Source organism: Gallinula chloropus (genome assembly GCF_964237585.1).
Source record: "Gallinula chloropus genome assembly, chromosome: 15".
In the NCBI taxonomy this organism is placed as follows: domain Eukaryota; kingdom Metazoa; phylum Chordata; class Aves; order Gruiformes; family Rallidae; genus Gallinula; species Gallinula chloropus.
The window spans coordinates 17,695,144-17,971,861 of NC_140100.1; the positions used below are offsets into that span (position 1 = coordinate 17,695,144).

Sequence of the window (276,718 nt, forward strand, 5' to 3'; positions counted from 1 at the left end):
GCAGGGTGCCGGGGAGCCCAGGGCAGGGTGCTGGGGAGCCCAAAGCAGGGTGCCGGGGAGCCCTGGACAGGGTGCCAGGGGGAGCTCTGGGCAGGGTGACGGGAAGCCCTGGGCAGGGTGCCGGGGAGCCCTGGGCAGGGTGCCGGGGAGCCCTGGGCAGGGTTCTGGGGAGCCCAAAGCAGGGTGCCGGGGAGGCCTGGGCAGAGTGCTGGGGAGCCCAGGGCAGGGTGCTGGGGAGCCCTGGGCAGGGTGCTGGGGAGCCCAGGGCAGGGTGATGGGGAGCCCAAGGCAGAGTCCCGGGGAGCCCTGGGCAGGGTGATGGGGAGCACAGGGCAGGGTGCCAGGGACGCCCTGGGCAGGGTGCCAGGGAGCACAGGGCAGGGTGATGGGGAGCCCATGGCAGAGTGCTGGGCAGCCCTGGGCAGGGTACCGGGGGGGCCGTTCGGTGCGATGCCCCCCGCAGCCGCCCCTGCGCAGCGCGGCCCAGCACAGCTCTGCCGTCGCTCTGTTCCCCGCCCGGCTCCCGGAGGGCGGAGGCGGTTTCCGCAGGGAGAACGAGTCCTACAAGAGGGAGCTGGAGTTTGGGGACGGGCCGTGGCAGGGGGGACGGGGCTGGGCTGCGCCGGGGGCACGGCGGGGGCGGGACATCTCCGTGCGCGCCGCGGGCAGCTCACAGCGCGGGCTGCCCCGAGCCCGCGGCGCCCGGGCTGGAGGAGCCGCAGCCGCCCCGAGCCCGCGGCCCCCCCGCCACCCCTCCGCCCGGGCCGGCGGCAGCGGGGCGGCTGCCGGGGCGGCTGCCGGGCCGGGGGAGCGGGGCGCTGCCTGACCCGCGGCCGGAGCCGGGCGCCGCTCGCTGCGGCCGCGCCACGGGAAACCGCCGCCCGCGCGGCCTCCCGCCGCTGGAGGGCGCCGTCGTCCAGCGGAGAGAGACGCGCTAAGAGCCCCCGTGTGACGCCGCGGCCGCCTCTGCCAATGGGCGGCGCCGGAGCGTGCGGCCCGCGGCTGCCGATTGGCCGCGCTGTGACCTCCTTCGTCAATAAAGGCCGCGCGGCCGGACCGGGCCTTTGTCTCGCAGCGCGGGGCGGAGGGTGGGTGAGTGCGCGCGGCGCGTCTCCATGGCAACGCGGCCGGGCCGGGCCTGCGCCCCTGCGGAGGTAACGGGCGGGCCGGGGCCGGGCCCAGCTCCTCGGGACAGCCCCCTCCCAGCCCGCCGAGCGCGGCTCCGTCTGCGCCGGGCCCCCCCCCCGCGTCCCTTGAGCTGCCGCGGCTGCGGGCTGTCCGCTTCCAGGCCAGGCGGGCCCGGCGGCGGGGGTGGCGTCCGGCCGGGAAGCCCAGCCGGGCCGGCCCGGGCGGTGTGTGCGCGGCCCAGGGCTCCGGCCCGGCCCTGGCAGGCGCGGGGAGGGCTGCGCGGCCGTCCTGCCCGCCGTGCTCCGGGGACCGCGGAAGGCCGGGGCTCGGGGCCTGCGGCGCCCGCCCGCCAGCTGCGTCCCCGGGACTGGCCGAGCTCTGGTGCGGGTCCAGGCCGCCCCGATCTGTTCCCGAAGGATGCCCGAGCCTGTCGGGGCGGGAGTCCCGTGCTGGCTTCTCCCGGTGAGCTGGGAGCACATGGCCCCGTTGACCCAGCTGAGCTCTGGGAAGGGGCTGGAGGTCGAAGGCCTGGGAGGCCTCTTGCTATCCCGCCTGTTGGGGGGAACAAAAGGCTTATTGAAGCCTGGCAGCGCCTAGCAATTGTCCCCGGCCCGCTCGGGCTGTCCCCGGCACAGCCGGCTGTGGTGGGACCGGCAGAGCAGAGCAGTGCTGGCTCTCAGCGCAGTTCCAGCCGGTGGAGATGTTCCTGGGCGTCAGGCAGACCTGTGCTTTTCCTCCCCCCAGATCTAAGCCTGGCTGGCCGGCCCCCTGCGCTGCTCTCCCAGCCGCTGTGAGAACCCGTTCCTGCCGTGCTCCCTGACACAAGGGCTGCAGCCTGAAGTGGGGAATTGGACAAGGCCTGAGAGCTCACCAGGGATTTCCCTCCTTGCTCAACTCTTTCAGGTGCTGGACTGCAGTGCTGTGCTCAGGTGAAGTGGCTTAGACTTGAATCATTGCCTAAGGTTAGGCTGTGTGCAGGTGAAGTCTTAAACCTACCTGGGGTTAGCTGACACAGTAATTTACTCTGTGAGTCTCTGTTTCCAGCAGCAGCTGGTGCCAAATACCTCCCCAGAGGGAGAAGGAGAAGACATGATGCTCTCCTTGTGTCCTTGCCAGGTTCCCTCTGTGATAACTCCTCAAGCTGTTGGGCTGGGAGGTCTGGGGTTTGTCTCTGCTGCAGTGATGTTTAGGTAGATCCAGCTGTAAGCTCTATGGGGAAGCACCTTCACATGTCATGCCATTTGAACAGCAGACATGAACTCTCTACTGCCTAATTTGGGAACTACTGAGCTTTTCCTGTGGGTGCCCAGGCAAAGTCATAACTTGCAGTGCTGCTTCCCTGCAGCAGCTGTGTGTGCTTCCCTTCAGAAGGCAAGGGATTACTGGGATTAAGTGTCTTCCCACACTGAGAACAAGGGCTGTGCATCTCCAGTGTGAAGCTCGCTGTGGAAATACATGTGAGAGCAAAATAATTGCTGGCTGGATAAGATATGGGTGTTTTCTCAGAGGCTCCAAACACCATTCTTGGGAAAGAAATGTTTGGAGTGCCAGAGGGTTCTGGCCCAGAGCTCCTCCCCCTCTCTAGCCCTGCTAGCCCCACTCCCATGGCTGTTGGCTTTCTCCCAAGCAGGCTGCTCTCAGAGCTCTGGAGAGGTATGTGTTTACCCTGAACACCAGCCAGGGGCTTGATGAGCAGAGCTCCTCATAGCAAATGAAAAGATGTTGCAGCTCCTGGGGTGGAGGTAGGCAGCTGCCAAACCTCCCCTGGGTCTGGGGGACACTGCCTCTTTCAGAGGAGCAGGATGCCCCAAGAGCCCAGTGCTTTGACCAGTGACCATGCTGTGGGCTTTCAGTTGCTGGGTTGTTTGGAGAGAAACAGGGATGTTTGGTAAAGGAGAGAAAGTGATTTTTGACATCCCCTTCCACCCAGTTCTTGTGCAGTAGCCCAATACTGAAAAGGACAAGGGGTTGATTTGTGCTGATCTGTCTTGAATTCATGGCTCATACAGGAGCTGTTTGTACTGGAATTGGTATTGGGGGGGAGGGGAGGTGCAAATCTAAGCTTCCACATTGTCCTGAACATGTCCTGCTTGCCTGGGCTAAAGGGACTGGTGGTGTCACTGCCCTGCCCGTGGCTGCAGAGGTGGATGTGTCAGGCTGAGCCTCTGCAGAAAACCCCATGAAGTCTGAGAGTACCCTGAAGCCCTTCAAGGACTTTGTGACTTTGTGTTGAGGTGTTGGGTGGCTGCTGACTGACCATGAGCCAGCAGTGTGCCCAGAGGGCCAGGAGGGCCAATGGCATCCTGGCTTGTGTCAGACACAGTGTGGCCAGTAGGTCTGGGGAGGGGATTGTGCCCCTGGACTGGGCACTGGTGAGGCTGCACCTCGAGTGCTGGGTCCAGTTCTGGGCTCCTCACCATCAGAAGGACATTGAGGTCCTGGAGTGAGTCCAGAGAAGGGCAACCAGGCTGGGGAAGGGGCTGGAGGGCAAATCCTCTGAGGAGCAGCTGAGGGAGCTGGGGGTGTTCAGCCTGGAGAAGAGGAGGCTGAGGGGAGACCTTCTCCCCACCTCCACTGCCCTGCCAGGAGGGTGCAGAGAGGTGGGGGATGGTCTCTTCAGCCAGGGGACAGGAGATGGGACAAGGGGCAATGGGCTCAAGCTGCCCCAGGGCAGGGTCAGAGCAGATGGGAGGGAAAAGTTCTTCCCTGGCAGAGTTGTCAGGGCCTGGCCCAGGCTGCCCAGGGAGGGGCTGAGTCCCCTTCCCTGGGTGTGTTTAACAGAGGGGAGATGAGGTGCTCAGGGATCTGGTTTAGCACAGGATGGGAGTGGTTGGACTTGATGATCTTAAAGGTCTTTTCCAGCCCTGTGATGCTGTGTGTGCTGACCCCTACTCCCAGCAGCAGCCCATGCTGTGGGTACAACACTTCCCTGCTCTGAGGAGTTGTGCTTCTACACCACTAGTAACCAACCTGGGGAAAAGGCTTCTGAGTGCCCATGAGATGCCCCCTGTGTGGACTGAGTCAATGGACCTGTCTGGTGCAACACTGGCTTGGGGAGCTGCTCTGTGTCTGGCTGCTGGGAGCTGCTGCTGCCACCCACTCCTTCTGGGAGCTGGGCTGGTGTGGTGCTTTGGGCTGGATTCTGCAGGCCTCTGCCCTTTGCATCTCCTGTGCTCCCCTGCCCCTTGGTACTGGTGGCTGTCACAGGCCTGGCACACAGAGGCAGTGCACCCTCCCTGCAGGACTCTGGCTCTCTGGAAATAGAAGATAAACTGGAACCAGTTCATCCAGTTTAATGTTCAATCTGCATTCCTTGAGCAGAGAGCCAGGGTGGCCCAACACCTCCTGTGTCTGTATTGGCAGGAGGCTGGACTGTGTGTGGGGCACACAGGCTGCCTGGGCAGGTTGTTGGGCTTTCCTTCCCCTGGGAGGGTGCTGGGTGATGCTTGGAGCTGTGTGAGGAGCACAGGTCACTCCCTTGGCCCACCTGCTGTGAACATGCTTGTGGGGACTGATCAAACAGAGCAGCATCTGAGCCTGGGCTCCTTGGGTGTCTCTGAGCCCTGGTGCTGGGTGTCTTTGTGCTCTTGCTGTGCCATCCTGCCCCAAACTTCTCCCTCTAAGGGGTGGTGAGGCTGCACCGTGCCCCTCAGGCTGGCTCACATCATGTTTTGATCTGCCCTTCCCTTGGGGAGAGGCTCTGTCCTGGTGGGCCCAAAGCCTGCCTGAGGCCAGGGGAACCTTCCCCCTGGTGATGTGCCCCCCAGGCTGGGTGCTGCACCCCAGCCTTGCTGGGATGGGTGCTCAGACCTGGCTCCTGGCTGGGTGCCTGGGGAGTGAGGGGGGCGGTGAGAGTGGCTCTGAGGCAGGGCTTGAAGCTCAGGGCTGAGGAGCTGGAGAGGGCTGGATCTCTAACTGGTGAGCTGGATGGGAGCTGGGGGCCAGAGGCTCTGTGCTGAGAGGCTTGGGGATCTCACAGCTGCTCCCCACTGTTCTCCCAGCCCTCAGACACTGCCAGGCAGCGAGCCTGTGGCTGCAGCCCCCTGAGGGAGGCTGAGCTGGAGCAGGAGAGGGGGAGGGAGGGAATTCTTTCCAGAGAGCCACCAAGCAGCCTGGTCCCTGCTCTGGCAGGCTGCCTGGGAGGTGCTGCTCTGCACAAAGCTGATTACAGGTCCATTTTATAAATGAGTTTACTGGATTTCTGGCTTAACTGGGGTTTGGCTGGTGGAAGCCAGGCGTGGGTCTGGGTGCATCTGGTGTACCCAGCTACATCTGAGCAGGTTTGTTTTCCTTTTGGGAGACAGGAGGAACCCAGTTTGAAGTAAACCCTGTTAGGTGGGAGCCTGAGTGGTAGCAGGAGCTGTCTGCAGCTCACTCCATTCAGAGGGTGGCTGCTTTGACTCTGTGGAGCACAGCCTGGGAAAGGCAGAGCAGTGAAACCTGCCCCTGCTTTGGGAGCTCCTGCTCATACAGGCTGCTGTAGGGAAGGCTTTTGTGTCCCCTGTGAGCAGTCTGGCTTCAGAGCTTAGCTGGCCTAGGTCACTGCTCTTCAGGGTAGGCTTCTGAAGAAGCTGTGGGAACAAAGTACCTTGCTTTGCCTCCTGACTGAAGGAGAGTGCTGCTTCCCTTCCTGCTTCCTCTGCCCAGAGCCTCACACTACAATGGATACTGGGAGCACTGGTGGAAAGCAGCTTTCAGTCCCAGTGCAGACTGGTAACGTGGGGTCTCTGGACACCTTCAGCAGCTGGGCTGGGTGGGAGACTGAGCACAGGCTGCTTGCTGTGCTGTGCTGGGGGCCTCCTCTGAGGCCTGCACCCCACTGTGTGAGCTGGGGGGGGGCCCTGCACCCCACTGTGTGTGAGCTGGGGGGGGGCCCCTGCACCCCACTGTGTGTGAGCTGGGGGGGGCCTGCACCCCGCTGTGTGGGCTGGGGGGGCCTGCACCCCGCTGTGTGTGATGGGGGGGGCTGCACCCCACTGTGTGTGATGGGGGGGCCCTGCACCCCGCTGTGTGAGCTGGGGTGGGGGGCCCTGCACCCCGCTGTGTGAGCTGGGGTGGGGGGCCCTGCACCCCACACTGTGAGCTGGGGGGGGCCCTGCACCCCGCTGTGTGTGAGCTGGGGGGGCCCTGCACCCTGCTGTGAGCTGGGGGGGAGGCCTGCACCCCACTGTGTGAGCTGGGGGGGGGGGCCCTGCACCCCACTGTGTGAGCTGGGGGGGGCGGGGGGCCCTGCACCCCACTGTGTGAGCTGAGGGGGGGGCCCTGCACCCCACTGTGTGAGCTGGGGAGGGGGCCCTGCACCCCACTGTGTGAGCTGGGGAGGGGGGGCCCTGCACCCCACTGTGTGAGCTGGGGGGGGCTGCACCCCACTGTGTGAGCTGGGGAGGGGGGCCTGCACCCCACTGTGTGAGCTGGGGGGGCTGAGGCAGCTTCCCCTGAAGGCCTCTGTGGCTCTGCCTTGCAGGCTGTGACCCCAGCAATGCCATCGGCCATGGAGGGCCCGGAGGGGGGAGAAGGGGAATCCCTGCCCTACGAGGAAGCAGAAGATGACAATGTCAGGTGAGTCCTGTGGCACAGCAGGGAGGGGAGAGCACAGGGGGCCTTCCAGCTAAAGGAGTGATTCTCCTCACCTGAAAAGGACTGAGGGCCTCCAAGAGGTGATAAATCAAACACCTGTGCAGTAAAATGCCTTTAATAACCCCTCCTCAAAGGGAGCAGAGGAAACAATCTGGCCAAGGCTGGGAACAGTTGTTTTTTCAGTCTCTGCTGCCAGCCTCACGTTGCAGAAATGCTTTGGCTGCCTGGCAGTTGTGTTTGTGCCTCCCTGGCCAGGGTGAGCCAGTTTTCCACAGCTGGGCAGTCTCATGTGACAGCAGCTGCTTGTTTGGAAAGCTGACTCTCGAGGTGAACTCTGCTCCAGTTGCAGAGTACCTGCTGGGCTAGGCAGGGATCTTTTCTTGGAAGTGAAAAACATTGGCAGGATGTGCTCTCAAAGCCAGGGCATCAGGAGGGCTGGATGGAGTGATTCCCAGAATACCTAGGCAGGCTGGCTGCTTCTCTGACTTGAGAGGCTCTGTTTTGTAGAGGAGTTGGTGCTCCCTGGGTCCTGTCCAGCCTGTTGGCTGCAGTGTTCAGCCACTCACTGGGCCTGGGGAGTCCAAAGTCTGCCTCTTGCAGCCAGGATGTGCTGCCTGCAGCAAGCCAGTCCTGAAACTGTAAGGTGCACTCTAGATCTGAGTGTAGACATCAGTGCCACTGCACCAGACTCACCTGAAATCATACCACTTCTTTTTAGAAAGATAACTTGTAAAATAAGTCTGCAAAACCAGAGAAAAAACCCTTTTATGGGTGTTCTTGGCTCCCATCTCCTTGCCTGCAGTTGGCACTCAAGTTCAAAGAGCTTGGGGTCCTGCCTGTGTGTGCATCTGCTTGTACAGGAGGGTTTCTCCTCCTCCAGCTGGAGGAAGGAGGATGCTGCTGAGGTGCTGGTGCCCTTTAGCCTGTCCTGTAATTACCCTGCCTGTGCTCAGGGGCTCCTCTGTAGGGTGTGAGCCCAGCAAGCCCCAGCCCTTCCAGAGTGACAGGTCTGGAGTGACCCACAGGCACCTGCGTCTGCGGAAGGAGCCTCTGGCCACAGCCACCCTTCTGCTTCCTCCTGGAGGTGCCAGGCTGAGGGGTGCCACCTCACCAGCCTGAGGTGCTGGAGAGCAGGGGGATCCCCCAAACCCAGCAGGGCCTGGCTCATTCCTGGCTGTGAGAGTGGGGTGCAAGGAGCTCTCCCTCTGTGCCTGCAGCCCCAGCGACCTCTCGGAGCTGCTGAAGGAGGGGACCAAGGAGTCCCATGACCGCGCGGAGAACACGCAGTTCGTCAGAGACTTCCTGAAAGGGCGGATCAAGAAGGAGCTCTTCAAGGTGGGTGCTGCCCACTCCTGCCACAGAAAAGCTTTGGCATCCCTGCTGAGGGATGCAGACCTGGGGGGGAGCCAGGCTGAAGAGTCAGAAGTACAGGAGGGCGCTGTGCCCTGCAGCGGGGACCTGGGGGGTGAGGCTTTGGCGGGGGGGTTGGACCTGATGATCTCTCAGGTCCCTTCCAACCCCTGTGATTCTGTGACCGTGCTGGCCCAGCACAGGTTTGAGGAGGGCTTGTCACATACCTGCTGCCCACAGCACAGGTATTGGTGGCATAAGCTGTTGAGGAGAGAAACCCTGGTGAGATTACAGCATCTCTCCATCCTCTGAAGGCTGGGCTGCTTTCTGCTGTAACAGAAGAGGTGGTGGTGTGTGTCTGAGCAGTGCTGTCTGATCCTGAAGGTCTCTGCATTTGCAGTAGGCTACTACAGCACAAGGCTGTAGGTGCTGCTTGTACCTTCTGGATGAAGGTTGTCCCTGTGCCTTGCTCTCAAGGTGGCAGGAGGCCCAGAGCATGCAGCTGGGTGACGTTAGGCTGATCCTTCCTTAGCTGGTGCCCTGCAGGCGTTGTGGTTGGGATGTGGAGAAGAGCCTGGGGTTGTTATGTGTGGGTTCTGTCAGGCTGTGGGGTTTCCTCCTCCTCCTCCTTCAGTCCAGGGAGTAGTGACAAGGTGTGATGTGTGTGGACAGGGACTCATTCGTTGTCCTGTGCCTGTAGCTGGCCACTGTGGCACTTTACTTCACATACTCAGCTCTGGAAGAGGAAATGGACCGCAACAAGGACAACCCGGTCTTTGCTCCTCTCTACTTCCCCCTGGAGCTCCACCGGAAAGAGGCCTTGGTCAGAGACCTGATGTATTTCTATGGAGAAGACTGGAAGGAGAAGATCCAGTGCTCAGAGGCAACTCAGCACTATGTGGAGAGAATCCACCACGTGGGGCAGCACGAGCCGGAGCTGCTGGTGGCTCACGCTTACACGCGCTACATGGGGGACCTCTCGGGTGGCCAAGTGCTGAAGAAGGTAGCCCAGAGGGCCCTGAAGCTGCCCAGCACTGAGGAAGGGATCCAGTTCTACGTGTTCCACAACGTTTCCAACGCACAGCAGTTCAAGCAGCTCTACAGAGCCAGGATGAACGCTCTGGACTTGGACAAGAACGCCAAGGAACGCATCGTGGAAGAGGCCAACCAAGCCTTCAGGTTTAACATGCAGGTACTCAATCCTTGGAGCCCTGGGGGGGGGTGAGAGCTGCTGCTTTGGGGTCTGGCCCAGCTCTTAGGTCTAGCTTAATTCAGACTGCTCACAGGGGCTGGGTCTGAGAGGTGAGGGTGGGGTTCTGGTGTGAGTGGCTCTTCTACTACCTTCTGGAGGCACGGCTGGTGTTGGGTGGGAATTCCTCCTGTGCTCCAACACCACCACTGAGCCTTTGATTAGGGCAGAGTTGAGCTGACTGTGCTCCAAGGTTCCCCTGTGGCTGGGGAGCAGTGGGGGGAGCAGAGCACTGAGACAGCCTCCAGTGGTTGAGCATGTTGCACCGTGGTGGTTACAACTTGTCTCCTCCCTTTGCTGAGGGGTTGCCCAACGGCCAAAAATTACAGTAGCCTCTTCATAAAACCTGATGGAGCTGCCCCAGGGGGGAAGAACAAACTCAGCTCTGGTGGGGAAGACTTAACTCTGTGCCTGTAGCTGGTAATGGTGGGTCTGCAGCAGGGAGGGGAGAGCACATGGTCTCCTACTCCCTTGGCCCCTGCAGCGGTCTGGCAGGTGGTGGTGGAGTGATGCACCATCAGCCTTGCTCCTGGGGGCTGCCTGGGTGCTCTGGGCAGGGGCTGTGCCTTTGCAGAGCTGCAGTGTGTGTCTGCCTCACCACAGGGCTGCTGCCAAAGGAGAGGCCAGCGGTGTCTCTGCGTGGGGGGAGGCAAGGGTGGCTCTCCCCAGCTCTCCAGATCCTTCCAGGGTCCGGAGGCAGCGGGCAGAGCTGGGCAGCTTTCTCAGCCTCTCTGCCACCACTTGTAGGTGTTTGATGAACTGGACAAGATTGGCAAGTTGCTGACAGAAGAGGCCCAGGACGGCGGCTCCCCGGCCCACGAGGGACAGGGGGACCTGCGCCGCTGCCCCTACTACGCCGCCAGGCTGGGTGAGTCGTGGGCAGCGCCGGCGGCCGCGCGAGCAGCGCGGGGCTGGGGGGTAACTCTGCTTTCTGTGCTCAGCAGGCAAGGCAGGACCTGGCTGCCCCTACCACAGCGCTGCAGCCCTGGCCAAGCAGCCCCTGGTGCAGCTGGTCCTGGCAGCCTGCGTGGCGCTGGCTGCGGGGGCTGCGGCGTGGTACCTCATGTGAGGGCTCCGTACCAGCGCGCAGGGACAGGCACACGCTGTCCCTTCTCCTTCTCTTGGTGGTGAGTTGGCTGCAGGGTGGAAGTGAGAAAATAAATGGGAGCCCTGTGGGCCTGTCAGACTCTTTGCACACGGGTAACACTGTAACATAACAGCTTTAGCGACCGGAGCACGGGGCTGAGCCCCTGCCAGGGTCCTGCTCCAGCACTGCCCTGCCCAGCTGGGGCAGCTTTTAAGGCTGGAGGTGTCCTGTCCTGTACTGGTAAAGGCTTCACCTGCATGCTTGGCTTTTTCATCTCCTTCCTGGGTGCAGTCAGTTGCTGGAAGGCGGGTTTCCTGCCCTGGGCTGCAGCCCCAGAACCTGTCATCAGCCTTTGCTGTGAAGACCCCTCCATTTCCTACCCTGAGCCCCTGATGTTTCAGCGGTGCCACAGGGGCTGTGGCCTGGGGCCACCAGCTCAAATGGGGGTCCTGCAAGTTGCAGCGGCCCAGGGACCAAGTGGAAGGGGGGTCTGAAGCTCCCTGGGGTGGGGGAGGGGGTGGGAAGGTGACATGCAGCATGGGGCTTGTTGGTTGGTTCCAGGTTGTGAGTTGTGTTCTGAAGTCTTGACTGGAATAAAAAGTTGCAACGCTGAAGCTGGGGAAAGCCCAAAGCACCTGGTAGTGCCATGAGGGGTGGTGGGTGATGGGGAAGGCTGGGGAGGGGGTTGAGGGGGAGAGGGGTTGGGTACAGCCTTCCTACCTGTTGTACATCTGTCTCGTGTGTTCCACCACAAGCTCCTGCCCTTACACCCCCCTGTGCCCTTGCAAGGCACAGCCAGGTGGTGCCAGGGCCTGGGCTTTTCCCTGCCTGAAGGGCTGCTGCCCTGCAGGACACAGAGGTGGGGCTCTGGGGCACACAGCAGCCCCCTGCTCCCCCTTCCCTGACCTTGTGTGGGGCTGCAGAGCAGCCGTGGGCTTGGGGCGTGGGCAGGGCTGGTGCCTGTCTGCCCAGGCTGGGTGAGAGGAGGTGCTGCTCTTCCTCCTGTGCTTGGTATATCCCCCCTGCCCTCCCTCCTCATCCTCTGTGCCCCTGGGGGCAGGTCTGGAGGGGGGAGAAGAAACGAGATCCACAGTTCAGGGTCTGTTGTTTATTTACATAAAAACACTGACTGGTGCCCCAGTTCCACCTCTGAGCAAACAGCAGCTGCTGGGGGCCAGGCTGTGTTTGCAGACCTGGGGCCGGGTGCCACCCCCACCCCCCTTTGCTGCCAGGGCCAGGAGGTGCAGCTGCAGGGAGCCTGAACAGCAGCCCCCGGCTCCTCTGGCATCGTGCTGCTGGCAGCTCCTGGCACCGCCTGCTCACCCCCACTGCCCTCTACCAAGTGAGCTAAAACTAACCCCCTACCCCCCACCCCCACCCCATGCAAGGAGGAGCCCCCCAGGGTGCAGCCGTGGCGGGGGCAGGCTGGGTGCTGCACCCCCAGCCCCAGCAGGGCCGGGGGCTGCTCCTGAGCCGGCTGCTGCCGGGTACCAGCCGCCTCTACTCTACAGCGCCGGGACAGCGACATGCTGGGGGCCTGGCCCCAAGTGCCAGGCGGGTGAGAAAGGGCTGGGGGGGCTCTTCCCTCCCCCAGCGGGGTGGGGAGGGGTCCATGCAGCTGGAGCTGCTGTGGCTGCAGTGCTGTGCTGCCAGGACAGGGGTGCAGGGCTGGGATGAGGCAGCTGCTGTGTTCCCCCAGCCCAGTGCTCTGCCCTGAATGGTGCTTTGCCTACCTGGGGGCCCTGACCTACCGCCCCCCCTGCCCCGAAACCTGGGCTATGTGCCTCTCCTCACCCTCAAGCCCCTTCTTAGCAGTGGCCAGGGACTGTGCTATCTCCCCCATACAGGCTGGGAGCTGCTCAGGGCCCCCCTTTCCCTTGGGCCAAGTATCCCCTGCGTGCAGCAGCTCCCAGTGGGGCAGCACATCCCTGCACCCTGGGGCCTGAGCTCAGGCACCTCCGTAGCTGCTGGGGGCTCCAGGTGAGAGGGGCCTTGCTAGAGCCCTGCAGTGTGGGTGGGGGCAGTGTGTGTGGGCAGAGCACTTCCCACTGTCACCCCCCCCCCCTTCTCCAGGCTGCCAGGCAGCCTCCCCTCCAGGGGCTCTGGGACCTGGGCCCACCCCCCTCTGCACCCCTCGCCCACCCACCGTTCACAGCAAGGTCCGGAGCTCGGGGAAGGTGGTGGCAGCTCTGAGCAGGAGGGAGCTGGGGATACACACAGACACCACTGGAGGGTAAGCGAAGGGGTGTTGCACAGGCACAGACTAGCACAGCAGTGGGAGAGGGGCCGGTGTCATTGCAGTGGGCGCCGGGGCGCTGTTAGCACATGCGCTTGTAGGTGTAGATGTAGGCCTTGCAGTTAGGGCACGTGTGTGTCACGTCCTTGAAGTCATCGAACAGGCAGGGGATCAGGCAGCAGCACAGGTCACACCTGCAGCACAGGAAGAGGCAGCGCACGGTGAGCCCGGGCAGCAGGGGGAGTAGAGGGTGGGACATAAGGGACAGACAGAGGGACGTGTGGGTTTTGTTTTGGGTAAGGGGGAGAGAGGTGACTCCTGGCCCCTGGGAGCCAACCAGGACACACCCTCCCAGTCCCTTGGGTGTGCTGCTGCTCCTGTGGCGTTGGTGGGCACCAAGGAGGGTCACTGCAGGGCCAGGCTCTCCAGCCCCCGTTGCTGTCAGCCCTTGGGTGCAAGTGGCTCCCTGCGGGGTCTGGGGCCTGATGGCTCCTGCTCTGCTGCCAGGATCTACACCAGGCCTTGGTGGTGGCACCTCTCCCTGCCCCGGCAGCAGCTCAGGTCTGCAGGCTGTTCACCCCACCTAACACCTTGGTGCTGAGCCCCTGCCATCCCAACAGCTCTGCCAAGGCCACCAGGACAAGGGTTGAGTGACCACCCTCCCCGCAGGGCTGTCGGCAGTGCGGAGGCCCCAGCCCTGCTTGCAGCACCTACCCCACGAAGCAGCAGAAGAAGCCAAGAAGGAAGCTCATGAGCCCGATCTCGTAGGTGATCTTGGTGGTGATGGCTTGCTGGCAGTGGGGACACACGGTCTGCACCGGGGCGCCCTGGAAGATCTCTCCCTGCAGCACCGTCACGGTGGTGGCGGCTCCCGACGGCACGAGCACCGTGGCCGTGTGCCCGCCGGGAGAAGGGTAGTGGCCCGGTGCAGGGTAGTAGCCCATGGGGGGATGTGGGCCTGGGGGGGGGGGGTAATACCCTCCTGGAATGAGAAATGCCCGTGACTGTTGAGTGGGGCAGGAGAGGCCACGTCCTCACTGGGTGCCCCCCACCCTGCTGCCACACCACTGCTGTGGGCACTGTGCCCCCCAACGCTGAGGAGCCCCCACTGTCAGTCCCCCCCCCCGCCATGTCCCTCCAGCCCAGACACACCTGGGGGTGGGGGGGGTGGGGGGGTGTCCCCTTCCCTCCCTGCCCATCCCCACCCAGTGACAAGCAGCCCCTCGTACTCACCAGGTGGCATGTAGGGCCCCGCGCCATCCGTGGGCATGTGGGGGGGCACAAACCCTGGCTGCGAGGGCGGTTCGTATGGGGGGGGCCCAAATTCGGGCGGGGGGATGGGAACCCCCTGGGGCTGTCCCACAACGGGGGTGACGCCATCTGAAAGGAAACAGAGGCAGGAGGTGGCAGAACTGATAGGCAGGTGGGGGCTTGGCTGAGGGGTCAGGGGCAGAGGGTGACCCCATCAGGGAAGGGGGGCAAACGGGGTGGGGAAGGGGGTGCAGCAGGCAGTTGTGGGGGAGCTGTGAGTGGGGCAGGGCTGGGGCATGGGGACATGGTCTGTGCCCAGCAGGCACCTTCTTCAGGGCACTGTCAGGGCCCAGCATAGCAAGAAGTGTGCTGGGCTGCTCCCAGCCCCCCTGCTCTGCGCCCTCTGGTGCCCCAGGCAGCCCCCAGTCACCCACAGCAGCGCTGAGCCCCAGGCTGTGAGCCCGCAGCGCTCCCTGCTCCCCCCGGGCGCTCCTGCCACTCCAGAAGGTGGGAGGGTGAGAGCTGGAGCCATGCAGCATGCCCCCCCCCCCAACCCACACTGCAGGGCAGAGCTGTGAGGAGCGGCCAGGGCCAGGGTGGCCCCCGTGTGCCGGGCTCCTGGCTGCTCAGCACTGCCCCCGGCGCCCCAGCCCAGCCCGTACCTGCCGCAGGGGGCGGCCCGTGCTTCTCCTCTATCAGCGGTGCCGAGGGGCCGCCCGGGTAGGGTGGTGGAGGGTCGCTGGACATGGCTCAGAGCGGCCCTGCAAGGACAGAAGCTGTTAGATGCCACCCCGAGCTGCTCGGTGCCTGGGGAAGGGGCAGCAGGTCAGAGGGAGGGTCCAGAGCTGGTGCCGCTGCCGGACAGGCCTCACCCCCCTGGGGCAGACGCAAGGCCGTGGCTCTGAAGCTGGCCAGGCTTCAGCCGAGGTGTGAGCTCAGCCCACGGCTTCCCCCTGAGGCTCAGCACGGCGCTACAGCGGCTCACCCACAGCTGCGGCGCTCGGCTGCGCTGCCAAGTGCTTGGGCTGCGAGGTCACGGGTCTGAAGATGTGGAAGAGGAACCCCTGCTGCTCACAGCCCCTCAGCTCTGCCCAGCAGAGTGATGAGCTGCACCCCGAGGGGCAGGAAGGGCCCAGCAGAGGGATGAGCTGCACCCCGAGGGGCTGACAGGGCCCAGCAGAGCGCTGAGCTGCACCCTGAGGGGCAGGCAGGGCCCAGCAGAGTGATGTGCTGCACCCCACGGGGCTGGCAGGGCCCAGCAGAGCGCTGAGCTGCACCCTGAGGGGCTGGCAGGGCCCAGCAGAGGGATGTGCTGCACCCCGAGGGGCTGGCAGCACCCCTCAGCCTGCAGCACAAGCTGCAAAGCAGAGGATGCAGACTCGAGCGTTAAGGTGGGATTTAACTGCTGGAGATGGCACCTTACCTGGGTAAAATGGGCCTGTCCGCGTCCTTGCAGTGAGACCCTCAGAGCCCTCAGGAGAGCTGAGAAGATCAGTTCTTCCCAGGGGAGTGGTGTAGCAGCCGGCTGACCCTGCAGGACCTGCGGGCAAGGGGACAGGGAGTGGGTTACAGTGACAGGCAGGAGCAGCTGCTGCAGCTGCCTCGGCCCCTCTCAGGTGCAGGCAGGGTGATTGCAGCTGGGCAGGGCTGTCCCCAGTGTGCCCCTCGGGGGCAGGCACCAGGGGACGTGTCCTTGGCTCTGAACTCTGAGGAAGTGCAACGACATCAGCAAAACAGCCTCACAGGGTTGTAGGGCTTGGAAGGGACCTCGAGAGGTCATCGGGTCCAACCTGATTTCCCTGTTGACTCTGGTTCAGTTACAAGTGGTAGGACGTGACTGACTTGGGAACTGCACCCTAGAGGCTGCTCAGTGGTGCTTGGGAAGGCTGCACAGAGCGGGTGCCAGTGCCCAGGGCACAGCATGAGGAGCTCCCCTGGGCTCTGAGCACAGCCCCCTGACCCCCACATACACTCACGCATCCCCTTCATCCCCAACGGTCCCCTGCTCCCTCCTGGCAGCACTGGCCTTGCAGGAGGCTGACCAGTCTCAGCTGGTCCCACAGGGCTCCAGCAGCCCCCCCCCAAGCAGGTTAAAGCACCCAGGCTCCAACCAGCCCCATGGGCACAACGGGGGGGCTCTGGACCCAAAGAGCTGCTGCCACATTACACACCCCGGGCATAGGTGGCTGCCTGGCTGCTGGGGTGAGGCACAAACCCCCCCTCAGCCCCAGAGCGCTCAGGGCTGAGCCAGGCAGCACCCCACTGGGGTCTCTGGGCAGGAGGAGGAGGCTCCCTCTGGCCCCAGTGCCACGCACGGGGCAGCGCCTGGGCCACGCCAACCCCCACGCAGGGCACAAGCCCCCGCGGGCGCTGCCACCTCCTCCTGCCCAGGGACCCCAGGGCCTCAGCCAGTGCTGGCAGACAGACCCATCCCTCTCCCAGCTCCTTGGCTTTGCTTTATTCCACCCCTGTTTCCCTAGATCACCCTCCCAGCAGCATCCAGGAAGAGATACAGGCAGGGCAGAAGCCTGAGGAGGAGCAGCACTGGCCCCTGCTGAGCAAAGCCCAGACTGGCACAGGGTCTCTCCAGGATGTCTGTATTCACTTCTCTCCCAGTCTCAGGTGGTATGTTGCAGACACACAGCTTCAACGTGCAATACAAGGGGGGCTGGTGGTTGTCTTCCACCTGCTTTTCGCACCCCTGTCTTCTTGAAGAGGCAGGAGGAGGAGAGGGGGCTGTGCTGGGGCACAGCAGGGCTGCCATGGCACAGAGCACGGCCAGGAGGAGAAAGCACCCAACCCAAGCACAGGGCACTGCAGAGCCCCCCACTCCAGCAACCTCCAAACTCACAAACTGGGCTGTGCTCTTCTTCAGCTTCACTGGGGATGTAAAGAAAATGAGGGCTTGAGAGCCTCAGACCTTCCTGCCCCTGTGCCTGCAGGCCTGGAGGAGCCCAGCCCAACTGGAGAACCCCCAGTCCATGCCTGGGGACATGGGCTTGCCAGGGAGCTTTTCCTGCCCTTGTGGGCCAGCTGAGCCCATGACCCTTACCTGCTGCCCCACATAATGTAACCCCTTGCAGCACTTCTCACACCTCCCATCACCAAAGCATGATGGAACTCAGGAAACCAAGAGGTGATCCAACCCCTGTGCCTCACCAGCCATGGAAACATGGGTCACACCACCAGCCCCAGCCCCAGCCAGCAATGAATCCTGTCTCCTTGCCCAGCAGGAAAACCCAGCCCCAAGGGCAACAGCCAGTGGAGCCCAGAGCCATGTGGGTGCAGGGCTGGAGGCAGCTGCAGGGGCTGCAGAGTTCTGCTCACACTTGGCAGACTCCAGTCACTCTCAGTGCAATATTCTGCTTATTAAGAGAGATTCATAAAGAGCAAGGTGTTGGCTGCATGCCCTGCCCAGGAGGAGAAGAAAACCTGTTGCTTTTAAGCCTCTTAAAAGCCCTTTCTCCAGTGCTTCCTTCCATCCCAATGGGAGAAGCACAGAATCTGCCCCAGCCCACTGCTACCCAGGGGCTTGGTGGGGAGCTGGAGGGTGCTGGATGCCACCCCAGAGCATCACTCGCTGCCCTGCTGCAGCTGACCCTGTGGTGTTCCCTCCCCAAGCAGGCAAAGCAAAGCAGCTCCAGTCCTCCCCTTGCCCACCCTCCCTTCTCATGCCCAGCACAGCACAGAGGCAGCACCCCTGCAGAGGGGCAGGGTGGCCCTGGGCAGCACCCAGGAGCTGGGAAAGCCCTTCCAGGCTGAGCCAGGCTGCTGCTAGCTGGGCACAGGCAGCTGAGCTGGGAAGATCCAGCTGCTGAACAAACAAAACCCCAGCAGCATCTCACCTCAGACCCAGAGCAGGATTGTGCCCCAAAACACAGATCCCCAGCAGCAGGTGACAGGGACTCTCTGCTGGTTTACACAGGAGCTCCCAGTGCAGCTGACTGACTTTGCTCCCTCCAGTCCTGCAAAAGGGAAAGCAACCCTTCCCCTGCCCACAGCACAGCCATGGAGACAGGACCTGGGTTCCCATGGCACTCACAACAGAGACCTCCCAGCAGGCACAGCCTGGGGTGCCCGTCCCAGGGAAGGGTGTAAGGGTGTCCCTGGCCAGCGGTGTGTCACCCTGAGGTCTCCAGCCACCCCCACCAGCACACCCAGTCCCACAGCACACTACAGGACTGCTGATGAAAGCTGAACCACCACTGTGTTTCTGTGCCATGAGAAGAGCTTTGGCAAACCCAGCTGTTCCCAGGGGCTGCAGAAGTTGCATCCACACTCAGGTTACTGGAATAACCAGGTTCACAGACCAGCTGAACTCTTAGGGGACAAAGAAAAACTTTACAACTAATTTCAGCCAAGTTCACCAGGCTGAAGTCCAAGATCTGATGGAGTCCCCAGTGTCCAGTGCAGGTCCTTTGGAAGGCAGGACCTGCTGCTAGAGGGTAACACTTAAAAGAAGCTGGTTACCAGCAAAAGCATGGAGAGAGGAGATGCTATTTCCAGCTAAAAATGCAGGTTAGATCCCAACTGGAAGATCAGAGAACAGCTGCTACTGGCTCCTTTAAACTGCCTCCAGAACACCAACCACTGCTCAACCTCCTGTTAAATGTGAAGCCAGGCACAGCCCCCAGGGCTGGCAGCTGACCCACCAAGCAGAGCAGGGACCTGAGGGCAGAGAGGACCCACTGAACCAGCCCCTCCTCACCTCCCTTTCTGGGGACAGCTCCCCAGACCTTCCCCCCCCTGCCCATCCTGCTCCTGCTGCTCCTGTGGGAAGCCTGGTGCAGCCCCCGCTGCCCTGAGCCCCTCAGAGGTTACCCCCCTCGAACTGCAGGTCTCATCCCTGTGCCAGGGGTAACTCCTGGCCCACTGAGGAGCTGGTGGGGCAGCACTGAGCCCTGCCCACAGAAACACACAGCTTCCTCCTCCTCCTCCTCCTCCTGTGCTCAGCAGCCTCTGGTTAGTTGGGGGGACACACACACACCTGAGGGACACACACACACCTGAGGGGCACCCAGCACTCCTCCTGTGCTCACCCTGAGGGTGCAGCTCGGAGTCAGCCTGGGTGCAGCCCAATCCAGGGGCAGGAACAGGTCCTGCATTGTCCCTGCCCTTCCTGCACGGGGATGAGGGGATTCCCAGGGGGATTCAGCTTTGTGTTGCCTGTGTGAGCAGCAGCTCCAGCTCTGGGGGCAGGGAGCAGGATCTGGTCATGCTCAGCCATGGTTTGGTGCTGCCAGCACTTGGAAAGCTGCTGCTGCACATCTCTGGAGCTCCTCCTCCTCCTCCACAGAAACTCCTGATATTTAGAGGAGGAAAAAAGCCCTCTGAAGTTAAATGAATAAATAAAAGGCTATGCCTGCTTCCAGCTTCCCTGCACATCAGACAGACACCAGCTTCAGCTCCCAGGCTTCTCTAAGTAGGTCTTTAAAAGCAAAGAGCTGTGGAGAAGCTGGGCCCCTGCAACAGGACCAGCCTCTTTCCTTTTAAGAGAGGACTAGTGCTGTGGGCAGCATCACCCCAGGAAAGCTGCCTGTGTGCTGTGGGCTTCCATCTGCTCCAGCAACCAGGAAACACTGGGACTGAGAAGGCAGACAAAATATGCCAGGTATGAGCCCAAGGGGCTGAGCAGGAGCTGGCAAAACATCATTTGAGAAAGCACATTACTGTCTGACAGGGCTTTGGGGGCAGCAAGAAGAGCCTGAACCATGCTGAGAGGCAGACAGAACCATACCCTGCCCGTGGGGATCTCCACTGCCCTCCTACCCAGCAGCATCCTGGAGCAGCATCTCCACAGCCCAGCCCTGGCCCTGCTGCCCTCTCCACACACGGGGCTCGTGGGGATGTGGCTCAGCCCCCACTGCTCCCAAAAGCACCACACACAACGTGCTCACCAAGGAGGGAAGGAAGGACAGCAGGGAATCCCCAGCGAAGCAGCTGGCTCAGTGCCTGGGGGGGGGGTTGGGGAGGGGAAATAGAGGGGGAAATAAACCCAGCTGGTTTTCCCTGTGAGTGTCCTGCTCAGCCCTGCCTCTTCCCAAGTGCATTTGGTGCCTCCAGCCTGCACAGCCACCTCCTCCCAGAGCCACAGGGGAAGGAATCCACAGCAGGCAGCGTGCAGCCTTGTTGGGAAAGCACCCAGCACCCCTGGGCTCAGCAGCAACCCCCCCCTGCTCTCCCCAGCAGCACTTCCCTAGCTCATCAGCCCAGGCAAGGCAGGGCAGGTGCCTGTGGCGTGTTCTCCCAGCAGGAAGGTGCCGAGAGCTTCCCCAGCATCCCGGCTGCGACCCCCCGGGGGGGCCGGGCTGTGCCCTCCGTGCAGCGCCAGGAGCTCTGCCAGGGGAGCAGGGCAGCCTCTAAGGCAAAGGGGCTGCTGGGGAGGGGTACCCAGCACCCAGCCCAGGCCTGGCACCCAGCCCAAAGCCCCCTCTCTGCTCCACGGCTCCTCCGGTGGAGCGCCCGCTGCGCACGGTTACCTTGGGGACCTTCTGGGTGCCACCGTGGCTCAGGGAGGCAGAGCAGGGTGCCCACTGGAAGGCAGGTGCTGTGTCCCAAGCAAGAGATTCCTTCGGGTGTTACATCCAGAGCTCCATCGGATGATGCCCGGGCTCGGCTGTCCTCAGCCGGAGCCTCAGGTTGCTGCTGCGAGCGGCTCCTCTGTGTGGCTGGAGGGAAAAGCAGGCACCAACCCCCTGCTTGAGGCAAGGGTGGTGTATCCACAGCCCCACGCAGGGCTATGGGCAGGAGAAGCGTTGGTCAGGCCCTGCTGCTGCCCCTGGGACTCTCTCCAGTGCTACTGGGCTCCAGATGGGCTGACCAAGCGCTTCCTTGGCTCTCCACAGCAGGGCTGCAGAAACAGCACTGCCAGGACCTGGGTAACCTCAGCACTTAAAGAAAAACCAGCCAAAATGAGCAGGGGGAACTGGAGTGGCTCTTTGCTCTCTGCCATGGGCTCTCAAGCTGCAGCACACAGCTGCAGGAGGCACCCCATGCCTGCAGAGCTCACCCTGCCAGCAGGGACCCCCAGAAGAGCCAGGAGGGGCTGTACAGGAGCCTGTGAGATGCTGCTGAGGAGGGGCTGTGGCCTTTGGCACTGAACCCCAGCCCTGAAACCTCCAGGGGTGCTGGGGAAGGTCAGGCATGTGCAAAGCACTCTGGACCACCAGCACAGCTGAACTGTGCCCCCCCCAAAGCTGGTTTTCTGAGTACAGAGCAAGCACTGAACAGGCTGCTGTGGGCAACACCTGCTCAGGCTGGTGACCTGGCCTCACCAGAGAACACAGGCTACAATACACGAGCTGTTCCCTTGGAGACAAAGGTGCAAATGAACAGAAACCTGGAAGACAAACCCAAGTTCCTCCCCACATCAGCTGCCTGCTCCAGAGAGACAGGGATGAGGAACAGAGGGGGCCACGAGCCAGATCTCCAGGGAGCTTCTCTGTGAGACCCTCGCTGGGTTCACAAGCAGCCCCCAGGAATGCTTGGTAACACCCATGGGAAGCACCCCAGCTGCACCCACAGCTCTGGCCTGGGGTCCTGGGCATCTCCAGGGGATGGATGCCACACTGCATCACCCAGCCCACAGCTGGTTAACTCATCACACCACCCTAGAGCAACCACCCCCCAAACCCACTCCAACAGCAGCACGTTCACACAGCACCCAACTGTCCCCCAAGACTTGTTCATGTAACCCAAAGAAACCCCCTCCCAGCCCCAGCAGCAGGCAGGGGTCCCCAGGGAGATGGGCAGAAGCTCCCTAGCTCCCTGCTGATGACAGCCCACAGCAGGCACTTAGGGATAAGCAGGGATCAAGGGGAGGTAGAACAAGCCCCCCATCAGTCCCTCCCACTCCCAAGACTGGGGGTTCAGGGACCAGGGAGCCCAGGGTTTCTCTGGGGAGCATCCTCCTCCTCTCCAGCTCACTGAGCTCTGCCAGTTGGCCACAGCCAGTTCTGCTCTGCAGGTACCTGCTGCCCATTTCAATGGCCCCTCCCAGCTCTCACAGAGGAAAGATGAATACAGGATGATTACCCCACTGCACATCTCACAGCACAGCTCAGGACTGCACAGATTTCCTTCCCCAAAAATATACTAAAAATACATGCACCCCATTTTTTGTTATAATCACTCCCTCCTTCTCTAGGATTTTCTGGGAGAAAGGCAAAGAATGCAGCCCCATCACTGCTGAATCAAACTGGTTAGGTGTGTGCCTTCCAGTAAAGAACACAGCCAGGCTCCTGGGGAGGAGGGAATCAGAGGGACAGAGGATCAGCACTTTGGAGGAGATGGAGCTGCATCTCAGTGTCAGAGGTAAGGGGAGCCCAGAGCCTGTGCAGGGCTCCTGTGCAGATTCTGCCACACCACCAAGTCATCCTGAATGGTGATTCCACAGCCTCTTCCCTTCCCAGTGCTGTACAAAGCATGTGTCACAGTGCTGATGCTTTCCCAGCAGAGGCACAGCAGCCTCCCAGGTTGCACTTCCCACCTTCACAGGTACCCTGGTGCCACAGCAGCTGCTGACATTCCACTTTAACAGGTACACTGTCACCTTGTGCTGTCTCCTCCTCTGTCCCAGAGGCCTGGTGAGAAGCCCTCTGTGTCACCCCATTTTATTCAAGGCCACAGCTTGCTCTGGGCAAAGCAGCGTGGCTTGGGCTTGAGCAGGAGCACGTGTGAGGTGTGAGATCTCTGCCAGGCCCAGCTGCAAAGGAGGAGGACCCAAGCACAGCCAGGGAGCTGCACTGGACTGAGGCCCCTGATGGCACCGTGCTCACCCTCCTGCTGCCATGGCAGGGCCAGACCTTCCCCATCTCAGGCCAGCACCTCCCTCAGGGCAGCCCTGGGCTCGCCCATCCCACGGCAGCTTTATGGCAGGAGGGTGCCCCACCACTCCCCTGCCCCAGGCCCCCTCAGCTGGGCCACCCAAAGGGTGTCACCACCAGTGCCTGGCACTGGGTGGCTCAGAGGGGGCACTGGGCTGGTTCCAGCCACACTGGCTTCCCAGTCCAGGGATGTCATCTTTGTGACTCTGGTTTGAGTTTGCAGCACCAACCTGCTCCCAGCTCCCTCAGAACTCCTTCCCAAGGCTCTGTTGCTATCTGCTGGGCAGAGCCACCTGACAAGCTGCTACACATCTGTCCCTCAGGTCATGTCAAGAGCTGCTTCCCCCCTGAGCCTGATTTGCCTCACCTGCTCTCCCAGAGGCAAGGCAGATCCAACAGGAGCACTGCCCAGGATACAGATCAGCTGGCCAAGACCTGCAGCTGCACACACAGAGCTGCACCCCCTCTGAAAACAAGGCTGAAGGAAGAGAAGTGATGTCACAGAATTTTAGGGGTTGGAAGGGACCCCAAGAGATCACCAAATCCAACCCCTCTGCCCAAGCAGGTTCCTTAGGAAAAGGTATGTCCTCATACCTCTCCAGAGCACAGCTCCAGGCACCATCCTGGTTTGGCATGCATGGGACTCACCTGGATACGAGCTGCACCCACCCCAGAACCACAGAGAAAGTGAGCAGAAGACTTCTCACTGAGAGCCCAGAGCACCTGGCTCCAAAGCACCCCTAGCACCCAGCAACACAGCTCCTCAGGTCCTCCTGACACGGTCCTCCAACCCCTTCCCTGCCGCTCTGGCACGGTCACACCTTCCCTGGTGACTCCCAAGGGCAGCTGCAGCCAGGCTGAGCAGCCCTGAGGCTGGTCTCTGCTCCCACAGCTCCCACTGCTCCCACTGCTCCCACTGCTCCCACAGCTCCCACTGCTCCCACAGTGCACAGGCTGGGTGCTGTCTTTCCCCAGGATAGCCCAGCAGCCAGCTCAGACCAGGGAGCCCCCTGAACCCTGGCACCCATGGGGGCTGAAAGGCTCAGTGGGGCTGAAATAAGGACACCTGGCAGCTCGAAGCCAGGAACTGGGGGGGAACCTGCACTACCAGCCCAGGAGAGGAGCTGGAGAGCAGCCCTGCTGAGCAGGACCTGGGTGTCATGGGGGGTGAGATACTCCACATGAGCAGCAGTGGCTCTGGCAGCTGGGAAGGGCGATGGGATCCTGGGCTCCATCAGCAGAGGGATGGCAGCAGGGACAGGGAGGGGATTGTCCCTCTCTGCTCTGTCCCTGTGAGGCCCCAGCTGGAGTCCTGTGTCCAGAGCTGGGGCCCCAGTACAAGAGAGATGTGGGACTGGTGGAGAGGGGTCAGAGGAGCCACGGAGATGCTCAGAGGGCTGGAGCAGCTCCCCTGTGGAGAGAGGCTGAGGGAGCTGGGCTGGGTCAGCCTGGAGAAGAGAAGGCTGTGGGGGGACCTCATTGCAGCCTTCCAGTCCCTGAAGGGAGCAGAGGAACAGGAGGGAATCAGCTTGTTAAAGGGCAGAGACTGGCAGGACAAGGGGGATGGAGAGAAGCTGAAGGAGGGAAGGGTGAGATGAGATATTAGGGGGAAGTTCTTTGCAGAGAGAGTGGTGAGGGGCTGGAACAGGCTGCCCAGAGAGGGGGTGGGTGCCCCATCCCTGGGGGTGTTCAAGGCCAGGTTGGATGTGGCCCTGGGCAACCTTGTGTAGCTCCAGGCCTGGAGGTTGGTGTCCCTGCCTGTGGCAGGGGGTTGGAGCTCTGTGACCCCTGGGGTCCCTTCCAACCCAGACCAGTCTGGGATTCTGTGACTCTATGTTTTGGCAGCAGTTGAAATGGTTTCCAGTCCCAGCTTCAGTCTTTTCGCTCCAGGGGTAAGTTAAAGGTTTGGAGGAGCTGAATGGCCATGAGGGAGCAGGTGAGAAGAGGAAGCTGAGCCTTCAGCACATACCCACACCTCCCAGGAGCACTTGGCATGTATAATAAAGTGGAATAAAGGCACCAAGTTAACTGGAATGCAAACTGAACATGCTTCAGGAGAAGGGCAGCACACACACACACACACACACCAGCAGCAGCTATTAACCCAGTGGTCAGGTAAAAACACAAGCCCCAAGGAGTTGGCAGCAGCATGGAAACCCCACCATGCTGGTTTTCCTCCACTCCACGTTCTAGTCTTTGTCCTCCCCTCCAACACAAGGCTCCACTGCTCCCCTTCTGCCACACACTGGGACCCCTGAGGGCCACAAAAGCACCTTGGGCTGGAGAGTTGCTGCAGCAGAGGCACAGCTCTGGCCTGTGGCTTCACCCCCAGTGATGCTGTGCTGAACCCCTGGGGTTTCCCTGCCTCTCTTAAGAGCAGAGCCTGACTCTTCCTTGAAGAAATGATCAATAACATTCAGCAGAGCAATTCTCATTCATCACCAGCCAGAAATCTCATCTCAAGTTAGCAGCAGTGCCACAAACACCACCACCACACCTGGCATGCAAGCTACCTGCTGTGGGTACCAGCAGGAGTGGATGTTACAGCTGCACTGAGCAGGGCTGCCTACATCACCACAACTAATTTATTCTCAGAAAGCCTAATTTAATCTGGCAGCCAATGTTCTCAAAGCTTCCTTGCACAGAAAAGCTTTTAGCTTGGTTGGCTTAACAACAATACAGCAGATCCAAACCCGTGGAGGGGTGCTAAAGAAGAACACTGCCCTTGTGTTCCCAGTCCTCTAGGACTTTTGTCTGAGAAATTTCTCTTGGTAACCAGAGGCTTTGAGGAAACAGAGTGCCTCTGGGTTTTTTTTAAAAGGCCAACTGTGTTCTCAAGGCAAAATATGCAACAACTCAGGCTATTTCCCCCTCAGATACAACTGTGTCTTGAGAGAAAGAGCTGTGCTCTTAAAACTAAACCCCAGCAAAGACTGGGTAGCACCAGACATCACCTTCACTCCCAGCCACGTGTCTGCAGAGCTGTGCCAGCTCTCAGGGGCATCACCACCATGGTGCTGTGAGAGAAACCCTGGTGCTGTGCAAGGAGGGCAGCCTGGAGCCCAGGAGGGCTCCTCTGGCACGAGGGCAGGAACAGGCACCCAGCAAGTGAGGAAGATTTGGTCATTTGGGAAGGAGGGAAACAAGAGAATCAATCAGAGGGAAGCAGAAGGTTAAGACAGGCCAGAGGAGGAGAAAAGGAAAACCCCAACACAGCACTCCCCTTGTTGCTATCTGTCAGGAGCCACTGTCCCAAGAATAGCTCAGGAACCAGGAAACTCAGGAAGCAGCCAGGAAGGGCTGAGTCACAGCCACCTAAGGGGAAAAACCCCAACCACAAAAGAACAACCCTAAAGCACAGGAGAGAAACACAGGGAGTCACTGCTCTGGCTCTGGGTGACATGTACAAGTCAACCCAGAATGTTTTAGCCAATCTTTATTTTTAAAAGCTCTGCAAGCACATGGCACTGGCAGGAAGAGCAGTTGCCCCTCCCTCTGCTCATGGGAAGCAAATTTAGCTCTGGCTGAATCAGGCAGAGCTGGTGGTGCTGCCTGGCACCAGCCTGGCACCAGCCTCAGGACAAACTGCTCCCTGTGGATTCCCTTTGCCTGCCTCTGCTCCCCAGGCAGCACCCCAGGATCACCAAGACTCACAGGCCAGACAGATGCCTCCCAGAAGGAATGTGCAGTCTGTTCCAGGGATGCTGCTACCAGGGGGAGGGGAGATGTTTCCCTTCCCCACTCTGGAAGGGCAGGAGGTAAAGCATGATTTGGATGGGACTCTGGTGAGTGTCTGTGAGCCGCTGAGCAGCAGGTGAGTGCTCCCACTCCACAGCAAGCCTCAGCCCCCCCAGAGCCCAGGCAGGCCAGGCTCTGTGGTCATGTTCTGCTCATCTCTTCCCACGTGACAATCTTTGTTCTGTGACCTAAATGGAATCAATTTTACAGTAATTCTCCCCAGGACACTACTCTTATTCACTCATCACCCATAATCCAAAAGATTATACCTGCCCTCCAGCTGTGGGAGGAAGCAGAAGGGATCTGTGAGCACAGAGGGCTTCTTTTCAACACAATTCCTCAGCTGCCTCTCACAAGCTGGGGAGGGGGCTGCACCTTTTCACCCAAACAACCCTGCTCCACAACAGGCTGGGGGAAAAGCCCTCCAACTCGTTTTACCTCACACCATGAGGTGCCAAGAGATGGAAGATGCAGAGCTAAGGAGTGGGAAGCCCCTGGGAGCCTGTCCCTGCAATGAGTGGCTGCCCATGCCTGCTGCCCCCAGGCCCTGGCACACAGTGCATGCTCAGAGGTCACCTCACCTCCCCAGCAGGGCTGCTCTCAGGAAAAGCTCCATTTCTCACATGACATACATCAGAGCTGCCTCTGTAAAGATACAGGCTGTAGATACCCCACTTTGGGACACCAGTGCTCCCAAAACCAATGCTGGCTGAGGTCTGGAGCAAGGGAGGAAGCACAGTGGCTACACAGGCAGCTAGAGGGAGCAAACCTCTCTGCTTCTCCTTCTTACATCTGCCAAGTCCTTCTGGTCTGAGACTAGGCTCTGTTTTGGGGGTCTCTTCAGGGAGCCAGTATAAACTGGGGGGGACAGACACATACAACACTCAAAGAGCCTAATTACCCCTTCAGAGCAGTGGGAGAGCCTCTCCCTGAAGCCCACACAGGTCTCTAAGTCTCCCACCACCCACCCAAGGTAGAGCAAGGGAATGCACTCTGTGGAGGAGGCAGCTCCCACAGACCCAACCTCTCCCCAGCTCTGGGACTCGCTGGGATAGCCAGTGCCACAGACCCACCATCCCACAGCAAACAGGCTCTCCTGGTTGAGGTTGTAGGTAAATTCCTGTTCTCTGCCACCACACAGGGCAGAGATCAAGCACAGCCAGAGCACAGGACGGATGAGGCACGATGGAGGCAATTTCTGGCCATAAGGTGGGAAGCAAAACCAAGCTGCATCAACTTAAAGCTGGATCACTCCTTCTAGAAACACATCTTCCAAGACTGGAAGCCGCCCTGATAGGGCAAGTTGGAGGTTTTCTTTCTAAATGCAGAGGTACCAGAGGTAAATCTGGGTATCAGAGGAGGTTCAGGGTCATACCAGCAGGGCATTCCCAGTCTTCAAGTCTCTTCATTGAATAGAGAACTGGGTATTATTCCAATTTCTTATGTATAAAGGAGGTAGAGGAAATATAACCATTATCAATGCAGAATTACCTTATAATCACAACAGGAAAGAGATAAATACATTCCTTAACCTGCATGGAAAGCCCCAGCTCCTTTCTCCATCCTCTGCCCACCGCAGGTTTCCTCATGCTCCCATGTACAAAGTTGAACACACACAGCCAGCAGCTGTTCTTCCCAGTTCCTAAGATGTTCATTACATCACCCTCCTTTGGGGCTGTTTCTCCTATTCTCTTACCCTAAGGCACCCATGTGAAAGATACCTGCACCACACTGGGGCCTCACGCAGGGAACGTGCAGCGCGAAGCAGCTTCCTTCCCACCTCCACCTTCTGCCCAGGTCTGTGGCCAGCACAGGACACACTCCCTGTGCTCTCCAACAGCCCTTTCTCACCACCACCAATACAACACACTTGAGATTGTAGCCACCAGTCAGCTCTGAATGAAGGAATGAGCCCAAAGAGCAGCCCAGAGTTTCCCCCAGCGCTTCAGGCCAGGAGTCAACCTGCACTCCCCCTGCCTCAGAGACGTGGAGCTGTTGAGAAAATGGGTGGTGGTTTCCTACAGCACCCTGTTCTAGTTGTGCTCCCTGTGATGAGAGGAGGAGGCACAGCCTCTGCAGAGCATGCAGAGACGTGACAACGCGGTGGCGACACGGACACCGAGCGGGAACAACGGGGAGACAACAGGGGATCACACCCCTGCTGCAGCCTCAAGAAAGGAAGGTGCAGCCACCCCTGTGCTTGCAAACCTGGGTGCTCTGCTGTCTGTGGTGGTTCTACCCTGGCTGAGAGCTGAGATCCACACAGCTGCCTGCTCCTTAAAGGAAAAGAGGAGGGGGAGAAGCGTGGGGAGGATGAGGGAAGGGAAAAGGAAGGGGGAAATAACACCCCCAAAACCAAGGAACCAAAAGCCTGTGGGTTGGGATAAGGGTAGTTTACTGAATAGCAGAAAGATCAAATATAACAATGCTGACAGGACTTTAGAGCAAAACATCTCTGAAACAGTTGGTACAGGATGCAGTTTCTCACCCACAGCTCAGGCCGTGCCACCCAGAGCTGTCCCAGAACCCGACCATCCCCCAAAACCGCGCGTCCTGGAGCCGCCCCCTCCTCCTCCCATCAGCCCCTTTAAACTGAGCAGGATGTGACTGGCATGGAATCCTCTCCTTGGCCAGTTTGGGTCACCTGTTCTGGCTTCTCCCCTCCTTTCTCATGGAGAGCTGAGAAAGTCCTTGACTGTCTGACAGCAGCTAACAACATCAGGGTGTTACCAGCACTGCTCCCATTGTAACACCCAAACACAGCATCCCAGCCACTGCTGCAGGAGGAGGTAACTCCATCCTGACCAAAACCAGGACAGTGCCCCAGCCTGCAATCTTTGGGAGAGGCAGGCAGTTTCAGGCTTTCCCTGTCCAACAGCTGCAAAATCATGTCCTGGAAGCAAACCCACCCCAAAACCTCCCACAATCAGCACGACAACTGAAGTTCCTGCTACAAACCATCCCTTTCACTACACTGTGGATGGGCAGAGTGCTGTAACCCAACAATCTTCCCTTTCAGAACCTCCCTGACTGGTGCAAGGGGTGATGAAGCCTATCAGCATCCCCTGGCTCTCCAGCTCTCCTGCCCCCTCTCTCTGCAGCAGCTCTGCTCAGCTCCATCTGGAGGAACACCTCATCACAGCTGGATGGTTTAGTCTTAGAAGCTGGTCCCCTGCCTGGAAGTGCAAAGGTACCTCAGGTCCTGCTGCTTTGCTGTTACTTTAACTCCCCTGCTACTCACAGACTGTTTCCTCCTTGTCTTACCCAGCACTTCCCTGCTTGGTGCAGGGCTGAGCCTGCACTCAGAGAAGCCATCACAGTACTGATGGTGTGTCCAGCACACACAGAGAGCCATGGTAACACCAGCAGAAGTGATGCACAGCCCTGCTCACACCCTCCAGCAAACTCTCTTTAAAGAGAGTTTAAAAAAGAACCCTTAGCTTGTTTCAGTGTAGGATATTGTCTCCTGATTAAAGCAGTTTAGGTCTGTGGCAATGCACACCACAGCCCAGAAGGCCAGCCATATCCTGGCTGCATCACAAGGAGCATGGCCAGCAGGTCCAGGGAGGGGATTCTGCCCCTCTGCTCTGCTCTTGTGAGACCCCCACCTCGAGTACTGTGTCCAGTTCTGGAGTACCCAACACAGTAAGGACACAGAATGGGTCCAGAGGAGGCCACAAAGATCATGAGAGAGCTGGAGCACCTCTGCTATGAAGCCAGGCTGAGAGAGTTGGGGTTGTGCAGCCTGGAGAAGAGGAGGCTTCAGGGAGATCTTCTAGCACCTTCCAGTCCCTGAAGGGGCCTACAGGAAAGCTGGGCAGGGACTTTTCAGAAGGGCCTGGAGTGATAGGATGAGGGGGGATGGTTTTAAATGGGAAGGAGGTAGATTTAGATTGGATATTGGGAAGAAACTCTTCACTATAAAGGTGGTGAGGCCCTGGCACAGGGTGGCTGCCCCCTCCCTGGAGGTGTTCAAGGCCGGGTTGGATGGGGCCCTGAGCAGCCTGGGCTGGTGAGAGGTGTCCCTGCCCATGGCAGGGGATTTGGACTAGACCTGGCCATCCTGTGATTCTCTAATTGTAAGAAATCAAATGTATGGGGTTATAATGGTTCAACAGACAGTGAAAAACCTGGTCCTGGGTTACAGCAGACACTAGAAGGCTGCATATCTCCTTGCAAAACCACTCATCATACTGGAAGATCTCTGCATCAACCACATCCTTTGAAGATGAGCATTTATCTGCCAAATGGATACCTGAAGGAGAGGAATAAAAGATACTCTTTTACATAGTAAAGTTACTTTCATCCCTTCTCTCACCACCTTAGTGAGTAATGCTGGGAGGGGGAACACTTCTGTAGAGGACAACACTGCACCAAGGCCTGAGAGCCCCCTGAAGCCCAGCCAGGGTGCTGTGCACAGGCTGTGGCTGGGTCCCTGGCTGCAGGAGTGCTGGAGCTGTGCTCCCAGAGCTCACCTGCCACTGGTGCTGCAGCTGGAAGGAAAGCAGGCGCCGTGCTGCACCCCTGCACCCGCTCCCACAGCCAGAGAGCGCGGCCGATCGGGAAGTGAGCGTCAAAAACCTGCTCAGAAACCACAACAAGGGACTCACACAGACACCCTCCCTCCTTTCCTAACAGCTGCTGGGACAGAGCTCCAGCCAGCACAGACACAGTGGAACTGCTGCTGACAGGAGAGAGAGGGATGACAATGAATGCCCAGCTGCCTCTCCCAGCACCTCTGGGGGTGCAGCCTGGCACAGCCACAGCCACCACAGCCCCACCACCAGCACAGCAACAGCTGGGGAGGGCTGAGCATGTGTGTTACCCTTGGCATCACCCAGGGGACATCTGGGGACGTTGCTCCAGCACCCTGTCCTCATCACAGCTTTCTCCCCATCTGTGCTCAAGCCACAGCACACAACAGCCTGGTACCAGCTCCCAGGCCCTGCCTCCAAGCAGGAATTCTTCCCTTGCACAGTGCCAAAGGAGCAGAGAGCAGGTACACTGCTAAATGCCTCTGGGCATCTCCTGGGGCCCATGGATGTCACTACAACATTCAGAGAGAGGAGCCTTTGGGAAAGGGAAGTTTCCAGCCTGCACCTCCCACCCTGATCTGAGTTTGCCCAGTTCCCAAACGTGAATGAATGACATGCTAAGGTTACATATTACACTCCACAATACTCACTCTAGTTTCCCCTGTTGCCTGCTCTGGAAAGCAGAAGGGCTCACCCATCCCAAACACACAGGGTGAAAGGGAACAAGCAGGAGGGATCCTGTGTATTCCCAAAGTGTTTCTCAGCAGGTTTCACACACACAGCCCCAAACCACCATAAGCATCAGTTCAAATATTTCTATTTAAAACCATTGCACCTGACCTAGTCTACCACCTGACATTTTAGACTCAGCCTGGAACAGGACAACCACCAGTCCCCTCACCAGTTCTCACTGGTGCATGGAGACCATCCCCAGACACCTGCAGGGACGCCTTGGGCCATGGGCACACATCCAGGACTCACAGAAGCTTAACCTTGAGCACGACTCCTGGGGATGATGATTCTGAGGATGCCACCATGCTGGTGTTCATCCCAGCCTGGCTGTTCCAGCTCTCCTGCAGCACTTCCCAGAGTCTCAAACCCCACTCACTCCTCTGTTTGGCACCAACCACAACCCCCTGTGGTTTTTATTCAAAACCTGCCTCCACAGCTCCCACCCTCCTGCCTCTCCAATCCCCTTGGAAGGCAGAGCCAAAACCTCCCTGCTCCAAAGGTCAAAGCCCTCCCAGCCTCCTGCTAACACTAACTGCCTGGTGTTTGCTGCTGTGCCACGCTGCCCATTGGCTGCAGGCTCTGTCCTTGCTGCCGATGCTGACGGGCACTGTCACCCCCACCACCACCATTTCTCTTCCAGCTTGTCAAGGGACCCGGGCTTGTTCCAGCTCCTCATTCTCAAGCTCTGAACAGGCAGCTCCAGCCCAAGCTCCTCTCCCCACAGCAGGGATGGCTGGACACACACACCTTTACGTGGGCCTGGCTCCCTCCTCTTCCAGGGATGCATTTGGGGAGCGGGTGGCATCTGCTCTCCTCGCAGCTGGGCCCCTCCAGCACCCCCCAGGCCCGGGGCCGGCTGCAGCGCTCACCTTGCAGCGGGAGGTCTTTTCCCAAGCACAGGATCTCGCTTTCCAGCCGATTACATTTCATCCCGCTGCTCTCCTCCCGTCCAGGCCAGAGCTGGGGCTGCGTCCGGCGTCAGCAGCACCCTGCGGCTCTGCGCGGCCAGCGTTACAAACCCCGCCCGAGTCCCCGGGCTGGGTCCCCTCTCCCCGGCCCCCCGGGTGAGGCCTCAGCTCCCCGGGACGCGCGGCGAACGCCCCAGCGCCGGCAGCGCGCTGAGCCCTTGCCCCGGCCCGGAGAGGCCGGGTCCTGCCGCGAAGAGCCGCCCGGGGAGTTCCTGCCACCCCTCGCTGTCTCACCCGCGGGGGGGGGCGGCGGGGCCTCTGCTGTGCCCCCCGCCCGTGCCCCGAGTCCCCACGCCTGCCGGAGGCCGCCGCGGCCTGGCCGGGGCGAGCACCGGCGGTGGGGCCGGGCCTGGCCGCCGCCTCCCGGCCGCCGCCGCCCGCCTCGCCCCGCCACCCCCCCGCCCCGTTCCCCACAGCCCAGCCCGGCCCCGGCCCCGACCCCCGCCTCGGACTCGCCGGGAAGCACCTACCGGCTGCCGGCTCCCAGCGGCGGAGGCTCCGGCTCCGGCACCTGCCGGCTCCGGGGCGGGGCGAGGCGGGGCGGGGCGGGCCTGGGCCGCGCTCTCTGCGGGCCGGGGCCCGGGCCTGCCCCCCGTCCCCCCCCACGCTAGGCCGGGGCCGGCTTCCCCCGCCGCCGTGTCCGGGCAGCGTCCCGCGTGTCCCCGGCCCGGGGCGGCCCTGGGGGGAGCGAAGGCAGCGGCAGCGCCCGCGGTCGCGGTCGCGCTGGCGGGCGCGGCCTTCGGCGCCCTCCTGCCCGGCCTCCCCGAGCACCTCTGCCCGCGGGACCCCGCGGGACGGGCAGCCGCAGCCCACCGCCAGCGTGGCCGGCTGGAACCCGGCTCCGTCCGGGAGCAGAGCTGCCCGTGGCCGTGGCCGTGGCCGGGGAGGATGCGGGGTAGCCCCGCAGAGCTGCTGGCCCCCGGGCCGGCAAATGGTGCGGCTGAAGAGGATGGCAGTGGCAGAGGAGGACATGCCAGAGGCAAGGAACTGTCTTCTGGGTGGTGCCCATGCTCGGCAGGGTGCTGGTCCTGCTGCTGCAAGGCTGCCAGCTTGGCTCTCCTGCCCTGTGGTGTCACAGCGGGTCTGTCCCGTCCTGCCCCTGCCCCATCCTGCTCACTCTAGCATCCCACCCTACACAGCATTGTGCCCTACACAGCATCCCGCCCTACGCAGCATCCCGCCCTACACAGCATCCCACCCTGCACAGCATCCCACCCTACACAGCATCCCACCCTACACAGCATCCCACCCTACGCAGCATCCCATCTTACACAGCATCCCACCCTATGCAGCATCCCACCCTATGCAGCATCCCGCCCTACACAGCATCCTGCCCTACACAGCATCCCACCCTACACAGCATCCTGCCCTACACAGCATCCCACCCTATGCAGCATCCCACCCTATGCAGCATCCCACCCTACACAGCATCCCGCCCTACACAGCATCCTGCCCTACACAGCATCCCGCCCTACACAGCATCCCGCCCTACTCAGCATCCCACCCTACACAGCATCCCACCCTACACAGCATCCCGCCCTACACAGCATCCCACCCTACACAGCATCCCGCCCTACACAGCATCCCGCCCTACTCAGCATCCCACCCTACACAGCATCCCACCCTACACAGCATCCCGCCCTACACAGCATCCCACCATACACAGCATCCCGCCCTACACAGCATCCCGCCCTACACAGCATCCCGCCCTACACAGCATTGTGCCCTACACAGCATTGTGCCCTACACAGCATCCCACCCTACACAGCATCCCGCCCTACACAGCATCCCACCCTACACAGCATCCCGCCCTACACAGCATCCCGCCCTACACAGCATCCCACCCTACACAGCATTGTGCCCTACACAGCATTGTGCCCTACACAGCATCCCGCCCTACACAGCATCCTGCCCTACGCAGCATCCCACCCTACACAGCATCCCGCCCTACACACTCTCATGTCCCACTCAAGCAGCCTCCATGTGCAGCCTCACAGAGTTGTTTTGGTCGGAAAAGACCTTTAATATCAAGTCCAACCATAAACCCAGCACCTCAAGTCCCACTAAACCACATCCCCTTGTTTTAAATCCCTCCAGGGATGATGACTCCACCACTCCCCTGGCAGCCTGTTCCACTGACTGACAACCCTCTGGGTGAAGACATTTTTCCTAATATCCAACCTAAATCACTCTGAGGCCGTTTCCTCTTGTCCAGTCGCTTATTTGGGAGAAGAGACTGATTGTCCCTGGGCTGCAAGCACAGAGCCCAGTGCCAGCACCACTGATCCCTGACTGTCCCTGTCGATGCCGATCTCCTCCGTTCCCAACCTGGAGGCACTCAGCACCCAGCTCCTGGGACCAGCCCCAAACTGTCCAGGCTCAGGTTTTGGCAAATCCTTCTGGAAAACACACTGAAGCCTCTTGAAGGCTGCACTGGCCATGATGACCTACCTGGGCAAGCATCTGGCCCCATAAAGGCTCTTCTGTCAGGGTTTGTGTCACCTTCCTGGTGACTGGAGCAGGGACACACACACCTGGGTGCCCCAGTGTCGTGGTGGCTTCCCCTGGTCACCTCCACTGCTCTTGTCCCTCTTGCAGGGCTGGGAGGATTCTACCTGGTGGATTTTAAAGCCCCAGTGGGTTAGGGACAGGAGAGTGGTGGGGGTGGTGGCAAGGTTTGGCGCTGTTGCCCTCACCCAGAGCAGGGCAGAGCACTGCTTTCTCTCTCAGGTGCAGCCAGAGGAGCAGTGGGAGCTGAGCTGCTTCCCCAGCATGCTGCTCTGTCGTGCCATTGCTCTCTCTGCCAGCTTCCCATGGGCAAGGTGTGTATGGGCTCCCAGGTGCCAAGCTCCCTTGCTAGGGGCTGGCAGTGCTCCTGAGCTTCAGGATGGCATGGGGCTTTCCTCTCTCCACAACACCTTGCTGGCTGTTTTGTTTCAGGAACTTGGCCCTGAGCCCTTGCAGGAACCTACCCACAAAACATACAGGCAGCTCTGAACTGATGGGGCAGCAGGAGGCCATGGGGACCCCCATCAGCTGCTGTGAGAGCCAGCTCCAGCAGCACAGTCAGACCCAACACCCTTGCTGTGCCAGGGGCCTGTGTTGGGTTGTGCCACCACACCTTTTCCAGGGCCGGTGGATGGGGGGGCTACACTCAGCCATCCCATCTGGGTCCCCAAGCTGCCATAGCCCCCTTGTCCCTCTGCCTTGCCCCCCTGCTCAGCTGCCTTGCTCCCAGCCACGCTGGCCTGGCTGGCAGGGACATGGTTGCTGACCTCTGTGGCACCCCTGGTACTGGCCATGCCCAGGGACTGGCAGCAGGGCTGGGGTGTCCCACAAAGCCACCTGGCTTTGGGACACTGCGGTGCTGGGGGATGCCAGGAGCCAGCGCTGCCCAGAGCAGAGTTTGGTGTCCCTTTCAGAGGACATGGCTGCCCAGCCAGAGAAGGTGCCAGGTGAGACAAGGCACTGGAAGGATGGAGGAAGGTACCCATCTGTCTAGGCCCTGGGTGGGTGTTACTGGGGACACACACTGGGACATGTCCCAGGGTGTCCCTGCTAGCTCCTCCCCACCTTACTCAGCCACCCTCTTCCACACCGGGGGTCACTTCATCCTCCCCATGGCTGGATTTTGGCAGGGAGGTGCTGGGCTGGGCACTGCATCCTCCCCATGGCTGGATTTTGGCAGGGAGGTGCTGGGCTGGGCACTGCAGCTGCAGCACGTAGGGCTCCAGGAGGCTGTGGAGTGGCTGTGGGAGGACACGGGACATCCAGGCGAGCACGGTCCCCACATCTGCTCAGAGCAGCTCATGCACCAGCCTGGGTACAGGCTTGCCCAGCCCACACAGCCCCACTCCAGAGTGCCTCAACACGCCAGGACCTTTTGGAGCTGGGAAGAGCTTGCCCTGGTTGTTCCCCCTGGGCCACTGGCCCCACCATGCAGGCTCAGCCTGCTGCTGAGCAGTCCCTGAGGGGAGACTTTGTGCCTGGACTTTGGCTGTCCTGCACTGCAGGTGCTTCCATCCAAAGACTGGCCCCTGAGGGGGCTGGTGGCATGGGTCTGAGCTGGACAGGGGCTGTTAAATGGCACAGGGGCCTGTGCAGGAGGCAGACACACCCAGGCTGTGCTGCCTGGCCTCAGGGGACTGGTGGGATGGGGGCCACACTACTTCAGCAGCCACTCATGCAGCACCACGAAGATGCTCCTCCTGTCACCTCTCCAGCATGACCCTTGGGCTTGTGGGGGCACATAGAGGATCAGCACCAGCACCTCACACATTCTGGCTATGCCACACCCCTGCAGGCTCCCTGTGGCCAGCCAGATGTGCAGGTCTGTGCTGCAGCCCCACATTTCCCAATCCCATGAGTGCTGGTGCAGCCACAGGCAGGCAACCCTCTGAACCACCCAGGTCTCTGCACACCTTCACCTGCTCCACAGGCAGGTTCCTTCTCCCTGTCTCCCCTGGGTGGGCTCTGTGCCACCCTGTCTCACAGCCCATCCCCACTCCAAGCAGGACTCTACACTGGCCTCCACGTGCTGAGGCCACTTCAGTTGGGCAATGAGGCTGGAGATACAGCTCACTCCAGATGTCACCAGCACAGCCCAGTCCCACCTCAGCAGGTCAGGACTGAGCCACACAACTCCAGTACAACCAACTCATGCTCCAGCCCTCCCTTCCAGCCTCAGCTGAGCCTGTACAAGAGGCAGCCTGGGTGGAACCATCGCTCCTACAATGTTTATTTTACCAACACAAATAAGAGATTGAAATTAATTATTGATGGGGGAGCACAGGGATGCAGGGGCACAGCCTCATGCAGAGAGGGCTTGGCAGGAATGACATCCTTTAAGGGACCTGGCCCCCATCATCTGGTGAAGAGGGGAGGGCAGCCAGGTGAGACACTCAGAACCTGTTGGTGTCACGCAGGGAGCCCAAGGTCTCACTGCAGCCCTGCCACCAGCCTGGCCCTGATCCTGGGGGGAGGTCTCTCACCCACAGTGGACATGGTGGGGCAGTGGGCAGAATCAGGCTGGCTTCTGCTGGGGCTGAGCCCTGGCACACACCTGGCCCAAGGCAGGTACTGCAGGGCTGGGGCAGGACGTTTGGAGCAGCACACACACAGCAGAGATGCGGCCAGCCCCAGCTCAGAGGCACTGCACACTCAAGAGAGGGGATCCTGAGACACCCCGGGCCCAGGGCCAGCCTTCTCTGCACCCCACTGCTGCTGCAGACAAAGCAAAGACACAGGGTTCAAAGCAGAAGAGCATGTATTGCAAGCGGCTGGGGCACGTTTGGAGAGGCTTCCAGCCGCCGGGAGGAAAGAACAGAGGGGTTAAAAACGATCCCAGTCTCTAGGGTTACACCGTGTCATGCAAACAGCCCCCAACCCCATCCCAGAAGGGCGAGGGGTGTGCTGGCCCAGCTGGGGTGGGCAAGGGGCCAGGCGTTTCCCCAGAGCCAGTGTCCCCCAGCCCAGCTCACCAGCAAACACAGTGCATGCGGGGTGGAGGCTGTGGCCTGGCAGGGCCAGCCCTGGCTACCTCCCTGCCCAACAAAAAGACTCCCACTCCACCCCCACCCCCAAAAGAAAAACCCCAAGCCACATGGGATGTCAGCCCCCTCCCCCCCAGGGGCCGAAAGATGGGAGGAAACTCGGGTACAACCCACTCTGCTTGGTGGGGTGGCCCTTGGGACCGCGAAGGAGGATCCTCCTCTGTCAACGTCACTGGCATGCAAACTCCGGTGTTCCGAGAGAGGAGGGGTGCTCTCTCCCCAGGGTCCCAGGCAGGGGCAGGCCCTGGTCCCACGCAGCCTCCCGCTGTCTCTGGGGAGCTCCGTTCAGCTCAAGGACAAGGAAAAACTACTTCAAACCAAACCCATGCAAGGCAGCTATTTGCTTGTGTGTCCTGGCGGCTGCCAGAGGCTCCGGCAGCAGAGTTCCTCTCCTCTCTGGGGAGGGGTGAAAGGGAAAACAGAAAAAAAACCTTCTAGATATCTTTATTGGCAGCGGCCCCCGCGGCGCTCGCTCATCTCTCTGCCTCCATGGTGACGTTGGCCTTCTGTTCCGCCGTGGCCTGCTGGGAGACGGCAGCGGGCCAGCCCGCAGGCTGGGCCGGGGGGGCCGGAGTCCACATGCTCTGCTGCTGGCTGGGGGGAGAAGCTGTGGGCCAGGCGGGGTTGAAGGCCCCGTGCTGGGGCAGCGGCGGGGCCGGGGGTGGCGGGGACGTCGCCATGGAGGCCACGGGGCTGCTGCTGTTGAAGCTCTCCGAGGCCTTGAGGCGGGAGAACATAGTGAGGGCATCGGGGAAGTTCGGTGGCGTGGCCGGCGTGTTGGCAGGAGTGCACATCTGCAGGATGGAGACAGAGGGTCAGGGGGGTGTGTGTGTGGGGTGGGGGTGGTTCTACCTTCTGCCCCCCACCAGAGCCTCCCACAAGTCCCCTCTGTCCCCACTGCTGTGGCACGTGAGCCCCCGGATTCATGCTGCCTGCAGGGAGTGGTTATTTAAGGCTCTATCCTGCTAGAGGGCCTGGAAGGGACCCTGCTGTGCCTACTCCTGTGCCCAGCCAAGCTGGCAACCCTCCTCTGCCCCACAACCTGCTGGTGTGGCCCTGGGTCTGCAGCTTTCCGGCTCAGCTCCCACCCCACAGCAGCCTGGGCACACTCAGGCCCTGCCAGGCACTTGCTCTGCACACTCCAAGTCCCCAGTTATCCCAGCAGCCAGGGCAGGCAGCAAATCCCTCAGACACACCCACCCAGGCAGATTACAGGCTGCCAGAGCATGAGAGTTAAAGGGAGAGAGTCTGGGGATGGCTGGGAGAGCACAGAGGCAGGCAGCACCCCTGCACATGCATGTCCCTGTGTGTCTACACACAGCCAGGCGAGCACGCTGTGTGAGGGGCACAGCTCTACGCTGACAACTGCCCGGTGCTCCACCCACCCCAGAAACTCCCTACCATGCTGGGGCTGGTCTGGAGCACTGGCCATGCCCAAAGCATCCTCCACCAGACCAGCCCCAAACCCTCTGCAGGGTTCTGAGGGCACCCTTGGAGCCACTGTCCCACTGCACAGGACAGGCTACGCCACCCCCAGCTGCTCTCCAGGAAACCCTTCCTTGGCAGGCAGCTCCAGCAGCCCGGACAGATGTCACTCCCTGCACTCCTGGAGCCCAGCAGCAGGGCAGCAGCAGCAGCCTACGCTGCCCACAGGCAGGTGCTGTGCCCCAGGCAGGTGCTGTGCCCCAGGCAGGCGCTGGAGAGGTGGGAAGGTCCTTACCATCTGATGGTGGTGGCTGTAGGGGATGTTCGTTTCTTGGAAGAAAGCACTGAGAGCAGTCTGGGGAAACAAGAGAAGGATGATGTTAGCAGCAGCATGCAAAGAGGGCACCCACCTCATCCCCACACAGGACAGCAGGGCTTTGCACGACCCCAAAGATGAGCCAAAATAGGCCCTGAGGGGCTGGACCGTGCCTGCAGCCCCCGTACCCACAGGGCTTAGTGGTCCCCACAGCCCCAGGCAGGGACCCTGCTGCCGGCTCGCACTGGTGTGGGCAGCAATCCCATGGATTGTTGGGAAGCAGCCACTGCTGGAGCAGACCCCAGCAGGCATTTCACAACGGTGCTCCACAACCGCCTGCGCAGGGAGAGGGTGGCAATCAAATCCACAGCCAGCAGGGGAAGCCCAGCAGGAACTGGTTAGATGTGTCCCTAACAGGACAAGATGATAGTCACCATATTCACGGTGGGAGATCCCCAGGGGTGGGGCTGACACAGGTCGCCCACTCCCCCCTCTGAGTATTCCCAGTTCAGTTGCAGGCAGGGTACAGTTGTGACTGACAAAATTTTGGTTAGCTTCCAGTTAAGACCAGTAATAAACGTTGTCACATGGCACAGGCATGTGAGAGGACAAGGGGACTTGCAGGGAAGGAACACTGGGGCCACAGGCTGGCTGGGAGGGCAGATGGCCAGCCCAGCTCTGGGAGGAGTGGAGGCAGTGGGAGCTTTAGGGGCACACAGGACTGGGCTGATGCAGGACCAGTGAAGGTGAAGCTGACTCCTGTTCTGGGTCAGGCTGAGTTAGGGATAGAAACCAAAATTTGATTCAGTTGGGGATCAGACTTAATAGAAACGTTACAAAACTGGATTGGATTCAGTTCTGGTTGGAGGAAAAGCCCCATCAACACCCATCTGACCCCACCCCAGGAGCAGCCTGGTCCGAGGTCCCACCACCACCCACTTCTCATCCCATTGCCCACAGCCACATGCTCCTGGCTCACCCAGGGATGGGACAAGCAAGTCAGCTCAGCTTACCGACCTGAGGGAAAAGGATTCAGCCCCAAACACCCAGGCTGGCAGGGCCCAGAAAAGTGCAGGGGGTGCCCCAGGGCTATGGCTGCTCACAGAGGGTTTAAGGTTTCCTGGCTAAACAGGAGTAACGTATTGGCCAGAGCAGGTGGCAGCCAGGACCGCTATCTGCAAACAGTAACCCAGCCCTGGGCAGGGGAAGTGATTGCTGCTGTCCAGCCTGTCTGCTCCCAAACCTCAGGGGGGATTGCAATAGCCAGGCTGGCGAGGCTCTTCCCCACAGCAGCTGCACTGCTCTGTGTGTGTGTGTGTGTGTGTGTGTGTGTGTGATAATGCAGCACCCGAACCCTGCACCCAGCCAGGCTGCGACCCGAGAGCCCTCTGCACCCGCAGGCAGGGCCTGCCGGGTGTCAGCGATGGCTGCACAGCAGGGACAGGGGCTGTGGCCCCAGGGACGAGCTCTGAACAGGCTGGCACGGGTCCATGGAGCAGGGAAACAAGATAACGGAGACACAGACACTCCTGAGGCAGCAGCACCCCCATCCCCGCGCTACCCTTCGTCCCGGGTGAGGTCCAATCCCAGGCCCTATCGCTCCGACAGACGGGATCACGGCAAGGGAGGGGCAATGGCAAAGGGGAAGCACAGGCAGGGCTGTGGGCACAGCCAGATACTGTAAGCTGATTATATCTGCTCTGTGCTCCTAGTTTCCAAGCTGGCTTGTATTTGGGACTGTGCCACCAGCAGAGAGGGGCAGAGAAGGTCCCCGCTGGCCCCCTGACAGCTGCCCACCCATCCCTGCCAGTGCCAGCACCGGGGTGAAAGCTGTGGCCTAGCTGGAGGAAGCACTCCACCATCACAAGCCTGTCTGCCCCAAACCCTGCATCTCCTCCCCTCCATCTGGCCCTTTCCAAGGGTGGCAGCAGCACACCCCCCCCCCTGCCCACCACAATGCCCACTGCCCACAGGGAAGCCTCCCAAGGGCTCCGGGCCCTGCAGCAACCCCAGCCCCAGCAGGTGAGGCCTGTGCACCCATGTTCTCCATGGCACAAGGTGCCAGGGACACACACGTAACCATGTGTGCTGCCTGGTCTCCAGCTGTGTCACAAGTGCTGGGGGCAACTGGTGTGACAGAGGAGCCAATTAAGGCCTAAGAGGAGCCTTAATTGGCTCCTCTGCTCAAGAAGCAGCCTGAGCCCCAGATCAGCCCTGACCCAAGGCCCCGCTGCCCGTGTCACCCTTGGGTGCGAGTGTGAGCACGGCAGTCCCACATCCACTGCTGGGCCAGGATCAGCAGGTGACCGTGGTCACCGTGTCCCCCCTCCACGGATGCAAAAGCAGGAGCTTTGCAGGGGACAGGTGACACAGGATCCCACCCATGGCAACCAAGTCAGGGAGGATGGCTGCAGGGGCTGGGCATGGAGGTGAATGCAAGGAGACCTGCGTGCTGAGCAGAACAAACTCAGCTGGGGGGAGCAGGACACCCAGCCCTCTGTAGCTGTGGGACCCCCTGCCCATTGCTGCCCAAGCTGCACCCATTCCCAGCTACATGTGTGAGCTGGAGCTGCTGCCAGTGCAGGGGATCTTCACAGAGACCTTCACAGAATCACTGGGTTGGAAAAGACCTCTGAGATCATCCAGTCCAACCATCCCTGTCCTGTGCTAAACCAGATCCCTGAGCACCTCATCTCCCCTCTGTTAAACACACCCAGGGGTGGGGACTCAGCCCCCTCCCTGGGCAGCCTGGGCCAGGCCCTGACAACTCTGCCAGGGAAGAACTTTTCCCTCCCAGCTGAGCTGACCCTGCCCTGGGGCAGCTTGAGCCCATTGCCCCTTGTCCCAGCTCCTGTCCCCTGGCTGAAGAGACCATCACCCACTTCTCTGCACCCTCCTGGCAGGGCAGGGGAGGTGGGGAGAAGGTCTCCCCTCAGCCTCCTCTTCTCCAGGCTGAACACCCCCAGCTCCCTCAGCTGCTCCTCAGAGATTTGCCCTCCAACCCCTTCCGCAGGAGATCCGGCAGCAGGGAGGGATCTGGAGCCCCTGGTGCTAAAGCAGCCCTGGGGACACCCTGCCCTCGAGTCACAAAGGGAAGGGGCTCGATAAAACACAAACACAGAAGAAGAGGAAGTAGAAATCCAACCCCGGATGCAGCAGGCAGAGCCAGACACCTGGTCCTCCTCCTTCCCCACACGCAACCTCTCTACACTGAGCCCACACCACACTCAGCACCAGGAAAAAGGAAGGAATGGGTGGTTTTTTTAAAGCTGGTTGTTTCTTCTCCTTCCCAAGCAGCCCCAGGGGTAACCAGTGCATAACACCACCAACACAATACTCTTCTACCTGGGAAGGAGCCTGGTTCACTGCTCAGCCGGACATGAGACTGCAAGCTCTGTAACCTGCTGGGTCTCAGCCATGGTGGAGGCACCTGCTGTCCTCCCTGGCTTCTCCCAAAAAGCCAGCACCTGCGACCCAGAAGAGCAAGTGCCAGGCCTCACCTGGAGATACTCCAAGTTGCTTTCTCCTGCCTGTGAAGCTCCCTTCCAACGGGCCATGGCACTGCTCCAGCACAGCGGTTCTCTGGCACCCACTGTGGCCGTCCCTAAAAGCACCGCAGAGCTCACGGCGTTGAGAGCTGCAAACTGTGCTGGGCTTGCAGCGGGCAGCCTGTCCTGGGTCCCCCACTGAACAGGAGCAGAGAGGCACAGCTAGTGGGAGAGGAGACCACAAGACACCCATGAACTGCCCTGGGGATGGAGGGGGTGCAAAATAAACAGCTTCCTTGTCACACCCCCGCGTACAGCGCAGGCTCTGACCTGCGTGGAAGGCGGCTGTACCCCCACCCAACGGCTTCCTGACCTCCCGTCCTGCTGGCTGGTTTGGATCATGTTCCTTTCCCCCAGATAAACTCCAGGGCTGCGAGGTCACCACGCAGAACAAACCCTCTCTGCAGCCCCCACTAGCTGCAACGGGCCCAGAGCGCCCCAAATCAGCACAAGCCCAGAGAGCCATCCCAAAACATCAGCATCCCACCAGCCCAAAGCTGTCTGCGTGCCACAGCAGCCTCCCTCTCCTAGCTGGTGACTCCCAGGCCTTGCCTGCCTGTCCCAAGCAGCGAGCAGGGAAGGTCCTGGGCAGGATACAGGGATGCCTGGAGCCGGGATGGAAGCATGGAGATGGCAGAACCCAACTCCCAGTCTTGTCACCAGGCTGTCTAACTTGCCTCTGCTCCACCATGCAGAGCAATTCTCCCCACGGTGCTCTTACAGGCAAGAGCCACATCCTCAGGGTGCAAACAGGCTGCTCTGACTCACTGTGCATCCCTGGAGCGGCACTATGAACCCAAGGAGACTACAGAGAAAGCAGCGCTGAATTACCACCAGACTTGCCCAAACTCCACAGATTCACAGTCACTGTGGACACGGGCTGGCCAGCCCACAGGCTGTAGAATGACAAAAACCTCCCCTGTGAGGAAAGGCTGAGTGAGCTGGGGCTGTTCAGCCTGGAGAGGAGAAGACTAAGGGGGGACCTGATTAATGTTTATCAATATCTGAAGGATGGGATGCAGGGGGAATGGGCAGCCCCTTTTCAGTGTCTGTGGGGACAGGACAAGGGGCAGTGGCTGCAAGTTGGAGCACAGGGAGTTCCACAGCAACATGGGGAAGAACTTTTCCCCAGGGAGGGTGAGGGAGCCCTGGGACAGGCTGCCCAGGGGGTGTGGAGTCTCCATCTCTGGAGAGATTCCAGCCCCGTCTGGACGCCGCCCTGTGCAATATGAGCTGGGGAGCTGCTTTGGCAGGGGGTTGGACCCCATGGGCTCTGGGGGTCCCTTCCCACCCCTGGGATTCTCTGATTCTGTGATTCTAACAGCCCAGGCCAGAGGTGAGAGCAGGGCTGGAGGCAAGAGACAGCCCCCCCAGCACGGCTCCCGGAGGAAGGCACGCTCAGCAGCCATTTTACAGAGGGAATGGCCTGACCGTTGCACCAAGAGCGAGTGGGAACATGGTAACCGCTCCTCGCAGCGTCTGTTTACAGCCCCGCTTCCTCCGAGTCGAGTCATGTGAGCGCCGCGCCGCCGGCACTTGTGCAACTCGCCCAACGGTGGCAAAGTTGTGCAAAAAACCGGCTTTTCAAAGGAAAGTCACAACTTTTTTTGCCATCCACCCCCCCCACAGTTCTTCCTAGACACGTATGGGGGGGTGGGGGGTGTGGAAGCGGATCCCACCCATCCCGGAGGGCCGCGGCCAGGCTGTGTTGGTAAACAGAACCCGCCCCGCACACGCCACACGCCCGGCACTGGTGCTGCTCAACGGGCAGAGGGTGGAGGTGGAGGGTCCGTTCCCCTTCCTGCACCCAGGGCTCGGCTTCAGCCCGGGGGAATCCTGCAGCTGCCCACCCCCAGCTGGGCCAGCACACCCCTCGCCCTTCTGGGATGGGGTTGGGGGCTGTTTGCATGACACGGTGTAACCCTACAGACTGGGATCAGTTTTAACCCCTCTGTTCTTTCCTCCCGGCGGCTGGAAGCCTCTCCAAACGTGCCCCAGCCGCTTGCAATACATGCTCTTCTGCTTTGAACCCTGTGTCTTTGCTTTGTCTGCAGCAGCAGTGGGGTGCAGAGAAGGCTGGCCCTGGGCCCAGGGTGTCTTAGGATCCCCTCTCTTGAGTGTGCAGTGCCTCTGAGCTGGGGCTGGCCGCATCTCTGCTGTGTGTGTGCTGCTCCAAACGTCCTGTCCCAGCCCTGCAGTACCTGCCTTGGGCCGGGTGTGTGCCAGGACTCAGCCCCAGCAGAAGCCAGCCTGATTCTGCCCCACTGTGGGTGAGAGGACCCCCCCCAGGATCAGTGCCAGGCTGGTGGCAGGGCCATGCATCACGATACAGAAGGTATCCCCCCCCCCAACCCCATCCCCTTTCCCAGAATAAGGACTGGGAGGCCTGGCAGCGCCTCGGGGCATCGGGGAGGTGCCGCCAGCCACAGGGACGAATGGAAACCGAACCTCCGGCTCCGCAAACTGTCTCAGACCTTCCCCCCAACACCACCTCCCGCATCACGCACCAGGCGCTCCGGTCACGGAGGAGCTGGGGACTAAAGACCTCCGGGGCCGCGCTGCGGGAGCTTCCCCGGTGCCCGGTACCCCCCTGACCCCAGCCCCAGGCGTGACGTGACCCCCCCGGGGATGTCACAGCGCGTTCCGCCCGTCAGCGGGAGAGGAGAAGGCGCCCGGGAGCCGGAGGCGCTGTGACCCTACCACCGCCTCCTCCTCTCGCCCGGCAGCCGGAGGGTTCCAGCTCTGCGGCGAGGAAGGGCGGCGAGGCCGGGGTTTCCCAGCCGGAGCGGGAGGGATGGGGCTGGGTGGGGGGGGGGTGGGAAGAGGTGGGGGGGGAGGGGGGGGGGGTGATGCTGCCCGGAGCCGGCGGAGGGAGGGGAGGGGGCGGAGCGGTGCCGGGGGCCGCCATGGGCGCGCGCCCACCCACGCGCGCGCCGCGGCTCCGCGTGCCCCCCCCCCCCCTCCCCGCTCCGGCGCGCGCGGGGCGGGCCGCACGCTCCCCGCCCACCGCGGGGGCAGAGCGCGCCCGCGCCACGCGCCCCACGCCGACGCGCGGGGAGGGGGCGGGGGGCGGGGGGGGGGAGAGGATGGGGGGATCCCGCGGGGCCAGGCCGGGCCGGGAGTACCGGCTGCACACCACCCCCCCCCGCCCCCCCCCCCAAACTCCCACGCGTGGACCCGCCCCGTGCGCTCGATCCGGGGCTGGTACCGGGCGGCTGCCTCACCTCGAACTGCCAGTGGGCCGCCTGCAGCAGCTGCTTGGCCTGGTCGGCGGCGCAGCCGGCCGCCAGCACGAACTGGTTGATCATCACTTGGTGCTTGAGCTCGTCCATGGCCCCGGCCCCCCCCCCACCGCCGCCGCCGCGCCCAGCCTGTCGCTGCCGCCGCCCCCCCACCCACCCCCCCCGCCCGCGCTTACGGCGCCGCCACCATGGCGGAGCCGGCGCGGCTCACGCCAATGTTTACTGGGCACTGACTCACGGCGCCCGGCGAGCCCCGCCGACGGCCGCCAGGGGCGGGGCGGGGCGGGGCGCAGCGCGGGGAGCCGCTGGGAGATGTAGTTCCCGCCCGCCCCGCCGCCGCGCCGCCTCCGCTCCGCCCGGACTACGACTCCCGGCAGCCCCCGCTTTGTTTGCGGAGCCGCCGCCGGGCGCTGGCGCTCCTTGAGTGACGCGGCAGGCCGGCCAACCGCCGCCCGCCGCTCGGTAGTATCTGACCGTATATGGTCAATAACACCGTCACACCCAATGAGAGGGCGGCGGGGGCGGGACGAAGCCGGGGCGGGGCGGGTCACGTGGGCGGGAGGGGGCGCGGGCGGTGTTTACAGTCGGCCGCGTGCGGTTTCCTGTTGACGTGCGGGGAGCGGCGCGCGCGGGGGGCGGGAGCGCGGCCGCCCTTCGGCCCCGGCGGCTGCCGAGGGAGCGGGCGGGGGCCGCTCAGCGCCGCCGCCTCCCCGCAGCCGCCGCCTGAGGTGAGGCGCAGCCAGCGGCCGGGCCCTGGCCCCGGCCCGGGGCTCCTCATCAGCGCTGGTCAGCGCTGGAGGGGCCGCCCGGCCCCGCCCCTGCCGCTCCCTCGGCCGCAGCGCCTTCCCGCGCCCTGCAGGGGAAGGTTCTGGAAGGTGCCAGAGGGCTCCCGGCAGCGCGCAGGGCGCCAGGCGGCCGCTGCCGGGGGGGCGCCTGAGGGAGGCGGCCGGTGTTGCCCAGGCCCGGGACGCGATAAGCGGGCGCTGAGCCGTGGCTGGGGTGACCGGGGAGGGGCGGTAAAGCCAGGGGAAGGGGTGAGATGGGGGAGCCACAGGCTCCGTGGGGCAGGCGAAGGCTCCTGGCCACCTCCACCGTTCCTGAGCCATTCTGGGCTCTTCCCTGCGGCTGATGTCGGGGCCGAGCCTCGCCGGGAGGAGTTTCCTTGCTCACACCTCTGGCCCTGCTTTGTGTACGGCCGCGGGTGCTTCTGAGCCGTGGGGGTTACTGGCTGAAGCTCCGGCCGTGCGGTTGAGCCAAGGGGCTTTGCAGCCTCTGCTGCTCGGGCACAAATTCGGCTTGTCCGTAGCTGGTAACTCTCCCACGTCTCCTTCAGTACCTGTGCAGAGTGCTCCAGGCCTTGGGGGATACCAGCACCAAGGGGCCTCCTCCTCCCCTGCCTGTCACAGAGAGCGTGGCTGTGTGGTGGTGGCACTGGGGCGCGTCGGGAGGTGACCGGCCTTTTTCACAAGGTCAAGACAACCTCAGGAGGGAAGCGGCGCTGTAGCCAGCACAGTGTAAATATAGCTGGGGAAACAAGTCTCCTGAAGGGTTAATTTAATCAGAGGCAACCAGGCGTTTTTAGAAACTGGGCAGTCTCATTTTTGAAGGAGGAAGGGCTGGCTCTGGCGCAGCAGGGCTGTCGGGGAGGGCAGTGAGCCCTTTGGAGCAGGGCAGTGTTTAGGGAGGCAAAGTTCACGGGCTCAGCACTCCTGGTGAGGAGTAACTCAGTGCATCGTCTCCAGGGCTCCTGGACCTTGTTGTTCTACATGTACCCGACAAAGCAAGTGACGGCACTGGGGAGGGTACAAGTGAGACAAGCAACTTGCTTCACCAGGTAATAAACCCCTGAGCAGCTGGACTTTGGATGAGCTGCTTTGGTGAGAGGAAGGCTTGCAGGCAAACTTACTTCCTTGTTTACACGCTGTGCTTGTAGCTGCCTCCGCAGCAAGAGACGTCCAAGGAGACTCCTGACGTGCAGGTCGTGGTAGCTGGGCACAGGTGGGAAAACATGTCCCACTTCAGAGGTCCCTTTTAGTCCATCTTTTGCAGGAAGGAGCAATATAGTGGAGGAACAAGTTGTGGGGAGCCCTGAGAGCTGGCAGAGGAGATGGGCTTGCGGCCAAACAATTCCCTCCTCTTCCCTGCTGCTCTTCCCCAGGTAGTGCTGGAGGATGGCTCCAGAACAGCTTTTCCTGGGGGGATTTTACCCACCAAGAAAGACAAGTCGAGCTGGAAGGCGGTGCAGGAGCTGGGGCCTTGCCACCACCCCTGGGGCTCTGCAGGGTCCCCAGGGGCAGGAGCCCTGGTCCAGTTTCACCCTGATCCTCCCCAGTTTGGCTTCTCTTACTCCAGACAATGGTGTCACCTGGGATTTCAGACTCCCTTATAGCTCATGGGGAGTGTTTTCAGCCCTTTGGGGATGTCGGGGAGGGCCTCCTGCCTTTGTGGCCTTCCTCTCCATCCTCAGCATGGCCCTGGAGCTTGGTGTGGGGCCCAAGGCTTGGCAGCACTAACCTGCAGGAAATACTGGCACAGGAGCCAGGAAGCAAAGGGGGAAGGTGCAAACCCCGTGCCCGGCGGCACCCCCAGTGTTTGTGGGGTTATCTATCACCACCTCTTGCAGCCACTGCAGTGCCACAGGCTGGGGGGTGTGGGGTGTGTGGGGGGGCTGCTCCTCCAGCTCCCAGGACCCGGCTGTGGTGCTGCCGGGTCCCCAGGCGCAGGCTGGCAGGACAGCCTGGCTCTGTCCCTGGGTTACCCGCTCTCCTTCCCCCCTGCTGCGGGCAGTGGCTCCTGTGAGGTTTGGAGGAGGGGAGCTCCTGCCTCTGTGTGTGCCAGCCCACGCACCCCCTGGGCTGGGCAGGGGTGCAGGAGCTGCTGGAGGTGCTCCCCAGCAGCTGGAGGTGCTCCCCAGCAGCTGGAACTGCTCCCCAGCAGCTGGAGGTGCTCCCCAGCAGCTCTGCCGCTCGCCGCGGGCCCCGGGGTCTGGAGCGGAAGGGCTAAGCCTGTCCCTGGCAGGCTGCTGCTATTGTACTTGTGTGTCACACACGTCCCACTGAGCAGGGCCCCAAGGGAGATACTCTCCAGCCCTCCCAGATGACAATAACCCCCTTGGGGGGCCTGGCTGCTTCCTCCAGGCCTGGGAGGGACCTTCCTGCTGGTGGAGGTTGTGCCCGAGAACGAGAACCTCCTGCCACGGCTTCTTGGGCGGGCAGCCCCGCTCGTGGCAGTGCCAGCGCCCGCCTTGCTGTGATGTCTGCTCTCCCCTTGGCTGCCCTGCCTAACCCATGTGGTGCTGTGCTCCTGGGGAGTGTGGCCCAGAGCAGCTGCAAGAGGGAAAGTGGCAGCTTCTGTCCCCAAAAAAGCTCAGGGAAGGGATTTTGGGGAGTTGCTTCCAGGCACCTCCTTAGGTCGGGGAAGGGCAGGATGATGCTCTTTGTGCTCTGGACATGGGAGGGGAAAGATGGGAGAGGGATCTTGTCTTCTGTCCCTGTGCACATTCCCCTCATCACCCTGCAGTGTGGTGCAAACAGCTCGGCTTTGCCCCCGTGCTCCTCCCAGCTGCTGGCTGGTCCCAGCATGGCGTGGGGAGACGGAGCCCCTGAACCAGGCTGTGGGTTCAGCTTGCTCAGTTTGGGGCTGCTGGTGGCACACAAGCTGTGCTCCTCCGCCCAGGGCTGCCAGGGCACTGTCCAGCTGCTTGCTGCGGGCCCTGAGGAGCGTTTCTGAGCTGCCCATGCAGGCAGAGTGCGGCTGGGACACACTCTGGGCAGCACACGTCAGCCAGGTATGACTCTGCTGCTCAGCCAACTCCAGCTCTCCCTCTCTCTGCAATTTGTCACAACAAACTCGTTGAACAAGAGGTGTCATCGCTCCAGGGCCAGCAGGATCCCAGGGGACACAGCGGGCAGTGCCCAGGCACCGTTCTTGCCGAGGCAGAGCCCCAGTCCCCCCGTGCCAGGTGCAGGGTACCCAGCTTTCACAGTCTGCTGGCAGGATGTGGCTGTTTCTACTTCCCTGGCTTCTCCCTGTCCTTCCCAGCTGTGTTGCACCACGGGATGCAGCAGCACAGGGTCTGATCCTGCTCTGTTGGCAGCTCCAGCACCCGTTTTCCCTGCAGCCGCTGTCTTGTACAGCCCCACTGGCACAGAGCTGCTGTGCTTGGGGTGGCCACAACTGCGGGGGTAACAACAGGGAAGCGACTTTCACCAGGGGTTTGTCTGCTTGTTCCAACCAGGTGTGTTTTACTTCACATTTATGGCACAAAACTCACCCCCACCAGCAGGCTTGGCGCTCGGCTGGGTCCTGTCCCCCTGCGCCTGCCCCCAGCCCTCCTCCTGTGCTGGTCTCCTGCTCCTGAGGTGGACTGAGGAGACACTGGATGTGCCACCCCTGCTCCTTCGTGGGGATCCCCGGTTCCACCGCCGGGCGTTTGGGCCCCGGTGTCGGCAGCAGCCATGCAGAAGGTGCCTGGCAGGCTCTTCCCTGCACCTTCTCCAGGCCGCAGGGCTGAGCGCTGGGCCGGGCGGGGGCTGCCTCGCCCCTCTCCCTCCTGGCTGCCGCCTCACCCGCTCCCACGGCCCTGCCTGCCCGGGCTCGCGGCCTCGGGTCCCCCTCCTGTGCGGAGAGGAGGAGCCCGAGGGAGGCCCCACACCCCGGGCCTGTGCCCGGGGAGCTCCGCCGCGTTCTTCGGCCAGGCTGGGGGCCACCCCTGAGCACCGGCCCGGACAGCGGCTCCCCGCGCCCCCGCAGCCGCCGGCAGGTCCCTCGGGCCGGGCTGAGCGGCGCCGCCGGGCCCGGGGCAGGTCCCCGCCTCGCCCGCGCGCCCCTCGCTGCGGCCGCTGCGCTGCCGGGACCCCCCCCGTGCCGCAGCGCCCTCTGTCGGCGGAGCTCACGCTGCGCCCCGGAGGGGGGGGGGGAGGCACACGACAGCGACCGGGCGCCACCATCCCTCCCGCCCCTACTCCCCCGCCGCGGCGCTGTTGGTAGGCGCCGGCGCGGTGGCTGACGGGAGTTGTAGTCGCGGGCGCGGCGGCGGCCGGGGGGGGACTCGCTTTCCCGGCGTGCCCCGCGCCGCCGCCGTGGGTGCGGGCCGCTCGCCGCCGCTCCGCTCCGCGTCCCCCGCCCCGTCCGCCCTGCCCGCGGCCGCCATGGGCTCCCTGCTCAGCCGGCGCATCGCGGGCGTGGAGGACATCGACATCCAGGCCAACTCGGCCTACCGCTACCCGCCCAAGTCCGGTGAGGGCCGCGGGGCCGCTCCCCTGGGCGTCGCGGACGGGCCCTGGCCGAGCCCGGGGCGGGGGGGAGGGGGGGGCGGTCCCGGGCCGGGCCGGGCCGGCCGCGGGGTCCCCGTGCGGAGGGGCCGCGGGTTGCCTGCAGCGCCCTGGCTCTGCCCGGGGCCTGGCCCGGGGGATGGCTGCGGCTTCCCGGGCTCAGCGGCGGTGCGGGGCCGGCTGCTGCCCGGCTGGGCGCGGGGGGTGCGCGGCACTCGGCTCCTCTCCCCGGGCAGCGCGGGGACTGCCCGCCCAGAGCCCTGCCGCGGGGAGAGGGGGCGCGGGGGGGCTTGGCAGGGACACGGGGTGGGACTCGGGGTGGAAGGGCCCCGCGGCGCAGCCTCCCGCAGCCCGGGGAGCGGCGGTGGCAGAGCTGCGGTGCTGGCCCAGGAGCCCGGGGTTGACATGCCCCGGGTACCTGCTGCTTTTCCAAAGGGAGATGCTCAGAAGATTAAAGAGATCTGTGAGCGGTTCTGTGCTGTTGGGATGAGCCCACGACTCACCCCAGCTTCAGAGACTGTCCTGGTTTGACTTGTTTAGAGAATCATGTTTGTTCTTCTCACAAACCCAGTCCTTGGGGGGATCCAGATGTTCTTTCCTCCTGCAGAATCCCTTCACTTACAGAGTTTTCTGAGTTTCCCCTCTGCCCTTACCCAGGCAGGGTAAGGACTTGGCAGGGCAGCAGTTTGGGTTCCCTCACTTTCTGCTTCAGCCTCTTCCTCCAGAGGCTGGGGTTGTGTGTGTGTGTCCCCTGGCCTGCTGGCTGGGGTGTTCTCAGGGCTGTGTGACAGAGTCCCCCTGTTTTGTTTGAGGGGGTGAAAGATCTCACATGGGGTGCTGCCATCAGGACGCTTTGTCTTGGGGCAGGTTGACCTGCAGCAAGACTGGTGTGGAGGAGGAGGAAGGGAGACCCCTTCCTGGATGAATTCATCAGCTGGTCTGGCTCTGTTAGGAAATCTAACCTGCTTTGTTTTTGTAGGGGTGTGAGGACTAGTTTCTTGGGCTGTAAGGAAAACAAAGTGTCACTGCTACGTTACAGCAGGACTCTGTGTGTCCCTTGGGTGGCTGGGGGGCTTTCCCAGTGTGGGAGGTGGGCTGGACACCAGCTGCCTGCTGGGGGGGCTGCTGGGGGGGCTCTGCTGTCGGTTTTTGTGCAGCCTGCAGATCACACCTGGCTCCTGCTGTCAGGTGGGGTTTAGGTGTGGACTGGACTGGATTTTAACCACCCTGTGCACTGCACATGAAACAGTGATTTCAAAGCATCACCCCTGTTGTTTCACTACTGGTGCAGTTACCCAGACTGGAATGTAATGGGATGTTGGCTTGTAGCTGAGGTCACCCTGTCACACACCTGATGCTGGGTCTGTGTGTTCACACACACCCTGCAAGGGGTCTGTTCACCAGGGTGTCACCAAAGAGCGTTCCCTGTGTGGTACCTCCCTGGTAGAACTGCACAGCTCATGCCTTCATGCAGGTGATTAAAGAGAAATCCTGGTGTCTCCTTTGAAAGCTTTGGCTGCAATTAGATGCTTGTTAATTTTCTGTTGTGCTTTCTGTGAGTTCTGTCTGAAAGCAGCACTGGCTTTAGGCTTGACCTTTCTCTTTGCCTTCTTTGGGTCTGTCTGACAAGGATTCTCTCAGCTTCAGGGAGGGAGAAGAGCTGTTCAAGCTCATTCTTGGCAGAACAAGAAACCATAGAATCAGAGACTCACAGGGGTTGGAAGGGACCCCCAGACGGTGCTGGAATCTCTCCAGAGATGGAGACTCCACACCCCCTGGGCAGCCTGTCCCAGGGCTCCCTCACCCTCACTGGGGAAAAGTTCTTCCCCATGGTGCTGTGGAACTCCCTGTGCTCCAACTTGCAGCCATTGCCCCTTGTCCTGTCCCCACAGACACTGAAAAGGGGCTGCCCATTTCCCCCTGCATCCCATCCTTCAGATATTGATAAACATTAATCAGGTCCCCCCTCAGTCTTCTCTTCTCCAGGCTGAACAGCCCCAGCTCACTCAGCCTTTCCTCACAGGGGAGATGCTCCAGGCCCTTCATCATCTCCATAGCCTCCTCTGGCCTCTCTCCAGGAGATCCCTGTCTGTTTGATCCCAGGGAGCACAGCACTGGACACAACACTCCAGGTGGGGCCTGAGCAGGGCAGAGCAGAGGGGGAGGATCCCCTCCTGTGACCATGAACACTGCTGAGGTGGAGACCCCAGGGAGGTTACTAGACCCCAGAGCAGTAAGGGCTGGTAGGATGGCAAATACCCCTCCCTTCTTCAGGTGGAGCCTGTTCAGAAGGACACTGTCCCTTCTGGTGGTCCTGGTATGTGACCAGAGGCTGGGAGGAGTGGCTGGGGTTGGTGCAGAGCCTGGCAGGGAGGTGGGAAGTGGCTGGAAGGGTGTCTGTGTCCAGCAAGCTGGAAGTAGTAGAGAAAGTTACTGGGCTAAACAGTAGTGAATGTGGGTGACAGTGACTGGGACTCTGGCTGGCTGGTGGCCAGTCACTGGTGCAGCTCCCCAGGGCTGTTTCAGGTCCAGTTCTTTTTAACATTGGCATAAAGGAGCTGGACACAGGGTGTCTGAAGCCAATCTGCAGGTGACACCAAGTTGGGAGGAGTTGGTGACTCCAGTGAGGGTGGAGAAGCCTTACAGGGACCTGGGCACCTCAGAGAGCTCTCTGGGCAGTCACCAGCCACGGGACGTGCTGGATCCTGCCCCTGGGAGGGGACACCCCTGGCTGCACATCCAGGCTGGAGGCCAGCTGTGCTGAGGGGGTTTGTGGGGTCTGGCTGACTGGCACAGGCAGCCCTGGCTGCTGGGGTGACCCAGCACAGCACGGCCAGCCCAGGGAGGGGACTGTCCCGCTCTGCCCTGCGCTGGGGAGGCCTCACCCCCAGTCCTGGGGGCAGGTTTGGGCAGCACAGGACAGGAGGGACACAGAACTGTTGGAGAGTGTCCAGAGGAGGGCAGTGAGGATGGGGAAGGGGCTGGAGGGGAAGGGTTGTGAGGAGAGGCTGAAGGCCCTTGGATTGTGCAGCCTGGAGAAGAGGAGGCTGAGGGGAGACCTCATGGGGTCTGTGGCTTCCTGATGAGGGTATTGAAGGGGTAGGAGCCAATCTCCCCTCTTTGGGATGGAACCTGAGGGAACAGCATGAAGCTGCGACAGGGGAGGGTCAGGCTGGGTGTCAGGAAGGGGTTCTGTGCTGAGAGGGGGTCAAGCACTGGCACAGGCTCCCCAGGGAAGGTGTCACAGCCCTGAGCTGGGCTGAGGGCAAGAAGCATCTGGATGATGCCCTCAGTCCCAACTCTGACTGGGCTGGGCCTGGGGGGAGCCAGGGGTTGGACTTGATGGTCCTGATGGGTCCCTTCCAGCTCAGGAGGCTCTGGGACTCCCCGATGCTGGGAAATGGTTGCAGGGTGTTCCCTGCCCTGGCCCAGGGATGGGGCTGCTGCACCAGGTAGTGCTGGGCCTGGGGGAGCCAGGGCTGGCTGCAGAGGCTGCAGGGACTGTCCAGCTCTGGCTGGATGACTCTGCTGTGCTCACTGTGGGGTCAGCCAGCCTGCTCTGTGAAGGAATCCCCCTTGGTCCTTGGGAGTCTGGGTCCCTCCTGAGGCATCCACAGATCATTCAGCAGCTTTGTTGCAATTGGGTTTGTAGTTAAATGTAGTTAAAAACTCCTCTGAAAACACCCTGCTTACACCTCCCAAGTTGTGGGTGTGGATCACCTGGAGTTCCCCTCCTGCTCTGGGGGGGGCTGAGGGTGCTGGAAAGCTGTGACACCCCCTTCCCTTCTCTAGTCCCTCCTCACTGGTACTTTCCCACCTCTCTTGCTTGCTTTGAGGAGACTTGTGCTGGCATTGCAGGTGCCTGACTGGTTGGAAGGGGGTTGGAGAAGGGCCTGGCTGGTACAGAAGGGTGGGTGCCCCCCCCAAACAGGCTAAAAAGGGGTGCTTGCCAGCAGCAGTTGTGATCTTCCTGCTCTGAGCACAGAAGCACAGTGAAGATGATGCATGTTCTTGGGTGCAGTCTCATGGTGCCCCCATGGCTCCAGCAGCCAGTGAGCAGTGCACCAGTGCTCTCTTGCAGCTCCTCTGTCAGCTTGTCTCCTGTTCCAGCTCCCCTGCAGCCTGTGCCCTTGGGGTGGCTGTTCTCCTCTGCAGTTGGGTCTTGAAAGAGTGTTTTGGGGAGGTGAAAAAGGTGGCAGATCACACTCTGAAGGTGAACTGCTTTGTTGTTTGGGAACGATGCTTTAATCAAAGAAAGAAGAGTTTTAAATGGGAGAGAAGTACCCAGAGTTGTACCCAGCCCATCACCTTGTGTGCACTGAGACAGCTCAGGGCAGCAGCAGGTTCCTGCACTCTGTGTGTGAGGTTTCACCCTGCAAGGCACAGCCCTCATCTCCACTGCTCCTGCTGTGGCTCTCAGGGGGTTTCAGCCTGACCCTTGGCTGGAGCATTCCCCAGCTGCTCCCCAGCTGCTCCCCAGCACTGGGCTGGAGTGCTCATGGGTCACAACCAGTTTCTTTTGCTCCTTGTGTGCTGCTGGATTGTGTTTAACCCAGCTCAGAGGGCTTGTGGTGGCCCAGGAAGGATGATGGGCAATGAGGAAGGCAAGGTGGCCTCATCCAGCTGTGGTTCTGGGTCAGGCTCAGGCTGCCCCTTGGCGTGCTCTGGTGGGGAGTAATTAAAAGGACTCAATTTCTATCACTTCACTGTTACTTCTAATAACAGTGAGAAGCCCTAAGTGCACATCTAGTGGCTTTCTGTGGTGAGTGCTGGCTTTACAGGGCTGTGGTTCTGCTGTTGGCTCTGTGTGCCTGGTGGTGTTGGGTGCTGAGTCCCCAGGGCTCTGTGTGCCTGGTGGTGTTGGGTGCTGAGTCCCCAGGGCTCTGTGTGCCTGGTGGTGTTGGGTGCTGAGTCCCCAGGGCTCTGTGTGCCTGGTGCTCTTGGGTGCTGAGTCCCCTGCCAGCACGTGTGTCGCATCCAGGGGGTGTGTTTCCATGGTCACAGGATTAGGACACCAGTTTAGGGAGAAGTGGTTGTGGCTGGAGCAAGCTGGTGCCTGCATGCTGGTGTGGTTGTGGTACTGAAGCCCTGCCACCACGCTGGGCTCAGCCTGGAGTAGTTTGGTGTCACTTGGTGCCCTGGAGAAGCCTGGGGTTCCAGCCTGGTTTTGTGTGGGACAGACTCAGACCTGGCCATCCTGCACTGGCCCTGGGGTGTTTTTCCAGCTGATGTCAAGTTTTCCACCACAGCAGCTTCTCCAACAACTGCTGCTTGTACTTCACCTCCCATCACCATTCCTGTTCTCTTTTATCTCATGGGTTGTGTGCTGATGTGTGCTGGGGAAACAAAGTCAAAGCCACAGCTTTTCTGTACCCTGGCATGTTTCTCCTTGGTTATCTGGGTATGATTCTTTCCTTGGAAGGGTGTTGCTGCCTTTTCCTGGAGGATTTCTGTTTGCAGCAGTTCTGTGGAGAGTTAATCCCAAGATTTTTTTGCTTTTCTTCTCTTTTTTTTCCCTGCCAAAGAGGATGGTGCTTAGCATCTCCCTTGTGTCCACAGCTGCAGAGCTCCAGTGCCTGTGGAAGGTAGGTCAGGGCTGGTTTGCAGACAGGGGACACACCTGTGGGAACAGGGTTCAGGGGGCTGGGTAGTCTGGCTGGAAGCCTGCAGCTCTCTGGAGAGGGGGTAGAACCTGGAGGTGTAGCTGCAGTGGGATTGTGATGCACAGAACAGATAGATGGGTCTTCTAGGGACGTTAGAACCATGCTGGTCTTGTGCCAGATGACTGGAAGAGAGGACACCTCACTTTTTCCTTCCTGAAGTTTCTCTGTCCTTTTAGTCCTCAGTGTGGTGTTTACAGAAGTGGTTTTTTAAGGCATTTTGTCTCCCACTTGGGCAAACTCAGACGCTGCTGACAGGGGCTGAGGGAATCGTGGACAATCGTGATCGTACCTTGAGACCTCTGAGGTCAACCTGTGGTGTAATAACAGCTTTCTGAAGGCTTGCAATGGAGTTATCTCTTGTTTAGCCACTAAAATTGCTGTTACAAGTTTGTGAAGCCAGTTTACTGCCACCCTCACCTGTGAGTTGTGCTGCTGAGCCCTTGTGTGTGTGGCAGCTTTTGTCCCCGTGGGAGCGCTGTCAGAGCCCCAGGGTGCTGCGCTCCCCAGCACGGTCCCCTCTGAGCTCCTCTCAGGGACTTTCCTCGTGCTGTCTGACTGGCACAGTGTTTCTTATTTGCTCCTGGGGGAGACATCAGTGGGGGAAAACCAAACAGCCCAAGCTGCAGAAGGTGACTTCCCAGCAGGATGGATGTGGAGCAGTGCTCTCCAGTGAGAGAGGTGCTGCCTTGTGGGGAGGGGGAGCCTGTGTTTGGGAGAAATCCCCAGAAAGGAGCTCTGAGGGGATCACAGGGAGTGTGGCAGGTGCCCTGAGCATGGTAGTTGAGCATCTTGGTGCTGCCCCAGTCGTGCAGGGACAGCTTGTTGTCCCAGGGTGCTGGGTGATGCTCCCCAGGAGGGCTGGCTGCCTGTGGTGGTGCTGAGCAGCCCTCACTCCGTGTCCTCTGCACACAGGATGCAGAACCTCTTCCACAGGCAGGATAGGCTCTGGATTCATGAGTTTGTGGAGGTGAGTCACAGAGTCATTAAGGTTGGAAAAGGCCTCCAAGATCATCTAGTCCAACTGTCCCCCTACCACCTGTATCACCCACTAACCCCTGTCCCTCAGTACCTCATCCAACCTTCCCCTGCACACCCCGAGGGACGGTGACCCCACCACCTCCCTGGGCAGCCCGTTCCGATGCCCAAACACTCTTTCAGAGAAGAAATGTCTCCTCATTTCTAACCTGAACCTCCCCTGGTGCAACTTGCAGCCGTTCCCTCTCATCCTGTCACTGGGTATCTGTGAGAAGAGGCTGACCCCAGCTCACCACAACCTCCTTTCAGGGAGCTGGAGAGAGCAGTAAGGTCTCTCCTGAGCCTCCTCTTCTCCAGACTGAACAGTCCCAGTTCCATCAGTCGCTCCTCATCAGACTTGTGTTCCAGCCCCTTCCCCAGCCTGGTTGCCCTTCTCTGGACACACTTCAGGGTCTTGATGTCCTTCTTGTAGTGAGGGGCCCAAACCTGAACCCAGTATTTGAGGTGTGGCCTTAGGATCACTCGTTCATGGGGTGTTAGGGAGCTGTCTGACTGATCCCAGATACTCAGGTGCTGTGGACATCCTGCAGAAGCACCAACCTCACAGCTAATGAGACAGAAAAGCACAGTCCTGCTTGAGCCACGTGAAATGCAAAATCTATTCCAAACCCCAAGTGTTCACCCTGCTTCTCTGAACTTGGTGTAAGCATGAACCACCTGTGGGTGTCTCAGGTGGAGAGCTGGGGTCAGGCTAGCTGTGCTTGGAGGTCAGGCGTGGAAAGTGCTGCCTGTCATTTGGAACATGACTGTTTTGTTGGGGTGATGCTGTAGGACAGATTCTAGGTAGGTTCTGGACCTGTGCTGGAGCTGGTTGTTGGATCTGGGAAGAAAGGAGTGTTTAATATAGACACCTGGGTGCTTGCAAGCTGAGCTCAGCCTTAGCTGAGTGCTGCCATCGCCCTGAAAGCGCTGCCACCCATGCAGGGGAAGAGGAGCCTTTCTTGGAGCATAAAGGGGAAAATGCCTTAATGGGAAAAACATGAGACCTCTTGTGTTTTGGAGTGAATTGTGCTGAGTCCTGGCTGGAGGAACCACAACCCCTTCCATCAGGCCTCTGTGCCAGTTGGGATGACGAGTTGCTGCTTCTGGAGCGAGTTGTTGTGAAAGAAACCTCAGTGTGTCTGGGGAGGTGAGTGTGCTGCTGGCCCTGTCCTTCCCTCGGAGCCTGGGAGCCCCAGTCTGGAGCCTCCAGGGAGATGGGGTGTGGAGCAGTTGGATTTTGGTTTGCTGCTGGTGCTGCTGTCTGTGACTCCCTGGAGCTCCTGTGTGAGAGCCTTTCTCTGAGGTCCTTCTGGGAGGCAGCTTCACTTGTGGTGCTGCCACACTCCAGGTGGGTTTGGCTGATGGTTCATCCAGTGCTCAGAGATGAACAGAGCCAACCTGTGGCAGAGCTTTCAGCACTCAGGTTCCCTTCAGTCCCAGCATTTCTCTCCTCCATGTTCCTGCTTTTCAACCTGGCAGTGTTGCTCATGAAACTGGCCATCAGGGTGTCCTGTTTCCAGCACTCAGGGGAAAGGGTTTGCATGGTTGTTGCCCTGGGACATGGGAGTGAAGGAGGGGAGAGGAAGCAGACCTTGCCCAGCTGGAAGCTTTGCAGTGGGAGGAAGGCTCTCTGATGGTGTTTGTGGGACTGTGCTTCACCTGGGAAGGTGGAGAAAAGGAGTTCATCAGAAAGAGCTGACTCTCACTGCACCCCTCTCTCTGGAAAACAAGTTTAAATGGAATTACATCCACTGTAATGATTTATCATGGGCTTCCCCCACCCCCTGCTCTCTGCTCCTGCTGCTGGCAGTGGAGGTCAGTAGTACAGGGAAGGAATGAAGCAACAAGTCTTTTCCTGTGTCTTGTGCTCTTTTGTACTTGTGAATTCAAACAAGTGAGTGGGGAGCACTCATTTAATGAGTTTTTAATATTCCCTTGTCTTTGGGGTTGTTTGTTTTTTTCTAGGAAACTACTTTGCAAGTCACTTCTTCATGGGAGGTGAGAAGTTTGACACCCCTCACCCTGAGGGCTACCTCTTTGGTGAGAACATGGATCTGAACTTCCTTGGGAACAGACCTGTTCAGGCAAGTTCCTCTGTGCTGTTTTACCCTTTTTTTTTTGGAAAATCTTGTGTAGGGCTTGTAGAGAAGGACAGCCCAGCACAGACTGAGAGACCCTCGCTCCTTGGGGAGTGTGGTTCCAGCCTGAGGTGCAGGAACCTTGCACCCTGTGCCCCAGCTTGCTGGCTGCTGTAGCTGCTCAGGTGCAAGCAGAGATTTTCTAAGTAGTAGAATTCACCTTCTGGGCTTAGTTTTCCCTTAAGGCAGAAGGCAGAAGTGGTTCAGAAGGACAGGGACTCAGCAGTACAGATTTTGTGTAAAACATGCTGTGGAGAGGAGGAGGCTGGGCAGCAGATCCACCCTCAGAGCCTGGGCTTCCCAGGGCATGTCAGATAATGCTGGCTGGAAGCTATGCTGAGGCTGTTCTCTGTGTGAGTGAGAGTGAACAAGTGGCCTGACTGGGTGTAGGGCAGTGAGAAGACAGCTCTTGGCATTTTCTGATGTTCATTTGCTTTGTAACCCTGGTGGGCTGCTCAGAAGGGCTGTCCTTGAGTCTCCCCTGCTGGAACATGGAGGTGTTTGGGGGATCAGAGGTGTCTGAGGGGACTGTGAGAAGCAGCCTGCTCATGCAACTGGCTTGTTCTTCGGTTCTGAACAGGAATAGTGCTGGTGGGAGTAACAGGAATTTTCTGCAGGCGTGAAGTTTGGGGTTCCTCTTGCACCTCAGGGCTGCTGAAAAAGAACCAAGAAGTTTGGAGCTGTTTTTCAGAGGGCTGGAGAGGAAAGGGAAGGGAGCTGCTTGCTTTGCCAGCTGTTTTCTTCCTGCAGCTTCAGAACAAGAAAGAAACACTGGTCATGGCTTTGAGAAAAGCTGTGACTTGGTTAATTTGGGCTTGGAGTGCTCGGGGGCAGAATGACTTGATGTTTCAGTTTGGTGACAAGCAGGTTATCCTCAGGCCATGCTGTTGGTCTTCTCTCTGCCACAGTTAGTTAACAGGATGCTGCTGGGCAGAAGGGAGAACCTGGAGAGCCCCTGTTCCAGCAGAGAGTGGAGATGAGCAACGGGCAGCAGGGCCTTCACTGGAAACTCTTGTCACAGAGCAAGACAGGGGTGGGGATACTCACCACACAGCCTGTGTGGTGCCTGCACACAGGGCCTGTGCAGGGCAGTGGTTAAAAGCTGAGTGCTCCTCCTTTTCCCTGGGACTGAGGCCTGCATGGTGCTCTGACAGCAGCAGCAGAGCAGCTGTTAGCCTGTGGCTGTAGGGACTAGCCTTGCACAGTGAAATTCCCTGCATGTCTCAGCCTGGGTTTCCTTGCAGACATCCTGGCACTGAGTTTCATCACTGCTTTTGAGAGGAGTGGGTGAGAATGCTATTAACACAGGGGTTTGGATGTTTGCCAAGGGAGGCTGTAGGTAGTTTGCCTGTGTAAAGTTAATGCCCTTGGGCAGCTCTGATTAATCTTCAAGGAAAAAAAACCTCTTGAAATGCAGAGCAGCACAACTGCTTTCTGAACAGGGGCCAAGTCCTCTCCTGGGAGTAACTGAGGTCTGGGCTGCTGTGTGTAGAGCAGCACTACCACCCACAGCACCCAGCCATCAGGGTGCAGGGCTGCTGCCCTGTGAACTCTTTGGTGCCTGGGGCTGTGGCACTGCATCTCCTGTTGGTCAGGAGATGGTGTGTCTTCCCTCAGGCCCTGGTTCTTGCCCCACCAACACGATTCTGTGGTCTGAGGGGACGGTGCTGAAGGATTTTGTCCTGGAGCTGCCCTGAAGTTCTGCTGCAGCAGCACTCTGCAACCTGTTCAGAGTTCATTTCTCATGAAACATGGATAATTAGTACTTCTGCCCTGTGTCAGTCGCTCTCTCCGCCGCTACAGCGTACCCAGCAGCTGTGTGTGTGTGTGGAGGACTCCAGCTCCCATGGATTTGGGTGGCAGTGCTGTTCCTGGGCCATTCCAAGCCATGTCCCCTGCCTCTGTGCCTCGGTGCTGTGCTGCTGCTCTGGCACAGCCTGGCTGTGTCTCCAGTCTGAGTGCTGCCCAGCTTGGGTGCTTGAGCAGCCGCCTTTGAGGGGCAGTGGGGATCCAGCAGACAGCTCTGCAGCTCTGCAGTCACCACAGTGAGCAGCTTCCTCAGCCCTTCTCACTGGAGATCCTGTGACCAGTGAGGAGAATTACAGTCTGGAGCATTGTGGTCCTTTATTCAAAGGACAGTCAGCCAGAGAAGGTCTCTTGACTGTAGAACAGGAGGAGGCCCCTATCCCTGTGTCTTTTCTTTTCCAGAACATTTGCCCCATTGTTTCAGGGTAAGAAGTTGCCCCCAGTAATGCAGGGCTGTGGCATGCTGATGAGCAGCCACTGTTTTTGCAGCTGTAACACACATGAGAGAGCTGCATTTCTTCTGCTCAAGCAGGAGGTGGTTTCTTTAGCTGAGATAAAAGCCTGTCAGAGCAGGGCTGACCAGGCTGAGAATTCAGGGTGCAGAAAAAGAGTTTGTGAAAATGCCCTTTCTCAAACATGTTGTCCCAATGTGAGCTGTTACTGCTGGCAGGATTCTCACCCCTAAGCATGCCTGGTTTATCTGTGAATGGAATTCTCTGTTCCTGGTCCTCGGGGCTGTTGTACTGAATACCCTTAAGGGGAGATGCTTCTTGGTCTGGGTGAATTGTGTGCTAGGTAACATGCTGCTCCCTTTTATAGCATAGTAATACAGCTCTTTGCTTTTCTCTTCCAGTTTCCCTATGTAACTCCAGCTCCACATGAGCCAGTGAAGACACTGAGAAGTCTGGTGAATATCCGCAAGGACTCTCTCCGGCTCGTGAGGTACCAGCACTGCCTGACCCTTACGGGTTGTCCCGACCAGTGAAGGTTCTGGAGAAGCAGCTGAATGCCAGATCCTTGAAGCTAGATAGGTTGGGTGGTTTCTGTGTACCCCTGTGGTCAGAGCTTTCAGGGAGTTTGTGTTCCTTATCCCCAGACTTGAGTACTCTGTGTTTTCTAACAGGACCAGTGATGTATCTGTCCCTGCAGGACAGGCCAGACTGGTAAAAACCCCCATGAAATCGTTACAGAAGGCATCAGTCAGGTCAATAAACCCTATGGACAGATTCCTTCTGTGTTCTCATGTGAGGAGAATCCAGACAGTAGCAGATCCTGGTGCACGTCACAGGCTGGGAAGACTGGCTGGTCTTGAGTGAAACCTCCTCAGGGTTGTCTTGCAGCTGAGAGAAAGTGTGGTGCTCGTGTCACACAGTTGTCACAGTGGCTTGTGTCCCATGAAGCAGGTCTGGATAGTCATGGAGATCTGTTGCCTTTCCCTGCTCTGTGCTGGGATCTAAACCAGCGCTGTCTGGGTTGAGTGCAGTGGCTGAGGCTTGGACCTGCAGCTCCCTCCTTCAGGCAGATGGCACAAGTCCAGGCCCAGTGTAGAGTGCTTTGTTTGGGGCTGAGCACCCGGGCAGGTGGCCAGGCAGAGCATTTCTCAGAGATCCCTGAGGAACTTTGGATTCTGTGGTTTGGGTGCAGGGCTGGAGCACTGGCAGGGGCCCAGCTGCAGCTCCCAGCCAAGCTGGTTCTGAGCGTGTGGTGTGATGTAACTGGAGTTACAACCACACAGAGCCACGCAGCTTGTTTGTATTTGCAGACTGAAGGTGTGTTTTTGTTGTCTTTGGCTCTTCTAAAATGAGCAATACCTGTGGTTTCCAAACTGACTGAACAGGAGGAAAGGGAAGAAGGGAAAAGCAGCCCTTGCCAAGCTGCCAGGCTTTTTCAGCTCAAGGGTGAAGTGCTTCTCTAGGAAGAAAAGTCTTGCCTTCCTCCCACACTTGCTGTGGAAGGGGTATTTTGTTCTCACAGGCACCCACTGAAAGAGATTAACACCTCTCCAAGGCCAAGTGAGAAGTGGCTTTTCTCTGGGCAAGGCCTTGCTGTGGCTGGAGGAGCTGTGGTGGGGTGTAGTACCAATGGTTCTGTCACCCTGCTCTCTGGTTGTACCCTGTGTCCAACCCAGTGGAGCTGCAGCTCTGGGCTGTTTGAAACACGGTGTCCATGCCCTGTGACAGTGTCCAGGTTTGCATCCCCCTGTTCCCAGGACTATTGATCCTTTGTCTGCTTCCTGAGGTCTTGCACAGGTTCTTGTGCTGCTCCTGTGTTACTGCTGACAGCAGCCCTGCCAGCATGACTTGGATTTTGTGCTGATGTAGACCCAAAACAAGGTTCTAATTGCCAGTCCCCAGGGACACATTCTGTCTCCTGCCATTCTGGACTAGAGGCTTTTCCTTTCTCTCTCTGTAAAGACCCTTTGTGCTCTCCCCAGCTTGGTCTATTCACAACCAGTGGTTGAGCTTTGCACACTCTTTCCAGAACTAGCTAAGCTTAATTTACCACCTCCTCCACCAAATAAAAGCTGAATGTCCAGGTATAAAGGAGGTTCTGATGGTGAAGTCCTCATGAGCTTTTTTGTTTAACTGAAAATTCATTGCTGACCTGTGAAGGGGGTGTTGATCCATAGCTCAGAGTGTAGGGCTTTATGGAGGAACATGGGGAAATGTCCAGTCTGGGCTCCCTGCCCAGCTCTGACCAGGTGAAATTCCAACCTTTGCCAAATCCTGACTATTTACAGCAGCTGTGAAGAGAACCAATGAACCTGTGGGAATTGGTGTGGGATTTCTGAGTCTTCTATGTCTTGTCTGAGCACTCAGTTTCCAGCAGGATGAGACTCTGTGAACCTGGGAGGAAGGCAGTGTAATGTTTGTTAACTGCTAAGAGAAGCTGGCAGCCTCCTGGTGTCAGTACCTGCAGTGGTGTGAAAGGTGTCTGAGCAGCAGCAGTATCACAGAGAGTAATGAGGATGCCAAGTGCTTTGGGGAAGGGCCTGAGAGGGTGAGTGGTGATACAGGAGGGCCAAGGGGAGACAGGTGAGTTGCTGAGAGAGAAGGGAAATCCCTCCTCTTCCTTGTCCACTGAAGTGGGGCTGGTTTGGATCCTTGGAGCAGTTCCTGCTGTGCTGGTGGGGGTGCTGGCACTGCTTGTTCTGCAGCCCTGAGCAGCGCTGGGCTGTGTACAGATCTCTGCAGACCCCCTGACAGCACAGCCTCCACTGGATCATGATTTCTCCCTGTGGAAAGTCAGTGCTGGTAGAGATGTCAGGTACTTGTTGCTTCATTTAGTGCCTGCTCCAACACCCTTTAATGCTGGTCTCACAGTACGAAGTCAAACAATACTTCACCCTTATCCTACCTGCCTACTAAGCTGTCAGTCCAATATAATCACAGGATGAAATCAGGTTCAACTTGACCTATTTCTATAAAATCATTATGGCTGCTGTTAATTGTATTTTTATCTTTTAATTCTTTAACAGACAAGCAAAAAGTTCCAGCATTCCCATTGTTCTATCCAGAAACGATGTCAGACCAAGTGGCCTCAGCTCCCTTGGTCCTCCTGCTTTGCCTTTTTCATCATAACTCTGGATCAGCTGTTTGCTCTCAAAGGTGGTCAGTCCCTTCTGCTCTCTGCACGTGCCTGGGAGGCTGTGTCATTAAGTGTGGGCACGATGGAAAGGCACACTGAGCAAAGCCACTCATTTCTAGGTCTGTGCATGTGTCTGCCACCACCTCACACCCACACCGTCTGTAGGGCTTGGCTGAACCTACACCCTGAGCTCCCAGTGCTGCTGGAGACAGAAGAGCTCTTGAGCTGCCTGATCCACCTCCTTGTCTGCCCACGCCCCTCGTGAAGGTGGAAGGAATGCAGGATGTGTGACATGGTCTTGTTACTCACTCCAAGCTCCATCCTGCCCTTCCCACACCGTAAGGTGAAACACAGGATGTCTCTGCCTCTCAAAGTGTCCACTGAAACAGTCCTTGCCACTGGCTGCCATAGCTGCTCCCACAGCCTTTTCTCACATGAGCTCCTTGCTGTGTGCCAGATGGTTTTCTTGACCTGCAGCTCCAGGCCTGTTGCAGCAGGGAGATGTGTGCACAGCCTTGCTGTGGCTGTCACCATTCAGGCACATGTTTCCTGCCTGCTGCTCAGGTGAAGCTGTTGCAGACAGTCAGGGCTCTGACTTTGCTACTTCTCTAGCTGCTTCTCCCAGAAACCTTCCCTCCAGGCCCTGTAGTTGGTAGTGGCCCCTTGGTGGTTCCCAGGGTCTAGTCTAGGTTTAACCCCTTTTCTTCTTCAAAGGGTGGAAGCTCTTTCTGAGTGCTCGCAGGGACATGCAGAGGTGAAGCTGGGAGCAGGAGGGTGATCTGGGAACCAGTATGCTTTGTGTGACTTCACTGGGAAGACAACACAGGCAGTGGTTTTGCTAGTGCCATGTTGCTTTCACGTGATCTGCCCTCACCCCCAGGTTTCCCACCTCGGTACTTGGGGTCTTACAAGCATCTAGGTCAGTTTGAGAGTGTGTGTTGGGCATCTCTGTTTTAACAGCTCCCTGTGTGCAGTGAGTACAGGTCTGTGAGACGCTTTCATCAGTGGAAGGGGTGCTGGTTCTCCCCGACTCTGCTTCTAATGGAAGAACTGGCAAGCCTGTCGTAGCCTGGATCCAGTCAGACTCCCAGGCCCTGGGACTTGTCCTTTTATACTGGCACTTTGGGTGTGTTCTTTCTTGATTTGCTGTTCTGGCTGGGTAGACTCTCCGAGTCCTTCAGACAGGAGGGCAGGGGCATGCTGCAGAGGAGGGGTATGTTAGCACGTGCATGTGTCAGGCATTTCTTACACTGCTCTTGAATTTTATTTTGCACCTTTTGCATTAAATTGCTGAACATTTCATTCTTCTTCAGTGTGGCGTTAAGTAAAATTCACGCTGGAACCCTCTTCCTTAGGCAGCAGTTATTACACCTTGATTAACTTGGTAGGGAAGGATTCCCTTGATGGCTTAGGAAGGCCTGGCCTGGCCTGGCCGCCCCGCAAGGCCTGCCCGCCCCGCAAGGCCTGCCCGCCCCACAAGGCCTGGCCTGGCCTGGCCGCCCCGCAAGGCCTGGCCGCCCCGCAAGGCCTGGCCTGGCCTGGCCGCCCCGCAAGGCCTGGCCTGGCCGCCCCTCAAGGCCTGGCCTGGCTGCCCCCCAAGGCCTGGCCTGCCTGCCCCGCAAGGCCTGGCCTGGCCTGCCTGCCCCGCAAGGCCTGGCCTGGCCTGCCTGCCCCGCAAGGCCTGGCCTGGCCTGCCTGCCCCCCAAGGCCTGGCCTGCCTGCCCCCCAAGGCCTGGCCTGCCTGCCCCGTAAGGCCTGGCCTGCCCTGCCCGCCCTGCAAGGCCTGGCCTGCCTGCCCCCCAAGGCCTGCCTGCCCCCTTCTGAGTGTATTCCCAGCACAGCATATGCGTAGGGGCTGTTCAGGGGAGGGAGAGGCCGCTGATGCTGTGAAGTCAGAGATGGTGCCAAGCTTTTCCTGAACGGTTTCGCCTCTTGGCTTTGGCCCAGATGTTGTGGCTACTGAGGGCGTACTGACAGACAAGGGGGAGCTGTACACCTCTCACAGGCACCCTGTTGCATTCACCATCCCTACGCAGCGTGTGAGCTCACGGTGGTACCTACAGCTGTAGGATTCCAGCAGGGTTTGAGTTGACCTGTGAGATCTTCTCCTGTGAGCGTGTGGTGTTGGCTGCCTGTATCAGGAGCTGCTGGTCTCCCTGATGACAGCGTAACTCCCTTCCTGTCCATGCCCAGAGCTCGCTGCCCCTGAACTTGCTGTGTGTCACCTTCTCTGGGTGTGTTACCTTCTCCAGCAGCAGGGAGGAGGGGTCAGACTGGGCAGGGGGATCCAGCTGTACAGGGGCCCATAGCCACATTAGGACTCACCTCTCCATGAACTGGAATGACTTCCAAACCCATTCCCACACTGGCTGCCGTGCCTCTGGGATGCCCTTGAGTGTGTTCCTTCCTTGTCATCCAATACACGTGTGGAAGCCTCAGGCATCAGCAGCATCAAAGGTTCAGGGACGGTTTGTACACTTAAAGGCACCTGAAATTCCTGTATTTCCATGCTTTCTGATCATCTTCTGTGTGATACCTGGAGGTACCTTCTGCTGAGCTTCAGGAGTTCTTCATGTTAGAGGAACCTTGGCTTCTGCTGTTAGGCACTTTTTCATTTGCAGGATTAAAAGACTGAGGGTTTAGTCAGGCCCATGCAGGGTTTCTGTAGCCTGAATACTGAGCCTGATGGGAAGATTTAAAAGGAGGGAGAATGTTTCTTTCTTCTAAGCATTTGAGGTTCAAGTCTTCACTTCCTTGTCTCATTCTGTGTCCTGGCACTGGGTGAAATACCTCAACACCATGGTGACATAATTCACTTCAATGATTTCAGTCAAAGCTTGGAAGAACCTTCCTCAGAGGGAAGAATGGGAATCTCCAGGGAAGCCCCAGGTGGAAGCCCACGGTGCCTTGCCTGCACAGAGCTCCTAGATGAGAGAACTCCAAAGTGATCTTGATATATCATAAATAGACTCTTTAATCCTCTGGCCTTGTCTTTCAGGTACAAAGATGATGTTGACAGTCCCACTGAGGAGAGCGGGAAGCAGAAGGTCCTGTACAGCCTGGAGTTCACGTTCGATGCGGATGCCCGTGTTGCCATCACAATCTACTGCCAGGCTACAGAAGAGTTTGTTGGTGGGATGGCAGTGTAAGTCCTGGGCTTGTGGGCACTGGGAGGAGTGCAGCAGCTCTGGGTGATGAGCTTGTCAAACATCTCTTCTCCATTTCCCCCCCCCCCCAAGGGCAGTGCTGCCACAGAAGGTGGAAGGGAAATCACTTTCTCCTTTTGTGTGTATATTCTGATAGCTTTGAATCTTGCTTTCACTTCCCTCCCCCACATACCAATATCCTCTCTTCTTCCCTCTTTGGTTTGGGTTTTTGGGTGTGGGGAAACCATTCTGCATGCAGAAAGAGGAGAGGAGATGACAGCTGTGTGCCTTGGCCACGAGATGTTCGATGAAATTAAAACCAACCACTCTTGCCTTCAGGCACTCCCAGATCACCTAACTCACTGTGTGTTCCCTGTGATGGGAACACATGTGCCACCAAATCAGAGCCCAGGCTGACGTTTGCCTGGCAAGTCTGTGTGAAACTGCAGCCCATCCAGAGCCCTTTGTGGGATGAGTAACCACCAGGCTGTTGAGCTGGCTGTCAGACCTGTCTGTGTGTTCCCCCCAGGTACACACATTAGCCTTTGGCTAGCTGTGGAAAGAATGCTCCATATGTCACCTGTGGAGTCTTTCTCATCCCCTGGCAGTGCATCCCTGCAGCTCAAAACCTTTATATCTAAACCAGTGTGTTTAAATCATTCCAGTCAGCACTGTGTGCTGTAAGAGTGTGGAAAGTTCCCTCTCTGTCTGAAGAGCTAAGGTGGCTGAACTGTGTTCTTCCTGATGTGAACTGGGTACCTGTGAGCTGCTGGTAGAGGATGGCAGGCTTCTGACAGCCCTGGGACAAAGAATGACTTCTGTTCTGTGGGTAAGGGAAGATTCAGGCTGCAGAAGCTCTTGGCTTCCTCTTGTAGAGGCTTTGGGCTGCTCAGGGGTTCTGCACACACGCTGCTGACGGCTCCTGCAGTGGTGCTCTGGAATTTGGGGGTAAGCAAACATTTTGTTGAAGGCATCTGCAGGAGGTTTCATCAGGGAGAAATATGTCTGATAAACCATAACATGGCTGATCTGTTTTGTGCAAAGTATGAACACCCCAGCAGTGACTGATGGCTGGTGTATTTTTAGAAGCTCAGTGCTCCCAGGTGTGCTTTCCTCCAAACTTCTTCTGCTGAAGCCTGTGGCTGCCTTCATTTGGAGGAGGTAATAAGTTAGCTCTTTTTAAATGCCTGAAAAAGATCTCTTGACAAACCCTGAAAACCCTTTCTGTACAGACCCTGTTTTCCCTGAATGCAGCAGGGTGCCTTAGAAACCATGATGAAGTGTCCATGTTCTGTCTCTTAGGTCCTTAGGCTTCCTGTGAATTTAGTGCTAGTGGAGGTGTTGGAATGGCAGCCTTGGAGATTGAAGTCCTCTTTTCCTAACACAGGTACAACCTGGAGAGGTGGCCAGTGTCCCTTGTGCTGCCTTGCAGTGTTCCTTGGGTTTTGACCTGAGCAGAAAACCAGCTGTGGGCTGATGGGGAGAACTGGGGGCTGCTATGGCCAGGGTGGATGTATTCACATTGCCAGGCTTCAACCATGGCCTAAATCAAATCAGCAAGTCTTGTTTTAAGTCACTGATCTGAATATTGGTTTGCATAGTCACTTGTTGCCCTACCTTGAGGGAGAGTTTCTCCTTGTCACTGGTCAGGGAGTGTAAGCTTGGCACCCAACACTGTGCAGTGTTTCACAAAGAGCTTCAGTGCACAGAGTTTGAAATGTATTTTTTCAGACTCCTGATGTTGCATTTTACATCAAAACAGCAAAAAAGTTACTCTAAAAAGAAAACTGTCTATTTTTTGGAGTGTGTATCATGACCCAGGCTGTGCAGCTGCATCCCCTGAGACCAGCCCTGCAGCATTCCTGGTTCAGCTGCTGGGTGCCACTTGTGCCTTGAAGAATAATTACCCAGTGGCAGCACTGCAGTTCCCCAGTGTCTGGGTGTTACACAGTTACTCTGTGGCTGGACAGAGTGTGTTTTCAGTCTTCTGGAACTAGTAGCTCTCCTCTCCCAACAATGGTGTTGACTGGAGGAGGAAAACACAGTTTCTGGTTCATTTAAGAAGATGTTTTACTGCAGGTTAGTGCTGAGCACTGAGCCAGTGCTCAGCCTGTCTGCTGTTACCAGTGCTGTTGTTTGTTCTTTAAAGCTTATGCAACAAACACAGACAACTTCACTGCTTTTCAGATTGAACTGGAGTGATTCCTAGGTGGAGTTTCTGACAGTGAACACAACGGTCAACTTCAAATCCACCCTGTCCATGGCTCACTGAGAGGTGTTCACTCTGTTCAGGTGGTCATGTCCCCTCCCTGCCTCTGCATGGAACCAGGATGGGTGCTGAGCAGTGTCTGCCTGGCTAATGAATGTAGCTGAGATGCTGGGCTGGCAGCAGGACCCAGCACACCAAACCTTTACTCCTGCAGTCAGAGCACTGGGATTCAGCTCTTGCTTCTTAATGCTGGCCCTTCATTTAATAAACATCCTTTAATTTCCCCAGAGTGTAGGGGCTATGAACTGCCTGTCTGTGCTCTGGAGCTCTTGGACAACAGATGTTATATGAGAGGGGTGTGGGGGGCTGCACCAGAAGCCAGTGGACCTGTTGGAAGGTGTGATCCTGATTTCATGCAGATGTGGAGGTAATAAGGGCTGGGGGAAGCCAGGTACAAATAGAGACTTTATAAGCTGCTTTAATTCAACCCAGGCTGTTTTTCCATGTGGAAGTGGCTTGTGAAGCACATCTTGGGGCTAGTGCAGCTGCCTGAAGTAGGCATCTCTGCTCCTTTGGATTTGCTGGCTGCTAGTAGAACCCTTTTGCAGCTCTGATTTCAGCTTTGCAAAGCAATTCTAAGAGGGCAGTGCTGGAATGACTTTGATTTATTCCTTTCAAATTCTAGTGGGGAAAAAAAAAAATCTGGGCTGCATTCTGAGAGCTGGGAGGGGAGTGGGTGCAGTTTTAGTGCATTGAAAGGAATGCAGCTTTCCCTGGGCTTGGAGTTTTTCCTCTTTCTCTCTTTCTTTTGGTGCTGACAGCTCCATCCAAGGGACAAGCATGTGCAAGAGCTGCACCCTGTACAAATCAAAAACTTCCTTGCTGTGTCCAACACTCAGTTGGGAAGAAGCAGCTCTTTAAAACAAACACTCTTTTTGGTTTTTTTCTTTTTTTTATTCCACTCTACAGTTGATGCAAATCCTAAAATGGGAGAAACTTTCTGGCCCCTTGTCAAAAGCAGAGATTTTCTCCCAGTCCCCAGCCCCCAGCATGGCTCCTTAGAAGCGCTGAACAAGTTCTTCTTGCTTCTCTGCCCAAACAGCCACTGATCCTGATAGCATCAGCACTCCTGCTCCTGTGAAACTCCTGCTAGGAACACTGCTGTGTTCATAGAGTTTGGGGTGAGAGGAGGGGAGGTGGCTCTCCCTGAGCAGAGGCATTGCTTGTCCTAGAACCTCTGCCCCTCTGAGCACCACAGCCCTGTGTGTCCTGTAGCCTTCAGGATTAGCTCATCTCCATGGCCAACAAGGAACAGCCTTTCTCTCTGCAACCCAGGAAGTTTCTTCCTGGAGCTGTTTGGGCTCCACATAAAAGCTGGTGGCTTTATCAGTGTGTGCTGCCTGTCCTGACCTGTCTTGAAGGAGCACTCAGCAGGTGTTCCACGCTGGGAGATGTGCTCAGTGGTACCACTTCCCAGCCAGGATCTTGGGAACAGGCACCTCCTGCCTGCCTCTTGGCCTGAGCTGCTGAACTCCTGAGGTCCACAGGGAGCTTTATGTTCACTGCTCTGGGACTGCAGGGAACTGGTGAAGGCTGGAGAAGGCAAAGGTGTGGCTCTTGGGGGAGCGTGGAGGTGTCTGCACCTCTGCAGCCCCACGCTCTGGAGAGGGTATCCAGCACCCTGGTGCTGGTGCAGATGCCTGTAGAAGTAATGGGAATGACTTTCAGTCCAGAGGGAGCTGCTGCACACCCTGCTGAAAATATTTATCCTGGTTGCTTTGTGGGGAGCCTAAAGGCTTCTCAGCTGCTGAGGGTAGCAGAGGCTACATCTGCCTATGCCCAGAGTCTCTCTAATGGCATGTCACTGGTGGGGAGCTGCCTCTGAGCAGCTCAAGACCCCTGATATATTTATTTTTCTGGTTGTGTCCATTTTCTTTGGGCTTGGGAATCAGCAGCTGCTCTGCTCTCAGCAGTGCTTAGCTGTGGGTGTGCTCTTGGGGAGCTGGTCTGAGATTTGGCTGGCTGGGAGACACCCATGTTTCTCTTTGTCCTTTCCTTCAGCTTCAGCATCCCAGCAGCTGGGCAGGAATCAGGGAAGACCCTGGTTGGGGAAAACATAACAGCTTGACTGCTCACCCAGGAGGACAGGCTTTGGACTGCTCAGTGTCACCAGGGCATGGCAGTACCTGTCAGCTTCAGAAACATCCTGCAGACAAAGGGAACTTTGCTGCCAGTGCCTGTGGTGGTAACTGGATTGTGAGACCAGCAGCCAGAGGGGCAGTTCTGTGCCCCCAGTAGAGGTGACAGCAGGTGCAGCAGGGATGGGTGCAGCTGTCTCAGCCCAAAGGGGAAGGCTGAGGAGAAGGAGCCCTGTCTGAACACCCCCATTTGTAAGAAAGGGAGCAAGGAAGAGCCAGGGAACTACAGGCCACCGAGCCTCACCTCTGTGCCTGGGAAGATCATGGAACAGATCCTCCTGGATGATGTGCTGGAGCACAGGAGGGATGAGTGTGTGATCCTGGAGAGCCAGCACGGCTTCCCCAAGGGAAGGTCGTGCCTCACCAGGCTGGTGACCTCCTCTGATGGAGTGACAGCATCAGGGGATAAAGGGAAGGTGACTGATGTCATCTACCTGACTTGTGCAAGGCCTTTGACACAATCCCCCACCACATCCTTATCTCTAAACTGGAGAGATGTGGAGTTGATGGGTGGAGCATCCAGTGGGTAAGGAACTGGTTGGCAGACCGTAGCCAAAGGGGGGTGGTCAGTGGGTCTGTGTCCAGGTGGAGGCCGGTGACAAGAGGGTCCCCCAGGGGTCTGTCTGGGGACTGGGGCTCTTTAACACCTTTATCAGTGACATGGGTGATGGGATTGAGTGCAGCCTCAGCAAGTTTGTGATGACACCAAGCTGAGTGGTGTGGGTGACACAGCAGAAGGAAGGAGCCATCCAGAGGGATCCTGACAGGCTGGAAAGGTGGGTCTGGGGGAACCTGATGAGGTTCAGCACTGCCAAGTGTCAGGTGCTGCACTTGGGCTGGAGGAATCCCAGACACAGATACAGACTGGGAGAGGAGCTCCTGGAGAGCAGCCCTGCTGAGCAGGACCTGGGTGTCATGGGGGGTGAGATACTCCACATGAGCAGCAGTGGCTCTGGCAGCTGGGAAGGGCGATGGGATCCTGGGCTCCATCAGCAGAGAGGTGGCAGCAGGGACAGGGAGGGGATTGTCCCTCTCTGCTCTGTCCCTGTGAGGCCCCAGCTGGAGTCCTGTGTCCAGAGCTGGGGCCCCAGTACAAGAGAGATGTGGGACTGGTGGAGAGGGGTCAGAGGAGCCATGGAGATGCTCAGAGGGCTGGAGCAGCTCCCCTACAGAGAGAGGCTGAGGGAGCTGGGCTGGGTCAGCCTGGAGAAGAGAAGGCTGTGGGGGGACCTCACTGCAGCCTTCCAGTCCCTGAAGGGAGCAGAGGAACAGGAGGGGAATCAGCTTGTTCAAAGGGCAGAGACTGGCAGGACAAGGGGGATGGAGCGAAGCTGAAGGAGGGAAGGGTTAGAGGAGAGATTAGGGGGAAGTTCTTTGCAGAGAGAGTGGTGAGGGGCTGGAACAGGCTGCCCAGAGAGGGGGTGGGTGCCCCATCCCTGGGGGTGTTCAAGGCCAGGTTGGCTGGGGCCCTGGGCAACCTTGTGTAGCTCCAGGCCTGGAGGTTGGTGACCCTGCCTGTGGCAGGGGGGTTGGAGCTCTGTGACCCTTGGTGTCCCTTCCAACCCAGACCAGGCTGTGGTTCTATGAAAAGCTGACCTGTGGGAACCTGGCCTAAAATGAAACGGGAGCAGTGTGGGTGGAAGAGAGAGGGGCGAGCATGCTTGCTCCTTATCAACTCCTGGCCCCTCTGAACACCAGCAGAACAGGACTGGCTCCATTCTCATCACCTCTACAAGGACACAGAGCTTGCCAGGCAGTCCCAGCCTGCAGCAGCAGCACAGTTGGTTCCTGAGTGCCCTCTAAAGCTCCCTGTAATTCTGCCTTGTCCTTGTTTGGTGCAGATTGCCAGGCAACATGCATGGCTGTTAGTAAAGAAAGAGCACTCTTATCTTGCCCACAAGCTCTTCAAAGCACAGGCTGTGTCTCAGCCATTACTAGTCAAACACCCTTGGGGCAATGATGCTGCCTGCATCCTGCTTATCTTCTGTTCTCCTCTGAGGAGTGGGGGCTGGAGGGTGCTTGGCATAACTCTGAGGTGAGCTGGCTAGGATCCTTCTCAGTGAGGGGTCCCAGTGTGCCTGGGGTAGCTGGAACAGTGTTTGACTGTCCAAGACAGCCCAGTGCCAGGCAGAGCTGGGTGTGAGGAGCACAGAGTCTGTGTGTCTTGGGACTGCTGCCTTGCTGACAATTTCCCCAGGTGCTGATCAAGAGAAGAGCAAGAGGGGGAACACCCCCAGAGCATTCATACAGCATCTCCAGTGGGTGTACAGCAACAGCCCTTTAACTCTGCCTGGCAGAGGTTCCCAAGCACTGTGGTGTCACTGGGAGCTTGGGAGCTACTTACAGGCTGGAGGTGCCTGGTAGCAAGTCTGGGCTACAGACAGGGACAGTGAGCCCCAGGCTAGTTTCTCTGTGCAGGCATCCAGTGCCCCTCAGCTGATGGGGGCAGAGTGAGACTGGGGAATGATTTTAGGTTGTTCTCTGTTCCCTCAAAAATCACTGTGATGGCACAGGGTGCCTCACCTGCTGGTTCTCTGACACAGTGCTGGGTTTGGGGGGTGGAAGGGTTTGGCATGGGGTAGAAAGGAGTTGGTGTGGGGTGTAGACTTGGCTTCCTGGGAGTGAAAGTGTGGCAGAGAGTTTAGGGAGGATAGAAGCTTCAGGAGTTCTAAGGGCAGAGCTGGGAACTGCTGCTGCAGTCAGCCCTCACGTTGCTGGTGATTCTCACACTGTCAGGCCTCCCCAAGCAAGGAAATGGGTTTAAAAAAGCAAACCCAGGAGCTTCTGTTTCCTCCTCCATCGTCCCAAGCTGTGAGGTGGTTTAGTTACATCTCCCATCTGGATGGGAAGCTGCCCTGGTGGAGCCTGAGAACCCTGGCCCAGCCTGCCAGCTTCCAGCCCCTGAGCAGGGAGAGGCAGGGGGCTGCTCTCTGCTCTCCTTTATTCTTACAGCACGCTTGCTTTCTCCACAGAGCATCTCCATGGCTCTGCAGGGCTTGCCTGCTGTTTGCTGTGAGCACACAGCAGCATGGGGGGGACACACAGGAGACTTGTGACTCCAGCAGCTGCCAACAGAGAGAGCTGGGGCTGCTTAGGGCTGTTTGGACCCCAGGCTGTAGGCTGCCTGTTGTGACACCTTGCCAGGCTGCCCTGGGCAGCACAAGGAGTCTGTACTTGTGCAGTGGGTGCTCTGTCACCTCAGACACACAGTGGGTCTCTGTGACAGTCTGGGATCCCCAGTGCTCCTTGAGACTTCTGTCAGGAGGCTGCAGCTCTGTGTGCAGTGAGAGCAGCGAGGCTGTCCCACCCCATCCTCCTCCAACAGCCTTACTTGTTCCCCTGCTCTAGACTGGTTTGGACTTGTGGTGCCCTAAGTGCAGGTCCTCCACCACCATCAGCCTGCCCACCCGAGCTCCCCAGCCCTGCTGTGGTGCATGTCAGCCAGAGTCTCACTCCACTCTCCCCTGCACTTCATTTCTAGCAGGTTCCTGACTTGCTGTCCCTGCAGCTGAGCTGCTGCTCCATCCCCAGCTTTCCCAGCTGCAGAGGATGACTCGTGCCTCTCTGCAGAGCTGGGAGGCTTTGAGAGTGCCACAAAAGGAGCTTGAGGCAGACTTGCTCTGTTCATTGTGCTTGACAACTCAGTAAATAAAACTTCACTCAATTGCTGGCTCTGTAATTCATGCATGAGAGACCTGCCACTCTCCTCTCTCCCAGGCCGTGCTTCACATGCAGAGGATGGAGTGAGACCTTCCAGTGCAGCAGCAGAGCTTCAGCATGGTCTGGAATGGCCTTTGAGGGGAAGGAATTGCCCTAAGTGATGTGGCAGGTAGAGCAGAGCGTGTGTGGGGGTGAACCTGGCTCTTGTCACTGCCTTCTGGAGTTCACCCTGGATCTTGTGACACTTGATATGCCTCCTGGATCCTGGGGGGTGCAGGAGCTGCACCAGCTTTCCAGAGAAAGGCAGCAGTCCCTGCAGTAGGGAGCCAGGTTCAGCCTCCTTGGGTGTGAGAGGAGTTAATAAATCCTCCTCATCATCTGGTGGCTGGGTTCTTACCCCTTCAGCTGCAAAGTGCATCCTAATCCTTGTGTTTGAGGCCCTGAGTCACACAGGGCTGGCTGGTCTGTGTCCTGGAGGGACAGGCTGCCCATCACCTCCCTGTAGCTCCTGACTGTGAGGTTTCCACAGCACCTCTCAAAGCGTGCTGGTGTTAAGGTACAGACACCTCCTCTTTAATCACCTCTGCTGTGCTCCAGCCCAGCCTTTGCCTCTGTGGTGTGATGCTCAGTTCTGCAGCTCTTGGTTGCCTCTGCCCCATGGGCTTTTCCCAGGGTTTTTGCTTTCCCCCTCTGGAAGTGAGCTACCCAGCCCTCTTGCTCTCTGCCTGTAGACATCAGAAGGTGTTACCTCAGATGTGGAAAAGCTTTGTATCCCCCCTTCTGGTGTGCCACACTTCCAAGCCAAAGGAACTTGGAGCTTTGCAGCCTTTTGTTAGGTACTGGGTGGTTTGTAAGCCCTGTCTGTGCTACAGAACAGCTCAATGGCCTCAGGAATGCTTGGTTTCAAGCAAGGAGTCTTCCTTTTTCTGCCTCTGTGTGTGCTCTGTGAACTGCCTCTGCTCAACAGGGCTCTACTGAATCGAGCATGTCAAGCACCTCGAGCTCCTCTGATGCTGTCTCCTTGGCAGGGCTGGCAGTACAGCCTGTGCTCCTCCCTGAGCAATGGAGTACCTGGAATCTGAGCTGCTTGTCAGAGGATGCAGTGTGGGAACCCAAGTTGAATCAAGGAGAAGTTCAGCCTAGAGCTCCTGGTGGTAACGTGGTGCCTGTCCCTGCAGCCTGTCCCCAGGCTGTCTGGTTGACAACAGTGACAGTTGGGTCTGAACAGTCAGCAAGGCTTCAGGCTTGTTTGCTGTGTGGTAGCTGGAGGCAGGTGTTGTCCCTTGGGAAGTCGTGGTTAGTGCACAGAAGAGGCAATGGACTGCTGCTGCAACTGGCTGGCAAAGCTTTGCTTGTAGATCTGGAGCCAGACCTGTCTGTTCTGCTGCTGGGAGAGAAGGTTGTTTCTGCAGCACCAGGCTCGTGGGTGAGGGTGTCTCACATTCTCTCTGGTTCATCTACATGTCCTGAGGTTGGGAGGTGAAACCAGGTTCAGGTGTTGCCCCCCTGGTTTGCAGTCTGCTGCCTCCTCTGCTGTGCTGGAGTCGGCATAGCCAGAGGCTGTGCTCAGGAATCACCCTCCAGAAAGGGGGGGCCATTTCTCCCACTGTCAATCACACCAGCTGTAGGGGAATGTCCCTCCTGGGGCAAACAGTGCTGGGTGGGCTCCTGGCACAGAGGGTGATGGATGGGAGTGATGGCCCCAGCCCAGAGACGCTCCTCCCAGCCTGGCAGCGCTGGGCCTCCAGACAGTGAGGAACTGTGACTCTTCCCCAGGTGTCTGTTGTGTAGGGCTGCTCAGTATCTCTGGTGCTGTTGCTAGGCCTGCAGCACCTCTGGGGAAGCCCATGAGGAGCAGAGGAGTGGACTGGAATGGCTTTGCTCCCCAAGCAGCACTTCTCCCTGCGGAGGCGCGGGAGGGTTTCGGCACCACGCTGAGCTGTGTGTTGCCAGTGTGGGACTGTTGCTCGTTCTTCCTGGGTCTCCTGCAGAAAATAAGCCTGTGTGCTGGGCTGAAAGGGCCTGCTGGCATTCCCTAGGCTCTGGGTTTAGTGAGCTAGCCTTGGCCAGGCTGCAGCACCCTCTGGCACCCAGTGCTTCTGGGCAGGCCAGTGTGGATCAGATGAGACCCTGCCTGTCTGCGCTGCTTGCCCTTCCCCATGCTCACCTTCTCCCTTTGACCTTTCCCTTCCCTTTCTGCCTCCCACTGAATGGCTGCCAGCCCCTGCCAGCTCTGCCTCTTAGAGCTGCCCCTTGGCACCCCTGACAGGTGCACAGGCTGACTGAAGGAGCCTTGCAGAGAGCAATCCTGGCTTACAGCAGGTTTTCCTTTCCCCCCTTTCTCAGATACAGCACAAAGAACCCCTCTCTGCAGTCGGAGACGGTTCACTACAAGAGAGGGGTGAGCCAGCAGTTCTCCCTGCCTTCATTCAAGATTGATTTCTCAGACTGGAAGGATGATGAGGTAAGTCTCTTCCCAGTGTCCCCTCCTTTCCACAACCCTGGATGCCAGAAGCATTGGGCTCTGTTTAGTGCCTTGAGTTTATGGCTGGAAGACGGCCTCTCCCACCTGCCATGGCATGTTCTGTGGGTATGAGACAAGCAGGACCGTGGGAGGAGCAGGTGTGAATGCTGCTTGTGAGCTTGGCAGGTACATCAGGCAAACAGGGAAGAAACACAAGGAAGTGGCTTTTGGTATCACTAACCAGCTGGCATCCCAGCATCTGGGGTGGGAGGGAGACTGTGAGGCTGGCACTGGAGCTCCTCCTGGAGGGACTCGCCACTCCTTAGTCTTCCTCTTCCTGCCAGCCAAGAGCTTGTTGGAACAAAGGTCTGTCTTGGTCTTGGCTTGGTGGGGTTCTTTGTTTTGGCTGATCCTCTAGAACAGCAGTCCCCAAAGTGGGGTGGGTGCAAGGCAGTCCCCAAAGTGGGGTGGGTGCAAGGTAATCCCCAAAGTGGGGTGGGTGCAAGGCAGTCCACAAAGTCCCAAAGTGGGGTGGGTGCAAGGCAGTCCCCAAAGTGGGGTAGGTGCAAGGCAGCCCCCAAAGTGGGGTGGGTGCAAGGCAGTCCCCAAAGTGGGGTGGGTGCAAGGCAGTCCTCAAAGTGGGGTAGGTGCAAGGCAGCCCCCAAAGTCCCAAAGTGGGGTGGGTGCAAGGCAGTCCCCAAAGTGGGGTGGGTGCAAGGCAGCCCCCAAAGTGGGGTGGGTGCAAGGCAGTCCCTTGGGGTGCAGGAGGAACTTCAGTAGTACATGTATCTATCTTATAAACAGTAAGTGGTAGATCTTGGGAGTGTGAGCTCCACATTTCTAATTGTTGGGATGAATAGTCAAATAGTTTGTTGATTTCTGCTCTAGGAGAGCCCTGTTCCATTCAAGGGCCACATCCTGTGTCACTAACTGTAGTGGTGCAGTGCAGTGGAGGGACACTCTCCTTGCTGGGGCAGATTCACCCTTCTGTATCAGTGCTGAATAAGGGACCTGTCCTAGGGAGCTGCTTTGGCAGGGGGTTGGACTCGATCTCTGGAGGTCACTTCCAGCCCCTACAGCTCTGTGAGTCTGTGAATAATGTCTTCCTCCCTTCAGCTTACCCATGGCTGCAGACAGGCAGGGGCTGGGTTTTCATGCAGCCCTGTGGGTTTTACTGCACAGCAAGATCTGCAGAGTCCTGCTCACTGCTGTGTCTCTGCAAGGTTCCAGCCCAGGCAGTAACTCTGCTTCTTGAGCCTCTGAGCTCTGGCCCAAGGGCTTCCCCTGCCCCTGGTGTGTGGCAGGGCTGCCTGGGCCTTTCCCCACCCTGTGTACATTTCCCACCAGAGATTCCTGCTGCCAAGGAGTCAGTCTGTAGCTGCTGCTGCTACGTTTGCTCCTGTGGGCCCCTCAGCCAGCCCAGCACTGGTGCTGGGTCCATTTTGTGACCCAAGGCTGTGGAAGTGTGCTGTGGATGTGATCCCTGGTAGAAAACTCTGCCTAGTAAAAAAATAAGAAGAGAGAAAATTCCTCTTTCCTGTATTTTGAAGCCTGAAGAGCTGTTGTCTTGAGGTTACAGTTAGAACTACAGTCAGTCCTGTGCCTTAACAAATGCCATGGCAGCTACCAAGAGCCTGCAGAGTCTGGTCTCCTTATGTCTTGGCTTCTCTGCCAACAAATGATTTCACAAATTCAGCCTACAAAAGCCTGGAAGAGCTGCTTTTCAATCCCTTCTGAGCTCCTACTTTTCAGCTCTCTCAGATGACAGATCCCTTTATTCTTAAAGAATTGAGAAGCTTAATTTTAACTTTTGTTCCTGCCAGCAAGGTTTTAACTCCAGTACTGAAGTCATGTTCCTTTGGCAGCTTAAGGGGAGTCATGCTGCAGAGAAGAAAGCTTCTAGCTGCCTTTGTTTGATTCTGCTGCATCCTCTGTCTTCTCTTATTTCATTGGCATTACTGGGAGCTCTGGTTGCAGAGAAGAAGTGGAAGCACTGTGATTTGAAGAGTTTCTCCTCCCATGTTGACTCTGTGTGTATATCAGCCCTTGTCCTCTGAAACCCAGCACAATGCACGTGGCAGAATTGCCTCTGCTGGCCACTGCCATGCTGGACTGGGTCAGAGGCAGCCAGTGAGCATCACTGCTGAGCTGTGTGCAGTTGCAGGTGTTGGATTTGCTTCCCAGCTTTGGTGCTGGTGGTGCCCAAAAATCCCAGATTTACTTCCTGCTTTTGCTCAGTGTCATCCTGGGCTGTGATGCAGTGCCTGGCTGGCCAACAGAAGGGAAAAGAACAGTATGTTGGGTTGTTAGCATAGAATCCCAGACTGGTCTGGGTTGGAAGGGACCCCAAGGATCACAGAGCTCCAACCCCCTGCCACAGGCAGGGCCACCAACCTCCAGGCCTGGAGCTACACAAGGTTGCCCAGGGCCCCATCCAACCTGGCCTTGAACACCCCCAGGGATGGGGCACCCACCCCCTCTCTGGGCAGCCCCTTCCAGCCCCTCACCACTCTCTCTGGAAAGAGCTTCCCCCTAATATCTCATCTAAATCTTCCCTCCTTCAGCTTCACTCCATCCCCCTTGCCCTGCCAGTCTCTGCCCTTTAACAAGCTGATTCCCTCCTGTTCCTCTGCTCCCTTCAGGGACTGGAAGGCTGCAATGAGGTCCCCCCACAGCCTTCTCTTCTCCAGGCTGACCCAGCCCAGCTCCCTCAGCCTCTCTCTGTAGGGGAGCTGCTCCAGCCCTCTGAGCATCTTAATCATCATCTGGAAAGATTTGTGTAAAAGTTTACTTTGTCCTCATAACACAGGGGTTGTTTGCAAGCTGCTGTCTGGCTTGTGTGGGGATGGCTGTTCTCAGGTCCCTAAATTAAATGTCAAATGGACCCTTAAGGAGCCCTTGGGGAACACAGAAGCTTCTGTCCTGAGGCAGCCACAGTGCTGTGATGGGTCTTTCCCTTTCAACAGACAGACTGGGACTGGTGTGGTACAGTGACACATCAGAGCAGGACCTGGAGCAGAACCTTAAGCTGCTTTCAGCCATTTTAATCAGTTGTCCTCGATGAATCTTCCCTCTGTGGCATCCCATAATGGTTCAGAAATGCAGTGAGTCTCTTCTGTAACAAACATTGAGAAGGTACCTGAGATACTGGTGCTTGCTCTGCTGTTTGGGAAGGAGTGTAGATTCTGGCAGCTTAAGGAAGGAATACAATGTGAAAGGCTCATACAGAGGATGAAGGACAATACCCACCAGGTTGGAGGGCTGGCTGGGTCAGATCAGAAGGTCTTTCAGCACGTGCCTTCTCTTTGGAATCAGGTATGTCTCCCTCACTACAGGAAGGGCATCAAGAAGGGCATCAAGGTGCTTGAGCATGTCCAGGTTGGAGCTCTGTGATCCTTGGGGTCCCTCCCAACCCAGACCAGTGTGGGATTCTATGATTTCAGGATGAATCTTTAGGGTGTAATTCATTTGAGGACACATCATTTTCAGCTGTGCTGAGGCTCACAGCATGGAGCACCTTCTCTCTGGTCTGGATGTTCTGGGTTGGCAGCTGTACCCAGGCCAGTGGGTATCTTGATAGTTCAGGGTTTGGGGGACCAGCTGGAAAAATAATGCTGCAAGAGCTGTGGGGGTGGGGGGAAAGCAAAGGGCTGCAAGGTTTGGATTGGGTCTTGGTTTTCCCTGGAGAACTGAGAACAGACTACCTGGAGCACCAGGGTGGAACAACATCTTTTTCTCTCTTGGCAAGAGATGAGACAAAAAATCCCCAAGTCAGTAATCAACAAACCCCTCCAGAAATCCAGTCCCTGAGCCCCTTCTGTTCCTGGCACAGCCCCTGTTTCTATGCTGCATTTCTGTGGTGTTTGTGAGGTGACAAGGAGCTTTGAAATGCTTTAATAAAGTGCAGTGCAGAGAAAGAAATCAAGTCTATTTTCCTTGCACTCAAATGAGGTCTTAAATTTTCACTTCTGCCAATTTTCAGGCCAAGGACCTGAATTTCATCACGTGCCAAGGGGCTGGAAACTGCTCTGGAGTTCTGAGGGTCATGTGAGCTGCAAGTGTAAAGATTTTTCTCTGTGTCTTCAGGAACTTCATATGAGAGTTGTCTCCTTCTGTGTCCCACTGTGCTATAACCAGTGCATCCTCTCCATACTCCAGCAAACCTCTGGCACTGGGTATATTTTCAGACTCTGGTCCTGCTGCATTTCTCACAGGCTGTTCTTAGGGCACAGGCATTGGTGAGGATGAAATACAGTTTGAACAGAGATGCTTTGCTCTGCCACCCACTGCTGGCAGTTAAGGCTGTGTCAGTGTCCATATGGTGTGATTGTTCTGCTTGATTCCCTTTGAAAACTGGTGCCTGAATGTAAAACACTGTCCTGTTGTGTCCTCTTGAGACCAGGGCCTTGGGGTGATCAGAAGGGGCCTTCATTCCTCTCATGCTAACACAATCTCAAGTGGTGTGTTCAGGCAAGCCTGGTGTGAAGTGTGTAACTGTGGTGGTTTAGCCCTGGCTGGAGGCCAGATACCCACCAAAGTCAGTCTATTACTCCCCTTCTCAGTTGGACAGGGGAGAAAGTATATATTAAGAAGCTCAGGAGTCAAAATAAGGACAGGGAGAGATCACTCTGTTATCAATGACGTGGGCAAAACAGACTCAACACAAAGTGAAGAAGAGGGAAACTACCTAATTTATTACACTACACTGCAAAAACAGTGAGAAACTGGAGTTGGGAGCATGACCAGACCTTAAAACAAACATAACCAGATCTTAAAACTCTTTCCCCCCACCATTCCCTTCTCAGCAGACTTTAGTCAGGATTTTGCTCCCTTCCATCTCCTTCCTTTCCACCCCTCCATTCTCAGCAGACTTCCCTTCAGCCACGATCTTGCTCCCTTCTTCCCCCTGTGCAGTACAGGGGGGCAGGGACTGGGACACAATGGGGTTCTCAGTTACTTCTTCATGAGCTGTTTTCCTCTTTCAGATCTTAAAACACCCCTAACCTTCCCCCCTGGACCTCCCTCCCCTGCTCCCTTCTCAGCAGACTCCACTCTGGCCATGATCTCACTCCCTTCTTCCCCCCATCGCAGCACAGGGGTCAGGGACTGGGCGATGGGGCTTCGCTCAGTCCCTTGTGAGTTGGTTTCCTCCTCAGCTGGGGGGGGGCGGGACACATTCATCCCACCCCCTCCCCCTGCTGCTCCGTGGGGTCTCTCCCACAGCAGACAGTCCTCCATGAACTTCTCCAACGTGAATCCTTTCCCCAGGGCTTGATCTGTTCCCCAGCTGCCCTGGCGTGGGTCACTGCTATGGGTGCAGTCACGAATCACAGTGTCTCTCAGTCCCCATCCTCTGTGGGGTCACCAGCCTCCCCCAGCAAACCTGTTCAGTGCAAATCTCTCTCTCCCTCATCTCTGTGTCTCTGTTTCTCCTCATGGCTGCGAGTGCTGGCAGGGGCTTGTTCCAACGTAGGGTCACAGCATCTCCTGTCTGTCTCCACCTGCTCCCCCAGCCTGGAGCCCCTCCACGGGCTGCAGGTGGGGGCTGGGCCTTTCCCATGGGTTTCTCCAGGGGCTGCAGGGCCACCTCCTCCCGGCCCCTCCCCGGCCTTGGTGTCTGCACAGCCCGTGACATCTCCTGCTCCTTCTCCGGGGCAGAATGCAGCTGCTGCCGGGCTGGTTTCTCCTCTGTGTGGCTCTCAGAGGCGCTCGACCGTCTCTCAGGCTGTGACTTTGGCCTTGAACTGCTCGTGGTTTATAGTTCAGGCTGGCAGGAAACTCTAACTGCTGCTTAAAGAGACTGTCTGGGCAGCACAGCCTCCCCAAACTGCAACAATAACCCATCTCATTTCTTTCCCCTCAGCTGAATTTTGACTTGGATCGTGGCGTGTTCCCTGTGGTCATCCGAGCGGTGGTGGATGAAGGGGATGGTAAGCATGGTGGTGTGCCCCTTTGGTGGTCTGCTAGCTCTCTTTGAGGTTGTGTGAGTCCTTCTGGGAAGGGCTCCTGCAGAAAGAAAAACATTGGACTTGTAGCAAAGGCTTGGGGAACCTTTCTGGAGTGGAAATGCCACCAGTGCCAGGCACAGGTTGGAGCAGATTGCTGCCTTTCTCCTTGGGTTTTGCATTGGCAGCTCATGAGGCAAGGAGGGAGATGGACTTGCCCCATCTTTGGGGGTTAAATTGTCTCCATAAAAGCTGTAGCTAACTGTAAGATGAGTCTTCCCCTGGGAATCGTCAGGGAAAAAGAAATGGCTTTAAAATGCTCAGGCCACTGTTCAACCAAATACAGCTGCTTTCAGCAACTTAAAATCCTCCTGGTGCTGATAAAGGAGTCTGGCACCAGGGAAGAAATAATCCCTTGAATCAGGACAGGCTGGGGGTGACCTGCTGGAGAGGAGCTCTGCAGAGAAGGACCTGGGGGTCCTGGTGGGTGACAGGGTGGCCATGAGCCAGCAGTGTGCCCTGGGGGCTGAGAGAGACAATGGGATCCTGGGGGCATCAGGAGGAGTGTGGCCAGCAGGTCACAGGAGGGGATCCTCCCCCTCTGCTCTGCCCTGGTCAGGCCCCACCTGGAGTGTTGTGTCCAGTTCTGGGCTCCCTGGGATCAAACAGACAGGGATCTCCTGGAGAGAGTCCAGAGGAGGCTGTGGAGATGCTGAAGGGCCTGGAGCATCTCCCCTGTGAGGAAAGGCTGAGTGAGCTGGGGCTGTTCAGCCTGGAGAGAAGACTAAGGGGGGACCTGATTAATGTTTATCAATATCTGAAGGATGGGATGCAGGGGGAAATGGGCAGCCCCTTTTCAGTGTCTGTGGGGACAGGACAAGGGGCAATGGCTGCAAGTTGGAGCACAGGGAGTTCCACAGCAACATGGGGAAGAACTTTTCCCCAGGGAGGGTGAGGGAGCCCTGGGACAGGCTGCCCAGGGGGTGTGGAGTCTCCATCTCTGGAGAGATTCCAGCCCCGTCTGGACGCCGCCCTGTGCAATATGAGCTGGGGAGCTGCTTTGGCAGGGGGTTGGACCCCATGGGCTCTGGGGGTCCCTTCCAACCCCTGGGGTTTGGTGTAATCTTTGGTGAGAAGGAATCCTGTTGATGACTTACGCTGCCATGTGGGGAGGGAGTCCAGCCAGTGCTTCCATTGTCACTCAGCTCACAGAGTGTTTTCCATAGGGAGAGCGTGTCCCTTTGGGCTCCTTGTGTTTTCATTCATTCCCAATGTCAGCAAGGAAATGGGCACAAGGAAATCCTATTTTCTCTAAAGCTGGGGCTGGTTGTGGTCAGCAAGACCAGTGTTCTGCTTCTGCATTTTGGGATCCCCATCATGGATCACACTGTGTAGTGCAGCCCCTTGTGGATTCCTCATGCTGTAGATACTAAAGTGCCCAGAAACTTGTGTTATTTCACAGCCCCCAGGCAGAGTGAACTAGAACTGGATGAACCAATTTGAAGTGTGACTAACAAAGCACAGTGCAGTGTGAAGGAAACAACTTCCAAAGTGCATCTGCTGTTAGTGATTCCAGGCACTGTTAGTAAAATGGACATGTACATGTGCTTCTTGACCATAAATACAAACCACCTTCCTCTGTTGATAGAGCTTTTGGCAAGGTATTTGTACTTTCTAATGATGGGTGTGCCTAGAAGGACCAAAACCAGAACTGGAGGCAGCATGGGAAGCAGATGTTCATGCACACACCATGCCCAGCCATAGCCAAGAACGTGCTGGTGCCTTCTGTAATAACCTGGAAAGGCAATTGCTGTTAAATCCTCCCCTGGAAAGGATATCAGCACAAAAACATGTGACACTTGACCAAGATTGTAGGAAATTGGTATGTAGTTTGGTTCTTTTTTTAACTGCTGGGACTGGAAGGAGCTGGCTGTGTGTCTGGAGCTCCTGGGAAGTTTCAGCTAGCCTGGAACTGCTTGTGGTAAATAAAATCCAGTGGCAAATCAGCAGATGTTGGTGTGGAACAGATCCTGCTGGGAGATGTTTGCATGCTGTGAGGAACCTGAGCTGCAGTGTTCCCCCTTCCTGCCAGCCCCATGGCTCACAGGGAAGGGCACAGAGACTCCCTGGGGAGGGAAGGCTCTGTGCAGGAGGGGCCGATGGCCACAAAGGACAGGAGGGATGTGGTGCCTGTTTATCTTATTTGGCTCTTGCAGTTGCAGGGAAGGACCTGAATTTCACCGAGGGAGCTAGAACAGCCTTGCTCTTGGCTGGCAGTGGGGGGAGCAAATAGAAGAAGCCCCAGTTTCAGCCCTCTTCTCTGAACCACTGTGCTGCTGGCTGCACCCACAGCAGTCTGGGTTCCCCAGTGAGCCTCAGGCACGGGCTGTCTCCTCCCACCTGCTGCTGGCAAACACCAGCACTGTGCCACAGCCCAGGGAATGGTTCCCCTTGGTGGCTGCTGTTCTGGGGGCTGGAGGGAAGCTGCCCAGCTCCTCCCCAGCATGGAAACTGTTTCCTTCAGTTGTTAATTTTCTGGCAGCTCTTCTGCATGTGCTGAGCATGGTGAGTACCTGTGCCAGGTGCTCCTTGGTGCAGGCAGGGCAAGGTGGTGCCTTCCCTTCCCTCAGTGACTCCTCCATGACCTCTCTCTCATTTCCTTACAGTGATTCTCCACTTAATTAAGCTAAAGGGTCCAACCAGTTGGAGCTGAGCAGAACCTTGGAGTCTTGAGCTGGAGAGACTGGGATGGAACCTCAGCTTCTCTGGTTGTGTCTTTGCTGTGTAGGAGCCTCTGAGGGTCCCTTCTCAGAGCTCTCAGATTCAGGGGGAAGCCCCAATTTGGAAGAAGGAAAACGTGATGTTTGTCTCTGGGGAAAGAAATCAGGGAACTGGACAGACTTGTTTGAGTGTCCAAAATTGGTAAAGAATACATGTTTTATAAGCATGTCAGGTTGGAGTGAAGCAAAGTGATAAGTACCAGGGCTGGAAGTTCAACCAGATGGATTTATTAAGCTCTGTGATAAATTCAGGTGATTAAACTCAGGAATTCGAGGGGAGAGAGGAATTCCACTGAGTGCTCTGTTTTCCTTTCCCTTTCCAACCTCTGAAAGCACAGCAGGGTAGTTTGGAGAACCCAAGATAACAAAGACATGGCAGGGGGGCACCACAGAGCCCATCGGGGTTTTGTTCTTGCTCTGCAGGAGTGTGAGATGAACCACACTGGTGACAAGATAAGGAGAGTTTTAAATTGCAAGGGAAGATGAAAATAGAACAGGGGGTGGTGTAGGAATTCTAAACAGACTCAAATTTATCCTCTGGTAGTTTCATGCCAGGTTTCACCTTCTCTTTCTCTCTTTGCAGTGGTGGTGGAGGTGACAGGCCATGCCCATGTTCTTCTGGCTGCCTTTGAAAAGGTAAATGAGGTTGGGTTTTACTTAGTTTGGGGTTTTTGTTGGTTGTTTTGGGATTCTTCCCCCCCCTCTGTCCCTGTCATTGCATGTGTAAGCATTTCCATGGGTCACCAATGAGTTTGTAGGTGTGTAACAGCACGGGGGAGTCCTGGCTGGTGACTGGGGTTCCTGGGTGCTCTGCAGTACAGCTCATTGCTGGCAGCAGCTCCTGTGCAGCCTGTAATTAGCATTTGTACCCAGCTGCTCACCTGGCTAATTGTAGCTGGGGTTTCCTGTGTGTGAGGAGAGGGTGTGCCTGGGGGGCTGTGGTGCTTGAGAGTGGTTAGGTGGTGACTGTGGCTCCTGTGCAGTTTTCCAGGAGCTGCTGATCTCTTGGCAGAACCGGATCTGCTCTGTCCAGAGCCTGACACACCATTGCTTGGCCCTAAGACCAAACCCTTCTAAAGAATTAGGATACATCCTGCATAAAGACTGGGAGTTCCAGTGCTCTTGGGTGGCCTGGTTGAGGTAGCTGACCTTCCTGGTGAGGCTGGGGAGCTGCGTGCACCAGCCTTGAGGACGAGAGACCTCCTCCCGTGATGGCTGCACCCTGAAACCCATCACAAGACTGCACCATGTGGTGTCTGGTTGTGGTGACACTGCAGATACCTTCCCTGGGCAAGTGACACTCGTCCTGCCCTTGTTGAGATGAGGCAGGAGGTGCTGGAGCAGAGCTGGGCGTGCAGAGGGGAGCAGTGCCAGTGCTGCAGTCAGGAGCTCCCACTCCCCGCCTGGCACGCCGCTGACTTCTCTTGCTCAGTCTGCTCCATTCCTGCTGTGTCCCTTGAGCAGGCTGACAGTTCCTCCTGGGGGGTGATCTGGGTGGTGACAAGGAGGGTCAGAGGGAAGCACATCGAGTCCTAAGCAGGCCCTGTGGCTGGGATGTGCTCTGAGTGTTCTGGGCTTTGCTGGGCTAAAAAGGCTGCTCTAAGCACCCGACTCTGTAGGTAGTTCTCCCTGTCAGAAATGAGAGGGGCAGCTGCAGCACCCCTGGGACTAGGGCAGGGATGTCATTCTAGTCCAGAGGAGGCTACAAAGATGATGAAGGGCCTGGAGCATCTCCCCTGTGAGGAAAGGCTGAGTGAGCTGGGGCTGTTCAGCCTGGAGAGAAGAAGACTAAGGGGGGACCTTGTTAATGTTTATCAGTATCTGAAGGATGGGATGCAGGGGGAATGGGCAGCCCCTTCTCAATGTCTGTGGGGACAGGCCAAGGGGCAATGGCTGCAAGTTGGAGCACAGGGAGTTCCACAGCAACATGGGGAAGAACTTTTCCCCAGGGAGGGTGAGGGAGCCCTGGGACAGGCTGCCCAGGGGGTGTGGAGTCTCCATCTCTGGAGAGATTCCAGCCCCGTCTGGACGCCGCCCTGTGCAATATGAGCTGGGGAGCTGCTTTGGCAGGGGGTTGGACCCCATGGGCTCTGGGGGTCCCTTCCAACCCCTGGGATTCTCTGATTCTATGGTTTCTTCCTCCAACTGATCTGAAGAAACAAACTCTGCTGAATCCCTGTCAGTGTTGAGCAGCACCTGGGAGAAGCTGGTGTGGGCAGCGTGTCCTTGGGGAGGGCTCTAGTGTTTGGAGCCCATCTGTAGGAAAGTGCTGTGGGAGGAGACCCTCAGCCTTGCAAAATGATTGTTCAGGTGTTTCTGGGGAGGAAAAAAAAATCCCAAATGAAACCAGCAGCTTCCTGCATGTTCCAGCCTGATTTTGGAGTTACCTTCCTCATCTGCCAGACTCCCCTGTGCTGCCCTGGCTGTTGCCTTCATTGCAGTTTGGTTGTAGCTAGGTTCAGATTAGGCTTTGGATCTGGTGATGTGAGTGGGATCTTTACTTACAAAGGAGGGTGTCTTGTTGCTGTTTTCCAAGTATCCAAACATGCTGCTGCTGCAGGAAGCCCAGCCTCTGTGGTCAGAGAGTAGAGCTCTTGCTTGGATCTGGATCGGGCCCAGCTCCCCGTTCCAGCATCCTGTGGCCAGCACTTGATAACAGCACCCTGATAACAGCACCCTGTAGAAAGCAGGAAAACACCCAGGTGTTGGGAATGTGTCAGCATGAGGGAGGAAGGGAAACTTTGGGAATTGCTGTCTCGTGAGATTAGGAAGTGGGTTCAAGGGCTCCACCTTTGGCAGGGGGGTTGCATGGATTATAGGTACATTCTGCATGCTGTACAGAGCCTCTGAGTTCCCTGGGTGCACAAAGGGGATGGCAAAAGCCCTTGTGATGCTCTGAGGGCTGAGTGAGGTGTGCAGCAAAACTGGGAACCAACTGAAGATGGTCAAGCCATCCTGTTGGTGCTGGATTACATCCCATGTCCACGTCTGATCTCAGGAATTGAAAGTGCTTCCCTTCTTTGTTCCAGTCTGGCTGTGCTGTGAGGGGGAGATACTGTCTGGTGGGGCCTCTCCTTCTTCTCCTCTTCCACTGACTTCTTAAAACAAGATCAAAATCATTCTTTTAATAAAAAGTCATGGGGCAAAGTGCTTGCTGAGTTCTTCCTCCTCCCTGTTTTTGATGAAAGCATGTTCCCCATCCTCAGAATAATTGCAGGTTTTGAACTATAGGCCCATAAATCCAGAGGAGGTCCTTGCTAATGGGCACTGCTGCTGGTCACCAGAGCATGCTGAGAGGACAGGCTGACTGGCAGGCTGTGGTAACTTGCTATTTGTATGTATCTTTAAGGTGAGAACAGCAATCTCCACGCTATGCCTAGTCTGGCCTTGCAGCTCCTCCAAAGGCAGGAACCTGGGACTCTTTTTTGCTTTTTTGCTGGGAAAACAGGACTGTTTAGTCTCTTGGTGCAGTGTTGTTGTCCCTTCTGGAACTCCTTCAGCAGACAGATGCATGCCTGCAGCTGCTGCAGCAGCGGGGCCTGCTGGAGCTTTCCCTGCCCTCCTCTCTGCTCTCTAACCCACCGCAGGAGACTTGGTGTCTTTCAGGCCTTTGGGGTGATGGAGGAGACGGCAACAGCCCCCTGTTCCTCTCCCCAGCTCTGACACTGGGCACGTGTGGAGTTGTCCCAGCCGTGCCCGCCGCTCCAGAGCGGATGGAAGGCTCGCGGCAGCCCCGCGGCCCTGGAGACGCGGAGCACGTGTGAGCTGGGCCTGACTTCATCCAGCCCTGGATGAGAACGAGCCCTGTTCTCAGCCTCCTGCCAGCGCCTGCTCTCTCACTCTGGCATCAGGAGTGGCTGGAGGCTGTTCAGGCTGTGTGCAGATACCTCCTGCCAAGTCTTGCAGGACTTGCTGAAGGAGTGTTGGTGTGCCCAGTTAGGCTGCTGGTGGCCTGAAAGCAGCCACTGTGCCAGTGGATTTTTGTGTGTGCTCTGACCCAGTTCAGCCAGGCTTAACTTGAGCCAAGTTCAGCTGAGTCTGGCCTGGAGCAGAGAAAGGGCATTCACTGTTCCACTGACTGCTGGGAATGGTTGTGAGCTGGGGTCAGCCTCTTCTCACAGATACCCAGTGACAGGATGAGAGGGAATGGCTGCAAGTTGCACCAGGGGAGGTTCAGGTTAGAAATGAGGAGACATTTCTTCTCTGAAAGAGTGTTTGGGCATCAGAATGGGCTGCCCAGGGAGGTGGTGGGGTCACCGTCCCTCGGGGTGTGCAAGGGAAGGTTGGATGAGGTACTGAGGGACAGGGGTTAGTGAGTGATATAGGTGGTAGGGGGACAGTTGGACTAGATGATCTTGGAGGCCTTTTCCACCCTTAATGATTCTGTGATTCTGTTCATTCAGGCTCCCCCAGTGACACAGATGCCACCCTCCCCTTGGCTAGCAGACACCAGCTATCACGAGCCTGTTTTGCTCTGTACCCCTCAGCCATAAATGCCTCTCCTTTCCTTTCCTTCCCACCAGCACGTGGACGGCAGCTTTTCCGTGAAACCGCTGAAACAGAAGCAGATCGTAAGTATTTCCCCTCTCCTGCCCCATCAAAGACCTGCTGGTGTCCCGGGGCGCCTGGCTCTGCCCCCTGGGGAGCTTCGGCGGTACTTCACCCAGAGCCTGAGAGCTCGGTGGCCGCAGCAGAGGCAGCGGGCTGCTGGCAGCCCCCACGCCGGGCTGGCTGCTGGCAGCCCTCACGCCGGGCTGGCTGCTGGCAGCCCCCACGCCGGGCTGGCTGCTGCAGAGGCAGAGGGGTGCTGGGCAGCAGCTCGGGCAGTGTGTGCCTGGCAGAGCCGTGCTGGGGGCTCCCTGCTGCTCTGTGTGCGGATCCAGCCCTCCTCCTGCATTCCTGTTTCGCTGGCTACAAGCCTGGCCAGGCTTCCCTGGCTGTGCAGGTGTGAGTTGGGTTTGTGTGGGGGGCCTGGGGTGCTGTGTGGGTTCAGTGGCACGAGGCCTTCCTGTCCATTGATGCTGCCTGACCCTTCCAGGGTCCCTGTTTGTGGTGTGGAAGGGTATCTCTTACCTGGAGACTGAAACTCAGAGGTTTCCACATGTGTGTGCTGTAATATTTATGGGATCTTACACATCTTCTCCCTGCACATGGTGTCTTTGAAGCAGTCCCAGGGACAGTCACCCTGGCTCACCTCACCTCTCCCTGCCACAGACACAGTCTTGCTTCAGAGCTGTTGTTTATGTACCAGACTACACGTGTTAAGAGGAAGGGAGATGGGCAGCAGGGAAACACCAGGGATCTGTAGCCCTTTTTTCACCCTCTGTGATGTATGGAAGCTGTGTAGAGCCTTCCCAACACTGGGATTGCATCCAGTCTTGCACTGGGAGAAATACATAAGCACCTGCAAGACTGCTGGGACTGACAAGCATTGCAGCTGCTGAAAGGAGACCTGGTAGTTACCTTGCTGGAAGGGTCAGTTTGGAGTGTCTTGGAGAAAGAGATGAGATTTTTGGTGGTTGATCACACCTTTAGATGTGTGCTGGTTTTCTGCTTTAAATGTGTTTGACTTCAGCTGCTTCTGACTGATGCCTGGGGTCTGCTGATCCCCATCAGAAACCTGCCAAGAAGGTCAGTAAGTGCTTCCTTTAGACACTTCCTACTCCTGAGATGTTCCTTCCAGACCCTGGGTTGGAAAAGAGCCACTAAACAGCATGAAAGAAATCACACATCAGATTGTGGTTAGTAATTCCCTGCCCTGGAGACTGGCTCTCTCCTGGTGCCAGCAGTGCCAGCCCAGGCTGCCCGAGCCGGGTCCCAGTGCGAGTGGTTCCTGCGCGCCCCGGCTGACCTGCCCTCCCCTCCCTCCCTGCTTGGCTTGGCAGGCTGCAGCACCCTCCTGCCTGGCTGGTTGGTCAGGGGCCCCAGGTATTTTGGATAGAGATGGACAGAGGCTGTTCCAGATGTTCTGGAGCATCGGATGGGCGGTGCCTCTGAGGGGGTTGGGCTGGAAGGTGGTGCCTGGGTGCTGGGAGGCAAAGCAGTGTGATGCCAGCGCTGCCTTTCTCAAAGCCTCTTCTTTTTCCCAGTTGAGGGTGAGGGAGCCCTGGGACAGGCTGCCCAGGGGGTGTGGAGTCTCCATCTCTGGAGAGATTCCAGCCCCGTCTGGACGCCGCCCTGTGCAATATGAGCTGGGGAGCTGCTTTGGCAGGGGGTTGGACCCCATGGGCTCTGGGGGTCCCTTCCAACCCCTGGGAGTCTGGGATTAGTGCAGGGACAGGGCACGGGGTGATGGCTTCAAGCTGAAAGAGGGCAGGGGTAGATTAGATGTTAGGAAGAAATTCTGTACTCTGAGGGTGGTGAGGCCCTGGCACAGGCTGCCCAGAGAGGGGGTGGGTGCCCCCTCCCTGGAGGTGTTCAAGGCCAGGTTGGATGGGGCCCTGGGCAACATTGTCTATTGAGGGTGTCTATTGGAACTGGATGATCTTTGAGGTCCCTTCCAACTCAAAGCATTCCAGGATTCCATGACTCGGGACTCCCCAAAAAGGGGGGCTGTTGCTGGGAGTGCTCTCCAGGGAAGTCCCCACCCTACCACAGTATGGGGAGCTGATTCCTGCAGTGAAACAGGCTGTGCTTGTCAGGCTTTCCTGGCAGAGATGTAACCTCCCACTCAGTGTTTGGTTGTGGGCACCTTTTTTTCCCTCCCTGGCAGTTTGGTCAGTGTAATGCTCACATGTTCTCTCCTGTGGCTTTTAAAATAGAAGGGAGCTCTTGCTAGAGGAACACATGGTACTGCTGAAACTGAGATAGCATCTGCATGCATAAGAGCACAGTGCAGAGGTACAGAGTATGTGTCTGAAGTAAACCATCTGTGTAACACTGTACATTCCCCATCACTGCTTTGCTTTTGCCTTCCCCTCCTTGCTGTTGCCAGGGTTGCTGGGTGCCTTTTGTGTGCATCCTTCTCTTCTAAAGCTCTTGGGGAGCAGGAAGCAGCAGCTAATGAGCTAAACTGCTTTGTTCTCTCAGCTAAGATCCATTAGGGTGTATGTACCAACCTGTAAGGGATTCAGCATGATGGATACAAAGGGATGGATCAGCAGAAGAACATGACCTGGCCTCAGGCAGCAGCTCCTGTGTGCATCAGTGGAGGCTGCATGTAGCCTTTGGGAGGATGATGTGGTGCAGGATGGGCTGGTGGAGCATGAAGATGGACTGCATTGTGTTGTATCACCTACTCCTAGTTTACTCCTACTCTTTTAAAACCTAGAGGTCTGTCTAGTGAGAGCCACATTGCACTGTTCACCCTTTTCCTAGTGGGACTGGAGCTTCTCAGGTTTTTAGAGGCAAGTAGCAGAGGGAATGCAGACTGCTGCAGAGACTCTGGTCTTGACCTTGCTGACCTCTGCTGTGCTTTGAGCTGACAGCTTCAGCACTGGCTGTCACCCAGCTGCTCCTCTGAGGAGTCAGGATGCTGTAACAAGACTCTGCTCAAAAGGCCAAGTTACAAAAGAGCATCCCCTACAGAACTGTTCCCAAACTTCCTGGGTGAGTTGAGAGCTGCTGCAGAGGCTTTTGCTTCGTGGTCCAACAGCTGACCTCACTGCCTTGCCATGTGGAGCTGGAGCAGACTGTAAGCTGCTTGCTGTGCCAAACCAGAGCTCCCTTGGTGAAGCTGCTGGGGCCCCCTCAGCTGCATCCCAGGGCGTTTCTGAACTGGCAGACAGGGTAGGGATTGCTGCCCCCACCTTGGCACCTGATCCCTGCTGCAGTGCTGAAATCCTGTGCCACAGCTGTTGCTCCTCTGAGCACCTTGCTTGCTGAAAGGAGAGGAGACAGGCAGGTCACATGTGGCAGTGCCAGAAGCCCTGGGAATGAGGAGTTCCCCATGGATTGCCTTCACAGTGGGGCTGCTGGAGATGGCAGGAGAGCATTTCCTTCTCCTGCTTGGGAGATGTGCCAGTTTGATACCTTGCCACCTCTTCACCCTTTTGTGAGGAGGAACACACCCTGCTCCAGGGAAGCTGCCACGTGCCACCGAGTCTCAGGGGACTGGTACCTCTGTGCATCCTTGTCAGGCTGCTTCTCCCAGCCCTGAGAGCCCTGTGCTGTCCTTGCTGGCTGAGCCAGGGGAGGGGGCAGAACCCCCTGCAGTGCAGAGGGGTCTGTCTTGCTGGCATTTGAACCACCAGCCTTTCTCCCCTGGGTTCTGTGATGCAGCTGCCTGTGTGTGCACTGAGGCTCAGAGGAGTGTGTCCCAGGTTTGGGGCTGCAAGCAGCTTCCACCTCTGCCCACAGCCCTTTCTGCCTCCACACCCCCGATTTAGAGATGCCACCAAGGCCTTGGGGATGCCAGTAAATGACACTGCACTGGTGTGGGGGTGTGGTGCTGAGGGAGATAGATGTGTTGTCTGTCTCTGGGGGCTGGAGCTTGCCCTCCCAGGTGACCAGCCCAGAGGGATGTGCACCGCTGCTGTGCCAGTTGTGTGCTGTTGGCACAGCCCCTCTGCTGAGGGTGGGAGTTCATCTTGGTTAGAGTTGAGTGCTGTTTCACAGAAGGAAAGGACTGATTGCCCCTGGCTTATGTGAGCTGTGGGTGCATGTTCCCTCCTGATCTCTGAGACAAGCAGCGTGCTTGTGGTCTGGGTGATTCCTACAGTGACAGAAGTGGCTGGCTGGGCTCGCTGCTCGGAGCAGCCAGGGTGGGCACTGCTCTCTGAGCAAGGAGACACCCCTTCTCCCAGCTGTCCTTTGTCATGTGTGTCAGCTGGAGGGAAGCTGGCTGCTGTGGGGGTAACACTGGCCCTTTGACACAGGGAGGGGGGCAGGTGGTCACGAAACAGCAGTGCCAGAGCAGCTCCAGCTCCTCTTGTCTCCCCCAGGTTGACCGGGTGAGCTACCTGCTGCAGGAGATCTACGGCATCGAGAACAAGAACAACCAGGAGACCAAGGTAAAGGTGCCCAGGAGGCTCCTGCTCCCTCAGCTGGGGTTTTCCAGCCTGCACCCTCTGCTTTTGAGCTTAAAGGTGGCACTCAGCAGGGCGGTGTGGAGATGCCTCCCAGCATGGCTCTCCAGCCTGTGCCATTCCTCCAGGTGCTGAGGAAGCCAAGGGTTGGGATGTCCTCACTGCTGTAAGGCCCAACCAGTCAGTGGAGTTGTGCTGGGATAATTTCAGATAGTGTAAGACTCCTGAGGATGTTCCCTGGGACTGGGATTGCTGGGAGAGAAGGGGATCAGTTGTGGAGTTGTGGAGTTGTGCTGGGATAATTTCAGATAGTGTGAGACTCCTGAGGATGTTCCCTGGGACTGGGATTGCTGGGAGAGAAGGGGATCAGTTGTGGAGTTGTGGAGTTGTGCTGGGATAATTTCAGATAGTGTGAGACTCCTGAGGATGTTCCCTGGGACTGGGATTGCTGGGAGAGAAGGGGATCAGTTGTGGAGTTGTGGAGTTGTGCTGGGATAATTTCAGATAGTGTGAGACTCCTGAGGATGTTCCCTGGGACTGGGATTGCTGGGAGAGAAGGGGATCAGTTGTGGAGTTGTGGAGTTGTGCTGGGATAATTTCAGATAGTGTGAGACTCCTGAGGATGTTCCCTGGGACTGGGATTGCTGGGAGAGAAGGGGATCAGTGTCCTGTGGGTGTTTGGGAGCAGTGGTTTTTAGAGCTTGTATAGACAGCCATGGCCTGTCACTGCCTGTGGAGTCCAGGCAGCCATGCCTGGTGTCTGTGCTTTTCCCCTGTCATGTTCCTTCATGTTCTCCCCATTTGGGGTCGGGGTGTGTGTTCCTGTAACACTGCAAGGGATGCCAGTGGCCCATGTTCCCCAGCAAGAGGGAGCAGAGCAGCACCAAGGGGTGTACATGCTGGTACCATGACCAGAAACACTTGCCTGCCTTCAGGCAGGAGCTTCTGCTGAATCCCAGCTCGCTGCACAGCCCCATCCAGATCACACAACTGCCTGATGCAGAGCTGCCCTTGGCTGGGCTACACCTGGGCTGTGACCACTCTGGCCTGTGCAGTGCATGATTTGCAACCAGAGGAGCAGCCACAGAGCAAGATGAGCAGGGTTTCCTCTCCAAGCAGGGCAGTGTCCTGCCCAGAGTGTCCTGTGATCTCTGCCTGCCCATGCCAACAGGTAGCACCTGCAGAGGCAGGAGGGAGAAGCATTGTCAAAGGATTTTCTTGCACAGGATCTATGCAAGAGGACTGAAGTCTTCTGCTGGGGTCCTGCAGGGTCTTGTGATGATTCTCCTGGTCCAGCAGTCACATGTTTGTGGCCTGTCAGACAAGTGGCCTGGGGACATTTTTGTTCTTCCCTTGTATCCTTAGCAAACCAGAGGAATGGGGAAGCAGGGGGCCTGCCCTCCCAGCCTCCCAAAACTGCTGAGGAGTGCATGGGACAGCCTTTGGCTGGTGTAGTCAGCGAGCTGGGCATGGATGTGGCAGCAGATGCTCTTCCTTGCACTTTACACCAGGGTTGCCCCTGGTCTCACTTGTGTTAGCTCTGGAGACCAAAGGGGCCTCATGAAGTGGCACCAGGCACAGGTGGAGGGTGGCTCGTGCTGTGTCATGGTGTAACCCCTGTGGCTTTGATGGGGTGACAGTGGGTTCTGGAGTGTCAGCAGTGAGCTCCTGTGGTTGGAGAGTGGGATTTTCCTCCCAGCAACAGCTTTCTCTGTAGCTCTACTCCAGTCTGTGGGACTCTGAGTGACTGAAAGGCTGGTGCATGGTGGTGTTGCATGGGTTCACCCTGACCATCTCACCAGGGTGAGCGTCCCAGGCTGGTTCTCCTGCAGCCTCATAGGAGCTTGTGCCAGCACAGGAGGTTGGTGAAGATGCTGTGGCAGGACAACTGCTCATTCCACCACTTGTTCAGTGGACCCATGGAAACTGGGCTAGATGTGGATGAAGTGTTGCCTCCTCTCCAACCCAGGGCCAGCCTGACCTTCTGGGGCTGCTCCCTGTCTGTGGATGCAGGGCAGAAAGGCTGGAGTGCCGGGGAGCCCAGTGCCCTGCTGCCCTGGGGAACACCCAGGAACACCAGAGCTTGGTGCTGGCTCCCCACAGCCAAGGGGATCCTTGCCCCAAGGGACTTCCCTCTGCATGCAGCCTGGCTCTGGGGAGGGACAGCTGCACTGTGCCTTCCCACTGCAGTGCCCTGGCCTTTTGGGGAGCTCAGAGCAGGGCCCAGGAGGAAGGAGCCCATTACTGCAGAACCCCCGCAGAGAGCTGTGGGGAGAGGATGCCAGCTCTCCCCCAGCCTGGCTGGTGGGAGATGTCCCCAGGCTTCAGAGCCTCCTGGCAGATTGAGGTGGTCCTTTCCCTTCACACAGCAGCCTCTTGCCTCTCCTAAAGCTAAAGGAGGGAAGGGTTAGATTAGATATTAGGGGGAAATTTTTTACAGAGAGAGTGGTGAGGGGCTGGAAGGGGCTGCCCAGAGAGGGGGTGGGTGCCCCATCCCTGGGGGTGTTCAAGGCCGGGTTGGATGTGGCCCTGGGCAACCTTGTGTAGCTCCAGGTCTGGAGGTTGGTGTCCCTGCCTGTGTCAGGGGGTTGGAGCTCTGTGACCCTTGGGGTCCCTCCCAACCCAGCCCAGTGTGGGATTCTGTGATGATTCTGTGATTGTCTCCCCGCAGCCTTCGGAGGACGAGAACAGTGACAACAGCAACGAGTGTGTGGTGTGCCTGTCCGACCTGCGGGACACCCTCATCCTGCCCTGCAGACACCTCTGCCTCTGCAACTCCTGCGCCGACACCCTGCGCTACCAGGCCAACAACTGCCCCATCTGCAGGCTGCGTGAGTGTGGGGCCAGGGGCAGCTTTCTCCCTCCCTCATACCCACCCCAGGGATCAGCAGTGAACGGGCTGCAGCTCTCCCTGGCAGCTGCGGGTTCCTGAAATGACTGTCCTCCAGTGGGGAAGGAGGAGAGAGGAGAGAGGAGAGAGGAGAGAGGAGAGAGGAGGGGATGGGAGAGGAGGGGAGAGGAGAGGAGAGGAGAGGAGAGGAGAGGAGAGGAGAGGAGAGGAGAGGAGAGGAGAGGAGAGGAGAGGAGAGGAGAGGAGAGGAGAGGAGAGGAGAGGAGAGGAGAGGAGAGGAGAGGAGAGGAGAGGAGAGGAGAGGAGAGGAGAGGAGAGGAGAGGAGGGGAGGGGAGGGGAGGGGAGGGGAGGGGAGGGGAGGGGAGGGGAGGGGAGGGGAGGGGAGGGGAGGGGAGGGGAGGGGAGGGGAGGGGAGGGGAGGGGAGGGGAGGGGAGGGGAGGGGAGGGGAGGGGAGGGGAGGGGAGGGGAGGGGAGGGGAGGGGAGGGGAGGGGAGGGGAGGGGAGGGGAGGGGAGGGGAGGGGAGGGGAGGGGAGGGGAGGGGAGGGGAGGGGAGGGGAGGGGAGGGGAGGGGAGGGGAGGGGAGGGGAGGGGAGGGGAGGGGAGGGGAGGGGAGGGGAGGGGAGGGGAGGGGAGGATGGCCCTTTGTGCTGTGCCTTCCTGTGCACGTGCCCTCTCCTTGGGGTGGATCTGAAGGTGTGGGTGCTCAGCTCCCAAAAGGTGTAAAAAGCCACAGCATTCACCTGCCCTCAGGCAGCACCTGCTGACACCAAGGCTTTGCTCAGAGCCAGCAGCCTGGGAGGCGCTGGGACCGGGTGGGTCACCCTGTGCTTGGCCTCTGAGGTATTTGATCGTTTCTAATTGATGCTTCTCAGGCCAAGGAAAAAGAGCCTGAGACAGATGTTTGGCCTGAGAAATTAAGTGTGAATGGCTCAAACTTGGCAAAGACACAGTAACCAAAAGCAGGATGCTATCAGTGGGAGCGCCAGGCAGCTTTGACTATCAGTACCACAGCTTCCAAGGCAGCAATAGCATTCTCCTCTCAGCCTGCTGCAGCAGAGTGAGGTGTATTTGTTTGCAAACTCCCCCAAAACTCCTTGGGACTCAGTTTCTGTGGAGTGCAGGGGCAGCAAGGACAGATTTGCACCTCTGGCTCTGGGCTGATCTTGGCAGGCGGCTGGGTGCAACAAGAAATGCATTGGCTTTTCCTACAGCTGCCTGGGAACAGATGGCTGGTTCCTACCTGCCCCTGGCTCCCAGGAACTAACAGTAGCAAGGAGCTGTAGATAGAGAATGGGGCAGTGGGCAGGGAGCAGAGGTCAGAGCTGTGGTGGGGACAGGGGTGCAGCCGCTAACCGTCCGGCTGCGCTCGCAGGGCTTCCAGAGCCTCTCGCTGCTGTAGCGCCTGGCAGGGGCAGCCCAGGGGTGGCACTTGGTCTGAGGGACCCCAGAGTGGTGTCACACGAGGTGTCCCCCTCTCCTGTGGCACTGGCTGCCTGAGGCTGATGTTTTCCTTCCTGTGCTGGGTAGTGCCAGGCCTGAAGCCACCCCTGTGCGTGCCTGGTCCCTGCGTGGGGCGCGGACACCGCGTGGCTCTCTGGCCAGCAGATCTCTCCCCGCTGCAGAACGACCAACTAAGAAGCCAGCCCACAGTGCTTGGCTGTGGTGTGCTGCATGGCCCTGCTCCCCAGGCACACAGGGAGCTCTCCCATGCCCATGGTGTGTCTGTGGTGAGCCAGGGAGCTCTGGCACGGCCCCATCACCTGCCTGCTGTTCTCTCCTAGCCTTCCGGGCCCTGCTGCAGATCCGGGCTGTGAGGAAGAAGCCGGGAGCTCTGTCGCCTGTGTCGTTCAGCCCTGTGTTAGCACAGAGTGTGGACCATGATGAGCACTCTGTAAGTACCTTACAGCCCCACCTGCAAAGCCTGGCTGGGTAGCTTGCACATGCATGAGTTGCTCGGCCTGACAGCCAGCATCCCTGGGCAGTGCAGCCTCTCCTTGTGTCCTGCTTGAGAGCCAGGACCTCTCCTCTTGTCATTTTGTAGTATGACTGGGTTTATCCAGTGCCCTCCTGTCTTTTGGAGGGGACAGATCCACAGAAGCCTCAGGGCCTGTCCCAGCAGGCTCAGGGCATGTCTGAGTGGGAGCTGGTAAAGTGGGAGGGGGCACCAGGGTTTGACTTGCACCCACATCTGGGTGGTGGCACGCTCTGATGCCCCCATGGCATTGGGGTTCCCAGCTTGGTAGCAGAAAGGCCTCTTTGTGCCAGGCTCCCTGAGTGATCAGGGTCTCAGTTGGTGGCTGAGGGAGCCTGGGATGGAAGGTGGGGTGCTGCTGGCCTCAGGACAGGTTTCCAGTCCCCGACGAGGTGAGGGCCTGGTGAGACAGGTGAGGTCAGGGCGAGATCATCCTACAGCCTTTCAGGGGAACGGAGTCACAGACACAGCCTGGATCTGTCCTGTGCAGTGTTGTGGCCCTGCAGCCTTCAGCAGGGGCTTAGGAACATCACAGGAGAGAAACCCTGAGGGTGGATGTGAAGCAACAAAGCATCATGTGTATAGGGAGCAGGTGCTGGCACCTGGAGCGAGTTGAGGACGTGCTGTGTGTCTCTGTGTGTCACTAACCTCAAGAAACAACTTCCTTAAAACATGGTTTTCTCTTGACAGTGTCCCTTTAAACCCCTTAAAGTGAGCACTGTCTCCCTGCCCAGCAGGAAACCTAGAAGGGAAAGAGTAAGTGGACTGGGCTGTACGTGCTGCCGCGCAGCGGGGTCACCAGCGCGTGGCCGTGTCACCCGCGGGAAGGCTTTGCTCACACCAGCTCTGCTGTGTGCCCCTGCACGGGCTGTGGGGCCCCACGTGCTGCCTCCACCTCAGCAGTGGGATGCTCGTGCCCCTCACTGACATCCCCAGGTCACAGGATGGGGGCAGCTTGCCACGGGAGGCTGAGGCTGCGGCTCGGGGCTGTCCCCAGGCCTTGGGCTTGGCTGGGCCTGGCTGGCTGAGAGCTCCTGGTCAAGGTGGATTTTGTAGCTTTGGACTGCAGGCAAACTGCTGTCCCCTTGGCTCACCCAAAAGCTTCCCTCCACTCGTCTCACCCCCTTGGTGCTTTGGCATGGGCACATCTTGCTGTGGTTCCCGCGCCGGTGCGCGGGCGCAGAGCTCAGCGCCCGCCCTGGGACAGTCTGTCTACAGAAACGGGGAGCATGGAGCTTGAGTCTGTTGGGGACCCTCTGAGCTGGTGTGAGAGTGTAACTGGACAGCAGGAGTGGCAGTTGTGAGGGACCCAGGGGCCGGGGGGGGAGCAGGGTGTGGGGGGCCAGCAGGCCAGGAAGGGGCTGTTTGTCCAATGCAGCTACAGCTCCCGTTGGTATCAGCAGCCCACAGCTCCCCTTTGTGCAAACCAGCTGGGATGCTCAGCCCCATGAGGAGTGCAGCATGCTGTGCTTGTCAGGTCTCCTCCAGGTCTCCTCTGGCAAGCCTGGCATGTCCCTGGCTCTCTGCAAGCCCCCTGCAGCCGTGGCAGCGCTGCTGTGGGGCGGTGGGCTCAGGGTGTGGTGGTTGGTGTCCCAAGAGAACAGGGTCTGTGAGGGCTGTGTGAGAGGGTGGGTGGTAACTTGCAGGGAGGGTGTTGTGAGCATCAGCTGAGAAATCCTCCTCCAGTCCCTGAGCTGTGCTGCAGAACCTGAGTGTTCACCACAGAGAACCCAGCTGAGAAACCCACCTCTGAAACCCTCTGCCTTTGCTCTGCAGCCAGGAGAAAACATTCCCAACTCCAGCTGAGGTTTCTGTCAGGGAAACAGCACCTCCCAGCTGCTGTCTGGAGAGGAGGTGCTTTTGTGGAGATGGCTTTTGGCCCCGTGACTACAGCTGGCAGCAACCGTGACCAGATCCCTCCTCCATCTGACTCAGTGACCTTGCCCCACCAGCTGTGGTCTCCAGCACAAGCCCATAGTCATCACAGGGTGATACTTGGGGATGTGGGTTGATACTTGGCCCCTGTGCCTCTCCTTTCCTCCCCATCAGCTCTAGCTCCCTCTTGGGACCACAAGAGAGTCAGCTCAGCAATTAACTCACCCCAAATTAATGGCTGGCTGGGGAGGAGAGGCTGCTGGGCAGGCTGGGCTGGAGCTGGGATTGCAGGTTGGGCATGGGGAAGCTACAGGAGGTCATGGCAACACATCACCTTGAGTGGAGCCTGTGGCCTCTCCTCTTTGCTCACAGGGGGCAGGGTTGAGCTGCCTGTGACCTGCTGGGCTGCAGCAGAAACCCCATTGATCTCTGGGGTCCACAGGATGATCATGAGGCTTCTTGGAGTTAATCTGGCCTTAGTTTAATGGCTTTTAAGGGTCCCTTGGACTGGCAACTCAGTGAATTCCAGAGGGGATGGGAACTGGAGCGGGTTTGCCCTCTCTGTCATCCCTCTCCTGCTGGCAGAGGCGGCTGCGCAGAGCCAGTGGGACCAGGCTGAGCCCACGGGAGAGATGGCAGTGCTGAGGGAGGGGTCACAGTGCTGTGGGAGAGGTCACAGTGCTGTGGGAGAGGTGGCAGTGCTGTGGGAGAGGTGGCAGTGCTGTAGGCTCCGTGGACTGACAGTCAGCTGGTGCACCCCCTGCTCCTCTCCCTCCACTCTGCACCATGGTGCTGTGAGACTGCCGTGTGCCCCAAGGCTGGAAGCACAAGCAGGGAGCTCGTTGAGCTGGGACATCCTCTGAACTGGTGAAGGAACTTTTAGGAGAGAAAATCCGAATGGATTTTACTGCAGCTTTGTTGGGAGCCTGTGTCCTCCTCCTGCTCCTTGTCTGGCTCCTGGCAGAGGGGCTGCCCAGGCATGTTCCAGCTGGCTGAGGTGCCCAGTCCCTTCCACATTGCTCCAGAAATTTGCCTGGAGCATCAGCAGAGTCGCAGCCCAAAGGGGAACGTGTGGATGTTGCTGGGGGAAGGCTGAGGCTCTCTGGAGAGGTGGCTGTGGGGCTGGGCTGTCTGGGAGCACAGTGTGGGGGACATGCAGGGCTGGGCTACAGCCAGACATCCCCTTTCCAGGGGGAGGGTTTCCTAACGTGCCTCTCTCTCTCTCTCTCTCTCTCTCTCACCCCCACAGAGCTCTGACAACATCCCGCCGGGCTACGAGCCCATCTCCCTGCTGGAAGCGCTGAACGGGCTCCGCTCCGTTTCCCCCTCCATCCCCTCGGCTCCTCTGTATGATGAGATCAGCTACTCGGGCGGGGGGGATGGGATGCCCCCGCCCAGCCGCCCCCTGGCCGGGATGGACAGAGCTGTGGAGAGCAGCCAGAAGGGCAAGCGGAGCAAGTCTCCCGATAGGTCAGCAGGGGACCGAGGGGCCGGTCCTGCCAGTCCCGGGGGCTGCGGCCACACTCCTGCTGGCAGGCAGGACGGGGCTCCTGCCGGTCCCACCCGGACCAGCTCGCTCCCAGTTTTAGGAGGCCAGTAGGTTCTCGTGGCAGTGAGAGAAATGGGGCGCTGCCCAGGCGTTCAGCTCAAGGTGCCCAGCTTCTGTCCCAAGGGCTGGCTTTGTCACCCAAAGCTGGAGGATTTCAAACAGCATTTCACCCGGGCTTGGGATGGAAACGGCTCCTTTCCAGTGCTCTCACTCCCTCAGTTTGCATTTCACATCCAAACCTTGCTGGGCTTCAGCTTTGGTGGAGCTCCCCAGGAACAACAGATGGGGAGAGCAGTGACCTGGATTTCTGAGCAGGAAATGCTCAGTGAGATCCTTTGTCCCAGCCCTACTCTGTTGGGGGGGTGTGGGTGCCGTGGAGCGAGCAGCCCACTGTGGGTACTCCTGTGTCCCTCACAGAGCTGGGATCAGACTTGGCTTGTTCCCATCACTCCTCACTCTGCTTCATCCCCAATTCCCACAGGCAGGGAAGCCCCTGAGGGTGTGAGGAGCAGCCTGGGACCTGGGCCTCTTGCTCTGCCCCAGACACGGCGCTGGTCTCGCTCTCACCCTGGTGAATTTAGCTCACTAGGTGTGTGCTGCTGCGTGTGGGCTGGGACTGCTGGTGGAGGGACAGGCCGGGGGAGGTCCCAGCCTGAACTGCTGCCCCCCAACCCGCGGGGCTCCTTGCAAATCCAGTGTCTCTCACCACAGCACACTGCGCTCCCCCTCATCCCCCATCCACGAGGAGGATGAAGAGAAGCTCTCTGAGGACTCCGACTCGCAGCCGGCGCTGAGCGGGGCTGAGCTGGTCCTGAGAGACACCAGCTTTCCAGAAGTGAGTGGGCTCTGCTGGGGAGCTGCTCCAGGCCAGAGCTGCTCTGGGGGGAGGGGGGTGCTGCTTCTGGGGACACAGGAGGTGCCTCGTGAAGGGCCATGGCTTCCTCAGGGGCTGGGTAACGATGAGCTTGTTGGCAGAGCCTTCGTGTACCTGTTAGAGCTCCATGGGAAAGGACACAGCCGCTCCCTGTGCCCCTGACACGCCTCTGGGAGCTGGTGGGTTGGAGGTGGCTGCAGCCGAGCTCAGAGGCGTTTGGGCAGGCCTGGAAGCTGTGCTGGCTTCTCCCACCCACCGCTGCCACCTGTAAACCCCAGCAGCTCCGAAACAAGTCCCTGGCCCAGCTCTGCACAAAGCAGGAGAGGGCGCAGCAGAGGCCTCCAGCCCCAGCACTAACCCGTCCTGTTCCTTTACAGAGCGTGGCGGGGGAAGATCTCGAGGAGGCCTCGTCCCTGCAGCAGGGTAGGTGTGTGCTCAGCCCCCGGGGTGGCCAGGCCTCGTCTGGCTGTCCAGCTCTGCGCTGGTGGGAAGGGGACAGCTGGGAAATGGACATTCAGCTCAGCCCCTGCAGTCCATCTCGGAGCTGCTGGGCTCCAGCACAGGGCAGTGCCGGGGTCTCTCCTGGGCAGCCAGGGAGCGCAGTCAGCAAACCTCTCCGGTTCCTTTGCCAGGCGCATCCCCCGGCGTGAGCCCTGCGTGGGGGGAGCCGTGTGCGCCCTGGGCTGTGGCCTCACACAGCTGAGGGGGGTGGTGCTGGGCATGCAGCACACGCTCCGTGGCTTTGGGATGGGTCTGTGGTGCTCAGTCAGGGTCCAGAGGGCATGAGAGGGGTGGGAAGGGGCTTCTGGGTGCATTTTGGGGCATGAGCTCCTGTGTGAAGAGGTGGCCCCTTGGCACCATCACCTCAGTCTGAGCAGCCCTGCCAGAGCCGCTGTGGGCTGGGGGAGCTGCCCCAGCGGGAGGTCTGGGCCACGAGCCCCGCTCTGCGTGCGGGGTGGGGGCTGAGGGGCCGCGCTCTGGCTGGTTCCAGGTAGCCGCCCCCCCTCTGTGGAGGATGTGCTGCAGGACGGCGGCTGCGGCGAGCACCGGAGCCTGACGCAGCCCGAGAGCGACGCGCCGGTCGATGTCTACCTGCCAGGTAATGGCGGGGCCGGCGGGGCCGGCGGCACCTGCCACCCCAACACGCTCAGGCTCTGCTGTGGGGCACCGAGGTGCCTGGGGGGCTGTGTGTGTGCCTGGCCAGGGGCAGCCTCCCCTCCTCGGCCTGGGGGTGGGACAGGGATGTACCTGCCTGCAGTGCGGGCTCCTGCTTCCTTCCCGTGGGCAGAGCAAGCTGTGGGCAACGGGGGCGAACAGAGATAACCTGCCCCCCCCTTCTCTCTCCTCCTCCCTCATCCTTTTGTCTCTGTCCTTCCCCTCCTTCCTCCTCTCTGGCTGCCTGCAGCCGCTAGATGACCCGTTTGTGTGACAGTGGCCTCCTGGGCCTGCCCCCACCCCTCACTCCTGCTTTTGGCTGAGGGAGGGGAACCCCTCTGTGCCTGTTTCTGGGAAACCCAGCTGGTGTGGGGCCCCCGGGGCGATGTCATGGCGGGGGTGGGTGGGGGGGAGACCAGGGGGTGCCGCGCTTCGCTGGCCTGGTGCCCGGCCGTTGTTGTTGCAGCCTGTTCTCTTCCATAGAGTCACAGCCTGTTCTGAGCACCTCTCTAATGTCTCCTTCCCTTTCTGTCTGCCTTCCTCCCTCCTGTCTTGGGCAGCACTGGGTCCTGATTCCTGCTCTATTGGTATAGAGGAGTAAGCTGGTACGTCTTCTCGTTCCTGTTACGCATCGCTGTTGCGCGGGGCAGCAGGACGCCTCCTGGGCAAGCTGGCAGCCGCGCAAGAGTAGGGATGGATGGGACCAATCCCTGCCTGCTGTCCAGGGAAGGAGGGGGCAGGAAACCAACCTGGGCTGCTGGCTGTGCCCTAGCTCCCTTCCCAGTCCTGGCACCAGCATCCCTGCGCCCGCAGGGTTCTCCACTATCCCCCCGTGCCAGGACCCCCCAGGTCATTAGGGCAGCAGAAATCCTGACCCTCCCCACCGGCTCCTGCTGGGCTCCTGGGTGAGGGCTCTGCTGCTTCACAGCCATCGTGACCCCAGGCTGGTGGCTGTCAGTGTGTCCCCTTGATCGCCCGTGTCCCACCCCTGGCCCTTACTGAGCGTGGGGCAGAGGGGATGGAGCTCCTGGGTCCCAGTCCAGTCTCCTGTGGCCAGTGCAGGGAGTGGGAGGATGTGGGGGGTGATGTTCTCCTTGGCCCATGCTGCTCTCTCCACCGGGGCCCTCAGTCTGACCCCCCCTGGGATGGCACTATTTGGGCTGAACCCCATTCTCCTCCCTCAGGCTCATCTGACTTCACCAAGACGCTCCCTGGCCGTGGCACCGGCAGCCCCACGCAGCCCCTTCTCTTCGAGCAGATGCGTCTCCACTTGGAGGACGAGCAGAGCCTCTCGTGAGCCAGACGGGACCACCCTGCCCCTGCCGCCGGGCCCCACGCACCGCCTGTCCCCCCCGGGCTGGGCCCGTGCCGCAGTGACGCTGTGTGACGCCGTGTGCCGCCGCGTGACGTCGCGTGACGCCGTGTGACGCCGCAGTGACGCCGTGTGCTGCCGTGTGACGTGTTGCGCTGCGCGGGTTCCCCAACAGCCCCTGTTTGTTTTAAAGACCTGCATCTTCCTTACCCGGGGCGAGGGGGTCTGGGGGGGTGTGTGGGTGGGGGGGGAGGGGGCTGGCATCGTGTTTTTAAGTGGGGGGATGCGTCTGGGGGGGGGGAGCGGTGGGGTTTGGGGTCCAATGGGCACCCAACGGCCACTGCCGCTGGGTATTTTGTACACACTGAGCACAGCCCTTTGCTGGCCCCGCACAGAGCTGCGCCCGCCCTGGGCTCCCCTCCTGCCCCCGGGGCTCGGCGCCCGCCTGTCCCCCCTCCTTGGGGCGCTGGGCGGAGCGGGGCCGGGGAGGGGCGTGGGGCGAGCCCGGGGGGCGCGGCGGGACGCCCTGTCCCCCCCCTCCGCCTCTCCCTGTCCCCGCCGTGTGCCTTGTTCTGCTGCTGCGGCGGGTCCCGGGGCCGGAACCCCCCGTCCCCATCCCCATCCCCCTCCCGTCCCCTCTGTGTTTGAAGAATAAACCCGTGGAGCAGCCACGTGACTCGGCTCCCGTGGGGGGGCGGGGCCGGCGCGGGTGGGCGGGGCCGCGGGGCGGGGGAGGGGGCGGGGCCTCGGGGGGCTGCGCGCGGCCCGGCGGCTCCTCCCGCCCTCTCCCGCCTCTTTCCCGGCGTGCTCCTCGGCGCGCCCACCCGCTATCTTTGTTCTCATTGGGCCAGGGGCCCGCCGTCCCCGCGTGCCGTTGTTGCCTAATATGGCGAGCGACGCGGTCGGCAGCGCGCCCTCCCATTGGCCGCCCGCCGCCGCCGGCCGTCCCGCCGAGGGCGGGGGAAGAGGGTTGTCGGGCGCCCGTTGGCTGGGCGGCGCGCGGCGCGGCGCTATTGGCTCTGGAGGCGGCCGGTCCCGCCCCTTCGTCGGCGTCGTCACCGCGCCTGCGCAGAGCGGGCTCCCGGGGCGGGCGGCGAGGTGATGGCGGCCATGGGGGCGATGGCGGCGATGGGCGCGCTGCCGGCGGGCGCGTTGCCGCCGCTGCCGACGCTGGGGGTGCCGGGGGTGCCCGAGCTGAAGCCGCTGACGCGGTACGAGGCGATGCGGCTGGGCCCGGGCTGGAGCCACTCGTGCCACGCCATGCTGTACGCGCCCAACCCGGGCATGCTGTTCGGCCGCATCCCGCTGCGCTACGCCGTGCTGGTGAGGCGCGGCCGGGGGGAGCGGGCCCGGGGCCGGGGCCGGGGCCGGGGCCGGGGCGGGGCGGGGCGGGCCCTCGGGCCGGGCTGGGCAGGGGCGGGCCGCGGGCTCCGGGGCAGGCGGGCTTCGGGCGGGCTTCGGGCGGGCTCCGGGCGGGCTCCGGGCGGGCGGCGCGGCGGCTCTGGCGGTGCGGTAGTTGCTGTGCAGGGCGGTAGCGTCAGGCTTGGCCGAGGGGTGGGGGGGCGGCTCAGCCCCCGGAAACCCCCGGCCGCGCGGGCCGGGCCGGCTCCGCCTCGGCTCCCCGGCCGCGGGCCTCTCACGGCGGTGTCGCTGAACGTTCTCGGACGCGCTGGATCTGGTAGGGCCGCGCCGGAGCGGCCGGGAGGCGCCTTGGAGGGGGCTTGCGGGGCGCCGGCGCCTCCCCGTGCCCCCTCCCTCCCTCCTTCCCTCCATCCCCCCTCCCCGGGGGCCCCGCGGTGCCCCATTAACACCATGCGCCTCTATTGCAGATGCAGATGCGATTTGACGGACTACTGGGCTTTCCCGGGGGGTTCGTGGATCGCCGTTACTGGTCCCTGGAGGACGGTCTGAATCGGGTGCTGGGCTTGGGTTTGGGCTGTGTGCGCCTGACGGAAGCTGACTATCTGTGCTCCCACCTGACAGAGGGGCCACATCGCGTGGTGGCACACTTCTACGCCAGGCAGCTGACCCTGGAGGAGCTGCATACCATCGAGATCAGCGCGGTGCATTCCCGAGACCACGGGCTGGAGGTGGGGCATCCAGGGAGGGGGCCTGTAGAGCTCTGAGCGTTAGGCCCAGGGAAGACGCAGCTTCCCTCCTAGGTCTGCTGGGCTGCCCTGGCTCGCAGCCCAGCGGGGGAATGCACCGCATGTAGAGCTACTGGCGGCAAGTGCCACGCACTTGCCGGGTAGCGCCGGCGTTAGGAGGTCTGGCCGTTGGCCGGGGTTGTGTCTCGGGCTCCGGAGCGTAGCCAGCTCGAGCTCCGGCCTTTTTTCCCCCGGCGACCGCCCGCGTAGGGAAGAGCCCTAATTACCTGCTCAGCCTCAGGACGTGGGTCAGGTCTGTCTCGCAGCTGGTGAGCAGCAGCAGCTCCCCCCCAGCCCTGGGCTGAGTAACCTGGACCGGAGTCGTGACCCTCGGCGCAGTGATGTGTTGCTGTAACCCGAGTTCTCCCCGGCTGGCGCGGAGGCAGCGCGGGAGGCAGCCTTCCTCCCGGGTAGCTGGGTCCAGCCGATGCCCCGGGGGAGAGCGTGAGAGCTAGGGTCTCCCCGTGCTGAGCTAGGCGCTCGGCGGGTTTCGGCAGCTGGGTGACTGGGGGCAGTTGGCCCTGGGTTGTGGTGTGGTTGAGGGGGGCGCATGGGCGAGACGTGGTGTCCCCACGCAGGGCAGGGCGCGGAGGGGGAAGTGGGGCTCCCCGTTAGCAGCCTGGGGACAGCGGGATCCCCCAAAGGGGCCGGCGGGGGAATGGAACCAGGGCCGGGCTGGACAGGGCAGGGAGAGAGAGAGAGAGAGAGCAGGGGACCCTGGGGAGGGGCAGCGGCAGCACAGGGGTTTCAGCTGGGCTGGGTGCAGGCGGGAGAGGGCAGGCGGGCAAGGGCAAGGGAGGGGTCTGTGTGGGAGGGAGGGGCAGGATCTGGCAGCGGGGGCAGGGTGGGCCTGGGCTGTGGGGCTGGCAGGGTGCAGGGTGTGGGGTCCAGGGTGGGTGTGGGAGCGGAGGGCGGGTGAAGGGAGGGCCGGTGTTGCTGTGACCTGTGCTGAACTGCTCTCTGTGCTGTTGCAGGTGATGGGCATGGTCCGTGTCCCCCTCTATACCCAGAAGGACCGCATGGGCGGGCTGCCCAACTTCCTGGGCAACTCCTTTGTCGGAACCGCCAAATTCCAGCTGCTCTTTGCCCTGAAGATCTTGAACATGGTGCCGGAGGAGAAGCTGGCCGAGGCGGTGGCTGCCACACAGAAGCCGAAGAAGCCGGCCCTGGAGCAGGCCCCAGGCCTGCCCGCCGCCAAGCAGGCCAACGAGCTGGCCGAGCCCGCGAAAACAGGCAACAATTTGGCAGAGAGAGCAGAGAACCAGGCGGCTGCACAGGCAGCGGCCGAGGCAGCGGAGCAGCCGGTAGCCGGGCTGGAGAGCCAGGCAGTGGCAGAGCAGCTGGTGGCTATGCCAGGGGCTGGAGCGCTGGAGCCGCCGGCGGGGCTGGGGGTAGGTGCCGTGGCAGTGCAGCCGGTGGCTGAGGCAATGGAGTGACGCCGCCGCCTTTGTGCTCGATTAAAAGTGGGTGAGACTAGAGACTTTCTTCTGACTTTCCGACCCGTCGCTGGCTGCAGTTCCTGCCCACGCCATCCCAGCGCCCCGCCAGGAGGGGCTGGGGTTGTGTGAACCAGGGGAAAGCCATGTATTTTTATGGCCATTAAACTAGCGAAGCTTCCCAGATCCACCTGCACAGCCCCTGCAGAGAGTTCATGTGCTTAACGTGAGGGCGCCAGGGCCTCAGAGTTCTGCTTGGGTTCCGGGGACGCGCTGCTGCTCTCAGCTCCCCCTTTTCATTTTTTAAAGAACAAAAGGTCTTATTTTTGAAAAGCCCCGTGCGGAGCTGGACACGGGGCCCCGTGTCTGCAGCGCTCGCAGCTGAGCACCGGGGCTGCTGGCCGAGCGCCTCTGCTAGCGGGGGGTGGGAGGGCTCCCCTCTGCCCGGCGGGGGTGCGGTCGGGACCCCTCGGGGCCATGAATTCCCTCTGGGGCGTGGGGGGTGCTCGTGTGGGTTTCTACTCGGAGATCTGTGGGAGCAGGAAAGTGGAATAAATGGCTTTGCTGAACGCTCTGCAGTCGGGTTCGTTCTTGGCCCCCAGCGCAAAGCCTGGGGTGACCCAGCACTTTGGGGGGAGGGTGAGGGGGTGGGTGGGGTGTAGTGCAGGGCAGGCCAGTTCCTTCTGCCTCGGGGCTCCTTGCTGGGTGGAGCTGGGGTGAGGAGCTGGGGGGCTGCTCAGCACCAACCCTGGTTTTGCAGCCGGGTCACTCCCAGAGGTCTCTGGCACAGGGGGTGCCAGGCAGGGGCTGGGGGGCAGCCCGAGCAGCTCCCGGGCCAGGCTGGGGCAGCCAGAGCGGAGCCCGACTACGCTTGAGGCTGCGCACGGCCTCAGGGTGGGGGGGCGGGTTGGGGAGGGTGGGCTTTTGGCTGAGCCATAGGAACACCCTTCAGGCACCCAGCAGCCTCTGCGCTGCGGGAGCTGCTCCCCCAGCTCCGGCCCGGCCCTGCCCCCCTCTGCGGGCTCCCAGCTGAGTCCCGGGCAGAGCTGCCTGAGCTCCCGGCTGGTGCCATCGCCCAGCACTCGGGGCAGGTGTAGCCGAACCAGCTCCTCTGCAGACAAAGGGCTTGGAGAAGAAGAGGTTTTACTTTTGCTGGAGGCTTTGGAGAGGCCGAGGGTGGCAGCACAAAGCTCCTCAGCAACCCGCGGGGTGGGATGGCCGGGTGGGGCACAGGACACGGGACACGGGACAGCCCCTGCGAGGGGGTGAAGTAATCGAAAAAAACCAACCCCCACCGTCCCCCACCGAGCCCCACGCGTGAGGCCGGGAGGAGGAGGCCGGGAGGAGGCCGTGGGGCAGGGCTGGAGGTAGGAGGGACAGCAGCGGTTCCTGCCCCTGCCGTCCCTGCCGGGGAGGTGGGCAAACCAGGCTGCAGGAGGCACAGTGGGGACACCCAGAGCTGCCTCAGCAAAGCCAAGGACCCGCCCCCCCACCCCCCCCCCCCCCCCCCCACCCCCAGCAGAGCTTCGGGCTGCTGGTGGGCCCTGGGCCAGAGGCAGCCCAGCTGCAGGGAGGTGTGATCCAGCCCGCTGCTGTGCCTGAGCCCCCCACCCCACTGTGCACCCAGGCTGTGGGGCCAGGGGCTTGGCTGCAGGAGCCCCTGGAGCGCTGTGCTCCAGCCGACGGTGCCACGGCTGGAGGCTCTGCCTGGCCTCACACCCCCGTGACTTTTCCTCAAGTCCAGCTCCGGGCCCAGCCCAGGAGAGGCACCAGCACAGCTCCCTACAGCTCCCACCTGAGGGCTGGAGCCTGTTGGTTCCTGCAGCCCGGGCTGCAGGGGAGGCTGTGCTCACTGGGCTACTCTGTGCCAGAGCCAGTGCTGAGCAGCAGCACCCCTGCCAGCCCCAGGCAGAGCTGCCCTCCTCAGGAAAGGGCCCCTGGCAGCCAGCTCACTCGGGCACCTTCTTGTAACTAATGCCCACTTTGGACACGTGGACCTGGCCCCTGAGCAGCCATGGGGGCTGCCAGGGCTCTGGGGCTTCCTTCCTCCTCCCCAGTCATGCCAGCCCTGTGCTGTGACACTGCCAGCTTAGGGCCTGCTCACCACCCTGGGCAAACTGGGATTGGGCACTGTGGGTCTGAGCCTCGGGGAGTCACAACCAGGAGCCCCACAGCACCCCCACACCCCCAGCCTGTGCCCAGGGCAGGTGAGCCACAGAGGCTCCCAGTGTACAACAGGCATGCCCAGCCCCAGCCCCAGCCCAGGAAGGGGTCTGGCCACAGCCTGCTGGGGCCTCCATCCAGGCTGGATGTTCACTCATCAGAGCTCTGGGGCAGGAGGCCCTGGCCAGTTCCTGGGAACCTGACCCCCAGCAGCACAGCCCTGGGGCCCTGCCCAAGCTGCACCCACAGCACAGCGGGAGCAGCTCTGGGGTTCTTCTGCCAGGACACAGGCCCAGGGCCCAGCCCTAAAGATGCTGTGAGAACCCAGCCCCAGTGCAGGTGGGAACAGGGGAGTAGGAGAGCTCTGGGAGGGGCTGTGCAGGGCTCTGGGTACCGCAGCTGTAACACCACCCCCCATCCCCCCCACCCCAGTGTGCACAGAGCCAGGAGGATCTATACAGTATAATATATTTCACTATGAAATAGCAATTTCATTCCCTGCCTTCTACTTGATGCAGCCTGAATTAAGTGATTGGTTGGAGTCCCTCGAGGGCTGGGGCGGTTCTCACGCGCGGCAGGCGCCCTCCTGGAGTCCCCCACAGGAAATGCCCATGGCCACAGCTGACGGGGCAGCACCCAGACATGATCCTCACTCCCCCCTCCCCTTCACCCAGCTCCCCCCCTCCCCCCACACCCCAGCCAGGGGTGTCCTGCTGGCCAGGGTGGATCCGGTAACCGCAGTCAGGCAGCTCTCAGTAGCCATGGTGTGGAAGCAGCAACTGAACCCCTCTACATCACGTGTAGGACTAGGAGCAGACTGGGGGTAAGGGGGGTGGTAAGGGCAGTGCAACATGCACAGAGACGGGTGACACGAAGAGCCCGCGGCACCGCCAGACGCCTGGCACAAGAGCCAGGCCAGCCCAGGCTGCGTGTGCAGGCCCCAGGCCGCAGGGAAGTGGGGGCTGCAGCCCATCAGGGGTGAAACCTGCCAAACCGTGGTCAGCCTGTGGCACAAGGAGTCCTGGCCGGGGCGCTGACCAAGAGCCACCGTTGCTGGAGTCAAGGCAAAGCCAGATGGTTCAGGAGGTGAAGGGAAGGACACTCCTACAGAAAGACAAAGAACACAGCTGTCTTAGGGGCACCAGGGCTCACGGGGCCCTTCAAGCATCCTGGGGAGCTGCTGTCCCAAAGGCCTTGCTGGCAGAGACTGGCACTGCCAATGGGCAGCCAGCTCTGGAGCTGGGGAACACACAAGGAGCCACTCTGGGTCCTGCAAGCTGGTGTAACAGAGCTGGGAAAGGCAGGCAGGCAGCAGGGATGGGGCCAAGCTGCTGTCAGGCTCTGGGCTCCAGTGAACAGGCTCAAATTCCCTTCCCATGAAAGCAGGAGCTCCAGGAGCTGCCTAGGGCATCCCCCTGCTGCTGGGGGCTGGGGCAGAGGAGGGGGTGTCCCCAGGGACCCACCTGGGCTCCGTGTCACCTGCCGGCCGTCACATCGTCCGGCTGTACTCGATGCCGCTCTTGGCAGAGATGCCAGACCAGGGCAGGAGGCTGCAGAGAAGGCTCTGGGCTTGTCGATAAATCCTCTGGGGAATGGAGCACGGGCTCAGGCTGGCTAGTGTTGATCCAATGTGCTGCAGGTAGTCAGTGGCCATCAGTTAAGGACAGCAACACTGACTTCAGAACTGACTTCATAGAATCATAGACTGGGCTGGGTTGGAAGGGACCCCAGGGATCACAGAGCTCCAACCACCCTGCCACAGGCAGGGACACCAACCTCCAGGCCTGGAGCTACACAAGGCTGCCCAGGGCCCCATCCAACCTGGCCTTGAACACCTCCAGGGATGGGGAATCCACCCCCTCTCTGGGCAGCCTGTTCCAGCCCCTCACCACTCTTTCTGTAAAAAAACTTCCCCCTAATATCTAATCTAAACCTTCCCTCCTTTAGCTTTAGTCCATTCCCCCTTGTCCTGCCATTATCTGCTCTTTTAAAAAGTCGAATCCCCTCCTGCCTATAAGCTCCCTTCAGGGACTGGAAGGCTGCAATGAGGTCCCCCCGCAGCCTTCTCTTCTCCAGGCTGAACAAGCCCAGTTCCCTCAGCCTCTCTTTGTAGGGCAGGTGCTCCAGCCCTCTGATCATCCTTGTGGCTCCTCTGACCCCTCTCCAACTTTTCCACATCCTTCTTGTATTGGGGGCCCCAGCTCTGGACACAGGACTCCAGCTGGGGCCTCAGGAGGGCAGAGTAGAGAGGGACAATCACCTCCCTGTCCCTGCTGCCACCCCTCTGCTGATGGAGCCCAGGATCCCATTGGCCCTACGAGCTGCAAGAGCCACTGCTGGCTCATGTCAAGCTTCTCATCCACCACAATCCCCAAGTCCTTCTCAGCAGGGCTGCTCTCCAGGAGCTCCTCTCCCAGTCTGTATCTGTGTCTGGGATTCTTCCGTCCCAAGTGCAACACCTGACACTTGGCAGTGTTGAACCTCATTAGGTTCACCTGGGCCCATCTTTCCAGCCTGTCAGGATCCCTCTGGATGGCTCCTTTCCTTCTGGGGTGTCGACCACACCACTCAGCTTGGTGTCATCCGCAAACTTGCTGAGACAGGCTGTGGACCAGCACTCCCTGAAGAGACTCCATGACAGCAAAATCTGCTCTGCTCAGACACATCTGCTCCTTGTACTGCCTGCCTGCTCCTTTCCACCAGAAAATGCAGCAGTTTGGGAACACTAGCTCCAGGTTTTATGGGAAATACCTCCCCTGAGCAGCTGCCAGTTTCCTTTCACTCCACAGCAAGTTCCTGTGAGGATGGCAATCCACCCAGCCTGCCTGGAGAGGTACGGACTGACTAGCTACACCCACCCAGGAAAGATCAGGTTTCTTCTCCATGATCCAACTGATGCCTTGAAAAAGTCATTGAATCACAACCACCTGAAATAAGCTCATAAAGTCAGCCTGCTGAGATCCAGGCTAGGGTCACAGGGGATCCTAGGCCCCAGGGAACAAGACCAAGGACTAATCCTGCCCCACGTGAGCCAGAGCACAGCCAACACTCTGGCTCAGCACCAGCATTTGCTATCACTGGCATCAAACTCTGAATTCAGTGCTACATCCTACACTGCCTCCCTGAACAGTTCCCAGAGGGGGCAGGGAAGCTTGGGCACAACAGGTCACTGCCAAACACCCCTCGTGTCACCATCCTTCCAGCTTCAGATTAAACTCACACCTGAGCAGGCATCAGTCCCCAGGTTTAGCCAGGTCAGGGTTTAACTAGTGCCCTTTTTAGCCTAAAACATGGTTCAGTGTCCACTGGTTGTGCTCTGCCTTTCACCAGCCAGCAAAGGATATAAGATTGTCCAGGGTGGATGGCCGCCGTTGATGTACAGGACGTAGGTAAAGCCATCCTTGAGGACCCCTCTGATGGAATAGTAGTAGGGAAGGTAGTGGTGCTGTTTAAAGTCTCTGTTCTCATAGAAGTTTATTGCTGTGTTGTTAGTGGTGAGGACGTGCAGGTAGATGGCTTTGCAGTGGTCCTGGGCAGTTGTTGATATATGGTCTTTCAGACTCTCCAGCAAGAGCGAACCTGTGGAAGGAAAGAGCAGCAGAATCACCTGGGGCAGCTGCTTTCTCAGGGGCAGCACAAGGTCCTGGCTGAGATCTGGGGCAGGTATCTAAGCAGGGATTTCTGCAGGGACCCCAGACCCTCCCCAGGAACTCCCCAGGGCCATGATGCAGGGTTTGCACATGAATCTCCTCTCACCTCCCCTGTGAGCACAGCTTCACAACACAGGGTCTGTGACTGACTCAGTAACCACAGAGCTGAGCCAGAGCCTGGGAATCTCACACCAACACCCACCCCTGGCTGAGCAGCTCCCAGCCTTGGGAAGGTCAGCAATACCTGTTCCACCCCTTCTCTTTACCACAGAGCCAGGTGAAACAGCAGCTTCCAGCAGGGGCTGAGGAGCAGGTTATGGCATCACATCTGCTGGACTCAAGATCTGAGCAATGGTAGGATTTCAGGATCCCTCCTAAGGAGGGGAGCCAAGGCACACTCTCACTCAGCCTGGATGTGCCACAGCCACTACACCAGTGGGAGAAACCACAGAAGGGCACAGAGAATACTCCATTCCCAAGAGAGGAGATCTCAAGTTTCATCCAAACAACCTCAACATGGCACGAGGGACCCAGCAGAACCTGCAAGGGAGCTTCTTCCATCAGGTGTGGTAACAACAAGCTAAAGGATTAGCTTGGCCAACACAAACACACTGATGCTGTGTTGTTTTGCTATAGGCACATGTCCAGTGGCAACATGCTGTCTGGATGTGATGGATGCAGGCAGCACTGATTCTGAGAGAATCCCAGCAAGATGTAGCTCAAAAAGATGAAAATTATTTGGAAACCAGAAGGGGACTCAAACCAGCCATGAGTGGATAGCACAGAAGATCCCCTTGTACCTCTGATCACCATTCTGTGCAGGTATCTTCTATTTTGGACAGAAACTTTATCTCCAGTAGCATTTCAGTGAGAGTTTTAAACACAGTGCTCCCACTGAGACCTCTTCTGGCCATTCCTTTATGTGCCCTAGCAGCCTGTGCCCTTCTGAACCCAGCTGGGAAGAAGGGAGGACTCCAGGAAGAGAAGTTCTACCTGCATAGACTGAAGGGACTCCAGGGACTCCAAACCCATTTCCTTCTGCAGATCAAAGACACAGATCATGCTTGAAACTGCACCAGAAGGGCACCTACTCAATGACAAGCCCAGCCTGGTCTGTGTGGGGACAAGCCCTCCTGACCACAGGGCTTCTCACAGGTTGCACCAACGCTGTGTGTGGCAGCACAGGCTCAGAGCAGCCTTTGACCTGTGTCTGACATGTCACCAGGCCCAGGTCACACTCTCTATCCATCCCATGTCTCTCTAAACACTCGCTCTGCCTGTATTTCCTGCCCCAGGGACCAGGCTTCTGGTACCCATGAAAGAAAAATCCCTTCAAACCCTGCTCCAGGGTGAAGCCCTGGCACTTCTGCCAGTCTCAGCAGCAGGAGTGCAAGGTCTTGGTGTGCTCAGCTGTGCCCTGGGAACAAGACAGGCAAAGCCCTGAGGTCTCTGGAAACATTCACACACTGTGTTGGGCACATCCCAGTGCACATGCAACACCACCAAGAAGGGCATGTGAGTGATGACCTTCCCAGCTGCTGGCACAAGTCACCAAGAGGCATCTCTCAAAAGAAAGCTGCAGTGGAATGGCCCAGCCCCTCCAGCCAGGGCCCAGCCCAGCCCCTCCAGCCAGGGCCCAGCCCAGCCCCTCCAGCCAGGGCCACTACCCACACGTGGCAAACGACAGCACCAGAGTTGTCACTTGGCAGCATCTTACCTATTCCATGTTTTCTGAACTCCTTCACCACTCCAAGACTTAGGATGTAAGCAACTTGAGTGTCCACAGGGAAGTTGGAAGCTAGAATGTCTCCATCCTAAGTAGAGATACGACAAGTTCTTTAGGAGGACAGCAGGGGATACACAGGGGAAGGCAACAACCCCATGCTGGAACACCTGGAAACAAGGCTGTACAGGACACTTCACTGAACAGTCAGCTGAAGCTTCTGAAAACAAAGTGGGGAGGAAAAGAAAACCCAAGCATGGTCCCTTAGGGGTTATTCCTACTTTCACATCATCTTCCCAGGTGCACAATACAAATTGTGAAGTTTCCTTACTCTCCACATCCTCTGCAGGCACAGGGACAGAATATATTTGCATTCTTTACCAGGAAGACTCAAGCTGCCAGGTCTGGAGTTACACACCAGTGCCCAGGTCAGGCCAGCAACAGTCCTCCTTGGCTGCAGGCTCCATCTGAGCTTCACACCAGCTGGAGACCTCTGTTGTGTGGTCAGACAAGGAGCATGGGCAGTGCCTGCACAAGCCCCCCTGTCTTTCAGCTTGGCTGGGACCAGTGCCTGTTGTTGGAGGTGCTGAAGATGTGGTTTCTGACTCTGACTAGCTGTGAGGTGAAACCAGCCAGCCAGAGGAAGACACCCATGCCACACAATGTGCTTGGTCCTTAAGAATTGGAAGATGATTGTTTAATCACAACACTAACTGCCTTTTAGAATTTATGCACTGATTTATTTCATTATCCTTGCCTGTGCTGCTTCCCCTCACTGACCCACTGGTTTGTTCTTGTGCTGTCTTCAATGACCACCTCTCCCCTCTTCCTCACCTCTGCAGCACTGTGCTGGCTCTCCCAGCCTCCAAGCTCTGTTACCCCTCAGGCCTGAGCTTCCTGCAGACTCGTTACCTCCACTCAGTGCCCCTGTGAAGGGAGGTGTTTCTGCAGGAAGTCACAGGAGGGACTTGCCCAGCACAGCTCAGAAAGCTCAGTCCTTACATAAGGAAGAGGTTTGTCCTCCCACAGCCATGCACACCTCACTCCCCAGCAATGAGGGAGCAAGCTGAAAGCAGCCAGGCAACAGTTAAATGGCCTGTAACACCCTCACTTTGGCATCCTGCTCACCTGAGGAACATGCACATGCACATCCAGCCCCAGCAGGAAGAGACTCTGTGGTACCAACCTGCCCAGCAGCTGCATGTTTGGACCCACCCCATAACCCACACTCCATCAGCTGGCAACAGGCACGTTCTTGGCTTCTTAAATTAACTCAGGATCACTCTTGGAAGTGTGTGCTGAAGGGAAAACCTTTACCCTGAGGAGGTGCCATGGCAGTACCCATGCAGGGGGTGGCCTCTCTCAGGGTTTAGCAGCATACCTCTTTATGCACCTTTGTTCTGCTCTTGATCTCTGCCACTATCATTCCCACAATGGAGCCTCTGTATGTGGCTGCCAGGGAAAAGAACTTCTTGTTGGAAGTGATGTCTCGATACCATGAGTCAGGGTACCTGGGAAGGAAGGGAAAGGTCAGTGTTTGGGGACACAAAGGCCATGGGAACAGGCAGCATGGCAGCAGACACTGTGCTGAGATGCTGCTCAGCTGGAGATGGTCAGGGAGATCTTCAAATGCCAGTCCCTGGCACTGCAGGCCAGGGTATTTTCTACAAGACTAAGGGAGGGAAGCTGTACTGCTGCAAGGGCTGGCACTCCAAAGGCATGCAGCCAAGCAGCTCAGCCACACATCAATCTAAAGCTCTTTCTATGCTACTAATTTAGCTTATTTCATGAAATCTGGGTTAGGAAGTTATTCACCTTTCCTGTCTAAACTGCTGCAGGACACCAATGCACACAGAGCAGCTGCCATGCCCCATTTGGTACCGTGGTGCCTTTCAATTGCACCCAAGCAGCAATGTGGGCTGCTCTTGTAACAGCCTCCTGCCTTGCCAAGAGCCACATTTCCATGTGACATTCATCACCCAGAGCTTTCACTTCCATCTTTAGCAAGTTATTTTGAAGTGCAGGATGCATCTGCCCTCACCCAAGCACGTAGGGGTCTCCTTAGTTTGATGCCCCTGTGAAAGAAACACTGCACAGGGCTCCAAAAAGTAAAAGCACATCACTGGCCTCCAGCTCTCCCCCTCCTTCTGCAGCTACTGAAGGAGAACTAGTGTACACTCATTTATTTCAAAGCCAGGGTGAAAGTTCAGCCAGTGAAAAAAACCTACACACTCCAAACACTAGGGATGCTTCTGATGGTTTGTCAGGTTTTATGCAATCTTAATTATAATCCACTAAAACCCTCTATAAGCCTTCTCAACAAAGCTAAAGAAAAAAATCCTTGAAGCCCACAGCTGTAGCTTCCCTGGAGGCTTTAAGCCACAAAGCTATCCCTGTGCCCCAGAAAAACTCCTTATTCCCCTGCATGAGCAGACACAGGCCTTGCCAAACAGGGCCTGGTAAGCTGAGCTGGGACTGAGAGGAGCTTTGAGCCAGATCCTCACCAGCACCTGGGGAGCAACAGATCCTGAGGACACAGGCAGGCGCTGCTCAGTCTGCCCCTGGGGTGCTCAGAAAGCCCCTGGGGACCAGCTGCTCCATGAGGGTGGGTTCAGCTCCAAGGGCACTTCCTCAGCACACACTCCAGAACACAACTTCCTTTCAGAAGTGCAGGGAAACTTTCTTCCTTGGAGGTGTGCTGCTCTCCCCAGCTCGTACACAGTCTTTCCCAAGCAGCTGGTTCACCCCCTTAATTAAAAAAGCCTGGTTTTCTGCCAAAATCCACACACAGGAACTTCCTGATGACATTGGGACAGGCAGCAAAGAGCTGTTCACAGAACATTACCACTGTGCATGAGAGATTCAGAGCCTGCTGCTCTGGCAGCGGCAGTCCTGAGGGCTGCAGAGCCTTTGGGGTCAGCTCTGAACAGGAGCCATACAGGTTCATGCCATCTCCCACCCCAGACCAGTAACATACTCTATTGGGAACCAGTCTCCACAGAGCTGCTTCACAGTGTCTATGTCATCGTGGCAGAGAAGACGCAGGTTGACGTCCGTCAGTGCAGCTGGGGGGACCTCCTCTGTCATTCACACCTGCAAGAGAAGACAGCACAGGAAGGGTGACAGCACAGGCACCTGCACAGAGGCAGCAGGAGGTCCTCAGTGCCATGGAAGTTGTTCTCAAGAGAACACCAAAACCCCTCCACAACCTGAGAAGCCACTGGGAGCCCTGTTGCCTGAGCCAGCTCCCTGCAGCTCTCCACGCAGCCCCGGTGACGCTGCGTGCGAAGGAGCACATGGTACCAACCACTTCCCAAAAAAGCCCAGGATATGGCACTAAAGCCAACACTGTGCCAGGTGTACCTCACCATGCACAAAGCTCTGCAGATGCCTAAGCAGGACCAACGTTTTGTTAACACAAAACCAAGCAAGCAGCTTCAAAAGGAGGCACTGCCGGAGGGACACTCACCGAGTCCCCTGACGCAGCCCCCTCACCTCGAGTCAGTACACACACAGCAAGTTATTTAAAACAGCAATATTGTTTCACTTAGACTGGTAAAATAAGACTTAGTTTCATTTCCCTCCAGTCCTACGTGCTACAGCTCCCCAGGGACTGGCTTTCCAGCCCAGCAGAGTGTCTGTATACAGAAATCCCAATTCACCCTTTTCCTGCCGACACCCCCGCTACCCACACAGCAGACAGTGGCTCTGACAGCTCTGGCCTTTTCGTGACAAGGGAGCAGAGGGACAGCAGCAAGCAGTAACTGAAGTGGCTGTAGAAGCACTTGTAGTGTGGGCACATGAATGAAGAGCAGATCTGGAGAAGGGGCCTTACACAGGACACCACCCCTCCTCACCCACCACCCGCAGCTCTCCAGCCACGGCTTGCTTCCTCTCCCTCCAGCCCTTCCAGTCCCAGGTCAAAGAACCAGACCAGGAAGAAAGGGAAAGGGAAAGGGAAAGGGAAAGGGAAAGGGAAAGGGAAAGGGAAAGGGAAAGGGAAAGGGAAAGGGAAAGGGAAAGGGAAAGGGAAAGGGAAAGGGAAAGAAGCAACCCATCACCCTTCACTTATAGCATCATTTGGCTTTGTTTTTACTTTCTTTTCTCAGTTGTAAGTCTCAAAGCTTGGTTCCAAGATGCTGAGTTGTGCAGCACAGCAGCTGTGTGTGCCTCTGTGCTGAAGGGGATGCTCAGCTCCCCAGAGCTCTCTCTGGAGCTCAGAGACTGCAGAAGGACAGATCTGAACACCAGGTATTGCCATTTGGGCACTGACAATGCACAAACTGCATCACCTCAGTTATGGGCTTTCTAACTGGCAAAGATGCCCAAACAGAGCAGGCAGAGCAACAGCCCCAGCTCCAGGTGTTTGACAGCACAGCCCTCTGCCTCCTGCTCTCCTCAGAGCCTGGAAATGCCTGTACCCCTAAGAAAGGAAAGAACCAGGCTAAGCCTGCACCCCACACTGCACCCCACAACTCCTTTTAAGGTCCATGAGCTAGCACTCTGCTGCAAGTCTACTGGATGAACTGGTAGAGAGCAACTCCCAGCCCTCATAACATGCTGGTGGTCAGACAGCAGCAAGTCCCCAGGTGCTGGGGTCCTTTGACCACAACATCCATGCTGAAAAAAGAGGCAATTAGTGCTGCTAATGAGAACAGTGCCCAGCCTGGACCTCAGCTCTCTCCCTGCACTGTGCATTGTGTGGCCCCTTCATGCTGGTGTGAGCTCCCAGTGCTCTGTTCCTGGGCAGTGGCATGTCCTGGGTGGGAAGGAGGAACCCTACCACAGGTTTGTGTGCACCCTGGGACACATCAGACAGCCCATCAGACAGGAGAAAGGGCACAACCACTGCCTGCTGTCAGCCAGAGGAATCTCTGCTAGCCCTTCTCCCATGCAGGCAGCAAGAATGGCAAAATGCCTGAGCAGAGCAGAGGTCCAAGGAAGTTCTCTGACAGCTCCTGAGAAGGATGAAAGGTAGTGAGTGGGTTTCTTCCCAGACACAGCTTTCCTCCCAGTGGCTGGTCCTAGGTAGTTCCCTGAAAACAGCATCCTGGGGACACACACACACATATTGAGATGGATTGCTTGCTCTTCTCCAAAGAAGTCCTTATAAAGAGTCTATTTCACAGCCCATCATAGGGCCATGGCTGCATACTTACCAGATAGCCCAGATGTTTCAGCATCAGTCCAGATACCAGCATCAAAATTCCTTGAGCACCCAGAAAAGCCACACCAGCAGTGCTCCTTGCTGCTTTTAAAACTGGTTTCCCAATCCTGGAACTGGCTGAAGCCCTCTGAGGCTTGATGTTGAATCTGCCCTGTGCTGGGCCAGTGAGCATGCTCTCCACCACCACCCCCAGTGAGCTCTGAAACCCACCTCAGCTCCTGAGCCCTGAGGAAGGGGCACAGGCACCTGCTGCAGCTGCTCTGATCCACACTGCTGCTGGTGCAGAGCCCAATCCCACCCTCCCCAGACCCTCTGCTAGGCCCCTTCACAGCACTGACCCATCACTAGATCAAGAAGTGAAGGCAACATCATGCACTGGTCAGGTCAAGACTGTTTTGGCAAAGACTTGGGTGACATAAGTGAGGCTTCAGGGGGGATAAAAAGAGGATGAAGGAGTGAGCAGGCATGGCCAAGCTCCAAGCCCCAGGGTGTTTCTCAGAGGGCACTGAGCACACTCAGGTTTGCAGCACCAGTGCTCCCTCTCATACCTTTTCTTTTTCTCAAGGAGTTTTGATGCTCCTGTAAGGCACAGCACTTCTCAGTCAACATTCTCAGTGTTAATACATCAGAGATCAATGAAAGGACCACAAGAGAGCTGTAGTTCTGCTGATGAGTAGAAGAGGCAGGAGCCTAGGAGCAGACTCAGGCAACAGCTGCTGCAGGAGAGTCCTCTGCCAGCACAGGATGGATTCTTGGGAGGATCAGTTCATGTTTATTTAACACCATATCCTCAAGGAGCTAGGCAAGCATTGTGTATGATCCTGTAGCTGAAGGCAGCCTTAAAAAAGTAATCCACAACTGTTTTGTTGTGGGACAATTCCCCTCCCCTCCCATTGAGACAGCTGTCTCCCAGCACTGGTTGGGTCTGCAGGGACTGGCTCCAGCTCCTGTGTGTTCTGTGACCCAGGGCAGATGTTTTTGGACACTTAAAGGTACACTTCAGACACCCAGTGAGCACTGTGTCCTGCCACAAGGCTTTAGGAGAGGACCTGTGCACCTCCTTCCCTGGCCAGGTGGTGCTGCTGCCAGAGGAGCTGCAGCCAGTGGCTGCTACAACCAAGAGAGAAGAGATTCTCCTCAGAGCCAGGTGATGATGGGCTTGGGCTCTTCACAGGCATGGTGTGAACACTCAAGGCCCACACTCAGTTCTTCCTGTGCCATGCTGTCACCAGCACAGCCAGAGTCCTCAACAAAAGCCTCAGCCTGCATCCTGGAGAGTCACTTTCAGAGTCAGTTTGGGTTTAGAGGGTAAAAGACATGTTTGGAAGCACAAAGCAGTAAAGCAGCCCAGTCTCAGTGTTACACAGAAGTGGTGTTACACCTAAGGGCTTTGTAAGTAGCACAGCTCCTCCTGGCACCACCAGGTCCTGACCTTTCAGACCAAGTGGTGGATGCTGGAAGCAAAACACCTGCCCCAGGCAAGCAGAGACTGACAGAGGAGACAGACTGGCCACAGCCAGCTCTGAAAGCCCAGAGTGAAGTGACCTTAGCAGCACCTTTTCCTCAGGTGCCAGCCTGTATGTGACAGCCAGAGTCTGGGAGGAGCACGCTGTCTCAACCCAGCAGGGCACAGTGACCTCTCCCTGCTCTTAGAATGGGAACCACTCCTTTCTACCCACTGCAGAACGACCCAACCTTCTATGCTTGTGAAGGGATTGTGCAGTCAAACATTTGGAAAGGCTGAGGAAACCCCTTGCCAAATACTGCCCTTACTGGTGAGCAGGGCTAGAAGCTGAGCACCTCATTCCCTTTCCTACCTAAAACCTACAGATACTAACACACAACACATGAAGTTAAAATCCCTACAGGAAGGTGTGGAAGTGTCCTGCCTTGCTCTGCTTTGGCCTTATGCATACAGGGCAGCTGCAGAGGAGCTTGGCCAATACTCATTAGGAGTATCTAGTGATAACAGAAGTCAGATGAAAAGCAACACCAGGGATGTTGCTGGGTGAGCCACCTTAACACATGATTTTAAAGGAAAGCACGTTGTTAGGCCTAAACTTGCTGCTTAAAAGTAACATCCTAAATCTTTGGCATTCCTAAGCTCTGGCCTTAGTGAGCCAAAGAGCAGGATTTCCATCCAAAAGGCAGAGCAGCCTTCAGCTTCCCACATCAGCCCAAGCCAGGGTCTGGACTCCATGTGATGAGCTGGGTACAGGGGCTGACACATCTTCAGCACCAGTGCTCCAGGCCCTGCTGTGCACCAGTCTGTCTCTTGTTTAGGTGAGAGTTTAGGTGAGCTACCAGGGCCAGGGACAGCTTCTTCATCTGAACTAGGTGCTTCACAACTAAGAAATCTCAGCTCAGGAGATTTTTCTTTCCCTTAGATCCCTCATATGAAAAATATAAATAAAAAAGGGGGAGGAAAGTCTTCCTAACACCATATTGCTGGAGACACTGAAGTACTTCACAGAATCCACACTCTTCATCCAACAGGGTGTTCAAATGCAAGATAAAGCCTGATGCTTACTAGAATTTGGCAGGCAGCTGCTTAAATGCTTTTGAAAATCCCTCAAGGACTCCCATGCCTACAAAAGCCTGGCCAAGTGGTTCAACAGGTTAAAACTTCCCTTCTTTAGTGCTATTAGACCTGTTCTAATGATGTTTCTGCCTTGTGCTTCCTGCAAAAAGGAGCTGGATTCAAGCAATAAGCCATTGTAGTGTGCTGGGTTTATGAATTATTATTTGACTTCAACTTCCATCCAGAAAAGCTCATGAAAATAAAAGTATTATCATCTGGTAACAGCCATCACTGAATTTCCTGGCAGAGCAGAAGCAAGGGAACCTAAGACTAAAGCTAAACCAACACTGACTAGAATCCTATATGTGTATAACTTCCTGTAAAGAGTGTACTGGCCTCAGATTTAGTGTGCACACACACAAAAAAACCACCCCAAAGGAATCTTCCTCACTTGCAGAAACAAAGCTAGGCTGACCTCTATCAAAATCTTTCACCTCCCAATTTAAATGCTAATTAAAATCAATTCATCCTGAACAGGGAGGAGATGACCTGCAGGAAAGAATAAAGAAAACCAAGGACTGGGAAGCTTGTGGATTTTCATGAAGTGATCCCAGGATTCAGGAAGTGCTGTTCCAAAAGGCACACCAGCCCCACAGGCTCCTCTGGCACTCAGTCAAGTCAAGTCCCTCCTGACTTGGGCTGAAGATTTTTTACCTCCTGGAATTCAAAACACTTTCTTCAAGCAGACTCCTCCTAGGTTGTTAAGAAGGACCATCTGCTGTTGTGTCACAAGAGGAGAAGATTCAGTTTCTCCAGACAGCATGTAAGTACACACCAGCCCTGGGCCAGGGCTGTGGATCACGGTGATGCTGAAGAGGCCGGCTCGGCACGGTGCAGGGGAGTTGTCCTTCCTCTGGCTGTCACGTCACAGAATTCACAGAATTTACACAATCACAAGGTTGGAAGAGACCTTTGAAGATCATCAAGTCCAACCATTCCCATCCTATGCTAAACCAGATCCTTAAGTACCTCATCTACCCTTTTTTTGAACACATCCAGGGATGGTGACTCAGCCCCCTCGCGTCTCTCTGCCTGTGGCTGTTCAGCAATGGACAGATGCACAGTAGCTGTGTTTTACTTGACAGGAGCAGAGACACCTGCTTGGCACACACACAGCCTAGTGGGTACTCCTGGGATGATCTGTCATGCACAGCAGGCCAGAGCTGCATGTCCTGATGCCTGGTACCCTCACCAGAGGTGCTGCTCCAGTGTCACCACCAACTCCTTGTTTGCAGCTTCTGTGTGGACAGTCCTCAGGTCCCAGCAAGAGGAGATTGCCAGGAAAAACATATTTAATGACACCTGGCATCTTCTCTCACTTGTAAATAAACAGGCTCAAACAAAGCCCAGGCAGGATTTTTAGAGTTACTCAAAGTGCAGGAGAGATGCAGGTCAGCTGTGACTGAGCATCACTGGACTGGAACCGGACAGGAACCCTGCTGCTGTCTGGGGAGCATCACTGGGAGAGCACCAGCAGGAGTTCTCACAGCTCCAAGTCTCTCTGCCCTGTGCCATCTGGCACCAGGGATTTGATTCACATGAAAACATTCAATGTGAACCAGCCAAAGGTCTAATTCCAAAGCAGCAAAGATCTTTCCCTGTGTTTTCAGGTTACTGGTCTCACAGGGTATGTTCCACAGCACCACTGTTACCAAGCTCCTTTCACTTCACAGAACAAGAGGAGCCAATTTTGTACAGATATTTTAAATACTCTGCTTGACACCTCCTAGGCACTGCTTCAAGTCTGGCCACAGAATAAAACAAACCAAGCTGGCAGGACCCTTCAGGGTTTAACCCAACGGAGAGCGGGTTGCTCAGGCTCGCAGTCCCACACGGCATCGGTGAGGAGCAAACCTCCTCACCCTGCCTGGGCTCAGCTCCTTCACACCCCCAGGAGCAACTGGAAAGCTGGGGTGTCAGACATGCTGCATACCCCAACCCAACCACCTCTGCAGACTTCTATACCCTATTTGGTACACTCTGTCCCAGAGCTCCTGCTCCTTCCAGGTGTCCCATGCAGGTTCCTTTGGGACAAGCAGCATATAAACCCCTGAAGAAATATCTCTCCTCATTCCCCATGTTACACAAACTGACAGGCTTGGGAATCAGTCATGAGCAGCACAGTGATCTTCACCTCTGTTCACATCCACCACACCCCACAGGAATGCTGCCCAAAGCTCCCACTGGTTCCCCACATTAGCAAAAGCAGAGGCTTGGAGCGAGCGAGACTCTGCATGGGAAACCCAGCACTGGTCTGGTGCCTTCTTCTGGAAATAGTGTGTTGCAGGGCTGGAACAGGCCCTGATGCTGAACTAGGACACTCCACAACAGCCCATCACACCTCTTGCTCCAGGCATGATGCTTTCCTACCATCCCTTCCACAGGCACTGACCGATGAGCCCTCCGTGGGTGCTGAGTCCCTCAGGGCCACGCAGAAGCTGGAGGCTCTGAGCTCCTCACTCCTTCAGCAGCAGCTTCCTCCCTGCACAAACCTGTCCTCCTCCTCAGTGTGCTCCCCCTGCACAGTCTCCTAGGCTGCCACATCTGCAGACATGCCAACAGTTGTCCAGCCCTGCTCTGCAGATCCTGTTTACCTCCAAAGCAGATCCCAAACACTAATGAGCCTCTCCCAGGGTTGTTTGCCAGTGCCTGCACCTCATTTACTGCTTCTCCAGTGAATCCATCCAGGGCAGCATCACAAGGTTGGAAAAGACCTTTAAGATCATCAAGTCCAACCAATCCCATCCTGTGCTAAACCAGATCCCTGAGCACCTCATCTCCCCTCTGTTAAACACACCCAGGGAAGGGGACTCAGCCCCTCCCTGGGCAGCCTGGGCCAGGCCCTGACAACTCTGCCAGGGAAGAACTTTTCCCTCCCATCTGCTCTGCCCCTGCCCTGGGGCAGCTTGAGCCCATTGCCCCTTGTCCCTTCTCCTGTCCCCTGGCTGAAGAGACCATCGCCCACCTCTCTGCACCCTCCTGGCAGGGCAGGGGAGGTGGGGAGAAGGTCTCCCCTCAGCCTCCTCTTCTCCAGGCTGAACACCCCCAGCTCCCTCAGCTGCTCCTCAGAGGATTTGCCCTCCAGCCCCTTCCCCAGCCTGGTTGCCCTTCTCTGGACTCGCTCCAGGACCTCAATGTCCTCCTTATCAGCACACCCTTGCAGCAGAGGAAGGCAAAAACCCCAGTGAGCTTGGGGAAGAACATGTTGTAAAGAAAGCTGAGTTCATCTCAGTGCCAGGGAGACTGGAGTGCAACCTTGGGTTTAGATAAGGCAGCTGCACCACTGAATCACCAGGTTCCCTGAGACAATTAACAAAGAATAACATCTTCCTGAGCTGGCCATACCAGCATGGGGGCAGCATGTCCATGGCTGAGCCCAAAGTATAAAAACCAGGCAATAAAGCAAACTTTGCAGAAAGCAAAGGGCCTGATCTTGTTTCAGTCCACATACACCTTTCCAGTGACTGGGTACCAGGCACCACGATGGTGAGCACAGAGAGACCAGTAACAGTCATCACAGTTGGAGCTGGATTTAACTCTACACCCCAGCTGATGTATCACTCTGCTAAATCAAAATCCCATGTAACAGCATGCATACCAAACAAGTAAATCTGATATTAAACCTTCCTCATGTACAATATCTGTAAGAGCCTGGCCAGAGCACGCTGGATTTGGAAGCCACTGTCAGAGAAAACCTGGGAAACCCCACCCTGGCACTCAGCCCCCCTCCCAAAGGCTCACCCAGCCCACACTGCTCAGACCATTCCTCCCTGGCTCTGAAAGTCTGCAAACATCATTCCAAGAGAGTCAGCTGCACCTTGTGCCCAGCTCTGCACCTCTCCTGGGCTGAGGTGGGCACACCAGAGCACTGACAGCCACAAAGTCACTGCACTCATCCTGTGCCCTCCTGCCATGAGGGGTCAGGGTGTGGAACAGACCCCACAGGACACAAAGCAAGGAGAAGGCAGGATGCAGTTCTACCTGCACAGAGAGCAGCTGGCACTCAGTTGACATGAAAACACTCACTGTTAGTGAAATCCTTTTCTACTGGTATATTCCTGATCCTGGAGTTTGACCTGCCAGCCTTCCAGCAGCAGCACTGGTAACACTTTGCATCCAAGTTGCTTTCTGAGCTCTAGATACATTACCACAGCTGTAGTTTTCATGGGAGTTGGTACCTGAATGAAGCATCTCTCAAGCATCCTGCAAAAGGCAAGGCTTCCTTTCCTGCTGCCCCAGATCCAGCAGCTCCCCCAGGGAATGGCAAACAAGAAGCTCTAAGAGGGTTTTGCTGTTAAATCTTTTCTTGTTAAGAAGTGGCAGAGAAAATCTGCTTTGTGACAGGAGCACTGTGAGGAGTTAAACCCAGAGGGTCACAAATGAAGCACAAGCAGCAGCTCACTGGAGGAGAGATCAAATACCCTGCAAATGCTGAAGGCAGCAAGCTTCCAACAGGCAGCAGCTCCTCCAGAAAACAAAGCACCCTACCCCAGCACCTCATCCTACATGCAGGTGCACTGCCATTTCCAAATGAGACTGAACAGCTCCACAGAAAACGTGTGTAGTGACTGCAAAACCAGCCAGACATCCAGCCTGGTGTAGTACAGAGACTGGGAGAGGGAGCTGGAGCTTCTCTCCATGTCCTAGACACTGTCCTCATTACCAAGCAGCAACACATGGCTGTGGATGAAACCAGCCCCTCTGCTCACATCACAGTGGGAGACACTAACAAGTCATTTTTAGAGGCTACTGCAAGCCAGGAGCTTCAAAAACAAATTTTAAAAGCTTGAAAATAATATTCCTTCCCTAGCTGACAGCTAAGTGCCCCAAAATCACACCTCTGAGATCACAAATTTAAACTTGGAGCCAATGTGGCTCTTGTTCCTCTTCTCTCTCCACGGTGTCTTCCAGGTTCAACTGCAAACCAGCCCCAAAACACAGCAGTGCTACTGTTTTAGGCAAATAACACTTGAAACATGGCATTGATTTCTGCTCTCACACAGCAGGAAGTTGAAAAGGAGGGATTAAAAGCTAACATGGGAAAACTAAGCAGCTCCTGTTCTTCCCTGTCTGTGGAGGGGGCAGGGGGGGAGCACAGGGAAAGACATGAAGCTCTGAATCACAGCAATGCTGTGCTGAGGCCATCAGACATGCTGTGACTGGTCAGAAACACAGGGAGACAGGAATGATACAACTAGCAGCAGTTTTAGAGAGCATTTCACTTCTGAAGTTTATAGGAGAGAAGAAAGAACCTTTGCTCCTACACTGAACAGCTCAGCCCAGCTGCTTTCCTTGAAAGCACCTCAGCATCAGAGGAAGCACAACTGTAACAGGGTTACTGGGGAGGGAATATCTCTGGCAGGGAAGGGGATGCCTGTCTGTGTCCAGAGGCTGCCTCCAGCCCAGCAGCCTGCCCTGAGCAGGGAGAGCCCTGGGGCCTGTGGGGGCACTCACAGGGCTGTACCTGTAACTCCATGGCAGTGCTGGCAGGGAGAGTCAGCCTGCAGCCTCCCAGTTCCACCCAGTCCCACTCCCTCCAGGAGCTCTTGTGGGGAGTGGCCAGGGTGGAGGGCAGGCAAGGGATGGCTTCTTGGGTGGCAGGACCAGTTCCCATCAGACAATGGGGAAAGGCAGCAGCACCACTGACTCACTCAGACTGTAGTGACACAACACCTGTACTCATAGCACACCCCCCTCCCCCAAAAAACCCCAAATTCCACACAGAAAATAACACCCCCACATGGAAATAAACATCATCCTTACTGGGAAAGGAACAACAGGCAGGAAAAGTACCAGACTTCCCAAACAAAAAGGCTCTTCCAGCTCCCAGCTACACAAGACCACTCTTCTGAATGCCACTGGAAGTTCCCTCAGCTCCTGACGCCTGCCCAGTTCCCACGAGGTGTGAGGATATCCCTCTGGTTGAGGAAAAGAAACAAAAATTAAGCATGCCTCTGGCTTTAAGAGGGCATCCACAGGTCAGCCACTCACAGGTTACTCAGCCAGGTTAAGTACATCAAGCAGACAGCTGGGAGGAGCAGCAGCAGCAGGGAACAGAAGGATGCAGCACAACAGGGCTCGTGCCCTAACGTGTGTTTCTTATTTGCTACCAGCCAGGTAAAGGCCAATTAAAGCACCAGATGAGGAGACAGAAGCAGGACTACTGTTTTTTTTAACCTGCAAGATTAAAACCATCTACTCCAAAAGCCTGGTGCCAGGCAGCAGTACCCAGCCCCACTGCTTCTGGACAGGGAATGGGGGGCAGGCTGCTCCATTGCTTCCCTAAGGGAAAGGTTCACACTCCAATTATAACTTGTTAGAGACAAGGCAGCACCTTCTGAAAGATCTGCTGCAGCTTTTTCTGGATCATTGGATTGATTTCAATAAAAAAAGCCAACCCTCACCAAATAAACCCCCCCCCTAACATCCCAAAATGCCACCACAAGCGTCCCTCTTGAAGGCTCTTGAGGAAACTAAGATGGGCTAAGGAGAGTTTATGGCAGATTAAAAGAAAGGAAGCAAATCTAGGATGAACCCATACTGAGAAAAGATTTCAGCTGTAATCTGTCCAGCATAAAAACCAGAGGAAAGAAGAGATGAACAGACACAGGACAAAAGCTGATGAAGCTTTGGGATAGGGCAGAAGGCAGCAAGATCTGCAGCAGTTCACAGTTACAGAAAGTTCTCATGATGCAAAAAGACTAATCAAATAGCAAAGTCAGTTGGTAGATAAAAAAGGAATGCAGGCTAGAGAAAGGAAAACAATTCCAAGTTGTGATAACCACTGCAAGGGGGGGGAAAATAATCTGTGTTCTCAGAGTGAGAGTTCCTGGAGAACCAGTTCAGCAGCAGCCAAAACAAGACAGTAGGACTTATCAGAACAGGGAGGGTAAAGAAAAACACCCCTAGAAAGCTTTTGGTCTGGACTAGCATGGTCCTCCTTATATTATAGATGTTTAATGTGCCAATATGTCTGTCAGTAAGAGGTCAGACACTCAGTCAGCTTCAGGTTCTGAAGCAGAGGGAGCAGCTGCAATGAACACCCAAGGCTCAGAGGAGCTCAGCCCGGTCACGGTGCCCGGCCAACCCACACGGGACGGGGCTGCAGTGCACCGGAGACAGGACAAGCTGCAACACACACAGGGCAGGCTCACAAAGTCCAAACCCAACTCACAGCCTAATTAACCATTTACACGTCTTACTACAGGAAATGAGGATAAATCAGTGCCTAAAACCAAGAGCAGACACCTCACATGTGTCTGGGCACAGCCAGCCCAGCAGGGAGGACACCAGGGACAGGATGCAGACAGAAGCAGCACTTCCAGCACACAGCTCTGGCAGTCCCTGGCACCATACAGGTAACAGAGGTGTAACACACCACTGAGCAGCCCTGGGTGGGGCCAATCCTCTGGCTGAGCCCCCAAGCCCAACTCAGAGCATGCCCTGAGAGAAGGGGTAGCTAGCAGCACTGCTGCACAACCTCCCAGGTCTCTACCAGTCTCCTCTCTCAGAGCCCAGGGCAGTGTAAATCCACTACAGCCCAAGCTCCAGTTATTTCTGTGTGAAGCCAGGGGACGCTCCTATCCCCACAACCACGCTCCCCCCCCCAGAGCACAATCAAACCCTGGCACAGCCACCCCACAAACACTGGGAAGCCCCACAGCCTGTCAGCAGGCAGCCCACCGACCCCACAGACCGTGAGGAGCTGGAAGGGGCCTCCAGAGACCATCTAGTCCAACCCCCCTGCCAGAGCCGGGGCACCCAGACCCAACCCCACAGGAATGCAGCCAGGAGGGTGTGAGTGTCCCCAGAGAAGGAGCCTCCCCAGCCCCTCCGGGCAGCCTGTCCCAGGGCTCTGTCACCCTCACAGGGCCACAGTCCCGCCCTCTACTCACCCTGAGCTGCCCCTTGTCCCGGCGCTGCCACCGCTCCCGCCCCAGGACGGCGCCACGGGGCTCCCGGATCACGGAGCTTCCCGGGGGCGCAGCCCGCGGGGCCCCTCCGCGTCCCGCCGGCAGCCCCGGAGCGGCCTGAGAGCGGCGACAGAGAACAGGCCGGGGGCGCCACAGCGGCCCGGCCCGGCCGCGGGTCTCTATGGCAACTCCCCACCCCCCCGCCCCGTCCCGTCCCGTCCCCCCCCCCCGTCCCCGCTCCGTGGCCGCTGCCCCGCTCACCTCGGGAGGGGCGGCGGGCGCGCCGCGGGCAGGCGGGGCCGGCTCAGCGCATACCGGGCGGCGGCGGCGGGCACCGGCGGCCGCTTCCTTCCCCCGGGCACCCCGCAGCAAGGCGCCTCCCCATTGGCTGCCCGGGCCGCACCGTCAGCGGCGCAGGTCGCGCAGGCGCACAAGGGGAGCGCCGAGCGGGGCCGGGCGGCGCCAACCCCAAGCTGCTAATTAAAGGGGCAGCGTTGATGAGCGTTAATGAGCGCCCTGCTGCCCCCGGGATCAGGGGGCTCCCCTGTCCCCCAGACTAAGGGGCTCCTTGCTGTCCCCCAGGCTCAGGGGGCTCCCCCATCTCCAGGGCTCAGGGGGCTCCCCGCTGCCCCCCAGGCTCAGGGGGCTCCCCTCAGGCTCAGAGGGCTCCCCTGTCCCCCAGGCTAAGGGGGGTCCCCGCTGACCCCCAGGCTCAGGGGGCTCCCCCATCCCCCAGGCTCAGGGGCCTCCCCGCATCCCCCAGGCTCAGGGGGCTCCCCCCTGCCCCCCGGGCTCATGGGACTCCCCACTGCCGCCCAGGCTCAGGGGGCTCCCCCATCCCTCAGGCTCAGAGGGCTCCCCCTATCCCCCGGGCTCAGGGGGCTCCCCTGTCCCCCAGGCTCAGGGGGCTCCCCCCATCCCCCAGGCTCAGAGGGCTCCCCCTATCCCCTGGGCTCAGGGGGCTCCCCTGTCCCCCAGGCTCAGGGGGTTCCCCACTACCCCCCAGGCTCAGGGGACTCCCCCATTCCCCGGGCTCATGGGGCTCCCCACTGCCCCCCAGGCTCAGGGGGCTCCCCCACCCCCTGGGCTCAGGGGGCTCCCCACTACCCACCAGGCTCACCTCAGCTCCACACAGCAAAGGCTTCGGGTGGAAGAGAACTCCATGAGCACCCAGTGCCTGCGGCTCAGCCAGAGCAGGAATTCAGACCTGTGCAGCTCCCCCTTCCAGAGAGGGGCCGTTTCCTCCTCAGCTCTCTCATTCCAGCCCAGTTTCCACCCCGTCCCCTCTGAGCAGTGGTGTGCAGCCAGGTGACCATCATGCCTCCTCCACCGAGTACAGGGCAGTGGAGGACTTTGTACTGATGTCACTCCCACAGCTCCCTTCTTTCTTGCTTTGTCACCTGAGCCTGGAGGGTGACAGGTCACTGCAAGCACCAAGGGGCTCTGCTCCCTCCCCAGCTGGACCTCTGAATCACTCTTTGAAAGATGAAGCAGCAGACTTAACTCCACACTCATTTCCTTTAATAGGAAGTGCTGCTTTACTCTACCTTGTGCTTGTGAAACAAAACGCTTGTGTTCCAAAAATATACAGTGTACACCTTCTCTGCAGCTATAGATACAAACATTTACAAAGAAAGGAGCAGGCTGGAGCAGATGGGCTGGGAGAAACCCCTCATCACCCCTTTCCTTCTGACCCTCTGAGAGCAGGACTAGCAGGGCTCACTGTGGTGGAAACTGAAACCAGACCCACAGGATTGAGAAACACCATACCCTTGGTGATGGGAGGAAGCAACGTGGGTCAGAATAAATTGCCACACACTGCAGAGGTCTGAAGTTCCTTTTCTCAGCCCCTGGGATCTGCCTTCAGTGTCTGCATCCTGCATCCAAACCCCCTGCAGCCTGTCCACGGGCGTTCCCTGCCGCCGAAGGGCTGGCTGACCCCACAGGCTCAGCTTCACACCAGAGGGTAACGTGGCTCCTGGGACATCTGGGGTCCCCTGCGAGGCTCCCTCAGGCTGAGGGGACCTGGGGGCACTCTGCAGCCTCAGGCTTCAGCGAATGGGTCGGTAGGGGAAGGTCATCCCAGGGATGAAGGGCTGCACGGGGTGCGCGGGCAGCGCGGGGTGAGCCGGCAGCGCGGGGTGAGCGGGGTAGCCCAGGGGAGGAGTGTGGATGTGGGGGTAGAATCCTGGTGGCAGGGCCCCATGGCTCGGTTGCTGTACTGGGCCTGAAATCACCAGCTGCAGCAGGCTGTGGAGAGAAGTTCAGAACAGTGTGAGGATTGTGAGAGGCGAGGGGACAGCGACCCAGCTGGGCTGCTGATAGTTTCCACAGACTGGTTCCTTCCTTCTTTGTTTTTGCTCTTTCCAGAGGCCAGGAGTGCAGCTCAGCTTAGGGTCAAGTAAAACAAGGGGGGGACTGGCAGATGGGACAACCCTGAGGTGGGCAGGACCTCAGAGACCTCAGCAGGACTCCCTGGAGTCCCCTCAGCTTGCAAGTGAAGACACAGCCAGCACTGTCTATCACCTTCAGCCTCCTGATAAGCTACCCGTGAGTGAAGACTGCCTTCCCCAAAGTAAACACTGATTTTTTAGAGGAGGTTTTGTCTCAACAGCCCCCCCCAGCGTGTCTCTCGGAACACGCATCCCAACCGCTGCCGCTGTAGAAAGGTCTCTTACTTGTTGTGTGGCAGCCGGGAACACACAGTCCTTAAGTCATCTGCAAGAGGACAGAAGACACAACAATCAGGGTAAAGGAGAAATTCCTTCTCCTGTCTAGGAAGGTCAGATAACTGAAAAAGCTCCACAGGTAACAGATCCAGAATCCTGTGCTTGGACCAAAAACTCCCACAGGAGAGAAGAATGTGTCTGCATTGCACCAGGTATTACCTCATGTGTTTTACCATCTCCAAACTTCTGCTGTTTAACTCCATATCCTGTTGCTGGAGTCCTTTCAGGAACAGCTTGAGAACAAACTCACTCCTGTGCTGTAGCCAAGCACAGCCCCAAAACACCAACAGAACTTGTGCTCCAGCACCTACTCTCAGCCAACCACCTTCTACTTCTGAGCCAGGGCTCAGGATGTGCCAGGTGAACAGCCAAGAAAACACACAGCCAGAAGCAGCCATTGATCCAAAACCCACCCTTTTCCAACCTGTTCTTCTCACACCCAAGCCTGCTTTGTGAAAGATCAGGAAGAATAACACTGGGATTTGCCCAGCAGCTCTGGTTCAGGGCAAGAGCCTCAGGCAGCTGCACAGGCTGCAGTGCTGGGGAGGGTGTAGCCACCTGGTCACCCCAAAACCCCTCTGTTTCCAGGGTGATGTAGGAGGGAAGGCACAGCAGCAGGCTGCTTTAGGAAGCTTTCCTGCAATCACAAGCCATGAAGGCCCAGAAGTTCCAGGTGAACAGCTTCTGTTTGCTTTTCAGACTCCTTGCCTAGCACACCCCCCCCCCCCCCCCCCCCCCGATTCCTCTGGTCTCTCCTGCAGCTGGTGAGCTCAGAGAAGTCCCAAGGAAGCACAATTAACCAGTGTTTTTTAAATAGCTATTAGCAAGTCTGAGGGGGGGCAAATCTGTCCCCATGCTGGGACACATAATCCCCCTGTGCATGCTGGAAGGCAGAAGATCAGCCCTTCAACTGCAAAGCAACAGCATCAGTGACCATCCAGCCATTCATTCTTCCTGAGCTGTCTCCTGCAGCACTGCTTCCTCAGGGCAGCAAAGTGCTGCTTCTGCTGCCAACACATCATCCCACTCCCCCCAGCCCAAAACTCCCTCTTAACACCCACACACTAGACTCTGCCAGCCCCCCCCCACCATACCTCTAGTGCACAGGAGGGCTCCTGATGCCATGGCCACTTGCAAAGCTTGAGCCAGCCTGTCCAGGGCCAGTTCAATCTCTTTGGAGGCGTTGAGAGGGTTGAGCTCATCAGACAGTCTGTTGATTTCCTCAACAAGTGGCACCACGTGGTCAAAGGGCACCAGCCCCAGTCGCCCATACAGGTTCTTCTCTGTCAAATGCCCCTGGAGCATCATAAGCACCTGCAGGACACTGAGATGAAGCTTGGAATACAGCTGGTGGCAATCTCTCTCCTCTCCCAGGGTGGAGTCCTTGGTGATTTTGCTGGGAGGATGTCCATTTGAGAGAGAGGCCTTCTTCTTCCTCTTATAGGCCAAGGGGGCCTTCACACACCAACGGATCAGCCCAGTCAGTGGGGTGAGCTCCAAAAACCCTATTGGCAGGTTGGCTGCAATGGGAGTGTTTAGGAAGGTGATGAGGATCAAGCGGGGGTCTTCAAAGATCCAGGAAACAATCAGCTCCAGCAGATCCGAAGGAGGGATGAGGTCATCTGGAGCCAGGAGACAGACTGTTGGGCAAGCTGGGCCTTGGCACTGAAGCACAGGGCAGCAGCCTGTGGCTAACATCCCACACCCCCTTCCTGCACTGTTTCAGTTACACCTGCAGTACCTCCCCAGATCTGCAGGGTGTTTTCAAGACACCCCATTTGATACTTGTTTGTCCCAGGGAGGACACAACCATGTTCCTGCCAGCTTCACCTCCAAAGGCACCACTGGACATCAACACTAACCCCCCTCCCCTCCCCTCCCCTCCCCTCCCCTCCCCTCCCCTCCCCTCCCCTCCCCTCCCCTCCCCTCCCCTCCCCTCCCCTTCAAAAGCTGCTTTTGTCACTGTCTCCCACCCTTCACCTGCTCACCTTCTCTCTCAACTCAGCCCCCATGTCTCCCTTTGCACAGAAGTACAATGGAACAGGAAAAAACTGTTGGCACTTCTCTCCCTTTGCCCCAGTCACCCATTGAATCACAGAGTGATGGGGGCTGGCAGGGACCTCTGGAGGTCCTCCAGCCCAGCCCCTGCCAGAGCAGGCTGCCCAGGACAGCTTACAGGATCACAGGGTTTGAATGTCTCCAGAGATGGAGCCCCCTCCTCAACCTTTATGGGCAGCCTGGCCCAGGGCTCTGCCACCCTCCCAGGAAAGAAGTTCCTCCTCACACTTAGGTGGAACTTCCTCTGCTCCAATTTGTGCTCATGGCCTCTTGTCCTGTCCCTGGGCACCACTGAACACAGACTGATCCATCCTCCTGTCCCCACCCCTCAAGGATTTATCAGCATTGAGAAGATTCCCCTCAGTCTTCTCTTCTCCAGGCTAAAACGTGCCAAGTCCCTCAGCCTCTCTTCATTCCAGTCCCCAGCCCCACAGCCCTTTGCTGTGTCCCCTCTCCAGGAGCTCCCTGTCCTCATTCCCTTTCAGACTTACCCAGCCTGTCTCATGGAAAAGATGCAGGAATGTGATGACAGGACAGGTGAAGGGCTGTGAGATTACTTAAGCTTGAAGTAGGGAGGGAAAGGTGGTGAGGGAGCAGCTTGGCTACAGCCAGGAGGAACACTGGGCACTGACCTGTGTCTGCTGGGAGTGTCAAAGGGCTCAGGATGGAACCTTCTAGTTGGGTCTCTGGTACCTGGAGTGCCTGACACTCCACATTCCCTGCACTACAGAGTGACAGGGTTGGTGCTTTCAAGTTTTTAGCTTTTCTGAAAGCTCTGAGTGTCACAGACACCTCTGGTTGTGTGGAGACTTTTGCCAACAGGGCAAGGTGGAGACTGCCCAGTTACACTGGTGCAGGGCAAGTTTCCCTCTCCTGTGTCACCACCAACACTCAAATAAACCAAGACATTAAAAAAATACCTCCTTATAACTCATGTTCTTTGCTTTCTGACTTGTCCTTTGCACAGCTGGCTGAGCTTCTGAGCAGTTCCACACAGCAGATATGAAATACTGAGGAAGAATATGCTACAAGCTCTACCAAACACTAAGAAGTCTAAGCACACCTCCACCTCTCTCTCTCATGTCAATGCCAAGCTGCTTAGCTGGAGAAGACCATGTCAAATATTTCCTTTATCAATAAGAAACAATCCAAACCAGCAAATGCTGTAAGTGAGGTTGGTATTTAGAGTATGGTCACTGCCCAATCTACCACCAGCTCTGTCCCTGTCCCAGCAAAGGTAAATCAATCTTTAGAGACTTATTCTAGTGTCTGGAGCAGTTACAGAGCGTGGTGGAGACACACCACTGACTGCATTTCTTGTCACTGCCCAACACAAACCCTGCTCAGCTGGCAAGAGTTCAGAATTGGCATGTTGTCCCCACCCCCCTCCTGGAAGGTGTTGGACTGACAGAGCCCACATGTAGGTAGGGGACACACAACTGGGTGGGCAAACTGCTCAGCCCGGGCAGGTTGGCCAGGCAGGTCAGCTCCTGCTCCCAGAGCTGCTCCATCAGTAAGGTCCTTGTGTCCTTTGCATCCTGTGGGTGATGCTTCCTGATGCTGCCCTTAGCATCAGGTGTTACCTGGCTGCTTCCCCAGGAAATGCTCCCTCTCCAGACACCAAGTGGCTATTTTTATCCTCACCCCCTGAGAATGATGCAGCAGCCACACCCCTGAGCTGCCTCCAGCAACAATCACAGGGTAACAAGCACCTTCAGAACCTCAGCAGCTGCTTCACTCCCAACAGTTAATTCCTGTTTCATTATCATAAAATCACAGAATCCCAGGGTTGGAAGGGACCCCAAGGATCACAGAGCTCCAACCCCCCTGCCACAGGCAGCGACACCAACCTCCAGGCCTGGAGGTTGCCCAGGGCCCCATCCAACCTGGCCTTGGACATCCCAAGGGATGGGGCACCCACCCCCCTCTCTGGGCAGCCTGTTCCAGCCCCTCATCAATCTCTCTCTGGAAAGAGCTCCCCCCTAATATCTCATCTCCCCCTTCCCTCCTCCAGCTTTAATCCATCCCTTGGATGGGCAGCCCCAGCCTGGAGACACCCTACCTGAGGAGAGGTCGTAGAGGGCGGTGAGGGCGGTGATGAGCTGGCAGCAGAAGCGGGGGCTGGCGCTGAACACCTGCCTGAGGGTCTGGATGGAGCCGGGCAGGGGGGTGCAGTAGTCCTCCACCAGGGCGCGGGCGAGCCGCACGCAGTACAGCGCCGGCGTCCGCTGCGGCGCGCGGAGAGAAGCCACATCACAGCCAACCCCAGAGCCAAAGCCCCCCCCCCACCCCCCCCAAACACGCTGCCTGCCCACCTCACCCAGCTGCTTCCCTGTTCCAGCAGCTCTGCTCCCCCCTTTCCCCTCTCTCTGTGCAAAGCTCCCCTCAGGGAGAAGTAAAAGGACTGTTTCACAGCACTGAAGTAGGTGGGGACACTCTGTGCTCACCATACCCCTGACTCAGTGTTTACATCAGTATTTTGACTCAGGAGGGTGTTTTTTTCCAGCAGCTTCAGCCTGTGCTTTGCCCAGCTGAGCAGCTGAACTGCTGCAGTGACCTCTCAGTCACACTTGGTACTTTGAACAGGGGGAAATTCCCTGCAGTCCTCATGTCCCTTTAAACCTGGGACTTGCACAAACCCTTCACCTGCTACTGGGTCAGTTTTATGGAGCTGGGTGCTGGTGGAGCAGGGGGGCTGCAGGAGGCAGCCAGAAGCTCTCTGCAGGCCCCAGACACTGAACAGCAGCCCATCCAAGGCTGGAGTCGCTGCTGACCAAGGCCCAGCCCCTCAGCCATGGTCACAGCGCCTCTGGGAGTCACAGTGAGGAGACAAAAACCTGCAGGCTGGAGCATTTTGCCCCCAGAGAAGGGAGAGAGAAGATGTGAGGAGCTGAGCAGGCACCAAGGGCAGGGAAGGGGGGGGGGAAAATGATGCCCCTGAGCCCCTGGGGAAACCCATGGTGGAGCAGGTGTCCCCCCACAGCCCAGGGAAAGGCCCAGACCCCACCTGCAGCCCCTGGAGAGGCCCCAGGCTGGAGCAGGGGAGACAGACAGGAGCTGCTGTGACCCTGTTGGAGCCAGGCCCTGCCAGCACTGGCAGCCCATGGGGAGAGACACAGACACAGAGATGAGTGATGGACAGACCTGCCTGGAGCAGGTTTGCTGGGGGAGGCTGGTGACCCCGTGGAGGACTGAAGGGCACTGTGATGTGTGACTGTCCCTATAGCAGTGCCCCACACTGGGGCAGCTGGGGAAGAGCTGGAGCCCCTCAGGAAAGGCCTCAGGGTGGAGAAGTTCCTGGAGGACTGTCTGCTGTGGGTGGGACCCCAGGGTGCAGCAGGGAAGGGTGGGAGGAATGCCCCTCCCCAGCTAAGGGGGAGAACATCTCATGAGGAACTGACCCAAACCCCCTTGCCCCAGTCCCTGCCCCTCCCTGTGCCACAGTGGGGGGCAGAAGGGAGCGAAATCCTGGCTGAAGTGCAGTCTGCTGAGCAGGGAGGGGTGGGGGGAGCTGCTCTGAGATCTGCTCCCACTTCTCATCCCCTGACTCTGGTGTCACTGGGGGTGCAGGGCAGGGCCATCAACCAGAGTTTCTGTCCTTTGTTCTGTGCTGAGTCTGTTCTGCCCGTGACACTGACTGTGGGCTGATCTCTCCCTGTTCTTATCTCCACTCCTCAGCCTCTCAATATCTATTTTCTCCCCTGTCCAGCTGAGAAGGGCAGTGACAGAGTGGCTTTGGTGGCACCTGGCCTCCAGCCAGGGTCAAACCACCACATACCACACACAAGCTCCCCAAGGGACATCCCCTCCTCCTCTACCCAGGCTCACCAGGTGGAAAACAGGGACCCCACTGAAACTCTCCTGGTCAGCCTCCTATCACCCCTCCCTCCTAGCACAGTCTTTCCTCTCTTCTTCTGCAGAGCAGGTGACTTCTGCACACCCTGCAAAGGCAGTGGGAACAAAGATGTGCTTCCCAAGGTCCACAGTGGGGAATCTCAGTGGAGGGGATATATGCCAGGAGAACCCAGAGCCCTGACATACTGCATTCCCAGGTGGGAATACCACACCCAAGTATTTTGTGCCCAAATCTTGAGAGGTTTGGCTCTTTTGCCATGCCCAAAGTTGCACATGAGGGGCATTTTATTTCCCAAACTCCAGAGCTGGTTTCTTTGGGCAATGTGAGCACAAACCATCCTGGTTTTATTCCCTTTGTTGGTCAAAGACTTCACTGATCCCTTTCAAAACACTGGGGTTGGGTGGAGTGAAAAAAAAACCCAACCCAAAACCTAAATATAAATCAATAAAACTTTCACCCAGAAAAAAAAACCCAACCACAACCTTGCTTCTGCCCAGGCAGCACCCAAATGGAGTGGCAAAAGCTCTGCCTTCCTGCTGGGGGAAAGGAATGGCCACGAGCACAGATCTGAGGTGAATGTTTGTAGATCTTAAACCACCCAACAGCTGCTGACTGCAACTGGCTGCCACAGACCATTAGGTCTGCCTCAGCTGACCCACCCCCACGGCTCCCTGGCTCCTTCCCTGCCCACACAGGAGCTGTACCTGCAGCCAGAAGGCAGCACATTCCAGCACAGGAACCCTGCACACAGCCACTGCCATGGAAACCAGCTTTCCCAGCAAAGCCATCCTGCTGTCATCTGCTTTGTTTCCTTGAGGACTGAAGAGGGAGGAGAAGATGATCTGCCGGACTGAATCCTTGGTTTGCTCTTGGAAATAATTACACATGATCTCCAGGAGCTGAAGTTCCTGGAATGAATTCAATCTCTGAAAGAAAACAAAAGCAAAGCTGCAAAATATACTGTGGCTCTTGGAAGAACTGAGAGCTGCTTTGGCAAAAGACAGGAGCAGTGAAGGCTGACAGCTTCCCTCAGGTGTTAAAAGCTCCATCTCTAAGTACAGCACACACACATTCAAGCTTCCTGAGTCACCACTGCACTTGCCTACTTACACAGAAAAGCCCTAGGGTTGTGTTTGAATACCTGGATACCCAAGGCTGGTGCTGGCTCTACCAGCAAGCTCTGCCTGTGACCTGAGAGGTAAGACCTACAGCAACACTGGGGTGCAGAACATTCCTTCCCTCTCCAAGTAACAGCCCTGCTGGTGCAGCCCTTGGCCACAGCTGGGCCCAGCAGCCCACCAGGCTCATGCATCCCAACCTTCACCAGCTGCTGTGGTTTCTGGTCACTGCCCTCTGTCCCCAGCCAAACCCCAGGCAGGGCTCAGCTGCAGCACTCCCAGGCTGCAGGCAAGGCACACACACCACCCCGGGGCCCCACCTGCTCTCCCACAAGCCCTGCCCAGAGAGCTCTTGCCCTCTCCCCACCAGAAAAGCACCAGCACCCCAGAGACCCCACCCTGCCCTCCTGGGGACTCAACCTCAGCAACACGCCCCTCAAGGCCCCTCTCTCGAGCTCTTGGGGCCTCGGGCTCCGTAGCCACTCCCCGGGGCTCAGCCCGGGCGCAAGCGGTCAGCTCCCAGGGCCTAACCCTGCTCCTGCGGGGCCCCTCCCCGGGGCTCAGCCGGGGCGCAAGCGGTCAGCCCCCAGGGCCTAACCCTGCTCCTGCGGGGCCCCTCCCCGGGGCTCAGCCCAGGTACAAGCGGTCAGCCCCCAGGGCCCACCCTGCTCCTGCGGGGCCCCTCCCCGGGGCTCAGCCCGGGCACAAGCGGTCAGGCCCCAGGGCCCACCCTACTCCTGCGGGGCCTCGTCCGTCCCCCCCCCCCCCCGCGGGACGCTGTCTCCGGGCCCCCGAGAGGCCTCGCCCGGCGGCCGGGGCCCACCTTGGGCGGGGCGCCGCGCTCCTTGGGCACCTGGAAGAGGAACTCCTCCAGCAGCTCGGCCGGGCCCTTGTCGACCAGCGGCAGCGGCGCGCTCTGCAGCTGGCTGCTGAAGTAGATGTCCAGGTGGTACAGCACCTCCTTGGCGGCGCTCAGCGCGTCCCGCCGCAGCAGCGAGTGCCGGATGTCGCTCATGGCTGCGGCCCCGCCGAGCGCGGGCCCCCCGCTCCCCGCCCGCCCGCCGCCTCCTCCCGCTGCTCCGGCCGCCGCCCCGTCCCGGCCCAGCGCGGCGCGGCCTGGCCTGGCGTCCCACAGCGCCACAGGCGCGCACCGGGCGGGCGCTACGGCGGCCGGCGGCGGCCAAAACGGGGGTAGGAGCGCCCGCCGCCGGCAGCGCCCCCTGGCGGAGGGGAGGAGCGGAGGGGTGGGGCTGAGCATTGGGGAGCCTGGGACGGCGGGAGGGGCCGGCCCGGGGGGGGAAGGGAAGGGAAGGGAAGGGAAGGGAAGGGAAGGGAAGGGAAGGGAAGGGAAGGGAAGGGAAGGGAAGGGAAGGGAAGGGAAGGGAAGGGAAGGGAAGGGAAGGGAAGGAAGGGAAGGGAAGGGAAGGGAAGGGAAGGGAAGGGGAGGGGAGGGGAGGGGAGGGGAGGGGAGGGGAGGGGAGGGAGGGGAGGGGAGGGGAGGGGAGGGGAGGGAGGGGAGGGGAGGGGAGGGGAGGGGAGGGGAGGGGGAGGGGAGGGGAGGGGAGGGGGAGGGGGAGGGGGAGGGGGAGGGGGAGGGGAAGGGAAAGGGGAAGGGGAAGGGAAAGGGGAGGGGAAGGGGGGGTGGTCTGGCCCTGCAGAGACAGGGTCTGGGGGGAGCCTGGGCCTGTGGGGCTCTGGTCTGGGGGAGCCTGGGCCGGCGGGAGGGGCCGGCCCTGGCGGGTGGGGGGGTGTCTGGCTCTGCAGAGACTGGGTCTGGGGGGAGCCTGGCCCTGGGGGTCTGGCCCTGCAGAGCCTGGGTCTGGGGGGGAGCCTGGGCCTGTGGGGCTCTGGTCTGGGGGAGCCTGGGCTGGTGGGAGGGGCCGGCACTTGGGGGGGTGGGTCTGGCCCTGCAGAGATGGGGTCTGGGGGGAGCCTGGGCCTGGTGGGGCTCTGGTCTGGGGGAGCCTGGCCCTGGGGGTCTGGCCTGGGGGCTCTGGCCCTGGGGGTCTGGCCCTGCAGAGACTGGGTCTGGGGGGAGCCTGGGCCTGGTGGGGCTCTGGTCTGGGGGAGCCTGGCCCTGGGGGTCTGGCCCTGGGGGTCTGGCCCTGGGGTCTGGTCCCGGGGAGCCTGACCCTGAGGCATCTGGGCCTCGGGAAGGGGTTGGCCTGGAAGGGGCCCTGGCCCTGGGGATATAGCATGGCCCTGTGGGGAGCCTGGCCCAGAGGGGTCTTGGCCTGGAAGGGGTGGGTGTTGTGGTCCTGGGGTGGCCGTGACCCAGGAGGAGGCCAGCCATGGGACTGGCCCTGAGGAAGGGTCCTGGCCTCAGTGGGCATGAACTGGAACCCCCCCCCAGATGTCTGGGCCCAGCCCTGATCCCGCTGTGGGGACTGAAGTGCAAACTCCGGTCCTGCCTTGGCGGGGTTGGCTCCAGGGGGGATTGGGAGCCCCCCCAGCCCGTGAGGAGCACAGCCCTCCTGGGAAAGCAGCAGCTGAGCACCAGGACACCAGCCAAGGCCACTGGGGCAAGCTGTGGGAGTGTGCAGCGCAGGGGGCACCACCCTCCCAGCATGGCACAGGCTCCTCTGGGGACAGGGACTGGCCTGGGGGAAGCCCCTGTCATTTTTGGGGACTCTCAGCTCAGTTCCACACCCGAAGACTAAAGTTGGTGGGGCCAAACTAGGATGCACCAGCCTCCAGCACTGAGCTCTCACTGAAACCAGCTCCTTGGAATCGCGGGATCCTGGATAGGAACAGTTGGTGAAATAAACACTTTTTAAGAGAACTTGTAGCTGGTGATGAGTGAGAAGCTGCTGCTCACAGCCTGTCCCCGAGAGCTGCCTTTGCCCAGGAGCAGCCCCTGGGATTCAGTTACACAGCTCTTGTCGTCGCCTTTATTGATTCAGGCACATTCCCAGCCTTAGCCTGTGCTGGGAGCTGTTGGCACTGCTCCTTGGGCTTGGGTTTTTTTCACTGGGCAGACCTTTATTTCCGTGAAAAATGCCATATGGAGCCCGCGGCCTCACGCGCTCCTCGGCTGGGCAACCGCTTGGCAAGGCGAGCGAGTCCCTGCCCATAAATGCAGGTGCAGCTCCTTCCCCTCCCAGACACCTCAGGCGACACCGAAGGTACGTCCTGCCCCCCTCTCTCCCTCTGCCCCTCTGGCTCCTCTCCCCCCACCCCCTACATCTCCTGCTCCAGCTCAGCTTGATTTGACCAAGAGGCTCAGCTCCAGCGCCGCTCACGAGCGTTGCCCGGGGTGGATACGATCTATAGGTGCCTCTATAGGAGTCGTGGGGTTTTGGGGTGGTTTGTGGCATCACCCCATCACAGCACTACCCAACCGTGGCCGCACGGACGCGGTACCGACCGGGGGTTGTTCCAGGCACCAGTAGCTGTAGCCAGGCTGCAGCAGGGGAAGGGTTGGGACTGCAGCAGCTGCCCAGAATTGAGCAGGGGGAAAGAGGAACCTCTTCCCCAGGAGGGGCTTCAGGGGTGCCAAGGCTGGGGAGTTTGGGCCCGTCTCCCTGGGGCTGCCGGCGGAGCTGGGTGCTCACAGCGCCTGGGCTGGGATCCAAGGCACTGGTGAAATATTACCCCGGGTGCCATGGGAAGCCCTTCCCAAATTCTTCTTCCCGTGGGTGGGAGCTGCTGTGCTGCCTCAGCGGGGGGTCCCAGGGGACTCTGACCTGGGTGAGGATGGGGTGGGGGGGGGCAGGGATAGATAACCCAGGTGAGGATGCTTCAGGCAGGGAAGGAGGTGGGGAGGGGTGGCAGGGGGGAGATCCGTCCCTTCCTCCATCCCAGCACAGCTGCCATGGGGTTTTTTAGGTCTCTGGGGCAGACCCAGGGAGAGGCAGGAGAGGGACAAACCAAGGGACCTTGGTGTCCCCAGCCACTGCCACCCATCCCAGGCCAGAAGAGCTGGCCAGGTTGAGAGTGGTGAGTGAGGAAGGAGCTGCTCTGTGGCACCAGGAGATGGCATTTGCTCCTCTGCCAGTGAGTTACCTGCTCCAGCCTGGCGGGTGATCTGGTCGCCCTCCGGGAGGGACAGGCAGGATGAAACCCATGGGAGACAGGAGCTGGGTGGCTGTAAGGGAATGCTGGTGCTTCACTGGAAAACAGATGCCTCCCAGTGAAACCAGTATGGCCAGTGGGAATAGGCTGGTCACCCTTGTCATCTGTGCCGGATTCCCATGCCAGGCGGGGGGGCTGAGCCCATCCCTGTCCCTCTGCTTGCAGGATGGCAGCCTCACAGCCAGTGCTGTCGCTGCTGGTTGCAGCTCTCCTGCTGCATGTGGCCAGCACGCTGAAGATCAGTGCCTTCAACATCAAGGCTTTTGGGGACAGCAAGATGGCCAACCAGACCATCTCAAATATCATCGTCTCAGTGAGTGCTGGAGGGGAGGAGCAGTCCTGGCCGCTCTGGTCTCTGGGATGAGGCCAGCTTTCTACAGGCATCTTTCCATCTCTGCATCCACTCACCCACCAATCTACCTGTCCCTCCCTCCCCCACTCCCTCCCTCCATCCACCCACCTACAACCTTGGCCCATCTCCCCTCTTGCCTGTGCCCAGTCAAGGAGAAGTGATGCTCAGGGCTGCCCAGGCTCCTCCTGCAGCCTGCAGGAGAGGGCCTGCTGGGATAATGGGTAGCAGACAGGCAGGGGTTAGAGGACGCTGTGTCACCCCATGGTCCTTCAGAGCCAGAGAGCATCATCAAAGAAGCTTCCTCCCTGGCTCCTGGGTTCCTGCTGCCATCCCATTGCCAGCCTGGGAGCCCTCATAGCCCAGGCCAGGTACCCCCAGGAGCCCCCCACAACTAGTTCCTGGGCAGTGACCAGCAGCTCTGAGCTTGTTCCCGCAGATCGTGTTGGAGTATGACATCACCTTGGTGCAGGAGGTCCGCGACGCTGACCTGAGCGCTGTGAAGAAGCTGATGGACCGTCTCAACAGGTGACCCCAATGCCACAGGGCAGAGGGCACCTGCAAATGGGATGCTGGGACAGAGCCCTGCTGGCATCTGGCTGTGCTCAGATGCCTGAGGGGTGGTGGGGGCACCGGGAGCCCCTTCTCACCCTCTCCATGTCTCGCTCCCAGCGCCTCACCGCACCCGTACAACTCTCTGGTCAGCATCCCCCTGGGCCGCACCACCTACAAGGAGCAGTACCTCTTCATCTATAGGTAAGGGGTGCTGCCAGGGCCTGGCAACCCCCATGTCCCCTGCTGTCCCCTCCTCCAGCAGCCCCTGAAGGGGGTCTCCGCTGCAGGAGTGGTGCCAGGGGCTGCCCTGCTCCTCTACCCCAGGTCAGACGTGGTCTCCGTGCTGGGAAGCTACTACTACGACGATGGCTGCGAGTCCTGCGGGACAGACACCTTCAGCAGGGAGCCCTTCATTGTCAGGTTCTCCTCACCCACCACACGTGAGCAGAGCTGGCGCTGGGGACTGCCCAGGCTTGGCATGGGGGTCCCCTACACGTGGGGCTGAGCCCAGAGCTTGCCCACCCAGCTGGGTGGGGGAGGGTGTTTGCACCACGAGGCTCCTTCGCTGCCTGGGACCTTCTGCCACACGCGGGTGCCTGGGGATCCGGGGTGCTGGCCCACTGCCTGCTGCTCCCCACCACGTGCTATCTCCCACCATCTCCCACGACTCCCCATTACCTGTCGTGTCCCCCTGTGCACTCTCTCCAGCTGGGTGCCATCTCCCTTCTCCAGCCCTTCCCATTGCTTCCCACATCCCATCACCTGCTGCCCCCCACTAATGCTACATCCCACCTCCCTCCAGTTGTGCGCTGTCTCCCACCACCTCCAATCATCCTTTCCCTCCAGCAGCTTTTCCCAGCCAGTAGCTGGGGCTTCCTGGGTGCTCCCTTGGGTTCCCTCTCCTTTCCTGGCTGTTGCACCCAACCTGGGGGCTGACAGCCACCTGTCTGGCAGAGGTGGAGGACTTTGTGTTGGTGCCCCTGCACGCCGAGCCCGACAGCGCGGCAGAGGAGATTGACGCGCTCTATGACGTCTACACAGATGTTGTCAACAAGTGGGCGACCAACGTAAGCTGCAGCGGGGAGCTGGGCTCCTCCCTGGGCCAGCCAGCTGGGCTGGGCTATAGCCATGTCCCACGGGCAACTGGCAGCTGCCCTGGGCTGGCCGTGTCCCACGGGAGACCTCTTGTACCCAGCGGAGCAGGCGGCACCCCAGAAGTGTCTGGGCTGGGAGGGGAGCACCTGGGTGACTCCGTTACTGGGAGCTTGTCCCCCCATGCTGGGGAGTCCCAAAGTGGGGGTTCTTGCTGCCCTGAAAGATTTTAGGGAGCCCTGGTTGCCCTGTGAGGTGCGTGGGCAGGGACACGGTGTGCTGCCCTGCAGAACATCATCTTCCTGGGTGACTTCAACGCTGACTGCTCCTACGTGAGCAGCGGGCAGTGGCCGTCCATCCGCCTGCGCTCCCTGGACGCCTGCGAGTGGCTCATCCCCGACAGCGCCGACACCACCGTTTCTGCCACCACCAACTGTGCCTATGACCGGTGGGTGCCGTGGCGTGGGCAGGGGGCCCTGGCACGGGGCTCCTGGTGGGTGCTGACACCCCCACGCTGCCCCGGCAGGATCGTGGCCTGTGGCACGGCGCTGCGCCAGGACATCCAGCCCGGCTCCGCCGCTGTCAACAACTTCCAGAACACCTTCCACCTCCAGAACAAGGACGTGAGTGAGAGGCTGGGGCACCCGGAGCCAGCCCACCGAGCCTCCTGGCAGTGCTGGCGGGCTCCCCGTTCCCCTGGGTGCACCCAAGGGTGTCCCAGCCCCCATCCCTGCATTGATGCAACCCCCCAGCCTGGGAATTTCAGGCTCCAGTCTAAATTTTGGGGTCACAGAGGAGTGTTGGGGGTCCCAGCTGGCTAAAGCTGCAATGGTGGGTCCAGAGGACCTCAGCTGCCTCTCTGCTTTCCCTCACACCCAGGCTCTGGCCGTCAGTGACCATTTCCCGGTGGAGGTGACCCTGAGAGCCCGCTGAGCCTGTCCTGCACTGGCAGCTGCTGGGGCACACCCCTCATCCCTCGTGGGACCCCACCGTTGCCGCCAAGCTGCCCCCCACCCTGTGCCAGCCAAGCTGTCTCTGCTCTTTGGGGTCTTGTGGGAGGGGCTGCTCTCTGCTTTCATTAAAAATTGAGCCTTTTCCAGCCCTTGCAGCTCTGGAGGGAGCGTCCCTTTGATCCTTCTGCCCTAGGATGCCTCATACAGACCCAGGTAGCACTGTCGTACCCCTCTGAGCTCCAAACAGCAGCAGGAAGGGCCTGGGGGGGTCTGGGCATGATTCAGAGGTCACAGGATGCTCTCAGGGGCTGCATCCTGCTGGAGCCCTGACTGGGAGCTGGTGGTGAGCATGAGGGGAGGCAGAGGGTGTGACTCAGCTCCCCGGGGGCGTTTCGGTGCCAGCAGTGTCAGGGGAAACCCGACTCACCCGGTGACAGGGTGTGAGGATGTGAAACCCAGCAGCGCCTGGCAAGCCCCAGCATGAGCAGCGTCACCTCCCCGCCTGCCCTGCAGCAGCACCCTGGAAGAGCCGCGCGCTCCGTCAGTCGGGGTGACGCCACGTGCCGGGTGACGTCACCTGCCGGCACAGGGGACCCCGGGTCTGTGTCTGTGGGGTGCCTGGGCTCAGCCCCAGCAGTGCGCCGTGTCCCGCGGGCTGCCGGCTCCACTGGAGCTGTCTCAGATAACCTTGGGGCCAATTCGGGTCACTAGTGGGGGGCTGCTTCCTGTGACAACTGGGGCTGCTTCAAGTCACTGGGAGGCTGTTCTGGGTGACCTGTGCAGCTCTGCAGCCATCCCCTCTTCCCCAAGCTGGCAGTGCTGAGCTGCCTGACCCAGATACCCCGACATCTTCTCTCCCCTCTACTTATACCATCTGAATCACTTGCATTGAGGCCGTCACCCTTCGCCGCCGTGCCCTACACCGTGACCTCAGGGGGCCACCCTAGCCACAGCACCTCGAGCCCTGTGCGCCCACCCAGCCCACCCAGCCCCCCAGGATGCCTCAGCACGGCTGGCCCCCCTGGGGCACCCTTCACTGCATCAGCACAGAGGCAGCAACGCCGGCCCCACCCTGTTGCCTTGTGGGTTTTTGGTTTCCCAATGTAGGAAGGAGCCCAAAGCTGTGCCAAAACCCCACGGGGGTGTCCAACTCATCCTGCTTTGCCGGCACTTCCACTGGGAATAAAGCTGCCCTTCCTGCTGCCGGGAGGGCAGAGGTGCTGCGCAGTCAGCACGGTGAGGACGACGGAGCCAGGTTCAGCGCCTTCAGCCACAAACCGTGAGGAACTGGGGTGAACTGGGACACGCTGAGATTAGGGGTCACTGCCTTATCCCAACTTGCAATCAAGTTTAAGGGCTTGGAGCAGTCTGGGGTAGTGGTGGCAGGGGCTGGGGCTGCTGGGTGATAGAGATGTCCGGGCAGGGAGTGGAGCTGGGTGATCGTGGGGCTGGCAGAGGTGCTGCTGGGTGGATGAGGATGCCATGAGATTCGTGGCAGGATGAGGTTTAGCTTTCCTGGGGACCAGCGAGCCAGCAGACAGCCCGTGCCGGCTCTGCAGGCGGCTCTGGGCAGTGGCCACCACAGTGCACTGTTCCACGCCAAGACTTCCGAAGGACCAACCTGGATTCTGTTTTGCTGTCCCCAAATCCAAAGGACTTTTCCCAGTTCAGCTCCCATCACTGCATCCCTGCGGCTCAGCACCCCTCCTGGCAGAATGGGCACCGTGGTGCTGGCGCTGTCTCTGCTGGCTGTGGTTTCCCCATGCCTGGCCAGCGCCACGCTGCGCGTCGGCGCCTTCAACATCCAGGCGTTTGGTGACACCAAGATGTCCAACGAGGAGGTGGCAGGGATCATTGTCAGCGTGAGTACAGCCAAAGTGTGGCTCCTGTGCCGGGGACGTGTGGGGACGTGGCCATGAACAGGACAGCATTCCAGTGCTGGGGATGCCCTGGGTGGATGAAGGGACCGAAGTGGGATGTTGGGCACTGCGGTCCCTCTGAGCCTCCGTGAGGACGTCTGTCCTGATGCCATGAGACGTGCGTGTCCCCAGGGTGCTGCACCACGACCTGTCATGTTGCCTTGTCTGGGAGACAGGTGGGAAAGGAGCGAGTGGCTCCCTCTCACCATCACTGTCTATCCCTCTCAGATCCTGCGCCGCTACGACGTGGTGCTGGTGCAGGAGGTGCGTGACTCTGACCTCAGTGCTGTCACCCAGCTCATGGAGCAGCTCAACAGGTATGAGCGGGGCTGGGGCTGAGGGCAGGAGGGCTGAGATGCCAGCACTGGGCAGGAAAAGCCAAACTGCCTGAGCAATGAGAGGCAAAAAAGGGGAAAACCCCAAAAAGTCCATCAGCAAAGTGTGTGGGTTTGGAATATGAGGAAAGGGCTGGGTGGGGCTGCAGCTTGGAGCAGCCACAGAAAAAAGCCATCAGGAATAAATCCAGGGAGGGGTTGGGGGGAAATGAGCAGCACAAAACCCCTCTGAATGCTGCAGACCCACCAGAGCACGCAGGGTGGAAAGGAAGACCAGCTCTGGCAAGCTCCATCTCCAAAATCCAATAGGACAGGGCAGGGGCAGGGTGGAGGGTGCTCAGGGGCAGGCAGCCCAAGATGCTGGGCATGGCACGGGGACCCTGGAATGGACCTAGTGGCAGATGATGCTCTGAAACTTGGCTGCCTGAGGAGGAAAGGGGGCTGCTGGGATGGGCTAAAGCCAGACACCGCGGGGCAGCAGCACCTCCACTGTCTGGGTCCTGGCCACATTTGGGTGAGGGCACAGACCGGGCTGGGGCTGGGGGCAGCCCCACTGCCTAGTTGAAAGGTGGTGAGTGCTCCTGACCATGTCCACCCAGCCTGTGTCCTCGCCCCTTTGGGTCACTGCTGCACAGCAACAAGGCAGCTGGGGCGGGGGGGTGACGCCAGGCTCCACAGGCCCCAGGCTGCTCATTAACCTAATTTAGCTTTGCTGTGAACGAAGGTGTGGAGCATCCCTGCAGAGAACGGGGTGCAGGAGCCACCCTGCGTCATGCCTGAGGAACCACCCCGGCGTGGTGGGGACAGCAGGGTGGCTCTGAGCCAGCACACCTCACGTCACCCTGCAGTCAGGCCACTCTGACCCATGGGGACAGAGAGCAGGATGACCTGGCGCTGACCCCGCGGCTGCCCAGCCTGTGAGTGTGCTGGGGCCACCCCAGCATGGTGCCACCCATGTCACCATCTTGCCTTTGCCTCTCCGCAGTGTGTCTGCGTCCCCGTACGACTACACCATCAGTGGCCCCCTGGGACGGGACAACTACAAGGAGATGTACCTCTTCATCTACAGGTAACAGGGCTGGGGATGTTGCAGCTGGTCCCGTGGCACCATGGAGGTGAGGCAGGGGGGCGAAGGGGGGGCAGGTAGCCCTCCTCCCCTAACGCCATGGAGGGGACGCAGGGGCCATGCCCAGCCCTAGGGTCACCACCCCTTTGGTCCCACAGGACAGATGTCGTGTCTGTGGTGGACACCTACCAGTATGAGGATCCCCAGGACATCTTCAGCCGGGAGCCATTCATCCTGAGGGTCTCAGCACTCCACACCAGTAAGGGGGGGGGACGGGTACCTCTGGGCGGTGGCGGAGGGGGGGTGCTGCAGGGCTGATGTCTGTCTCCCCTGGCAGAGGTGGAGGAGTTTGTGCTGGTGCCGCTCCACTCAGCCCCACACGATGCTGTCGCTGAGATCGACGCGCTCTATGATGTCTACCTGGCTGTCGTCAGCAAGTGGGGGACCGATGTGAGTGCTGCCCCCGAGCCCGGGCACTGAGGGTGGTGGGATGGAAACCCTACCCTGTCCCCCTGCCTCAGGGGATGCCCCGGCACCTAGGGCTGACCCCTGGGGGTTGGGGGGAGGTTGGTGTTGGGGTAGCCCTATGCCTTGGTCACCACAACACCCCCCTCCCCCAACCCCTGCACCTCCCCATCACAGAACATCATGTTCCTTGGGGACTTCAACGCTGACTGCGCCTACGTCCAGCCCAGCGACTGGTCGTCCATCCGCCTGCGCACCAGCCAGGTCTTCAAGTGGCTGCTCCCTGACGGCGCTGACACCACGGTGGGCAAGTCCGACTGTGCCTACGACAGGTGAGCACCCCTGCACCACCATGGGCCCCTCCCTGGCACCCCGGGGACTCCGGCACGTCCCACACTGCCCGTGCCTGAGCGCGGCAGCAGGAGCAGGACCCACCCGCCCGCGTCTCCCCGGCAGGATCGTGGTCTGTGGTGCCAAGCTGAAGAAAAGCGTTGTGCCAAATTCAGCTGCCATCTACGACTTCCAGAGTGCTTTCCAGCTGGAGCAGGAGGAGGTGAGCTGCACTCACACACCCCCCGGCTCAATCGCCCCAGGCAGAGCCCGCTGAGGGGTTGGGATCGGGCAGCCCAGCTGTGGCCATGAAGCTGATGGATTTAAGAACCCAGCACCTGCCTGCTGGGATACTGGCACAGCCCCTGTGCCCTACACACCCCTCCTGGCACACAGCAGCCAGCTGATTGGAGCTCAGGGAGCCGATGGATGCCTGGGTGGGAACCAGAGGGGGGATTTGGGGTCATTGTTTGTTCCTCGGGGGGGAAGCGATGAGGCACACAGGGGTTTTGGAGTCTTTCATGGACCAGGCCCCGTGGTATGGGGGAACCAAAGCCCACCACCAGCCATCAGTAGCGAGCACACAGCTCCCAGGTGAGACATGGGGGTCTCAGAAGGCAGAGACCCCCTGGCTGTTCCCGCCCCAGGCCATGTCTCCATGGGAGGTGCCAACACTGGAGCCTTATGGCTTGGGGACATCGTGTCCACCTTCAGTAGGCAGAAGGGTCTGTCTGGGTGACCACAGCCACCCTCCTGGCCCTACCAGCACCGTGAGGAGCTCTCCAAACCTCATGTGTAACACCATGTAACACGTCCCCATGTCTCCCCCTCCCCAGGCCCTGGCAGTCAGCGACCACTACCCCGTGGAGGTGAAGCTGGCAGCTTGAGCTCCTCCCATGGCTGCAGACCACCATCCAGCTCCAGCTCCCACCACCACGCCCTGTGAAGCGCTCCATGTCCCAGGCTGGAGAAGGGGGCCCTGCCCAAGCCCCCCAGCTCACGTGGCTGACAGCAGAGCCTCCCCAGCCCACCAGGAACCAGAGCCTAGGGACAGCCAGGAAGCGGTGACTGCAGACAGGCTGGGGAACAACGCCTCCTGGGGAATGACACAGCCATGTCCTTCCTCATCAAAGACTTTATTGACAAACCTCATTTCACAATCAGCTGTCGGACAGGAGGGAGGATATCCAACGACCGTCTGGCTCGGGTCACAGTGGCATCAATACCCTCTCCCTGTTTGTTCCTCAGGGGAGCCAGGCAGGCAGCTCCCTGGGCTCCCAGGAAAGGCAGCAGTGGTGTCAGGCACTCTGTGGGGACTAAGGGGAAGGGGTGGTTGGGGTGACCAGGGGAGCAGGCAGCACGTCACGTCACCGCTTCGCTGTGAAAAGTCTACAGCTACAGGAGGGTTTCCAAGGGTCACTTGAGCTCCTGGCACCAGGCCCTGGCCAGCTGGCTCCTCAGCTCTTCCTCTTCTTCAGCATCTCCATGTACACGCGGAGTGATTTCTGGATGGACTCTTTTGAAACGAAGCTGATGAAGTTCTGGATGTCTTCCTCCCGGTGGGACAGCAGGCGGTCCAGCACCGCCTTCCTCATCATGGACTTGGTGAGCTGACGGGCATGGTCTGCAGAGAGGACAGGGAGGGTGGTGAACATGCACCCAGCCCAGCTCTCAGCCACGGTCTCCAGCTGCCTCCTGGGCAGGAACCGCACACCAAAGGGGCTCTTTAATCCATTAGGGAAAGGCATCAGGAAAACCCACTGGCTGGAAGCTGAACTGGATAAATTCTTGTACAATAAATCATGATCTGAGCAGTACCTCAGGGCAGAATTATCTCATCTAACAGCACAGAGCACAAACAGTTGTGCACCCTCCTTCTCTTTGCTCCCTCTGAGGCCCAGCCCCATCCTCAGTACACACCACCGGGCTCAGGACGGCAGCAGCCAAGCAAAGCTTTTTGCTGGCCAGCCCCTTGTCTGGCAGGACAGGCTGCTCATGCCAGACATGCTGCACCCAAGCCAGGAGCGCTGCTCCTTCACAGATTCACAGAATCACAAGGTTGGAAAAGACCTTTAAAGATCATTAAGTCCAACCAATCCCACCCTAAGCTAAACCAGATCCCTGAGCACCTCATCTCCCCCTGGGCAGCCTGGGTCAGGCCCTGACAATTCTTTCAGGGAAGAACTTTTCCCTCCCATCTGCTCTGACCCTGCCCTGGGGCAGCTTGAGCCCATTCCCCCTTGTCCCAGCTCCTGTCCCCTGGCTGGAGAGACCATCCCCCACCTCTCTGCACCCTCCTGGCAGGGCAGTGGAGGTGGGGAGAAGGTCTCCCCTCAGCCTCCTCTTCTCCAGGCTGAACACCCCCAGCTCCCTCAGCTGCTCCTCAGAGGATTTGCCCTCCAGCCCCTTCCCCAGCCTGGTTGCCCTTCTCTGCACTCGCTCCAGGACCTCAATGTCCTTCTGATGGTGAGGAACCCAGAACTGGACCCAGCACTCGAGGTGCAGCCTCACCAGTGCCCAGTACAGGAGCTTTGAGCTCACCCTGAGGACAGGCTCTGGGCCGGGTTGGGTATGGGTATGTGGATGCTGCCAGAGCCCACTGAGGTTTGAGCACAGGTCTGCTTGCAGGCACAGTGATGGGGCAGCACATCTGCTGTGCAGATGATGCATACAGGGTGCTCAAACCGTGATGGTGCAGAGATCCCCAACCCCCCTGGGCTCCAAGAAGCTGAAGGTGCTCCAGCACCTGGGTGCTCCACACACCTTTGCCCAGACAGGCTCCTCTGGCTCCAGTTTAGGGCCCTGGGAAAGGACCTGCATGGTGCCTCCTGCACGCTGGGAGAAAGCACAGCTGAGACATGCTCCTTTCCCATGTAGGCTGAGGTCTCACTCTTGTGCCATCTGGGTTAGGGAACTGTTCAGGGACCCCCCTCCAGGGCTGGAACACAGCAACAGCCATGTGCTCTGCCCAGGCTCGCTCAGGTTTCCATGGAAGGAGCAGTCAAAGGGTGATACATAGCTTTATCTTCCTGTGGTGCTCGGGAGGTGACAGGGATGGGAAAGCTCAGGTCCTGTGCTGCCCCAGGCAGAGCCACTCTCCCAGCCTGGGAACCCCGTGCTGGCAGGCATGGAGCAGCCTAAACAGGCACATGACGTCTGTGCTCACTGTCTGTCCTCACACTGCCACCCCCAGCTCAGCAGAGCCCGGAGGTGGATGGACAGGTTGGATGGGGCCCTGGGCACCCTTGTATAGCTCCAGGCCTGGAGGTTGGTGTCCCTGCCTGTGGCAGGGGGGTTGGAGCTCTGTGACCCTTGGGGTCCCTTCCAACCCATGCCATTCTATGATTCTATGACAGGTGCCCAGGTGCTCCCACCCAGCCTGTTCCCTCAACTCGGTGGCAGCTCTCCTGGGGTAACCCCTCCACGGACAGCCACAGGGATTCAGTTCCCATCTGGAGATCTGGCACCTCCAGTCTGACTCCAGGGCTGGCAGGGGGAGCTGAGTTGGAGCTGCATGCCCATCAAGGTGCACCCCCTGCAGAGGGGCACTGGCAAACCCATCTTGTCTAGCCCAAGGCTGCTCAGGTCGCTGGCCTGAGCTTTCCCACCCTCCACCTTCCCTTCAAATGGCAATTGTCAGGCAGCTTGTGGGCACCAGCCCCAGTTCCTGTCCTCCCACAGAGACCTGGTCCCCTCTTCCTTCTCTGGAGGCGCCACGCTTACCTGGCAGGGCCAGCCACTGCGCCATGACGGCTGCAGCCTTCTCCTGCAGCTTCTCCTCCGCCACCAGCTCGTCCACAAGGCCGAAGCGGAGAGCCTCAGGCGCAGGGTGGAGGGAGCCCAGCTGGAGGGAGCGTTCAGCAACCCGGTGCCCCACAACATTCACAAACGTGTCCTTAAACCTAGAAGAGGTGGGAGGAAAAAGCTGCAGTCAGGGCAGGAGACACCTGGCAGCAAGAGGCAGCCTGGTGGGGAGGCTGAGGGGCTGCTCGGTCCCACTCCCTAGGCATGGGATAAGGACAGTTTACTAAGATAATAGAAAGTTAAAATATAACAATGCTGACAGGACTTTAGAGCAAAAATCTATGAAGCTGTTGCTACACAATGCAGTGTCTCATCGAGCCCACAGCTCAGGCCGTGCCACCCAGAGCCGTCCCGGAACCCGACCGTCCCCCCTGGAGCCGCCTCCTCCTCCTCCCATCAGCCCCTTTATACTGAGCAGGACGTGACTGGCATGGAATCCTCTCTTTGGCCAGTTTGGGTCACCTGTCCTGGCTTCGCCCCTCCTTTCTCATGGAGAGCTGAGAAAGTCCTTGACTGTCTGACAGCAACTAAACCCATCAGGGTGTTACCAGCACTGCTCCCATTGTAACACCCAAACACAGCATTCCAGCCACTGCTACAGGAGGAGTTAACTCCATCCTGACCAAAACCAGGACAGTCTCTAAGCTGCAGCTACGAGCGCAGCCACTTTTGGTGCTGCCTCGACAGACATCACCCTCCTCTCCACAAGACTGGCTTTATTCACCCTCAGTGACAAGGAAGCTCCTTTCCAACAGCATATCTACATGTCCTTAGGGCAAGCAAGGGCCCATGCCTTTGGTACAGTACTGCCCTACGCTTCCAGAAACCCCACAGCTATGGGACAGTGTGTGCACGCCGCCTGTACCCTCAGAAAAGCACATTCCCAGCCTGAGCCTGCCCCAGGGATCTCCCAGCACCATTTTTGGAACTGACTGCAGGGTCAGAACCAAAGTCCTCGATGGGGAAGGCTGTGAGAACCCTCTGCAGCCTCAAGGCTTCTGATACCTGCAGCACAGGAGAGGGAGCCGGGTGCAGTGCCCCACAGCTGCCACTCCCTGGTGACCCACACAGGAAGCTCCATCTCAGTTAAACTGATTAATGCACCCCTGGAAGAGTCTGTCTGAGACCTACAGGTGATGCCTGGAGCAGGAAGCACTGGCCTACCAGAAGGGAGCCACGATGCCCAGCTGGGCTTCGTTCAAGCCGATGCTGAACTTGGGGTTCTCCACCATGATCCTGTAGTCACACGACAAGGCAACCAGACAGCCTCCAGCTGGGCTGGACCCCTGGCAAAGAGAAGGATGGAGTGAGGCCAGGTCGCTGTTACAAAACCCCCTCCACCCCCAGTATCACTGGGCAGGGAAGACACGGGGTGACAGAGCTGCCCAGTACAGAGCAATGTCCCCCCAAGTCTCTGACCACCCCATTCAAACAGCCACTAAAGATGACTTCTGGATGTGGTGGTTTGACCCTGGCTGGAGGCCAGATGCCACCAAAGCCACTCTGTCACTGCCCTTCTCAGCTGGACAGAGGAGAAAATAGATATTGAGAGGCTGAGGAGTGGAGATAAGAACAGGAAGAGATCAGCCCACAGTCAGTGTCACTGGCAGAACAGACTCAGCACATTAAAACCCCTCAGCTAATGTATTAGACACACACAGAGACACACACAGAGTGAGACCAGAGTTGGGTGATGAGAAGTGGGACCAGATCTTACACCAGCTCCCTACACCCCTCCCTTCTTCATGGGCTCAGCTTTATTCATGATTTCTCTCCCTTCTCCTCCTGACATGTCACAGGGGCACACAGGGAATGGGGGTTTGGGGTCAGTTCCTCACAAGTTGCTTTCCTCCTTAACCAGGGCGAGCATTCCTCCCACCCTTCCCCTGCTGCACCCTGGGGTCCCACCCACAGCAGACAGTCCTCCAGGAACTTCTCCAACCTGAGTCCTTTCCTGAAGGGCTCCAGCTCTCCCCCAGCTGCCCCAGCGTGGGGCACTGCTATGGGGACACTCACACATCACAGAACATCTCAGTCCCTCAGGCCCAGACTGCTCCAGCCTGGTCCCCCACGGGGCCACACGCCCCCACCCCCAGCAAACCTGCTCCTGGCTGTGTCTCTCTGTCTCTCCCTATCTTTCTCCAAGGCTGCAAGTGCTGGCAGAGGTTTGCTTCCAGTCACAACATCTTCCTTATGTCTCCCCCTGCTCCAGTGTGGGACCTCTCCACGGGCTGCAGGTGGGGTCTCATCCTTTTCCATGGGCTGCTGTGGGACACCTGCTCCACCGTGGGTTTCTCCAGCTCCTGGCACTGCTCCTCTCCCCCTTCCTCACTGGCCTTGGTGTCTGCAGTTACTTATATCTTCTTACTCCTTTCTCTGGTGGCAAAAAGTGGCTGCTTATGGTTTTTTTCTTCTTAAATAGGATTCCCAGAGGTGCTGTGACCACCACTGGTTGGCTCAGCCTTGGTCAGCAGCGACTCTGGCCTTGAGTCACAGAGTCACTGAGCTGCAGGGCTTGGAAGGGACCTCAAGAGATCATTGGGTCCAACCCCCTGCCAGAGCAGGTTCTTTAGGACAGATCACACAGATAGGCACCCAGATGGGACTTGAGTATCTCCACAACCCCCCTGGGCAGCCTGTCCAAGGGCTGCCTCACCCTCACCATTAAGAAGTTCTTCCCCATGTTGCTGTGGAACTCCCTGTGCTCCAACTTGCAGCCATTGCCCCTTGTCCTGGCCCCACAGACACTGAAAAGGGGCTGCCCATTTCCCCCTAAGATATTTATAAACATTAATAAGATCCCCTCAGGCTTCTTTTCTCAAGGCTGAACAGCCTTGTTGGCTGGTGTTTGCTCTGTGGGGCCTGCAGAGGGCTTCTGGCTGCTTCTTGTGAAGCCACAAGAACCCAGCCAGGCAAAACTGCACCATCATCCTTTCATTTGCTCTCTGCTTCCTGCATTTTCCAGCCTGGAAATCCAGGTAATTAATCTGTGTTACCTGGGTTGCAAAACCCCACAGTGGAGATTCTCACTGGCATTTTCTTGTAACCCTAGGTGTTATTAATCCTACAGGATTTTGTAACCCTAAATGGCACAGAAATGGCTCCATCCAGCACCTTCCTTTGATGAAACCTCCATCTGTGACCATCTTTGCCACGACATGCTTGGTTAGCCCTGCATGGGACGCCTGTGGGAAGTGCTGAGACCCAGCTGCCTTCACAGACACAGACACAGAGCTGAGACTGACCCTGGGCAACTCCTGCGAGTCTCAGCAGGGCTTGTGGCCAGCAGCTGGTGGGCATGTGACGGGTGTCCTTTGGACTCCTGTTGCACCAAGCTGCTTGTTTCTCTGGCACTGGCTTTCTTGCCGGTCCTCCAGCCTGGAGGACAGACTCCAGCTGAGTTCTTGGGGCAGGGTATGGCTTTTGCCACATGTGAGCCCCCCTCACTGGCAGGACATGAGTGCCACCCGAGCTCACTGAAGTGCTGCCATACCCCCAGCAGTGCCCACAGCTCCCAGGGAGCCTGCAGTGTCCCACAGCCCAGTGTGCTCAGCTGACAGGCACGTCCTTTGCCCAGACATCCCCCAAATACAGCCCCACATCTTGTTTCAGCCTGATGCTTTGGGCTGTCCCTGCCCACACGGCACAAACAAGCTGCAGTGAGCGACAGGCCGTGCAGGGTGACCAGGAAGGCGGATCTACAGGACGTACATTGACTGCAGCGACTGTCACCATGGTGGAGCCGTACAGGCGGAGCCACATCTCCTGCACAGCTCTCCAGAACTCAGCATAGTGCTCCTTGCTCTTCCCACACATCTCGGTGATGTCCAGGCCAGATGAGAAGATTCTGGGGACAGCCTGGAGCCAGAGAAACACAAATGTCACTGTGAGGTGGTGCTCAGGGATGACCCTCTGGCTCTACAACACTCAGCCAGGCAGCCTGAAGAAAGGGAAAGCGACTATGAAGCATAAACCTGGGTCTTTTGGGGCTCTGGAGCAATCTCCCCAGTGCTCCCACAGCCTGGACCATCCCATCACCGTGGCCTGCAGGGCCAGCAGCACAACTTCCCATTAGCAGGGTCCTGGCGTGGGTACATCAGGCACACAGCACAGAACGTGCCCTGTCCCATTCCCGGACATGACCTCGTGCCCACCTCATGTCTGAAAACAAAGAGCAGCTTCCCCCAGCAGCTCCCTCCGGGCAGTTCAACAGATCTCAAGGGATGTGCCAGGTTTGCAGATAAGCAGCTTTGATGTTAATGACAAACAACAATACCCAGTTGTTATTCTTCCGCTAGAAAAGGGCAGGGAAGAATGAGCCCAGCTCTTCCAAGAACCCCCTCCCCTCCTTCGGGAGCTGGTCAAAGCCGCATCCTGCCTTTGGTCCCTGTGCCAATGACCAGGGAGCCAAAAGACCAAACACTGGCAATGGAATGGCACCTGTGTTGGCCAAACTGCCTTGCAGTTCACACCCCGGGGCCCAGGATGACACGTACGGATGTGAGGATCACGCCCCGGCAGGCCCGGTTGTTCTCCAGCTTCTCCAGGCTGATGCAAAACTCGGTGAGGAAGTCCAGGCTGAGGCTGTTGACCGGGGGGCTCTTGAACTTCATCGTGGCGACGCCTGTGCCATGGCAAACGCAGAGACATGGGAACCCCTGACCGCCGCGGCACTGCCTCGCCCAAGGGAGCTTCACCCGCCTCCTTGTTTCCCCGCCCACCCTGGACTGTGTACTCTGAGCCTCTGTCCCTACCCCAAAAGGTCCCCACTGAGTGCTCATTTTGGGTGCTGGAGCCGTGCCCAGGCTGAAGACAGCGTGAGGATGCATCCAAAGCCAAAATTGGCCCTGGGAAGCCCCAAGAGGAGGCCCCAGCCTTTGTTGGGTGTGGGAACACAGCTCTGTGACAGCTATTCCTGGCAGCCAGGACACAGAGATCCCCATGAGCTGCTCCTTTCTGGGTGTCCCCAAAGCAGGGACCTCGCAGATGGGACAGGGCATGAGGTCACCCCCAGTGACAAGCTGGGGTTTGCTCTGGCACCCAAGCCACACCCGCCAGTGAAACTCCTGTCCCCAAACACTTCTCCTTGAGGGTCCTGAGCAGCCAAAGCTGGCACATCCAGGGCTCTGGTGCCTTCCCGTGCCCGGGGCCACGTGTGTCACGGGGCTGGCACGAAGGGGGCCCTGCCTGCGCCCCACAGGTTGAGGGAGATACCACAGAGGTGCCGCCTGCTGTACCTGAGCTCTCGTCCAGCTCCACCAGGATCCTGTTGTTGCTGAAGGCGCGACACGGGGCGTGCGGGGGGCCGGGGGGCTGCCAGGGGGCTCTGCCCCGCGCCGGCAGCCGGTGGCAGAGGGGCAGCACACCTGGGGGACAGAAGCAGGAAGGGTTGGGCAAGACACAGTCCCTGTGGGTGTGGGGTGTGTTCCCAAAGACTGTGCTGATGGGGGGACACACACACACCCTGAGCCACTGAGGGGGGGGGGGGGTGGGGACAGCCTGATCCTTGTGGCGGGGGGGGGGGACAAAGGGGACAGCCTGACCCGCGGCGGGACGGCATGGGGCAGCCCGACCCAGGGCAGGGAGACGCGGGAGACACTCCGAGACACCCCAGGACGGCGCGGGGACACGTCAGCCCTCCCGGACACGGCGGGAGGGCACGGTGACCCGCCAGGCGCCCGCGGCGGGGAGCGGCGGGTCCGCGGGGACTCCCCCGCTCCCGGTGGCGGGCACGGGGCCACACTCAAGCCCGGCGGGGGGACGCGGAGGGACGCGGGTCGCCCGGCGCGGGGGGGGGCCCGGCGCACCTGAGCCGGCGATCCGGCGAGCAAAGCGCGGCACCGCCGCCATCTTCTGCCGCCGGGTCAAGGGGACGGGGCGGCGCCTCCACCGCGGGGCAGCCCCGCGGCCTCCCCGGGACCGGCCCCGCCCCGCCCCGCCCCGCGCGAGGGAGCGCGGCCCGCCCGCCCGGCTCGCGCTGCCGCCTGATGGCGGCTCCTGCGCCAGGGGCCTGAGGCAGCGGCAGCAATGGGTGTAGAGCGACTGTGCTGTGACTGTGCTGCACTGACTGTACTGTGACTGCACTGTACTGGCTGTACTGACTGTACTGACTGTGCTGTACTGTTGCACTTGGGATGGAAGAACCCTAGACACAGATACAGACAGGGAGAGGAGCTCCTGGAGAGCAGCCCTGCTGAGCAGGACCTGGGTGTCATGGGGGGTGAGATACTCCACATGAGCAGCAGTGGCTCTGGCAGCTGGGAAGGGCGATGGGATCCTGGGCTCCATCAGCAGAGGGGTGGCAGCAGGGACAGGGAGGGGATTGTCCCTCTCTGCTCTGTCCCTGTGAGGCCCCAGCTGGAGTCCTGTGTCCAGAGCTGGGGCCCCAGTACAAGAGAGATGTGGGACTGGTGGAGAGGGGTCAGAGGAGCCAGGAAGATGCTCAGAGGGCTGGAGCAGCTCCCCTACAGAGAGAGGCTGAGGGAGCTGGGCTGGGTCAGCCTGGAGAAGAGAAGGCTGCGGGGGGACCTCACTGCAGCCTTCCAGTCCCTGAAGGGAGCTTATAGGCAGGAGGGGATTCGACTTTTTAAAAGAGCAGATAATGGCAGGACAAGGGGGAATGGACTAAAGCTAAAGGAGGGAAGGTTTAGATTAGATATTAGGGGGAAGTTCTTTCCAGAGAGAGTGGTGAGGGGCTGGAACAGGCTGCCCAGAGAGGGGGTGGGTGCCCTGTCCCTGGAGGTGTTCAGGGCCAGGTTGGCTGGGGCCCTGGGCAGCCTTGTGTAGCTCCAGGCCTGGAGGTTGGTGGCCCTGCCTGTGGCAGGGGGTTGGAGCTCTGTGACACTTGGGGTCCCTTCCAACCCAGACCATTCTATGATTCTATGATTCTATACTGACTGTACGACTGTGACTGTGACTACTGACTGTACTGATGGCACTGACTGTGACTGTACTGTACTCACTGTACTGACCATACTGACTGTACTGTAGTGGCTGTGCTGCACTGACTGTGCTGACCGTACCGACTGTACTGGCTGTGCTGTACTGACTGGTTGTTTCATGCCAGGAACAGGTTTCAGTCGCAGCACCTTTCTTTTCAGAGCTGTTACTGGACGTTCAGCAGGGCCCCCTCAGAAGGGGCTCGTTGCTAAAGCCTGAAAAGGAGTCGGGAAAGATCACCCTTCTCTAGGGAAGCCTGGAGCACCAAGCTGAGAGGGACTGTGTGTGGGCTACATGAGGAGGTTTCCTGCCAGGAGCATCTTCTTGTCATCACACCTTTCTTTTCAGCGCCTTGTCTGGGTGTTGGGCAGTACTGAAGCTGCGTTATGCTGAAGCAGGGAAATGATGCAGGCCAAGAACAGTCACTTTCCCTTCTCTAGGAAAGCACAGAGCAACATGCTCAGAGGGACTGTTTGTGCACCACAGCGGGAGGCTTTAGGCCACGAACATGCTTCGTCCTGGCACCTGGACACATGTACCTGTGTCCCAGGAACACATTAGGGAACAGACACACACATTAGGGAACAGGCACACACATTAGGGACTGGCACACACATTAGGGACTGGCACACACATTAGGGAACAGGCACACACATTAGGGACTGGCACACACATTAGGGAACAGGCACACACACTAGGGAGCAGGCACGCACACTAGGGATTGGGCACACATTAGGGACCAGGCACACAATGAGGGCGATGGGGCCACTAAGAACAGGGCAGGGTAACGTGGGTGGGGAATAAGAAGGGGAGAACTCTTCATTGGGAATGTGTGCGAGCTCTCTAGGCAGGGAAAAGACCCCTCTTCCTGCAGGAGAGCAGGCAGGCTCCTGCCTTACCCCTCATGAGACATTGCGCTGGGGCATTTCACCTCCTCTGCCACTTTTAGGCTGAAGCAAAGGCCCTGAGGCTTTTTCAGCTTGTAACAGAGGATGTCTGGGGTTTCACAGGTTGGGCTGGTTTTGGAGCCCAACCTGTGCCCTGGATTTGCCTTCATCAATGCATTCTTGGTCAAGAAAAGAAAAGGAACATCACCAGTCGTGCCAGCCAGGACATTCCCCTCTCCCCCAGGCAGCAGCGTGTGCTGCTCGTGAGGCCAGTTCATGCAGTGAGTAACCCTGAAGCCCTTCATTCTGCACAGCTTCACCAGGGGCTCCGTCTCTGACCACAAGCACCACCTAAGGAGAAGAAACACAAAGATCAATAGAGCTGGAGTTCGATGGGAGGGAAAAAAGCAGGTGTTCTCTTTCCTCTCCAAAGGGGTCAAACGCAGGGCTGGCTGCAGTTCTGAGCATGTCAGCTGCTCCCCACAGCTTGTCTGCTCCCCCTGGGAATCACAGACAGCTCTCCCCAGTCTCTGGCAGGCAGTGGCTCTGTTTGCAGTTGCCTCTCAGTTAGATGACTATGGACCATTAGCAATTAATGCAGCACGAGGCATCTCACCTCACACTCCTTTTTCTCCCCCGGTTCAGTAGTTTACATGGTCTGAGGATCTGCTCTCCCAAACCAGGGGCTCAAAATACACCCCTGCCAGGCTCGGCCCAGCGTCAGGAATGACTGAGACACCACCCAGTGTCCCTTCCAAAGCACACCACGCTGCAGCAAACGAACTGGGACCATTCCAAGCTTACCTGGCCAAGGGCCTCGTTGCCTCACAGGGTCCCCGGCCCCCACCTTCCCTTGCCATGTCCCCAGCAGTCACTGCCGCTGTGGGGAAGCTGCTGGCATCTTTTCCCAGAAACCACCACTGTAGCAGCCCCGCTAGCAAAAACCTGCCATGCCAACCCAAAACATGCTCAAAGACACCTCCCTGAATGTCATTCCACTCCCCCAAAGATGTGCTCTTCTCCTACGGTTACTACAGCCAAAACACCCAAGTGGAAAAAGCTCTGTCCAGAAAACAAGAAGCTGTGGATTGCCAAACACTTCAGTTTCCAAACCAAACTTCAACATGGGACATTTTGGAGCCATCAGATGTTAAGAACTTTCCTGGGCTTTCACTGCCTCCTACAGATCCAGGGGCTGTGACCAGGCCAAAGTTGGCCACATCTCAGGTCCTGGGAGAAGTCCAGCTCTCAGCAACAGTGCTAAAGCAAGGCCTTGTAAAATGGGGAGCCGAAGTTACCGGCTGCCGTGGGTTGGCCTTGGGCTGCTTTGAGAAAAGACAAGCTGTGATTCTGTGTTTCAGTTCCCCTTCCACCCAACGGCACTGACTTCTGCAGTGACAGTTTGGAATCTTACAGATAGGACTGCTCTGCTTCAGGACACCAGAGAAGCATCTATAGATTTGCCATCCTGAAGCAGATTCCTCAGGTACAAACTGGACCAATCAAAGGCAAAAAAACCCCAACCCAGCCAGTTACAGACACTGATTGTCTCTGGAACACAAAGTCTCATTCACACCTTAAACACACAGAGGGCACTGACAGAAAACACACTGGGTTTGGGCTCAGGAAAGCTGACCCTCATCCAGTGAACTTCTCTCTGTTAAAAATGGTTTAGATCGAATGATCATCTTTGAAAAAAGCTCTTCAGCACCTCCTTCCATGCATTCAGCTGGCAAATGCAATTCTTCTGAGTCCTCCTAGCCAAGCTCTAAAGCAGCAGGGTTGTAAGGAATACTTGGCTATCAGGACATTCTTCCCTCCTTCTATAGTACAACTGTAGATGTAGTAGTATAGGTTGTACTTAGGTACAACCACTGGATTCATTGCACATCAACTATCAGAAGACAGCTAGAAATAGTGTTGAGAAAAGAGTCGTTGCTCTACAAAGAGCCACTCGTTTGAGAGGCTTCTCCACGAAGGGAAATAAAGCTCGAGAACCACGAGAAGGCGAGCAGAGGAGGATGTCTGTGCTCAGGCAGTAGATGGCACCAGAGACCAAACCTTTTCCCCAGGGGCTCCTCAAGGGGGTCTGAATCCACATGAACACAGAGACTGAAAAGGTATCAGCGGTGGCTTTTATAGGGGGTCCAAAATGCTGTGCCTAAAGCTATGGATTGGTCTACACTGTACGGCATTAAGCAGGGGAAAAAGGGGAGCTAACCAGCTAAACCAGCAAATGAAGATAGGAGCTAAACCAGCAAATATTGAGGGAGCCACAGGGAGAGAGGAAAGCCAGCTGTTCTTACAACCCCTGAATTTACAGTTTGGAAACAAAATTAGAGCAGATTCATTCCTGTATGTTCCAGAATGTCCAATTCCCTTCATGGGAAGGGATGTCTTACCTAAATGGAATGCCCAGATTGGTTTTGGAGATGGGGAATTGTTGTTAAAGGGACCTGAATCAAATCAGGAGAAATCCTCATGCTACAAGAAAAGCCAAAATGACAAGAAATCCCCCCAGAAGTCAGTCACGTGGTGCTCTCTATGGGATGGGAAACCACCATCCCAGGGAAATCCACACCAGTACAGCCAGTAAAAGCTGAATGGAAGAAAGGTGCAAAACCAGTTAGGATTAACAGTACCCAATTAAACCTAAGGCAAAACAGGAAATTCATGAGTTGATCAATAAAGTCTTAATACAGAAGATCTTAGAAGAGCACAAATCAGAAGATAACACGCCCATTGTACCCGTATGGAAACCACATGGTGAGGAGAGATTAGGGCAGAGCCGTAAGTCAGACTGTGAAAGACCCACAGGCCTTTATTTTGCATCATATTGGGTTTTTCCTCCTAGTCCAGCAAAGCAAACACCTGCCAGCATAGGGATGTGTCACAGGTCATTTTTGGTCAGGGTGAGCTGAGGTTGCAGATACATGTCACTGGCTGTAGCGTAACACGGAGCCAGGAATCTCCATGGAGGGAAAGTTGCCCTTAACTACTGCTTTCAAGTTTCAGTGAGTTGGGGGGTGGTGGCATGCAGCCTAATACAGCCTCTGGACTGCTGGCAAGTGCTGGCTCTGCTGGAGACCACATGCCCAGGGTGGGAGACCACATGGCCAGGGTGGGCTCACCTAAAGCCATGTGATGGCAGGTTTTCTGGCACCCCCATGGCTGCAGTCATTCAGCATTTCCAATTCACTGTTCCATTTCAATGGCCTGCATTCTGCTGCATGCTGGATTCCTATCAGAGGAGTGTCTTGGCTGAGATAGGCTGAAGGAGCTCTCCTCTGCTCCTTCCCTCACCTGAGACTGCTCTCCCTGCTCAAGGACAAGGAAGCTGCTCTTTCCAGCAGCTGTTCCAGGGTCAGCTCACCCTTTTGCAACAGCGCTTGTACAGGAGGTTTCAGAGGCAATCTCACCTGGCTCTAGCACATGAACAGGAACACCTCCTCATTTTGGCTAGAAATGTTGCTCATTTGGGGTATACCTGGCAGGAAATAATTCCAGCACTTGGGGGCAGCAAGGGGCACTTTCTTTTTGTCTTGTTTTGGCCTTACCATACCATGGCCACCCGAAACTTGAGCTGTACCCAAGGGCTGCTGGCCCACCAGACAGATTCGCACCTCACCCACCACTGAGGATGAGCAGATCCCAAAGTCCAAGCTATCTCCTCAATTCAGCTTCTCCAAGTCATGCTTACTTTGCTCACTTCATCTCCCAGCATAACCCACTTTCCTCCCCCTCAGAACCACATACCTTGCACAAACCTGCCTGGAAAGCTGCTCCTGAGGCTGCCGGTTCCCAGTGGTGCCAGAAATAAACTAGAAGGACAACGAGGGCCGAGGACGGGCTGAAAAGAGGGAATTTGTGCTATTCCAGAGCCTCGAGCTGTATGTGAGCTGAGAGCACTTCTGGGAAGGGCAGGGTGTTGTCGGCTCTGGATCATGCATTATGGTCTAGCAACCAAGCCACTGTGTGAAGCCCAGAAGTCTACTCCTTTTATATGGGATCAACAGCAACAAGAGGCTTTTTTGGAAACACAGAATAGTCTTCATGACAGCACCAGCCTTGGGATTATCAGAAACTAAAGACTTCACTTGTTTGCCCAGGAACAGCTGCATCTTGCCTTGGGAGTTCTGACCCAGAGAATGGGAAGCTGGAAAAGACCAGTGGGATACTTTTCCAAGCAATTGGACTCCATAAGCAAGGGGTGTCCCTCTTGCCCACGCACAGTGGCAGCAACAGTAATGGTGATACAAGAAGCTAGAAAACTTAATGTGGAAAGAACCATCACAGTCTGTGTTCCACAAATGCTGGTTTTCTTGAGTGCTCCACAGGAGGAAGAAAGTTACTGCTCCTTCACTTCTACAGAAAATCCCCCCTGAGGATTAAAAATGTCTAGAGACTGCTGGAGTTAATGACACTTAAGGAGATAGAAGCAGCAAAATAATACTCAATCAGCCTTGAAGAGACGCACAGTGTGGCGATTACATGGTTGGCATTAATTGTGCAATCTGATTTGCTGCTCCTGCACCAACTTAGTTTGTATTTTTATGTCTTGTAAAGTTCTGGCTACGATATCACTAAGGTGAATTTACTTCTGTAATAAATAAATCCATAAGGAATTTGTTCTCAAACAGATAAGGATGGAAGGGGAGTGGATTCCCCTCCCACCCCTTGTCTCCTCATTGAAACTCATTGTAGAAGGGGAATGGATATTCTTTTTCTGCAGCAAGGGGGCCTCTGTGCTGCTCTAGGAGAAGAATGTTGCTTCTGTGCATCCATTTTCCTTGATTAATCATATTTTTCTTCTTAAATTCACATAACATTGTATTATCTGAGTTATTTAATTAAGTACATTAAATTCTGTAGGTCTTAATGGAATGCCCATAAATGGTCACTGCATTCCTAGGAAAGTCTTTCTGGTTATTTCTGGTTATTAGAATCAAGAAAGATGCAGTGATGACTTAAATTGTCGGCATTACAAAGTACTTGTGAATCTCGGAATTAGTCCATCATTAAGTGCTGCTAGGATTTAACCTTTGATTTTGAATCTTGAATGGACTGAATGGTAACATAGTAAGGCCATAACTATTAATGGAAAGCAGGAACCTGCCAGACATGGGATGTGTATTATGTTATGTTCTATTGTGAAGAAGGCGCCTCGGTTGAGCCTGTAAACCTTGGAAATACCTAATTCATAGGTAAACAAGGGAGGGATTTCGGATGGGAATAGGGTATAAAAATGCTGCAAAATCTGCCCACAGGTGTGCCTACTTCACTAAGACACCCGCTCCTGCAAGAATGTATCATAAATTACTGCTTCACTAGTACATCTGCTGCCAGTCCTTTCTTAGGACCTTTGGCATTTCTAACAGTCAGCTCATCCAACTTTCACTCCACACCAAGTCTGCTCACCCAAACCAAGGTATATGTACAGCAGAGAACTTGCAGAAAGTAATATAAAGAAATTACTTGCACTTCAATCTCCCATCTATTTTTATGGAAGAAACCCCAAAACAAACGAGTGAAACCTGGGAAATATCTTGAAAGATCCCTGGGAAATAGAGGAATGCTTTAAGTTGGCTCCAGGAATGGGGGGAATTGGGATGCAAAGTTAATACCTGCAGCTAGACCGGAGCAAGAGCCCTGAACAAACCAGGCAGCCTGGATTGACTGGTCACATGCCCGACACACAGCTACGAATAAGTCATTTAGTGTAGCAGAAGAAAGGCCTGGGGGAGGAAGCTTTGTAGAGAAGCAGAGCCTTCAGCATGGCACTTTGCAGACTCCCAGCAGAGGAATTCCTGCTGCAGCTGAGTGCCCAGACTGAAGTTGGACATGGCTCTGTTGCAGTGGAGGAGGGGTGGCTGCGGGGTGGGGGGCTTCTGGGAGAAGCAGCCAGCTTCTCTTTCCTTTCTGCATTTTCCTGTTTCTGGATATTTTTAAACTGGAAGAGCAGCTTTCTGATTTGTATCTAAAGGGATCAACCCAGCAAATATGTGTAATCAAACAAGCACAACTGAAACTTTGGAAACTTAGAATACTCCCTGTAATGCACTAGTTGTGCCCCAAAATCTCAAAATCACAATTGAGTCAATATTTCTGAAGAGCATTTCATAATGTTGCCTGAGCAATGACTGCTGTGTAAATCTGTGAGAGAATTTGGACTGAGAGAAACCAATTGAAACCTCCTGGCAACTTGTTTCAATCGACCTTTGAATCGTGATCTACAAGGTATCTAAATATTCCATGAAATCTATAGTGTCATACAGATCAATCACAGCAATCACAATGTTGTGATGTGAGAAATTCCACGGACTGATGAGAACTGTTGTTTCCTTTCCCCCAGATTTAGTCAATTCTGACTGACAGGGAAACTATGAGGTGCCAGAATAAAAAGTGCAAGTGACATTAACTGCTGCCCTCAAACAAGTCTGTCTGAACAATGGAACATCTCGTAACGACAGGACAAGTGATCAGGTGGATGTGTGGCAACAGGTAAAGGCAACAAACATACAGGCACATACGAGTGCAGCTTCATGGGGCACCCCTGCCCCAGCCAAGGGGCTCGTTGGAGAGAGGAGAGAGGCACTTGGGCGCAGCGCCCGGACAGCAACAGTCCTCGTCTCAGTGCGCAGCTCGGGGCTCCAACTCCCCACCTCAGGATTAGGGGTCCTGTGCTCTGCTGCTGCCCCAGCCCTTCCAGCCCCGAGCTGGGCTCTGAGATGAGCGAGGTCTGTTGTTGTCCTGGAGCTGTCCCCTTGGATGGGGCAGGACTGCCAGGTGCTGTGGCAAAGAGCCCAGGCTAACTCAGCTCAGCTCTGATGGCTGCTTGGGGAGCCGGACTCTGCCCAGGACAGAAGCTCAGAGTACTGAAACCTGTTAGTTGCGGTGGTGTGGGGGTTTCCTCCCCTTTAAAGGAAACAAATTAATTCTTAGATTGTCTTAGAAAATAAATGATTTTGAATAATAAAATAATATTTTGGATATTACAAATGATAATATTTATAGCATATTAATTATATTAATAATAATATTTCTATTAATAAATAAAATTGAATAAGAAAATAAAATAGTTGTGGGATTTACTATTGTGGTAATATATACTATTGTGGCACTAGAATACAATTAAATTTTTGATATTGATAATTATAATATACTAGTTATAATAATGATATTATTTGTATATATTATAATAAATAAAATTAAATAAGAAAACAAAATTTTATAATCCTTGTTGGATTTACTATTGTGGTAATATATACTATTGTGATACTAGAATAAAATAGTATTTTGGATATTCTTAATTAAATTATTTATTTATTGTATTAATTATAGTAATTACAATGTTTATATTTATTATAATAAATAAAATTGAATAAGAAAACAAATTTTATAACCCTTGTTGGATTTACTACTACTAATTAGACTTAATTAAAAACTACTGTTTTTTAATTCCACGTCCTCTTGTCCCAGTGAGGCAGCCCAGTGGTTCAGCATTCTGCTGGGGGGTGGCCAGTGGCCCCCCTTTTGCTCACCCCAAGGGAGCTGTTCCCACGCGTCACACAGACAGCACCAGCTCTCAGCCGAGAGCACGGAACAACCAGTGCAGAGCCAGCTGCAGCCGCTGGGTGACAGCTCCCCAGCACGGCCACACAGCACTGGCTCCAGCACCCGTGTCACCACAGCCTGGAGACACATCTGCACCCCCAGGGGCAGAGAGACGGGGAACAAAGACAACCCAAAAGGTGCCAAGACTGAAATACATTCCTATACTGATAGCTCCCACTCTATCACGGAGCAGCCCCTCAGACCTTGGGATTCTTTGCTGTATAGCTCAGGGAACAGTGCTGTAGTTGCACGATGCCATGTCTGGGCTGTAGCAGCTTCTGCTTGCAAACATGCTAAATGTCCTGCAGTAACTCTCAAACCAAAGGTGCGATGAATGAAATATGTTGCTGTGGTGAAAGATTTCCCAGTATCACGCGAGCAGCCTCTCAGACCTTGGGGTTCCTTGCTATATAGCTCAGGGAACAGTGCTAACTGTGCCCTATGTCATTTCTCAGTTGTACCAGCTTTTGCTTGCAAACATGGTAAATGTCCAAGAGAAGCTCTGAAACCAAAGCTTAGAAAACTGAACTACATTCCTGGGCTGAACCCTCTGTCCCCCAGTCCCGGCTTTTGGCTTAGGAGTAGGATGGGTGCCACTCCTGCTGATGGCAGTGGCTCCCGAAGTGGCTTTCTCCCTAAAATCTGTGCCCAGCAGCTTTATACTGAGACGGGGCCCGAGAACTGTCGGCGTGTTCGTGGTAAGTGATGGCGTTTGCCACGAGGGAAGGAGAACCGGCAGGTAAAAGGGAGAAGTACAGGTGGAACCTTCTCCCCTGTGCTTGGCATGCTGGGAGACGATGACGTCACAGCGTTGCCCCTGGTGATACCGGTCCTGTACCAGTAACAGACGCAGGTGGAGGGAAGGAGGTGAGTGGTGCCTCCAGCTCTGCAGTGGGTTCGTGGCTTGGCAAAAACTCTCTGGGTAGCGACATCGCCGTGGTCAATTCTCACCACCTTGGCCATCAGCAGAGAGCTCGGGCGGCTGGAACCCCCTGAACTGCGCTCAGGTTAGGCCGCCACAACGGTCCACTGTGTTACGGGGTTTGGTAACGGGTCCAGGGTCCGCCCTGGTGCTGTCTTGGGAAATACGTGCCCTGTTTAACCCCCCTGGGCTGCGGGGAACACCGCGGGTGGTGGGAGTTCGACTCACGGCAGCTGCGCCGTGTGGGATAGATTGTGGTGTTAGAGCCTGAGGGAATGACTGCGATTTTACCAGGCAGTTTAATGAATTTCATGGCGACTCCACAGTTTTTTGGGTTACTTTTATTCCTTTCAGCTCTCCCTGACTACAAAATCCCTGCAGAGCCCCTAACTGCACCCCACACCTCCCTCTCCGCATGAGTTTTGAGGGGCAGCTAATGATCCGATGCCACTGGGGGTTTTCAGGCGCCTCTGACTTTGAGGGGGTTGTCTTTTGGAATCCTTCCCCCAGGTGATCCTGGATAAGGAGAACCTCAAAGGAAGCTCTTGTGCCCAAGAAGAGTTTGTGGATAATTTTTTTGCTCCCCACTTCCTCCCACTGGTTTGTCAGCTGTAATTTTTGGGAGATTGCAGCCGAGTTGGGGAGCTGTGCCTACAAATATGGGCCCCAGAAAAGCTTGAAACACCCCCCCTCAATTAAAAGATTATGGTCTTGTGTGCGAACACTGTTCCGGGGTTTTGCTTCGCTGCTGGTTTTTGCAGCCCCTGCTCCATCCCCACGGCTGATTTCTGAGCTGTGCTGTGAAATGATGTCCCGGTGCCCATATTCCGAGTGGAGGGGAGACAAAGACCCAGCAATTTCCCTGAAATTTGGGGGATTCCGGGACAAGCTCAGTGATTTGCAGCAAGGGAGGGAGAAGTGAGGCTGGAGGACGATCTCGGCAAAGCGGTTTCTATCTTGAGCGGGTGTTTTCTTTTTCCAGGCAGAATGGAGGGGGACCTTGGATCTTCTCTGGAGGAAGACATCAGTGTGGAGCCGTGAGTCCTCGCCGTGGCAATCGGAATTAAGAGAAGGGGGCGATGAGGGGACCGTGGCTCGGGGCTCGGGGAATGCCCTGCACCGGCCAGAAGGGAATTGCCGCTCTTTGTGCCATCGCCATTCCCAGCTTGTCTTCCTCACCTCCTCTTTTCCTCCTCAACTTCAGGCACATCAAGGTTGGCAGCCAGTTTCAAGCAGAGCTGCCAGAGCTGCACGACAGGTCGCAGGCAGACAACGACGACCATGGTGCGACGTTGGTGTGGAAGCCGTGGGGAGACATCGAGTCGAACCCCGAAACGCAGGACAGAGGTTTTTCCTTTAATGCTTTTCTTCCTCACCCGTCCCCACGGCTTCCCCAGTTCTGATGGGTCGGCCTCCCCACCGCAGCTTCCCCGCTTTTCCTTCACCTCCTCTGCAGGCGTTAAGGGAAGGGGATCTCGCTTGGTTCTTGGTGGAACCTGTTCCTCCCCCTCCCTCTTGTCTCCCATGGAGTTTTTTCCTCTTCCCTTGGGCAGAAACTTGACTTTCCCTTGTTTTTCATTGCGTTTGCAGTAACCCAACTGCTCAAGGTGGCCTGCTCCAGTGCCATGCCGGGGGGCCCGATGAACCAGGAGCAAGCGTTGCACTGCCTGCACGAAGCGCAGGGCAACGTCATGGTAAGGAACAATATCTTCACCTGTATGTAGTTAACGGGCTGGCTCAGGCTTTGTTAGCCCCAGGGAAGCTGCACAGAAGAGTCTTCTTCTGGGGCACGGGGGCGAGAGGGGATCCTTTTTCAGCTGGAAAGGGGAGAAAATATATACTGAGAGCTCAGGATTCGTGGTAAAGACAGAGAGGGATCACTCTGCGATTAGTGTCATGGGCAAAATGGACTCAGTGCAGAATAAAGGAAAGAGATCTAGTTTCTTACAACTACACTGCACCCCCAGTGACAGCAGAGTCGGGTAATGAGAAGTGCGGCCGGATCTTAAAGCACCTTCCCCCCACCCCTCCCTTCTTAGCAGACTTTAGTCATAATTTCACTCCCTTTTCCCACCCCATCATGGCACAGGGAGGGGCAGGGAATGGGAGAATGGGGGTTTTCAGTCCGTTCCTCCCAAGTCGTCTTCCTTCTTATCTGCTGCTTCTGGCTTGTAGCTGCTTCTTGCAGTAGCCCCCCCCTGCAGCCCCCCTTCTCCATTAGAACCCAGCCACACAGAACTGCGACAGGTGGGCCGAGTCGAAGGCATCAAAATGGAAAGTTTTGCCCCTTTTCCCCCTCCCGAGGGGGGAATCCAACATCTCCTCTCTTTGGGTGTTTTTCAATATCAAACCCTGCAGGATGCTCTGGACATGCTGCTTTTCGGGATGCCTCAGAAGTCCGGATCCCATCCACTGGCTGATTATCATTACACAGGTAAGCGGGGAGCCCGTTCCTTCGCCGGTGTAGCCGGTGCCTCCCCTTTCTACCTCTGGCTGGCGAGGATTTGGTTTTACAAAGCTGTTGCCGTTCCCCTGGGGAGGGGTGGAAACGCTTTGGTTCTCACCCCTTGACGTGGGGTTTGGCTTGCTGGGGTTTTTCTTTTCACACGGGAACAAAGGCCGCCTCGCCAGGCAAATAACAAACCTCGGCAGCTTCTCCTCACTCAATTCCCAGGGTCGGATTCTTGGAGCCCTGTCGAGGAGCAGCTGTTCAGAGAGGCTTTCTGCCAGCACAGGAAGGACTTTCACCTGATTCAGAAGAAGGTAAAGACATCAGGGTGGGGCGGCTGAGGCTTTTAACCCGGGAAGTCGTACCTTTTGCTGTCTGTCACCCGCCCTGTTCTTTGAAACCAAGATGATTTGCCCCGATGTGTGACCGCACGGGGATATTGAACATCTCTGGTAGTGAAACCCCGGAGATACAAACAGCATTAACGACCCATCGTGCTGACGGCCGGTTAGAAACGCGCGATGTTTCTCTCCCAACAGGTCCAGACCAAGACCGTGGCGCAGTGCGTCGAATATTATTATACCTGGAAGAAAAAAGTCAAATTTGGCCGCAGACAGCCTCAAGTCAGGAGAGAAAATACCAAAAGACCCAAGGGCGAGGTGGAAAACCCTGAAGAAGAGGTAGGAAAACCGTGCAAGATGCCTCTCCGTGCGAAAACCGCCCTGAGAGGGGCAGCGGGAGCTGCCGGGAGAGTTTCTGGTGGCTGATAAAAGCCATTGGCGTTGCTTGCGACTTTCGGGGTGGGGGGGGGGCATGAGAAATTCCTGGCACTCTGTAAAAGGAGCTGCTGCTTCCCCTGCTCTCCGCAAGGATCACCGGAACCTCCCGTGGCCGGCAAACGGGAGGTTGGGTTTGCAAAGCTTGTTCCTTTGTGGTGAGAACCGGGTCCATTTCAACACTCGGCAATCCTACCAGGGAGGGAAACATCGCTCTGCGTATGGAAATGCCAACAACGTGGTCCCAGTTTGCGCCCCGTCCTGGGGGTGGGTTTTTAAAGCGGGGTGTTTCGGCTCTTTAGCATTCGGAGAAGCTCACCTGGGCAGACTGGGGCTGGGCTCTACATTTTTGCGCAGCCTCGTTGCCTCCAAGGTGGATTTTTATCATTTTTAGGAAGTTTAGGGGGGAATTTAAAGCTCTTTTTGGGATTCTTTTGGCTTTTTACGTAACTGTCCAGCTCTCTGCAGAGCAGGGAACATTTGCTAAAGCCTCTCTGATTTTACAGGCTGGCTGCAACCCAAAGAAGCGCCGCCGCCTTCCCTCGAAGGGAAACAAAGTCAAAAAGCCAAAGAGTAATCCAGAGGTTCCCAGCAGCACAGAAGTGCTCTCCATCCACCCAAGTGCTGCACCGACCCCGGCTGAAGTCCCACCCCATCGGGACCCATTTCCATGGGAGGAGCACGAAAGGTAGCTGTTGTCCTTGGAGAAACCTGCCGGGTTTGGGCTGAAAGGGATTTAAACTCTGAAAGCTGTCACGGGGGCGGAGGAGGGAGCGGGATTAAAGTTACCCCAGGGCTTTTTTGGTTGTTTTCCACCCAAAAATCTTGCTGGTTGAACCACCAACACCCCTGTGGCTGGGGAGACTGGCTGATTTATGGCCAAAGTGGCGTTGTGCTGGCCAGGAGGCCCCTGGAGCAGCAAGAATGAAGCTGTGTTTAGCGGGGCTAGTGGGGGAAAAAAGTGATTTAAAGGAACTCCATATAGAAATCCCCATTGGTTTTCTGCCTTGCAGAGTGTTTGACAACAGAAAAGAGGAGGAGGCAGACGAGAAAAAGTTTGACCTGCTAGAGGAGATGGACCCTCTCTTGAAGATCAAATTGCCCGTGTAGCTGGCCGAAATTAGCAGTTTTTATGAATAAAATCTCTTGCCTGTCTGGTTCTATTTTTTAAAGGAGCGCTCGGCCTCTGCTTGGATGGGAAATCGGACGCCCTCGGCCCTGGCTTGTTGCCCCGTTGGGGGTTGGGAAAAGGGGGCGATCGCTGAGCAATTCCTGTATTTAACGGCCTGGGGCGCGAAACAGGGAGCGCTGCCCCCCTCGCGCGCGTGTTGCCGATGAATCCGTATGGAATCCCTAAATCCCGAGCTCAAGATTCCCAATAAGGAATGGGAACACTTTTGTTCCGCTGCCCGTTCATCCCGCGGGACATGCCCCTGGGTTGGAGAAACGTCAACGTCTTTGCTCTGCGGTTTCGCCGGCGCGGTCGGGGTCGGCGTCTGGTGGGACACAAAGCGCCGCATCCCACAATGGATTATCGCACCGCCTGGCCTGTGTTTCCCTCAACAGCCCTGCGCTGGGGAGGGACAACCGAGGGCTCGATTGCTTTAGGGAACAGAATGTGCTTTGTTAGAGGAGGGATAATGAGCGGTGGTGGTGGTGTTGCCACGAGGTTTTCTGGGCTGTGTTTTAGTCTTTGCTTGGCCGAAATATTCGTGGCTGGAAGCCGGGAGCGCGGCTAGGAGAGCTGGAAGCTTTACTGGGTGGAGGGCGGGGGAAAGCTGCGGAGCCAGAACCACAGGGGCTGTTGCCTGTCCTGCACCAGCAGTGGGATGTGGCAGCTCCACACTGGAATTCCTGTAAGAAGCCAGAAGAAAGCAGAAGAAAGACCTGGGGGAGGAAGCTTTGTAGAGAAGCAGAGCCTTCAGCATGGCACTTTGCAGACTCCCAGCAGAGGAATTCCGGCTGCAGCTGAGTGCCCAGACTGAAGTTGGACATGGCTGTGTTGCAGTGGAGGAGGGGTGGCTGCGGGGTGGGGGGCTTCTGGGAGAAGCAGCCAGCTTCTCTTTCCTTTTTGCATTTTCCTGTTTCTGGATTTTTTTAAACTGGAAGAGCAGCTTTCTGATTTGTATCTAAAGGGATCAACCCAGCAAATATGTGTAATCAAACAAGCACAACTGAAACTTTGGAAACTTAGAATACTCCCTGTAATGCACTAGTTGTGCCCCAAAATCTCAAAATCACAATTGAGTCAGTGTTTCTGAAGAGCATTTCATAATGTTGCCTGAGCAATGACTGCTGTGTAAATCTGTGAGAGAATTTGGACTGATAGAAACCAGTTGAAACCTCCTGGCAACTTGTTTCAATCGACCTTTGAATCGTGATCTACAAGGTATCTAAATATTCCATGAAATCTATAGTGTCATACAGATCAATCACAGCAATCACAATGTTGTGATGTGAGAAATTCCACGGACTGATGAGAACTGTTGTATCCTTTCCCCCAGATTTAGATTTAGTCAATTCAGATTGACAGAGAAACTATGAGGTGCCAGAATAAAAAGTGCAAGTGACATTAACTGCTGCCCTCAAACAAGTCTGTCTGAACAATGGAACATCTCGTAACGACAGGACAAGTGATCAGGTGGATGTGTGGCAACAGGTAAAGGCAACAAACATACAGGCACATACGAGTGCAGCTTCATGGGGCACCCCTGCCCCAGCCAAGGGGCTCGTTGGAAAGAGGAGAGAGGCGCTTGGGCGCAGCGCCCGGACAGCAACAGTCCTCATCTCAGTGCGCAGCTCGGGGCTCCAACTCCCCACCTCAGGATTAGGGGTCCTGTGCTCTGCTGCTGCCCCAGCCCTTCCAGCCCCGAGCTGGGCTCTGAGATGAGCGAGGTCTGTTGTTGTCCTGGAGCTGTCCCCTTGGATGGGGCAGGACTGCCAGGTGCTGTGGCAAAGAGCCCAGGCTAACTCAGCTCAGCTCTGATGGCTGCTTGGGGAGCCGGACTCTGCCCAGGACAGAAGCTCAGAGTACTGAAACCTGTTAGTTGCGGCGGGGAGGAGGTTGGGGTTTCCTCTCCTTAAAGGAAACAAATTGATTCTTTAATCGTCTTAGAAAATAAATTCTTTTGAATAATAAAATAATTTTGATATTATGAATGTTAATATTTATAGCATATTAATTATATTATTGATATTATTTATTATGATAAATTAAATTGAATAAGAAAACAAATTTTATAACCCTTGTTGGATTTACTGTTGTGTTTTTTAATTCCACGTCCTCTTGTCCCAGTGAGGCAGCCCAGTGGTTCAGCATTCTGCTGGGGCATGGCCAGTGGCCAGTCAACACCTCAAACTGCAAGACAGGTGGACAGAAGGAGCCTCTGCAAAAACGACCCCATGGGACACAAGGGCAAAAGAACAGGATCTACGGACTAAGCCGGCAGTTTCACATGGAGCTTCACTGTCTTTGGGCTCAACGGTGGGGGTTTTAAGGACTTGGGATTGTGCCGACTCTGCTCTAAAGCTCTCAAAGCATTCATGGCTTCAGAAAGTCCAGCTGGAGTTAGCTGAGACAGTTATCTCACTGCTGGCTTTCTCCCCTCTTGTGACCCTCATAGGCTATAAAGTGCCATGTAACAGCCTGTGACACTCACACGCTACAAAGTGCCATTAGGAACAGCAGGACTTACGGCACCTCCACAGCTTCCAAAGGCTTCACTTTGCAGGCCAGGAGACCAATTGCATCCTGGCTTCCACCAAAAGAAGTGTGTCCAGCAGGTCGAGAGAGGGGCTTCTTCCCCTCTGCTCTGCTTGGCTGAGACCCCACCTGCAGTACTGCCTCCAGCTCTGGAGTCCCGAGGAGAACAGTGACATGGACCTCTTGGAGCGGGTCCAGAGGAGGCTGCGTGGATGATCACAAGTCTGCAGCACCCCATCCTACAAAGATGGCCTGAGAGAGTTGGGCTTGTTTGGCCTGGAGAGGATAAGGCTCAGGGTAGCCTTTAGAGCAGCCTTCCAGTCCCTGAAGGGGCCTATAGGACACCTGGCAGGGACTGTTTGCAAGGGCCTGGAGTGATGGGACAAGGAACAGTGGTCGAAACTAGAGCAGGGCAGGTTAAATCGAACAGTACAAAGAAGCTCTTCCTAATTCGTAGTGGTGAGTCACTGTCACAGGTTGCCCAGAGAGGTGGTGGAGGCCCCAGCCCGGGAGGCATTGGAGGTCAGGCTCGATAAAGCTCTGAGCAACCCGATCTGGTGGGCTCCCTGCTCACTGCAGGGGGTTGCACTAGATGACCTGGAAAGGTCCCTTCCAACCTAAAGCCCTCTAGGACTCTATGATGTGACCCCCAGTTTGGGTGTGAACTACATAAAAGGGACAAAAGCACATCTTCAGTCTGGTTCAGAACCTCCCACAGGCCTTGGAGCTAACGTGGGCCTCCAGAGCAGCAGCAGCAGCTGCACACATGCAGCACAACACTGCCACGGCTGAGCCCAGGGGACAAACGCTCCCCCACACAGCTCCAATAGCAACACGGTGTCCAGCCTTGGGGAGGTCACATCACCTTCAGGTCAGGCTTACTGGCTCCAAAGCAAACGGGGACTCTCTTGCTGCCTGCGCTCACCTATCCTCTGCCCGAACCCAGAGGAGCCCCATCAGGGGTCACTGCCGCTGTGGGGAAGCTGCTGGCATCTTTTCCCAGAAACCACCACTGTAGCAGCCCCGCTAGCAAAAACCTGCCATGCCAACCCAAAACATGCTCAAAGACACCTCCCTGAATGTCATTCCACTCCCCCAAAGATGTGCTCTTCTCCTACGGTTACTACAGCCAAAACACCCAAGTGGAAAAAGCTCTGTCCAGAAAACAAGAAGCTGTGGATTGCCAAACACTTCAGTTTCCAAACCAAACTTCAACATGGGACATTTTGGAGCCATCAGATGTTAAGAACTTTCCTGGGCTTTCACTGCCTCCTACAGATCCAGGGGCTGTGACCAGGCCAAAGTTGGCCACATCTCAGGTCCTGGGAGAAGTCCAGCTCTCAGCAACAGTGCTAAAGCAAGGCCTTGTAAAATGGGGAGCCGAAGTTACCGGCTGCCGTGGGTTGGCCTTGGGCTGCTTTGAGAAAAGACAAGCTGTGATTCTGTGTTTCAGTTCCCCTTCCACCCAACGGCACTGACTTCTGCAGTGACAGTTTGGAATCTTACAGATAGGACTGCTCTGCTTCAGGACACCAGAGAAGCATCTATAGATTTGCCATCCTGAAGTAGATTCCTCAGGTACAAACTGGACCAATCAAAGGCAAAAAAACCCCAACCCAGCCAGTTACAGACACTGATTGTCTCTGGAACACAAAGTCTCATTCACACCTTGAACACACAGAGGGCACTGACAGAAAACACACTGGGTTTGGGCTCAGGAAAGCTGACCCTCATCCAGTGAACTTCTCTCTGTTAAAAATGGTTTAGATCGAATGATCATCTTTGAAAAAAGCTCTTCAGCACCTCCTTCCATGCATTCAGCTGGCAAATGCAATTCTTCTGAGTCCTCCTAGCCAAGCTCTAAAGCAGCAGGGTTGTAAGGAATACTTGGCTATCAGGACATTCTTCCCTCCTTCTGTAGTACAACTGTAGATGTAGTAGTATAGGTTGTACTTAGGTACAACCACTGGATTCATTGCACATCAACTATCAGAAGACAGCTAGAAATAGTGTTGAGAAAAGAGTCGTTGCTCTACAAAGAGCCACTCGTTTTAGAGGCTTCTCCACGAAGGGAAATAAAGCTCGAGAACCACGAGAAGGCGAGCAGAGGAGGATGTCTGTGCTCAGGCAGTAGATGGCACCAGAGACCAAACCTTTTCCCCAGGGGCTCCTCAAGGGGGTCTGAATCCACATGAACACAGACAGAGACCGAAAAGATATCAGCGGTGGATTTTATAGGGGGTCCAAAATGCTGTGCCTAAAGCTATAGATTGGTCTACACTGTACGACATTAAGCAGGGGAAAAAGGGGAGCTAAACCAGCTAAACCAGCAAATGAAGATAGGAGCTAAACCAGCAAATATTGAGGGAGCCACAGGGAGAGAGGAAAGCCAGCCGTTCTTACAACCCCTGAATTTACAGTTTGGAAACAAAATTAGAGCAGGTTCATTCCTGTATGTTCCAGAATGTCCAATTCCCTTCATGGGAAGGGATGTCTTACCTAAATGGAATGCCCAGATTGGTTTTGGAGATGGGGAATTGTTGTTAAAGGGACCTGAACCAAATCAGGAGAAATCCTCATGCTACAAGAAAAGCCAAAATGACAAGAAATCCCCCCAGAAGTCAGTCACGTGGTGCTCTCTATGGGATGGGAAACCAATAGCCCAGGGAAATCCACACCAGTACAGCCAGTAAAAGCTGAATGGAAGGAAGGTGCAAAACCAGTTAGGATTAACAGTACCCAATTAAACCTAAGGCAAAACAGGGAATTCATGAGTTGATCAATAAAGTCTTGAGACAGAAGATCTTAGAAGAGCACAAATCAGAAGATAACACGCCCATTGTACCAGTATGGAAACCACATGGCGAGGAGAGATTAGTGCAAGGGCCGTAAGTCAGACTGTGAAAGACCCACAGGCCTTTATTTTGCATCATATTGGGTTTTTCCTCCTAGTCCAGCAAAGCAAACACCTGCCAGCATAGGGATGTGTCACAGGTCATTTTTGGTCAGGGTGAGCTGAGGTTGCAGATACATGTCACTGGCTGTAGCGTAACACGGAGCCAGGAATCTCCATGGAGGGAAAGTTGCCCTTTACTACTGCTTTCAAGTTTCAGTGAGTGGGGGGTGGTGGCATGCAGCCTAATACAGCCTCTGACTGCTGTCAAGTGCTGGCTCTGCTGGAGACCACATGGCCAGGGTGGGAGACCACATGGCCAGAGCTGACTCACCTAAAGCCATGTGATGGCAGGTTTTCTGGCACCCCCATGGCTGCAGTCATTCAGCATTTCCAATTCACTGTTCCATTTCAATGACCTGCATTCTGCTGCATGCTGAATTCCTATCAGAGGAGTGTCTTGGCTGAGATAGGCTGAAGGAGCTCTCCTCTGCTCCTTCCCTCACCTGAGACTGCTCTCCCTGCTCAAGGACTAGGAAGCTGCTCTTTCCAGCTGCTGTTCCAGGGTCAGCTCACCCTTTTGCAACAGCGCTTGTACAGGAGGTTTCAGAGGCAATCTCACCTGGCTCTAGCACATGAACAGGAACACCTCCTCATTTTGGCTAGAAATGTTGCTCATTTGGGGTATACCTGGCAGGAAATAATTCCAGCACTTGGGGGCAGCAAGGGGCACTTTCTTTTTGTCTTGTTTTGGCCATACCATACCATGGCCACCTGAACCTTGAGCTGTACCCCAGGGCTGCTGGCCCACCAGACAGATCCGCACCTCACCTGCCACTGAGGATGAGCAGATACCAAAGTCCAAGCTATCTCCTCAGTTCAGCTTCTCCAAGTCATGCTTACTTTGCTCACTTCACTTCCCAGTATGATCCACCTTCCTCCCCCCCAGAACCACATACCTCGCACAAACCTGCCCGGAAAGCTGCTCCTGAGGCTGCCGGTTCCCAGTGGTGCCAGAAATAAACTAGAAGGACAACGAGGGCTGAGGACGGGCTGAAAAGAGGGAATTTGTGCTATTCCAGAGCCTCGAGCTGTATGTGAGCTGAGAGCACTTCTGGGAAGGGCAGGGTGTTGTCGTCTCTGGATCATGCATTATGGTCTAGCAACCAAGCCACTGTGTGAAGCCCAGAAGTCTACTCCTTTTATATGGGATCAACAGCAACAAGAGGCTTTTTTGGAAACTCAGATTAGCCTTCATGACAGCACCATCCTTGGGATTATCAGAAACTAAAGACTTCACTTGTTTGCCCAGGAACAGCTGCATCTTGCCGTGGGAGTTCTGACCCAGAGAATGGGAAGCTGGAAAAGACCAGTGGGATACTTTTCCAAGCAATTGGACTCAATAAGCAAGGGGTGTCCCTCTTGCCCACGCACAGTGGCAGCAACAGTAATGGTGATACAAGAAGCTAGAAAACTTAATGTGGAAAGAACCATCACAGTCTGTGTTCCACACATGCTGGTTTTCTTGAGTGCTTCACAGGAGGAAGAAAGTTACTGCTCCTTCACTTCTACAGAAAATCCCCCCCGAGGATTAAAAATGTCTAGAGACTGCTGGAGTTAATGACACTTAAGGAGATAGAAGCAGCAAAATAATGCTCAATCAGCCTTGAAGAGACGCACAGTGTGGTGATTACATGGTTGGCATTAATTGTGCAATCTGATTTGCTGCTCCTGCACCAACTTAGTTTGTATTTTTATGTCTTGTAAAGTTCTGGCTATGATATCATTAAGGTGAATTTACTTCTGTAATAAATAAATCCATAAGGAATTTGTTCTCAAACAGATAAGGATGGAAGGGGAGTGGATTCCCCTCCCACCCCTTGTCTCCTCATTGAAACTCATTGTAGAAGGGGAATGGATATTCTTTTTCTGCAGCAAGGGGGCCTCTGTGCTGCTCTAGGAGAAGAATGTTGCTTCTGTGCATCCATTTTCCTTGATTAATCATATTTTTCTTCTTAAATTCACATAACATTGTATTATCTGAGTTATTTAATTAAGTACATTAAATTCTGTAGGTCTTAATGGAATGCCCATAAATGGTCACTGCATTCCTAGTAAAGTCTTTCTGGTTATTTCTGGTTATTAGAATCAAGAAAGATGCAGTGATGACTTAAATTATCGGCATTACAAAGTACTTGTGAATCTCGGAATTAGTCCATCATTAAGTGCTGCTAGGATTTAACCTTTGATTTTGAATCTTGAATGGACTGAATGGTAACTTAGTAAGGCCATAACTATTAATGGAAAGCAGGAACCTGCCAGACATGGGATGTGTATTATGTTATGTTCTATTATGAAGAAGGCGCCTCGATTCAGCCTGTAAACCTTGGAAATACCTAATTCATAGGTAAACCAGGGAGGGATTTCAGATGGGAATAGGGTATAAAAATGCTGCAAAATCTGCAGGAAGCTTCTCTTTCCTTTTTGCATTTTCCTGTTTCTGGATTTTTTTAAACTGGAAGAGCAGCTTTCTGATTTGTATCTAAAGGGATCAGCCCAGCAAATATGTGTAATCAAACAAGCACAACTGAAACTTTGAAAACTTAGAATACTCCCTGTAATGCACTAGCTGTGCCCCAAAATCTCAAAATCACAATTGAGTCAATATTTCTGAAGAGCATTTCATAATGTTGCCTTAGCAATGACTGCTGTGTAAATCTGTGAGAGAATTTGGACTGAGAGAAACCAGTTGAAACCTCCTGGCAACTTGTTTCAATCGACCTTTGAATCGTGATCTACAAGGTATCTAAATATTCCATGAAATCTATAGTGACATACAGATCAATCACAGCAATCACAATGTTGTGATGTGAGAAATTCCACGGACTGATGAGAACTGTTGTATCCTTTCCCCCAGATTTAGATTTAGTCAATTCAGATTGACAGAGAAACTGAGAGGTGCCAGAATAAAAAGTGCAAGTGACATTAACTGCTGCCCTCAAACAAGTCTGTCTGAACAATGGAACATCTCGTAACGACAGGACAAGTGATCAGGTGGATGTGTGGCAACAGGTAAAGGCAACAAACATACAGGCACATACGAGTGCAGCTTCATGGGGCACCCCTGCCCCAGCCAAGGGGCTCGTTGGAGAGAGGAGAGAGGCGCTTGGTCGCAGCGCCCGGACAGCAACAGTCCTCGTCTCAGTGCGCAGCTCGGGGCTCCAACTCCCCACCTCAGGATTAGGGGTCCTGTGCTCTGCTGCTGCCCCAGCCCTTCCAGCCCCGAGCTGGGCTGTGAGATGAGCGAGGTGTGTTGTTGTCCTGGAGCTGTCCCCTTGGATGGGGCAGGCCTGTCAGGTGCTGTGGCAAAGAGCCCAGGCTAACTCAGCTCAGCTCTGATGGCTGCTTGGGGAGCCGGACTCTGCCCAGGACAGAAGCTCAGAGTACTGAAACCTGTTAGTTGCGGCGGGGAGGAGGTTGGGGTTTCCTCTCCTTAAAGGAAACAAATTGATTCTTTAATCGTCTTAGAAAATAAATTCTTTTGAATAATAAAATAATTTTGATATTATGAATGTTAATATTTATAGCATATTAATTATATTATTGATATTATTTATTATGATAAATTAAATTGAATAAGAAAACAAATGTTATAACCCTTGTTGGATTTACTGTTGTGGTTTTTAATTCCACGTCCTCTTGTCCCAGTGAGGCAGCCCAGTGGTTCAGCATTCTGCTGGGGCGTGGCCAGTGGCCAGTCAACACCTCAAACTGCAAGACAGGTGGACAGAAGGAGCCTCTGCAAAAACGACCCCATGGGACACAAGGGCAAAAGAACAGGATCTATGGACTAAGCCGGCAGTTTCACATGGAGCTTCACTGTCTTTGGGCTCAACGGTGGGGGTTTTAAGGACTTGGGATTGTGCCGACTCTGCTCTAAAGCTCTCAAAGCATTCATGGCTTCAGAAAGTCCAGCTGGAGTTAGCTGAGACAGTTATCTCACTGCTGGCTTTCTCCCTTCTTGTTTCAGTAAAGTGACAGGCACAGCTGAAGGCCAAGGAGAGAGTGTGCTTAGAGGGGGTGGAGGGCCGAGTTCCCATTACCTTCAAGGAAAGGCCAGCACCAAATACCCTTAAACACACAAATGTAGATCTCTTTGGACCTGGTACTTTCAAACAAGGAATGGGGGTACCACAGTGGGTGGAACTAGGGCATTAAGCAGGGATTCGGTTCCACGTTCTTCAGTCTCTGCATAGGATGAATACCCAGGGAAAACACCAGTGGCAATTGTGCCTGGTTAAGAAGATCGCTTCCCAAGGGAAGCCAGGCACTCCCCACTGCTTAAGGTATTAAAAACGTCCCCAAGAAAGCAGAAGGGACAAGAACTGAGTGTCTGCCCCTGACACTGCCTTACCCTGTAAGACAAATCCAAGCTCTCCATGCCGCAGCTTGGTTCCTCTGCCAGGCTGTCCTACCTAAATTCTCACAGGTTATAAAGTGCCATTAGGAACAGCAGGACTTATGGCACCTCCACAGCTTCCAAAGGCTTCACTTTGCAGGCCAGGAGACCAATTGCATCCTGGGTTCCACCAAAAGAAGTGTGTCCAGCAGGTCGAGAGAGGGGCTTCTTCCCCTCTGCTCTGCTTGGCTGAGACCCCACCTGCAGTACTGCCTCCAGCTCTGGAGTCCCGAGGAGAACAGTGACATGGACCTCTTGGAGCGGGTCCAGAGGAGGCTGCGTGGATGATCACAAGTCTGCAGCACCCCATCCTACAAAGATGGCCTGAGAGAGTTGGGCTTGTTTGGCCTGGAGAGGATAAGGCTCAGGGTAGCCTTTAGAGCAGCCTTCCAGTGCCTGAAGGGGCCTATAGGACACCTGGCAGGGACTGTTTGCAAGGGCCTGGAGTGATGGGACAAGGAACAGAGGTCAAAACTAGAGCAGGGCAGGTTAAATTGAACAGTACAAAGAAGCTCTTCCTAATTCGTAGTGGTGAGTCACTGGCACAGGTTGCCCAGAGAGGTGGTGGAGGCCCCAGCCCGGGAGGCATTGGAGGTCAGGCTCGATAAAGCTCTGAGCAACCCGATCTGGTGGGCTCCCTGCTCACTGCAGGGGGTTGCACTAGATGACCTGGAAAGGTCCCTTCCAACCTAAAGCACTCTAGGACTCTATGATCTGGCCCCCAGTTTGGGTGTGAACTACATAAAAGGGACAAAAGCACATCTTCAGTTTGGTTCAGAACCTCCCACAGGCCTTGGAGCTAACGTGGGCCTCCAGAGCAGCAGCAGCAGCTGCACACATGCAGCACAACACTGCCACGGCTGAGCCCAGGGGACAAACGCTCCCCCACACAGCTCCAATAGCAACACGGTGTCCAGCCTTGGGGAGGTCACATCACCTTCAGGTCAGGCTTACTGGCTCCAAAGCAAACGGGGACTCTCTTGCTGCCTGCGCTCACCTATCCTCTGCCCGAACCCAGAGGAGCCCCATCAGGGGTCACTGCTGCTGTGGGGAAGCTGCTGGCATCTTTTCCCAGAAACCACCACTGTAGCAGCCCCGCTAGCAAAAACCTGCCATGCCAACCCAAAACATGCTCAAAGACACCTCCCTGAATGTCATTCTACTCCCCCAAAGATGTGCTCTTCTCCTACGGTTACTACAGCCAAAACACCCAAGTGGAAAAAGCTCTGTCCAGAAAACAAGAAGCTGTGGATTGCCAAACACTTCAGTTTCCAAACCAAACTTCAACATGGGACATTTTGGAGCCATCAGATGTTAAGAACTTTCCTGGGCTTTCACTGCCTCCTACAGATCCAGGGGCTGTGACCAGGCCAAAGTTGGCCACATCTCAGGTCCTGGGAGAAGTCCAGCTCTCAGCAACAGTGCTAAAGCAAGGCCTTGTAAAATGGGCTGCCGAAGTTACCGGCTGCCGTGGGTTGGCCTTGGGCTGCTTTGAGAAAAGACAAGCTGTGATTCTGTGTTTCAGTTCCCCTTCCACCCAACGGCACTGACTTCTGCAGTGACAGTTTGGAATCTTACAGATAGGACTGCTCTGCTTCAGGACACCAGAGAAGCATCTATAGATTTGCCATCCTGAAGTAGATTCCTCAGGTACAAACTGGACCAATCAAAGGCAAAAAAACCCCAACCCAGCCAGTTACAGACACTGATTGTCTCTGGAACACAAAGTCTCATTCACACCTTAAACACACAGAAGGCACTGACAGAAAACACACTGGGTTTGGGCTCAGGAAAGCTGACCCTCATCCAGTGAACTTCTCTCTGTTAAAAATGGTTTAGATCGAATGATGATTGAAAAAAGCTCTTCAGCACCTCCCTCCATACATTCATCTGGCAAATGCAATTCTTCTGAGTCCTCCTAGCCAAGCTCTAAAGCAGCAGGGTTGTAAGGAATACTTGGCTATCAGGACATTCTTCCCTCCTTCTATAGTACAACTGTAGATGTAGTAGTATAGGTTGTACTTAGGTACAACCACTGGATTCATTGCACATCAACTATCAGAAGACAGCTAGAAATAGTGTTGAGAAAAGAGTCGTTGCTCTACAAAGAGCCACTCGTTTGAGAGGCTTCCCCACGAAGGGAAATAAAGCTCGAGAACCACGAGAAGGCGAGCAGAGGAGGATGTCTGTGCTCAGGCAGTAGATGGCACCAGAGACCAAACCTTTTCCCCAGGGGCTCCTCAAGGGGGTCTGAATCCCGATGAACACAGACAGAGACCGAAAAGGTATCAGCGGTGGATTTTATAGGGGGTCCAAAATGCTGTGCCTAAAGCTATAGATTGGTCTACACTGTACGACATTAAGCAGGGGAAAAAGGGGAGCTAAACCAGCTAAACCAGCAAATGAAGATAGAAGCTAAACCAGCAAATATTGAGGGAGCCACAGGGAGAGAGGAAAGCCAGCCGTTCTTACAACCCCTGAATTTACAGTTTGGAAACAAAATTAGAGCAGGTTCATTCCTGTATGTTCCAGAATGTCCAATTCCCTTCATGGGAAGGGATGTCTTACCTAAATGGAATGCCCAGATTGGTTTTGGAGATGGGGAATTGTTGTTAAAGGGACCTGAACCAAATCAGGAGAAATCCTCATGCTACAAGAAAAGCCAAAATGACAAGAAATCCCCCCAGAAGTCAGTCACGTGGTGCTCTCTATGGGATGGGAAACCACCATCCCAGGGAAATCCACACCAGTACAGCCAGTAAAAGCTGAATGGAAGGAAGGTGCAAAACCAGTTAGGATTAACAGTACCCAATTAAACCTAAGGCAAAACAGGGAATTCATGAGTTGATCAATAAAGTCTTAATATAGAATATCTTAGAAGAGCACAAATCAGAAGATAACACGCCCATTGTACCAGTATGGAAACCACATGGCGAGGAGAGATTAGTGCAAGAGCCGTAAGTCAGACTGTGAAAGACCCACAGGCCTTTATTTTGCATCATATTGGGTTTTTCCTCCTATTCCAGCAAAGCAAACACCTGCCAGCATAGGGATGTGTCACAGGTCATTTTTGGTCAGGGTGAGCTGAGGTTGCAGATACATGTCAGTGGCTGTAGCGTAACACGGAGCCAGGAATCTCCATGGAGGGAAAGTTGCCCTTAACTACTGCTTTCAAGTTTCAGTGAGTGGGGGGTGGTGGCATGCAGCCTAATACAGCCTCTGACTGCTGTCAAGTGCTGGCTCTGCTGGAGACCACATGGCCAGGGTGGGAGACCACATGGTCAGGGCTGACTCACCTAAAGCCATGTGATGGCAGGTGTTCTGGCACCCCCATGGCTGCAGTCATTCAGCATTTCCAATTCACTGTTCCATTTCAATGACCTGCATTCTGCTGCATGCTGAATTCCTATCAGAGGAGTGTCTTGGCTGAGATAGGCTGAAGGAGCCCTCCTCTGCTCCTTCCCTCACCTGAGACTGCTCTCCCTGCTCAAGGACAAGGAAGCTGCTCTTTCCAGCAGCTGTTCCAGGGTCAGCTCACCCTTTTGCAACAGCGCTTGTACAGGAGGTTTCAGAGGCAATCTCACCTGGCTCTAGCACATGAACAGGAACACCTCCTCATTTTGGCTAGAAATGTTGCTCATTTGGGGTATACCTGGAAGGAATTAATTCCAGCACTTGGGGGCAGCAAGGGGCACTTTCTTTTTGTCTTGTTTTGGCCATACCATACCATGGCCCCCCGAAACTTGAGCTGTACCCCAGGGCTGCTGGCCCACCAGACAGATCCGCACCTCACCTGCCACTGAGGATGAGCAGATACCAAAGTCCAAGCTATCTCCTCAATTCAGCTTCTCCAAGTCATGCTTACTTTGCTCACTTCACCTCCCAGTATGACCCACCTTCCTCCCCCCCCCAGAACCACATACCTTGCACAAACCTGCCCGGAAAGCTGCTCCTGAGGCTGCCGGTTCCCAGTGGTGCCAGAAATAAACTAGAAGGACAACGAGGGCTGAGGACAGGCTGAAAAGAGGGAATTTGTGCTATTCCAGAGCCTCGAGCTGTATGTGAGCTGAGAGCACTTCTGGGAAGGGCAGGGTGTTGTCGGCTCTGGATCATGCATTATGGTCTAGCAGCCAAGCCACTGTGTGAAGCCCAGAAGTCTACTCCTTTTATATGGGATCAACAGCAACAAGAGGCTTTTTTGGAAACTCAGATTAGCCTTCATGACAGCACCAGCCTTGGGATTATCAGAAACTAAAGACTTCACTTGTTTGCCCAGGAACAGCTGCATCTTGCCGTGGGAGTTCTGACCCAGAGAATGGGAAGCTGGAAAAGACCAGTGGGATACTTTTCCAAGCAATTGGACTCAATAAGCAAGGGGTGTCCCTCTTGCCCACAAATAGTGGCAGCAACAGTAATGGTGATACAAGAAGCTAGAAAACTTAATGTGGAAAGAACCATCACAGTCTGTGTTCCACAAATGCTGGTTTTCTTGAGTGCTCCACAGGAGGAAGAAAGTTACTGCTCCTTCACTTCTACAGAAAATCCCCCCTGAGGATTAAAAATGTCTAGAGACTGCTGGAGTTAATGACACTTAAGGAGATAGAAGCAGCAAAATAATGCTCAATCAGCCTTGAAGAGACGCACAGTGTGGCGATTACATGGTTGGCATTAATTGTGCAATCTGATTTGCTGCTCCTGCACCAACTTAGTCTGTATTTTTATGTCTTGTAAAGTTCTGGTATCACTAAGGTGAATTTACTTCTGTAATAAATACATTCATAAGGAATTTGTTCTCAAACAGATAAGGATGGAAGTGGATTCCCCTCCTGCCCCTTGTATCCTCATTGAAAGTCATTATAGAAGGGGAATTGATATTCTTTTTCTGCAGCAAGGGGGGCTCTGTGCTGCTCTAGGAGAAGAATGTTGCTTCTGTGCATCCATTTTCCTTGATTAATCGTATTTTTCTTCTTAAATTCACATAACATTGTATTATCTGAGTTATTTAATTAAGTACATTAAATTCTGTAGGTCTTAATGGAATGCCCATAAATGGTCACTGCATTCCTAGTAAAGTCTTTCTGGTTATTTCTGGTTATTAGAATCAAGAAAGATGCAGTGATGACTTAAATTGTTGGCATTACAAAGTACTTGTGAATCTCGGAATTAGTCCATCATTAAGTGCTGCTAGGATTTAACCTTTGATTTTGAATCTTGAATGGACTGAATGGTAACTTAGTAAGGCCATAACTATTAATGGAAAGCAGGAACCTGCCAGACATGGGATGTGTATTATGTTATGTTCTATTATGAAGAAGGCGCCTTGGTTCAGCCTGTAAACCTTGGAAATACCTAATTCATAGATAAACAAGGGAGGGATGGCAGCTCCGCACCGGAATACCTGTAAGAAGCCAGAAGAAAGCAGAAGAAAGGCCTGGGGGAGGAAGCTTTGTAGAGAAGCAGAGCCTTCAGCATGGCACTTTGCAGACTCCCAGCAGAGGAATTCCTGCTGCAGCTGAGTGCCCAGACTGAAGTTGGACATGGCTGTGTTGCAGTGGAGGAGGGGTGGCTGCGGGGTGGGGGGCTTCTGGGAGAAGCAGCCAGCTTCTCTTTCCTTTTTGCATTTTCCTGTTTCTGGATATTTTTAAACTGGAAGAGCAGCTTTCTGATTTGTATCTAAAGGGATCAACCCAGCAAATATGTGTAATCAAACAAGCACAACTGAAACTTTGGAAACTTAGAATACTCCCTGTAATGCACTAGTTGTGCCCCAAAATCTCAAAATCACAATTGAGTCAATATTTCTGAAGAGCATTTCATAATGTTGCCTTAGCAATGACTGCTGTGTAAATGTGTGAGAGAATTTGGACTGAGAGAAACCAATTGAAACCTCCTGGCAACTTGTTTCAATCGACCTTTGAATCGTGATCTACAAGGTATCTAAATATTCCATGAAGTCTATAGTGACATACAGATCAATCACAGCAATCACAATGTTGTGATGTGAGAAATTCCACGGACTGATGAGAACTGTTGTTTCCTTTCCCCCAGATTTAGTCAATTCAGATTGACGGAGAAACTATGAGGTGCCAGAATAAAAAGTGCAAGTGACATTAACTGCTGCCCTCAAACAAGTCTGTCTGAGCAATGGAACATCTCGTAACGACAGGACAAGTGATCAGGTGGATGTGTGGCAACAGGTAAAGGCAACAAACATACAGGCACATACGAGTGCAGCTTCGTGGGGCACCCCTGCCCCAGCCAAGGGGCTCGTTGGAGAGAGGAGAGAGGCGCTTGGGCGCAGCGCCCGGACAGCAACAGTCCTCGTCTCAGTGCGCAGCTTGGGGCTCCAACTCCCCACCTCAGGATTAGGGGTCCTGTGCTCTGCTGCTGCCCCAGCCCTTCCAGCCCCGAACTGGGCTGTGAGATGAGCGAGGTGTGTTGTTGTCCTGGAGCTGTCCCCTTGGATGGGGCAGGCCTGTCAGGTGCTGTGGCAAAGAGCCCAGGCTAACTCAGCTCACCTCTGATGGCTGCTTGGGGAGCCGGACTCTGCCCAGGACAGAAGCTCAGAGTACTGAAACCTGTTAGTTGCGGTGGTGTGGGGGTTTCCTCCCCTTTAAAGGAAACAAATTAATTCTTAGATTGTCTTAGAAAATAAATGATTTTGAATAATAAAATAATATTTTGGATATTACAAATGATAATATTTATAGCATATTAATTATAATATTTCTATTAATAAATAAAATTGAATAAGAAAATAAAATAGTTGTGGGATTTACTATTGTGGTAATATATACTATTGTGGCACTAGAATACAATTAAATTTTTGATATTGATAATTATAATATAGTAATTATAGTAATGATATTATTTGTATATATTATAATAAATAAAATTAAATAAGAAAACAAAATTTTATAATCCTTGTTGGATTTACTATTGTGGTAATATATACTATTGTGATACTAGAATAAAATAGTATTTTGGATATTCTTAATTAAATTATTTATTTATTGTATTAATTATAGTAATTACAATATTTATATTTATTATAATAAATAAAATTGAATAAGAAAACAAATTGTATAACCCTTGTTGGATTTACTTCTACTAATTAGACTTAATGAAAAACTACTGGTTTTTAATTCCACGTCCTCTTGTCCCAGTGAGGCAGCCCAGTGGTTCAGCATTCTGCTGGGGGGTGGCCAGTGGCCCCCCTTTTGCTCACCCCAAGGGAGCTGTTCCCACGCGTCACACAGACAGCACCAGCTCTCAGCCGAGAGCACGGAACAACCAGTGCAGAGCCAGCTGCAGCCGCTGGGTGACAGCTCCCCAGCACGGCCACACAGCACTGGCTCCAGCACCCGTGTCACCACAGCCTGGAGACACATCTGCACCCCCAGGGGCAGAGAGACGGGGAACAAAGACAACCCAAAAGGTGCCAAGACTGAAATACATTCCTATACTGATAGCTCCCACTCTATCACGGAGCAGCCCCTCAGACCTTGGGATTCTTTGCTGTATAGCTCAGGGAACAGTGCTGTAGTTGCACGATGCCATGTCTGGGCTGTAGCAGCTTCTGCTTGCAAACATGCTAAATGTCCTGCAGTAACTCTCAAACCAAAGGTGCGATGAATGAAATATGTTGCTGTGGTGAAAGATTTCCCAGTATCACGCGAGCAGCCTCTCAGACCTTGGGGTTCCTTGCTATATAGCTCAGGGAACAGTGCTAACTGTGCCCTGTGTCATTTCTCAGCTGTACCAGCTTTTGCTTGCAAACATGGTAAATGTCCAAGAGAAGCTCTGAAACCAAAGGTTAGAAAACTGAACTACATTCCTGGGCTGAACCCTCTGTCCCCCAGTCCCGGCTTTTGGCTTAGGAGTAGGATGGGTGCCACTCCTGCTGATGGCAGTGGCTCCCGAAGTGTTTTCTCCCTAAAATCTGTGCCCAGCAGCTTTATACTGAGACGGGGCCCGAGAACTGTCGGCGTGTTCGTGGTAAGTGATGGTGTTTGCCACGAGGGAAGGAGAACCGGCAGGTAAAAGGGAGAAGTACAGGTGGAACCTTCTCCCCTGTGCTTGGCATGCTGGGAGACGATGACGTCACAGCGTTGCCCCTGGTGATACCGGTCCTGTACCAGTAACAGACTCAGGTGGAGGGAAGGAGGTGAGTGGTGCCTCCAGCTCTGCAGTGGTTTCGTGGCTTGGCAAAAACTCTCTGGGTAGCGACATCGCCGTGGTCAATTCTCACCACCTTGGCCATCAGCAGAGAGCTCGGGCGCCTGGAACCCCCTGAACTGCGCTCAGGTATGGCCGCCACAACGGTCCGCTGTGTTACGGGGTTTGGTAACGGGTCCAGGGTCCGTCCTGGTGCTGTCTTGGGAAATACGTGCCCTGTTTAATCCCCCTGGGCTGCGGGGAACACCGCGGGTGGTGGGAGTTTGACTCATGGCAGCCGCGCCGTGTGGGATAGATTGTGGTGTTAGAGCCTGAGGGAATGACTGCGATTTTACCAGGCAGTTTAATGAATTCCATGGCGACTCCACAGGTTTTTGGGTTACTTTTATTCCTTTCAGCTCTCCCTGACTGCAAAATCCCTGCAGAGCCCCTAACTGCACCCCACACCTCCCTCCCCGCATGAGTTTTGAGGGGCAGCTAATGATCCGATGCCACTGGGGGTTTTCAGGCGCCTCTAACTTTGAGGGGGTTGTCTTTTGGAATCCTTCCCCCAGGTGATCCTGGATAAGGAGAACCTCAAAGGAAGCTCTTGTGCCCAAGAAGAGTTTGTGGATAATTTTTTTGCTCCCTGCTTCCTCCCACTGGTTTGTCAGCTGTAATTTTTGGGAGATTGCAGCCGAGTTGGGGAGCTGTGCCTACAAATATGGGCCCCAGAAAAGCTTGAAACACCCCCCCTCAAGTAAAAGATTATGGTCTTGTGTGCGAACACTGTTCCGGGGTTTTGCTTCGCTGCTGGTTTTTGCAGCCCCTGCTCCATCCCCACGGCTGATTTCTGAGCTGTGCTGTGAAATGATGTCCCGGTGCCCATATTCCTAGTGGAGGGGACACAAAGACCCAGCAATTTCCCTGAAATTTGGGGGATTCCAGGACAAGCTCAGTGATTTGCAGCAAGGGAGGGAGAATTGAGGCTGGAGGACGATCTCGGCAAAGCGGTTTCTATCTTGAGCGGGTGTTTTCTTTTTCCAGGCAGAATGGAGGGGGACCTTGGATCTTCTCTGGAGGAAGACATCAGTGTGGAGCCGTGAGTCCTCGCCGTGGCAATCGGAATTAAGAGAAGGGGGCGATGAGGGGACCGTGGCTCGGGGCTCGGGGAATGCCCTGCACCGGCCAGAAGGGAATTGCCACTCTTTGTGCCATCGCCATTCCCAGCTTGTCTTCCTCACCTCCTCTTTTCCTCCTCGACTTCAGGCACATCAAGGTTGGCAGCCAGTTTCAAGCAGAGCTGCCAGAGCTGCACGACAGGTCGCAGGCAGACAACGACGACCATGGTGCGACGTTGGTGTGGAAGCCGTGGGGAGACATCGAGTCGAACCCCGAAACGCAGGACAGAGGTTTTTCCTTTAATGCTTTTCTTCCTCACCCGTCCCCACGGCTTCCCCAGGTCTGATGGGTCGGTGTCCCCACCGCAGCTTCCCTGCTTTACCTTTATCTCCTCTGCAGGCGTTAAGGGAAGGGGATCTCGCTTGGTTCTTGGTGGAACCTGTTCCTCCCCCTCCCTCTTGTCTCCCATCGAGTTTTTTCCTCTTCCCTTGGGCAGAAACTTGACTTTCCCTTGGTTTTCATTGCATTTGCAGTAAGCCAACTGCTCAAGGTGGCCTGCTCCAGTGCCATGCCGGGGGGCCCGATGAACCAGGAGCAAGCATTGCACTGCCTGCACGAAGCGCAGGGCAACGTCATGGTAAGGAACAATATCTTCACCTGTATGTAGTTAACGGGCTGGCTCAGGCTTTGTTAGCCCCAGGGAAGCTGCACAGAAGAGTCTTCTTCTGGGGCACAGGGGCGAGAGGGGATCCCTTTTCAGCTGGAAAGGGGAGAAAATATATATTGAGAGGCTTAGGATTCGAGGTAAAGACAGAGAGGGATCACTCTGTGATTAGTGTCAAGGGCAAAATGGACTCAGTGCAGAGTAAAGGAAAGAGAACTTATTTCTTACAACTACACTGCACCCCCAGTGACAGCAGAGTCAGGTAATGAGAAGTGCGACTGGATCTTAAAGCACCTTCCCCCCACCCCTCCCTTCTTAGCAGACTTTAGTCATAATTTCACTCCCTTTTCCCCGTCCATCACAGCACAGGGAGGGGCAGGGAATGGGAGAATGGGAGTTTTCAGTCAGTTCTTCCCAAGTTGTCTTCCTTCTTATCTGCTGCTTCTGGCTTCTAGCTGCTTCTTGCAGCAGCCACCCCTGCAGCCCCCCTTCTCCATTAGAACCCAGCCACGCAGATCTGCGACAGGTGGGCCGAGTCGAAGGCATTGAAAGGGAAAGTTTTGCCCCTTTTCCCCCTCCCGAGTGGGGAATCCAAAATCTCCTCTCATTGGGTGTTTTTCAATATCAAACCCTGCAGGATGCTCTGGACATGCTGCTTTTCGGGATGCCTCAGAAGTCCGGATCCCATCCACTGGCTGATTATCATTACACAGGTAAGCGGGGAGCCCGTTCCTTCGCCGGTGTAGCCGGTGCCTCCCCTTTCTACCTCTGGCTGGCGAGGATTTGGTTTTACAAAGCTGTTGCCGTTCCCCTGTGGAGGGGTGGAAACGCTTTGGTTCTCACCCCTTGACGTGGGGTTTGGCTTGATGGGGTTTTTCTTCTCACATGGGAACAAAGGCCGCCTCGCCAGGCAAATAACAAACCTCGGCAGCTTCTCCTCACTCAATTCCCAGGGTCGGATTCTTGGAGCCCTGTCGAGGAGCAGCTGTTCAGAGAGGCTTTCTGCCAGCACAGGAAGGACTTTCACCTGATTCAGAAGAAGGTAAAGACATCAGGGTGGGGCGGCTGAGGCTTTTAACCCGGGAAGTCGTACCTTTTGCTGTCTGTCACCCGCCCTGTTCTTTGAAACCAAGATGATTTGCCCCGATGTGTGACCACACGGGGATATTGAACATCTCTGGTAGTGAAACCCCGGAGATACAAACAGCATTAACGACCCATCGTGCTGACGGCCGGTTAGAAACGCGCGATGTTTCTCTCCCAACAGGTCCAGACCAAGACCGTGGCGCAGTGCGTCGAATATTATTATACCTGGAAGAAAAAAGTCAAATTCGGCCGCAGACAGCCTCAAGTCAGGAGAGAAAATACCAAAAGACCCAAGGGCGAGGTGGAAAACCCTGAAGAAGAGGTAGGAAAACCGTGCAAGATGCCTCTCCGTGCGAAAACCGCCCTGAGAGGGGCAGCGGGAGCTGCCGGGAGAGTTTCTGGTGGCTGATAAAAGCCATTGGCGTTGCTTGCGACTTTCGGGGTGGGGGGGGGGGGGGGCATGAGAAATTCCTGGCACTCTGTAAAAGGAGCTGCTGCTTCCCCTGCTCTCCGCAAGGATCACCGGAACCTCCCGTGGCCGGCAAACGGGAGGTTGGGTTTGCAAAGCTTGTTCCTTTGTGGTGAGAACCTGGTTCATTTCAACACTCGGCAATCCTACCAGGGAGGGGAACATCTCTCTGCGTATGGAAATGCCAACAACGTGGTCCCTGTTTGCTCCCTGTCCTGGGGGTGGGTTTTTAAAGCGGGGTGTTTCGGCTCTTTAGCATTCGGAGAAGCTCACCTGGGCAGCCTGGGGCTGGGCTCTACATTTTTGCGCAGCCTCGTTGCCTCCAAGGTGGATTTTTATCATTTTTACGAAGGTTAGGGGGTAATTTAAAGCTCTTTTTGGGATTCTTTTGGCTTTTTACGTAACTGTCCAGCTCTCTGCAGAGCAGGGAACATTTGCTAAAGCCTCTCTGATTTTACAGGCTGGCTGCAACCCAAAGAAGCGCCGCCGCCTTCCCTCGAAGGGAAACAAAGTGAAAAAGCCAGAGAGTAACCCAGAGGTTCCCAGCAGCACAGAAGTGCTCTCCATCCACCCAAGTGCTGCACCGGCCCCGGCTGAAGTCCCACCCCATCGGGACCCATTTCCATGGGAGGAGCAGGAAAGGTAGCTGTTGTCCTTGGAGAAACCTGCCGGGTTTGGGCTGAAAGGGATTTAAACTCTGAAAGCTGTCACGGGGGCGGAGGAGGGAGCGGGATTAAAGTTACCCCAGGGCTTTTTTGGTTGTTTTCCACCCAAAAATCTTGCTGGTTGAACCACCAACACCCCTGTGGCTGGGGAGACTGGCTGATTTATGGCCAAAGTGGCGTTGTGCTGGCCAGGAGGCCCCTGGAGCAGCAAGAATGAAGCTGTGTTTAGCGGGGCTTGTGGGGGAAAAAAGTGATTTAAAGGAACTCCATATAGAAATCCCCATTGGTTTTCTGCCTTGCAGAGTGTTTGACAACAGAAAAGAGGAGGAGGCAGAGGAGAAAAAGTTTGACCTGCTGGAGGAGATGGACCCTCTCTTGAAGATCAAATTGCCCGTGTAGCTGGCCGAAATTAGCAGTTTTTATGAATAAAATCTCTTGCATGTCTGGTTCTATTTTTTAAAGGAGCGCTCGGCCTCTGCTTGGATGGGAAATCAGACGCCCTCGGCCCTGGCTTGTTGCCCCGTTGAGGGTTGGGAAAAGGGGGCGATCGCTGAGCAATTCCTGTATTTAACGGCCTGGGGCGCGAAACAGGGAGCGCTGCCCCCCTCGCGCGCGTGTTGCCGATGAATCTGTATGGAATCCCTAAATCCCGAGCTCAAGATTCCCAATAGGAAATGGGAACACTTTTGTTCCGCTGCCCGTTCATCCCGCGGGACGTGCCGCTGGGTTGGAGAAACGTCAACGTCTTTGCTCTGCGGTTTCGCCGGCGCGGTCGGGGTCGGCGTCTGGTGGGACACAAAGCGCCGCATCCCACAATGGATTATCGCACCGCCTGGCCTGTGTTTCCCTCAACAGCCCTGCGCTCTGGAGGCACAACCGAGGGCTCGATTGCTTTAGGGAACAGAATGTGCTTTGTTAGAGGAGGGATAATGAGCGGTGGTGGTGGTGTTGCCATGAGGTTTTCTGGGCTGTGTTTTAGTCTTTGCTTGGCCGAAATATTCGTGGCTGGAAGCCGGGAGCGCGGCTAGGAGAGCTGGAAGCTTTACTGGGTGGAGGGCGGGGGAAAGCTGCGGAGCCAGAACCACAGGGGCTGTTGCCTGTCCTGCACCAGCAGTGGGATGTGGCAGCTCCACACTGGAATTCCTGTAAGAAGCCAGAAGAAAGCAGAAGAAAGACCTGGGGGAGGAAGCTTTGTAGAGAAGCAGAGCCTTCAGCATGGCACTTTGCAGACTCCCAGCAGAGGAATTCCTGCTGCAGCTGAGTGCCCAGACTGAAGTTGGACATGGCTGTGTTGCAGTGGAGGAGGGGTGGCTGCGGGGTGGGGGGCTTCTGGGAGAAGCAGCCAGCTTCTCTTTCCTTTTTGCATTTTCCTGTTTCTGGATTTTTTTAAACTGGAAGAGCAGCTTTCTGATTTGTATCTAAAGGGATCAACCCAGCAAATATGTGTAATCAAACAAGCACAACTGAAACTTTGGAAACTTAGAATACTCCCTGTAATGCACTAGTTGTGCCCCAAAATCTCAAAATCACAATTGAGTCAGTGTTTCTGAAGAGCATTTCATAATGTTGCCTGAGCAATGACTGCTGTGTAAATCTGTGAGAGAATTTGGACTGAGAGAAACCAGTTGAAACCTCCTGGCAACTTGTTTCAATCGACCTTTGAATCGTGATCTACAAGGTATCTAAATATTCCATGAAATCTATAGTGTCATACAGATCAATCACAGCAATCACAATGTTGTGATGTGAGAAATTCCACGGACTGATGAGAACTGTTGTTTCCTTTCCCCCAGATTTAGATTTAGTCAATTCAGATTGACAGAGAAACTATGAGGTGCCAGAATAAAAAGTGCAAGTGACATTAACTGCTGCCCTCAAACAAGTCTGTCTGAGCAATGGAACATCTCGTAACGACAGGACAAGTGATCAGGTGGATGTGTGGCAACAGGTAAAGGCAACAAACATACAGGCACATACGAGTGCAGCTTCATGGGGCACCCCTGCCCCAGCCAAGGGGCTCGTTGGAGAGAGGAGAGAGGCGCTTGGGCGCAGCGCCCGGACAGCAACAGTCCTCGTCTCAGTGCGCAGCTCGGGGCTCCAACTCCCCACCTCAGGATTAGGGGTCCTGTGCTCTGCTGCTGCCCCAGCCCTTCCAGCCCCGAGCTGGGCTGTGAGATGAGCGAGGTGTGTTGTTGTCCTGGAGCTGTCCCCTTGGATGGGGCAGGCCTGTCAGGTGCTGTGGCAAAGAGCCCAGGCTAACTCAGCTCAGCTCTGATGGCTGCTTGGGGAGTCGGACTCTGCCCAGGACAGAAGCTCAGAGTACTGAAACCTGTTAGTTGCGGCGGGGAGGAGGTTGGGTTTTCCTGTCCTTAAAGGAAACAAATTGATTCTTTAATCGTCTTAGAAAATAAATTCTTTTGAATAATAAAATAATTTTGATATTATGAATGTTAATATTTATAGCATATTAATTATATTATTGATATTATTTATTATGATAAATTAAATTGAATAAGAAAACAAATTTTATAACCCTTGTTGGATTTACTGTTGTGTTTTTTAATTCCACGTCCTCTTGTCCCAGTGAGGCAGCCCAGTGGTTCAGCATTCTGCTGGGGCGTGGCCAGTGGCCAGTCAACACCTCAAACTGCAAGACAGGTGGACAGAAGGAGCCTCTGCAAAAACGACCCCATGGGACACAAGGGCAAAAGAACAGGATCTACGGACTAAGCCGGCAGTTTCACATGGAGCTTCACTGTCTTTGGGCTCAACGGTGGGGGTTTTAAGGACTTGGGATTGTGCCGACTCTGCTCTAAAGCTCTCAAAGCATTCATGGCTTCAGAAAGTCCAGCTGGAGTTAGCTGAGACAGTTATCTCACTGCTGGCTTTCTCCCCTCTTGTGACCCTCATAGGCTATAAAGTGCCATGTAACAGCCTGTGACACTCACACGCTACAAAGTGCCATTAGGAACAGCAGGACTTACGGCACCTCCACAGCTTCCAAAGGCTTCACTTTGCAGGCCAGGAGACCAATTGCATCCTGGCTTCCACCAAAAGAAGTGTGTCCAGCAGGTCGAGAGAGGGGCTTCTTCCCCTCTGCTCTGCTTGGCTGAGACCCCACCTGCAGTACTGCCTCCAGCTCTGGAGTCCCGAGGAGAACAGTGACATGGACCTCTTGGAGCGGGTCCAGAGGAGGCTGCGTGGATGATCACAAGTCTGCAGCACCCCATCCTACAAAGATGGCCTGAGAGAGTTGGGCTTGTTTGGCCTGGAGAGGATAAGGCTCAGGGTAGCCTTTAGAGCAGCCTTCCAGTCCCTGAAGGGGCCTATAGGACACCTGGCAGGGACTGTTTGCAAGGGCCTGGAGTGATGGGACAAGGAACAGTGGTCGAAACTAGAGCAGGGCAGGTTAAATTGAACAGTACAAAGAAGCTCTTCCTAATTCGTAGTGGTGAGTCACTGGCACAGGTTGCCCAGAGAGGTGGTGGAGGCCCCAGCCCGGGAGGCATTGGAGGTCAGGCTCGATAAAGCTCTGAGCAACCCGATCTGGTGGGCTCCCTGCTCACTGCAGGGGGTTGCACTAGATGACCTGGAAAGGTCCCTTCCAACCTAAAGCCCTCTAGGACTCTATGATGCGGCCTCCAGTTTGGGTGTGAACTACATAAAAGGGACAAAAGCACATCTTCAGTTTGGTTCAGAACCTCCCACAGGCCTTGGAGCTAACGTGGGCCTCCAGAGCAGCAGCAGCAGCTGCACACATGCAGCACAACACTGCCACGGCTGAGCCCAGGGGACAAACGCTCCCCCACACAGCTCCAATAGCAACACGGTGTCCAGCCTTGGGGAGGTCACATCACCTTCAGGTCAGGCTTACTGGCTCCAAAGCAAACGGGGACTCTCTTGCTGCCTGCGCTCACCTATCCTCTGCCCGAACCCAGAGGAGCCCCATCAGGGGTCACTGCCGCTGTGGGGAAGCTGCTGGCATCTTTTCCCAGAAACCACCACTCTAGCAGCCCCGCTAGCAAAAACCTGCCATGCCAACCCAAAACATGCTCAAAGACACCTCCCTGAATGTCATTCCACTCCCCCAAAGATGTGCTCTTCTCCTACGGTTACTACAGCCAAAACACCCGAGTGGAAAAAGCTCTGTCCAGAAAACAAGAAGCTGTGGATTGCCAAACACTTCAGTTTCCAAACCAAACTTCAACATGGGACATTTTGGAGCCATCAGATGTTAAGAACTTTCCTGGGCTTTCACTGCCTCCTACAGATCCAGGGGCTGTGACCAGGCCAAAGTTGGCCACATCTCAGGTCCTGGGAGAAGTCCAGCTCTCAGCAACAGTGCTAAAGCAAGGCCTTGTAAAATGGGGAGCCGAAGTTACCGGCTGCCGTGGGTTGGCCTTGGGCTGCTTTGAGAAAAGACAAGCTGTGATTCTGTGTTTCAGTTCCCCTTCCACCCAACGGCACTGACTTCTGCAGTGACAGTTTGGAATCTTACAGATAGGACTGCTCTGCTTCAGGACACCAGAGAAGCATCTATAGATTTGCCATCCTGAAGCAGATTCCTCAGGTACAAACTGGACCAATCAAAGGCAAAAAAACCCCAACCCAGCCAGTTACAGACACTGATTGTCTCTGGAACACAAAGTCTCATTCACACCTTAAACACACAGAGGGCACTGACAGAAAGCACACTGGGTTTGGGCTCAGGAAAGCTGACCCTCATCCAGTGAACTGCTCTCTGTTAAAAATGGTTTAGATTGAATGATCATCTTTGAAAAAAGCTCTTCAGCACCTCCTTCCATGCATCCAGCTGGCAAATGCAATTCTTCTGAGTCCTTCTAGCCAAGCTCTAAAGCAGCAGGGTTGTAAGGAAGACTGGCAATCAGGACATTCTTCCCTCCTTCTGTAGTACAACTGTAGATGTAGTAGTATAGGTTGTACTTAGGTACAACCACTGGATTCATTGCACATCAACTATCAGAAGACAGCTAGAAATAGTGTTGAGAAAAGAGTCGTTGCTCTACAAAGAGCCACTCGTTTTAGAGGCTTCTCCACCAAGGGAAATAAAGCTCGAGAACCACGAGAACGCCAGCAGAGGAGGATGTCTGTGCTCAGGCAGTAGATGGCACCAGAGACCAAACCTTTTCCCCAGGGGCTCCTCAAGGGGGTCTGAATCCACATGAACACAGACAGAGACTGAAAAGATACCAGCGGTGGATTTTATACAGGGTCCAAAATGCTGTGCTTAAAGCTATAGATTGGTCTACACTGTACGACATTAAGCAGGGGAAAAAGGGGAGCTAAACCAGCTAAACCAGCAAATGAAGATAGAAGCTAAACCAGCAAATATTGAGGGAGCCACAGGGAGAGAGGAAAGCCAGCTGTTCTTACAACCCCTGAATTTACAGTTTGGAAACAAAATTAGAGCAGGTTCATTCCTGTATGTTCCAGAATGTCCAATTCCCTTCATGGGAAGGGATGTCTTACCTAAATGGAATGCCCAGATTGGTTTTGGAGATGGGGAATTGTTGTTAAAGGGACCTGAATCAAATCAGGAGAAATCCTCATGCTACAAGAAAAGCCAAAATGACAAGAAATCCCCCCAGAAGTCAGTCACGTGGTGCTCTCTATGGGATGGGAAACCACCATCCCAGGGAAATCCACACTAGTACAGCCAGTAAAAGCTGAATGGAAGAAAGGTGCAAAACCAGTTAGGATTAACAGTACCCAATTAAACCTAAGGCAAAACAGGGAATTCATGAGTTGATCAATAAAGTCTTGATACAGAAGATCTTAGAAGAGCACAAATCAGAAGATAACACGCCCATTGTACCAGTATGGAAACCTCATGGCGAGGAGAGATTAGTGCAAGAGCCGTAAGTCAGACTGTGAAAGACCCACAGGCCTTTATTTTGCATCATATTGGGTTTTTCCTCCTATTCCAGCAAAGCAAACACCTGCCAGCATAGGGATGTGTCACAGGTCATTTTTGGTCAGGGTGAGCTGAGGTTGCAGATACATGTCACTGGCTGTAGCGTAAGACGGAGCCAGGAATCTCCATGGAGGGAAAGTTGCCCTTAACTACTGCTTTCAAGTTTCAGTGAGTGGGGGGTGGTGGCATGCAGCCTAATACAGCCTCTGACTGCTGTCAAGTGCTGGCTCTGCTGGAGACCACATGGCCAGGGTGGGAGACCACATGGCCAGGGCTGACTCACCTAAAGCCATGTGATGGCAGGTGTTCTGGCACCCCCATGGCTGCAGTCATTCAGCATTTCCAATTCACTGTTCCATTCCAATGACCTGCATTCTGCTGCATGCTGAATTCCTATCAGAGGAGTGTCTTGGCTGAGATAGGCTGAAGGAGCTCTCCTCTGCTCCTTCCCTCACCTGAGACTGCTCTCCCTGCTCAAGGACAAGGAAGCTGCTCTTTCCAGCAGCTGTTCCAGGGTCAGCTCACCCTTTTGCAACAGCGCTTGTACAGGAGGTTTCAGAGGCAATCTCACCTGGCTCTAGCACATGAACAGGAACACCTCCTCATTTTGGCTAGAAATGTTGCTCATTTGGGGTATACCTGGCAGGAAATAATTCCAGCACTTGGGGGCAGCAAGGGGCACTTTCTTTTTGTCTTGTTTTGGCCATACCATACCATGGCCCCCCGAAACTTGAGCTGTACCCCAGGGCTGCTGGCCCACCAGACAGATTCGCACCTCACCTGCCACTGAGGATGAGCAGATACCAAAGTCCAAGCTATCTCCTCAGTTCAGCTTCTCCAAGTCATGCTTACTTTGCTCACTTCACCTCCCAGTATGATCCATCTTCCTCCCCCCCAGAACCACATACCTCGCACAAACCTGCCCGGAAAGCTGCTCCTGAGGCTGCCGGTTCCCAGTGGTGCCAGAAATAAACTAGAAGGACAACGAGGGCTGAGGACGGGCTGAAAAGAGGGAATTTGTGCTATTCCAGAGCCTCGAGCTGTATGTGAGCTGAGAGCACTTCTGGGAAGGGCAGGGTGTTGTCGGCTCTGGATCATGCATTATGGTCTAGCAGCCAAGCCACTGTGTGAAGCCCAGAAGTCTACTCCTTTTATATGGGATCAACAGCAACAAGAGGCTTTTTTGGAAACTCAGATTAGCCTTCATGACAGCACCAGCCTTGGGATTATCAGAAACTAAAGACTTCACTTGTTTGCCCAGGAACAGCTGCATCTTGCCTTGGGAGTTCTGACCCAGAGAATGGGAAGCTGGAAAAGACCAGTGGGATACTTTTCCAAGCAATTGGACTCAATAAGCAAGGGGTGTCCCTCTTGCCCACGCACAGTGGCAGCAACAGTAATGGTGATACAAGAAGCTAGAAAACTTAATGTGGAAAGAACCATCACAGTCTGTGTTCCACACATGCTGGTTTTCTTGAGTGTTCCACAGGAGGAAGAAAGTTACTGCTCCTTCACTTCTACAGAAAATCCCCCCTGAGGATTAAAAATGTCTAGAGACTGCTGGAGTTAATGACACTTAAGGAGATAGAAGCAGCAAAATAATGCTCAATCAGCCTTGAAGAGACGCACAGTGTGGTGATTACATGGTTGGCATTAATTGTGCAATCTGATTTGCTGCTCCTGCACCAACTTAGTTTGTATTTTTATGTCTTGTAAAGTTCTGGCTATGATATCATTAAGGTGAATTTACTTCTGTAATAAATAAAGCCATAAGGAATTTGTTCTCAAACAGATAAGGATGGAAGGGGAGTGGATTCCCCTCCCACCCCTTGTCTCCTCATTGAAACTCATTGTAGAAGGGGAATGGATATTCTTTTTCTGCAGCAAGGGGGCCTCTGTGCTGCTCTAGGAGAAGAATGTTGCTTCTGTGCATCCATTTTCCTTGATTAATCATATTTCTCTTCTTAAATTCACATAACATTGTATTATCTGAGTTATTTAATTAAGTACATTAAATTCTGTAGGTCTTAATGGAATGCCCATAAATGGTCACTGCATTCCTAGTAAAGTCTTTCTGGTTATTTCTGGTTATTAGAATCAAGAAAGATGCAGTGATGACTTAAATTGTTGGCATTACAAAGTACTTGTGAATCTCGGAATTAGTCCATCATTAAGTGCTGCTAGGATTTAACCTTTGATTTTGAATCTTGAATGGACTGAATGGTAACTTAGTAAGGCCATAACTATTAATGGAAAGCAGGAACCTGCCAGACATGGGATGTGTATTATGTTATGTTCTATTATGAAGAAGGCGCCTCGATTCAGCGTGTAAACCTTGGAAATACCTAATCCATAGGTAAACCAGGGAGGGATTTCAGATGGGAATACGGTATAGAAATGCTGCAAAATCTGCAGGAAGCTTCTCTTTCCTTTTTGCATTTTCCTGTTTCTGGATATTTTTAAACTGGAAGAGCAGCTTTCTGATTTGTATCTAAAGGGATCAACCCAGCAAATATGTGTAATCAAACAAGCACAACTGAAACTTTGGAAACTTAGAATACTCCCTGTAATGCACTAGTTGTGCCCCAAAATCTCAAAATCACAATTGAGTCAATATTTCTGAAGAGCATTTCATAATGTTGCCTGAGCAATGACTGCTGTGTAAATCTGTGAGAGAATTTGGACTGAGAGAAACCAGTTGAAACCTCCTGGCAACTTGTTTCAATCGACCTTTGAATCGTGATCTACAATGTATCTAAATATTCCATGAAATCTATAGTGACATACAGATCAATCACAGCAATCACAATGTTGTGATGTGAGAAATTCCACGGACTGATGAGAACTGTTGTATCCTTTCCCCCAGATTTAGATTTAGTCAATTCAGATTGACAGGGAAACTATGAGGTGCCAGAATTAAAAGTGCAAGTGACATTAACTGCTGCCCTCAAACAAGTCTGTCTGAACAATGGAACATCTCGTAACGACAGGACAAGTGATCAGGTGGATGTGTGGCAACAGGTAAAGGCAACAAACATACAGGCACATACGAGTGCAGCTTCGTGGGGCACCCCTGCCCCAGCCAAGGGGCTCGTTGGAGAGAGGAGAGAGGCGCTTGGTCGCAGCGCCCGGACAGCAACAGTCCTCGTCTCAGTGCGCAGCTCGGGGCTCCAACTCCCCACCTCAGGATTAGGGGTCCTGTGCTCTGCTGCTGCCCCAGCCCTTCCAGCCCCGAGCTGGGCTGTGAGATGAGCGAGGTCTGTTGTTGTCCTGGAGCTGTCCCCTTGGATGGGGCAGGACTGTCAGGTGCTGTGGCAAAGAGCCCAGGCTAACTCAGCTCAGCTCTGATGGCTGCTTGGGGAGTCGGACTCTGCCCAGGACAGAAGCTCAGAGTACTGAAACCTGTTAGTTGCGGTGGTGTGGGGGTTTCCTCCCCTTTAAAGGAAACAAATTAATTCTTAGATTGTCTTAGAAAATAAATGATTTTGAATAATAAAATAATATTTTGGATATTACAAGTGATAATATTTATAGCATATTAATTATATTAATAATAATATTTCTATTAATAAATAAAATTGAATAAGAAAATAAAATAGTTGTGGGATTTACTATTGTGGTAATATATACTATTGTGGCACTAGAATACAATTAAATTTTTGATATTGATAATTATAATTTGGTAAATATAGTAATGATATTATTTGTATATATTATAATAAATAAAATTAAATAAGAAAACAAAATTTTATAATCCTTGTTGGATTTACTATTGTGGTAATATATACTATTGTGATACTAGAATAAAATAGTATTTTGGATATTCTTAATTAAATTATTTATTCATTGTATGAATTATAGTAATTACAATATTTATATTTATTATAATAAATAAAATTGAATAAGAAAACAAATTGTATAACCCTTGTTGGATTTACTACTACTAATTAGACTTAATGAAAAACTACTGGTTTTTAATTCCACGTCCTCTTGTCCCAGTGAGGCAGCCCAGTGGTTCAGCATTCTGCTGGGGGGTGGCCAGTGGCCCCCCTTTTGCTCACCCCAAGGGAGCTGTTCCCACGCGTCACACAGACAGCACCAGCTCTCAGCCGAGAGCACGGAACAACCAGTGCAGAGCCAGCTGCAGCCGCTGGGTGACAGCTCCCCAGCACGGCCACACAGCACTGGCTCCAGCACCCGTGTCACCACAGCCTGGAGACACATCTGCACCCCCAGGGGCAGAGAGACGGGGAACAAAGACAACCCAAAAGGTGCCAAGACTGAAATACATTCCTATACTGATAGCTCCCACTCCATCACGGAGCAGCCCCTCAGACCTTGGGATTCTTTGCTGTATAGCTCAGGGAACAGTGCTGTAGTTGCACGATGCCATGTCTGGGCTGTAGCAGCTTCTGCTTGCAAACATGCTAAATGTCCTGCAGTAACTCTCAAACCAAAGGTGCGATGAATGAAATATGTTGCTGTGGTGAAAGATTTCCCAGTATCACGCGAGCAGCCTCTCAGACCTTGGGGTTCCTTGCTATATAGCTCAGGGAACAGTGCTAACTGTGCCCTGTGTCATTTCTCAGCTGTACCAGCTTTTGCTTGCAAACATGGTAAATGTCCAAGAGAAGCTCTGAAACCAAAGGTTAGAAAACTGAACTACATTCCTGGGCTGAACCCTCTGTCCCCCAGTCCCGGCTTTTGGCTTAGGAGTAGGATGGGTGCCACTCCTGCTGATGGCAGTGGCTCCCGAAGTGTTTTCTCCCTAAAATCTGTGCCCAGCAGCTTTATACTGAGACGGGGCCCGAGAACTGTCTGCGTGTTCGTGGTAAGTGATGGCGTTTGCCACGAGGGAAGGAGAACCGGCAGGTAAAAGGGAGAAGTACAGGTGGAACCTTCTCCCCTGTGCTTGGCATGCTGGGAGACGATGACGTCACAGCGTTGCCCCTGGTGATACCGGTCCTGTACCAGTAACAGACTCAGGTGGAGGGAAGGAGGTGAGTGGTGCCTCCAGCTCTGCAGTGGTTTCGTGGCTTGGCAAAAACTCTCTGGGTAGCGACATCGCCGTGGTCAATTCTCACCGCCTTGGCCATCAGCAGAGAGCTCGGGCGCCTGGAACCCCCTGAACTGCGCTCAGGTATGGCCGCCACAACGGTCCGCTGTGTTACGGGGTTTGGTAACGGGTCCAGGGTCCGTCCTGGTGCTGTCTTGGGAAATACGTGCCCTGTTTAATCCCCCTGGGCTGCGGGGAACACCGCGGGTGGTGGGAGTTTGACTCATGGCAGCCACGCCGTGTGGGATAGATTGTGGTGTTAGAGCCTGAGGGAATGACTGCGATTTTACCAGGCAGTTTAATGAATTTCATGGCGACTCCACAGGTTTTTGGGTTACTTTTATTCCTTTCAGCTCTCCCTGACTGCAAAATCCCTGCAGAGCCCCTAACTGCACCCCACGCCTCCCTCCCCGCATGAGTTTTGAGGGGCAGCTAATGATCCGATGCCACTGGGGGTTTTCAGGTGCCTCTAACTCACCTGGAACCAGGGATTTGAGGGGTTATCTTTTGGAATCCTTCCCCCAGGTGATCCTGGATAAGGAGAACCTCAAAGGAACCTCATGTGCCCAAGAAAGGGTTGTGGTTAAGATTTTAGCTCCCCGCTTCCTCCCACTGGTTTGTCAGCTGTAATTTTTGGGAGATTGCAGCTGAGTTGGGGAGCTGTGCCTACAAATACGGGCCCCAGAAAAGCTTGAAACACCCCCCCTCAAGTAAAAGTTTATGGTCTTGTGTGCGAACACTGTTCCGGGGTTTTGCTTTGCTGCTGGTTTTTGCAGCCCCTGCTCCATCCCCACGGCTGATTTCTGAGCTGTGCTGTGAAATGATGTCCCGGTGCCCATATTCCTAGTGGAGGGGAGACAAAGACCCAGCAATTTCCCTGAAATTTGGGGGATTCCGGGACAAGCTCGGTGGTTTGCAGCAGCGAGGGAGAAGTGAGGCTGGAGGATGATCTCGGCAAAGCGGTTTCTATCTTGAGTGGGTGTTTTCTTTTTCCAGGCAGAATGGAGGGGGACCTTGGATCTTCTCTGGAGGAAGACATCAGTGTGGAGCCGTGAGTCCTCGCCGTGGGAATCGGAATTAAGAGAAGGGGGCGATGAGGGGACCGTGGCTCGGGGCTCGGGGAATGCCCTGCACCGGCCAGAAGGGAATTGCCACTCTTTGTGCCATCGCCATTCCCAGCTTGTCTTCCTCACCTCCTCTTTTCCTCCTCAACTTCAGGCACATCAAGGTCGGCAGCCAGTTTCAAGCAGAGCTGCCAGAGCTGCACGACAGGTCGCAGGCAGACAACGACGACCATGGTGCGACGTTGGTGTGGAAGCCGTGGGGAGACATCGAGTCGAACCCCGAAATGCAGGACAGAGGTTTTTCCTTTAATGCTTTTCTTCCTCACCCGTCCCCACGGCTTCCCCAGGTCTGATGGGTCGGCGTCCCCACCGCAGCTTCCCTGCTTTTCCTTCACCTCCTCTGCAGGCGTTAAGGGAAGGGGGTCTTGCTTGGTTCTTGGTGAAACCTGTTCCTCCCCCTCCCTCTTGTCTCCCATGGAGTTTTTTCCTCTTCCCTTGGGCAGAAACTTGACTTTCCCTTGGTTTTCATTGCGTTTGCAGTAAGCCAACTGCTCAAGGTGGCCTGCTCCAGTGCCATGCCGGGGGGCCCGATGAACCAGGAGCAAGCGTTGCACTGCCTGCACGAAGCGCAGGGCAACGTCATGGTAAGGAACAATATCTTCACCTGTATGTAGTTAACGGGCTGGCTCAGGCTTTGTTAGCCCCAGGGAAGCTGCACAGAAGAGTCTTCTTCTGGGGCACGGGGGCGAGAGGGGATCCTTTTTCAGCTGGAAAGGGGAGAAAATATATACTGAGAGGCTTAGGATACGAGGTAAAGACAGAGAGGGATCACTCTGCGATTAGTGTCATGGGCAAAATGGACTCAGTGCAGAGTAAAGGAAATAGAACTAGTTTCTTACAACTACACTGCACCCCCAGTGACAGCAGAGTCGGGTAATGAGAAGTGCGGCCGGATCTTAAAGCACCTTCCCCCCACCCCTCCCTTCTTAGCAGACTTTAGTCATAATTTCACTCCCTTTTCCCCGTCCATCACGGCACAGGGAGGGGCAGGGAATGGGAGAATGGGGGTTTTCAGTCCGTTCCTCCCAAGTTGTCTTCCTTCTTATCTGCTGCTTCTGGCTTCTAGCTGCTTCTTGCAGCAGCCCCCCCTGCAGCCCCCCTTCTCCATTAGAACCCAGCCACGCAGAACTGTGACAGGTGGGCCGAGTCGAAGGCATCGAAAGGGAAAGTTTTGCCCCTTTTCCCCCTCCCGAGTGGGGAATCCAACATCTCCTCTCTTTGGGTGTTTTTCAATATCAAACCCTGCAGGATGCTCTGGACATGCTGCTTTTCGGGATGCCTCAGAAGTCCGGATCCCATCCACTGGCTGATTATCATTACACAGGTAAGAGGGGAGCCCGTTCCTTCGCCGGCGTGGCCGGTGCCTCCCCTTTCTACCTCTGGCTGGCGAGGATTTGGTTTTACAAAGCTGTTGCCATTCCCTGGGGAAGGTTGGAATCGCTTTGGTTCTCACCCCTTGACGTGGGGTTTGGCTTGATGGGGTTTTTCTTTTCACACGGGAACAAAGGCCGCCTCGCCAGGCAAATAACAAACCTCATCAGCTTCTCCTCACTCAATTCCCAGGGTCGGATTCTTGGAGCCCTGTCGAGGAGCAGCTGTTCAGAGAGGCTTTCTGCCAGCACAGGAAGGACTTTCACCTGATTCAGAAGAAGGTAAAGACATCAGGGTGGGGCGGCTGAGGCTTTTAACCTGGGAAGGCGTACCTTTTGCTGTCTGTCCTCCCCCCCTGTTCTTTGAAACCAAGATGATTTGCCCCGATGTGTGACCGCACGGGGATATTGAACATCTCTGGTAGTGAAACCCCGGAGATACAAACAGCATTAACGACCCATCGTGCTGATGGCCGGTTAGAAACGCGCAATGTTTCTCTCCCAACAGGTCCAGACCAAGACCGTGGCGCAGTGCGTCGAATATTATTATATATGGAAGAAAAAAGTCAAATTTGGCCGCAGACAGCCTCAAGTCAGGAGAAAAAATATCAAAAGACCCAAGGGCGAGGTGGAAAACCCTGAAGAAGAGGTAGGAAAACCGTGCAAGATGCCTCTGCGTGAGGAAACCGCCCCGAGAGGGGCAGCGGGAGCTGCCGGGAGAGTTTCTGGTGGCTGATAAAAGCCATTGGCATTGCTGGCAACTTTCGGGGGGGGACACGAGAAATTCCTGGCACTCTGTAAAAGGAGCTGCTGCTTCCCCTGCTCTCCGCAAGGATCACCGGAACCTCCCGTGGCCGGCAAACGGGAGGTTGGGTTTGCAAAGCTTGTTCCTTTGTGGTGAGAACCGGGTTCATTTCAACACTCGGCAATCCTACCAGGGAGGGAAACATCGCTCTGCATATGGAAATGCCAACAACGTGGTCCCTGTTTGCTCCCTGTCCTGGGGGTGGGTTATTAAAGCGGGGTGTCTCGGCTCTTTAGCATTCGGAGAAGCTCACCTGGGCAGCCTGGGGCTGGGCTCTACATTTTTGCGCAGCCTCGTTGCTTCCGAGGTGGATTTTTATCATTTTTAGGAAGTTTAGGGGGGAATTTAAAGCTCTTTTTGGGATTCTTTTGGCTTTTTATGTAACTTTCCAGGTCTCTGCAGAGTAAGGAACATTTGCTAAAGCCTCTCTGATTTTACAGGCTGGCTGCAACCCAAAGAAGCGCCGCCGCCTTCCCTCGAAGGGAAACAAAGTGAAAAAGCCAAAGAGTAACCCAGAGGTTCCCAGCAGCACAGAAGTGCTCTCCATCCACCCAAGTGCTGCACCGGCCCCGGCTGAAGTCCCACCCCATCGGGACCCATTTCCATGGGAGGAGCAGGAAAGGTAGCTGTTGTCCTTGGAGAAACCTGCCGGGTTTGGGCTGAAAGGGATTTAAACTCTGAAAGCTGTCACGGGGGTGGAGGAGGGAGCGGGATTAAAGTTACCCCAGGGCTTTTTTGGTTGTTTTCCACCCAAAAATCTTGCTGGTTGAACCACCAACACCCCTGCGGCTGGGGAGACTGGCTGATTTATGGCCAAAGTGGCGTTGTGCTGGCCAGGAGGCCCCTGGAGCAGCAAGAATGAAGCTGTGTTTAGCGGGGCTTGTGGGGGAAAAAAGTGATTTAAAGGAACTCCATATAGAAATCCCCATTGGTTATCTGCCTTGCAGAGTGTTTGACAACAGAAAAGAGGAGGAGGCAGAGGAGAAAAAGTTTGACCTGCTGGAGGAGATGGACCCTCTCTTGAAGATCAAATTGCCCGAGGAGCTGGCCGAAATTAGCAGTTCTTATGAATAAAATCTGTTGAGTGTCTTGTTCTATTGTTTAAAGGAGCGCTCGGCCTCTGCTTGGATGGGAAATCGGATGCCCCAGCCAAGGGGCTCGTTGGAGAGAGGAGAGAGGCGCTTGGGCGCAGCGCCTGGACAGCAACAGTCCTCGTCTCAGTGCGCAGCTCGGGGCTCCAACTCCCCACCTCAGGATTAGGGGTCCTGTGCTCTGCTGCTGCCCCAGCCCTTCCAGCCCTGAGCTGGGCTCTGAGATGAGCGAGGTGTGTTGTTGTCCTGAGCTGTCCCCTTGGATGGGGCAGGACTGTCAGGTGCTGTGGCAAAGAGCCCAGGCTAACTCAGCTCAGCTCTGATGGCTGCTTGGGGAGCCGGACTCTGCCCAGGACAGAAGCTCAGAGTACTGAAACCTGTTAGTTGCGGCGGGGAGGAGGTTGGGGTTTCCTCTCCTTAAAGGAAACAAATTGATTCTTTAATCGTCTTAGAAAATAAATTCTTTTGAATAATAAAATAATTTTGATATTATGAATGTTAATATTTATAGCATATTAATTATATTATTGATATTATTTATTATGATAAATTAAATTGAATAAGAAAACAAATTTTATAACCCTTGTTGGATTTACTGTTGTGTTTTTTAATTCCACGTCCTCTTGTCCCAGTGAGGCAGCCCAGTGGTTCAGCATTCTGCTGGGGCGTGGCCAGTGGCCAGTCAACACCTCAAACTGCAAGACAGGTGGACAGAAGGAGCCTCTGCAAAAACGACCCCATGGGACACAAGGGCAAAAGAACAGGATCTACGGACTAAGCTGGCAGTTTCACATGGAGCTTCACTGTCTTTGGGCTCAACGGTGGGGGTTTTAAGGACTTGGGATTGTGCCGACTCTGCTCTAAAGCTCTCAAAGCATTCATGGCTTCAGAAAGTCCAGCTGGAGTTAGCTGAGACAGTTATCTCACTGCTGGCTTTCTCCCTTCTTGTTTCAGTAAAGTGACAGGCACAGCTTAAGGCCAAGGAGAGAGTGTGCTTAGAGGGGGTGGAGGGCCGAGTTCCCATTACCTTCAAGGAAAGGCCAGCACCAAATACCCTTAAACACACAAATGTAGATCTCTTTGGACCTGGTACTTTCAAACAAGGAATGGGGGTCCCACAGTGGGTGGAACTAGGGCATTAAGCAGGGATTCGGTTCCACGTTCTTCAGTCTCTGCATAGGATGAATACCCAGGGAAAACACCAGTGGCAATTGTGCCTGGTTAAGAAGATCGCTTCCCAAGGGAAGCCAGGCACTCCCCACTGCTTAAGGCGTTAAAAACGTCCCCAAGAAAGCAGAAGGGACAAGAACTGAGTGTCTGCCCCTGCCACTGCCTTACCCTGTCAGACAAAGCCCAGCTCTCCATGCCGCAGCTTGGTTCCTCTGCCAGGCTGTCCTACCTAAATGCTCACAGGCTATAAAGTGCCATTAGGAACAGCAGGACTTACGGCACCTCCACAGCTTCCAAAGGCTTCACTTTGCAGGCCAGGAGACCAATTGCATCCTGGCTTCCACCAAAAGAAGTGTGTCCAGCAGGTCGAGAGAGGGGCTTCTTCCCCTCTGCTCTGCTTGGCTGAGACCCCACCTGCAGTACTGCCTCCAGCCCCGGAGTCCCGAGGAGAACAGTGACATGGACCTCTTGGAGCGGGTCCAGAGGAGGCCACGAGGATGATCAAAAGTCTGGAGCACCCCATCCTACGAAAATGGCCTGAGAGAGTTGTGCTTGTTTGGCCTGGAGAGGATAAGGCTTAGGGGAGACTTTAGAGCAGCCTTCCAGTGCCTGAAGGGGCCTATAGGACACCTGGCAGGGACTGTTTGCAAGGGCCTGGAGTGATGGGACAAGGAACAGAGGTCAAAACTAGAGCAGGGCAGGTTAAATTGAACAGTACAAAGAAGCTCTTCCTAATTCGTAGTGGTGAGTCACTGTCACAGGTTGCCCAGAGAGGTGGTGGAGGCCCCAGCCCGGGAGGCATTGGAGGTCAGGCTCGATAAAGCTCTGAGCAACCCGATCTGGTGGGCTCCCTGCTCACTGCAGGGGGTTGCACTAGATGACCTGGAAAGGTCCCTTCCAACCTAAAGCCCTCTAGGACTCTATGATGTGGCCTCCAGTTTGGGTGTGAACTACATAAAAGGGACAAAAGCACATCTTCAGTTTGGTTCAGAACCTCCCACAGGCCTTGGAGCTAACGTGGGCCTCCAGAGCAGCAGCAGCAGCTGCACACATGCAGCACAACACTGCCACGGCTGAGCCCAGGGGACAAACGCTCCCCCACACAGCTCCAATAGCAACACGGTGTCCAGCCTTGGGGAGGTCACATCACCTTCAGGTCAGGCTTACTGGCTCCAAAGCAAACGGGGACTCTCTTGCTGCCTGCGCTCACCTATCCTCTGCCCGAACCCAGAGGAGCCCCATCAGGGGTCACTGCTGCTGTGGGGAAGCTGCTGGCATCTTTTCCCAGAAACCACCACTGTAGCAGCCCCGCTAGCAAAAACCTGCCATGCCAACCCAAAACATGCTCAAAGACACCTCCCTGAATGTCATTCCACTCCCCCAAAGATGTGCTCTTCTCCTACGGTTACTACAGCCAAAACACCCGAGTGGAAAAAGCTCTGTCCAGAAAACAAGAAGCTGTGGATTGCCAAACACTTCAGTTTCCAAACCAAACTTCAACATGGGACATTTTGGAGCCATCAGATGTTAAGAACTTTCCTGGGCTTTCACTGCCTCCTACAGATCCAGGGGCTGTGACCAGGCCAAAGTTGGCCACATCTCAGGTCCTGGGAGAAGTCCAGCTCTCAGCAACAGTGCTAAAGCAAGGCCTTGTAAAATGGGGAGCCGAAGTTACCGGCTGCCGTGGGTTGGCCTTGGGCTGCTTTGAGAAAAGACAAGCTGTGATTCTGTGTTTCAGTTCCCCTTCCACCCAACGGCACTGACTTCTGCAGTGACAGTTTGGAATCTTACAGATAGGACTGCTCTGCTTCAGGACACCAGAGAAGCATCTATAGATTTGCCATCCTGAAGCAGATTCCTCAGGTACAAACTGGACCAATCAAAGGCAAAAAAACCCCAACCCAGCCAGTTACAGACACTGATTGTCTCTGGAACACAAAGTCTCATTCACACCTTAAACACACAGAGGGCACTGACAGAAAACACACTGGGTTTGGGCTCAGGAAAGCTGACCCTCATCCAGTGAACTTCTCTCTGTTAAAAATGGTTTAGATCGAATGATCATCTTTGAAAAAAGCTCTTCAGCAGCTCCTTCCATGCATCCAGCTGGCAAATGCAATTCTTCTGAGTCCTTCTAGCCAAGCTCTAAAGCAGCAGGGTTGTAAGGAAGACTGGCAATCAGGACATTCTTCCCTCCTTCTGTAGTACAACTGTAGATGTAGTAGTATAGGTTGTACTTAGGTACAACCACTGGATTCATTGCACATCAACTATCAGAAGACAGCTAGAAATAGTGTTGAGAAAAGAGTCGTTGCTCTACAAAGAGCCACTCGTTTTAGAGGCTTCTCCACGAAGGGAAATAAAGCTCGAGAACCACGAGAAGGCGAGCAGAGGAGGATGTCTGTGCTCAGGCAGTAGATGGCACCAGAGACCAAACCTTTTCCACAGGGGCTCCTCAAGGGGGTCTGAATCCACATGAACACAGACAGAGACCGAAAAGGTATCAGCGGTGGATTTTATAGGGGGTCCAAAATGCTGTGCCTAAAGCTATAGATTGGTCTACACTGTACGACATTAAGCAGGGGAAAAAGGGGAGCTAAACCAGCTAAACCAGCAAATGAAGATAGGAGCTAAACCAGCAAATATTGAGGGAGCCACAGGGAGAGAGGAAAGCCAGCCGTTCTTACAACCCCTGAATTTACAGTTTGGAAACAAAATTAGAGCAGGTTCATTCCTGTATGTTCCAGAATGTCCAATTCCCTTCATGGGAAGGGATGTCTTACCTAAATGGAATGCCCAGATTGGTTTTGGAGATGGGGAATTGTTGTTAAAGGGACCTGAACCAAATCAGGAGAAATCCTCATGCTACAAGAAAAGCCAAAATGACAAGAAATCCCCCCAGAAGTCAGTCACGTGGTGCTCTCTATGGGATGGGAAACCACCATCCCAGGGAAATCCACACCAGTACAGCCAGTAAAAGCTGAATGGAAGAAAGGTGCAAAACCAGTTAGGATTAACAGTACCCAATTAAACCTAAGGCAAAACAGGAAATTCATGAGTTGATCAATAAAGTCTTGATACAGAAGATCTTAGAAGAGCACAAATCAGAAGATAACATGCCCATTGTACCAGTATGGAAACCACATGGCGAGGAGAGATTAGTGCAAGGGCCGTAAGTCAGACTGTGAAAGACCCACAGGCCTTTATTTTGCATCATATTGGGTTTTTCCTCCTATTCCAGCAAAGCAAACACCTGCCAGCATAGGGATGTGTCACAGGTCATTTTTGGTCAGGGTGAGCTGAGGTTGCAGATACATGTCACTGGCTGCAGCGTAAGACGGAGCCAGGAATCTCCATGGAGGGAAAGTTGCCCTTAACTACTGCTTTCAAGTTTCAGTGAGTGGGGGGTGGTGGCATGCAGCCTAATACAGCCTCTGACTGCTGTCAAGTGCTGGCTCTGCTGGAGACCACATGGCCAGGGTGGGAGACCACATGGCCAGGGCTGACTCACCTAAAGCCATGTGATGGCAGGTGTTCTGGCACCCCCATGGCTGCAGTCATTCAGCATTTCCAATTCACTGTTCCATTCCAATGACCTGCATTCTGCTGAATGCTGAATTCCTATCAGAGGAGTGTCTTGGCTGAGATAGGCTGAAGGAGCTCTCCTCTGCTCCTTCCCTCACCTGAGACTGCTCTCCCTGCTCAAGGACAAGGAAGCTGCTCTTTCCAGCTGCTGTTCCAGGGTCAGCTCACCCTTTTGCAACAGCGCTTGTAGAGGAGGTTTCAGAGGCAATCTCACCTGGCTCTAGCACATGAACAGGAACACCTCCTCATTTTGGCTAGAAATGTTGCTCATTTGGGGTATACCTGGAAGGAAATAATTCCAGCACTTGGGGGCAGCAAGGGGCACTTTCTTTTTGTCTTGTTTTGGCCATACCATACCATGGCCCCCCAAAACTTGAGCTGTACCCAAGGGCTGCTGGCCCACCAGACAGATCCGCACCTCACCCGCCACTGAGGATGAGCAGATACCAAAGTCCAAGCTATCTCCTCAGTTCAGCTTCTCCAAGTCATGCTTACTTTGCTCACTTCACCTCCCAGCATAACCCACCTTCCTCCCCCCCAGAACCACATACCTTGCACAAACCTGCCCGGAAAGCTGCTCCTGAGGCTGCCGGTTCCCAGTGGTGCCAGAAATAAACTAGAAGGACAACGAGGGCTGAGGACAGGCTGAAAAGAGGGAATTTGTGCTATTCCAGAGCCTCTAGCTGTATGTGAGCTGAGAGCACTTCTGGGAAAGGCAGGGTGTTGTCGGATCTGGATCATGCATTATGGTCTAGCAGCCAAGCCACTGTGTGAAGCCCAGAAGTCTACTCCTTTTATATGGGATCAACAGCAACAAGAGGCTTTTTTGGAAACTCAGATTAGCCTTCATGACAGCACCAGCCTTGGGATTATCAGAAACTAAAGACTTCACTTGTTTGCCCAGGAACAGCTGCATCTTGCCTTGGGAGTTCTGACCCAGAGAATGGGAAGCTGGAAAAGACCAGTGGGATACTTTTCCAAGCAATTGGACTCAATAAGCAAGGGGTGTCCCTCTTGCCCACGAACAGTGGCAGCAACAGTAATGGTGATACAAGAAGCTAGAAAACTTAATGTGGAAAGAACCATCACAGTCTGTGTTCCACACATGCTGGTTTTCTTGAGTGTTCCACAGGAGGAAGAAAGTTACTGCTCCTTCACTTCTACAGAAAATCCCCCCTGAGGATTAAAAATGTCTAGAGACTGCTGGAGTTAATGACACTTAAGGAGATAGAAGCAGCAAAAAAATACTCAATCAGCCTTGAAGAGACGCACAGTGTGGCGATTACATGGTTGGCATTAATTGTGCAATCTGACTTGCTGCTCCTGCACCAACTTAGTTTGTATTTTTATGTCTTGTAAAGTTCTGGCTACGATATCACAAAGGTGAATTTACTTCTGTAATAAATAAATCCATAAGGAATTTGTTCTCAAACAGATAAGGATGGAAGGGGAGTGGATTCCCCTCCCACCCCTTGTCTCCTCATTGAAACTCATTGTAGAAGGGGAATGGATATTCTTTTTCTGCAGCAAGGGGGCCTCTGTGCTGCTCTAGGAGAAGAATGTTGCTTCTGTGCATCCATTTTCCTTGATTAATCATATTTCTCTTCTTAAATTCACATAACATTGTATTAACTGAGTTATTTAATTAAGTACATTAAATTCTGTAGGTCATAATGGAATGCCCATAAATGGTCACTGCATTCCTAGTAAAGTCTTTCTGGTTATTTCTGGTTATTAGAATCAAGAAAGATGCAGTGATGACTTAAATTGTCGGCATTACAAAGTACTTGTGAATCTCGGAATTAGTCCATCATTAAGTGCTGCTAGGATTTAACCTTTGATTTTGAATCTTGAATTGACTGAATGGTAACTTAGTAAGGCCATAACTATTAATGGAAAGCAGGAACCTGCCAGACATGGGATGTGTATTATGTTATGTTCTATTGTGAAGAAGGCGCCTCGGTTGAGCCTGTAAACCTTGGAAATACCTAATTCATAGGTAAACAAGGGAGGGATTTCGGATGGGAATAGGGTATAAAAATGCTGCAAAATCTGCCCACAGGTGTGCCTACTTCACTAAGACACCTGCTCCTGCAAGAATGTATCATAAATTACTGCTTCACTAGTACATCTGCTGCCAGTCCTTTCTTAGGACCTTTGGCATTTCTAACAGTCAGCTCATCCAACTTTCACTCCACACCAAGTCTGCTCACCTAAACCAAGGTATATGTACAGCAGAGAACTTGCAGAAAGTAATATAAAGAAAATACTTGCACTTCAATCTCCCATCTATTTTTATGGAAGAAACCCCAAAACAAACGAGTGAAACCTGGGAAATATCTTGAAAGATCCCTGGGAAATAGAGGAATGCTTTAAGTTGGCTCCAGGAATGGGGGGAATTGGGATGCAAAGTTAATACCTGTAGCTAGACCAGAGCAAGAGCCCTGAACAAACCAGGCAGCCTGGATTGACTGGTCACATGCCCGACACACAGCTACGAATAAGTCATTTAGTGTAGCAGAAGAAAGGCCTGGGGGAGGAAGCTTTGTAGAGAAGCAGAGCCTTCAGCATGGCACTTTGCAGACTCCCAGCAGAGGAATTCCTGCTGCAGCTGAGTGCCCAGACTGAAGTTGGACATGGCTCTGTTGCAGTGGAGGAGGGGTGGCTGCGGGGTGGGGGGCTTCTGGGAGAAGCAGCCAGCTTCTCTTTCCTTTTTGCATTTTCCTGTTTCTGGATTTTTTTAAACTGGAAGAGCATCTTTCTGATTTCTATCTAAAGGGATCAACCCAGCAAATATGTGTAATCAAACAAGCACAACTGAAACTTTGAAAACTTAGAATACTCCCTGTAATGCACTAGTTGTGCCCCAAAATCTCAAAATCACCATTGAGTCAATATTTCTGAAGAGCATTTCATAATGTTGCCTGAGCAATGACTGCTGTGTAAATCTGTGAGAGAATTTGGACTGAGAGAAACCAGTTGAAACCTCCTGGCAACTTGTTTCAATCGACCTTTGAATCGTGATCTACAAGGTATCTAAATATTCCATGAAATCTATAGTGACATACAGATCAATCACAGCAATCACAATGTTGTGATGTGAGAAATTCCACGGACTGATGAGAACTGTTGTTTCCTTTTCCCCAGATTTAGATTTAGTCAATTCAGATTGACGGAGAAACTATGAGGTGTCAGAATAAAAAGTGCAAGTGACATTAACTGCTGCCCTCAAACAAGTCTGTCTGAACAATGGAACATCTCGTAACGACAGGACAAGTGATCAGGTGGATGTGTGGCAACAGGTAAAGGCAACAAACATACAGGCACATACGAGTGCAGCTTCATGGGGCACGCCTGCCCCAGCCAAGGGGCTCGTTGGAGAGAGGAGAGAGGCGCTTGGTCGCAGCGCCTGGACAGCAACAGTCCTCGTCTCAGTGCGCAGCTCGGGGCTCCAACTCCCCACCTCAGGATTAGGGGTCCTGTGCTCTGCTGCTGCCCCAGCCCTTCCAGCCCCGAGCTGGGCTGTGAGATGAGCGAGGTGTGTTGTTGTCCTGAGCTGTCCCCTTGGATGGGGCAGGACTGTCAGGTGCTGTGGCAAAGAGCCCAGGCTAACTCAGCTCAGCTCTGATGGCTGCTTGGGGAGCCGGACTCTGCCCAGGACAGAAGCTCAGAGTACTGAAACCTGTTAGTTGCGGTGGTGTGGGGGTTTCCTCCCCTTTAAAGGAAACAAATTAATTCTTAGATTGTCTTAGAAAATAAATGATTTTGAATAAGAAAACAAATATTTGGGATATTACAAATGATAATATTTATAGCATATTAATTATATTAATAATAATATTTCTATTAATAAATAAAATTGAATAAGAAAATAAAATAGTTGTGGGATTTACTATTGTGGTAATATATACTATTTTGGCACTAGAATACAATTAAATTTTTGATATTGATAATTATAATATACTAGTTATAATAATGATATTATTTGTATATATTATAATAAATAAAATTAAATAAGAAAACAAAATTTTATAATCCTTGTTGGATTTACTATTGTGGTAATATATACTATTGTGATACTAGAATAAAATAGTGTTTTGGATATTCTTAATTAAATTATTTATTTATTGTATTAATTATAGTAATTACAATATTTATATTTATTATAATAAATAAAATTGAATAAGAAAACAAATTGTATAACCCTTGTTGGATTTACTACTACTAATTAGACTTAATGAAAAACTACTGGTTTTTAATTCCACGTCCTCTTGTCCCAGTGAGGCAGCCCAGTGGTTCAGCATTCTGCTGGGGGGTGGCCAGTGGCCCCCCTTTTGCTCACCCCAAGGGAGCTGTTCCCACGCGTCACACAGACAGCACCAGCTCTCAGCCGAGAGCACGGAACAACCAGTGCAGAGCCAGCTGCAGCCGCTGGGTGACAGCTCCCCAGCACGGCCACACAGCACTGGCTCCAGCACCCGTGTCACCACAGCCTGGAGACACATCTGCACCCCCAGGGGCAGAGAGACGGGGAACAAAGACAACCCAAAAGGTGCCAAGACTGAAATACATTCCTATACTGATAGCTCCCACTCCATCACGGAGCAGCCCCTCAGACCTTGGGATTCTTTGCTGTATAGCTCAGGGAACAGTGCTGTAGTTGCACGATGCCATGTCTGGGCTGTAGCAGCTTCTGCTTGCAAACATGCTAAATGTCCTGCAGTAACTCTCAAACCAAAGGTGCGATGAATGAAATATGTTGCTGTGGTGAAAGATTTCCCAGTATCACGCGAGCAGCCTCTCAGACCTTGGGGTTCCTTGCTATATAGCTCAGGGAACAGTGCTAACTGTGCCCTGTGTCATTTCTCAGCTGTACCAGCTTTTGCTTGCAAACATGGTAAATGTCCAAGAGAAGCTCTGAAACCAAAGCTTAGAAAACTGAACTACATTCCTGGGCTGAACCCTCTGTCCCCCAGTCCCGGCTTTTGGCTTAGGAGTAGGATGGGTGCCACTCCTGCTGATGGCAGTGGCTCCCGAAGTGTTTTCTCCCTAAAATCTGTGCCCAGCAGCTTTATACTGAGACGGGGCCCGAGAACTGTCGGCGTGTTCGTGGTAAGTGATGGCGTTTGCCACGAGGGAAGGAGAACCGGCAGGTAAAAGGGAGAAGTACAGGTGGAACCTTCTCCCCTGTGCTTGGCATGCTGGGAGACGATGACGTCACAGCGTTGCCCCTGGTGATACCGGTCCTGTACCAGTAACAGACTCAGGTGGAGGGAAGGAGGTGAGTGGTGCCTCCAGCTCTGCAGTGGTTTCGTGGCTTGGCAAAAACTCTCTGGGTAGCGACATCGCCGTGGTCAATTCTCACCGCCTTGGCCATCAGCAGAGAGCTCGGGCGCCTGGAACCCCCTGAACTGCGCTCAGGTTAGGCCGCCACAACGGTCCGCTGTGTTACGGGGTTTGGTAACGGGTCCAGGGTCCGTCCTGGTGCTGTCTTGGGAAATACGTGCCCTGTTTAATCCCCCTGGGCTGCGGGGAACACCGCGGGTGGTGGGAGTTTGACTCATGGCAGCCACGCCGTGTGGGATAGATTGTGGTGTTAGAGCCTGAGGGAATGACTGCGATTTTACCAGGCAGTTTAATGAATTTCATGGCGACTCCACAGGTTTTTGGGTTACTTTTATTCCTTTCAGCTCTCCCTGACTGCAAAATCCCTGCAGAGCCCCTAACTGCACCCCACGCCTCCCTCCCCGCATGAGTTTTGAGGGGCAGCTAATGATCCGATGCCACTGGGGGTTTTCAGGTGCCTCTAACTCACCTGGAACCAGGGATTTGAGGGGTTATCTTTTGGAATCCTTCCCCCAGGTGATCCTGGATAAGGAGAACCTCAAAGGAACCTCATGTGCCCAAGAAAGGGTTGTGGTTAAGATTTTAGCTCCCCGCTTCCTCCCACTGGTTTGTCAGCTGTAATTTTTGGGAGATTGCAGCTGAGTTGGGGAGCTGTGCCTACAAATACGGGCCCCAGAAAAGCTTGAAACACCCCCCCTCAAGTAAAAGATTATGGTCTTGTGTGCGAACACTGTTCCGGGGTTTTGCTTTGCTGCTGGTTTTTGCAGCCCCTGCTCCATCCCCACGGCTGATTTCTGAGCTGTGCTGTGAAATGATGTCCCGGTGCCCATATTCCTAGTGGAGGGGAGACAAAGACCCAGCAATTTCCCTGAAATTTGGGGGATTCCGGGACAAGCTCAGTGATTTGCAGCAAGGGAGGGAGAATTGAGGCTGGAGGATGATCTCGGCAAAGCGGTTTCTATCTTGAGTGGGTGTTTTCTTTTTCCAGGCAGAATGGAGGGGGACCTTGGATCTTCTCTGGAGGAAGACATCAGTGTGGAGCCGTGAGTCCTCGCCGTGGGAATCGGAATTAAGAGAAGGGGGCGATGAGGGGACCGTGGCTCGGGGCTCGGGGAATGCCCTGCACCGGCTAGAAGGGAATTGCCACTCTTTGTGCCATCGCCATTCCCAGCTTGTCTTCCTCACCTCCTCTTTTCCTCCTCAACTTCAGGCACATCAAGGTCGGCAGCCAGTTTCAAGCAGAGCTGCCAGAGCTGCACGACAGGTCGCAGGCAGACAACGACGACCATGGTGCGACGTTGGTCTGGAAGCCGTGGGGAGACATCGAGTCGAACCCCGAAACGCAGGACAGAGGTTTTTCCTTTAATGCTTTTCTTCCTCACCCGTCCCCACGGCTTCCCCAGGTCTGATGGGTCGGCGTCCCCACCGCAGCTTCCCTGCTTTTCCTTCACCTCCTCTGCAGGCGTTAAGGGAAGGGGGTCTTGCTTGGTTCTTGGTGAAACCTGTTCCTCCCCCTCCCTCTTGTCTCCCATGGAGTTTTTTCCTCTTCCCTTGGGCAGAAACTTGACTTTCCCTTGGTTTTCATTGCGTTTGCAGTAAGCCAACTGCTCAAGGTGGCCTGCTCCAGTGCCATGCCGGGGGGCCCGATGAACCAGGAGCAAGCGTTGCACTGCCTGCACGAAGCGCAGGGCAACGTCATGGTAAGGAACAATATCTTCACCTGTATGTAGTTAACGGGCTGGCTCAGGCTTTGTTAGCCCTAGGGAAGCTGCACAGAAGAGTCTTCTTCTGGGGCACGGGGGCGAGAGGGGATCCTTTTTCAGCTGGAAAGGGGAGAAAATATATACTGAGAGGCTTAGGATTCGAGGTAAAGACAGAGAGGGATCACTCTGCGATTAGTGTCATGGGCAAAATGGACTCAGTGCAGAGTAAAGGAAATAGAACTAGTTTCTTACAACTACACTGCACCCCCAGTGACACCAGAGTCGGGTAATGAGAAGTGCGGCCGGATCTTAAAGCACCTTCCCCCCACCCCTCCCTTCTTAGCAGACTTTAGTCATAATTTCACTCCCTTTTCCCCGTCCATCACGGCACAGGGAGGGGCAGGGAATGGGAGAATGGGGGTTTTCAGTCCGTTCCTCCCAAGTTGTCTTCCTTCTTATCTGCTGCTTCTGGCTTCTAGCTGCTTCTTGCAGCAGCCCCCCCTGCAGCCCCCCTTCTCCATTAGAACCCAGCCACGCAGAACTGCGACAGGTGGGCCGAGTCGAAGGCATCGAAAGGGAAAGTTTTGCCCCTTTTCCCCCTCCCGAGTGGGGAATCCAACATCTCCTCTCTTTGGGTGTTTTTCAATATCAAACCCTGCAGGATGCTCTGGACATGCTGCTTTTCGGGATGCCTCAGAAGTCCGGATCCCATCCACTGGCTGATTATCATTACACAGGTAAGAGGGGAGCCCGTTCCTTCGCCGGCGTGGCCGGTGCCTCCCCTTTCTACCTCTGGCTGGCGAGGATTTGGTTTTACAAAGCTGTTGCCATTCCCTGGGGAAGGTTGGAATCGCTTTGGTTCTCACCCCTTGACGTGGGGTTTGGCTTGATGGGGTTTTTCTTTTCACACGGGAACAAAGGCCGCCTCGCCAGGCAAATAACAAACCTCATCAGCTTCTCCTCACTCAATTCCCAGGGTCGGATTCTTGGAGCCCTGTCGAGGAGCAGCTGTTCAGAGAGGCTTTCTGCCAGCACAGGAAGGACTTTCACCTGATTCAGAAGAAGGTAAAGACATCAGGGTGGGGCGGCTGAGGCTTTTAACCTGGGAAGGCGTACCTTTTGCTGTCTGTCCTCCCCCCCTGTTCTTTGAAACCAAGATGATTTGCCCCGATGTGTGACCGCACGGGGATATTGAACATCTCTGGTAGTGAAACCCCGGAGATACAAACAGCATTAACGACCCATCGTGCTGATGGCCGGTTAGAAACGCGCAATGTTTCTCTCCCAACAGGTCCAGACCAAGACCGTGGCGCAGTGCGTCGAATATTATTATATATGGAAGAAAAAAGTCAAATTTGGCCGCAGACAGCCTCAAGTCAGGAGAAAAAATATCAAAAGACCCAAGGGCGAGGTGGAAAACCCTGAAGAAGAGGTAGGAAAACCGTGCAAGATGCCTCTGCGTGAGGAAACCGCCCCGAGAGGGGCAGCGGGAGCTGCCGGGAGAGTTTCTGGTGGCTGATAAAAGCCATTGGCATTGCTGGCAACTTTCGGGGGGGGACACGAGAAATTCCTGGCACTCTGTAAAAGGAGCTGCTGCTTCCCCTGCTCTCCGCAAGGATCACCGGAACCTCCCGTGGCCGGCAAACGGGAGGTTGGGTTTGCAAAGCTTGTTCCTTTGTGGTGAGAACCGGGTTCATTTCAACACTCGGCAATCCTACCAGGGAGGGAAACATCGCTCTGCATATGGAAATGCCAACAACGTGGTCCCTGTTTGCTCCCTGTCCTGGGGGTGGGTTATTAAAGCGGGGTGTTTCAGCTCTTTAGCATTCGGAGAAGCTCACCTGGGCAGCCTGGGGCTGGGCTCTACATTTTTGCGCAGCCTCGTTGCTTCCGAGGTGGATTTTTATCATTTTTAGGAAGTTTAGGGGGGAATTTAAAGCTCTTTTTGGGATTCTTTTGGCTTTTTATGTAACTTTCCAGGTCTCTGCAGAGTAAGGAACATTTGCTAAAGCCTCTCTGATTTTACAGGCTGGCTGCAACCCAAAGAAGCGCCGCCGCCTTCCCTCGAAGGGAAACAAAGTCAAAAAGCCAAAGAGTAACCCAGAGGTTCCCAGCAGCACAGAAGTGCTCTCCATCCACCCAAGTGCTGCACCGGCCCCGGCTGAAGTCCCACCCCATCGGGACCCATTTCCATGGGAGGAGCAGGAAAGGTAGCTGTTGTCCTTGGAGAAACCTGCCGGGTTTGGGCTGAAAGGGATTTAAACTCTGAAAGCTGTCACGGGGGCGGAGGAGGGAGCGGGATTAAAGTTACCCCAGGGCTTTTTTGGTTGTTTTCCACCCAAAAATCTTGCTGGTTGAACCACCAACACCCCTGCGGCTGGGGAGACTGGCTGATTTATGGCCAAAGTGGCGTTGTGCTGGCCAGGAGGCCCCTGGAGCAGCAAGAATGAAGCTGTGTTTAGCGGGGCTTGTGGGGGAAAAAAGTGATTTAAAGGAACTCCATATAGAAATCCCCATTGGTTATCTGCCTTGCAGAGTGTTTGACAACAGAAAAGAGGAGGAGGCAGAGGAGAAAAAGTTTGACCTGCTGGAGGAGATGGACCCTCTCTTGAAGATCAAATTGCCCGAGGAGCTGGCCGAAATTAGCAGTTCTTATGAATAAAATCTGTTGAGTGTCTTGTTCTATTGTTTAAAGGAGCGCTCGGCCTCTGCTTGGATGGGAAATCGGATGCCCCAGCCAAGGGGCTCGTTGGAGAGAGGAGAGAGGCGCTTGGGCGCAGCGCCTGGACAGCAACAGTCCTCGTCTCAGTGCGCAGCTCGGGGCTCCAACTCCCCACCTCAGGATTAGGGGTCCTGTGCTCTGCTGCTGCCCCAGCCCTTCCAGCCCTGAGCTGGGCTCTGAGATGAGCGAGGTGTGTTGTTGTCCTGAGCTGTCCCCTTGGATGGGGCAGGACTGTCAGGTGCTGTGGCAAAGAGCCCAGGCTAACTCAGCTCAGCTCTGATGGCTGCTTGGGGAGCCGGACTCTGCCCAGGACAGAAGCTCAGAGTACTGAAACCTGTTAGTTGCGGCGGGGAGGAGGTTGGGGTTTCCTCTCCTTAAAGGAAACAAATTGATTCTTTAATCGTCTTAGAAAATAAATTCTTTTGAATAATAAAATAATTTTGATATTATGAATGTTAATATTTATAGCATATTAATTATATTATTGATATTATTTATTATGATAAATTAAATTGAATAAGAAAACAAATTTTATAACCCTTGTTGGATTTACTGTTGTGTTTTTTAATTCCACGTCCTCTTGTCCCAGTGAGGCAGCCCAGTGGTTCAGCATTCTGCTGGGGCGTGGCCAGTGGCCAGTCAACACCTCAAACTGCAAGACAGGTGGACAGAAGGAGCCTCTGCAAAAACGACCCCATGGGACACAAGGGCAAAAGAACAGGATCTACGGACTAAGCTGGCAGTTTCACATGGAGCTTCACTGTCTTTGGGCTCAACGGTGGGGGTTTTAAGGACTTGGGATTGTGCCGACTCTGCTCTAAAGCTCTCAAAGCATTCATGGCTTCAGAAAGTCCAGCTGGAGTTAGCTGAGACAGTTATCTCACTGCTGGCTTTCTCCCTTCTTGTTTCAGTAAAGTGACAGGCACAGCTTAAGGCCAAGGAGAGAGTGTGCTTAGAGGGGGTGGAGGGCCGAGTTCCCATTACCTTCAAGGAAAGGCCAGCACCAAATACCCTTAAACACACAAATGTAGATCTCTTTGGACCTGGTACTTTCAAACAAGGAATGGGGGTCCCACAGTGGGTGGAACTAGGGCATTAAGCAGGGATTCGGTTCCACGTTCTTCAGTCTCTGCATAGGATGAATACCCAGGGAAAACACCAGTGGCAATTGTGCCTGGTTAAGAAGATCGCTTCCCAAGGGAAGCCAGGCACTCCCCACTGCTTAAGGCGTTAAAAACGTCCCCAAGAAAGCAGAAGGGACAAGAACTGAGTGTCTGCCCCTGCCACTGCCTTACCCTGTCAGACAAAGCCCAGCTCTCCATGCCGCAGCTTGGTTCCTCTGCCAGGCTGTCCTACCTAAATGCTCACAGGCTATAAAGTGCCATTAGGAACAGCAGGACTTACGGCACCTCCACAGCTTCCAAAGGCTTCACTTTGCAGGCCAGGAGACCAATTGCATCCTGGCTTCCACCAAAAGAAGTGTGTCCAGCAGGTCGAGAGAGGGGCTTCTTCCCCTCTGCTCTGCTTGGCTGAGACCCCACCTGCAGTACTGCCTCCAGCCCCGGAGTCCCGAGGAGAACAGTGACATGGACCTCTTGGAGCGGGTCCAGAGGAGGCCACGAGGATGATCAAAAGTCTGGAGCACCCCATCCTACGAAAATGGCCTGAGAGAGTTGTGCTTGTTTGGCCTGGAGAGGATAAGGCTTAGGGGAGACTTTAGAGCAGCCTTCCAGTGCCTGAAGGGGCCTATAGGACACCTGGCAGGGACTGTTTGCAAGGGCCTGGAGTGATGGGACAAGGAACAGAGGTCAAAACTAGAGCAGGGCAGGTTAAATTGAACAGTACAAAGAAGCTCTTCCTAATTCGTAGTGGTGAGTCACTGGCACAGGTTGCCCAGAGAGGTGGTGGAGGCCCCAGCCCGGGAGGCATTGGAGGTCAGGCTCGATAAAGCTCTGAGCAACCCGATCTGGTGGGCTCCCTGCTCACTGCAGGGGGTTGCACTAGATGACCTGGAAAGGTCCCTTCCAACCTAAAGCCCTCTAGGACTCTATGATGTGGCCTCCAGTTTGGGTGTGAACTACATAAAAGGGACAAAAGCACATCTTCAGTTTGGTTCAGAACCTCCCACAGGCCTTGGAGCTAACGTGGGCCTCCAGAGCAGCAGCAGCAGCTGCACACATGCAGCACAACACTGCCACGGCTGAGCCCAGGGGACAAACGCTCCCCCACACAGCTCCAATAGCAACACGGTGTCCAGCCTTGGGGAGGTCACATCACCTTCAGGTCAGGCTTACTGGCTCCAAAGCAAACGGGGACTCTCTTGCTGCCTGCGCTCACCTATCCTCTGCCCGAACCCAGAGGAGCCCCATCAGGGGTCACTGCTGCTGTGGGGAAGCTGCTGGCATCTTTTCCCAGAAACCACCACTGTAGCAGCCCCGCTAGCAAAAACCTGCCATGCCAACCCAAAACATGCTCAAAGACACCTCCCTGAATGTCATTCCACTCCCCCAAAGATGTGCTCTTCTCCTACGGTTACTACAGCCAAAACACCCGAGTGGAAAAAGCTCTGTCCAGAAAACAAGAAGCTGTGGATTGCCAAACACTTCAGTTTCCAAACCAAACTTCAACATGGGACATTTTGGAGCCATCAGATGTTAAGAACTTTCCTGGGCTTTCACTGCCTCCTACAGATCCAGGGGCTGTGACCAGGCCAAAGTTGGCCACATCTCAGGTCCTGGGAGAAGTCCAGCTCTCAGCAACAGTGCTAAAGCAAGGCCTTGTAAAATGGGGAGCCGAAGTTACCGGCTGCCGTGGGTTGGCCTTGGGCTGCTTTGAGAAAAGACAAGCTGTGATTCTGTGTTTCAGTTCCCCTTCCACCCAACGGCACTGACTTCTGCAGTGACAGTTTGGAATCTTACAGATAGGACTGCTCTGCTTCAGGACACCAGAGAAGCATCTATAGATTTGCCATCCTGAAGCAGATTCCTCAGGTACAAACTGGACCAATCAAAGGCAAAAAAACCCCAACCCAGCCAGTTACAGACACTGATTGTCTCTGGAACACAAAGTCTCATTCACACCTTAAACACACAGAGGGCACTGACAGAAAACACACTGGGTTTGGGCTCAGGAAAGCTGACCCTCATCCAGTGAACTTCTCTCTGTTAAAAATGGTTTAGATCGAATGATCATCTTTGAAAAAAGCTCTTCAGCAGCTCCTTCCATGCATCCAGCTGGCAAATGCAATTCTTCTGAGTCCTTCTAGCCAAGCTCTAAAGCAGCAGGGTTGTAAGGAAGACTGGCAATCAGGACATTCTTCCCTCCTTCTGTAGTACAACTGTAGATGTAGTAGTATAGGTTGTACTTAGGTACAACCACTGGATTCATTGCACATCAACTATCAGAAGACAGCTAGAAATAGTGTTGAGAAAAGAGTCGTTGCTCTACAAAGAGCCACTCGTTTTAGAGGCTTCTCCACGAAGGGAAATAAAGCTCGAGAACCACGAGAAGGCGAGCAGAGGAGGATGTCTGTGCTCAGGCAGTAGATGGCACCAGAGACCAAACCTTTTCCACAGGGGCTCCTCAAGGGGGTCTGAATCCACATGAACACAGACAGAGACCGAAAAGGTATCAGCGGTGGATTTTATAGGGGGTCCAAAATGCTGTGCCTAAAGCTATAGATTGGTCTACACTGTACGACATTAAGCAGGGGAAAAAGGGGAGCTAAACCAGCTAAACCAGCAAATGAAGATAGGAGCTAAACCAGCAAATATTGAGGGAGCCACAGGGAGAGAGGAAAGCCAGCCGTTCTTACAACCCCTGAATTTACAGTTTGGAAACAAAATTAGAGCAGGTTCATTCCTGTATGTTCCAGAATGTCCAATTCCCTTCATGGGAAGGGATGTCTTACCTAAATGGAATGCCCAGATTGGTTTTGGAGATGGGGAATTGTTGTTAAAGGGACCTGAACCAAATCAGGAGAAATCCTCATGCTACAAGAAAAGCCAAAATGACAAGAAATCCCCCCAGAAGTCAGTCACGTGGTGCTCTCTATGGGATGGGAAACCACCATCCCAGGGAAATCCACACCAGTACAGCCAGTAAAAGCTGAATGGAAGAAAGGTGCAAAACCAGTTAGGATTAACAGTACCCAATTAAACCTAAGGCAAAACAGGAAATTCATGAGTTGATCAATAAAGTCTTGATACAGAAGATCTTAGAAGAGCACAAATCAGAAGATAACATGCCCATTGTACCAGTATGGAAACCACATGGCGAGGAGAGATTAGTGCAAGGGCCGTAAGTCAGACTGTGAAAGACCCACAGGCCTTTATTTTGCATCATATTGGGTTTTTCCTCCTATTCCAGCAAAGCAAACACCTGCCAGCATAGGGATGTGTCACAGGTCATTTTTGGTCAGGGTGAGCTGAGGTTGCAGATACATGTCACTGGCTGCAGCGTAAGACGGAGCCAGGAATCTCCATGGAGGGAAAGTTGCCCTTAACTACTGCTTTCAAGTTTCAGTGAGTGGGGGGTGGTGGCATGCAGCCTAATACAGCCTCTGACTGCTGTCAAGTGCTGGCTCTGCTGGAGACCACATGGCCAGGGTGGGAGACCACATGGCCAGGGCTGACTCACCTAAAGCCATGTGATGGCAGGTGTTCTGGCACCCCCATGGCTGCAGTCATTCAGCATTTCCAATTCACTGTTCCATTCCAATGACCTGCATTCTGCTGAATGCTGAATTCCTATCAGAGGAGTGTCTTGGCTGAGATAGGCTGAAGGAGCTCTCCTCTGCTCCTTCCCTCACCTGAGACTGCTCTCCCTGCTCAAGGACAAGGAAGCTGCTCTTTCCAGCTGCTGTTCCAGGGTCAGCTCACCCTTTTGCAACAGCGCTTGTAGAGGAGGTTTCAGAGGCAATCTCACCTGGCTCTAGCACATGAACAGGAACACCTCCTTTTTTTGGCTAGAAATGTTGCTCATTTGGGGTATACCTGGAAGGAAATAATTCCAGCACTTGGGGGCAGCAAGGGGCACTTTCTTTTTGTCTTGTTTTGGCCATACCATACCATGGCCCCCCAAAACTTGAGCTGTACCCAAGGGCTGCTGGCCCACCAGACAGATCCGCACCTCACCCGCCACTGAGGATGAGCAGATACCAAAGTCCAAGCTATCTCCTCAGTTCAGCTTCTCCAAGTCATGCTTACTTTGCTCACTTCACCTCCCAGCATAACCCACCTTCCTCCCCCCCAGAACCACATACCTTGCACAAACCTGCCCGGAAAGCTGCTCCTGAGGCTGCCGGTTCCCAGTGGTGCCAGAAATAAACTAGAAGGACAACGAGGGCTGAGGACAGGCTGAAAAGAGGGAATTTGTGCTATTCCAGAGCCTCTAGCTGTATGTGAGCTGAGAGCACTTCTGGGAAAGGCAGGGTGTTGTCGGATCTGGATCATGCATTATGGTCTAGCAACCAAGCCACTGTGTGAAGCCCAGAAGTCTACTCCTTTTATATGGGATCAACAGCAACAAGAGGCTTTTTTGGAAACTCAGATTAGCCTTCATGACAGCACCAGCCTTGGGATTATCAGAAACTAAAGACTTCACTTGTTTGCCCAGGAACAGCTGCATCTTGCCTTGGGAGTTCTGACCCAGAGAATGGGAAGCTGGAAAAGACCAGTGGGATACTTTTCCAAGCAATTGGACTCAATAAGCAAGGGGTGTCCCTCTTGCCCACGAACAGTGGCAGCAACAGTAATGGTGATACAAGAAGCTAGAAAACTTAATGTGGAAAGAACCATCACAGTCTGTGTTCCACACATGCTGGTTTTCTTGAGTGTTCCACAGGAGGAAGAAAGTTACTGCTCCTTCACTTCTACAGAAAATCCCCCCTGAGGATTAAAAATGTCTAGAGACTGCTGGAGTTAATGACACTTAAGGAGATAGAAGCAGCAAAAAAATACTCAATCAGCCTTGAAGAGACGCACAGTGTGGTGATTACATGGTTGGCATTAATTGTGCAATCTGACTTGCTGCTCCTGCACCAACTTAGTTTGTATTTTTATGTCTTGTAAAGTTCTGGCTACGATATCACAAAGGTGAATTTACTTCTGTAATAAATAAATCCATAAGGAATTTGTTCTCAAACAGATAAGGATGGAAGGGGAGTGGATTCCCCTCCCACCCCTTGTCTCCTCATTGAAACTCATTGTAGAAGGGGAATGGATATTCTTTTTCTGCAGCAAGGGGGCCTCTGTGCTGCTCTAGGAGAAGAATGTTGCTTCTGTGCATCCATTTTCCTTGATTAATCATATTTCTCTTCTTAAATTCACATAACATTGTATTAACTGAGTTATTTAATTAAGTACATTAAATTCTGTAGGTCATAATGGAATGCCCATAAATGGTCACTGCATTCCTAGTAAAGTCTTTCTGGTTATTTCTGGTTATTAGAATCAAGAAAGATGCAGTGATGACTTAAATTGTCGGCATTATAAAGTACTTGTCAATCTCTAAATTAGTCCATCATTAAGTGCTGCTAGGATTTAACCTTTGATTTTGAATCTTGAATTGACTGAATGGTAACTTAGTAAGGCCATAACTATTAATGGAAAGCAGGAACCTGCCAGACATGGGATGTGTATTATGTTATGTTCTATTGTGAAGAAGGCGCCTCGGTTCAGCCTGTAAACCTTGGAAATACCTAATTCATAGGTAAACAAGGGAGGGATTTCGGATGGGAATAGGGTATAAAAATGCTGCAAAATCTGCCCACAGGTGTGCCTACTTCACTAAGACACCTGCTCCTGCAAGAATGTATCATAAATTACTGCTTCACTAGTACATCTGCTGCCAGTCCTTTCTTAGGACCTTTGGCATTTCTAACAGTCAGCTCATCCAACTTTCACTCCACACCAAGTCTGCTCACCCAAACCAAGGTATATGTACAGCAGAGAACTTGCAGAAAGTAATATAAAGAAAATACTTGCACTTCAATCTCCCATCTATTTTTATGGAAGAAACCCCAAAACAAACGAGTGAAACCTGGGAAATATCTTGAAAGATCCCTGGGAAATAGAGGAATGCTTTAAGTTGGCTCCAGGAATGGGGGGAATTGGGATGCAAAGTTAATACCTGTAGCTAGACCAGAGCAAGAGCCCTGAACAAACCAGGCAGCCTGGATTGACTGGTCACATGCCCGACACACAGCTACGAATAAGTCATTTAGTGTAGCAGAAGAAAGGCCTGGGGGAGGAAGCTTTGTAGAGAAGCAGAGCCTTCAGCATGGCACTTTGCAGACTCCCAGCAGAGGAATTCCTGCTGCAGCTGAGTGCCCAGACTGAAGTTGGACATGGCTCTGTTGCAGTGGAGGAGGGGTGGCTGCGGGGTGGGGGGCTTCTGGGAGAAGCAGCCAGCTTCTCTTTCCTTTTTGCATTTTCCTGTTTCTGGATTTTTTTAAACTGGAAGAGCATCTTTCTGATTTCTATCTAAAGGGATCAACCCAGCAAATATGTGTAATCAAACAAGCACAACTGAAACTTTGAAAACTTAGAATACTCCCTGTAATGCACTAGTTGTGCCCCAAAATCTCAAAATCACCATTGAGTCAATATTTCTGAAGAGCATTTCATAATGTTGCCTGAGCAATGACTGCTGTGTAAATCTGTGAGAGAATTTGGACTGAGAGAAACCAGTTGAAACCTCCTGGCAACTTGTTTCAATCGACCTTTGAATCGTGATCTACAAGGTATCTAAATATTCCATGAAATCTATAGTGACATACAGATCAATCACAGCAATCACAATGTTGTGATGTGAGAAATTCCACGGACTGATGAGAACTGTTGTTTCCTTTTCCCCAGATTTAGATTTAGTCAATTCAGATTGACGGAGAAACTATGAGGTGCCAGAATAAAAAGTGCAAGTGACATTAACTGCTGCCCTCAAACAAGTCTGTCTGAACAATGGAACATCTCGTAACGACAGGACAAGTGATCAGGTGGATGTGTGGCAACAGGTAAAGGCAACAAACATACAGGCACATACGAGTGCAGCTTCATGGGGCACGCCTGCCCCAGCCAAGGGGCTCGTTGGAGAGAGGAGAGAGGCGCTTGGTCGCAGCGCCTGGACAGCAACAGTCCTCGTCTCAGTGCGCAGCTCGGGGCTCCAACTCCCCACCTCAGGATTAGGGGTCCTGTGCTCTGCTGCTGCCCCAGCCCTTCCAGCCCCGAGCTGGGCTGTGAGATGAGCGAGGTGTGTTGTTGTCCTGAGCTGTCCCCTTGGATGGGGCAGGACTGTCAGGTGCTGTGACAAAGAGCCCAGGCTAACTCAGCTCAGCTCTGATGGCTGCTTGGGGAGCCGGACTCTGCCCAGGACAGAAGCTCAGAGTACTGAAACCTGTTAGTTGCGGTGGTGTGGGGGTTTCCTCCCCTTTAAAGGAAACAAATTAATTCTTAGATTGTCTTAGAAAATAAATGATTTTGAATAAGAAAACAAATATTTGGGATATTACAAATGATAATATTTATAGCATATTAATTATATTAATAATAATATTTCTATTAATAAATAAAATTGAATAAGAAAATAAAATAGTTGTGGGATTTACTATTGTGGTAATATATACTATTTTGGCACTAGAATACAATTAAATTTTTGATATTGATAATTATAATATACTAGTTATAATAATGATATTATTTGTATATATTATAATAAATAAAATTAAATAAGAAAACAAAATTTTATAATCCTTGTTGGATTTACTATTGTGGTAATATATACTATTGTGATACTAGAATAAAATAGTGTTTTGGATATTCTTAATTAAATTATTTATTTATTGTATTAATTATAGTAATTACAATATTTATATTTATTATAATAAATAAAATTGAATAAGAAAACAAATTGTATAACCCTTGTTGGATTTACTACTACTAATTAGACTTAATGAAAAACTACTGGTTTTTAATTCCACGTCCTCTTGTCCCAGTGAGGCAGCCCAGTGGTTCAGCATTCTGCTGGGGGGTGGCCAGTGGCCCCCCTTTTGCTCACCCCAAGGGAGCTGTTCCCACGCGTCACACAGACAGCACCAGCTCTCAGCCGAGAGCACGGAACAACCAGTGCAGAGCCAGCTGCAGCCGCTGGGTGACAGCTCCCCAGCACGGCCACACAGCACTGGCTCCAGCACCCGTGTCACCACAGCCTGGAGACACATCTGCACCCCCAGGGGCAGAGAGACGGGGAACAAAGACAACCCAAAAGGTGCCAAGACTGAAATACATTCCTATACTGATAGCTCCCACTCTGTCACGGAGCAGCCCCTCAGACCTTGGGATTCTTTGCTGTATAGCTCAGGGAACAGTGCTGTAGTTGCACGATGCCATGTCTGGGCTGTAGCAGCTTCTGCTTGCAAACATGCTAAATGTCCTGCAGTAACTCTCAAACCAAAGGTGCGATGAATGAAATATGTTGCTGTGGTGAAAGATTTCCCAGTATCACGCGAGCAGCCTCTCAGACCTTGGGGTTCCTTGCTATATAGCTCAGGGAACAGTGCTAACTGTGCCCTATGTCATTTCTCAGTTGTACCAGCTTTTGCTTGCAAACATGGTAAATGTCCAAGAGAAGCTCTGAAACCAAAGCTTAGAAAACTGAACTACATTCCTGGGCTGAAACCTCTGTCCCCCAGTCCCGGCTTTTGGCTTAGGAGTAGGATGGGTGCCACTCCTGCTGATGGCAGTGGCTCCCGAAGTGGCTTTCTCCCTAAAATCTGTGCCCAGCAGCTTTATACTGAGACGGGGCCCGAGAACTGTCTGCGTGTTCGTGGTAAGTGATGGCGTTTGCCACGAGGGAAGGAGAACCGGCAGGTAAAAGGGAGAAGTACAGGTGGAACCTTCTCCCCTGTGCTTGGCATGCTGGGAGACGATGACGTCACAGCGTTGCCCCTGGTGATACCGGTCCTGTACCAGTAACAGACTCAGGTGGAGGGAAGGGAGTGAGTGGTGCCTCCAGCTCTGCAGTGGTTTCGTGGCTTGGCAAAAACTCTCTGGGTAGCGACATCGCCGTGGTCAATTCTCACCACCTTGGCCATCAGCAGAGAGCTCGGGCGGCTGGAACCCCCTGAACTGCGCTCAGGTTAGGCCGCCACAACGGTCCACTGTGTTACGGGGTTTGGTAACAGGTCCAGGGTCCGCCCTGGTGCTGTCTTGGGAAATACGTGCCCTGTTTAATCCCCCTGGGCTGCGGGGAACACCGCGGGTGGCGGGAGTTCGACTCACGGCAGCTGTGCCGTGTGGGATAGATTGTGGCGTTAGAGCCTGAGGGAATGACTGCGATTTTACCAGGCAGTTTAATGAATTTCATGGCGACTCCACAGTTTTTTGGGTTACTTTTATTCCTTTCAGCTCTCCCTGACTACAAAATCCCTGCAGAGCCCCTAACTGCACCCCACACCTCCCTCCCCGCATGAGTTTTGAGGGGCAGCTAATGATCCGATGCCACTGGGGATTTTCAGGCGCCTCTAACTTTGAGGGGGTTGTCTTTTGGAATCCTTCGTCCAGGTGATCCTGGATAAGGAGAATCTCAAAGGAAGCTCTTGTGCCCAAGAAGAGTTTGTGGATAATTTTTTTGCTCCCCACTTCCTCCCACTGGTTTGTCAGCTGTAATTTTTGGGAGATTGCAGCCGAGTTGGGGAGCTGTGCCTACAAATATGGGCCCCAGAAAAGCTTGAAACACCCCCCCTCAAGTAAAAGATTTAGGTCTTGTGTGCGAACACTGTTCCGGGGTTTTGCTTTGCTGCTGGTTTTTGCAGCCCCTGCTCCATCCCCACGTCTGATTTCTGAGCTGTGCTGTGAAATGATGTCCCGGTGCCCATATTCCGAGTGGAGGGGAGACAAAGACCCAGCAATTTCCCTGAAATTTGGGGGATTCCGGGACAAGCTCAGTGATTTGCAGCAAGGGAGGGAGAAGTGAGGCTGGAGGTCGATCTCGGCAAAGCGGTTTCTATCTTGAGCGGGTGTTTTCTTTTTCCAGGCAGAATGGAGGGGGACCTTGGATCTTCTCTGGAGGAAGACATCAGTGTGGAGCCGTGAGTCCTCGCCGTGGGAATCGGAATTAAGAGAAGGGGGCGATGAGGGGACCGTGGCTCGGGGCTCGGGGAATGCCCTGCACCGGCCAGAAGGGAATTGCCACTCTTTGTGCCATTGCCATTCCCAGGTTGTCTTCCTCACCTCCTCTTTTCCTCCTCAACTTCAGGCACATCAAGGTTGGCAGCCAGTTTCAAGCAGAGCTGCCAGAGCTGCACGACAGGTCGCAGGCAGACAACGACGACCATGGTGCGACGTTGGTGTGGAAGCCGTGGGGAGACATCGAGTCGAACCCCGAAACGCAGGACAGAGGTTTTTCTTTTAATGCTTTTCTTCCTCACCCGTCCCCACGGCTTCCCCAGGTCTGATGGGTCGGCCTCCCCACCGCAGCTTCCCCGCTTTTCCTTCACCTCCTCTGCAGGCGTTAAGGGAAGGGGATCTCGCTTGGTTCTTGGTGGAACCTGTTCCTCCCCCTCCCTCTTGTCTCCCATGGAGTTTTTTCCTCTTCCCTTGGGCAGAAACTTGACTTTCCCTTGGTTTTCATTGCGTTTGCAGTAACCCAACTGCTCAAGGTGGCCTGCTCCAGTGCCATGCCGGGGGGCCCGATGAACCAGGAGCAAGCGTTGCACTGCCTGCACGAAGCGCAGGGCAACGTCATGGTAAGGAACAATAACTTCACCTGTATGTAGTTAACGGGCTGGCTCAGGCTTTGTTAGCCCCAGGGAAGCTGCACAGAAGAGTCTTCTTCTGGGGCACGGGGGCGAGAGGGGATCCTTTTTCAGCTGGAAAGGGGAGAAAATATATACTGAGAGGCTTAGGATACGAGGTAAAGACAGAGAGGGATCACTCTGCGATTAGTGTCATGGGCAAAATGGACTCAGTGCAGAGTAAAGGAAAGAGAACTAGTTTCTTACAACTACACTGCACCCCCAGTGACACCAGAGTCGGGTAATGAGAAGTGCGACCGGATCTTAAAGCACCTTCCCCCCACCCCTCCCTTCTTAGCAGACTTTAGTCATAATTTCACTCCCTTTTCCCCGTCCATCATGGCACAGGGAGGGGCAGGGAATGGGAGAATGGGGGTTTTCAGTCAGTTCTTCCCAAGTTGTCTTCCTTCTTATCTGCTGCTTCTGGCTTCTAGCTGCTTCTTGCAGCAGCCACCCCTGCAGCCCCCCTTCTCCATTAGAACCCAGCCACGCAGAACTGTGACAGGTGGGCCGAGTCGAAGGCATCGAAAGGGAAAGTTTTGCCCCTTTTCCCCCTCCCGAGTGGGGAATCCAACATCTCCTCTCTTTGGGTGTTTTTCAATATCAAACCCTGCAGGATGCTCTGGACATGCTGCTTTTCGGGATGCCTCAGAAGTCCGGATCCCATCCACTGGCTGATTATCATTACACAGGTAAGCGGGAAGCCCGTTCCTTCGCCGGCGTGGCCGGTGCCTCCCCTTTCTACCTCTGGCTGGCGAGGATTTGGTTTTACAAAGCTGTTGCCGTTCCCCTGTGGAGGGGTGGAAACGCTTTGGTTCTCACCCCTTGACGTGGGGTTTGGCTTGATGGGGTTTTTCTTTTCACACGGGAACAAAGGCCGCCTCGCCAGGCAAATAACAAACCTCGGCAGCTTCTCCTCACTCAATTCCCAGGGTCGGATTCTTGGAGCCCTGTCGAGGAGCAGCTCTTCAGAGAGGCTTTCTGCCAGCACAGGAAGGACTTCCACCTGATTCAGAAGAAGGTAAAGACATCAGGGTGGGGCGGCTGAGGCTTTTAACCCGGGAAGGCGTACTTTTTGCTGTCTGTCCTCCCCCCCTGTTCTTTGAAACCAAGATGATTTGCCCCGATGTGTGACCGCACGGGGATATTGAACATCTCTGGTAGTGAAACCCCGGAGATACAAACAGCATTAACGACCCATCGTGCTGACGGCCGGTTAGAAACGCGCGATGTTTCTCTCCCAACAGGTCCAGACCAAGACCGTGGCGCAGTGCGTTGAATATTATTATATATGGAAGAAAAAAGTCAAATTCGGCCGCAGACAGCCTCAAGTCAGGAGAGAAGATACCAAAAGACCCAAGGGCGAGGTGGAAAACCCTGAAGAAGAGGTAGAAAAACCGTGCAAGATGCCTCTGCGTGAGGAAACCGCCCCGAGAGGGGCAGCGGGAGCTGCCGGGAGAGTTTCTGGTGGCTGATAAAAGCCATTGGCATTGCTGGCAACTTTCGGGGGGGGACACGAGAAATTCCTGGCACTCTGTAAAAGGAGCTGCTGCTTCCCCTGCTCTCCGCAAGGATCACCGGAACCTCCCGTGGCCGGCAAACGGGAGGTTGGGTTTGCAAAGCTTGTTCCTTTGTGGTGAGAACCGGGTTCATTTCAACACTCGGCAATCCTACCAGGGAGGGAAACATCGCTCTGCATATGGAAATGCCAACAACGTGGTCCCTGTTTGCTCCCTGTCCTGGGGGTGGGTTATTAAAGCGGGGTGTTTCGGCTCTTTAGCATTCGGAGAAGCTCACCTGGGCAGCCTGGGGCTGGGCTCTACATTTTTGCGCAGCCTCGTTGCTTCCGAGGTGGATTTTTATCATTTTTAGGAAGTTTAGGGGGGAATTTAAAGCTCTTTTTGGGATTCTTTTGGCTTTTTATGTAACTTTCCAGGTCTCTGCAGAGTAAGGAACATTTGCTAAAGCCTCTCTGATTTTACAGGCTGGCTGCAACCCAAAGAAGCGCCGCCGCCTTCCCTCGAAGGGAAACAAAGTCAAAAAGCCAAAGAGTAACCCAGAGGTTCCCAGCAGCACAGAAGTGCTCTCCATCCACCCAAGTGCTGCACCGGCCCCGGCTGAAGTCCCACCCCATCGGGACCCATTTCCATGGGAGGAGCAGGAAAGGTAGCTGTTGTCCTTGGAGAAACCTGCCGGGTTTGGGCTGAAAGGGATTTAAACTCTGAAAGCTGTCACGGGGGCGGAGGAGGGAGCGGGATTAAAGTTACCCCAGGGCTTTTTTGGTTGTTTTCCACCCAAAAATCTTGCTGGTTGAACCACCAACACCCCTGCGGCTGGGGAGACTGGCTGATTTATGGCCAAAGTGGCGTTGTGCTGGCCAGGAGGCCCCTGGAGCAGCAAGAATGAAGCTGTGTTTAGCGGGGCTTGTGGGGGAAAAAAGTGATTTAAAGGAACTCCATATAGAAATCCCCATTGGTTATCTGCCTTGCAGAGTGTTTGACAACAGAAAAGAGGAGGAGGCAGAGGAGAAAAAGTTTGACCTGCTGGAGGAGATGGACCCTCTCTTGAAGATCAAATTGCCCGAGGAGCTGGCCGAAATTAGCAGTTCTTATGAATAAAATCTGTTGAGTGTCTTGTTCTATTGTTTAAAGGAGCGCTCGGCCTCTGCTTGGATGGGAAATCGGATGCCCCAGCCAAGGGGCTCGTTGGAGAGAGGAGAGAGGCGCTTGGGCGCAGCGCCTGGACAGCAACAGTCCTCGTCTCAGTGCGCAGCTCGGGGCTCCAACTCCCCACCTCAGGATTAGGGGTCCTGTGCTCTGCTGCTGCCCCAGCCCTTCCAGCCCTGAGCTGGGCTCTGAGATGAGCGAGGTGTGTTGTTGTCCTGAGCTGTCCCCTTGGATGGGGCAGGACTGTCAGGTGCTGTGGCAAAGAGCCCAGGCTAACTCAGCTCAGCTCTGATGGCTGCTTGGGGAGCCGGACTCTGCCCAGGACAGAAGCTCAGAGTACTGAAACCTGTTAGTTGCGGCGGGGAGGAGGTTGGGGTTTCCTCTCCTTAAAGGAAACAAATTGATTCTTTAATCGTCTTAGAAAATAAATTCTTTTGAATAATAAAATAATTTTGATATTATGAATGTTAATATTTATAGCATATTAATTATATTATTGATATTATTTATTATGATAAATTAAATTGAATAAGAAAACAAATGTTATAACCCTTGTTGGATTTACTGTTGTGTTTTTTAATTCCACGTCCTCTTGTCCCAGTGAGGCAGCCCAGTGGTTCAGCATTCTGCTGGGGCGTGGCCAGTGGCCAGTCAACACCTCAAACTGCAAGACAGGTGGACAGAAGGAGCCTCTGCAAAAACGACCCCATGGGACACAAGGGCAAAAGAACAGGATCTACGGACTAAGCTGGCAGTTTCACATGGAGCTTCACTGTCTTTGGGCTCAACGGTGGGGGTTTTAAGGACTTGGGATTGTGCCGACTCTGCTCTAAAGCTCTCAAAGCATTCATGGCTTCAGAAAGTCCAGCTGGAGTTAGCTGAGACAGTTATCTCACTGCTGGCTTTCTCCCTTCTTGTTTCAGTAAAGTGACAGGCACAGCTTAAGGCCAAGGAGAGAGTGTGCTTAGAGGGGGTGGAGGGCCGAGTTCCCATTACCTTCAAGGAAAGGCCAGCACCAAATACCCTTAAACACACAAATGTAGATCTCTTTGGACCTGGTACTTTCAAACAAGGAATGGGGGTACCACAGTGGGTGGAACTAGGGCATTAAGCAGGGATTCGGTTCCACGTTCTTCAGTCTCTGCATAGGATGAATACCCAGGGAAAACACCAGTGGCAATTGTGCCTGGTTAAGAAGATCGCTTCCCAAGGGAAGCCAGGCACTCCCCACTGCTTAAGGCGTTAAAAACGTCCCCAAGAAAGCAGAAGGGACAAGAACTGAGTGTCTGCCCCTGCCACTGCCTTACCCTGTCAGACAAAGCCCAGCTCTCCATGCCGCAGCTTGGTTCCTCTGCCAGGCTGTCCTACCTAAATGCTCACAGGCTATAAAGTGCCATAAGGAACAGCAGGACTTACGGCACCTCCACAGCTTCCAAAGGCTTCACTTTGCAGGCCAGGAGACCAATTGCATCCTGGCTTCCACCAAAAGAAGTGTGTCCAGCAGGTCGAGAGAGGGGCTTCTTCCCCTCTGCTCTGCTTGGCTGAGACCCCACCTGCAGTACTGCCTCCAGCCCCGGAGTCCCGAGGAGAACAGTGACATGGACCTCTTGGAGCGGGTCCAGAGGAGGCCACGAGGATGATCAAAAGTCTGGAGCACCCCATCCTACGAAAATGGCCTGAGAGAGTTGTGCTTGTTTGGCCTGGAGAGGATAAGGCTTAGGGGAGACTTTAGAGCAGCCTTCCAGTGCCTGAAGGGGCCTATAGGACACCTGGCAGGGACTGTTTGCAAGGGCCTGGAGTGATGGGACAAGGAACAGAGGTCAAAACTAGAGCAGGGCAGGTTAAATTGAACAGTACAAAGAAGCTCTTCCTAATTCGTAGTGGTGAGTCACTGGCACAGGTTGCCCAGAGAGGTGGTGGAGGCCCCAGCCCGGGAGGCATTGGAGGTCAGGCTCGATAAAGCTCTGAGCAACCCGATCTGGTGGGCTCCCTGCTCACTGCAGGGGGTTGCACTAGATGACCTGGAAAGGTCCCTTCCAACCTAAAGCCCTCTAGGACTCTATGATGTGGCCTCCAGTTTGGGTGTGAACTACATAAAAGGGACAAAAGCACATCTTCAGTTTGGTTCAGAACCTCCCACAGGCCTTGGAGCTAACGTGGGCCTCCAGAGCAGCAGCAGCAGCTGCACACATGCAGCACAACACTGCCACGGCTGAGCCCAGGGGACAAACGCTCCCCCACACAGCTCCAATAGCAACACGGTGTCCAGCCTTGGGGAGGTCACATCACCTTCAGGTCAGGCTTACTGGCTCCAAAGCAAACGGGGACTCTCTTGCTGCCTGCGCTCACCTATCCTCTGCCCGAACCCAGAGGAGCCCCATCAGGGGTCACTGCTGCTGTGGGGAAGCTGCTGGCATCTTTTCCCAGAAACCACCACTGTAGCAGCCCCGCTAGCAAAAACCTGCCATGCCAACCCAAAACATGCTCAAAGACACCTCCCTGAATGTCATTCCACTCCCCCAAAGATGTGCTCTTCTCCTACGGTTACTACAGCCAAAACACCCGAGTGGAAAAAGCTCTGTCCAGAAAACAAGAAGCTGTGGATTGCCAAACACTTCAGTTTCCAAACCAAACTTCAACATGGGACATTTTGGAGCCATCAGATGTTAAGAACTTTCCTGGGCTTTCACTGCCTCCTACAGATCCAGGGGCTGTGACCAGGCCAAAGTTGGCCACATCTCAGGTCCTGGGAGAAGTCCAGCTCTCAGCAACAGTGCTAAAGCAAGGCCTTGTAAAATGGGGAGCCGAAGTTACCGGCTGCCGTGGGTTGGCCTTGGGCTGCTTTGAGAAAAGACAAGCTGTGATTCTGTGTTTCAGTTCCCCTTCCACCCAACGGCACTGACTTCTGCAGTGACAGTTTGGAATCTTACAGATAGAACTGCTCTGCTTCAGGACACCAGAGAAGCATCTATAGATTTGCCATCCTGAAGCAGATTCCTCAGGTACAAACTGGACCAATCAAAGGCAAAAAAACCCCAACCCAGCCAGTTACAGACACTGATTGTCTCTGGAACACAAAGTCTCATTCACACCTTAAACACACAGAGGGCACTGACAGAAAACACACTGGGTTTGGGCTCAGGAAAGCTGACCCTCATCCAGTGAACTTCTCTCTGTTAAAAATGGTTTAGATCGAATGATCATCTTTGAAAAAAGCTCTTCAGCAGCTCCTTCCATGCATCCAGCTGGCAAATGCAATTCTTCTGAGTCCTTCTAGCCAAGCTCTAAAGCAGCAGGGTTGTAAGGAAGACTGGCAATCAGGACATTCTTCCCTCCTTCTGTAGTACAACTGTAGATGTAGTAGTATAGGTTGTACTTAGGTACAACCACTGGATTCATTGCACATCAACTATCAGAAGACAGCTAGAAATAGTGTTGAGAAAAGAGTCGTTGCTCTACAAAGAGCCACTCGTTTTAGAGGCTTCTCCACGAAGGGAAATAAAGCTCGAGAACCACGAGAAGGCGAGCAGAGGAGGATGTCTGTGCTCAGGCAGTAGATGGCACCAGAGACCAAACCTTTTCCACAGGGGCTCCTCTAGGGGGTCTGAATCCACATGAACACAGACAGAGACCGAAAAGGTATCAGCGGTGGATTTTATAGGGGGTCCAAAATGCTGTGCCTAAAGCTATAGATTGGTCTACACTGTACGACATTAAGCAGGGGAAAAAGGGGAGCTAAACCAGCTAAACCAGCAAATGAAGATAGGAGCTAAACCAGCAAATATTGAGGGAGCCACAGGGAGAGAGGAAAGCCAGCCGTTCTTACAACCCCTGAATTTACAGTTTGGAAACAAAATTAGAGCAGGTTCATTCCTGTATGTTCCAGAATGTCCAATTCCCTTCATGGGAAGGGATGTCTTACCTAAATGGAATGCCCAGATTGGTTTTGGAGATGGGGAATTGTTGTTAAAGGGACCTGAACCAAATCAGGAGAAATCCTCATGCTACAAGAAAAGCCAAAATGACAAGAAATCCCCCCAGAAGTCAGTCACGTGGTGCTCTCTATGGGATGGGAAACCACCATCCCAGGGAAATCCACACCAGTACAGCCAGTAAAAGCTGAATGGAAGAAAGGTGCAAAACCAGTTAGGATTAACAGTACCCAATTAAACCTAAGGCAAAACAGGAAATTCATGAGTTGATCAATAAAGTCTTGATACAGAAGATCTTAGAAGAGCACAAATCAGAAGATAACACGCCCATTGTACCAGTATGGAAACCACATGGCGAGGAGAGATTAGTGCAAGAGCCGTAAGTCAGACTGTGAAAGACCCACAGGCCTTTATTTTGCATCATATTGGGTTTTTCCTCCTATTCCAGCAAAGCAAACACCTGCCAGCATAGGGATGTGTCACAGGTCATTTTTGGTCAGGGTGAGCTGAGGTTGCAGATACATGTCACTGGCTGCAGCGTAAGACGGAGCCAGGAATCTCCATGGAGGGAAAGTTGCCCTTAACTACTGCTTTCAAGTTTCAGTGAGTTGGGGGGTGGTGGCATGCAGCCTAATACAGCCTCTGACTGCTGTCAAGTGCTGGCTCTGCTGGAGACCACATGGCCAGGGTGGGAGACCACATGGCCAGGGCTGACTCACCTAAAGCCATGTGATGGCAGGTTTTCTGGCACCCCCATGGCTGCAGTCATTCAGCATTTCCAATTCACTGTTCCATTCCAATGACCTGCATTCTGCTGAATGCTGAATTCCTATCAGAGGAGTGTCTTGGCTGAGATAGGCTGAAGGAGCTCTCCTCTGCTCCTTCCCTCACCTGAGACTGCTCTCCCTGCTCAAGGACAAGGAAGCTGCTCTTTCCAGCTGCTGTTCCAGGGTCAGCTCACCCTTTTGCAACAGCGCTTGTAGAGGAGGTTTCAGAGGCAATCTCACCTGGCTCTAGCACATGAACAGGAACACCTCCTTTTTTTGGCTAGAAATGTTGCTCATTTGGGGTATACCTGGAAGGAAATAATTCCAGCACTTGGGGGCAGCAAGGGGCACTTTCTTTTTGTCTTGTTTTGGCCATACCATACCATGGCCCCCCAAAACTTGAGCTGTACCCAAGGGCTGCTGGCCCACCAGACAGATCCGCACCTCACCCGCCACTGAGGATGAGCAGATACCAAAGTCCAAGCTATCTCCTCAGTTCAGCTTCTCCAAGTCATGCTTACTTTGCTCACTTCACCTCCCAGCATAACCCACCTTCCTCCCCCCCAGAACCACATACCTTGCACAAACCTGCCCGGAAAGCTGCTCCTGAGGCTGCCGGTTCCCAGTGGTGCCAGAAATAAACTAGAAGGACAACGAGGGCTGAGGACAGGCTGAAAAGAGGGAATTTGTGCTATTCCAGAGCCTCTAGCTGTATGTGAGCTGAGAGCACTTCTGGGAAAGGCAGGGTGTTGTCGGATCTGGATCATGCATTATGGTCTAGCAACCAAGCCACTGTGTGAAGCCCAGAAGTCTACTCCTTTTATATGGGATCAACAGCAACAAGAGGCTTTTTTGGAAACTCAGATTAGCCTTCATGACAGCACCAGCCTTGGGATTATCAGAAACTAAAGACTTCACTTGTTTGCCCAGGAACAGCTGCATCTTGCCTTGGGAGTTCTGACCCAGAGAATGGGAAGCTGGAAAAGACCAGTGGGATACTTTTCCAAGCAATTGGACTCAATAAGCAAGGGGTGTCCCTCTTGCCCACGAACAGTGGCAGCAACAGTAATGGTGATACAAGAAGCTAGAAAACTTAATGTGGAAAGAACCATCACAGTCTGTGTTCCACACATGCTGGTTTTCTTGAGTGTTCCACAGGAGGAAGAAAGTTACTGCTCCTTCACTTCTACAGAAAATCCCCCCTGAGGATTAAAAATGTCTAGAGACTGCTGGAGTTAATGACACTTAAGGAGATAGAAGCAGCAAAAAAATACTCAATCAGCCTTGAAGAGACGCACAGTGTGGCGATTACATGGTTGGCATTAATTGTGCAATCTGACTTGCTGCTCCTGCACCAACTTAGTTTGTATTTTTATGTCTTGTAAAGTTCTGGCTACGATATCACAAAGGTGAATTTACTTCTGTAATAAATAAATCCATAAGGAATTTGTTCTCAAACAGATAAGGATGGAAGGGGAGTGGATTCCCCTCCCACCCCTTGTCTCCTCATTGAAACTCATTGTAGAAGGGGAATGGATATTCTTTTTCTGCAGCAAGGGGGCCTCTGTGCTGCTCTAGGAGAAGAATGTTGCTTCTGTGCATCCATTTTCCTTGATTAATCATATTTCTCTTCTTAAATTCACATAACATTGTATTAACTGAGTTATTTAATTAAGTACATTAAATTCTGTAGGTCATAATGGAATGCCCATAAATGGTCACTGCATTCCTAGTAAAGTCTTTCTGGTTATTTCTGGTTATTAGAATCAAGAAAGATGCAGTGATGACTTAAATTGTCGGCATTATAAAGTACTTGTCAATCTCTAAATTAGTCCATCATTAAGTGCTGCTAGGATTTAACCTTTGATTTTGAATCTTGAATTGACTGAATGGTAACTTAGTAAGGCCATAACTATTAATGGAAAGCAGGAACCTGCCAGACATGGGATGTGTATTATGTTATGTTCTATTGTGAAGAAGGCGCCTCGGTTCAGCCTGTAAACCTTGGAAATACCTAATTCATAGGTAAACAAGGGAGGGATTTCGGATGGGAATAGGGTATAAAAATGCTGCAAAATCTGCCCACAGGTGTGCCTACTTCACTAAGACACCTGCTCCTGCAAGAATGTATCATAAATTACTGCTTCACTAGTACATCTGCTGCCAGTCCTTTCTTAGGACCTTTGGCATTTCTAACAGTCAGCTCATCCAACTTTCACTCCACACCAAGTCTGCTCACCCAAACCAAGGTATATGTACAGCAGAGAACTTGCAGAAAGTAATATAAAGAAAATACTTGCACTTCAATCTCCCATCTATTTTTATGGAAGAAACCCCAAAACAAACGAGTGAAACCTGGGAAATATCTTGAAAGATCCCTGGGAAATAGAGGAATGCTTTAAGTTGGCTCCAGGAATGGGGGGAATTGGGATGCAAAGTTAATACCTGTAGCTAGACCAGAGCAAGAGCCCTGAACAAACCAGGCAGCCTGGATTGACTGGTCACATGCCCGACACACAGCTACGAATAAGTCATTTAGTGTAGCAGAAGAAAGGCGTGGGGGAGGAAGCTTTGTAGAGAAGCAGAGCCTTCAGCATGGCACTTTGCAGACTCCCAGCAGAGGAATTCCTGCTGCCGCTGAGTGCCCAGACTGAAGTTGGACATGGCTCTGTTGCAGTGGAGGAGGGGTGGCTGCAGGGTGGGGGGCTTCTGGGAGAAGCAGCCAGCTTCTCTTTCCTTTCTGTATTTTCCTGTTTCTGGATATTTTTAAACTGGAAGAGCAGCTTTCTGATTTGTATCTAAAGGGATCAACCCAGCAAATATGTGTAATCAAACAAGCACAAATGAAACTTTGGAAACTTAGAATACTCCCTGTAATGCACTAGTTGTGCCCCAAAATCTCAAAATCACAATTGAGTCAATATTTCTGAAGAGCATTTCATAATGTTGCCTTAGCAATGACTGCTGTGTAAATGTGTGAGAGAATTTGGACTGAGAGAAACCTCCTGGCAACTTGTTTCAATCGACCTTTGAATCGTGATCTACAAGGTATCTAAATATTCCATGAAATCTATAGTGTCATACAGATCAATCACAGCAATCACAATGTTGTGATGTGAGAAATTCCACGGACTGATGAGAACTGTTGTTTCCTTTCCCCCAGATTTAGATTTAGTCAATTCAGATTGACAGAGAAACTATGAGGTGCCAGAATAAAAAGTGCAAGTGACATTAACTGCTGCCCTCAAACAAGTCTGTCTGAACAATGGAACATCTCGTAACGACAGGACAAGTGATCAGGTGGATGTGTGGCAAAAGGTAAAGGCAACAAACATACAGGCACATACGAGTGCAGCTTCGTGGGGCACCCCTGCCCCAGCCAAGGGGCTCGTTGGAGAGAGGAGAGAGGCGCTTGGGTGCAGCGCCTGGACAGCAACAGTCCTCGTCTCAGTGCGCAGCTCGGGGCTCCAACTCCCCACCTCAGGATTAGGGGTCCTGTGCTCTGCTGCTGCCCCAGCCCTTCCAGCCCTGAGCTGGGCTCTGAGCTGAGCGAGGTGTGTTGTTGTCCTGGAGCTGTCCCCTTGGATGGGGCAGGACTGCCAGGTGCTGTGGCAAAGAGCCCAGGCTAACTCAGCTCAGCTCTGATGGCTGCTTGGGGAGTCGGACTCTGCCCAGGACAGAAGCTCAGAGTACTGAAACCTGTTAGTTGCGGTGGTGTGGGGGTTTCCTCCCCTTTAAAGGAAACAAATTAATTCTTAGATTGTCTTAGAAAATAAATGATTTTGAATAATAAAATAATATTTGGGATATTACAAATGATAATATTTATAGCACATTAATTATATTATTAATAATATTTCTATTAATAAATAAAATTGAATAAGAAAAGAAAATAGTTGTGGGATTTACTATTGTGGTAATATATACTATTGTGGTACTAGAATACCATTACATTTTTGATATTGATAATTATAATATAGTAATTATAGTAATGATATTATTTGTATATATTATAATAAATAAAATTAAATAAGAAAACAAAATTTTATAATCCTTGTTGGATTTACTATTGTGGTAATATATAATATTGTGATACTAGAATAAAGTAGTATTTTGGATATTCTTAATTAAATTATTTATTTATTGTATTAATTATAGTAATTACAATATTTATATTTATTATAATAAATAAAATTGAATAAGAAAACAAATTGTATAACCCTTGTTGGATTTACTACTACTAATTAGACTTAATGAAAAACTACTGGTTTTTAATTCCACGTCCTCTTGTCCCAGTGAGGCAGCCCAGTGGTTCAGCATTCTGCTGGGGGGTGGCCAGTGGCCCCCCTTTTGCTCACCCCAAGGGAGCTGTTCCCACGCGTCACACAGACAGCACCAGCTCTCAGCCGAGAGCACGGAACAACCAGTGCAGAGCCAGCTGCAGCCGCTGGGTGACAGCTCCCCAGCACGGCCACACAGCACTGGCTCCAGCACCCGTGTCACCACAGCCTGGAGACACATCTGCACCCCCAGGGGCAGAGAGACGGGGAACAAAGACAACCCAAAAGGTGCCAAGACTGAAATACATTCCTATACTGATAGCTCCCACTCTATCACGGAGCAGCCCCTCAGACCTTGGGATTCTTTGCTGTATAGCTCAGGGAACAGTGCTGTAGTTGCACGATGCCATGTCTGGGCTGTAGCAGCTTCTGCTTGCAAACATGCTAAATGTCCTGCAGTAACTCTCAAACCAAAGGTGCGATGAATGAAATATGTTGCTGTGGTGAAAGATTTCCCAGTATCACGCGAGCAGCCTCTCAGACCTTGGGGTTCCTTGCTATATAGCTCAGGGAACAGTGCTAACTGTGCCCTATGTCATTTCTCAGCTGTACCAGCTTTTGCTTGCAAACATGGTAAATGTCCAAGAGAAGCTCTGAAACCAAAGGTTAGAAAACTGAACTACATTCCTGGGCTGAAACCTCTGTCCCCCAGTCCCGGCTTTTGGCTTAGGAGTAGGATGGGTGCCACTCCTGCTGATGGCAGTGGCTCCCGAAGTGTTTTCTCCCTAAAATCTGTGCCCAGCAGCTTTATACTGAGACGGGGCCCGAGAACTGTCGGCGTGTTCGTGGTAAGTGATGGCGTTTGCCACGAGGGAAGGAGAACCGGCAGGTAAAAGGGAGAAGTACAGGTGGAACCTTCTCCCCTGTGCTTGGCATGCTGGGAGACGATGACGTCACAGTGTTGCCCCTGGTGATACCGGTCCTGTACCAGTAACACACTGAGGTGGAGGGAAGGGAGTGAGTGGTGCCTCCAGCTCTGCAGTGGTTTCGTGCCTTGGCAAAAACTCTCTGGGTAGCGACATCGCCGTGGTCAATTCTCACTGCCTTGGCCATCAGCAGAGAGCTCGGGCGCCTGGAACCCCCTGAACTGAGCTCAGGTATGGCCGCCACAACGGTCCGCTGTGTTACGGGGTTTGGTAACGGGTCCAGGGTCCGTCCTGGTGCTGTCTTGGGAAATACGTGCCCTGTTTAACCCCCCTGGGCTGCGGGGAACACCGCGGGTGGTGGGAGTTCGACTCACGGCAGCCGCGCCGTGTGGGATAGATTGTGGTGTTAGAGCCTGAGGGAATGACTGCGATTTTACCAGGCAGTTTAATGAATTTCATGGCGACTCCAGAGGTTTTTGGGTTACTTTTATTCCTTTCAGCTCTCCCTGACTGCAAAATCCCTGCAGAGCCCCTAACTGCACCCCACGCCTCCCTCCCTGCATGAGTTTTGAGGGGCAGCTAATGATCCGATGCCACTCGGGGTTTTCAGGTGCCTCTAACTCACCTGGAACCAGGGATTTGAGGGGTTATCTTTTGGAATCCTTCCCCTAGGTGATCCTGGATAAGGAGAACCTCAAAGGAACCTCATGTGCCCAAGAAAGGATTGTGGTTAAGATTTTTGCTCCCTGCTTCCTCCCACTGGTTTGTCAGCTGTAATTTTTGGGAGATTGCAGCTGAGTTGGGGAGCTGTGCCTATAAATACGGGCCCCAGAAAAGCTTGAAACACCCCCCCCTCAAGTAAAAGATTATGGTCTTGTGTGCGAACACTGTTCCGGGGTTTTGCTTTGCTGCTGGTTTTTGCAGCCCCTGCTCCATCCCCACGGCTGATTTCTGAGCTGTGCTGTGAAATGATGTCCCGGTGCTCATATTCCGAGTGGAGGGGAGACAAAGACCCAGCAATTTACCTGAAATTTGGGGGATTCCGGGACAAGCTCGGTGGTTTGCAGCAGCGAGGGAGAAGTGAGGCTGGAGGATGATCTCGGCAAAGCGGTTTCTATCTTGAGCGGGTGTTTTCTTTTTCCAGGCAGAATGGAGGGGGACCTTGGATCTTCTCTGGAGGAAGACATCAGTGTGGAGCCGTGAGTACTCGCTGTGGCAATCGGAATTAAGAGAAGGGGGCGATGAGGGGACCGTGGCTCGGGGCTCGGGGAATGCCCTGCACTGGCCAGAAGGGAATTGCCACTCTTTGTGCCATCGCCATTCCCAGCTTGTCTTCCTCACCTCCTCTTTTCCTCCTCGACTTCAGGCACATCAAGGTCGGCAGCCAGTTTCAAGCAGAGCTGCCAGAGCTGCAAGACAGGTCGCAGGCAGACAACGACGCCCATGGTGCGACGCTGGTGTGGAAGCCGTGGGGAGACATCGAGTCGAACCCCGAAACGCAGGACAGAGGTTTTTCCTTTAATGCTTTTCTTCCTCACCCGTCCCCACGGCTTCCCCAGGTCTGATGGGTCAGCGTCCCCACCGCAGCTTCCCCGTTTTTCCTTCACCTCCTCTGCAGGCGTTAAGGGAAGGGGATCTCGCTTGGTTCTTGGTGGAACCTGCTCCTCCCCTTCCCAATTGTCTCCCATCGAGTTTTTTCCTCTTCCCTTGGGCAGAAACTTGACTTTCCCTTGGTTTTCATTGCGTTTGCAGTAAGCCAACTGCTCAAGGTGGCCTGCTCCAGTGCCATGCCGGGGGGCCCGATGAACCAGGAGCAAGCGTTGCACTGCCTGCACGAAGCGCAGGGCAACGTCATGGTAAGGAACAATATCTTCACCTGTATGTAGTTAACGGGCTGGCTCAGGCTTTGTTAGCCCCAGGGAAGCTGCACAGAAGAGTCTTCTTCTGGGGCACGGGGTCGAGAGGGGATCCCTTTTCAGCTGGAAAGGGGAGAAAATATATACTGAGAGGCTTAGGATTCGTGGTAAAGACAGAGAGGGATCACTCTGTGATTAGTGTCATGGGCAAAATGGACTCAGTGCAGAATAAAGGAAAGAGATCTAGTTTCTTACAACTACACTGCACCCCCAGTGACACCAGAGTCAGGTAATGAGAAGTGCGGCCGGATCTTAAAGCACCTTCCCCCCACCCCTCCCTTCTTAGCAGACTTTAGTCATAATTTCACTCCCTTTTCCCACCCCATCATGGCACAGGGAGGGGCAGGGAATGGGAGAATGGGGGTTTTCAGTCCGTTCCTCCCAAGTCGTCTTCCTTCTTATCTGCTGCTTCTGGCTTCTAGCTGCTTCTTGCAGCAGCCCCCCCCTGCAGCCCCCCTTCTCCATTAGAACCCAGCCACGCAGAACTGCGACAGGTGGGCCGAGTCGAAGGCATCGAAAGGGAAAGTTTTGCCCCTTTTCCCCCTCCCGAGGGGGGAATCCAACATCTCCTCTCTTTGGGTGTTTTTCAATATCAAACCCTGCAGGATGCTCTGGACATGCTGCTTTTCGGGATGCCTCAGAAGTCCGGATCCCATCCACTGGCTGATTATCATTACACAGGTAAGCGGGGAGCCCGTTCCTTCGCCGGTGTGGCCGGTGCCTCCCCTTTCTACCTCTGGCTGGCGAGGATTTGGTTTTACAAAGCTGTTGCCATTCCCTGTGGAGGGGTGGAAACGCTTTGGTTCTCACCCCTTGACGTGGGGTTTGGCTTGCTGGGGTTTTTCTTTTCACACGGGAACAAAGGCCGCCTCGCCAGGCAAATAACAAACCTCGGCAGCTTCTCCTCACTCAATTCCCAGGGTCGGATTCTTGGAGCCCTGTCGAGGAGCAGCTGTTCAGAGAGGCTTTCTGCCAGCACAGGAAGGACTTTCACCTGATTCAGAAGAAGGTAAAGACATCAGGGTGGGGCGGCTGAGGCTTTTAACCCGGGAAGTCGTACCTTTTGCTGTCTGTCACCCTCCCTGTTCTTTGAAACCAAGATGATTTGCCCCGATGTGTGACCGCACGGGGATATTGAACATCTCTGGTAGTGAAACCCCGGAGATACAAACAGCATTAACGACCCATCGTGCTGACGGCCGGTTAGAAACGCGCGATGTTTCTCTCCCAACAGGTCCAGACCAAGACCGTGGCGCAGTGCGTTGAATATTATTATATATGGAAGAAAAAAGTCAAATTCGGCCGCAGACAGCCTCAAGTCAAGAGCAAAAATGTCAAAAGACCCAAGGGCGAGGTGGAAAACACTGAAGAAGAGGTAGGAAAACCGTGCAAGATGCCTCTGCGTGAGGAAACCGCCCCGAGAGGGGCAACGGGAGTTGCTGGGAGAGTTTCTGGTGGCTGATAAAACCCATTGGCGTTGCTGGCAACTTTTGGGGGGGGACACGAGAAATTCCTGGCACTCTGTAAAAGGAGCTGCTGCTTCCCCTGCTCTCCGCAAGGATCACCGGAACCTCCCATGGCCGGCAAACAGGAGGTTGGGTTTGCAAAGCTTGTTCCTTTGTGGTGAGAACCGGGTTCATTTCAACACTCGGCAATCCTACCAGGGAGGGGAACATCGCTCTGCGTATGGAAATGCCAACAACGTGGTCCCAGTTTGCGCCCCGTCCTGGGGGTGGGTTATTAAAGCGGGGTGTTTCGGCTCTTTAGCATTTGGAGAAGCTCACCTGGGCAGCCTGGGGCTGGGCTCTACATTTTTGCGCAGCCTCGTTGCCTCTGAGTTGTTTTTTTATCATTTTTACGAAGGTTAGGGGGTAATTTTAAGCTCTTTTTGGGATTCTTTTGGCTTTTTACATAACTGTCCAGCTCTCTGCAGAGCAGGGAACATTTGCTAAAGCCTCTCTGATTTTACAGGCTGGCTGCAACCCAAAGAAGCGCCGCCGCCTTCCCTCAAAGGGAAACAAAGTGAAAAAGCCAGAGAGTAACCCAGAGGTTCCCAGCAGCACAGAAGTGCTCTCCATCCACCCAAGTGCTGCACCGGTCCCGGCTGAAGTCCCACCCCATCGGGACCCATTTCCATGGGAGGAGCACGAAAGGTAGCTGTTGTCCTTGGAGAAACCTGCCGGGTTTGGGCTGAAAGGGATTTAAACTCTGAAAGCTGTCACGGGGGCGGAGGAGGGAGCGGGATTAAAGTTACCCCAGGGCTTTTTTGGTTGTTTTCCACCCAAAAATCTTGCTGGTTGAACCACCAACACCCCTGTGGCTGGGGAGACTGGCTGATTTATGGCCAAAGTGGCGTTGTGCTGGCCAGGAGGCCCCTGGAGCAGCAAGAATGAAGCTGTGTTTAGCGGGGCTTGTGGGGGAAAAAAGTGATTTAAAGGAACTCCATATAGAAATCCCCATTGGTTTTCTGCCTTGCAGAGTGTTTGACAACAGAAAAGAGGAGGAGGCAGACGAGAAAAAGTTTGACCTGCTGGAGGAGATGGACCCTCTCTTGAAGATCAAATTGCCCGTGTAGCTGGCCGAAATTAGCAGTTTTTATGAATAAAATCTCTTGCATGTCTGGTTCTATTGTTTAAAGGAGCGCTCGGCCTCTGCTTGGATGGGAAATCAGACGCCCTCGGCCCTGGCTTGTTGCCCCGTTGAGGGTTGGGAAAAGGGGGCGATCGCTGAGCAATTCCTGTATTTAACGGCCTGGGGCGCGAAACAGGGAGCGCTGCCCCCCTCGCGCGCGTGTTGCCGATGAATCCGTATGGAATCCCTAAATCCCGAGCTCAAGATTCCCAATAAGGAATGGGAACACTTTTGTTCCGCTGCCCGTTCATCCCGCGGGACGTGCCCCTGGGTTGGAGAAACGTCAACGTCTTTGCTGTGCGGTTTCGCCGGCGCGGTCGGGGTCGGCGTCTGGTGGGACACAAAGCGCCGCATCCCACAATGGATTATCGCACCGCCTGGCCTGTGTTTCCCTCAACAGCCCTGCGCTCGGGAGGGACAACCGAGGGCTCGATTGCTTTAGGGAACAGAATGTGCTTTGTTAGAGGAGGGATAACGAGCAGTGGTGGTGGTGTTGCCAGGAGGTTTTCTGGGCTGTGTTTTAGTCTTTGCTTGGCCAAAATATTCGTGGCTGGAAGCCGGGAGCGCGGCTAGGAGAGCTGGAAGCTTTACTGGGTGGAGGGCGGGGGAAAGCTGCGGAGCCAGAACCACAGGGGCTGTTGCCTCTCCTGCACCATCAGTGGGATGTGGCAGCTCCACACTGTAAGAAGCCAGAAGAATGCAGAATAAAGGCCTGGGGAGGAAGCTTTGTAGAGAAGCAGAGCCTTCAGCATGGCACTTTGCAGACTCCCAGCAGAGGAATTCCTGCTGCAGCTGAGTGCCCAGACTGAAGCTGGACATGGCTCTGTTGCAGTGGAGGAGGGGTGGCTGCGGGGTGGGGGGCTTCTGGGAGAAGCAGCCAGCTTCTCTTTCCTTTTTGCGTTTTCCTGTTTCTGGATTTTTTTAAACTGGAAGAGCAGCTTTCTGATTTGTATCTAAAGGGATCAACCCAGCAAATATGTGTAATCAAACAAGCACAAATGAAACTTTGAAAACTTAGAATACTCCCTGTAATGCACTAGTTGTGCCCAAAAAATCTCAAAATCACAACTGAGTCAATATTTCTGAAGAGCATTTCATAATGTTGCCTTAGCAATGACTGCTGTGTAAATCTGTGAGAGAATTTGGACTGAGAGAAACCAGTTGAAACCTCCTGGCAACTTGTTTCAATCGACCTTTGAATCGTGATCTACAAGGTATCTAAATATTCCATGAAATCTATAGTGTCATACAGATCAATCACAGCAATCACAATGTTGTGATGTGAGAAATTCCACGGACTGATGAGAACTGTTGTTTCCTTTCCCCCAGATTTAGATTTAGTCAATTCAGATTGACGGAGAAACTATGAGGTGTCAGAATAAAAAGTGCAAGTGACATTAACTGCTGCCCTCAAACAAGTCTGTCTGAGCAATGGAACATCTCGTAACGACAGGACAAGTGATCAGGTGGATGTGTGGCAACAGGTAAAGGCAACAAACATACAGGCACATACGAGTGCAGCTTCATGGGGCACCCCTGCCCCAGCCAAGGGGCTCGTTGGAGAGAGGAGAGAGGCGCTTGGGCGCAGCGCCCGGACAGCAACAGTCCTCGTCTCAGTGCGCAGCTCGGGGCTCCAACTCCCCACCTCAGGATTAGGGGTCCTGTGCTCTGCTGCTGCCCCAGCCCTTCCAGCCCTGAGCTGGGCTGTGAGATGAGCGAGGTCTGTTGTTGTCCTGGAGCTGTCCCCTTGGATGGGGCAGGACTGCCAGGTGCTGTGGCAAAGAGCCCAGGCTAACTCAGCTCACCTCTGATGGCTGCTTGGGGAGCCGGACTCTGCCCAGGACAGAAGCTCAGAGTACTGAAACCTGTTAGTTGCGGCGGGGAGGAGGTTGGGGTTTCCTCTCCTTTAAAGGAAACAAATTGATTCTTTAATCGTCTTAGAAAATAAATTCTTTTGAATAATAAAATAATTTTGATATTATGAATGTTAATATTTATAGCATATTAATTATATTATTGATATTATTTATTATGATAAATTAAATTGAATAAGAAAACAAATTTTATAACCCTTGTTGGATTTACTGTTGTGTTTTTTAATTCCACGTCCTCTTGTCCCAGTGAGGCAGCCCAGTGGTTCAGCATTCTGCTGGGGCGTGGCTAGTGGCCAGTCAACACCTCAAACTGCAAGACAGGTGGACAGAAGGAGCCTCTGCAAAAACGACCCCATGGGACACAAGGGCAAAAGAACAGGATCTACGGACTAAGCCGGCAGTTTCACATGGAGCTTCACTGTCTTTGGGCTCAACGGTGGGGGTTTTAAGGACTTGGGATTGTGCCGACTCTGCTCTAAAGCTCTCAAAGCATTCATGGCTTCAGAAAGTCCAGCTGGAGTTAGCTGAGACAGTTATCTCACTGCTGGCTTTCTCCCTTCTTGTTTCAGTAAAGTGACAGGCACAGCTTAAGGCCAAGGAGAGAGTGTGCTTAGAGGGGGTGGAGGGCCGAGTTCCCATTACCTTCAAGGAAAGGCCAGCACCAAATACCCTTAAACACACAAATGTAGATCTCTTTGGACCTGGTACTTTCAAACAAGGAATGGGGGTACCACAGTGGGTGGAACTAGGGCATTAAGCAGGGATTCGGTTCCACGTTCTTCAGTCTCTGCATAGGATGAATACCCAGGGAAAACACCAGTGGCAATTGTGCCTGGTTAAGAAGATCGCTTCCCAAGGGAAGCCAGGCACTCCCCACTGCTTCAGGTATTAAAAACGTCCCCAAGAAAGCAGAAGGGACAAGAACTGAGTGTCTGCCTCTGCCACTGCCTTACCCTGTCAGACAAAGCCCAGCTCTCCATGCCGCAGCTTGGTTCCTCTGCCAGGCTGTCCTACCTAAATGCTCACAGGCTATAAAGTGCCATTAGGAACAGCAGGACTTACGGCACCTCCACAGCTTCCAAAGGCTTCACTTTGCAGGCCAGGAGACCAATTGCATCCTGGCTTCCAACAAAAGAAGTGTGTCCAGCAGGTTGAGAGAGGGGCTTCTTCCCCTCTGCTCTGCTTGGCTGAGACCCCACCTGCAGTACTGCCTCCAGCTCTGGAGTCCCGAGGAGAACAGTGACATGGACCTCTTGGAGCGGGTCCAGAGGAGGCTGCGTGGAAGATCACAAGTCTGGAGTACCCCATCCTACAAAGATGGCCTGAGAGAGTTGGGCTTGTTTGGCCTGGAGAGGATAAGGCTCAGGGTAGCCTTTAGAGCAGCCTTCCAGTGCCTGAAGGGGCCTATAGGACACGTGGCAGGGACTGTTTGCAAGGGCCTGGAGTGATGGGACAAGGAACAGTGGTCGAAACTAGAGCAGGGCAGGTTAAATCGAACAGTACAAAGAAGCTCTTCCTAATTCGTAGTGGTGAGTCACTGGCACAGGTTGCCCAGAGAGGTGGTGGAGGCCCCAGCCCGGGAGGCATTGGAGGTCAGGCTCGATAAAGCTCTGAGCAACCCGATCTGGTGGGCTCCCTGCTCACTGCAGGGGGTTGCACTAGATGACCTGGAAAGGGCTCTTCCAACCTAAAGCACTCTAGGATTCTATGATCTGGCCCCAAACACTTCAATTTCCAAACCAGACTTGAACATGGGACATTTTGGAGCCATCAGATGTTAAGAACTTTCCTGGGCTTTCACTGCCTCCTACAGATCCAGGGGCTGTGACCAGGCCAAAGTTGGCCACATCTCAGGTCCTGGGAGAAGTCCAGCTCTCAGCAACAGTGCTAAAGCAAGGCCTTGTAAAATGGGCTGCCGAAGTTACCGGCTGCCGTGGGTTGGCCTTGGGCTGCTTTGAGAAAAGACAAGCTGTGATTCTGTGTTTCAGTTCCCCTTCCACCCAACGGCACTGACTTCTGCAGTGACAGTTTGGAATCTTACAGATAGGACTGCTCTGCTTCAGGACACCAGAGAAGCATCTATAGATTTGCCATCCTGAAGCAGATTCCTCAGCTACAAACTGGACCAATCAAAGGCAAAAAAACCCCAACCCAGCCAGTTACAGACACCGATTGTCTCTGGAACACAAAGTCTCATTCACACCTTAAACACACAGAGGGCACTGACAGAAAACACACTGGGTTTGGGCTCAGGAAAGCTGACCCTCATCCAGTGAACTTCTCTCTGTTAAAAATGGTTTAGATCGAATGATCATCTTTGAAAAAAGCTCTTCAGCACCTCCTTCCATGCATCCAGCTGGCAAATGCAATTCTTCTGAGTCCTCCTAGCCAAGCTCTAAAGCAGCAGGGTTGTAAGGAATACTGGCTATCAGGACATTCTTCCCCCCTTCTATAGTACAACTGTAGATGTAGTAGTATAGGTTGTACTTAGGTACAGCCACTGGATTCATTGCACATCAACTATCAGAAGACAGCTAGAAATAGTGTTGAGAAAAGAGTCGTTGCTCTACAAAGAGCCACTCGTTTGAGAGGCTTCTCCACGAAGGGAAATAAAGCTCGAGAACCACGAGAAGGCGAGCAGAGGAGGGTGTCTGTGCTCAGGCAGTAGATGGCACCAGAGACCAAACCTTTTCCACAGGGGCTCCTCAAGGGGGTCTGAATCCAGATGAACACAGACAGAGGCTGAAAAGATACCAGCGGTGGATTTTATACAGGGTCCAAAATGCTGTGCCTAAAGCTATAGATTGGTCTACACTGTACGACATTAAGCAGGGGAAAAAGGGGAGCTAAACCAGCTAAACCAGCAAATATTGAGGGAGCCACAGGGAGAGAGGAAAGCCAGCCGTTCTGACAACCCCTGAATTTACAGTTTGGAAACAAAATTAGAGCAGGTTCATTCCTGTATGTTCCAGAATGTCCAATTCCCTTCATGGGAAGGGATGTCTTACCTAAATGGAATGCCCAGATTGGTTTTGGAGATGGGGAATTGTTGTTAAAGGGACCTGAATCAAATCAGGAGAAATCCTCATGCTACAAGAAAAGCCAAAATGACAAGAAATCCCCCCAGAAGTCAGTCACGTGGTGCTCTCTATGGGATGGGAAACCACCATCCCAGGGAAATCCACACCAGTACAGCCAGTAAAAGCTGAATGTAAAGAAGGTGCAAAACCAGTTAGGATTAACAGTACCCGATTAAACCTAAGGCAAAACAGGGAATTCATGAGTTGATCAATAAAGTCTTGAGACAGAAGATTTTAGAAGAGCACAAATCAGAAGATAACATGCCCATTGTACCAGTATGGAAACCTCATGGCAAGGAGAGATAAGTGCAAGAGCCATAAGTCAGACTGTGAAAGACCCACAGGCCTTTATTTTGCATCATATTGGGTTTTTCCAACTATTCCAGCAAAGCAAACACCTGCCAGCATAGGGATGTGTCACAGGTCAATTTTGGTCAGGGTGAGCTGAGGTTGCAGATACATGTCACTGGCTGCAGCGTAACACGGAGCCAGGAATCTCCATGGAGGGAAAGCTGCCCTTAACTACTGCTTTCAAGTTGCAGTGAATGAGAGGTGGTGACATGCAGCCTAATACAGCCTCTGACTGCTGTCAAGTGCTGGCTCTGCTGGAGACCACATGCCCAGGGTGGGCTCACCTAAAGCCATGTGATGGCAGGTGTTCTGGCACCCCCATGGCTGCAGTCATTCAGCATTTCCAATTCACTGTTCCATTCCAATGGCCTGCATCCCGCTGCATGCTGAATTCCTATCAGAGGAGTGTCTTGGCTGAGGTAGGCTGAAGGAGCCCTCCTCTGCTCCTTCCCTCACCTGAGACTGCTCTCCCTGCTCAAGGACAAGGAAGCTGCTCTTTCCAGCAGCTGTTCCAGGGTCAGCTCACCCTTTTGCAACAGCGCTTGTACAGGAGGTTTCAGAGGCAATCTCACCTGGCTCTAGCACATGAACAGGAACACCTCCTCATTTTGGCTAGAAATGTTGCTCATTTGGGGTATACCTGGAAGGAAATAATTCCAGCACTTGGGGGCAGCAAGGGGCACTTTCTTTTTGTCTTGTTTTTGCCAAACCATACCATGGCCACCTGAACCTTGAGCTGTACCCAAGGGCTGCTGGCCCACCAGACAGATCCGCACCTCACCCGCCACTGAGGATGAGCAGATCCCAAAGTCCAAGCTATCTCCTCAATTCAGCTTCTCCAAGTCATGCTTACTTTGCTCACTTCACCTCCCAGTATGACCCACCTTCCTCCCCCCCCAGAACCACATACCTTGCACAAACCTGCCTGGAAAGCTGCTCCTGAGGCTGCCGGTTCCCAGCGGTGCCAGAAATAAACTAGAAGGTCAACGAGGGCTGAGGACAGGCTGAAAAGAGGGAATTTGTGCTATTCCAGAGCCTCGAGCTGTATGTGAGCTGAGAGCACTTCTGGGAAGGGCAGGGTGTTGTCAGCTCTGGATCATGCATTATGGTCTAACAGCCAAGCCACTGTGTGAAGCCCAGAAGTCTACTCCTTTTATATGGGATCAACAGCAACAAGAGGCTTTTTTGGAAACACAGAATAGTCTTCATGACAGCACCAGCCTTGGGATTATCAGAAACTAAAGACTTCACTTGTTTGCCCAGGAGCAGCTTCATCTTGCCGTTGGAGTTCTGACCCAGAGAATGGGAAGCTGGAAAAGACCAGTGGGATACTTTTCCAAGCAATTGGACTCAATAAGCAAGGGGTGTCCCTCTTGCCCACAAATAGTGGCAGCAACAGTAATGGTGATACAAGAAGCTAGAAAACTTAATGTGGAAAGAACCATCACAGTCTGTGTTCCACACATGCTGGTTTTCTTGAGTGCTTCACAGGAGGAAGAAAGTTACTGCTCCTTCACTTCTACAGAAAATCCCCCCCCGAGGATTAAAAATGTCTAGAGACTGCTGGAGTTAATGACACTTAAGGAGATAGAAGCAGCAAAATAATACTCAATCAGCCTTGAAGAGACGCACAGTGTGGCGATTACATGGTGGGCATTAATTGTGCAATCTGATTTGCTGCTCCTGCACCAACTTAGTTTGTATTTTTATGTCTTGTAAAGTTCTGGCTACGATATCACTAAGGTGAATTTACTTCTGTAATAAATAAATCCATAAGGAATTTGTTCTCAAACAGATAAGGATGGAAGGGGAGTGGATTCCCCTCCCGCCCCTTGTCTCCTCATTGAAAATCCTTGTGGAAGGGGAAATGATATACTTTTTCTGCAGCAAGGGGGGCTCTGTGCTGCTCTAGGAGAAGAATGTTGCTTCTGTGCATCCATTTTCCTTGATTATTCATATTTCTCTTCTTAAATTCACATAACATTGTATTATCTGAGTTATTTAATTAAGTACATTAAATTCTGTAGGTCTTAATGGAATGCCCATAAATGGTCACTGCATTCCTAGTAAAGTCTTTCTGGTTATTTCTGGTTATTAGAATCAAGAAAGATGCAGTGATGACTTAAATTGTCGGCATTACAAAGTACTTGTGAATCTCGGAATTAGTCCATCATTAAGTGCTGCTAGGATTTAACCTTTGATTTTGAATCTTGAATTGACTGAATGGTAACTTAGTAAGGCCATAACTATTAATGGAAAGCAGGAACCTGCCAGACATGGGATGTGTATTATGTTATGTTCTATTGTGAAGAAGGCGCCTCGGTTCAGCCTGTAAACCTTGGAAATACCTAATTCATAGGTAAACAAGGGAGGGATTTCGGATGAGAATAGGGTATAAAAATGCTGCAAAATCTGCCCACAGGTGTGCCTACTTCACTAAGACACCTGCTCCTGCAAGAATGTATCATAAATTACTGCTTCACTAGTACATCTGCTGCCAGTCCTTTCTTAGGACCTTTGGCATTTCTAACAGTCAGCTCATCCAACTTTCACTCCACACCAAGTCTGCTCACCCAAACCAAGGTATATGTACAGCAGAGAACTTGCAGAAAGTAATATAAAGAAATTACTTGCACTTCAATCTCCCATCTATTTTTATGGAAGAAACCCCAAAACAAACGAGTGAAACCTGGGAAATATCTTGAAAGATCCCTGGGAAATAGAGGAATGCTTTAAGTTGGCTCCAGGAATGGGGGGAATTGGGATGCAAAGTTAATACCTGTAGCTAGACCGGAGCAAGAGCCCTGAACAAACCAGGCAGCCTGGATTGACTGGTCACATGCCCGACACACAGCTACGAATAAGTCATTTAGTGTAGCAGAAGAAAGGCGTGGGGGAGGAAGCTTTGTAGAGAAGCAGAGCCTTCAGCATGGCACTTTGCAGACTCCCAGCAGAGGAATTCCTGCTGCCGCTGAGTGCCCAGACTGAAGTTGGACATGGCTCTGTTGCAGTGGAGGAGGGGTGGCTGCGGGGTGGGGGGCTTCTGGGAGAAGCAGCCAGCTTCTCTTTCCTTTCTGTATTTTCCTGTTTCTGGATATTTTTAAACTGGAAGAGCAGCTTTCTGATTTCTATCTAAAGGGATCAACCCAGCAAATATGTGTAATCAAACAAGCACAAATGAAACTTTGGAAACTTAGAATACTCCCTGTAATGCACTAGTTGTGCCCCAAAATCTCAAAATCACAATTGAGTCAATATTTCTGAAGAGCATTTCATAATGTTGCCTTAGCAATGACTGCTGTGTAAATGTGTGAGAGAATTTGGACTGAGAGAAACCTCCTGGCAACTTGTTTCAATCGACCTTTGAATCGTGATCTACAACGTATCTAAATATTCCATGAAATCTATAGTGTCATACAGATCAATCACAGCAATCACAATGTTGTGACGTGAGAAATTCCACGGACTGATGAGAACTGTTGTATCCTTTCCCCCAGATTTAGTCAATTCTGATTGACAGAGAAACTATGAGGTGCCAGAATAAAAAGTGCAAGTGACATTAACTGCTGCCCTCAAACAAGTCTGTCTGAGCAATGGAACATCTCGTAACGACAGGACAAGTGATCAGGTGGATGTGTGGCAACAGGTAAAGGCAACAAACATACAGGCACATACGAGTGCAGCTTCATGGGGCACCCCTGCCCCAGCCAAGGGGCTCGTTGGAGAGAGGAGAGAGGCGCTTGGTCGCAGCGCCCGGACAGCAACAGTCCTCGTCTCAGTGCGCAGCTCGGGGCTCCAACTCCCCACCTCAGGATTAGGGGTCCTGTGCTCTGCTGCTGCCCCAGCCCTTCCAGCCCCGAGCTGGGCTGTGAGATGAGCGAGGTGTGTTGTTGTCCTGGAGCTGTCCCCTTGGATGGGGCAGGCCTGTCAGGTGCTGTGGCAAAGAGCCCAGGCTAACTCAGCTCAGCTCTGATGGCTGCTTGGGGAGTCGGACTCTGCCCAGGACAGAAGCTCAGAGTACTGAAACCTGTTAGTTGCGGCGGGGAGGAGGTTGGGTTTTCCTGTCCTTAAAGGAAACAAATTGATTCTTTAATCGTCTTAGAAAATAAATTCTTTTGAATAATAAAATAATTTTGATATTATGAATGTTAATATTTATAGCATATTAATTATATTATTGATATTATTTATTATGATAAATTAAATTGAATAAGAAAACAAATTTTATAACCCTTGTTGGATTTACTGTTGTGTTTTTTAATTCCACGTCCTCTTGTCCCAGTGAGGCAGCCCAGTGGTTCAGCATTCTGCTGGGGCGTGGCCAGTGGCCAGTCAACACCTCAAACTGCAAGACAGGTGGACAGAAGGAGCCTCTGCAAAAACGACCCCATGGGACACAAGGGCAAAAGAACAGGATCTACGGACTAAGCCGGCAGTTTCACATGGAGCTTCACTGTCTTTGGGCTCAACGGTGGGGGTTTTAAGGACTTGGGATTGTGCCGACTCTGCTCTAAAGCTCTCAAAGCATTCATGGCTTCAGAAAGTCCAGCTGGAGTTAGCTGAGACAGTTATCTCACTGCTGGCTTTCTCCCCTCTTGTGACCCTCATAGGCTATAAAGTGCCATGTAACAGCCTGTGACACTCACACGCTACAAAGTGCCATTAGGAACAGCAGGACTTCCGGCACCTCCACAGCTTCCAAAGGCTTCACTTTGCAGGCCAGGAGACTAATTGCATCCTGGCTTCCACCAAAAGAAGTGTGTCCAGCAGGTCGAGAGAGGGGCTTCTTCCCCTCTGCTCTGTTTGGCTGAGACCCCACCTGCACTACTGCCTCCAGCTCTGGAGTCCCGAGGAGAACAGTGACATGGACCTCTTGGAGCGGGTCCAGAGGAGGCTGCGTGGATGATCACAAGTCTGCAGCACCCCATCCTACGAAAATGGCCTGAGAGAGTTGGGCTTGTTTGGCCTGGAGAGGATAAGGCCCAGGGTAGCCTTTAGAGCAGCCTTCCAGTCCCTGAAGGGACCTATAGGACACCTGGCAGGGACTGTTTGCAAGGGCCTGGAGTGATGGGACAAGGAACAGTGGTCGAAACTAGAGCAGGGCAGGTTAAATCGAACAGTGCAAAGAAGCCCTTCCTAATTCGTAGTGGTGAGTCACTGGCACAGGTTGCCCAGAGAGGTGGTGGAGGCCCCAGCCCGGGAGGCATTGGAGGTCAGGCTCGATAAAGCTCTGAGCAACCCGATCTGGTGGGCTCCCTGCTCACTGCAGGGGGTTGCACTAGATGACCTGGAAAGGTCCCTTCCAACCTAAAGCACTCTAGGACTCTATGATCTGGCCCCCAGTTTGGGTGTGAACTACATAAAAGGGACAAAAGCACATCTTCAGTTTGGTTCAGAACCTCCCACAGGCCTTGGAGCTAACGTGGGCCTCCAGAGCAGCAGCAGCAGCTGCACACATGCAGCACAACACTGCCACGGCTGAGCCCAGGGGACAAACGCTCCCCCACACAGCTCCAATAGCAACACGGTGTCCAGCCTTGGGGAGGTCACATCACCTTCAGGTCAGGCTTACTGGCTCCAAAGCAAACGGGGACTCTCTTGCTGCCTGCGCTCACCTATCCTCTGCCCGAACCCAGAGGAGCCCCATCAGGGGTCACTGCCGCTGTGGGGAAGCTGCTGGCATCTTTTCCCAGAAACCACCACTGTAGCAGCCCCGCTAGCAAAAACCTGCCATGCCAACCCAAAACATGCTCAAAGACACCTCCCTGAATGTCATTCCACTCCCCCAAAGATGTGCTCTTCTCCTACGGTTACTACAGCCAAAACACCCAAGTGGAAAAAGCTCTGTCCAGAAAACAAGAAGCTGTGGATTGCCAAACACTTCAGTTTCCAAACCAAACTTCAACATGGGACATTTTGGAGCCATCAGATGTTAAGAACTTTCCTGGGCTTTCACTGCCTCCTACAGATCCAGGGGCTGTGACCAGGCCAAAGTTGGCCACATCTCAGGTCCTGGGAGAAGTCCAGCTCTCAGCAACAGTGCTAAAGCAAGGCCTTGTAAAATGGGGAGCCGAAGTTACCGGCTGCCGTGGGTTGGCCTTGGGCTGCTTTGAGAAAAGACAAGCTGTGATTCTGTGTTTCAGTTCCCCTTCCACCCAACGGCACTGACTTCTGCAGTGACAGTTTGGAATCTTACAGATAGGACTGCTCTGCTTCAGGACACCAGAGAAGCATCTATAGATTTGCCATCCTGAAGCAGATTCCTCAGCTACAAACTGGACCAATCAAAGGCAAAAAAACCCCAACTCAGCCAGTTACAGACACTGATTGTCTCTGGAACACAAAGTCTCATTCACACCTTAAACACACAGAGGGCACTGACAGAAAACACACTGGGTTTGGGCTCAGGAAAGCTGACCCTCATCCAGTGAACTTCTCTCTGTTAAAAATGGTTTAGATCGAATGATCATCTTTGAAAAAAGCTCTTCAGCAGCTCCTTCCATGCATCCAGCTGGCAAATGCAATTCTTCTGAGTCCTTCTAGCCAAGCTCTAAAGCAGCAGGGTTGTAAGGAAGACTGGCTATCAGGACATTCTTCCCTCCTTCTATAGTACAACTGTAGATGTAGTAGTATAGGTTGTACTTAGGTACAACCACTGGATTCATTGCACATCAACTATCAGAAGACAGCTAGAAATAGTGTTGAGAAAAGAGTCGTTGCTCTACAAAGAGCCACTCGTTTTAGAGGCTTCTCCACGAAGGGAAATAAAGCTCGAGAACCACGAGAAGGCGAGCAGAGGAGGATGTCTGTGCTCAGGCAGTAGATGGCACCAGAGACCAAACCTTTTCCACAGGGGCTCCTCAAGGGGGTCTGAATCCACATGAACACAGACAGAGACTGAAAAGATACCAGCGGTGGATTTTATACAGGGTCCAAAATGCTGTGCCTAAAGCTATAGATTGGTCTACACTGTACGACATTAAGCAGGGGAAAAAGGGGAGCTAAACCAGCTAAACCAGCAAATGAAGATAGAAGCTAAACCAGCAAATATTGAGGGAGCCACAGGGAGAGAGGAAAGCCAGCCGTTCTTACAACCCCTGAATTTACAGTTTGGAAACAAAATTAGAGCAGGTTCATTCCTGTATGTTCCAGAATGTCCAATTCCCTTCATGGGAAGGGATGTCTTACCTAAATGGAATGCCCAGATTGGTTTTGGAGATGGGGAATTGTTGTTAAAGGGACCTGAATCAAATCAGGAGAAATCCTCATGCTACAAGAAAAGCCAAAATGACAAGAAATTCCCCCAGAAGTCAGTCACGCGGTGCTCTCTATGGGATGGGAAACCAATAGCCCAGGGAAATCCACACCAGTACAGCCAGTAAAAGCTGAATGGAAGAAAGGTGCAAAACCAGTTAGGATTAACAGTACCCGATTAAACATAAGGCAAAACAGGAAATTCATGAGTTGATCAATAAAGTCTTGAGACAGAAGATTTTAGAAGAGCACAAATCAGAAGATAACACGCCCATTGTACCAGTATGGAAAACTCATGGAGAGGAGAGATTAGTGCAAGAGCCGTAAGTCAGACTGTGAAAGACCCACAAGCCTTTATTTTGCATCATATTGGGTTTTTACAACTATTCCGGCAAAGCAAACACCTGCCAGCATAGGGATGTGTCACAGGTCATTTTTGGTCAGGGTGAGCTGAGGTTGCAGATACATGTCACTGGCTGCAGCATAACACGGAGCCAGGAATCTCCATGGAGGGAAAGTTGCCCTTAACTACTGCTTTCAAGTTTCAGTGAGTTGGGGGGTGGTGGCATGCAGCCTAATACAGCCTCTGACTGCTGTCAAGTGCTGGCTCTGCTGGAGACCACATGCCCAGGGTGGGAGACCACATGGCCAGGGCTGACTCACCTAAAGCCATGTGATGGCAGGTTTTCTGGCACCCCCATGGCTGCAGTCATTCAGCATTTCCAATTCACTGTTCCATTCCAATGGCCTGCATTCTGCTGCATGCTGAATTCCTATCAGAGGAGTGTCTTGGCTGAGATAGGCTGAAGGAGCCCTCCTCTGCTCCTTCCCTCACCTGAGACTGCTCTCCCTGCTCAAGGACAAGGAAGCTGCTCTTTCCAGCTGCTGTTCCAGGGTCAGCTCACCCTTTTGCAACAGCACTTGTACAGGAGGTTTCAGAGGTAATCTCACCTGGCTCTAGCACATGAACAGGAACACCTCCTCATTTTGGCTAGAAATGTTGCTCATTTGGGGTATACCTGGCAGGAAATAATTCCAGCACTTGGGGGCAGCAAGGGGCACTTTCTTTTTGTCTTGTTTTGGCCATACCATACCATGGCCCTCCAAAACTTGAGCTGTACCCCAGGGCTGCTGGCCCACCAGACAGATCCGCACCTCACCCGCCACTGAGGATGAGCAGATACCAAAGTCCAAGCTATCTCCTCAGTTCAGCTTCTCCAAGTCATGCTTACTTTGCTCACTTCACCTCCCAGCATAACCCACCTTCCTCCCCCCGCCCCAGAACCACATACCTCGCACAAAACTGCCTGGAAAGCTGCTCCTGAGGCTGCCGGTTCCAAGTGGTGCCAGAAATAAACTAGAAGGACAACGAGGGCCGAGGACAGGCTGAAAAGAGGGAATTTGTGCTATTCCAGAGCCTCGAGCTGTATGTGAGCTGAGAGCACTTCTGGGAAGGGCAGGGTGTTGTCGGCTCTGGATCATGCATTATGGTCTAGCTACCAAGCCACTGTGTGAAGCCCAGAAGTCTACTCCTTTTATATGGGATCAACAGCAACAAGAGGCTTTTTTGGAAACTCAGATTAGTCTTCATGACAGCACCAGCCTTGGGATTATCAGAAACTAAAGACTTCACTTTTTTGCCTAGGAACAGCAAACAAGTGAAGTCTTTGCAAGATGCAAGCTGCATCTTGCCTTGGGAGTTCTGACCCAGAGAATGGGAAGCTGGAAAAGACCAGTGGGATACTTTTCCAAGCAATTGGACTCAATAAGCAAGGGGTGTCCCTCTTGCCCACAAATAGTGGCAGCAACAGTAATGGTGATACAAGAAGCTAGAAAACTTAATGTGGAAAGA

At 54.9% G+C, this 276,718-nt stretch overlaps 11 protein-coding genes across 19 annotated transcripts; 6 read left to right on the forward strand and 5 right to left on the reverse strand.

Moving 5' to 3' along the window:
• Window positions 1-1,077: 1,077 nt before the first annotated feature.
• On the forward strand, window positions 1,078-10,967 carry HMOX2 (heme oxygenase 2). Of its 4 annotated transcripts, none has more exons than XM_084271293.1 (7): window positions 1,079-1,154; window positions 1,873-2,057; window positions 6,593-6,687; window positions 7,923-8,040; window positions 8,756-9,247; window positions 10,052-10,172; window positions 10,246-10,967. In XM_084271293.1, the coding sequence occupies exons 3-7, from the start codon at window positions 6,608-6,610 to the stop codon at window positions 10,371-10,373; spliced, it is 939 nt and encodes a 312-aa protein (XP_084127419.1). In that variant the 5' UTR covers window positions 1,079-1,154; window positions 1,873-2,057; window positions 6,593-6,607; the 3' UTR covers window positions 10,374-10,967. The 4 variants fall into 4 exon arrangements, with proteins under 4 accessions (XP_084127418.1, XP_084127419.1, XP_084127420.1 ...); XM_084271294.1 differs by having other exon boundaries at window positions 10,249-10,967; XM_084271292.1 differs by having other exon boundaries at window positions 1,078-1,092; window positions 10,052-10,967.
• An 817-nt stretch (window positions 10,968-11,784) lies between these two features.
• On the reverse strand, window positions 11,785-33,207 carry CDIP1 (cell death inducing p53 target 1). 3 transcript variants are annotated; one of them, XM_084271184.1, is made up of 7 exons: window positions 33,147-33,162; window positions 32,578-32,705; window positions 15,302-15,418; window positions 14,541-14,639; window positions 13,861-14,007; window positions 13,342-13,609; window positions 11,785-12,821 (listed from the first exon to the last, which is right to left on the reverse strand). In XM_084271184.1, exons 4-7 carry the CDS (start codon window positions 14,623-14,625, stop codon window positions 12,710-12,712), a joined length of 612 nt encoding a protein of 203 aa, XP_084127310.1. In that variant the 5' UTR covers window positions 14,626-14,639; window positions 15,302-15,418; window positions 32,578-32,705; window positions 33,147-33,162; the 3' UTR covers window positions 11,785-12,709. The 3 variants fall into 3 exon arrangements, with proteins under 3 accessions (XP_084127310.1, XP_084127311.1, XP_084127312.1); XM_084271185.1 differs by lacking the exon at window positions 32,578-32,705 and having other exon boundaries at window positions 33,147-33,207; XM_084271186.1 differs by lacking the exons at window positions 32,578-32,705; window positions 33,147-33,162 and adding an exon at window positions 20,358-20,465.
• Window positions 33,208-37,924: 4,717 nt separating this feature from the next.
• UBALD1 (UBA like domain containing 1) lies at window positions 37,925-46,905 on the reverse strand. Its single transcript, XM_084271158.1, has 3 exons — window positions 46,742-46,905; window positions 39,949-40,008; window positions 37,925-39,022 (listed from the first exon to the last, which is right to left on the reverse strand). The coding sequence occupies exons 1-3, from the start codon at window positions 46,847-46,849 to the stop codon at window positions 38,702-38,704; spliced, it is 489 nt and encodes a 162-aa protein (XP_084127284.1). The 5' UTR covers window positions 46,850-46,905; the 3' UTR covers window positions 37,925-38,701.
• Window positions 46,906-51,909: 5,004 nt separating this feature from the next.
• Window positions 51,910-109,395, forward strand: MGRN1 (mahogunin ring finger 1; the record flags this gene model as incomplete). Of its 3 annotated transcripts, none has more annotated exons than XM_084271077.1 (17): window positions 51,910-51,997; window positions 60,678-60,796; window positions 63,510-63,598; window positions 69,243-69,389; window positions 79,804-79,921; window positions 85,785-85,851; window positions 89,230-89,282; window positions 93,170-93,217; window positions 97,529-97,597; window positions 100,284-100,443; window positions 102,248-102,357; window positions 105,563-105,783; window positions 106,574-106,697; window positions 107,114-107,159; window positions 107,728-107,835; window positions 108,452-108,496; window positions 109,076-109,395. In XM_084271077.1, 16 exons carry the CDS (start codon window positions 51,910-51,912, stop codon window positions 108,490-108,492), a joined length of 1,608 nt encoding a protein of 535 aa, XP_084127203.1. In that variant the 3' UTR covers window positions 108,493-108,496; window positions 109,076-109,395. The 3 variants fall into 3 exon arrangements, with proteins under 3 accessions (XP_084127203.1, XP_084127204.1, XP_084127202.1); XM_084271078.1 differs by having other exon boundaries at window positions 108,485-108,496; window positions 109,076-109,134; XM_084271076.1 differs by lacking the exon at window positions 108,452-108,496.
• Window positions 109,396-110,284: 889 nt separating this feature from the next.
• NUDT16L1 (nudix hydrolase 16 like 1) lies at window positions 110,285-113,355 on the forward strand. 2 transcript variants are annotated; one of them, XM_084271207.1, is made up of 4 exons: window positions 110,285-110,526; window positions 111,033-111,108; window positions 111,187-111,293; window positions 112,325-113,355. In XM_084271207.1, the coding sequence occupies exons 1-4, from the start codon at window positions 110,305-110,307 to the stop codon at window positions 112,784-112,786; spliced, it is 867 nt and encodes a 288-aa protein (XP_084127333.1). In that variant the 5' UTR covers window positions 110,285-110,304; the 3' UTR covers window positions 112,787-113,355. The 2 variants fall into 2 exon arrangements, with proteins under 2 accessions (XP_084127333.1, XP_084127332.1); XM_084271206.1 differs by having other exon boundaries at window positions 111,033-111,293.
• A 2,559-nt stretch (window positions 113,356-115,914) lies between these two features.
• NAA60 (N-alpha-acetyltransferase 60, NatF catalytic subunit) lies at window positions 115,915-133,906 on the reverse strand. The gene is made up of 7 exons (XM_084271319.1): window positions 133,834-133,906; window positions 123,300-123,415; window positions 121,704-121,833; window positions 120,317-120,413; window positions 118,281-118,528; window positions 116,413-116,582; window positions 115,915-116,053 (listed from the first exon to the last, which is right to left on the reverse strand). The coding sequence occupies exons 2-6, from the start codon at window positions 123,407-123,409 to the stop codon at window positions 116,439-116,441; spliced, it is 729 nt and encodes a 242-aa protein (XP_084127445.1). The 5' UTR covers window positions 123,410-123,415; window positions 133,834-133,906; the 3' UTR covers window positions 115,915-116,053; window positions 116,413-116,438.
• Window positions 133,907-137,505: 3,599 nt separating this feature from the next.
• Window positions 137,506-146,781, reverse strand: INTS15 (integrator complex subunit 15). Its single transcript, XM_084270855.1, has 6 exons — window positions 146,568-146,781; window positions 145,331-145,552; window positions 142,833-142,998; window positions 139,807-140,334; window positions 138,662-138,701; window positions 137,506-138,233 (listed from the first exon to the last, which is right to left on the reverse strand). Exons 1-6 carry the CDS (start codon window positions 146,757-146,759, stop codon window positions 138,035-138,037), a joined length of 1,347 nt encoding a protein of 448 aa, XP_084126981.1. The 5' UTR covers window positions 146,760-146,781; the 3' UTR covers window positions 137,506-138,034.
• A 3,203-nt stretch (window positions 146,782-149,984) lies between these two features.
• LOC311197543 (deoxyribonuclease-1-like) lies at window positions 149,985-152,908 on the forward strand (the record flags this gene model as incomplete). The annotated part of the gene is made up of 8 exons (XM_084271313.1): window positions 149,985-150,131; window positions 150,607-150,695; window positions 150,840-150,923; window positions 151,047-151,162; window positions 151,677-151,789; window positions 152,105-152,262; window positions 152,341-152,437; window positions 152,694-152,908. The coding sequence occupies 8 exons, from the start codon at window positions 149,985-149,987 to the stop codon at window positions 152,745-152,747; spliced, it is 858 nt and encodes a 285-aa protein (XP_084127439.1). The 3' UTR covers window positions 152,748-152,908.
• Window positions 152,909-154,482: 1,574 nt separating this feature from the next.
• Window positions 154,483-157,811, forward strand: LOC311197544 (deoxyribonuclease-1-like 2; the record flags this gene model as incomplete). Its single annotated transcript, XM_084271314.1, has 8 exons — window positions 154,483-154,629; window positions 154,915-155,003; window positions 156,007-156,090; window positions 156,246-156,346; window positions 156,425-156,537; window positions 156,730-156,884; window positions 157,009-157,105; window positions 157,719-157,811. 8 exons carry the CDS (start codon window positions 154,483-154,485, stop codon window positions 157,767-157,769), a joined length of 837 nt encoding a protein of 278 aa, XP_084127440.1. The 3' UTR covers window positions 157,770-157,811.
• Window positions 157,812-158,002: 191 nt separating this feature from the next.
• Window positions 158,003-166,594, reverse strand: ECI1 (enoyl-CoA delta isomerase 1). The gene is made up of 7 exons (XM_084270956.1): window positions 166,494-166,594; window positions 165,924-166,052; window positions 165,183-165,310; window positions 164,398-164,544; window positions 161,851-161,972; window positions 160,606-160,784; window positions 158,003-158,506 (listed from the first exon to the last, which is right to left on the reverse strand). Exons 1-7 carry the CDS (start codon window positions 166,534-166,536, stop codon window positions 158,340-158,342), a joined length of 915 nt encoding a protein of 304 aa, XP_084127082.1. The 5' UTR covers window positions 166,537-166,594; the 3' UTR covers window positions 158,003-158,339.
• Window positions 166,595-176,712: 10,118 nt separating this feature from the next.
• On the forward strand, window positions 176,713-181,383 carry LOC311197481 (zinc finger protein 541-like; the record flags this gene model as incomplete). The annotated part of the gene is made up of 9 exons (XM_084271245.1): window positions 176,713-176,824; window positions 178,031-178,085; window positions 178,253-178,395; window positions 178,639-178,742; window positions 179,407-179,482; window positions 179,723-179,811; window positions 180,037-180,177; window positions 180,473-180,540; window positions 181,287-181,383. The coding sequence occupies 9 exons, from the start codon at window positions 176,713-176,715 to the stop codon at window positions 181,381-181,383; spliced, it is 885 nt and encodes a 294-aa protein (XP_084127371.1).
• Between the last annotated feature and the right edge of the window lie 95,335 nt (window positions 181,384-276,718).

Coding starts and splice junctions, on each gene's coding strand:
- HMOX2 (XM_084271292.1), top strand. CDS start 6,608: ATGCCATCGGCCATGGAGGGCCCGGAGGGGGGAGAAGGGGAATCCCTG. Junction 6,688..7,922: donor GCAGAAGATGACAATGTCAG/GTGAGTCCTGTG, acceptor CTGTGCCTGCAG/CCCCAGCGACCTCTCGGAGC. Junction 8,041..8,755: donor TCAAGAAGGAGCTCTTCAAG/GTGGGTGCTGCC, acceptor CTGTGCCTGTAG/CTGGCCACTGTGGCACTTTA.
- CDIP1 (XM_084271185.1), bottom strand. CDS start 14,625: ATGTCCAGCGACCCTCCACCACCCTACCCGGGCGGCCCCTCGGCACCG. Junction 14,008..14,540: donor CGGGCCGCCCCCTGCGGCAG/GTACGGGCTGGG, acceptor GTTTCCTTTCAG/ATGGCGTCACCCCCGTTGTG. Junction 13,610..13,860: donor GGGGCCCTACATGCCACCTG/GTGAGTACGAGG, acceptor TTCTCATTCCAG/GAGGGTATTACCCCCCCCCC.
- UBALD1 (XM_084271158.1), bottom strand. CDS start 46,849: ATGGACGAGCTCAAGCACCAAGTGATGATCAACCAGTTCGTGCTGGCG. Junction 40,009..46,741: donor CGGCCCACTGGCAGTTCGAG/GTGAGGCAGCCG, acceptor TTGTTTCCCCAG/ACTGCTCTCAGTGCTTTCTT. Junction 39,023..39,948: donor ACAGCCACCACCATCAGATG/GTAAGGACCTTC, acceptor TCCATCCTGCAG/ATGTGCACTCCTGCCAACAC.
- NUDT16L1 (XM_084271206.1), top strand. CDS start 110,305: ATGGCGGCCATGGGGGCGATGGCGGCGATGGGCGCGCTGCCGGCGGGC. Junction 110,527..111,032: donor CGCTGCGCTACGCCGTGCTG/GTGAGGCGCGGC, acceptor CCTCTATTGCAG/ATGCAGATGCGATTTGACGG. Junction 111,294..112,324: donor CCCGAGACCACGGGCTGGAG/GTGGGGCATCCA, acceptor GTGCTGTTGCAG/GTGATGGGCATGGTCCGTGT.
- NAA60 (XM_084271319.1), bottom strand. CDS start 123,409: ATGACAGAGGAGGTCCCCCCAGCTGCACTGACGGACGTCAACCTGCGT. Junction 121,834..123,299: donor GGAGACTGGTTCCCAATAGA/GTATGTTACTGG, acceptor CTTCCTTCCCAG/GTACCCTGACTCATGGTATC. Junction 118,529..120,316: donor GTTCAGAAAACATGGAATAG/GTAAGATGCTGC, acceptor TTCCTTCCACAG/GTTCGCTCTTGCTGGAGAGT.
- INTS15 (XM_084270855.1), bottom strand. CDS start 146,759: ATGAGCGACATCCGGCACTCGCTGCTGCGGCGGGACGCGCTGAGCGCC. Junction 140,335..142,832: donor CCTCTACGACCTCTCCTCAG/GTAGGGTGTCTC, acceptor TCCTGGCTCCAG/ATGACCTCATCCCTCCTTCG. Junction 138,702..139,806: donor AGCCCTCCTGTGCACTAGAG/GTATGGTGGGGG, acceptor GTCCTCTTGCAG/ATGACTTAAGGACTGTGTGT.
- ECI1 (XM_084270956.1), bottom strand. CDS start 166,536: ATGGCGGCGGTGCCGCGCTTTGCTCGCCGGATCGCCGGCTCAG. Junction 165,311..165,923: donor GGAGCTGGACGAGAGCTCAG/GTACAGCAGGCG, acceptor GCCATGGCACAG/GCGTCGCCACGATGAAGTTC. Junction 160,785..161,850: donor GGCATCGTGGCTCCCTTCTG/GTAGGCCAGTGC, acceptor CACCTCTTCTAG/GTTTAAGGACACGTTTGTGA.